At 43.5% G+C, this 263,446-nt stretch overlaps 2 protein-coding genes across 3 annotated transcripts; both read right to left on the minus strand.

Moving 5' to 3' along the window:
• Nucleotides 1-24,491: 24,491 nt before the first annotated feature.
• Nucleotides 24,492-189,067, minus strand: ZFYVE9 (zinc finger FYVE-type containing 9). 2 transcript variants are annotated; one of them, XM_073593535.1, is made up of 19 exons: nt 188,793-189,067; nt 163,783-163,898; nt 108,011-108,112; nt 92,594-94,449; nt 90,898-90,997; nt 88,783-88,959; nt 81,986-82,146; nt 80,519-80,630; nt 76,763-76,885; nt 58,505-58,660; nt 53,678-53,902; nt 51,550-51,632; nt 47,560-47,664; nt 45,786-45,936; nt 40,445-40,525; nt 37,808-37,970; nt 36,968-37,073; nt 33,035-33,211; nt 24,492-28,869 (listed from the first exon to the last, which is right to left on the minus strand). In XM_073593535.1, exons 3-19 carry the CDS (start codon nt 108,078-108,080, stop codon nt 28,708-28,710), a joined length of 4,008 nt encoding a protein of 1,335 aa, XP_073449636.1. In that variant the 5' UTR covers nt 108,081-108,112; nt 163,783-163,898; nt 188,793-189,067; the 3' UTR covers nt 24,492-28,707. The 2 variants fall into 2 exon arrangements, with proteins under 2 accessions (XP_073449636.1, XP_073449635.1); XM_073593534.1 differs by lacking the exon at nt 163,783-163,898.
• Nucleotides 189,068-226,849: 37,782 nt separating this feature from the next.
• Nucleotides 226,850-244,726, minus strand: BTF3L4 (basic transcription factor 3 like 4). Its single transcript, XM_073593536.1, has 6 exons — nt 244,618-244,726; nt 236,843-236,903; nt 233,867-233,980; nt 233,409-233,610; nt 229,917-229,976; nt 226,850-227,038 (listed from the first exon to the last, which is right to left on the minus strand). The coding sequence occupies exons 2-6, from the start codon at nt 236,894-236,896 to the stop codon at nt 226,992-226,994; spliced, it is 477 nt and encodes a 158-aa protein (XP_073449637.1). The 5' UTR covers nt 236,897-236,903; nt 244,618-244,726; the 3' UTR covers nt 226,850-226,991.
• Nucleotides 244,727-263,446: the final 18,720 nt, after the last annotated feature.

Raw genomic sequence — 263,446 nt, forward strand, 5'->3', positions numbered from 1 at the left:
CGGCGGCGCTCCTGGCTTCTCCTCTTCATAGGGTGCCCCCACAGAGAGACGCTTTTCTATGGGGGCACCTGTGCTGGCGCACTCCTGAGTTCTTCTGCTGCGTCCATTGACACAGACAGCAGAACTCTGACCCGCCCCCGGCTCCTGTGTCACTGGATTTGGCTGACAGCAGCGGGAGCCAATGGCTTCCGCTGCTATCAATCTATCCAGTGAGGACCCGAGACAGTGGCGGGAGCTGCTTGGCTCGCCCCCCTCGCTGGAATGAAAGGGGGGCTGCTGCAGCACAGGAGGTTTTTCACCTTAAGGCATGGAGTTCCCTAAGGTGAAAAACCTTTAGACTTTACAACTCCTTCAAGCAATAGCCATTTTCTTCAGCAACAACAAAACATTTTTTTCAGTAATGATTTCCTGCACAGATTACAAATTGCCCAGGCGTGGGTTTACATTCTGCGCAAGTCCCTGTGGTGTAGGTTATGTCGCATATAATTTATAACAGCAGCTGTGTGGATTCGTAATTTATGTGCATAAGTTTGCATATTGCACATATCGTACACGGAATAACATTGCGTTTGTAAATTATTTATCCCCCACTGCCAGGTTTTAGTGTTTCATAGCACACAGTATGTTGCTAAGCTGTCTATTTACCTGCAGATATACAGAAAGAAACCGCTGCACACCATGGCAAGTCCTTGCACCATTTATAGAAAAACTGCTTGTTGATGAGTGTCACACGAACGTGTGCTTAATCATAATGATTGTGTCCTTTTGTGTCACTTGTTGAAGATTACACAATAAATGGTGCAAGGACTTGCCATGGCATGCAGCCGTTTCTTTCTGGATTTCATGCATTGTGGAGGCAATCCAGGGCGGGCACCCATGGGTGCCCATTACCATTACGCTGTTGCCCATTACCATTACGCTGTTAAACCTCACCTGGAGCGGCGTCTCCTCCTACTATTGATATCTGTAGATATAGCTGCTCCAGGCTTTTCCTTCCTCGAGAGAGAGAGGTCAAACCTGCAGCAGAGTTAGCCACCTAAAGTGATCTGACCTTTTGTGCGATCCAGACAACTGACAGTAAACAACATCCTTAGAACAATTACATATTCCATCATGTCCAAATAATGTCTGTTTGGATAGCTATTGTACATTACGGCTGGCGGTGACCCATACATTTTTGGATTTTTTTTAAGGTAATCTTTGCACATATTGGCCCCATTAGGCCCAATTATGCCTCTGCTTGTAAACGTTCGTTTGAAGAGCTGTGTGTACAGCAAGCTTTTACATAACAATTAGAGTTTTCATCTTGCTTCAAGGAGCTTTTTTATAGCAACAAAGCACCCCTCCGAACCAATTCAGGTTAAAGCGGAGTTCTGCTAAAAAAAAAATAAATTAGAAGTCAGCAGCTAGAAATGCTGTAGCTGCTGACTTCTAATAATCGGACACTTGCCTGTCCCAGGGTCCAGCGATGCGGGCGTATGAAGCCCCATTTGTCTCCCCCCTCCTCTCTGCGGCTATGGCTTCCGAGCCGGGCACCCACTTCGCATGCGTGAGCCGCGCCGTGTGCCGCAACTGGCCGGGCAGACCTGTGACGTGTCCCTGATTGCCGAGAGGGAGGGAGAGAGGTGTTCTCCCATCCGGTGCCGCGGTGCGCTGGGAGGAAGTGGGAGCTGGAACCCTCTGAAAAAAGAGTACCGCTCCCCCACCCCCCCAAAAAAATGACATGCCAAATCAGGGGGTCACCTCCCTTAAAGCGGAAGTTCCATTTTTGGGTGGAACTCCGCTTTAAACCCTGGATCGTTATAGGTGTGCTGTGTATCACTTTAAAGAGCTGCTTGAGGGCTTTCAGCCAGCTTCATGCCTGCTAGCAACTTGTTCAAAGAGACAGCTGGCACTGCTATTAAGATGTATTTAAAGTGTTACTGAACCCACAACAGTAAAACCAATCTGTATATGCAGTAAAGCATGCTTGTTATGCTCACTGTGGAACCTAAGGGGTTAATTCTGTGCATTGTGTAAAAAGGCAGTTTGATCCTGTCTTCTCTGACCCTGCCCTTTTTTCATTGTCCCCAATTCATCTCCTGATAGTACAGAGCCTTGGGGGGCACTCTGCACATCCTCAGTTTTGTGTGTATTGCTATAGTGTTTTTTTTTGACAGTGTGCATGTGATCAGCACAGGGCCAATCAGCACTGTCCAGATAGAGGGTTAGGAGTCATGCCGCCTAATAGGACAGTCAGAGGAGAATGAAAACTCCTCCTACAAGCTTTAACCAGACACTGATAGACGTCATAAGACTGCTATTTACTGCTGATGAGAAAAGGTATTTAGCAGTTTACAGATGCATCGCACTAAAATTGAATATCATCAAAAAGTTCATTTATTTCAGTAATTCAATTCAAAAAGTGAAACTCTTATAATATATAGATTCATTACACACATAGTGATATATTTCAAGCATTTCTTTCTTTGAATTTTGATTATTATGCCTTACAGCTAGTGAAAACCCAAAATCCAGTATCTCAGAAAATTAGAATATTACATAAGACCAATAAAAAAAAAGGATTTTTAATATAGAAATGTTGGCTTACTGAAAAGTATGTCCATGTCCAGTATAGTATGCACGCAATACTTGGTTTGGGCTTCTTTTGCATGTATTACTGCATCAGTGCAGTGTGGTATGGAGGCGATCAGCCTGTGGCACTGCTGAGGTGTTATGGAAGCCCAGGTTGCTTTGATGGCGGCCTTCAGCTTGTCTGCATTGTTGGGTTTGGTGTCTTTCATCTTTCTCTTGACAATACCCCACAGATTCTCTGTGGGGTTTAGGGCAGGCAAGTTTGTTGGCCAATTAAGCACAGTGATGCCATGATCATTAAACCAGGTATTGTTACTTTTGGCAGTGTGGGCAGGTGCCAAGTCCTGCTGGAAAATTAAATCCGCATTCCAATAAGCTGGTCAGCGGAGGATAGCATGAAGTGCTCTAGAATTTCCTGGGCTGACTTTTGGACTTGATAAAACACAGTGGACCAAGACCAGCAGATGACATGGCTCCCCAAATCATCACTGACTGTGGGACCTTGATTTCCAAATGAAATGCAAAATTTACTTTCTTCCGAAAAGAAGACTTTGGACCACTGAGCAACAGTCCATTTTCTCCTTAGCCCGGGTAAGATGATTCTGATGTTGTCTCTGGTTCAGGAGTGGCTTGACACAAAGAATGGGACAGTTGTAGCCCATGTCCTGGATACAGTCTCATCTATATTCCCCTCGCACACATTCCTGGGAACAAGGCTCATTGATAGTGCATGCTGGAGCGACTACCTGCTGGTTACTGGAAAAATTAGATAAATGCCTATATTCACCAGCACGCTAAGGATCGTCAAATGTCGTCCGAAGGTCTTTATTGCAGAAAGATCACATCACAAGAGCAAGTGCAACATTTCGGAGCCTCGCAGGACCCTTTTTATCAGGTATGTGATGACGAAGGGGGTCCTGCGAGGCTCCGATACGTCTCTGTGTGGTGGGTCTTGACACCAGCCATAGTCAACTCCTTGTGAATCTCCCCCAAATTCTTGAATCGCCTTTTGCTTCACAATTCTCTCAAGGCTGTGGTTATCTGTTGCTTGTGCACCTTTTTCTACCACACTTTTTCCTTCCACTGATTTTTTTCCATTAGAATGCTTGGATACAACACTCTGTGAACAGCCAGCTTCTTTAACAATGACCTTTTGTGACCTACCCTCCTTGTGGAGGATGTCAATGACTGTCTTCTGGATAACTGTCAAGTCAGCAGTCTTCCCCATGATTGTGTAACCTACTGAACCATACTGAGAGACCATTTAAAGGCTCAGGAAACCTTTACAGGCGTTTTGAGTTGTTTAGTTGATTGGAGTGTGACACCAGTCTACAATATTGAACTTTTTCACAATATTCTAATTTTCTGAGATACTGAATTTTGGGTTTTCACTAGCTGTAAGCCATAATCATCAAAATTAAAAGAAAGAAATGCTTGAAATATATCATTCTGTGTGTACTAAATCTATATAATATAGGAGTTTGTTTTTGAATTACTGAAATAAATTAACTTTTTGATATTCAAAATGTTTGATATACACCTGTATATTTACTGAAATAATGGAATTTCCATGTTCTGTGTACTGTGGGAGACTAGATATAGTGAATGCAGGGTCCTGGGTTTAGTAACACTTTAAAGTACAGTATATGTAAACCCCAACAATTAACTTTTTTTATTTTCTCCCTTTTGATCAGGTAAATATACCATTGAAAGTGTTTTGTTATATGTGTTCAATAAGTGTAAAACAATACGGCCTCATGCACACTGGACGTTATCATAACATTATAAAAACGCCAGTAGCTTTGCAGTGATTTTTTTTCAACATTTTTCAGCTTTTTTGCAATAGCGTTTTTAATCGCTTTTTTTTTTCTCAATAAGATCAAAAACGTTAAACACTGGTGAGCTGTGTTTTTGAGCATTTATCTGCGGTTTTTGACGTTAGTCTTTTTACAGCTGAAAAGCTCCTCTCAGAAGCCACTAGTTTTGTTTTTTTTTTCCAGCCAAAAACAGTTGATAACAGCTTATGTGTGCATGGACACATAGGATAACATGCTGGAGAGCTCATTGACTAGAAAAAAGTCTGAAGCCAAAAACAGCAGCTGTAAAAACGTCCAGTGTGCATGAGGCCTACCTGTTGATTATCCAGAAATTGTAGGAGTTAATAATTTCCTGTGCTGTGACCAGTTACATTGTTTGTTTTCAGGTCTTTCGGGCTTACAGAACACCCACCCTCCCCAATTTATGGAGAAGAGATTTGGAGGTGTTCTGTAGTTATGTGACAACGCTGCTCCATAGGTCTAGTACAGTGTGTGCGTATTGTCCCCCCTGGGACAGAAAGTGTGTTTTCTTATAGGATCACTGGGTGAAAATCAAAAAAAGTTTGAAAACAGAAGCTAAAACAACTTTGGACTGGAAAGATGCACTATATCAAATGTTTATGGGCTTACATACACTCTAACATCTGCATAAAGGTGGTAACCGGTGCTTGTAACGCTATAGGAAAACCTGTTTAAATGCTTCCTTTACACAATCTTAGGCTTCATGTACATTGCTGCTGGTAAACGAATGTTTAGGAGCAGTTGGGTGTTTTTTTCAGCTGCCCCTCAACTCTCCTCTCTGTTATCTTATCAGTACATGTACACAGGGTAGTTTATAGTCTTTCTAGGCAGTTGAGTTTAGAAGCATTTTTCGGAAAGCAAAAAAATGTGTTCAGGGTGGATGTTCAGAGGCATTTGAAATGCCAGTAACGGCTTGTAAAAGCGGTAAGTTGCGTTTCGTTTACAGGCATTTTAAATTTTCTACTATTTGAAAAAAAAAAAAAATAGGTGGCAAAACGGCCGTTTTTAAACGTCGGTTACTATCTGTCAAGTTTAAATCATTCAAGAGAGGTTTTAAAATGTCCCTTGTACATTAGACCTTACTGCCGCCGGAACCTTGCTCAGGAATAGCTGAGCCAATTGATTTGGCACTTGCCAGAGCACACCCAATCCCACTCGGCAGCAAGTTTTCAGCGTTGGATGGCGTGATCATAGAAACACTTGTGCTATGAGAAGGTTCAGCACTGCATGACTCATTTGGCAGGGAGAGATTCTAGGTTCTGCATAAGAATTTACCTCCTTTCCCCTGGAAGTGCCTTTTAACTCAATCATTCTGTTGACACTGGGTCATTTAGTACCATTAAGGTAAGTCTGTCACAAACTGTTCCATTCAAGCTGGTTATAAGCGAAAAGATGTATGAGCAGTGGTTACCAGTATGCTAAAATGATCCTATAGCAGGGGCAGGCAACCTTGACACTCCAGCTGTAGTATAACTACAAATCCCGTCATGCCTCTGGGAGTCAGTCTTGCCATGCCTCTTAGGATTTGAAATTTGACCACAGCCAGAGTGCCAAGGTTGCCTACCCTTGATCTAGAGCAGGGGTCTCCAAACTACTTTCTAAACAAAGGGCCAGTTTATTATCCTTCAGACTTTAGAGGGGCAAGCTGTGGCCAGCAGGAGGAGAACATTTCCTGGCATCGGTAACAATGCCCAATCATTGGTATCAGTGAGAGGAATAGAGTGCAATTACTGGTGTCAGTGAGAGGAACAGTGTCCTTCATTGTTGTCGGTGAGAAAAATAGTATCCCATCACTGGTGTCAGTGGGGAAAACCGGCCCTAAGGGCCAGATAAAGGCAAGCAAAGGGCCATATCTGGCCCCAGGCCACAGTTTGGAGACCGCTGATCTGGAGGTTTTGACAGCAGAAACTATATGCAAATCTTAACCTTTCCTGTAAATGTTTAACTTGGCCCCACCCCCTTCTTAATATTGAGTAATGAGGCCACCCAGCACATTAAAGGACCAATAGGTAGGTCTTGGGGCCAAGCTCGGCTTGCAGAGAAAGTCAAGATTTGCATGCAGTTCCAGCTGCCTGTAGCTCTGGATCTTTGAATTGTATTGTATTGTCTTGTCATGTTCTCCTTGAAGGTTTACACTCTATGTTTATATCATAGGCTGTGTTTGGATCGCCCAGGTTTATAACAGATTTACTACAAGTATGTTCTAAGTTATTGCTTTGTCCGTTCTGTGTGCCTTTTACTTTAAGACAGGCTATAAATGTAGAAGACAAAGGAAGGGCGAGTCCTACAGACAAGGACCTGTTTTTGGTATGACATGCCTTGTAGGTTCTCAGAGCGGGTGTTAATATTTTCTTTTACCTTTCACCTTCCACCATAGTGGAGATGTTTGTGCTATATGTAAAATGTCAATATTTGGACTGTTAAAGGAAGCCATTGTTCTTATTTATTTTCTTTCTGGTTGGTAGGACACAGAACTGTATTTACTGTATACTAAAATAAATTTAACGGGGGCACCTTTCACATCTGAGTAAGTGGTGTGTGTTTTAATACAGCAGTTCAACAGAACTGCACTGAAAATACATGAGCTTCCATTGCGTTCACCTCCTTCTGGAAATTCTAGTTGCCTGGCTGCAGGGGCAAAGGGGGCAGCTGACCTGGACACAGCATGTATTGTGGGGATGGGGGGCGACGCACCACAAGTTCCTTCTACAAGGCTGACAGTATTGACAGCGGCATCACTACTACTGTCAGCTCAGAGCTGGAAGTATCAAGGAGAGAAGGGAAGAGCCGGGAGGAGGTGTGCCAAATGAAGGGGTGGGGGCGCAATTTGCCATCTTTGCTTTGGGGACTGAATGATCTTCAACAAAAATAAACTTGGCACTGCTTCTATATCAAACGTGCTAAATAAACATATATAAAGTGCCCGTGCAATCACTAATCCATCGTCGTGCAATCATAAGTGAAAAGTCCATCCATGCAAGCAAAGTGCTCCCCTCCTGAGTCCCCACTCACCAGCAATATGATTCAAAACTGCATGGTCTTTGTCCTGCACCAGTGACGAATCTACCTCCTTCCTTCTCCTCCATTTACAAGGTTCTCATCATGGTGGTATAAGGCATACCAATGAAGAGAGATGTATATAGCGTAATACTGTTTGGTTTATTAGAAATATTAAAAGCAAATGCACGTACAGCAATAAAAAACGTTCGGGCATGTGTGTAATAAATGACTGTTGCGTACCTTCCAAACATCAGATTAAGGTCTCTATCTCGTCCCTGCTTGATGCGTTTCACCCCTCCCACGTCATGGGCATCTTCTGAAGAACAGGCCCTGCCATGGTCGACCAAAGAAGTTGAGTGCACATGCTCAGCGTCATATCCAGAGTTTGTCTTTGGGAAATAAACGTATGAGTGCTGCCAGCATTGCTGCAGAGGTTGAAGGGGTGGGGGGTCAGCCTGTCATTGCTCAGACCATACACCGAACGCTGCATCAAATTGGTCTACATGGCTGTCGTCCCAGAAGGAAGCCTCTTCTAAAGAGGATGCACAAGAAAGCCCGCAAACAGTTTTCTGAAGACAAGCAGACTAAGGACATGAATTACTGGAACCATGTCCTGTGGTCTGATGAGACCAAGATAAACTTATTTGGTTCAGATGGTGTCAAGCGTGTGTGGTGGCAACCAAGTGAGAAGTACAAAGACAAGTGTGTCTTGCCTACAGTCAAGCATGGTGGTGGGAGTGTCATGGTCTGGGGCTGCATGAGTGCTGCTGGCACTGGGGAGCTACAGTTCATTGAGGGAACCATGAATGTCAATGTGTACTGAACGACCCCAAACACGCCTCCAAGGCGACCACTGCCTTGCTAAAGAAGCTGAGGGTAAAGGTGATGGACTGGCCAAGCATGTCTCCAGACGTAAACCCTATTGAGCATCTTTGGGGCATTCTCAAACGGAAAGTGGAGGAGCACACATGTTTGGTATAGAAGCAGCACTAAGTTTAATTTTGTTGAATTGTTATTTTATGAGGCAGCTGCTTCAAGCAGAAATGTTGCACATCATTTTCTTATTTTATATGGATGTTTAATATTATTCACAGTTAGTGGATTACACATAACCATAGTTCGGGTACTCATCACTTCACTGGATGATTTTGGCCCGGCACTGTCTGGCTCTTTGTGCAAAACAAGGATGCAGATCGGAGGTTCTGACTTCTTAGGAGCCTGTATCAATGGGATCTGGGCTTGTGTTGATGGACTCAGTTTGAGACACTTGAGATCATTCAGAATTTACTGACAGGTGCTTTTGACCTGCAGTTGATCTCCTTCTGACCCACATTTTACCTGTTTAACACGTATAGAAATGCAAAATCCATCTGCTGCGAACAAGCCTGTCCACACAGACCCTAAGCCTTCATTCAATATCTACTTTTGGGGTTGCTGACCCCATGCAGGTCTGTCAAAGTTTGACATTGGGATGTGTTCATGCAACATCTGCTTTCTCTTCCATAGGCTGCTTGCACATACTGGATACAGGTGCAAAAACAAATGCATCATTCCCACAGTACAGCGGTGAATGAGGCCTAATTTGTACACTCATTTCAGAGTCTGATAAGGTACTGAAGTAGGGGACTGCTGGGCGAGCAATGACAGCTCTTCCCAGCACAGGTTTCCTTTAAAAGAGTTTTTCCACAAAAATATAGAAATTTCATATTTGTCTGGGGCTCGTCCTAGTAATAAACTAGTAGTTCTCATCTAGCCCACACCCCATACTGAATGATGCAACCATAACAAAAATATGATGTTTCACAGTAGTACCAGGTGTGACCAGAAGATGGTGCTGCAGATGAATCTGGAAATTATAGGTCAGAGGTGCAGATCTATGTGAGGAGGGAACCCCTTTATTTAAGGTCAAAAACCATCCAGTTTTTTGGGAAATTCATAAGTAAACTTTTTTTTTTTTTTTTGGTTGTAGAAAATACAGTGTTCCTGTTTGCAGTACAAAATAAAATATTTTTATTAAAGGAAAAAATACATTTTATAGTCCAATCAAAAAAAGACATGATACATAATGATTGTACGTTACCAAGGAAGCAAGCAAATAAAATTTTGCATCAGAACAAATGAGGTATTGTAGGAGCGTCTATAATCTGGTGTGAGTGGGTTGGGGTGCCATGCAGTACTATCGCATGCTAAATTCCCCTCTAAGCAACATTCTGTACATGGATGAAAAAGTCCTAGCAACATCTTATTAGAGCTACTGAGCCTGGGTCACGCATCTAATTGCTGGTTCAACTATTAAAGTAGAACTCCAGACAAAACATACGTTTTGTATACAGTGGGGGAAAAGGTTAGAACCTTTATTTTAACTGCTGTCTGTGCCCTCATTGGGGAGATTTCTACTCGCTTCCTGTCATGTCACCAGGACAGGAAGTGAGGAAAATAGTTTAAAAAAGAAACAGACATTAAAAAGTTTGCATGGAGAAATGTTACAACTTTCGTTGCTGTGTCTCTAATATGATGTCCTTACTTTCTGCTCTATTACCAGCACTGGAAACTATAAGAAATTTAACCCAGTGTGATTACAGAGAGCAGAAATAACCCTGACAAAGGATGCTACCCTCCTCTACTTTTCAATAGAAATTAGAAAATGGTATCAGTACTTGCCGCAAGTTTCCTTTGCCCATATCATGGCAGCTTAAATTCTCTCCACCTGCTGTCAACCCACAGGACACAGGAATATATAAAAGTATGCAACATTCCCTCCAGTCTTTCATAGATGGAACAGAGTAGGCACGATGTGCTGCCATTACTGGTTGCCAGGAAAGGAAAATTATTATATGTATTGCTACAGTTTTCCAACAGTAATATGGCAGTGTACATATAGTAAATAACTACAAAGGGAGGGTTAGATGAACACAATTATAACGAAAGGAGGACTGGAGGAGGAGGGATATTTGACTTATAGATATTAGTGCGGCCTGTGGGTTGGCAGTAGGCATGGCGACTATCCTATGTAAGCTGCCATGTTGGCACCAGGAAAAATAAAATTGGCTGAAGTTATACTTTATTATGTTTGATGGCTAAAGAAAAAAAGAGCATCAAGCCAATGGTAGAGTGATGATGTGCCCAGGAAAGGGAAATTACGGTAAGTATGGATAACAATTTTCCATATGCTTGGAGTTCCTTGGAATGGAGCCGACCCAATGGTAGGCTGACACAATGACCCTCCAGGCAAGGTAAATTATGGTAAGTATAGATAACAATTTTCCATATGCTTGGAGTTAGTCATGTCAGCCTATCATTGGCTCAGCTTTACCCCAATAGTAGGCTAACATGATGAGCCTCCAGGAAAGGAAAATTACGGTAAGTACAGTTAGAATTTTTCCATATTCACTGGAGGGAGTGCAGTTCTTATCTTGTATCCTCACTCATCTATTGTGCGGTAGAGCATCCAGCTATAATATGGTTGACTACTGGGGGCCCAGGTGGCAGGGTTCTATTGGAAGAACTCATTTGGCACACTGAAGCAGGCTTTAGAATGGGGCACCATCGGATCAAATCAGAGGTAAGAATTGCACCCTTTCTTCCACAGAAAATAAATGGTTTTGCTGAAGTTCTTAAAGTGATTCATTTTAGAAGCTAATAAAATAGATAAAAAAAAAAACAATTAAACAGACCCTTCTATGGTTTCTAAGGGCAGAACTGTTTATATTTCTAAATTTCTACTATTAACAATACAGTCTCTACTTTTGAACCAGGGATAACATTGAATATGCAGTTGAGCTGCTCCCTTAAGCCAGCCACACAGTATAATTTATGTGTCTACTCCCTCCACCTTAAGATCAATGTGCTGTGATGCCCCTATATCTGTATGATGGGCCCGTGAAGCAAACCATCTCTTGGGTCACGGGAGGAGAACATTCATTTTTATCCCTAATTGAGACAGACGTGTAGCCATAGCTTGGAAGTGGAATAGCCACATAGAGCTCCGTTTTTGTTTTATTTCTCCACACTTGTACAGATGTGCAACCAAGGTCTTTTTTGTTTTTTAAATTTCCCCCCAGAAAGGGTCTTTGTTTAAAAACTCCAATACAGTTGATAAGATTACATGTAAATAATGCTGATGGAGTTTTTTTTTTTACACATAGCAAGGAGATGTCCCATTGTGTTGGCTCCAAGCACTTGCCTGAGACAATAAGCAGCAAAAGGATTGGGGTGTCATGTCAACCGCCCCCTTCCTTTGCATTCCACTTCCTGATGTTTGTCTATGGTGAGTGCTTGGAGCCAAGACAAATACTAGTTATCAAGCAGTCATCCTCTTACCAGCTACATTGACTTTTTGTTGTTATCAATGGCTAAATCCAGTACAACAATCATCCTTAGAAATACTGTGACTATAACTTTACAGATTTACTTTGAATAGTCCCTAAATGGAGATGCTATTGCTGAAACACGCAAGTTCTCTGACACAATTTCAGTACCTTCTGATATACAGAACAAGTATTCAGCCATTTGAGTCAGACTTTAGGATCTGCATACTTGTTCTTGGTCACTAACAAAGTACTGAAGCCTCTGGATCAGCATGACAACAAGGCAGAAACCGTGGCCTCAACACTTTCTTTACTATAATAGAAACTTTTTTGGGGTCTGGTTTATCATAGAAAGGTCTCTGTGCTACCCATACTCCACAATATTTTTTCCTCCTTTCAGGTTTCTAGTGCAGGTTAAATTAAGTGGAAGGAAGAAGATGTGAAATTTACAAATGTGGCCTAAAGTTGAACAATCCGGTTGGTGCCAATGGGAGAAATTTACATGTATGATGCACTTTTTCAAACTATGATTTATTGTGGTGGGTTTATGAAAACTGCAGCAGTCATGGAGCTCTTGCCCATAGTCACAAATACAGCTGGTCTGGCCAAACAATGGGCTCAGCTCGGACCACTGGGGCAATTATCCATACAGCCCAGGTTTTTCGTTTATCTGAGGATCCCTATAGATACATTTCTCAGTTTTACATTTGTAAATCAACCCTAATGATCCTACTCATGCTCCAGGTTCCATCAATCTGCTCCCCCTTTTCTATACATGTGAAGACAGTGTAAAGTTTATTGGTAAAAATCATTGGGTGCTGTGGATGAACACAGTATACTCATGCAACTTACCAAATACCCAGTTCATGCATGAACATCAGGCAGATCATAGCTTCAAACAGCATTTTGCACACCCATGTTGTGTTAGTGCATAAAAAAAACAATGAACTTATTTCCCTTTACAGCTTGGTTATGGGTACAACATTTCATGCAGGAAACAAAGTGTGAGCTAACCCAGGTAAATTGCCATACTTGGTGTGTACACTTCAAATACGGCAACAAGAGGCAAGACTTGTCAGGATCAAAGCCATAACATGCCTGTTCAGTTACAAGAACGGAAGTTTTACACTGGCAAGAAACCTAGTATCAGTATTGAACATTGCTACGATTTATCTTCTAAAACTAGCTGCAGTCACAAAGCTTTACCTGTCTCCAGCAGGTCATGTACCTTTTCCACCGACTACACGAGTGCATCCACTCTAAACCAAACCTGTGCCCAGACTATGCATACTTAAAGTATTCACTTATTTGGAACAAGCAGTAAATGTATAAAAAAAAACCTCATTCATCTCTGTGTGTATAAGCATTGGGAAGAAAATGGTTTTAAATTTCAGTGAAATCGTAGCTATATTTCTACTGCAACAGAATCTTGGTGACCTCTAATGTGAACAATCTGCAGGTATTTCGAAGCTGTTAGAAATAGACTGAAATCAGCTCTGGAACCCTGGTGCCTAAGCTGCTCAGGGGAACCATGCAACCCTCACAGCCCCAGCTGGTAGTAGTCTGTGTTTTGGTGATTATTGTAGCCAGTGAAGAATAATAACTTTTAGGCTGTGTTCACACCTATGCAAATTTCTCTGCATCCAATTCGCATAGCAGGAGAATATGACCGGCTCTCATGTCTCCGGAGCGCACTGCACAGAAACGCTGTGCGTCTTTGCCTCCGTTTCAGGGCCGAATTCAGGCAAAAATTCTGCCGATTCATCCCTGAAACGGAGAACAGGAACAACTTTGCTGTGCAATCCGCAGTCAGTTTAAGTGTGAACTGAGCCTTAGACTGGCTTTTAGTAGTTACAATTTTTGGTCTAGTTCCTTTGCACTATCTTATATAGTTTTTCTGCTATCACTTTTCTCCTTTTAGGGCTCAGTCACAACAGCCACTGCATTGCAACGCAGGGATTGGTGCATGATGCGGTCCAGCCAGACCAGTGCAGGGTTAATGTGCAGATGCCAGCGCTTTACGCTATTCACTTTTTTTTTTAAACAACCTTTATTGAAAGGTTACCAGTGACATTTCATAGAGCTCTACTGGCTGGCATGCAATTCGCTGGAGAAAGTACTTTTTTTTTTTTTTCAGTGCACACCACCACAACACAGTGGTGTGAACCAGTCACACTGGAGATGAAACATTTTGCCTTGCCTTGCGGTGGAGATGTGGAGGGACTGATGGAAAAGCCACCCAACACAGTCCCACCACACCTGGTTTGAATGGACCCTGAAGTTTTGGTTTTGTTACTATGATCATTTATACTTGATCTTGCTTATAAAAAATTTGTGGTACAAATAAATTATAAGGGGGCTGGTGGGAGAAGACATGGAATGATCATTTGTAAAGAGACTGCAATAGCCATCACATGTAATGTGTCTCCATTCTCCCACAGCATATCTGCAGCCTCTGACCACCTCCTGTTCCATGTCTGGCAGCTTTCTGTAGCATTACACTCACTGAATATTATGTTCGGCCCTTTCATATCAGGGGCCACACTTGAGGCCTCCCTGTATCAAATAAGTTAGCCACCCCCTTCTCTAGAGTTTTTGCTGTGGTTTTTGAGAATCTTTGAGAAAGTATATCATCACATTTAATGCCTCTGGAGAGGACAGTGCTGGCTTGGTATCACACCTGGTGTGCAGTGTGAAGCAGCAGGAAAGTGAGCGGTGTCTGGACTTGAGCAGAGCAACTAGCATACGGCACTCATGGTGAGCAGTGTGGGAGGTGAACGGGGACTGGACAGAGGAGGATAAGTAGAGCTGAGGGTTACTACTGTGTGGGGCATCAGCAGAGCTGGAGGTACTACTGAGCTGGGGATCTGTTGCCCGAGGGTACCAATGGGCCAGGGTTCTATTAGGCCCCTTTATATATAATTAAAAAAAAATAACACACAGGGCATTAAACATGCTTTTTTTTTAAAGCTTGGCAAAGTGGTAGGCGTGTTAAAGTCAAAGCAAGCGTAAATGAGCCCTTACATAGTATTTTCTTATTGGTGCTGCAAACATTTTTTATTTTTTTTTTTTAATACCACCAGCTAGTGGTGGAAAGAGAAATACCTACAGGAAACAAAGGGATGCTGGTTATCATCTATTGTATTGCATATACTTGGCTGCAATATGGTGGGAGTGCCAACATTGAAACATTTCTGCATTTCAGGGACTGCTGGCACCAGGTGAACCCCAAAATGGTATTTTCACACAGGAAAGGTTGACTGCTGTTTCTTAATGGCAGTGAGCCTTGAAGATGAATTTCAGGTATGGTCCAGCTTGGAGCAATGTAACTTTGTATATACCATACCTGCCTAATCACCCTGGAAGCTGGAAATCACTGAAGTAGACATCATTAGTCCCAGTGATCTCCAGAAGCCACCTTCTCCATTTAGAAAACGCTTTGCATCCATTAAAAAGATGCAAAGTGTACCTTGAATGGAGCCCATGCCAAGCGAGAAATCGCCTGTGTTCAGTAAGCTGCCACTCAGCATGGGACCCAGAAGCTGGTGGAGATGACTGGAGTAGTAGAGCCTGCTGCAGTGACTTCCAACTTCCAGGGAGACTGGCCAGGTATGGTGTATGCATAGTTACATTTGTCTAAGCTGGACCAATTTAACAATGCAAAAATATCCATAACTGGAATTCATCTGTCATTGAGAGAAACAGTATCACACAATGAAAAATAAACAAGTAGACTTAACATTTGCCCATCCCCTTTCTTATCCTAGAATTAGCGACAAATGTGTGACAATAGCCCAGACATGAATGTTTTTGTCATGTGCTCGCAGAAAAACAATGGTGGAGTCACGAAATAGAAACAAACTTCACACAGAAAAAAAAAAGGAAAACAAATTCAGGATACACAAGACAGATGGCATGTTTAATTGTTCAACAGAGAAGACATTATCAGACTTACAAAGGCATATAGGTAATCTGAACTATAATGTCCCAGGGTTCCAAAGTGTGTGAGAATCGGCATTGTAGAAATCATGATCTGTATTTACACACACAGTCAATCTGGCTGTAGCCTGCAGGATTCTGGGAAATGGCAAAGGATGCTGGCAAATGAGAAGGCGCTAGATCAATAGTTTCCAAGTAACTAAGAAATAGCATAAAACTACATCATCAGCTATTCATTGCATATGTTCAGAGTATTACATATCCCAAGACCCAGCCCACGCCTTAATACTTCTACACAGAACACCAGCGTGATTACAGGTCTCATCAGTAACAACGCGACCCAAAGAACAAATGTTGTTAAGCCATTATAATGACAGGTAAATAATCTAATGAATGCAGAGGCTGCCCAATACTTTTCTTGTTGGTCCTCTGTTGAACACTATTATGGCTGTAGATAGTTTGATATTGTCCTTCACCCCTGCTCTGCCCATTCTTTGTTTGATCACCTAGTACAAATACATCCCACAGTCAGCCAGTATTGTAATTTAAACTGATTTACAGAAGGTGGAAGGAGTTTCCCCCTTTGAAATGATAATGTCCTGCTGTCATCTGAAACATTAGGCAATGAGGGTTCAGTGTTTTCCACAAGAACTACATTATGGCATAGAAGTAGTCTCAGCAGGAATAAAAGCTTACCTGCGGGTCCAAAGATTCATGTTAAAGAAAATGTGTGATTTAGATAGATTGTGCAGGACCATCTGGCAGAAAAGCACTTCTGTAAGTCTTGTAATATTGGCTGTGAGCTCCACCCCTGTATGAAGCCCAATTTGTGGGTATTCCTATGGGAGAACTCCAGCAAAGCCCAGTAGCTACTGCCTTCTTACTGTCATTCCTCTACTCCCGCCTCCAGCCACCAATTATATTCTCCTTTCCCACCACCTTTGCGCAATCACATTGTCCTAGAAGTCCTTTCTCTTCCTCCCCATACACTATCAATCTCGCTCACCTCTTCCTGTCATTCCCTCTGTATGGGTAGCATCACACCTGTGAGAAGCGCCCTGTCAACCATGCTAGCTCAGCACTTGGATCACGTAAAATGACAAAAAAAAAAAAAAAAGTGCTATATGCACTTTGTCCCCTGGAGGACAGGAGTAACAAGAAAATGTTTGGCGAGACTTCTTCTGTAAGTCAAGCCGCAATGCCAGATTTATAACAGCAGGTCAAGTTGAAGATCTTTAGAAACCAGGACCTGTGGGAGAGGATAATACAAAAGGTGTTCCTAACCTGTGTTTTTCAGTTTGCTAAAAATCCCCTTTAAAAACATAAACCATCAAAATACAGTTTATATTTATACAATATTACAGATGCTACCCCCATATTTGCCCATATGCTTAGATATACATTATCATATAAATTCTAATGTGTAACTGTAGCTGGAGATATCTTCTTATTTCTACCGCGACAATTGTGTCATTAGAGGGCTGTGGAAAAACTCCTAAAACTAAACCAATCTGCAGTTTACTTTTTAGTTTAGAGGTGAAATTCAGGTTAACAATGGAAAGTGGGAACTAAAGTAGATGCCTAGACACAAAGTGCCCCTGTCTTCCTCTCAACCTCAGGGAAAAAAAAAATAGATTAACAGCTCAGGCTTATAAGTGCAAATTCATTGAGCATCAGACATCAGGGTTTGTGCATGCACGCTGGACTTCTATTCACTCCTATGAAGAGTTCCAGAGTACAAATTTATACTCTTAACTCTCCATGTGAATACTTGAAAATGCAGAGCAAGAACACAGGTCCTGTTCAGAAGAATTTGACAAGCTGCTCTGCAGCCTCTTTGGATTTACTCTCACTGGACCAGGGATAAGAGTATAATGGCAGGCAGGGGGACTAGGGGACAAAATCTAGAACTATAGCATTTAAAGTGTTACTAAACCCACAACAGTAAAATCAGTCTGTATATGCAGTAAAGCATGCTTGTTGCACTCACTGTTGAACCTAAGGGGTTAATCCTCAGCATTGTATATAAAGGCTGTTTGATCCTGTTTTCTCTAATTCTCCCCTTTTTCCACTGTCCCCAATCCATCTACTGATAGTACAGAGCCATGGGAGCACCCTGCACATGCTCAGTTTGGTGTGTATTCCTAGAGTTTTTTTTTTTTTTTTTTTTTTTTTTTTTTGGGGGGGGTTAGGTACATGTAATCAGCACTGGGCCAATCAGCACTGTCCAGAGGGTCAGGGGTCATGCAGCCTCACCGGACCGTCATAGAAGTCATAAGAATGCTATATACTGCTGATGAGAAAAGGTATTTATCAGTTTATATTTACTAAAATAATTGTATTTCTGTGTACTGTGGGAGACCAGATATAGTGAATGCGAGGTCCTGGGTTTAGTAACACTTTAAGGGAAAGGAGAAAAAAATGTAAGCAAATTTATTTTCTTTGTAGGTATAAAAAAAAAAAAGTATAAAAGTAGTACTATAGTATAAACAATTTTTTTTACCTTAATGCATTCTCTGCATTAAGGTAAAAAAAAACACCTTCTTTCTGCCCAAAACCCTTCCTCCCCCAAACCTTAACACCTATCTGGCTCCATGTCAGCACTCCTGCTGCTGTCAGTCAAACACCTATGAGGAGGGAATGGGTGCATGACGTACTGGCACTGTGGGAGCAAGCATGCAAAGGATGCAACCAAAGTAGCAAAAAACAGCGTCGGTGGGGCACTGCTAGAAGAGATTGCAAGTAGCATGCAAGTACTGTCTCTTTTCTATTTCTGAAAAGTAGTTTTAGTATCACTTTAAAGTGGATGTAAACCCTCACATATACCCAGTGAAGTGAACAGCCTCAGATGATACACAGAGATTGAAACAAATCTTCCTACGTAAGTTTTACATGTATATCTGCTGTCTTTACCCTGGGAGCTGCTGACATCACATCTGAGACCGCAGTGCCCAGCAGCAATCCCAGGGCTTTCAGGTGTCTACACAAGGGAGCCTTTTACAGATAAATAACATGTCTAAAATAGATTACATTATTACACAGCTTAAATGCACGTTATGGGAAGATGTATGTTAAAAAGGTCTGCTGAAAGTTTTCAACACTTCCAACTCACTGGTTGCTTTGGGCTGCAAAAATTCCACTCTCTATCAATCAGACCAACGAGGAAATACGGGCTCAGGTACCAACTAGCTAACCAGTCCTGGAACACCGATTCCTACAGAAATTAGTGATTTAAATTCTGGTTTAGCCAATAAAATGTTGTTATAGTGCATACAGAAAAAGCAGGTATATCATAATATGGGTCTGCCAAGTGTGCTGTATTTTCCCTTATATAAATCCATCCACATTTCAGAATTCTATTAAAAACAAAAAACGACTCTGAATCTATTTTTTACTTTATAAAACTATATTATCCTTTGGAAATTAAAAAGGTAAAAAGTGTAAAGAAAATGTAATTTTAAATACCTCATCAATAGATTGATGTAACTACTGTAAGCCAACTGTAAGGCCCCATGTACACGGGACGCTGTTAAACGTGCGTTCAGAGGCAGTTGGACGCTTTTTTAAACTACCCCTGAACTCATTCAATGTTATCCTATGTGACCATGTACACAGTCTCGTTTATTGCCTTTTTTTGCAGTTGTGTTTAACAGCGTTTCTTTGGAAGCAAAAAAATGGGTTCGGACGCAGAAGATTTCCATGTTTCAGGCACCAAACGCGTTTTTGTTTATAAGCGTTTTTAAAGGTGTCCTATATTTTAGACCTGAAAAGACAAAAATATGATGGAAAACAATGAAAAAACATTAAAAAAAATTAGTTAAAAATGTTTACTTGCGATGATTCATAGACCATATACAGCCATATATAGTCATACTTTTTCAAGTAGAAGGTCAAATGTGGCAATGGACATGCGTGTGAAATTGAAAAAATTGTCGGGGTAGGTACGCAGCTGTACGTACATATTTACAAAATATCCTGCCGACATTTGCTGTGCAATCAAAGGATGGGTCCAATAGCGACGAACTCTGACTCTGGACCTCTCACTCAATTTTCTACATCATTCTAGCCTCATCAAGAGCAATGTCAGGAGCATTTCCTCACATATGCTCATTATGGGACCCACTGCGAAAAAAAGCACAGAAATAGAGGCAAATACAAGTAGACAACTGCTCTTTCTGCTGCTGCTACTCACTCTGGTCAAAATGGCTGAAATAGTTAACTACAATGTTTTTTGAGCATGGGGAGGGTCTTAACCCCCCTGGCGGTATTCCCGAGTCTGGCTCGGGGTGGATTTTTAATACCAAAAGCGGTATCCCCGAGCCAGACTCGGGATCGCATCGCAGGATCCAGGAAGAGTTTACTTACCTTGTCCCCTGGATCCTGCGATGTCTCCCCGCTGTGATCGGCGAGCCGCCGTGTCTCGCTCGATTCACAGTGCCGAGCTCCGTTCCCTGCGAGCGTTTCGACGCACGGGGACGGAGTTCGGCGGCAAATTCAAAAAGTAAAACACACAGTACAGATACAGTATACTGTAATCTTACAGATTACAGTACTGTATCAAATAATTACACATCCCCTTTGTCCCTAGTGGTCTGCCCAGTGTCCTGCATGCAGTTTTATATTATAAAAACTGTTCTTTCTGCCTGGAAACTGGAGATTGTCCATAGCAACCAAAACTGTCCCTTTACATCAAAAGTGGTTTCAGACCAGCTAGAAAACAGCCATAATAAATTAGAATCACTCGCAGAATTGAGTGATAAGGATTTGTGGGGAAATTCGTCATCAAACACTAAAAGTAACAAAAGAGACAATTCTGCAACTGACCAAATTTCAGTGTTTTTGATTTGATTACATTATTGAATAATTTTTATTATTATTATATTATTATTTGTTATAATTATTTATAGTTATTTATTATATTATAATTTTTTTATTTAGTTTTTCAAACGTTATCCTACCCGGGATGTCTACTAGATTCTTGTTTGGACAAATTTAAGTGAATTATTCCTAAGAATTACAGGCCTATAATATAAAACGCCAAATTTCTGTGCAAAATAATTGTACCGCTTTCAGCACCTAAAATCTGAAATAATCATACCGCCAGGGAGGTTAAATGAGGTAATCCTAATAAACACTTCTAGACTTAAACGCGGCATGCAAATGCAGCTAAATGGACGTTTTAAGCGCAGGTTTCAAGGTGTCAAAAAAATTCGTTCAGAGGACTTTGCCTCAGCGTCCCGTGTACATGGGGCCTTAATCTTATCTCATATCTGTAGCTGAAAACTGGCCTTTTAATTTCTGGCAATGGACTTCAACCAAATTAGATGCCATGAAACGTAAGAAAACAACCTGACTCCAGCCGATGATGTAATAGGTCAGTGATGGTGAACCTTGGCACCCCAGATGTTTTGGAACTACAGTTCCCATGGTGCTCATGCACTCCGCAGAGTAGTTGAGCATCATGGGGAATTGTAGTTCCAAAACATCTGGGGTGCCAAGGTTCACCATCACTGTTATAGGTCATTCTTTGCACAATTCCATCAGAAGCTGAAAGTACATTTTAGTAATGTGTACTGGAACAGCTAATCAAACTAAAACAGTGAAAGGTTTTAGAGGTGATCTCCAGTCAAACACTAAAACATAGCATTTAAAACTGAAGTATCTTTTTCTGCTTAGTTTGCCATGCCTGGTCCCTCCTTTCCTCCCTCATCAACATGCAAATGAAAATTTTAAATAAAAAAATTCAATTTTTGTTAGTGACAATCACTAGGTCTCTGTGCTTATGTATACAATGCAGACAGATGATGGCTGATGAGAAGGGCCAGCAGTGTTCTGTATATATCAATTTAAAATATTACAGCATTCTGCCTCAGTGCTCCACTTAAAGCGGAGTTCCACCCAGAAAAACATTTTTACATTTTCAGAGTCCTTTATTACTATAAAAAAAGATTTGAAGTAAAAAAATGTTTTTAACTCACCAGAAATGCCCTGTTGCTAGGTGGTAGTTCCTAATCTGCCACTTCCGGGTCCGTGGTGCTCCGCATCACTTCCTCCCTCGCCTGTCCTCCTGGGAAATGTGAATCATCAGTTCCCAGGAGGCAGCGGGCAGTACTGTGAGGAAAAATCTACGGCCGCCGGAGCATCGCGCATGTGCGAGATCGAGAGGTGCATGCTGGTTACCCAGCATGCACCTCTCAATAGCTTATCCAGGAAGAGGTTGCGATTGGGCTTCGTATGCCCACAGTCATCATGGCAACGGCCAGAAGAGGATTTTATAAATCGTAAGTATAAAAAAATTATATGATTCATATACACTAGCAAAGAGATATACTTTAAGTTACTAATGAAGTGTGAAGGGATGCCTGTAAAAATTAAAAAAAAAAAAAAATTCTGTGGTCGGAACTCCACTTTAAGAGTCCTCTGTCCTGATATAAGCAGTGGGATTATACAGTATCAAAATGCCTTGAAAGATGAATGTCAGTCTGAAGAAGTGGGTGTTCCTAGACAGACTATATTTGCACGGGGCCTGCTTAAGGTAATGCTTACGTGATGTGAAGTCTCCATGGCTGAAAGAAATATAAGCCAAAGAATGAAAAGGGCAGGCAAGGGACAGTCAGGCTGGGAAGGAAGGGGCTAGATCAGGGGTGCTCAACCCATGGCCCATGGAGCCATCTGATGTTGCCTGTGACCTCAAACCTAATCAGATTATTTAATAAAAAAATGTAAAAAAATAAATAAAATAAAAAAAAACACATATCAGGGAAGCGCATGCCCAGGGTCAGCAACCTGTTGATTGTGATCTGGGCTTGCTGACCTGCAATCCCAGAGCATCAGAGTGCAGTGAGCTGGCAGCGGAGGAAGCAGGCGGACAGAGCAGAAGCAACATACGCCAATGCTTCTTCTGTAGCACCAGCTCCGGTCCCAGGAGGAGTGATACCAAATGTACCTTACCTCTCATCTCTTCTAGCAGTCTGGAAAACAATGCCAGCAGCAGAAGCTGCATGATGAAAAAAAAATAAAAAAAGAAAAGAAGAGAGGCCTTCAGGTCAGTGTATTAGCACAAACAGTGGGCATAATAAGCTTCTAGCAATAGGCTTATTAGCACCTAGAAAAGGGTTTACAAATATTAGGCTGCTTTCACACTGATGTGCTGCGGTTTACCCACACCACGGGGTGATGAGCAGTGCACCTGAGGCTTTCTGCACAGAGCCACAGACTTCTATTATATCTTGTGGATTTGGTGCGCTCTCTAAAAGTGCAGCAAAACTCCTGAATGCTTTTAGACACCCACACCCTCAAGATATAATAGAATTCTATGGAAAAGTGCAGCTAACCCGCAGAAAATCCGCACTGCACCCACGGTGCGGGTAAACCACTGAGTGTGAAAGTAGCCTTACAGGGGGCTCAGGACAGTAATGGCTTGTTTACATTTGTGGTTGGGGGGGGGACAGTAAAACTCCATAGTTGAGGTGTGTTTTTACACCCCCCCCGCCCCAACCACTGGTGTAGCATCAGGGGTCTCAATGTGACCCCATCGCATGCTCCAGGGGGCCTGTGCAATCTTCCTGTCACATTCTGTTTTATACTTGGACTGGTGGGGCAGCATTTACAGCAACCGATCCTCTCCATTTAACTCCATTTGTATCCTATGCATTAAGGTGGAAAAACACCTGGCAGTGACCAGCCCCCCGGTTTTACTTACCTGATCCTCGAATTTCCCTCAGCGGAGATGCGCTGTCCCTCTCTGCACGGGGTCCCGGCTCTTGATTGGATAGATTGATAGCAGCACAGTCATTGGCTCCCGCAGCTGTCAATCAAATCCAATGACGCGGGCGCCAGGGGGGCAGGGCCGAGTCCGGCATTCATGCCTATGGACGCAGAATGCTGGATTCGGAAGCACGCCCGCAAGGTAACCCCCCCGGGAGAGCGCTTCTCCTAGGGGGTTATCTGATAAGAGGAGGAGCTACCAGCGCCGCCGGGGGACCCCAGAAGAGGATGTTCGGGGCCACTCTGTGCAAAACGAGCTGCATAGTGGAGATAAGTATGACATGTTTGTTATTTTAAATAAATAAAAAAAGAGCCTTTACAATCACTTTAAGTGGCCCGCGCTCTTCAAAAGATTGAGCACCCCTGGGCTAGAAAATGCGGGACATCCTCCAAGCCAGGGAATAAGGCAAGCTCTGACTGCAGCTTCTAATGCATACTGAGCAACTCACAGTGAAATCACAGTAAGATTTCAGTACAGGAGAGGAACGTGTGCATCTGTACAAGACTGAAGGTAAGGCTAGGATTCAGCTTTAAAAACTGAGTGATGATTTTATTCCTGCCATCCATCTTGTACTGCTGGTGGAATGCATGCTAAGTCCCTGATGTCTTTTTCTGAATGGGGACAAATATGGGCTTGTGAAAATGCAGACCAGTGTGTTCCCAGGTTCTGATCGATACTATCTGCAAGTCATAGGGTGGGGAGGTTGCGTAGCACAAGATCCTGCAGTGCAGTACACAGAACTCAGTGGAGCCATATTCATCAGGCTTTTCACAGTGCCTCTAAGGATTAGTTCACACCATACATGCATGGAAACTGATGGGATCTGATAGCAAAACCATGCAGATTTCACTTGCAGAGACATCAGTTTTCATGCGCATCAGTTATGTGCCCTGTTCACACCAATGTTGATGTCATGTCAGTTTTTTTCCCCGTGCAGAAAACTACATTACATGTTACAGATTCCTGTGTAGAACAAATCAGCATGCAATACCAGTGTTGTAACACATCTAGCGCCTTGAGGCGATTCAGTTCGCAATTGCAGCGCTTTACAAATCATTCATTCATTCATTCATTCATTCATTCATTGTAATGTGAACAGGGCAAATAGAGAACAATTGTTTATTTTTTTTTGTGCCCTTGCAGAATGCGTGCAGAAAAACTGACGTCTTTGCACCATGGTGTGAACCAGGCCTAAGAAAAACCAAGTGTCCTTTCTGACTTAAACACAATCGCAACGTCCCCTTGATATTAGGAGTTCAGTGATTGATTTTGTTACCTGAAATACGCTTAAGAGAGGCCCATTACAATAATCTTAGAAAATGTATTCTTCCAAGATTTAGTATTAAATGTATCTATCTGCACTCACTTCTGCAAATAACCGAACCGCTTTCAAGGGAAAGTATTTTCTTTCTTTTTTTTAATGTAAGTATAGTACACTGGATTAGCTTGGCGTAAACAATCTGTTTACAAAATTCTAGTTTTATGTATAATTTTTAACTATATTTGTACAAGGGGAAGCCATATTTAATAACCGCTTAGTGAGCATTCATCCCTGGGTACTGTTATGCCGCAGACACACGACTGGACTTTCCGGCAGAAAAGGTCCGACGGAATCATTCTGTCGGACATTCCGATCGTCTTTTGGTTTCATCTGACTTTTTCTTTCTAAAATTCTGACGGACCTGGAAATAGAAAATGTTTCAAATCTTTCCGATGGAATCAGTTCCTATCGGGAAAACAGCTCGTCTGTATGCTATTCCGACGGACCAAAAATGCAAGGGCAGCTATTGGCTACTGAACTTCCTTTTTCTAGTCCCGTCGTATGTCATCGCGTTCTAAACAATCGGACTTTGGTGTGATCGTGTGTAGGCAAGTCCATTTCAGCGGAACTCTGTTGGAAAGACTGTCGGAGTCTATTCTGACGGAAAGTTTGGTCGTGTGTACGCGGCATGAGGTGCACCGCCCAGCCCCTTCCAGCCGAAGCCATCAGACTGTCATAGCGTTTGACAGGCTGCCGGCAGCAGGGATGGATAGTGTGCCTGTGCCCTCCAGCCACAACTAATTGCTGAAGTCTTCTGCACTTGGGGTAAACACCCAGTGTGCATGAGGCCTAAGAAAGAAGCAAAGTAATTGCACTGAGCCAATAAGGGCATCCTGTGGTGGCCAATCTAAAAATCTCCATACTGAAAACAATAGAAAACATATAAAAATGGCAGCTTTAACGTGAAATTCAGATAAAAAAAAATTATGGTAAACATGAATATAACGCAAACTATTCATTATATTTTCCCTTTATAGTGGAGCTTCTGCTGTTTCATAGCACTGAAAATTCTACAACAGACTTTAGGAAACCAAGACAGCCAGTAGAATAAGTCTTATTATGACGTTCTGTGGATACACATGATACATAGCCTTTTCGGAAAGGTTTTCCTGTCTGGGGAATTGTCTGGCCAGCCCACCTCTTCAATCCATGTTCACTCTCCCTAGATTTAAATACATCATGCCTTCAATAATTATAAGCCTTAAAATCTGTTTGCACTTTGAAATTGCACAGAATTAGCGTTTGAGCTACAATCCTATTCGCCAGAGGACCTCAACCAGTTACTACATGGAGGAAACCTCCTGTGAGCACAAAACTAGACTGATCGCTTTGACCCTTCTAACTGTAATGATACATGGGAAACACCATTAGACTGTACTCGTTTCTTCCCCCATACTGTACTTGTTTCTCCCCCAATACTGCATCCAAACACAAATAGCATTTTCCATAAAGTGTTGGCCCGTAATTAAGCCGGTCTTAAACACTGTCCTGATGCTGTGGGTTATAAACCATCCTTTACATACAATTTGGTTTGACCAAGCAACAAGTTCTCCCCTACCCGTTTCCCTTAAAACAGGGGTGTCAAACTCAATTTCATTGTGGGCCGCATCAGTCTCATGATTATCCTCAAAAGGGCCGGTTGTATCTGTAAGATTAGATGTCCAGCGCATCCCCTCCCCTTACATTAGATATCAAGAGCCACCCCACCATCAGAAGTTGAGTCCCCTACTCTCCCTAACATCACAGTGCACCCCCTTTCCTTATGCTGCTGCTGGGAAGAAGCTGGATGCATTGCTTAAAAGCAGAAAGTAGGGGTCTAGAGGAGGACCAGAGGAGGGCTGGAGCTCTCCTGCAGCTGCAGGAGAAAATGTGCAATATTCAGAGCAGGCACAAATGCAGCTAAATATTCAGAGCAGGCACTAATGCAGCTCGCTGTTCAAAGCAGGGACTACTGCAGCTCAATATTTAGAACAGTTATTCCCTGCAGCTCAACACCAGGAAAAGGGAAACAAGGAGCACAGAATTTTAAAAGATTTAAAGCAGCCCCTTCTTCACGAAGAGCGTTAACTGACTTTATAATCTGACAGCCGACATCACCCAACGGATGAATGAACTCCTGACTTTTTAAAATAGGGATGGCAGCACCCTACTTCTTCTCCTCCTCCCAAGAGTGCCAAACTTGAAATATATATAAAAAGCCAAAACTTTTTTAGATTTGGAAGAACGGCAAATTGTTAAATCCCTTCAGTTTTTTTTAGCCATTTCCCACTGGTTAGATTTCAGTTCGTCTCATAGACACGACAGGAAGCGAAGGAAAATCTCTCCCAAATGAGAACCTCCTGTTGTAACAGCAACAAGTTTCCCTAATGGAAGATTTCTACCTCTTTAGTCCCTGCTACAATTGTTACTAGGACAAATAGAGAGGATGAATCTCCCCAGTGGGGACACAGACCACAATAAAAGCCTGCCAGGGGCGCCAATTCTTCCCTATGTTATGCAAAACTAAACAAAAACTTTTTGGCTTTAGATACACTTAAAAGCAAGTAGAAAAGGCATGAAGCAATTAAAGCCTGTCCAGTATGCAGTATCTAAGGCATTCCTTTCCTCCAAGCCACAATGCAATGTGGGTGCCTCCCAATAGGCCACTGTCAGTATTTGCCTTGGATTTAAATTGAAGGAGATCAACAAAAAAAAAGGCCTGTAGTATGAACCACTACCTGGTGGTACCCTTCCTCATTCCCCCACCATATGAGATCCTTAAGAAAAGGCAAATAGGGGACAGACCCAACATGGAGGCTCAACATGTTTGCTTGAAGTCTAACAGAAAAAAAAAAAAAAAAACCCCTAAAAATTGCGAAAACAAATGGTATCACAATGAATTAACGTAAATAAATTAAAAAGTAATGAAGTAGTATTACTTAGCATTAAATAATGGTCACTCTGGAAGAGTTGTATGTTGTGTATCGTGTCCAACACAGTTCTGTGTAAACATCTTCCAGGACCCACAGTAGACGGCAGTCAGGCCCACCCAACTGGCACCTGACCTGAGCCAAAAGGTGGGAGCCGGATTGGGCACACACAGTAAAACTGATAGCATTTCCATCAAATGCTGCAAACTATATTGAGCAAAATGCTCAAGTGAATCGTAGACTGCAGTATGCGGTCTTGAAGACAAACATGTAGTGTGTAAACAGTAATGTGTTACCTTGCGCCAGTAGCACCGACTGGACGAGTTGTGACATTGCTTAACGCATAATGATTTTCAGAGTTGCTTCTTGTATGTATCCGTGTCCCCCCCCCCACTATGTAGGCTGATGGATAAAGCTGACACTTTTATGAGACTACAGCAAGGACAGATCTTGTACGCTTCTTGAATTGTACAAAATAAAAGAAAAAGATATTGCTGAACCTGCAAGCGAAGACTCAGCCTGGCAATTGGCAGCTGGTTTCATGCGCTCAGGCTGGTTTATGAGATTGATGTTACAGGCTGTGTCTCCTAGCCATGCAGTGTATGTGGGGGTTACAAACCAAAACAGAACAAATGGTTCAGGCTGGTCTTGACAGTGTAAACTTGAGTAAGGTGAACAAGTAAAACATAAACACAAGCAAAAGAGTTTGCAGCAATGGTTGCAATGAGGTCAACGTGAGATTCCTGATTGTAATTAGGATTTTCTTTGTCTCTTTTGCACCTACAAGAGTTTTTCTCTCCTCCTTTTTGCCTCATCCAAGATCGCCTTCAAGCGTTTGTAAAATCTCTGGGCTTGGAAATACAGTGCCAATCAGCAGTCTGGCACCTTCCATTGGCTATGCATAGAAGATTTAAAGCGTTCTGCTGTTCACCCTTTGCATTCTGACCTAGTACAAGTATTAGCAAAAAAAAAAAAAAAAGATGAATCTTCCATGATTAAAGTGCAAATGTTTCAGCTGGCGACAGCTTGTGAGAAGATGCTTGTTTCATCCCTATGAGATATTCTCCAAGATATAAAAAATGAGTTCCATGGTTACTGGGCCCTCACTCAGCTGGCATGTGCCCCCATGAATCACTGGCACCAAGGCACTGTCCAAGTCATGGGTGTAGCGAGCAGGTAGAGGTTGACCGTTGCTTCCTGCTTGGTATCCAACCTGTAAAACAAAAAAGAAGCCCTGAATTCCACTGCACAGTTTTTTGGTTAGTTCATTCTTGAGGTCAACAATCAGCCAAAACAAAAATACAAGATATTTTTTAGTGGGACTGAATTAGAAATGTTTATTGCATCTAAGCAGTACCCAGAAAAATGTACATTTTATATTAAATTCCCCCCTGAAAAATAGCAGAGCACTTCCTGCTACCGTTAAATACAAAGAAGATTAAATACATATATAGGAATTGTCTCATGTATCAAAGGATTTTCATATCGGTCAATCCAGTCCTGAGATTTACACAGCCCTGCAAGACAGCAAGCTGTGTACAAATCAAGAGCATACAAAATCTGTCCTTGCTGTAATCTCATAAAAGTGTCAGTGACAAGCTGAAGAGCAAGAAAATAGATTTTTGTACTCACCCTGAGTCCATTGAAGGACAAAGGAAGTCTTAAACCTTTGGGTTATACTACCACCTAAAAGGAGGCTAGGAAACTGGTAGTAGAGTCATACCCTGGGCTTGCCTATAGTTTGCTAGTGTGCCTCAGTTTTATAGCAAAACAGTACAGAAAGAATGATCATAAATACAGAGGGGTGGGACCTGTATCCCTCAATGGAGAAAAAGGATTTTTCAGTTTGATGGGGAGGACAAAAATTACATTTTCTTTGTCTGAAACCCTTTATAGGCAACACAGCATAACAACTGCTAACAGGCTCCAACTTACAACATGGGACTGCCTGCGATTCAAAGACCTGAATGAAGCGGGTCATCAGATGAGGCAAAAAAGTCCACCACTTAGACCATAAAAAAAAAGTGAACAGAAGACCAGGTGGCAGCTTTACAGATCTGGGAATCAGTTACTTGATAATGAAAATCCCAAGAAGTGCTCACAGATCTAGTGGAGTGAGCCGGGGAATCCAATCTCTGTGCATCACTTAGAAATTCAGGAACGAAAAGTTAAGAACGAAAAGCTTGAAAAGCTGAGGAGCCCTACGAGGGCCCATCCAGAATGACAAAAGACTATTAATCTTTCTGAAAGAGGCAGTGGCTGAGAGGTAGCCTTGCACAACCCAAACCACATCCAGACAATGGAGGGAAACATTCTTTTGATGTACTAAAGTCAAATGGACAGAGAACAATGTACTTGTTAAGGTGAAAGAAAGACTTTCATAGGAAAGAAGGAAGTCCTGGGCTTCAACACCACCTTGCCCCATGCAAAGACCAAAGAGTCTGCAATAGATTCAATCAGCGGTTTCTGAAAGTTAGAGAGAACCAAATTTAGAAGTAACCAAATCATAGGGTTACTGATGGGGAAAACCAAAATGGTAGACCCCCTGAACAAAAGGTCTTTCAGACATCCCTACCCCTTAAAAGCTACACTGTTAAAGCCAGCGACCAAAAAGTAGGATGGCAATAAGGTCCATGGGACAGCAGATTTGGAGAGTCTGGCAGATGCACCATCTGCCAGAAGAATTACCAGAATGCCCTCCGCCTCGATACTATGCAGCAGCTGAGGAAGGAGTTTCAGGTGAGAAAAGCCATAGATCAGGGTGTACTAACCCTATCGAGCCACCGGAGCATACACTGCTGCCACCAGTTGATTCCTGTATCTAGATACAAACGTATTCATTTTTTGCCTGAAAATGGAGACCAGAAGGCCAACATACAGTGTCCCCCTCTGAGCTCTGAGGAAGAGGGGACATCCCTTTGAAACGCATCAGCTCTTTTGGACTCTTCATTCTACAATTGGCACTTGCCAGCAGACCATGCTTAGTGGAGCACCTGGTGGACTGTATTTTGCTTGACATATGAATTTGTTTGTGAGTATAATTTACGCTTTCTTTAATAATAAATTGTTGCAAAGGTAATGCGCTAGGCTGGTGCACTCTCTCTTCCTTTACTTTATAGTGTCCCCCACCTGTGACACAGCTCCAGAAACACCTCCAAAAAGGTAGAGACCACCCTGTTGGTTCCCGAGACACGTTTTTGCTGCCCGTCAACTGCCCCCCTTAGGCTGCAATAGGCAGCAGATGAGGGTGTTTACATGTTGCGTTTGTGATGCCTTGCATCCATGGCAAAGTGTAAACGTCATGTAGTGATCAGCAAGCCCACCAAAAAACACTACACGCTCTAGCAAATGGGAAAGCGCGACAAATGCCCCACAACCGCATGCAATGCATGAAGTTGTGGCGCGTTTGTCAGCAAAAACAGGCAGGCGGTGAGGTGGAGTCACTTCGCTTCCTAACTGCCTGTAGCCACTGAAGCGCGATCCGAATGCAGATCGGGCTTCACTGTAAAGAGAGATTTAGACACACGTCTAAATGTACCTTTTTAAGAGCAGTGTGAACAGCAAGCTGACAAAACCTTTGCAGAGCTTTGAGCAAACTTTGCTGAAGCTTTTAAAGTATCATTCAGGTTCAGTTTGTAAATGTTGAATACAGAGCCCAATGAGAATGTTGATTGAGACTTTAAACAAGCTGCTAGCAGGCTTCAGCATTTCTTGAAGCTTGTTAAACGCCTGCTAGCAGTGAAAGTCAGCACTTCCATTAGGATCTGAGTACAAACTGGAGCAGAATGGCACTTCAAAGCTTGCTGAAAGCTCTGCAAATGCCTTTGGAAAGCTCACAGTTCACATGCTTATATAAGCTGAAACCTGTGTGAAACAGACCAAAGATTCTCATGCTAAAGTGGAGAGTCAGCTTCTGGATTGAAGTGTTTGAACCTAAGACTGGAGAGTCTGAAGCTTCTCCTGGAGAAGAAACACTCTAATCTAGCCTAAGACATGTCTGGGATAAGACCCGGATACTTCAAGCAATGAGTTGGTTCCAGCACTGATTTCTGGAGGTTCAGTATTCACCCAAAAGTATCGCACAATGGGGATGCCACGAGAACATCAAGGCCAAAACTGGACTTGACACCTTAGTAAACAATCAAGATGCCAAAGATAGGTCGAGTTCCAGGGCCACAAAAACCGGCAGTGCGGAGGAACAATAGCAGACCTCAGAAAAACACTGGTGTGCTGGAAAGATGGGGACATGTAAGTAAGCATCCTTAATGCCCACAAAAGCCAAAGTCTCTCTGATGAAGGGAGGGAAAGACAGATTTGGTAGATTTCATCTGGGATTTGTGAACCCAAATATAGACATTTAAGGTTGGAGCAAACCTCCTGGAACTGTTCTACAAGTGGGACATGAGCCATTACACCTTTTCCAGAAGGCCCAAGAGAGTCTGGCGTAAATCTGTCAAGTCTATGAGGAGACATAGGAAGGTTTCAAGGGAGGAAATGAGGAGGGGAAAGGGAACGAAACTTAAGTTTGCAGCCCTGGAACACCATCTTCTGCACCCAAACATCTGTAATTCAAAATGCACAAGCTTTCGCAAAGGTCAACAAAGGTCCCCCTACTCTGGAAAGTGGAGGCCCACCTTTATGTCTAAGAAGGCTTATCTGATGTCCTGGCAGACTTGGAATGCCACATTTCTGAGGTGGGTAGAGATTAAGGACTGAGACCTTGACGCTGAAGTTGAGAGTAGAGAAACAAAAAAAAATGTTTTTTAAAGCCAGAAGGAGGATGATAACTTTACTGCAGTAACATCCTTGATGAGAATATCTGGGGCTGATCTGAAGAGGCATTATCCCTTGTCGGACATGCAGATTAAACACTCTCAGAGCCTGGAAAGCATCCCACGCTGAACCCAGTGCCTTAAGGTCACTTCCAGACTAACCCTGCACTGTCCAGTCCAGCGGGGTCCATATGCAATAAGGTCCAAAAACCAGGCTGAGGATGACTGTGTTGAAGAGCTGCAAAGTGGAGGGGAAGCCTCCAGCAGTGGTGTAGGTAACTCTTGATCGCAGAAAAAGGGAGGAAAAAAATTGCTAGATCAATCAAAGCTGAAGAAAAAACATCTATCCTTGTAGGACACAAGCAAAAAATGGAGGCATGCTGGTAGTAGAAGGGGTTATACCCTTGACAAGTCTACAGTTTTTTGCCAGTGTCCAATCCTCCCTTAGGTGGCAGTATAAACCAAAGGTTCAAGATTTCCTGTGCAACTCAATAGAGCTAGTTCACCTCCGTGCCCCAGCCTGTGATTGGACAATGAAGGAGTAGCCATTATACCAGAAGGGACTTCAGCTTTTTACACATTTGCAAAGAACAAAAGAAAGGTCACCTGATCAGAGTCCAGAGTGACCCGCAGTCCCAGTCTCGTCATTCCATCTTCTTTAAGGAGTTTCAAATGTGGACATAGTGCCAGACAAAAGGCTTTGGCCACATTCTCTGTTAATCTGCTATGGTCAGCAGGGTCACTAAGGCCGCTCTGTTGCTCCTCACTTTCCAGGAAAAATACCTAAAAAAAAAAAAAAAAAAAAAAAAAAAAAATGCTAAACATAATATCACTCCTATAAAAGAAGGCTTTGCTTACGGCAGCCCTCTAACCCTTTACGCTAACTTTATATCATTGAGCAATATTGATGATCAAGGTACAAGGAGTTTATTTCCCAGTATTGGTCACTGGGCCAGCACGAGAAAGCAGAAAAAGGAAAAGTATTTTTTCACTCTTGATTTTGTTTGAAGGTGGAGTGTAAGGAAAGAGGCTAGGAGAATAGACCTGCTATAGTCTTACCACATAGGGACATACAGTGCTCAGCATAAATGAGTACACCTCTTTTGCAAAGTAAGTATTTAATCAATATCTCAACGAACACAAGAACAATTTCCAACATTTTGACAAAATGAATTTTATAGAACATTTGTTTAGCTCATTACATGAAAGTAAGGTTAATAATATAACTTGGATTACAAAATCTTCAGTTTTACTCAAATGAGTTGATGCAAAAATGAATACACCCCACAACAAAAACTACTACATCTAGCATTTTGTATGACCTCCGTGATTTGTAAGGATAGCACCAAGGCTTCTAAGCATGGAATGAACAAGTTGGCGACATACTGCAACATCTATCTTTTTCCATTCTTCAAGAACGACCTCTTTTAGAGCCTGGATGCTGGATGGAGAGTGATGTTCATCTTGTCTCTTCAGAATTCCCCATAGGTGTTCAATTGGGTTTAGATCAGGAGACATACTTGGGCACTAAATCACTTTAACCCTGTTCTTCTTCAGAAATGCAACAGTGGCCTTAGATGTGTGTTTTGGATCATTGTCATGTTGAAAAAGTGCACGACGACCAAGGGCAGGGAGTGATGGTAGCATCTTCCCTTTCAATATAGAGCAGTACATCTGTGAATTTATGATACCATCAATTAAATGCAGCTCCCTAACATCTGCAGCACTAAAGTAGCCCCACAGAAGGTCACTGCCACCACCATGTTTCACTGTAGGCGCCATCATTTTTCTTTGTACTCCTCACCTTTGCCAAGCTATACAGTTTTGAAGCCATCAGTTCCAAAAACATTTATCTTGGTCTCATCACTCTGGAGTACAAAGTCCCAGTAGTCGTCTTCTTTTTCAGCATTAGCACTGGCAAATTCTAGGTGGGCTTTTTTGTGCATGGACTTTAGGAGAAGCTTCCTTGGTGGATGACACCTATGCATGCCATTCCTCTGCAGTGTACACCGTATTGTGTCATGAGAAACAATCACCCCAGTTTGGCTTTCTACTTCTTTAGCTAACTGCAGTGAACTTGCATGGCGATTTTCTTCAGCCCTTTTTCATCAGAAGACGCTCCTGTCGAGGTGTTAACTTCTGTGGACGGCCTGGACATCTCTGTGAGATGGATGCAGTTCCAGCTTTGTTAAATTTTTGTATCAGTTTTGCTACAGTATTCTGACCGATAAGTAAAGCTTGACTGATCTTCTTGTAGCCTTCACCTATCTTATGTAAAGAAATTATTTTCTTTCTCAGGTCTTGTGACATTTCTTTTCCATGTGGTGCCATTGCTGACAGTATGGAATGGGAAGGGGTTTTCTTTGTTAAGTAACGTCCTTTTATAATCAACTGTCTGCTGGACACCTGTTTAATGAATAATTACACTCACCTGTAGTTGAATTCTTGCTAATTAGGATTTTGTTGTCTAAAATGTAGCTTTGCTCCTAAGACTTTCATTGGGGTGTATTCATTTTTGCAACATTTTCTTGAATGCATTTGTCAGAAAAAATACTTTTTTGTGCGTGCAAATTAACAAATCTTGGTTGCAATCAATGGCCCGCAGTGAATATTTTGTAGTAAAGTATCCCATAGAAAATTTTGATTCTGAAAGGAAAGGTTTTCTGCCAAATCTGTTGGGGTGTACTCATTTATGCTGAGCACTGTATTTATAGTTTAGTACAGCCAGGGAACAGAAAACGCCTTGCAATCACATCAAACAGTAGGTGCACATTCTGCAGTTAACGCTTACAGGTTTGTTAGAATTTGTATTTCAAAGTGTACATTGACCTAAACATGAGCAGTGTACAGTTCAACCACTTCTGGACCGCCCGCCGTCATTATACGGCGGTTGTTTAAAGAGGAATAAAGGTTATAGCAGCAGCTAGCTGCCATAACCCCGGTATCCTCTTCAACAGTGGGGGGTCGGCTTTCAGATAAAAGTGGTCTCAGCGGCGGATTTGCCGCAAGATCACTTTTATCGGGGGCGGGAGAGGGGCCCCTCCCGCCATCTCAGCCCGCTTACCAGAGCCGACATTAGTGGCGGAGATGATCGGGTCCTCTTCCCTCACAGGCTGGATGCCGAGTGAGGGAAAGATGGCCCCCGCTTGGCTCCACACCATTGGATGGCGGAAGCCATGTCAAACGTCACTTCTGCCCAATGGTCTTAAAGGGGAGATTGCCTGCATATGAAAGCTGTGTTCAAACCACACATGTGAGGTATCCCCGCGATCGTTAGTGCAAGAGCAATAATTCTAGCACTAGACCTCCTCTGTAACTCAAAACTGTTAACCTTAAGAAATTTTGTAACATCGCCTATGGAGATTTTTAAGAGTCAAAGTCTATCGTAATTTCACGAGCGGGTGCAATTTTGAAGCGTGACATGTTGGATATCAATTTACTCGGCGTAACATTATCTTTCACAACATAAAAAAAAAATTGGGCTAACTTTACTGATATCTTATTTTTTAATTTAAAAATGTGTATTAATTGCGCTTGTGAGACCACTGCACAAATATGGTGTGACAAAGTATTGCAACAACCACCATTTTATTCTCTAGGGTGTCTGAAAAAATATATATAATGTTTGGGGGTTCTAAGTAATTTTCTAGCAAAAAAAAAAAAGATTTTAACTTGTAAACACCAAATCTCAAAAAGAGGCTCGGTCCTTAAGTGGTTAAGCATAATTTTGTGTTGGGATGATGTAACTCCCATGCACATGTGCAAAAGTAAAAGTATCCTAGGCAATCAAGACTCCAAACCCTTGAAAATGATTGGGCAAAGAGGTACCGTATATACTCGAGTATAAGCCGGGTTTTTCAGCACATTATTTTGTGCTGAAAAAGCCTCCTCGGCTTTTACTCGAGTCACTGTGTACATCTGTAGCCTCATGCGCCTGATCTCCCGGCACTGTGACATGCAGTCTAGTCGGTGGCCATCCAGTGTTACAAAGCCCCGCCTTCTCCTCGTCCGTGATAGGCGGAACACTGACTCACTGCTGAGAAACTGAATCAGTGTTCCGTCACGGACAAGGAGGAGGCGGGGCTTTGTTACACTGGACGGCTGCCGACTAGACTGCATGTCACAGCGCCAGAGATCAGGTACATGATGCTGCAGATGTACACAGTTAGATGGGCACAGTGAGGCATGCAGATGGACACAGTGAGGCATGCGGATGGACACAGTGAGGCATGCGGATGGACACAGTGAGGCATGCGGATGGACACAGTGAGGCATGCGGATGGACACAGTGAGGCATGCGGATGGACACAGTGAGGCATGCGGATGGACACAGTGAGGCATGCGGATGGACACAGTGAGGCATGCGGATGGACACAGTGAGGCATGCGGATGGACACAGTGAGACATGCGGATGGACACAGTGAGGCATGCGGATGCGGAATTCCACCTTCATTTTACATTATGTGTTATAATATAACAAACGTGAGTTTATAATGGAGAACCAGGGTCCTCTTCACCCCAGTGTGTGATAATTCCTACCTCTATCCAGCGAATAATCTTCCCATTTGCTTTATACTCTGAGCCGTGGGATATTTTGACGCTGGTAACAGATTCCAAGGATTTCCCATCAATAGGGCTGATAACTCTGCAAAAAAAATATAGCATATTCTGTATACTAGTCTCAAACTAAAACAGACAAAAATAAAACAAAGTCACTTCAAGTATGTCTAAGAGCCCTTGCACACTGGGGCGGTTTGCAGGCGCTATTGCGCTAATAATAGCGCCTGCAAACCGCCCCGAAAGTGCCGCTGCTTGTATTCCAGTGTGAAAGCCCCGAGGGCTTGCACACTGGAGCGATGCGCTGGCAGGACGGTAAAAAAAGTCCTGCCAGCAGCATCTTCGGAGCGGTGAAGGAGCGGTTTGTATACCGCTCCTTTACCGCTCCTGCCCACTGAAATCAATGGGACGGCGCGGCTATACCGCCAGCAAAGCGCCTCTGCAGAGGCGCTTTGCGGTGGTATTTAACCCTTTCTCGGCCGCTAGCGGGGGGTAAAACCGCCCCGCTAGCGGCCGCATACCGACGGTAAAACGCCGCTAATAATAGCGGCGTTTTACCGCCGGCGCCGCCCCCCGCCCCAGTGTGCAAGGGCTCTCAAGGGAGAACTGCAAGTGGAGTTCATTTTTACTCTTGGCTCAGTGCCTCAATTAAAAACATAATTGTGTGTTGAAAAACAGAAAGGAGGAAAACAAATTTAAGGCTCATTGAAAAAAATAATTTGCAAATTCTACCCACATAAAAATGTTTTATTGCAAAGGACCACAACATTTTTTTTTGCAGACAGTTCAACTTCTGAAGCTTATTTTTGAATGCAAGTTTACCCTTTATTGAAGTTCTTGTCATCCTCCACCCACTGCACGTAGACATGTTCCTGGTTCTCCTCTGCATCTGCCTTCCCGCATGTGATGGTGTAATCCTTCATTTCCCGCAAAGCTTGTCTCAGGGCATCCATGCTTTCTGCTGTAATCTGGACCATCACCCCGTCTGACCCACCAGATAAGGATACAAAGATGAGTATAGGAACCCAAGAGAAGGCATGATTTCCAAATAAAGAGGACAAAAACATGCAGTACTTCTCAGAATACGCTTTTAACAAATATTTGCCACCTGATAGTGGGCACTCCAGCAGAGATAAAACAAGTGTACATGTCCAACCTTGTGGTAACAGTTTGGGAAAGGCCCTTTGATGTAACAGCATGACTGTGCCCCTGTGTACAAATACAGTGTTTAATGAGTTCGGCATGGGGGAGCCTAAGTGGACCTGCACAAAGCCCTGACCTCAAACCTACTGGACACCTTTGCAAAGAAATTGAACACAGACTGCTAGCCAGGTCTTCCCCTCCCCCCCCAATATTACTCTTTTGGCTGAATAGATCCAAATTCTAACAGACAAACTCCATAATCTTGTGGAAAGCCTTCCCAGAACACAACAAGCTGTTAAAGCCACAAAAAGGGAGACAGGGGAGGGGGAACATATCCATATTAATGCTTTGAATGGTTTTGAAATTTGACAACAAGCCGTAGTATGATCAGATTTCCATGTGAGATTCCATCCGGACTCAAATTTCCCCCGACATCAAGCAATTCCATGCATGCAATCACCACCTCAATCTACCAGTCTTTTAAAGCAGCAGGAAGGAACACACTAACACATTAGTGGACAGTAAATCTTGCAAACACTACATAAAATTGCAAGGTAAGCACGCTAACCTAGGAGATTTACACGAGGGCAGAGGAGAGCAAGCAGGCTATTAGGGAAAAACAATAATAAGGTTTGGTTTTCTAACCTGACTAATTAGTTTATTTTAAATGACAATCCAACGTATATGTCAGTATAAACAAATGCCCTCCAGCTTCAATGTACCACAACACACAGGTGTAAATGCACTATAGCTGGTGGTGTACTACACTGGCCTTAAATAGTGCAGGTACATTTTTAAATTGCATTGAGACTCATTAAAGGCCCGCTCAAGGTGAGCAGTCTGCTTTAGCTCCATGCATATTAACATATGAAAAAGGTGCACGCATACCTGGATAGCGCTAAAAGCCAGCCGTAGATGGTTCGAACCTCGGCCGGTTTAGTTCGGCTGAGATTCAAACCACGTATGGGCAGAGTGAATGTACCCAAGTTGATCGATCGGCAGGGGGGATTTCCCTGTCAACACTGTCTGGGGAATCAAATTTCTTTCCTGCGAAAAATGGTTGCAGGAAAGAAATTTGCTCCGTCTATGACCGGCCTTAGATACTGAGACAGAACAGTCTTTTACATACAGTAGGTACAGAGTAAACAAACAAACAAAAAAACTTGTTTTAATGATCAACCAAGCAGTACTGAGGGATGGATAGTTGGAGATTTGCAGAACTGGGTCTAAAAATCAACAACCTTGTTCCAAAACTGATTATACTTTCATAGTAGCAAAAATGCATCCCTAATAGTTGATGGTGATTGCACTACAGATACATTAGGCTGTAGGACTTAACAGTCCTTCGGTACAACAAGGCAGTAAACTGCACAATGCACAAAAGACAGAACTAATTAAAACGTTTTATACCAAATTTGATACATCACATTGCATCAAAACGGATTATTGGACTTCTAATGAATTTGAGCATCTTAAGTGCCTCTTATCCCCTCCACATCTATACAGGCAGACCCTAAGTTACGAACCTCTGACTTGCGAATGACTCCTACTTACGAACAGGAGGCAGCGTGACGTTCTGTGCATGCGCGCCCACTTTTCGGCAGTGGGCACCTCGGGAAACGATGTCTGCTCATGCACGGCTACTTGACAGAACATCGGAAAATGACGTCTCTGCCATTCTGCGCATGCGCTTCCAACTTACGAAACCGTAACAAACCGGCAGTCCCTAACCCGTTCATAACTCGGGGACTGCCTGTATTAGTAATGCCAATATGAATGCAAAATACCAAATACCAAGGCATTGGGGGGGGGGGGGGGCACTTTGCAAAGTTCCCTGTTTAAACACATATACTGTATCAAAGGGGCCTATACCCTTCCTAAAATAAATTGCCGTTCACTCCCTTCTAGGCTGGTCATGTGATCCAATATCTAGATTAAAATCCTGATCTTTTCTAAAGGCACACTTTATTGGCAGGGATCACATACTAAATGCTAAAACTTTTGACTGTATAACTGTCACAGGAGGGATCCATTGACAACATTATTGTCCAGAAATGTAAGGCATTCAGTACTTCTATTGATTTCTATTTATCTTGGAGACTGTTGACATAGCTTGCAGTGAACGCTGAATATAGGTCCAGTCAAGATGAAAGTCAGTTTAAAAGCATTGTAAAGAAGGGGGTTGCAATAATTCAGGAAACCATTGGTCCTCTCTAAAAGTTGGCATGGAGTCAATGAGCTCTGGCGGTTGGTGGAAATGTACACACTGTAAAGGATTTTAGTCACATGTTTCATTATCGCATTGAAAGCGCTTACCTTCTACAATGCTGGACTTGGCTAGGAACCCAGATGAAGGCTTCAGGGCTCCACTGAAGACAAAGAAACTGGCACCAGTCACTGAAGCAACAGAGAAGAAGTCAGAAGATTATTAAAAGCTTGGGGGGAAAAATGGTTTGCCAAGTGGGTGCAGTAGTCATGAGAATAAGAATTCAGCTATTGAAAGCATGTATGCATATACAGTAGATGACAGATGGCTACCAAATAATTGCCTTTAGTTACTGTAGAGAACTCCTCTTTGTATTATGTAATCCAGGAGGTTTTCTACTTAAAGCAGAACTCCAGGCAAAAAACAACCAGTTGTGTAGCAATTAAAAAAAAAACAGGAAATATATCTCGACAGAGGTCTGGCATGCACACTTGAATTTGTCCTACTATCAGTGTCCTAAAATCCTTTGCACAGCAGCAATCACACAGAGAGGCAGCATAAGCACCCTGAACTAATCAAAGTTCTACTGCTTTACACAAAACTGTCAACAATTGAAGTATGTTTCAGGCTGGGTTTACACCTATGCGAATTGGTTTCTCCGCATCCAATTCGCATAGCAGGAGATTGTGACCAGCTCTCTATGGAGAGCCGGTCACGATTTGCACAGGAGCCCTGTGCGTCTTTTGGTCTGTTTCAGGTCCAATTCAGCCAAAAATTTGGGCTGAAATCGGACCTGAAGCGGTGAATTGAGACGCACCGGACTCCTGCTGTGAGCCGCTGCGTGTTATAGTGTGAACCCAGCCTCAAGGAAGACAGAGCAGAGTGATGACCTCATCTGTGTGTCCTCTCCTTGTTATCCAATTACAGGATGGGGCACAAACTGTTTCATTTAACTACTTGCCATCTGGGCCAATTCTGGCATTTCTCTCACATATGTAAAAATCTGTGTTTTTTTGCTAGAAAATGACTTAAAACCCCCAAACATTACATATTTATTTTTAGCAGAGACCCTAGAGAATAAAATGGCAGGAATTTTTTGTGTCACGCGGTATTTGAGCAGCAATTTTTCAAACGCAATTTTTTTTTTAAAACAAAACAAAACAAAAAAAAAACCCACTTTCACAAATTAATAAACTAAAACCCACTAAAGTTAACCCAATTTTTTGTTATAATGTGAAAGATGATGTTATGACACGTAACATGTTACACTGTAAAACTGGGCACAATTCTGGAATGGCGCCAAACTTCAGTACTTAAAAATCTCTATAGGCTATGCTTTAAAAGAAATACAGGCAACCTGCTTAGAGTTAGAGGTATTTCTCTAGCATTATTGCTCTTGTTCTAACGTTTGCAGCGATAGCTCACGTGTGGTTTAAACGCCGTTTACATATGTGGGAGCACAAGGGGATGGGGCGCTTTACATTTTTTCTTTATTATTATTGTTTAATTCATTCTCATTTTTTTATCTTTACACGTTTCCGTTACATTTTTTTTTAATCGCTTTTATTCCTTATACAAGGAATGTAAACATCCCTTGTAATAGGAATATGGCATGACAGGTCCTCTTTACGGAGAGATCTGGAGTCTATAAGTCTCCAGATCTCTCTAGGCTGGAAAGCCTGCGACCAAAAAAAAAACAAACAACATCTTAACCACTTCAGCCCCAGAAGAATTTGCCCCCTTAATGATCAGGCCATTTTTTCACGGCACTGCGTCGCTTTAACTGCCAATTGCGCGGCCATGCGACGTTGCACCCAAACAAAATTGACATCCTTTTTTTCCCACAAATAGAGCTTTCTTTTGGTGGTATTTGATCACCTCTGTGGTTTTTATTTTTTCGCTATAAATAAAAAAAGAGCGACAATTTTGAAAAAAAAAGCTATATTTTTTACTATTTGCTATAATAAATATCCCCAAAAAATATATAAAAAAACTAATTTCTTCCTGAGTTTAGGCCGATATGTATTCTACATATGTTTGGTTAAAAAAATTGCAATATTGATTGGTTTGCGCAAAAGTTATAGCGTCTACAAAATAGGGGATATACTTATGGCATTTTAAATTTTTTTTTTTTTTTTTATTAGTAATGGCAGTGATAAGCGATTTTTATCGGGACTGCGACATTGCGGCGGAGAGATCAGACACTTTTGACACTATTTTGGGACCATTGACATTTATACAGCAATCAGAGCTAAAAATAGCCACTGATTACTGTATAAATGTCACTGGCAGGGAAGGGGTTAAACACTAGGGGGTGATCAAGAGGATAACCTCCCTGGCGGTATGATTATGTCAGATTTTTGCGTCTCAAAGAGGTACAATTATTTTGCATAGAAATTTGGCGTTTTATATTGTAGGCCTGTAATTCTTAGCAATAACTCACTTAAATCTGTACAAACAAGAGTCTAGTAGACATCCAGGGTATGATAAAGTTTGAAACACAAAATCATAAATTATAATACAATAAATAAATAATTATAACAAATAATAATATAATAATAAAATACATTTCCACATGATTCACTATCACTCAATTCTGCAAGTGTTCTAATTTATTATCGCTGTTTTCTAGCTGGTCTAAAACCACTTTTGAAGTAAAGGGACACTTTTTAGTTGCTATGGACAATCTCCAGTTTCCAGGCAGAAAGAACAGTATATATAATATAAAACTGCATGCAGGGCACTGGACAAAGCACTGGGGACTAAAGGGATGTGAAATAATTTCATACAGTACTGTATGTGTTATGATTTTTACATTTTTTGAATTTGCCGCCGGGCTCCGCCCCCATGCGTCACAACGCTCGCAGGGAATGGAGGCCAGCACACAGAGGCTTAGGGCGGAAGACAGAGCCTGCGGACACAGCGGGGGGACATCGCAGGATCCTGGGGACAAGGTAAGTATACCGCACCAGGATCCTGCAATGCAATCCCGAGGCTCGGGGTTACCGCTAATAGTACTGAAATTAAACCCCGAGCCACACTTGGGAAAACCACCAGGGAGGATAAGAGTGTTACCTTAGTGTGTTCTAACTGTAGGGATCGGCTCACTAGAACATGACAGAGATCACTGTTCCCGATGAGAGGGAGCAGTAGATCCCTGTCATGTCACTAGGCAGAACAGGGAAATGCTTTGTTTACATAGGCATCTCCTCGTTCTGCCTCTCCTTGCCACGATCGAAGGCCACCAGCTGACATGGAGTCCGCGGGAGCCGTGCGCCTGCTAGCCTGCGATGACAGAGGGACGTACAGGTACGCCCATTTGCCCATCTGTGCCCTTCTGTCGACGTACACCCTCATGCAGCGGTCGGCAAGTGGTTAAGCTTCCCAGCAAAAAATAAAGCGGCAGCGTTTACATCTGCCGGCGCCGGAAGTGACATCCTGATGTTCCTTCCCGCCGCCTGTAAAAGCAATTAGGCGGCTAAACAGCCGCTATGATGACTTTTACATTGCAGGGAACGCCAGCTGAAAAAAAGCATCATTTAGATATCTCCACTTAAATTCCAGGACGGCATAGGATGGCCTCCCGGCAGGAAGTGGTTAAAGGCATTTTAAACCATCCTACCTGCACCTTGTGTTTTTCACTTGCATTGATCATTTATGTTCATCTGTTGGCCTGTGTGCCCATCCTATGGTATTGTAAATATTCACATTCCGGTGTCAGAAGTTTCCGTTTGTGTACAAACATGAGGCATGCGGCAGAGCACAGGTTAATGAATGACCTCAATCTATTGTCTAAGGGTCCTTTCACACGGGCTTGTCCGTTACATGGAGTCCACTTGCTCAGCGGGGGACCGATCCACTGGTCCCCGTTGAGCAGGCGGATGATGATTGTGTGAAAGGGGCCTAAGAACGGACACATCTTGTGAAGAAACTACATATCCGACAATCCCTGGGCCTCTCAGTCTAGTGCTATTCAGATGAGAGCTACTTAATTAGATCAGACAAAAGCAGGCAGAGCAATTAAATAAAAGATCACCATACAGTCTTTCATCATAATTAGCACTCCCACATTTGTGATGGTGAGGCTGCAACAGCTTCGATCTAAGGTAAGTATTTCATATAGTATGCAATGCATACTAGCTCATTATGCCTTTGTCTTACCGGGTTTGTTTTTGTTGGGTTTTTTTTCCGGGTTTACAACCACTTTAAGATCAGTGTTAATAAAAAAAACAAAAAAAAACTCACTATGCATTCTGGCAGGGGTGCCTGGTAGGGATCGACCAATATCATTTTTCCAGTGCCGATACGATACCAATATTTCGGCCACGTCTCCTGCCGATAGCTAATACTATTTGCCGATATTTTGTACATTAAAAAAAAAAATTTCACCTTCCTTTTACATTTTTTTATTACTGTTATTGCTGTCACAAGGAATGTAAACATTCCTTGTGACAGTAATAGGCAATGACAGGTACTTTTTATGATGAGATCGGGGGTCTATAAGACCCCAAACCCCTCCTCTGCACTTGAAAGTATTCAAAGCGTCAAGATCTGCGTTTTTGAATACTTTATTTTTTTTTAAATTGGCAATTTTAAGATGCCAGTAATCCGGGAAGTGATGTCATGACATTGCTTCTGGGTTACTAGATCCGAGACCCACACGAAGCATCGGCTTTGTTCGGGTCTTTGGCCAGCCGGCGGTCATGCCGGCTGGTTGCTTGGGCTCCCCGGTGGGACGGGAGAGCCCGGGCGAGCGGCAGGAGGGGGGCATCGGTTGTTATTACAATAAAGCAAACCCCTTGCAGCGATATCGGTCAGTTTTTTCTGAAAAAGTGAATATCGGCCGCACCGATAATTGGTCTATCAGTAGTGCCTGAGTTTGGAGACTGAAGACTGACTTTACAAAAATTTGTAAATACTTTGGCAGCTAAACCTGTTCAAAAATTACAACTACATTTAGATATAACTAGCTGTTTATATGGATATCAGCTTGAAAATAAAAGCCACAATCTACACCTCAGTGCATTCTACTTGACTCTCCCTACTCTGAATTCCTTTACCTATTAGACTGCAGAACAGCATTGCAGAGGCAGAAAGAAATCTCAGAGTAGCTCAAATGTCTTTAGGTTTAAGGTTGCTCTAGTTTAAAAGCCCACTAAAAGCAATGTATTTCTGAGCTACACTAAAGAGAGCAAATGGTTGCAAAAGCTGCAGTAACCTGGAGGCAGCTTATTATATCTGGAAAACAACTGAATGAAAGTGGGCCCAGAGAAAGAAGAACCAACCAGATTGCAACAAGGCACAAGTCAAAGGCTTTTAACTTTATATGAAAGTGGTAAATCTCTTTTAAAACTTTCAATAATACGTTAATAGACATTAATCACCAATTCTACAATTACTAGAGGCTATTTATCTTCAGTATCCACACGATACAGGCACAATTGTCCTCACCTTTACGCGGTTGCTTGTGGATACTGATGGCTTGCGTCTGGTAATTGCCGTCATCATTCTGCACACACACCAGGTGAGAGTCAGCCTTCTGATTGAAGCATGTGCCTCCAGCCAGGACGTGCTCATTAGATTTATTCATGGCTTTCATCATCTACAAATCAAGTGAAACGAGTACAGAAAACGGAATGGAGAAAAGCAGCATGATAACCATGGAGCTGGCCGAAACAATACCAGCATGTCCCAATCATAATCTGTACAACACAGCATCCATAGGAGTAAAACATAGAATATATCTATAAAAAAAAAGTAGCGAGAACACAATGCCTTTCAGTGAGACTGTGATTTACATCAAGAAAATAATGAGGTTTTGTCTGCCCATCCATGATCACTGAAGACTCAAAAATATCAAAGACCTCATATATACTAGAACCTAACAGAACCCCTGTCCTTTTTATATTTGGTATTTTTTTTTATTTGAGCCTTCAGTAAATGACTGAAAAGAATGAACATGTTTTAAAATGTTCTTTATTTATAAACTCCCATCTAGAGATAAAAGCAACACACTCTTACAATGCGGCCCATGACCTCAAACCCATGGCAACCCGCACAGCCTCCTTTGGGTACACGTCACTCTACTGAACGACTGCCAGTCCTCCATTATCCCGACAGATGTCATACACAAGGTGCTATTGCCGCCGGCTCCCCTCTCTTCTCTTTCCTTCCTAACACACAGACACAGGAAGAGGAGCCTTTAGCTGAGTGGATTACATCTAGTGGCATCCATACAGGGATTCTGAAGGATGATTCTCACAGTTGTTTGATGAGCTTGGTGTCATTTTGGGAGCATGTGTATGCATTATGTGTCATTTTATCTTTTAAACACATTTATTACACTACTAGGTCATGTCTTTCCTGGTCTGTTTTTTGTTTAGATTGTCTACAATCCTTGTTCTGGCAATTAAAGGGATGGCTGCAAAAACTCCGATATAGTGAAGGCTGCAACACTGGTTCAGCTGGTCACACCTGAGCGCGAGACTGGGATTAATTGGGATCTAGTTAAAAAAAAATAGATTTTTGTGATTGTGAATAAACAGTGGGTAAACAACAAACGAGGATTGGTCTCATGGAAAATGATGATCCTGATTGCGGTTTAAAATATGCATTATGCTATTCAATAATAAATAAATAAAATCGAATTCCTGAACCATTTAATTTCATTGTGGCCCACAACCGGTTACCAGATCACTTACAGAAAAAAAGAAAGAAGATGGAGTTTATTATTTTTTTGCAAATGAGCCTGTTAAGCGTTGCAACTGCAATCAGTGGGATTTCAGGTGCAATGCTAGGCTCCTGCTGACTCATCCTCCAGCTCTGTGTCTACCAAGGTACTGACGTTTAGCTAGAGAGATGGAGGAGGCGTCATTGTACTAAGAGTAGCGATCACTGAGCTTGCATTCCATTGAGAACTACAAGTACTTCAACTGCACTGGCAGACAGGACTATTTTATTAATTTGCAGATCTCTGTCACATGATTGTGAAGCCAGGCAGAGCCGCACCGATTTAAAAACATGACAACTGCTATGGGGAGAAAAAACGTCTGGCACCATGTTACACCCTAAATAGTGGCATGACTTATAACATAGTCTTAATGGTGGAGTTAGCCTTAAAAGAAAAAAAAAAAAAAAAAACCCTAACCAATGGCAGGTTGAGATGGAAACGTCAGGAAAAGTATCTTTCTTTCTAGAACTGAATAGCTATCACAAGAACAAATACCTCATTGTATCGATTGCTGGGAATTTTAATGCTGGTTTTTCTGACTTCCATGTCCACCACCAAGCCTTGAACCACCGGCAGAGTGTACTGGTAGTTGCGGAAATCCTTTATGTGAAAAATACAAGCAGAGAGTGAAAGGGGAAAGGGATGAAGCAGGTCTGCCATGTATTCTTGATAAAGCATTCTAATCTAGATTTATAAATATAAATTCATATTTTTATGTTTAAAGCCTCAAATCCCACAGAACCTAATTTTTAAACAAGAATTCATTTCATAATAGTTTTATGATAATACTAGTAGTCTAAACTGAGCTCCAAATAGAAATTACTGCAGGGTTAATAAATGCACCTGACTAGAAACAGTTATCCATGCTATAGGGTCTCAGAGTCTGATGGTCTTGTGTTTAAAGGCTGAATAAAGTCCTCAGGCACAAGAAAAATAAAGATCTGAAAGGGTTTCAAATGATGCTATGCCAAAGGACCGCAGACCCGTTTGCTGTTTCGACCTTCCCTTTTGGACAAGAGGTTAGCAAACATTATACAATCGTGAAGAATCCAACACAATAGAGAAGAGCTGGGGAACAAGTGAAGAGCAATGGCCTGCACACTTAGGCACATATGTACTAGGCTTAAAGGCAGAGTGGAAAGAGGATAAGCAAGGTGGAAGAATTAAAGGAATATAAATCTTGGGTGTACATAGAGATTTTATAATTCAATTACAAAATTATTGCTATCTCAGGAGACCTTTTTTTCATCTTGCATGGATATGACATGGTGAGTGCTGGTGTCTACATGGAGTGAGTGTGTCCTTCCCATATTTGTTTAGGTATCCCCCAGATGCATGCGCTTCCTCAACCAATGCTAAGTTAAAGGAGAAGTATATTGGCTGTACTTCTCCTATGGATCACAGTAGTGCAGTTCGTTCTGAAGCCCACTGTCGATTGAAGTCACAGAGCCGGTCCAAGTTCTGCAGAGATCCCAACCATATGGTTGGGAACCACACAGAAGCCTGGACCGACAGCTGGCTCAGACTGTCAGCAATCCGCTGACAGGCTGAGCCAGTCTCTTCTATCCCCTCCACAGCCCAGCGCTCGATTGAGTACTGGAGGGGCAGAGTAGAGAGTCGGTAACTGACAGTCCCCAGCTCTCCACTCACAGAATGCTGAAAACTGAGCGATCAGGGGTCTTTGATCGCTCAGCTCGTAGTTGAGCTGGCGGGGGACAGATGCAGCATCAGATCAAAGGAAACTGACCACACCAGGCATGGAAGCACCTAGGTGAGTATACATTTTCTTTTCTCTAAATCCCATACTTTTCTTAACTCTTCAATCCTGTTTGTTCTTAATATGTGTGTATGACTGTTGGGGGTGGGGTCTTTACATTTTTTTAAGTGCTTTCACATGCCAGAACTGATGTAAATGGCTTTCTGTGTGAAGCACAGAGGAGGAAATAAAGGAGGCAACAATCCGGATTTTTTTTGGCCGTATATTTTATTAATCTACCTGGTGCTGATGCTAAGCAGACCACCTAAGCTTTGACGCCAACTAAGTATTAGGTTTTGGACTGGTTGAAAAACTAAAAGCATCTAAGCGATATCTGAACAAATATAGGAAGAACACACACACTCCATGCAGACACCGGAACAGCAAAAGTCACTGTGGTAAACATCTATGCATTGCTTGAATCTTTTTTCTTTGTTTAGGTGCTATTGAGAGGCAGAGATGAGCCTTATAGGAGCCAGCACCCAGCGCCAAGGAGTGCTGGGGATGTTCATCTATACCTATGCAACAGGTTTCTTTTCTTTGCAAGTGGAAAAAAGTGTTGGATGAATGTGGAATATGGGAGACATTGTAGGTGAGAAGACTGAAGGAAAAAGATATTAAAAGCAGTAAAAAGACAGAAAGGATAATTTTAGGCTGCTTTCACACTGATCAGTTTTTCTTCCGTTTAGCGTTTAAAAAAAAAAGCGGAAGAAAAACGCCTGACCATTAAATCCCATGGAACTATTCGCACTGGTCAGTTGCAGGTCCATTGCATTTTTCAAAGTCCTTCTTGCTGCATTTTTGGTGTGGAAAAAAAGAACGCACCAAAAAACATACCTCCCATACTGAAATGAATGGAAAATGCTGTAAAAGCACATAAAAAATGCATCTGCATAGTATGCTTAGAAAAATAACCACTCTCATAGTCCAGTCTATGTTGTTAAAATGTGTGAGATGGCCACAGCCTTATACCACTTCACAAGTCACACCCTCTGACATGTTTCACCCCACCAACTGGGGCTTAGTCATATGACTGGACTAGGAGAGCGGCGATTATTCAAAGCATACTACACACTACTGGATGGTGATATATCATGTCTGGACCCTTTTCCTAAGCACCAGCGGGACAATATATATCTTCATTTTTTGCTTCGAGCAGCACTACAAATTCAAGCAAAATACGCACCCGTGGTTGTGTTGTGGTGCATTATTTAGTTAAATTTCTTCTTTTTTTTTTTTTTTTACGTTTTTACAGCGTTTTTGCACCGGAGCAGTGGAAAAGAAGCCAAACGTTTAAAAAAAAATCAATGTTCATAGTATTCAGCTGGTATGAAATGCAATACATGCAATAATTATAAAAAGGATGGCGCTAATTGTTACACATCTGTTATGTAACTAATTAAAGCTTAAAACCCTATTTTGGAGATTTTTAATATAAAGTGACACATGATGAGTGCAACCAATGAGACCGGTTTTTGCCTTGTCTCTTCTGGATATATAAAGCTACAATAAAATGGTGAAGAGCAAGCTTCCTGAAGACGTGAGACCACGAAATGCATTGAGGCTGCGCGCTCTTTCGCACGGACGTCACTTCTGGTACGCCTGGTTCCTGTCTCTTGAGTGGTGGAACGCACGCCAAGAGTCGAGGAAACTGCGTGTTTTTTCCCTACTACTGAGCTGTACATGCCAGTGCTAGCCTATAGCACCAACGAATGTAAGTGCAATTTTTGGGCTATACTATTGGCCAACCTGCACAGGCTATATTGCCCAATGTTATTTAACTCTGCTTTTTTTGAGCGTCTGTCTGCACAGATGCTCAAAAACAAGCCACGGACCATCCCTCTCTGATGTTGCTTACCTTTTCATTTATGTGATATCTATGCAATTGTTGATCTAGAAAATTGCTGTTTGGTGAGTTTTTCCTTCTCACATGTTGGTGAAGCACAGACTTCCAATATCACTTATTTCATAACATTAAACACTTCCTATGAGGTTATGTGGACTTTTTCCTTTCTCTTCAAAAAAAGTTTTTTGGTAATGATTTATGACATGAAGAATTAGCGCCGTCCTTTTTATTTACTTTATTTCACGTGTCAAAGGGTGATTAGTTCACCTGTAAAAGGGGAAGCTTTTTCTAAATTTTAGCACAAACCTTGGTTGGCGCCATTACTTATTAAATATACACTACATGCAACAATTGTGGTGAACAGACTATGCCAGCCTCAAAGACAATAAAGACCTAAAGTAAGGCTTGCATCTCACGAAAATTGGGGGCATGCAGCATTAAACTAAAAGAAATCATATCACACTAAATACATTTCTGATCAGGGCAGCCCTTGTCTGACTCACAAAATCGCACGCTCAATTCAAGGCAGTGAATTATCTGTCTAGCATTCTTGCAAGTGAGCTGCGGAATTAATATGCAGCTTGTAAGTCAGACAATGACAGCTTACAACAGACAGGTATTTAGCGTAAAATCATGGAGATGGGCCTTAATGCAAAGCACGTCTCCCAGTTTTCTCTGCTGTACCCATTTATATCCTGTATACTGCCAATCCAGCAACTGCTAGTGTTGGAATTACAAATGACATGCAACAATCCCTCTGTATGCAGGGTCAATGTAAGAGTAAAAGGAAATTATGTGAGAGCAAAAAATGTTGGAGAAAAGAAAACAGAGGTGGATGTCATATTACTTTAGGCTGAAGACAGACTAGTGTGTGGACACTCACAGCCAGGACATTGATGATTGTGTGGCCGGTCTCTCCAAACAAAGGCTTTCTGAATCTGACACTGAACAGCGGACATGGATACACTAAGTGGAAACAGAAGACAATCTATAAGGACACACCCTGTCTGGTAATGATTCTAATCATACTAAGCAATATAAGAGTGCCTAAGCCTCGTTCACACAGCTGTTCTGTGCATTCCCATGTAGGCAGTCCCATTCGTGTCAAATGGGACGCAGTGGCTGCAGAGACACAGCCGCTGATCCCAAGCTGACAACCATGCGGTTGCATGGCTCTCAAAACCGACAGTGGGGTTTATTTACTAAAACTGGAGTGTGCAAAATCTGGCGCAGCTTTGCATGGTAGCCAATCAGCTTCTAACTTCAGTTTGTTCAATTAAGCATTGACAAAAAAAATCCTGGAAGCCCATAGGTTTCTATGCAGAGTTGCACCAGATTTTGCACGCTCTAGTTTTAGTTATGGCGTCAAACTGGGAGCAGCAGTGTTTGTGTAGCCGCTGTGTCTCAACTAATATGAATGGGATTGCCTACATGGGGATGCATGCAACACCTGTGCATCCCCGTATGGGAAAACACAGCCCTTGTGTGAGTGTACACTGTAGTATGCCTGTGTAAACGAGGCCTAATAGTTCACTGATGGCTGCTTTGAAAACACTAGCAACTTAAACACCGAGATGGAAAAGAGCCAGCAAAGTTTACAAGATGAAAGCCTGTTCCTACAGTTTCTTACTGATCATAGCTACAATAAAGTGCCTAAACTTTCCATACTTTTACCTGTGAAAAAAAAAAAAAAAAAATACCAGACTTTGATCAGTACAGTTTAGGTTGCTGACTTTGGCTCATGCGAAACATTAATTACTCTTTTAAAGCTCTGAGCTTAATCACATCTACTGAGCAATGACTACTTCCAATTTTACACAGCATTTTAGGGAGTTCCAAAACACTAACAAAAAAAAATAAATAAATGTGACCATACAGAAAGCATTTACTTATTACAATAAGTAGGTCATGTTAACATACTGTATTATAGAAAAAAAAAAAAAAAAAAAAAAAGGGCCAATAGCTTATTTTTAAAATTGAGAAGGGGTAAAAGCTGCTTATGTTTTCAAGGTCTTCAAAAAGCTTGGAAATGTAGGAGGCCTCATATAATCCAAAACCAATAATAAATATAACACAAGTACCATTATAACTGCATGCAAACATTGTACTACAGAACTGTAATTTTATCCATCATAGGCTATATTTAAACATTACATAAGGTCTGGAAAGCGGATTCTTGCGGTTTCAATCATAGGTGGTTACAGACAGCTGAGACACGAAAGCATGTACAAAGCAATGACAGGCTAATAGGTGCTGTGGCTGTCTGCATGTATCCACATATCCAGCAATTACATGCAGCTAGGGACAGGTGACTCCGCTGATTCTTGCTGCAGGAATCCACTGTCTGGACCTTATAGGACGTGTAAATGGCCTCAAAGGGGTTCAATGATCACAGCATACCCTTTCATTTTATAACATTAACATTGTAATAGCAATATAAATAATAATTATTAATGAGTTTCCAATATAAGCTTACTTGAAAAATCTCCTTTCATGTTGTGAGTGCTGCCTGTCTGCTAAACTTCTCTTTTCGCCAATTCCTGGATTCCCTGCATGCTTTGCAGATTCTCATCTGCTGTTTAAGTTCCATTTTAAAGGACAACATAACCAATGGTACCTTGCTGCCTACAAGCAGTGATTCCTGTACTGACTTCGCCTCCTGAATTTCCTCCTCTCGGTACCTCTGTAGTTTAGAAGGCAGGATCTGTGAAATGTGTGACACAGCAGTGCCTACTTACGGGGCATTGTGGATATGTATAGCAGAACTCAAGGAAATAAATGTGGGGGGATCTTCGCAAAGTAAGTTAACAAACGCCAACATTGCTCAGATTAATAGGAGTAGGCTAGAAACAACTTAAATACAATGTGGAAATTAATATATCATTTTACATTTTGACCACAAATACAGTTTAAAAGGTGACGACCTGGAATAAAAGGTTGATCCAGAAGATTTTACAGGCCTATCAGAAAGCTACATGATGAGTCTTTCCACAATATATTTAGGTACTCACATCTATACTCAGCTCCCAAGCGCAGCATAAGACGCATGGGAAAAACCTTGGCCCATGGTGTCTCCCACTTCTGGATGAGGATTCCAAAAAGGTAGGGCTGAGCAGGGAGAACCAAATCTTGCAAAGACTGATACGTGGGTGTCACGTACAGGAATCCTCCATGTTCCTTGCTGCCCAGGAAACTCTGGCTCACAAAAGAGTGTCCCAAGCTCCCCACCATGTTACCTAGTATGAAAGAGACAAATTTAAAAGAGTGAAAGTACTGGTGGGTGGTAAAAACAAGGTGCAGGTTTTAGAAGGCCGATCAATGACTGTAGTGGCAAGGAATATGTGTCTAGTGTGAATTAAGGGAACTACTTGATGGAGTGTACAATCTAACATGCAACAGAATGCAAACACACACATCTGTAAACTTTTGACTGTGGATGAAACCTGAATCACCTGGTGTAAACATGGGGAAACATACAAACTCTCCTGCAGGTACTGTTTCGGCACTAACTCAGTGTTGTAAGGCCACAGAGTAAATTACTTAGCAGCCTTAAAAGTCCAATTGCAGCTTTAGAAAAAACGAAAACCGTCTATGGGGATAAAAAATGACTTACAATATTTAGGTTATTGCGCTCCAGCACCGGCCAGAAAAGTCAGTTTCCCCACAACAGACTACAAATGTGAAAAACTGCCTGTGTCAGAGCAGCAGTCTATCACGCAGTCTGATACCCCTTGCACAGTCAAAAATATTGTGCTCCAACCAACAACTCTCACACTAGTTGCGTTGACTGCTTGACACAAACAGTTGCTCTCACACAGAGGACAGCCCTCCTTATTTTCAGTTGAAGTGGAACTACCCATTGATTTAATAGTTTCAAAAAACAGTCCTCACATCGTTTTTACAGCTGCTTTTAAGAGCGTTTTTTTACAGCTTATAAACACCTCTCCATGTTAGTCTATGGCCTCATGCCCACACAGACGTTTTGAGCTGCAAGTGTCATAGGCGTTTTTAAGCTCCAAAAAAAACCCAGGACCAGCGTGTTCTGAAGCTCCAGAGCTGTAAAAACGCCAGATGCTGGTAAAAGCTGTTAAACGCCATTTAACACTACATATAGAGGGTTAAGCCTCATCAGACGTTTCTCTACCTCTATTCAAAATCAATGGTTACCTATGGGAGCCCATTGATTTAAATAGCAGTTGCACCAGAAGTCGGATCATGATGATCGGACTTGGGTGCGACTTGTGTTCTGAGGATCTTGAAGGAGAACCCCCGCCAAAATGAAAAAAAAAAAAAAAAATATTGGCGTGGGGTTCCCCCTCAGGACAATACCAGACCCTTCGGTCTGGTATGAATTTTAGGGGGAACCCCCACTGCCCCAAAAAATGGAGTGGGGTCCCCCCAAAATCTATACCAGACCCTTATCCGAGCACGCAGCCCGGCAGGTCAGGAAAGGGGGGGAGGGCGAGCAAGCTGCACCCTCACCTCCTGGACCATACCAGGCCACTTACCCTCAACATGGGGTGGTGGGTGCTTTGGGGGGGGGCAGGGTGGGCCTTGCGCCCCCCACCCCAAAGCACCTTGTCCCCATGTTGGTGAGGACAAGGGCCTCTTCCCGACAACCTTGGCCAACAGTTGCCGGGGTCTTCGGGCGGGGGCTTATCAGAATCTGGAAGCCCCCTTTAACAAGGGGGTCCCCAGATCCCAGCCCGCCACCCTAGGTGAATGAGTATGGGGTACATGGTACCCCTACCCATTCAGCTAGGGAAAAAGTGTCAATAAAAAAAAACACACTAGACAGGTTTTTAAAGTAATTTATTAGCCACATTGTACCCCTACCCATTCCCTAAAAAAAAAAAAAAAAGTGTCCAAAAGAAACAAATACAGTACACAGGCTTTTAAAGTATTTTATTAAGGCAGCTCCGGCATCTCTTCCGATTTCTTTACCCCTCTCCAGCTCTTCTGGCGACGTCTCCTCCCTCTGCTGGTCCTTCTCCCTCTCCTCTCTCTTTTGCCGGGTCTTCTCCCTCTGTTCTTCCGATGTTGACTCGACGCGATCTCCCGGTGTAATGCTGGGTCGGACATGTGTAATGACATATATTGGCATGGGGCGGGGCCACCTGCTGACTTCACCCAGAGGCCCCGCCCATTTGTGACGTCACCACCCGGGGCATGATGGGGCAATGAGGGGGCGGAGTCTTCGTAAGAGGTCAGCAAGTGGCCCCGCCCCATGCCAATATAAGTCATTGCACACGGCGGACCCAGCATTACACCGGGAGATCGCGTTGAGTCAACACCGGAGGAAGAACAGAGGGAGAAGACAGCAGAAAAGACCTGGCAAAAGAGCGAGAAGACAGCGGAGAGAGAAGACAGCAGAGAGAGAAGCCAGCGGAGAGAGGAGAAGGACCGGCAGAGAGAGGAGAAGGACCGGCGGAGAGAGGAGAAGGACCGGCGGAGAGAGGAGAAGGACCGGCGGAGAGAGGAGAAGGACCGGCGGAGAGAGGAGAAGGACCGGCAGAGAGAGGAGAAGGACCGGCAGAGAGAGGAGAAGGACCGGCAGAGAGAGGAGAAGGACCGGCAGAGAGAGGAGAAGGACCGGCAGAGAGAGGAGAAGGACCGGCAGAGAGAGGAGAAGGACCGGCAGAGAGAGGAGAAGGACCGGCAGAGAGAGGAGAAGGACCGGCAGAGGGAGAAGAGCCGGAGAAGGGAAAAGAAATCTGAAGAGACACCGGAGCTGCCTTAATAAAATACCCATACTGATTCACATAGGGTGGGGGGCCGGGATCTGGCAGCCCCCTTGTTAAAGGGGGCTTCCAGATTCCGATAAGCCCTCGCCCACAGACCCCGACAATCAATGGCCAGGGTTGTTGGCATTTTTAACACCGCTTTTTTCCTGGCATCAGTACTAGCTTTACAGCTTATTTTTTAAACGCCTGTGGGCACGAGGCCTTACATTCCCAGCATTTTCCAAGAAGTCGGTTTAAAGCGGTTGTATACCCACACAAAATTTTAATTTTTTTTAAATCTGTAAGGCAAGAGGCATAATGAGCTAGTATCCACCGCATACTAGCTCATTATGAAATACTTACCTTAGGATGAGGCATCGGCAGCTGATCCAGGTCACCGCCGAGGGAGCTGACATTTCCCCTCGGCGTGTCTTCCGGGTTCGCGGCTCCGGAACTGTGAGTGGCCGGAGCCTTGATGTCGTGACTCCCGAGCATGCGCGTGGGAGTCTTCTTTCCGGCAAGGACCTTCACAGCGCATGCGCCGCTAACGTCAGCGGCTGCATGCAAGGTGAATATCTCCTAAACCGTACAGGTTTAGGAGATATTCATTTTACCTACAGGCAAAACTTATTATAGGCTTACCTGTAGGTAAAAATACAAAAAAAAAGGGTATACAACCACTTTAACTGCGAGGAAGCTCAAATTTGAGGTTGTCACATAGGCACGATTAAATAAATGTTTGAACGTCTATGCTTTTCTGTTGGTCTAGCACAGCGGTCTCCAAATTGTGGCCTGGGGGCTGGATGCGGCACTTTGCTTACTGTTATCCATCTCTTGGGGCACCATTTCATCCACTGATAACAATGGGGCTCAATTCCGCCCAATGACACCAATGATAGGGCTCAATTCCTACCAACAACGCCAATGATGGGGCTCAATACCACCCAATGATGCCAATGATGGGGCACAATTCTTCCCAATGACACCAACGATGGGGCACAATTTCACACAATGACACTAATGATGGGGCACAATTCCTCCCACAGACACCAACAATGGGTGTTATTCCTCACACTGACACCAAAGATGAGGCATTGCTTATTCTCACTGATATCAGGACGTTTTTTACTCCCACTGGGCACAGTCCGGCCCCTCTAAAGTCTGAAGGACAGTGAACTGACCCTTTGTTTAGAAAGTTTGGAGACCCCTGGTCTAGCATATTTATTTTCTGATTTTAATTGGGTTTTAACACAGTGTACCATGTGTACAATGTGCCTAAACCGGACAGGTTTTAAAGTCTAACAAATTCAGAATTCTTACCAGTTCTCATGTACTTTATTGTTATGATTAACCATAATTACCCTACAAGTTAGGCGGTATTAAACCCAAAACCAAAAATGTATTATACTGCAGCTTACCAATCACTAGATGTGGTGGCTGCGTCAGTTTTCTTTTCTTTGGCTTTTTCCCCCTCGGTTTTCACCCGGTGATCTGACCAGGTAACAAACCTCCTGTATTAGTGAGACACAACTCTGGATGAATGAGCACAGGAGGCACAGCAGGCGGCAGCATTGTCTATCTGGGAAGGGGGGGTGGGGGAGGGGAGTGTTAAATGTATTAGCAGATTTAGAACCACTAACAAATTGAAGCCAAACTCCAGCTCACATGTTATAATCAGTTACAGCAAACAGTTATTTTCCTTTTAGGATAAAGGTTTTGCATGAATAAATAAAAGCGGATCATTCTAAGCGCCCTGCCAGTGTTAAGTGGTTTGTCTCATCCACGTAAACTGAAACATTCTGCAGGAGAGCTTGTGCTTTTAAAAAACAACAAACTTGCTGGATGGTTCACCAGATAAAAAAAAAAAAAAAAAGAAAGAACACCTAAAAAGGAAACTAACGCAGCCATTACATCTAAGAATTAGCTGCATTATAATAAATGTTTGCTTTTGGGTTTAATACCACTTTAGTCTAACAAAGTCCAGTGTAGCAAACATTTAAGGGGCGGACTTTTTATAATATTAAAATACAGAGCACAATGCATTGTATTATCTGATTTTCAGGAATCAGAGAGACCAGCACCTGGTAAATCTAGTCACATATGTCCCCTTCTCACCTGCCAAAGATTCTTTGTAGAGCTCCACAAAGTGGCTGAAAATGTCTCTAGGCAAGCATTTTTCATCAGGCAAACACTGCAGCAGGATGACTATCTCTGCCTGGCCAACCGCATGCATGCCTTTCGTGGTGAAACACCAGCACTTCCTGTTCACATCTGTAGAAAGAAAAAACACTGAGCACCTATTGAAACCCGTGCATCTCTCTGTAGACAAACATGGGATATTTACTGTGGTGAAGTATACGCTGCATACCTAGTGTTATAGCAAGCATTTGCACCTAGCAGTTATCATTTACCCTATGTCATTAGTGTTAGCTTTTTTTTGAAGAAAAAACTAATAGCAGCTACATGAGTTATAGCCAATGAAAACTTCACATTTTAATACATGTCTAGGTCACATTTTAAAGAGAAGTATGGATTAACAAAAAAAAAAAAAAATAATAATAAAAAAAAAACAACAACCTTATATTCACCTAGGTGGGTGAAAACTGAGCGATCAAACACTGCTGATCACTCAGTTCCCCCCCTCCGCTCTGAGTAGAGAGCGGTGACTGCCAGTCACCAGCTCTCTGCTCTACCCCTCTAACATTCACTGGAGTGCTGGGTTGGAGAGGGGAGGGATCGGTTGGCGCAGTCTTCCAGCGGCACAGCTGAGAGACTGAGCCAGCTTCCGGTCCAGGCATCTGGGTGGATCCCGACTGTAAAGTTGGGATCTTTCCCCAGCTTGTACTGGCTGAGTGACGTCAACCAACAGCGAGCTTTAGTGTACAAGCTTTGGCCATACTTCTCTTTTAACCACTAATCTGTAAGGACAGTGAACAAGAGCTGCATTGGAACACCAATCCTCAACAGCTCAACAAACAATTTATAGTAAACTACATGTCCATTGGTATACCATGTGTGTAAATTCAGTGGATCGGTCAAAACAAACACAGGATTATGAGATTATTTGCCATCTAATATGCTTGTCTGGTGGAAATTGGGAACTTGTGGTCCTAAACAACTATGCCAATAGAAGAAAATAGTAACAATGGTGAGATTCACCAAAATTCCTGATTATTGGAAACAGGGATCTTGTCTCCTGCTATGTAGGTCAGGTCATTAACCACTTCAGCCCCGGAAGGATTTACCCCCTTCCTGACCAGAGCACTTTTTACAATTTGGCACTGCGTCGCTTTAACTGCTAATTGCGCGGTCATGCAATGCTGTAACCAAACGAAATTTGCGTCCTTTTCTTCCCACAAATAGAGCTTTCTTTTGATGGTATTTGATCACCTCTGCCGTTTTTATTTTTTGCGCTATACACGGAAAAAGACCGAAAATTTTGAAAAAAAATGATATTTTCTACTTTTTGTTCTAAAAAAAATCCAATAAACTCAATTTTAGTCATACATTTAGGCCAAAATGTATTTGGCCACATGTCTTTGGTAAAAAAAATGTCAATAAGTGTATATTTATTGGTTTGCGCAAAAGTTATAGCGCCTACAATCTAGGGTACATTTTCTGGAATTTACACAGCCTTTAATTTATGACTGCCTATGTCGTTTCTTGAGGTGCTAAAATGGCAGGGCAGTACAAAACCCCCACAAATGACCCCATTTTGGAAAGTAGACACCCCAAGGAAATTGCTGAGAGGCATGTTGAGCCCATTGAATATTCATTTTTTTTGTCCCAAGTGATTGAATAATGACAAAAAAAAAAAAAATTACAAAAAGTTGTCACTAAATGATATATTGCTCACACAGGCCATGGGCATATGTGGAATTGCACCCCAAAATACATTTAGCTGCTTCTCCTGAGTATGGGGATACCACATGTGTGGGACTTTTTGGGAGCCTAGCCGCATACGGGGCCCCGAAAACCAATCACTGCCTTCAGGATTTCTAAGGGCGTACATTTTTGATTTTACTCCTCACTACCTATCACAGTTTTGAAGGCCATAAAATGCCCAGATGGCACAAACCCCCCCCAAATGACCCCATTTTGGAAAGTAGACACCCCAAGCTATTTGCTGAGAGGCATGTTGAGTCCATGGAATATTTTATATTTTGACACAAGTTGCGGGAAAGTGACAATTTATTATTTTTTTTTTTTTGCACAAAGTTGTCACTAAATGATATATTGCTCACACAGGTCATGGGCATATGTGGAATTGCACCCCAAAATACATTCTGCTGCTTCTCTTGAGTACGGGGATACCACATGTGTGGGACTTTTTAGGAGCCTAGCCGCGTACGGGACCCCGAAAACCAATCACCGCCTTCAGGATTTCTAAGGGTGTACATTTTTGATTTCACTCTTCACTGCCTATCACAGTTTCGGAGGTCATGGAATGCCCAGGTGGCACAAACCCCCCCCAAATGACCCCATTTTGGAAAGTAGACACCCCAAGCTATTTGCTGAGAGGCATGGTGAGTATTTTGCAGCTCTCATTTGTTTTTGAAAATGAAGAAAGACAAAAAAAAAAATTTTTTTTTTCTTTTTTTAATTTTCAAAACTTTGTGACAAAAAGTGAGGTCTGCAAAATACTCACTATACCGCTCAGCAAATAGCTTTGGGTGTCTACTTTCCAAAATGGGGTCATTTGGGGGGAGTTTGTGCCACCTGGGCATTCCATGGCCTCCGAGACTGTGATAGGCAGTGAAGAGTGAAATCAAAAATTTACGCCCTTAGAAAGCCTGAAGGCGGTGCTTGGTTTTCGGGGTCCCATACGCGGCTAGGCTCCCAAAAAGTCTCACACATGTGGTATCCCCGTACTCAGGAGAAGCAACAGAATGTATTTTGGGGTGTAATTTCACATATTCCCATGGCATGTTTGAGCAATATATCATTTAGTGACAACTTTGTGCAAAAAAAAAAAAATTTGTCTCTTTCCCGCAACTTGTGTCACAATATAAAATATTCCATGGACTCGACATGCCTCTCAGCAAATAGCTTGGGGTGTCTACTTTCCAAAATGGGGTCACTTGGGGGGGGTTTGAACTGTCCTGGCATTTTATGCACAACATTTAGAAGCTTATGTCACACATCACTCACTCTTCTAACCACTTGAAGACAAAGCCCTTTCTGACACTTTTTGATTACATGAAAAAAATTTTTTTTTTTGCAAGAAAATTACTTTGAACCCCCACACATTATATATTTTTTTAAAGCAAATGCCCTACAGATTAAAATGGTGGGTGTTTAATTTTTTTTTTCACACAGTATTTGCGCAGCGATTTTTCAAACGCATTTTTTGGGGAAAAAACACACTTTTTTACATTTTAATGCACTAAAACACACTATATTGCCCAAATGTTTGATGAAATAAAAAAGATGATCTTAGGCCGAGTACATGGATACCAAACATGACATGCTTTACAATTGCGCACAAACGTGCAGTGGCAACAAAATAAATACATTTTTAAAAGCCTTTAAAAGCCTTTAAAAGCCTTTACAGGTTACCACTTTAGATTTACAGAGGAGGTCTACTGCTAAAATTACTGCCCTCGATCTGACCGTCGCGGTGATACCTCACATGCATGGTGCAATTGCTGTTTACATTTGACGCCAGACCGACGCTTGCGTTCGCCTTAGCGCGAGAGCAGGGGGGACAGGGGTGCTTTTTTTTTTTTTTTTTTTCTTTATTATTTTTTTGCTTTTTTATCTTATTTTAAAACTGTTCCTTTCATTTTTTTTTTTTTAATCATTTTTACTGTTATCTCAGGGAATGTAAATATCCCCTATGATAGCAATAGGTAGTGACAGGTACTCTTTTTTGAAAAAATTGGGGTCTATTAGACCCTAGATTTCTCCTCTGCCCTCAAAGCATCTGACCACACCAAGATCGGTGTGATAAAATGCTTCCCCAATTTCCCAATGGCGCTATTTACATCCGGCGAAATCTAAGTCATAAAATGCTCGTAGCTTCCGGTTTCTTAGGCCATAGAGATGTTTGGAGCCACTCTGGTCTCTGATCAGCTCTATGGTCAGCTGGCCGAATCACCGGCTGCATTCTCAGGTTCCCTGTTGAGACAGGAGAGCCAGAGAAAAACACGGAAGACGATGGGGGGGGGGCATTCTCTCCCACTGCTTGTAAAAGCAGTCTAGAGGCTAATTAGCCGCTAGGATTGCTTTTACATGAAAGCCGACCGCTGGCTGAAAAGAATGATACCAAGATAATACCTAAACCTGCAGGCATCATTCTGGTATAACCATTCAAAGTCGTGAATGGCGTACCTGAAGACAAAAAAATGGTTAACAATAAAGCACAGTAAACGGTAAAGTATAAAAAATTGCAGACCTGAAAAGCAAACATGATAAAACATAATAACAATAAAACATTGCAGAATAGAATACAGTAAAAAAGAGCAGAACAATAGAGAGAATAGAGAGAGAGAGAATAGAGAGAGAACAATAAAACGACAACTATTATTTTTTATTTTATATTTTTGTTTGTGTTTTTTTTTTTTTTTACACTTTTTTTGTAACTGTAACTTTTATAACTGTAACCGGTTCCAGGTTCGGGTCTCTCAAAATGCGATGGCATCTTGGGAGACCCTGTGAAAGTGTGTCCTAGTCTGTGCAATGCTGTACCCTACGCTAATACTCAGCTAGTGAATGGTAGCGTTCAAAACATTCACCAATGCAAAGACCAGGATTGTCAGGACAGGAGGGACAATAATAGCGGGTGTCACGCATATATCCGCGCTTGCTGCAGACACAACATCTTTTTTGGGGGGGTTCGTTGGGTAGGGGTACTCGGGAGGACATAAAGAAAATGCCTCTCATGCAGCCGACTGCATTTGGTTGGGGATGTGAATGGGGGAAGTACGGGCGCTGCAGAAGTGGTGGGTTCCCAATTAGGATTGGCGAATGCAGCAGGAAGGGCATTATGGGCACGACGGGCCTGTGTTTGTCTTCTTGGTGGCAGCGGGACACTATTTGTGCTTGCCACCTCACCAGCTTGAACTGCACTTATGGGACTCGCCACGTCACCAAGTGTTACTGCAGTGCTGGTTTGACTACGACCGGGGTGTACTAGGCCGCTGGCGCTTGCCAGTTCACCAAAACGCTACCAAAAAAACTGTTAACGATCGCAGGGATCAGGCCTGACTCTGCGAACACTGCAGTTATGCGTTTAGTGTTTTGTAAGTGACAGTGATCGATCGATACTGCACTTGGGTGGGCTGGGCTGGGCCGGGCGGAGGGGCAAAACGCAGGTGCTAGCAGGTATCTGGGCTGATCCCACTAACACTGCGTTTTTGGGAACCCTAAACTGCTGGGGACGCCAGTATAGATCTGATCGGATCAGATCAGATATTGATCAGTTCAGATACTATACCACTAAGGGAGGTGTACGGTGCGTGCGTGGGTGTTAGCGCTACTGGCACTAACCTGACGCTGCCTGGGGCTGGTGCTTGCCATTTCACCAAAACGCTACCAAAAAAACTGTTAGCGATCGCAGGGATCAGGCCTGACTCTGCGAACGCTGCAGTTATGCGTTTAGTGTTTTGTAAGTGACAGTGATCGATCGATACTGCACTTGGGTGGGCTGGGCCGAGCCGGGCGGAGGGGCAAAACGCAGGTGCTAGCAGGTATCTGGGCTGATCCCGCTAACACTGTGTTTTTGGGAACCCTAAACTGCTGGGGACGCTAGTATAGATCTGATCGGATCAGATATTGATCCGTACAGATACTATACCACTAAGGGAGGCGTATGCTGCGTGCGTGGGTGTTAGCAGTACTGGCGCTAATCTGACGCTGCCTGGGGCGACGCATATCACCGCCGGGCGATCAGGGGGCTAAATCTTTATTCGGTAATAAACGGCGGGTGCCCTGACACTATAAAAAATAAACGAACTAACCAGCGTCACCCGTAACGGTTATACAGTGATCAGTGGTGAAAGGGTTAACTAGGGGACAATCAAGGGGTTAAAACATTTATTAGGTAGTATATGGGGGTCCCTGACGCTATAAAACGCTGACGGCGAACCTAAATATTTACCTCACTAACTAGCGTCACCAGCGACACTAATACAGCGATCAGAAAAATGATCGCTTAGCGACACTGGTGACGGGGGGTGATCAAGGGGTTAAAACTTTATTAGGGGGGGTTAGGGGGGTATCCTAGACCTAAAGGGGGCCTAACACTCACTGCCCTAACACTGTAACTGTCACAAACTGACACCAATACAGTAATCAGAAAAAAAAAAAAAAAAACCTGCTTGGTGTCAGTTTGTGACGGGGGGGGGGGGGGGGTGATTGGGGGGGGGATCGGGGGGGGGATCGGGGTGTTTTGTGTGCCTGGCATGTTCTACTGTGTGTGTGTGTGTGTTGTGCACTCACATTGCAGTCTTCTCTCCTCGGCCCGGAACGGAAAATACCGAGCCGAGGAGAGATGACATCATTTCCTCTGCCTCTGTGTACAATACAGAGGCAGGGAAATGATCCCATTGGCTGGGAGCGATCGCGAGGGGGGGGCCACGAATGGATGGCCTCCCCCTCACCACCGATCGCCGGGGGAGATTTGCCGACCGCCGCAGGCACCGGGGGGGGGTCCGATCGGACCCCCCACCCGCGGGCAGGCAAGGACGTACCTGTAAGTCCTTTTGCCTGCCCGTGCCGCTCTGTCGACGTATATAGTCGTGCGGCGGTCGGCAAGTGGTTAAGCAGGTGCATCAGGAGAACAGGAAAAATGGTCGTTGGCACTGGTAATCAACATCAACTTTACAGGGTATAACAACAGAGTACTGCAAATATTGAATTAGTGGGAGAAAGGAATCCCAATAGGGGGCCTTCTTTGTTTTAGACACTATGGGGTTGATTTACTAAAGGAAAAAAGACTCTACAAGTGCAGTTGCTCCAGAGCTTGATAAATGAGCAGAAACTCTGCTGACTTTTATCATCCAATCATGTGCAAGCAAAAATGCTGCTTTGTTTTTTCTTTCCTTGCAAGTGATTGGGTATTCTTTGCAAAGTGAAGCCTTACCTCATTTACTAAGCTCTGGGGCAACTACACTTTGCAAAGTGCACAGTCTATTATTTGCCTTTAGTAATTCAACCCCTAATGCCCGTACACACAGTCGGACATTTCAACAACAAAATCCATAGATTTTTTCAGATGGATTTTGGCTCAAACTTGTCTTGCATACACACGGTCACACAAATCTTGTTGGAAATTCCGAACATCAAGAACGCGGAGACGTACAACACGTACCACGAGCTGAGAAAAATTAAGTTCAATAGCCAGTGCGGCTCTTCTGCTTAAATTCCGAGCATGCGTGGAACTTTGTGCATCAGAATTGTGTACACACGATTGGAATTTACGACAACGGATTTTGTTGTGGGAAAATTTGAGATCCAGATCATGTCCGATGGAGCCTACACACGGTCGGAATTTCCGACAACAAGCTCCCATCGAACATTTTCTGTTGGAAAATCCGACCGTGTGTACGGGGCATTAGTGTCTGGTACCACATCCTAAGAGATGACTTGCAGAAAAAAACACCTAACTAATGGAAATAAGACTTTAACGGTACCACATAAAATATAATAAAATATCAAAATATTATTTGTACAAATGTTAAAACATTTTAACCATTTAAAAATCTAGAATGATACATATAATAATCACATTTACGTAAGACTGTTGTATATATCATGTAGTAGTTTCCTCATCATCCCTACTACAATTGGCTGATGGGTTGCTTGTTGTGACTTCCACACGTTTCATATTTTATTATATTTCATGTGGTATCGTTAAAGTTCTGTTTCCACTAGTTAGACCCCTTTCACACTGGGGCGCTTTCCAGGTGTTTTAGCGCTAAAAATAGCACCTGTAAAGCGTCTCTCAAGCCACTCCAGTGGGAAAACCTGAGTGCTTTCATATTGGGGCGGTGCGCTTGCAGGACAGGAAAAAAAGTCCTGCAAGCAGAATCTTTGCGGTGGTGGGGGAGCGGTGTATACACCGCCCCTCCACCACCCCTGCCCATTGAAATGAATGGGCAGCGCTGCCGAATCGCCGCAAAACGGGCGCTATTAACCCTTTTCTCGGCCGCTAGCGGGGGGTTAAAAGCGCACCGCTAGCGGTCGTAAAGCGCCGCTATAACAGCAGTAAGGCCCCGCTAAAACTAGCGGAGCTTTACTGCTGACGCCCGCACCACTCCAGTGTGAAAGGAGTCTTAGTTTTTTTTCTGCACATAACAGAGTATTGCAGGCTAAATTTCCAGCACCAATTTTTTATATTCTGAAATCTGACTCCATTTTTGCACTTTTTGAGAAGAATCCAGAAACAGCATGATTTTGGACCTACAAAACAATATGTCTTTAATTACCAAGTTTTCCATGAACACTGTGCAATTATTACCCTGTGCACATTCCTGAGTACCCAGCATTCTATAATTACGTCTAAACCTTTTCTCTAAAACTTCAGATTTTAGGGAATCTCTTTGTTTTGCAGAGGGCCAGTTTAACACCAGCTTTCATGGGATGGATAATATCAGTGTTGCTGACCCTGCTTTCCAGCACAGAGGTCAGCTCTATGACCTTTAAAGGGTCATGGAGAAGAAACAATATGCCTTTCCTAATGCCTTGTACCTTGGTAGTAAGGCTAAATAGTGAAGTATTGCATAGCTAAACTGCTTTACAAAACAGCTAGTAGCATGGATTTAAAAAACATTATATACAACATACAATGCTACACAAAAATAAAAAAAATAAAAAAAATAATAGTTCATACCATAATAACTACAACCAAAGTGAGTGCATTAAATCAATAATCAAAAAATCGAAATAATTCATAACATAAAATGATATGCAGATCAGAAAGGTGCATCAAATCAATACATCATTAGTTCATCCTACAAACAATATAAAAAAAAAATATGAAAAAGAAATAGATTATGCAAAATCAATCCAATATATAGAAAAATAATCATAAGTCTATTAAACCATGCAATATGTAAACAAACATGTTCCATAAAGTGGGAATGTGATAGCAGGTCTTCAATGTAGTGTCTATTTCACAACCTTCAGGACACCAGTGGTATAACTCACTTATTAAAATCAGTTGACCACTTGTTACAAAAATGGTCAAACAGCGCAGGATAACATTGCTCAAAAATCCCTTGGTTCCTACAATCTTCATAACACTCATAAAAAGAAGGCCCCATTCAAAATAATGCAAAAGGAAAAAGAGCTCTTAGCGTAAAACTTCTTTTTTAATAAAAAGGTCATATTAAAAAGAATCCAGGAGCACTCACAGTGTGTTCAGTACAGCACTAAAGAGCAGCTAGCCAAGACATAAATCGGGCACCACACCAATGCACGCGGCCTCTTCTCAGTGTGCCGAGATTTCACTACACAGGCACTGTCCAACACGTTTCGTCTATACAAACATCATCAGGAGCATGTAGACGAAACATAATGGATGGGCCTCAAGTACTGCAATCTCGGCACACTGACAAGAGGACGCTCGCACAGTAGGAAGCAGATGGGTGTGGTGCTTTATCTCTTAGCTACCAGTTCCTTAGTGCTGGGCTGAGCAACCTGAGTACCTCTGGATTGTTTTTAATTTGACCTTTAATAAAGAAGCTGTTTTCGCTATGAGCTCTTTTTCCTTTTTTGGAATGTGACCTTTTTATGAGTGTTATAAGATCGTAGAAACCAAGGGGTTTTTGAGGAATGTCATCCTCCACTGTTTGACCATTTTGTAACAAAAAGTGAGTTATATCACTGGTGTGCAACCTGAAGGGTGTGAAACACAGACACTTTACTACAGATGAGATGCTATCACATTTCTCACCTTGTGGAAGATGTTTGTGTACATGGTTTAACAGACTTATGATTATTTTGTTCTATACTGGATTGATTTTGAACAATTTATTCCCCCTTTTCATTATACAGTGCCTTGCAAAAGTATTCACCCCCCTTGGCTTTTTACCTATTTTGTTACATTACAGCCTTTAGTTCAATTTTTTTTAAATCTGAATTATATGTGATGGATCAGAACACAATAGTCTAAGTTGGTGAAGTAAAATTAGAAAAATATATACATAAAACTATTTTTCAGAAATAAAAAACTGATAATTGGCATGTGCGTATGTATTCACCCCCTTTATTATGAAGCCCAAAAAAGGCTCTGGTGCAACCAATTACCTTCAGAAGTCACATAATTAGTGAAATGATGTCCACCTGTGTGCAATCTAAGTGTCACATGATCTGTCATTACATATACACACCTTTTTGAAAGGCTCCAGAGGCTGCAAAACCTAAGCAAGAGGCAACACTAACCAAACACTGCCATGAAGACCAATGAACTCTCCAAACAAGTAAGGGACAATGTTGTTGAGAAGTACAAGTCAAGGTTAGGTTATAAAAAAATATCCAAATCTTTGATGATCCCTAGGAGCACCATTCAATCTATCATAACGAAATGGAAAGAACATAGCGCAACAGCAAACCTGCCAAGAGACGGCCGCACACCAAAACTCACAGACCAGCAAGGAGGGCATTAATCAGAGAGGCAGCACAGAGACTTAAGGTAACCCTGGAGGAGCTGCAGAGTTCCACAGCAGAGACTGGAGTATCTGTACATAGGACGACAATAAGCCGTATGCTCCATAGAGCTCCACAGAGTTGGGCTTTATGGCAGAGTGGCCAGATAAAAGCCATTACTTTCAGCAAAACACAAAATGGCACATTTTGAGTTTTTTGTGAAAAGGCATGTAGGAGACTCCCAAAATGTATGGAGGAAGGTGCTCTGGTCTGATGAGACTAAAATGTAATGTTTTGGCCATCAAAGAAAACGCTATGTCTGGCGCAAACCCAACACATCACATCACCCAAAGAACACCATCCCCACAGTGAAACATGGTGGTGGCAGCATCATGCTGTGGGGATGTTTTTCAGCAGTCAGGACTGGGAAACTGGTCAGAGTTGAGGGAAAGATGGATGGTGCTAAATATAGGGATATTCTTGAGCAAAACCTGCACCACTCTGTGTGTGATTTGAGGCTAGGACGGAGGTTCACCTTCCAGCAGGACAATGACCCCAAACACACTGCTAAAGCAACACTTGAGTGGTTTAAGGGGAAACATGTAAATGTGTTGGAATGGCCTAGTCAAAGCCCAGACCTCAATCCAACAGAAAATCTGTGGTCAGACTTAAAGATTGCTGTTCACAAGCACAAACCATCCAACCTGAAGGAGCTGGAGCAGTTTTGCAGGAGGCATGGGCAAAAATCCCAGTTGAAAGATGTGGCAAGCTCATAGAGACTTATCCAAAGCGACTTGGAGCTGTGATAGCCGCAAAAGGTGGCCCTACAAAGTATTGACTTTAGGGGGGTGAATAGTTATGCACATTGACTTTTTCTGTTATTTTGTCCTATTTGTTGTTTGCTTCACAATAAAAAAAAAACACATCTTCAAAGTTGTGGGCATGTTCTGTAAATTAAATGATGCAAATCCTCAAACAATCCGTGTGAATTCCAGGTGAGGCAACAAAACACGAAAAACGCCAAGGGGGTGAATACTTTTGCAAGGCACTGTATTTTTTGTTGGATGAACTAATGATGTATTGATTTGATGCACCTTTTATGATTTGCCCACCATTATTGTTATGAATTATGATTATTTTTCTACACATTGATGTACTCATTTAATGCACTCCTTTTGGTTGTAGGTATTATGGTATGAACTATTAGTTTTTTTTATACATTATATTTTTGAGTAGAACTGTAAGATGTATATAATGTTTTTTTAATATCATTCAGATATTTTTACAGCAGCTTAGGTTGAGGAGGTCTTAGGCAGAGTGAAAAAATGTTTGTATTTGCTATCTAGCAGTGAGCTTTCAAGGTCTTTGTCACTCCCATCTACCAGTGCAGCTTCAGTGGAGAGAGGTGCAGTAGAGGTACTCACTGATCCAGGGTCAGATATTGCTTTAGAGGTTCCCTCTTCCCAAGGAGTAAGGTGAGAAGATGCATCTATAGACCGATTAGAATGCCCACAAGCGAATGGGTGTTCTATCTCTGCTGGGCAAATTATGCAGGCACGCAGCTGCCTCCTTGTCCCTATCTCACTGTGGTTTGCCTGCAGCCCTTGCTCCATCATCTCACTACCCTCTTTATTCCTCCCCTGTATGGGGATATAGGGGAGTCGGATCACCCAAATCGAGTGTACGGAGAGCTGGTGGAGTGGCTTTTGCATATGATTTTCTGGATGGTCAGCAGAATACGCAAAATCTACGTCCCCTTGCATGCACCAGCAGGCCACGTACCCCAGAATTTAACAGTTAAGCTAATTCCAACACTCCACTCTATATTTAAACCTAACACTTAAATTAAACCTTTACCAAACCTTTAACATTCAACCCCAACCCCTTCTATTTCTTTACATTTTAGTAACCTGCAGTTATTTGGTTATAGCTATTTCTTACCAGGTGGCAACCATTTCTGACCCCTTATATTAAAAAATTTCATGTTTTAAAATAGAGATGGTAGAAGATACCCATAGCATTACAACCAGTAATGACCATCCTGCCTATTCAGGCTCAAATGTAAACCTAATATACTGAAATATATAAAGTAAACATCCTCCTTTCTAGAATATAACAGCACAAGAGGGGCTTAGACAAGAGCTGTAGCTCATGCACAGTGATGGAATTGAATTCCTTGTATCAGGTCTATCAGTGTTTAGGCACAAGCAGTAAATTATCTGGTTCATTTTGCCAACAATGCATGTTCGTAAAAAGTGCCGCCTAAGGGAAAAAGCTCTCCCCGCTTTATGTTATCCATGACCCTGAAAGCACGGTGCACAGAATGAATCACTAAAGGGAATTTAAAGGTATTACACAGACCATGTTACTGTGCTTTTTTTTTTTTTTTTTTTAAATGTTTTGTATGTAACTTTAACAAAAGTGACGTGTAGCTGCTATAAAACTACTTGTGGTTGAAGGTTCCGTTCACACATAGGCAATTTGAATCACGGGTGGAAAAGATTCAAAACACGGTATGTGTTTGCAATGCCATTATTTCCTAATGGCACCCCAAAACGTGGTGCAATTCTTACATGATTGTTGTGCGTCAAATCACGCAAACCAAATCGCGCAACGTGTGTGGCTCAAGAGAAGTTACGGAACTTATTTTGGGTGACATGCATCGTGTGATTTGTTTTTTTTAATGGAACCTGTTCAAATCTATGCAACTTAAAGTCGCAGTAACTTTGAAAAGGTTCCTGCACTACTTTGATGCGATTTTGATGCAACTTGAGTGTAAAAGTCGCATCAAAGTTGCACCCCAATGTTGCAAGAAATTGCGTGACTTTGGAATTGTACAAGTGTGAAAGGAGCCTAAACGGACCACCTTGAGTCAAAATCTTCACTTTACACCAGAAATTGCCTAGTTTGAAAAAAATAACACACAAAATGCGTATTTAAATGTAATACAAGTAACCATCTGTGAACATTAACGATAATTATTTAATTATGTGGACATCCTCTTTTAACCACTTACCAACCGGCCCATAGCCGAATGACGGCTGCAGGGCGGTTGGATAACTCTGGGAGGACGTACTAGGACGTCCTCCCAGAATTACCCTCTCGCGCGCCCCCTGGGGCGCGCACCCGAACACATCCGTGACCGCCGGGTCCGCATCACGGATCCCGGTAAATGGCCGCTGATCGCGGCCGTTTACCATGTGATCGCGCCGTCAAATGACGGCGCGATCACATGTAAACAGACCGGCGTCATCTGATGATGCCGGTTCCTCTCCTCTCCTCCTGTGTACCGATCGGTACACTGTGAGCGGAGGGGGGGGATGGATGGATGTCTGCAGCGCTGTGGGCTGGATGTGTAGTGCCCACAGCGCTGCACAGAGACATCCATCCATCCATGCTCAGCCATCCCTCACTACTATGCAATGCTGTGCAATACTCTGCAATACCCCCACAATACTCTGCAATGCTGTGCAATACTCTGCAATGCCCCCACAATACTCTGCAATGCTGTGCAATACTCTGCAATGCCCCCACAATACTCTGCAATGCCCCCACAATACTCTGCAATGCCCCCACAATACTCTGCAATGCTGTGCAATACTCTGCAATGCTGTGCAATACTCTGCAATGCCCCCACAATACTCTGCAATGCTGTGCAATACTCTGCAATGCCCCCACAATACTCTGCCATGCCCCCGCCATACCCCGCCATACTCCGCCATGCTGAGCCATGCTCAGCTGTACTCGCCCTCTGTATGTGGCCAGGCTGTGGAAGTCTCACACATGTGGTATCGCCGTACTCAGGAGGAGCAGGAGAATCTATTTTGGGGTGTCATTTTTGGTATGTAAATGTTATGTGGTAGAAATATTGTATAAATGGACAACTTTGTGTTAAAAAAAAAAAAAAAAGCGTTTTAACCACTTCCCGCCCGTCGGCCGTCATACAACGTCCTTGACTTTGTGCGGAGATATCTGAATGATGGTTGCAGCTACAGGCATCATTCAGATATCAGCTTTTTCAGCCGGCGATTCTCTACACCATGAGAACGATCATAGCAGCTGTTCCACTGCTTGATCGTTCTTACGGGAGGCGAGAGGGGATGTCCCCCCCCTCCCGCGCTTCTACTGACTCGATCGAAGCCAGGATCGTTTTTTTTTTTTTTTTCATTTCAGGCTTCCCAGCCTAGAGGTGAGATGTGGGGTCTTATTGACCCCATATCTCACTGTAAAGAGGACCTGTCATGCCATATTCCTATTACAAGGATGTTTATATTCCTTGTAATAGGAATAAAAGTGGTCAAAAATTTTTTTTTTTTGGAAAAAAGCATCAAACTAAAATAAATAAAGTAAAATGAACAATAAAAAAAAAAAAAAAAAATTTTAAAGCGCCCCTGTCCCTGTGTGCTCGCATGCAGAAGCGAACGCATACGTAAGTCCCGCCTACATATGAAAACGGTGTTCAAACCACACATGTGAGTTATCGCTGCGATCGGTAGAGCGAGAGCAATAATTTTGGCCCTAGACCTCCTCTGTAACTCAAAACATGTAACCAGTAAAAAATTTTAAAGCGTCGCCTATGGGGATTTTTGAGTAGCAAAGTTTGGCGCCATTCCACAAGCGTGTGTGATTTTGAAAGGTGACATGTTGGGTATCTATTTACTCGGCGTAACTTCATCTTTCACATTATGCAAAAACATTAGGCTAACTTTACTGTTTTGGTTTTTGTAAAGCACAAAACAGTTTTTTTTCCAAAAAAAAAGCGTTAAAAAATTGCTGCGCAAATACCGTGCGAGATAAAAGTTGCAACGACCGTCATTGTATTCTCTAGGGTCTTTGCTAAAAAAACATATATAATGTTTTGGGGTTCTATGTAATTTTCTAGCTAATAAATGATGGATTTTTTACATGTAGGAGAGAAATGTTAGAATTGGCCTGGGTGCTCCAGAACACCTGAAGGTGCTCCCCTGCATGTTGGGCCTCTGTATGTGGCCACGCTGTGTAAAAGTCTCACACATGTGATATCGCCGTACTCGGGAGTAATAGTAGAATGTGTTTTGGGGTGTAATTTATGGTATGCATATGCTGTGTGTGAGAAATAACCTGCTAATATGACAATTTTGTGGGGAAAAAAAAAAAAGTAAAAAAAAAAACCTTGATTTTGCAAAGAATTGTGGGAAAAAATGACAACTTCAAAAAACTCACCATGCATCTTTCTAAATACCTTGGAATGTCTTCTTTCCAAAAAGGGGTCATTTGGGGGGTATTTGTACTTTTCTGGAATGTTAGGGTCTCAAGAAATTAGATAGGCCGTCAGTACTTCAGGTGTGATCAATTTTCAGATATTCGCACCATAGCTTTTGGACTCTATAACTTTCACAAAGACCAAATAATATCCACCGATTTGGGTTAATTTTACCAAAGATATGTAGCGGTATGAATTTTGGCCAAAATATATGAAGAAAAATTACTAATTTGCAAAATATTATAACAGAAATGAATTTTTTTAACAGATTTTTCGGTCTTTTTTCTTTTACGGCGCAAAAAATAAAGAACTCAGTGGTGATTAAATACCACCAAAAGAAAGCTCCATTTGTGTGAAAAAAAGGACAAAAATTTCATATAGATACAGTGTTGCATGACTGAGTAATTGTCATTCAAAATGTGAGAGCACCAAAAGCTGAAAATTGGTCTGGTTAGGAAGGGGGTTTAAGTGCCCAGTTGTCAAGTGGTTAAAGTAAATGTAAACCTGACCACTAAAGTCCCATATAAGCTTTACCATGTTAAAATTAAAGTATAGAAAATCTAAGCCTTAATGTATTTTTAACAGCAATTTTCAGTGTTTTTATACGCATTTGTAACCTAATTATCATCATTAAAGTGTTATCTGACACTCGCATAAAAGTTCCTTTTTAGGTACTTCCTGTTACAGTCACAATGAACTGTCTGTCTCCCAATTGTGCTCCTGTGATTGCACGTCACAAAGAAAATGACAAGAAAAGTTAGATCTATGGATGCTCTGTATACACATATCTTTTGTTATATGTCTTGTTGTGGATACAGTGCAGTTTAAGGTTTTTCAATGTAAGCTTTTGGACTGTTCCCAGAAAGCAGAATTTTCTGTAACTGTCAATTTTAGTTTAGTATTAAAGCATATGTCAAGGCAAAATAAAACCAAACAAAAAATGCAGTACATCTCTCCAATGGATGCACCTTTTCATGTGTTTTATCATTTAAAGACCTTATAAGTACAGCAAAATACCTCTAGATCTGCTAGAAATGCACTTAGCTCCTAAAGTTATTTTAAACCAAAATAACAAACATGTCATGCTTACCTGCTCTGTGCAATTATTTTGCAAAGAGCAACCCCGATCCTCCTTTTCTGAGGTCCCTTGCCAGCGCTTCAGGCGTTTTCTTTTCACCCATACAGGCTCACTCCCGAGCCGACACAGACCGGACGACTCAGCCCTGCCCCCTGTCATGCCATTTAAATGACAGCAGCAAAAGCCAATGGCTGCCGCTGCTATAAATCTGTCCGAGGAGGGAGTCAGCGGCAAGAATCGCTACTCTCATGCACATCACTGGATCGGATCGGGCTCAAGTAAGAATAAGTGGGGGCTAGAGGGCTCCAGCAGTACACAAGTAATCATTACCTTAAGGCATAGAATGTATTAAGGTACAAATCCTTGTGGCTTTAGAACCACTTTAAGCTCTGTTTTATGCTGAAATACATATCATTTTTGTGGACTGAGAATTGTCAGCCCTGCCCAGCTGTCTCTGCTTAACATAAAGGCTATACATTTTGTAGTCCAAGATAAGAACTAGGGCAGCTCTTTGAGATAACACAGGAAATGTGCACAGGCACAGGACATCTCTGAATTTCTAACAACATTATTTTTTTTTTTGCACTTATGAAACAGATACATAACAAAATGCTTACATTTGAATATTTAACAGTCAAAAAAGGAGCAAATAAGAGAGGTTTACTGTAAAGCTGGCCATAGATGATTTGTTGTTTTTGTTCAGACTGCGGGCTAAACAAATAAAACAGATTCCTCCATCCACTCAACAGAGGAATACCCACCCGTGAACATTGTATTCTGGCAGGACATACTGATTAAGGGACCGGTTCACACTAGTACGATGCCAGACATCGCATGTCATTCGCACCGCATTGCTGTGCACATCACATGCAATGTCTGTGTGATGCCAATTTGTATGGCTGAATTTGCATCGCGTTCGGACCAAACTCATGCAGGACCCTTTTTTTGGTCCGCACCAGAATGGGATCGCATGGGTGTTCACACCCATGCGATCTGATTCTGCAAATCGCATTGCGTCATCGTTAACATACACTCGTTAACATACATACAGGGTGTCGTTAACATACACAATTTTCAGCAAATTCGCACCGCATCTAGTGTGAACCAAGCCTCACAAAGGTTTTCAACATTCTTGTTCGATAGAAGTCAATCTAAGAGTTGGCTTCTGTCAAACACATGAATCTAAAGTTTGTCCAATCCCTGCCAGATTTAGGGTTTACATACACTTTAACAAATGCCACGTTTCCTGAACGATTCCACATGCTCCATTCTCCAAACTCTCAAGTAGTTGTGACAAATGGAAAATGACTCATAACAAGGCGAGTATGAAAGTGACAAAGTTAATGTGCAACAGTAATAAAAGTATACGTGTTATTAAAACAACTTTAGGGGGGTAAAACATGGCAGCGCAGTGCAAACACATGCCTTATAAATTCCACAGACTGAACAACAAAACACGTACAATTCACAATCTTCACCATTGCTAAAAGATTTGCATTTAAGACAAAGACCAAAGGATCCGGACCACCATCCTCCAGCTGCTGCATGACCGACATCTGGGATGGACGCTCCTCAACTGCATAATCTGGGAGAAAAACGTGTGGGAATTCATTAGTATTGAGCTTAGTATAAACTATGTTTTAAAATACAATCCAGGGGAAAGTAGAGTGTTTAGTATACATTTTGCTATTTATTTCATTTTTATTTTTATATTCAGCATGGAACCTAATGGGTCAATCCTCTGCATTGTATAAAAAGGTCCTGTCTTCTCTGATGCTCCCCTTCTTCCACAGTCCCCAATCTATCTGCTGATAGAATAGAGGCTAGGGGACAGGCTGCACATGCTCAGTTTGGTGTATTGCTAGAGAGTTTTTTTTTCTTGCGAGAGTGCATGTGATCAGCACAGGCCCAATCAGCGCTGTCCAGACAGAGGGTCAGGGGTCCTGCAGCCTTATAAAACAGTCAGAGGAGAATCAAATCTCCTCCTACAAGGTTTAACCAGACACTGATAGAAGTCACATGACAGCTCTGCTAATGAAAAAAAAAAACGGTATTTAGCAGTTTATATTTACTAAAACGACTGCATTTAAATGTTCTGTGTAGATATAGTGAATGCAGGGTCCTTGGTTTTAGTAACACTTTAAAGTGGAGTTCCACCCCAAAATAAAAAAAAATCATTTATGTGCATAAACAAAATTAAAAAAAAAACATTTGGAGAAAATTTTTTTTTACTTACCTCTAAATGCCTGTTGCTAGGGGGTCCCTCGTAGTCTGCCTCCTTCAGCGCCTGGGCTCTTGACGTCACTTCCCTCGGCGCAAGAAGGGAGATCAGCTCTGCCCCCTCCCTCTTGTCAATCATCTGGGACCCATCACGGGTCCCAGATGATTGCGCGGCCAATCACGACATACGTCACCGCTCACACATGCGCAGTGGGTGCCCAGCTGTGAAGCCACAGCCGGGCGCCCACAGTTACAATGCCGGCGAAGCCGAGCGGAGGGGGAGACGAGCGGGGCTTCGATCCCCCGCATCGCTGGACCCTGGGACAGGTAAGTGTCCAATTATTAAAAGTCAGCAGCTGTAGTATTTGTAGCTGCTGACTTTTAATTTTTTTTTTATTTAAGCGGAACACCGCTTTAAGAACCAAACGACACAGTGATAGGGTAAAATTAAACAATGGAATTAAAGAGTGTTACTAAAACTAGCAGAAACAATTTTTTTTACCTCAAACCAATTCTTTGGTAAAGTAAAAAAATTATATGGAGCACATCAAACCAGCAGAGCTGTCAAACTATTCTTGGTAACTCCATGAAAAACATTACAGTATAACAAATAAACATTAGTAAACTGGTTCTGCATATTACTAACACCTATGCATGTGACAAGTGCTTATAAAAACAAGATGTTAAACACACAGTGTAGAGGCAATGTCAGAAGCAAGTTAACCATCCTTTATTGGCAAACAGTAAATACAAGCATTATAGGAATAAAGCCCCGTATGTATGCTGCACTTTCCTGTACTGTGAGCACCTACAATGTTCATGGATCAGGTATTTATGCAGAAGAGAAGAATGTACCCAGGGTTTCCAAAGTGAAAGTATTTAGAGATCAGCAAAGATCCCAACAATGGCTCTACATGATGTAGCCTTGTATCAGGAATTCCCCCAGTATGGTAAAAGCAAAAGAATCCATGGATAACCAGCAAAGCCTGAGGGTAAGACGGAATTACAGTGACCATTCCAAGACAAAGAAATTACAAGGCGAGAAGTTGCTTAGGAATACATAGAGTTGTAGGTTTTTCAAGTATTATATTTGTATGAGGTGGGCCATTTATCTTTAAAGGGGGCCTAGGTTCAATTCCCTCAAAACTTTTTAGTATACTATTTTTGCAGCTCTGAAGGATTGAAATATTTTGCAAATGGAGGAGATCAGGTACTCTTGACTTGTACTTCAAATACTCAGAAAATGATGTTCATCAAGCAGATGTAAGATGTAATTCCTTCTTAATCGTTCACATCCGCTACAAATGTAGGCATAATTTGGGGTTTGAGGGGGTAAAAACATGTGGCTGGAGAGCTTTAAAGTGGATGTAAACCCCATTCATGAAATTTGAGCTGGGCACACATATCTGCAGTGTTTTCTTATCTCTCTTTAAAGCACTAAATCCCCTGGCTTTCTCCTGCTCTGTTTCTCTGTTATCAGCATGATAACTTCTGACAAGTTCTCCATCAACTGTGAAAAAACTAGGCTGAATTTTGTGTCAGGGTGGGTACTATAATTAGATTAGCAGAGAACTGGTCTGTTCACAGCACAGCTCTGCATTGTTTCTTCCTTTTTCTACCTAAGTGGAGAGGGGGTGTGTGCCTTTCCTCCAATCAGCTGTCTCACAGTCTCACAGTGTATGGAAAGAATCCACACCCACAGGTGAAATCAGGAAGAGAAAATTCTAACAGGACGTGCACCTTCTTAACCGTATATTAAGCTGAAGACAGCAGACATACATGTAAAATGTACCGTACATACTCGAGTATAAGCAGAGTTTTTTAGCACATTTTTTTGTGCTGAAAGTGCCCCCCTCGGCTTATACTCGAGTCAAGCACTTTTCCGGTGCAAAGAATGACATTTTCCAAACTGAATTTGGGGCCCCGTACCTTGGGGCCACTTGGTGCTAGGAACCCCAAATTTGGTGTGCAAACCCAGTGGAACTAGCACTACAACATATCCAAAGCTGGGGTTCCTAGCACCAAGTGGCCCCGAGATATGGGGCCCCAAATTCAGTTCCGAAAATAGTCATTCTTTGCTGCAGTAAAGTGCTTGACATTTTCCGAAACAAATTTGGGGCCCCGTATATTGGGGCCACTTGGTGTTAGGAACCCCAGCTTTGGATATGTTGTAGTGCTAGTTCCACTGGGTTTACACACCAAATTTGGGGTTCCTAGCACCAAGTGACCCTGAGATACGTGGGCCCAAAGGCAGTCAACTGTGTCCATCTGCAGCAATGTCATTTCGGGACCCTTTGGGTCCAGAGACCCCCAAATTTTGACTGCAGCTAGGAGGCATCTAGGAACCCTTAACTACCAAGTTTGAAGTTCGGGGGACCTATGGCTGCAAATGGGCACAGTGAGGCATGCAAATGGGCACAGCGAGGCTGCAAATGGGCATTGTTGACCCTCTTTTCCACTTACAGTAGCTGCACATTTCTCACCATAGGCTTATACTTGAGTCAATAAGTTTTCCCAGTTTTTTGTGGTAAAATTGGGTGCCTCGGCTTATATTCGGGTCGGCTTATACTCGAGTATATAAGGTACGTAGGAGGATTAGCTTCATTTTTGTGTATCATCTGGGGCTGTTTACTTCATTGTGTATATGTAAGGGTTTACATCCACTTTAACATTGAGTGGCCGTATATATGCATCCATAGGGAACAGTTTACTGCAAGCTCCCAGCACATTGAGTAAAATGTTCTGGAAAGTTCCACGAAGCACTTTACCATCGGAAGGCCCGCTTCCACCTCAGTAGCATTTAGATTCTCTTAAAGAGCTAGGGGTGGCTACGGGAAGGGGTAAAAGTAGTGCAAGGTTAAGCTACAAATGTGAAAGGGGAGGAACCCATGGCAAGAATAAATTTGTTGAAGTCAGACAGGTGAACAGTGATTTTTTAATTGGCTACAATGTGCAAGTTTGTGGGTATAAAGATGAACATTGCAAGAAAAAAAAATACCTCCTTTGACTCCAGTGGAGATGAGGATAGGGGGAAGACCATCCTCTGGGATAAGGTTCATTGCACTGCCCACCTGTGTAATACTGCCACAGAATCCAGATATATTCTCAGCCTGCATGTAAACACAAAGATGAAATAAAGAATAATTTGTGATTTATCCAGAGACAGAAATACATTAACAATGTTGATAATTGTATTAATTTATCCCACATCCAATAAATGTTGTAAAAGTAAAATAAAAAAGAAATCAATGGCTTTATTCAATTGTGAAAGAAGTAATCATGAAAGGAAAGCAAACTTAAAATGTACGGTCATTTTTTTTAGTTTTGGAAAAAGTAGGGAATGGTTCAGACCCCAATGAGATCTCCCTTCACTGCCTGCTCCAAAGAAAAAGCAGGAAACAAGAGGAGATCACTTCAAAGCAAATATTTCTTCTTAGGGGTCAAAGATTTCCTCATTGCAAGATTTTTTCCCTCATTACTCGTTCTGGTGACAATTTAAAAATCTTGGATTTTCCAACATTTTCTGTACTGTACCAGGGCAAATGGTTAGGAGGAATCTGTCAAGCAGTAATACAGTTCTGACAAAACTTTTTAAAGGGAGTGGAATGAGTTAGCACCTCTGTCAAGATTTTACTGCTGTCTGGGTCCCCACTTCACTGTCATGGTGACCAGTGACAGGTTAAGAAAGTTAAGAAAGTGAGGAAAACGTCCCAATGTGGATGCAAACAATAAAAGCCTACAGAGGTTTTAATCCTTCTCTATTAGTGGCTGAGTCCCTGTTTGAGCCTCCCTTCATTTCCTGTTTCTGTGACTACTTCACCAAGTGCGAAGTTGGGGAAATCTTCCTCAAAGAAGACAATTCCGCATCATTCATACACAGAGCTCTGTGCTTGAATGACCTATAAGTCCAGACAACCTTTGTGGATGTTGGCTTGTAGTTCTCAATGAACTACCACAGCGCTGTGGTAGTTCATTGATTCTTCCTGTCAGTGTATCTGCTTGCCTGTATGGGATGTATGGGCACACAGATACACTGACAGGTCTGCAGGAGACCTGCATGGCACCAGCGATCTGCCATACCCCTCTAATGCAATGCTTTACAGGCTCCAAAAAAGAAATAAAAAAAATTTTACCTGCAAAAAAAAAAAAAAAAATGTGCATTTTTTTTCATTAAAAATAAACTTATCCTTTAATGTCACACTGGGATTTCCACTGACAATAGTCTCTGTACACTAAAAAAAAAATGCTTCCTTCGGGGATTAATGGTCATTCAAGCAGTCCTCTACATACAACTATCATTTCCAACTAACTGGACAACCCAATAACTAATTCTGGGAGGCATAGGAAGTGGAAACCCTATGTGCACACCCAAGTATGGCATAGTTTGTATTTTGAACATTCAACCCATCACTGGTATGTTAGCTGGACACACTACTCTTGCAGCTGCCACAAAACTTCAACCTGCCTCTGAAGTTGGGGAGTTGCTGGGGGTGGATTTGTTGGCATCATTTGCAACTGTCAAGTTTCCAGCAGGTGCTGCATTTGCTTTCCCTCCGTCTGCGGCCTCTCCATTAGGTAGGATACCATCAGCAAACCAGACTCGCCTTTGCTCTCTGGACTGTGACCCTACAAAGACAATATGACAATGTTTATTTTTTATCTTTTACTTGCAAGGATAAATTCCATTACACAGGGACCTCAATTCATGTTACAGCCGAAATCCAGGAATTCAACCACTTTGTAAAATATGCTAGCTTACTATGGGTTAGGTCCAGTAGTGTATTTAGGTTTTGTGCTGCCCTAGGCCTGACTAAACTCGTGTACCACCTAATTTAAATATGACCCACCCCTTCCTGTCAAGGCCACACCCCTTGCTGTTTAAGACCCGCCCTGAAATTTTCTAGTGGGGACACTAGTTCTGGGGGCTGGGGGGGGGGGGGGGGGGGGCAATGGATTCCCTTAATTTGCATAGATTTCCTCTCACTTCCTGTTTGGCTATGGGGCAGGAAGTCAAGGGAAATCTCTGCAATGGGACAGGGATGGTAAAAAAAAATAACTGACCGGGGTTATAACCCTCCCTTACTCTATCCAAAATGAAAAAAGAAAAAGTGTTCCCTATAGTTCTACTTTAAGCAAACATTTCTGATAATTTTATGGAGAGGACTAAGAAGATATAACCATGCCAATGGTGCAGCAAAAAACATATAGCACAGTGAGGAAGGTTTGTGGTCCAGAATGAGAGGACAGTCAAAATTAGAAGCGCCCCCCCCCCCACCACACACACAGTTGCGGAATGCCAGCCGTCCACATACCGGAAACAGTGAGGCTACTTTACGGAGACTAATTTGTCTCTCAGCCCACTCCACCTCATAAGACTGGTGCTAAACTAACAGTGTAGCGCAAGCCGGCGGGGACTCTTTCTGTGCTGCCCCCCTGCAAAGTGCTGCCCTAGGCCTGGGCCTTGTTGGCCTAGGCCAGGATACAGCGTTGGTTAGGTCTCTGTTATTTACAATTGACAGTTTTACCAAGCACCGGGAGTACAGCCATCATTATACTCCCGACAGGCTAACAGGAGGGATGCCGTCTTCTCATACACAGCATCTGCCCACCCCTCCCTCTGCTGTCCATTCACAGGAGCCCTTGTATCTTGTGAATTAGTTATACATAATACAAAGCGCTCTGTGATTGGGCAGGAGAGAAGGGGCAGGCATAGAGGCTGCATGCAACTCTGCAGCTGCTGAAGTGGAGACCAGAAGTTCCAGTAGTATAGTGATAGCTGTACTCCTGGCACTCAGTAAAAATGTAAACTGTAAAGTAAAATAAGTACACAAGGTAGCATGCACCTCGTTGGACTTACCTATAGTCATCCAGCAGGTTTTACAAAGAGGCTGCATCTATATAAAATAACATAAACCACTGCAGGTATATGTATATTAAAAATGTAACTATTGTTAAATGCATCTAGTGTCTTTTTGGATTGGTAACAGCTTCCTTTAATCCCTTTGTACATTAGAACTCTGACTGGATAAGAAAGTGGGCCAATTAGGTGTGCTACATTTACAATGGCTTATAAAGAACCTGCTGATAGGAGGAGACAACAGAGAGATGAGCTCATTGGTCTGTTGCTGCTCCTTTATTGTCCCATTACAGGCTGGGGACAGGGAGGTGACCTAGCTGTAACTGCAGCAGAGAAAAGTCAGGTCGTCAAGCTGGTTGTATTGTATGACAGAGCTGCACAAGTATCAGGACTGGATGGACAGAAATAACTTGTCATTAGTTGCACCCTTATAAAAGGTTTTAATGGCATCATACCAGCTTATCTCAATGACTGTGAAACAATCATCTAATGTTTATGGTTAGTAGATCTAGGAATGCTGATAGAAAAAAAATGTACTCCTGGGTAGAAATGCACTGCATGTAAAACCAGAAACAAACCATAAAATTCCTACAGAAAACAAAGCCTTAGGAGCTCATGTACCAATTTTGTCTGTGGGTTGCAGGTTCTCTAGCTGCCGCTCACAGACATCGGGTAATGTTTTGTCCCCAAGCCTCTTTTGGTTTTCATCTTCTGGGCGGAGGGAGACTTGGCTTAAGGCTCAGGGTTCCTACATATGCGGTACAAATACCTTCCAATTTTGTACTAAACATACCAAAGGAGACAAGATTATTGTAGCGTATGCAACTGGCAGAGAATTTACAATCCGCGTTTATATTAATTGCGGATCTACGAACGTAGTTTATGTGGTGGAGTGTATGTCATGCAAACTACAATACATGGGAAGCACCACATGGCCATTACGGGCCAGAATCAGCAAACATTATCATGGAGCTTCTTATACTAATGATAAAGGTCTATCAAATGTATCCAAGCATTTCAAAAACGTTCATGCCAGGTAATGTTGACCCTTTCAAATTTTGTGGTCTAAAAAAAAAAAAAAAAAAAAAAAAAAAAAAAGGGTCTCCTAGAAGGGGGTGACACCTACCGGAAACTCTTGGAAAGAGGTCTGGTGGATTTTCGACCTTCATAGCAGATTTCCTATGGGCTTGAACCACAAGCATGATGTGGACCTTTTCCTGAAGTGGTTTCTAGGCATAGTTGTTTTCCAAATTCTGGTTTATTGCAATCTTTTGCTTTTGTATATGCCGATTTTTATGCCAAACAAGTTAAATTTCAGCATATCATATTAAAAATATTTTGTTTTAATCATTTTTGATAGTTGATGTTATATATTTGTGTAATATGTGATATATAATGTGTTTATAATATTTTGCACTATAAATTTTAAATTTTTTGTTGCTGTTCTCCTGCAGACTATTAGCATGTATTTCTTTCTTTGCAGATCTCCTGCAGACTATTAGCATGAATTTCATTATTATTATTTTTTTCTTATTGATGTTCTGATTTGCGGTACATATCCCCCCCCCCCCCCACGGACTCTACAATTTAAATGGATTATTGCCCATCCGGTGGGTGGGGTTTCTTTACCTCCCCTTTTTGAACTCTATATATAGTATGCTTCTCATTTTATTTGTGTGCAGTGATCAAGGCGGTGTGCTGAAACGCGTCTGCTTTTGTACTTTAACATGTGGCAATAAAAGTATTTACATTTGATATGGACATGGAGTTGCCAGCCCTTCTCTCTTCTACTATTGCCTAAGCGTTGTTCAGACAACACAGCAGCCCAAGCACCCATCGACTTCACTTTACATCCAGGAGGCTTCCTTTCCTTGTCTACATTAGAGCTCATGTACACTACAACTTCTAAACTTGAATTTAGAAGCTTTTGGCGCGGTTTTAACCAAAGCTTGGAAGTGCAGTCGCAGTAGATCTGGGGGGAAGATCTGAAATGAGGGGACGCTCTGCTGATTTCTATCATCCAATCATGTGCAAGCAAAAATGCTGTTTTTTCCTTGCATGTCCCCCTCAGAGCTACAGCAACTGCACTTCCAAGTGCACTTGTAGTGCACAGTGGATTTGCCTTTAGTAAAATGTCAATGTACACATGGGCTTTTACAAGAGTTTAGAAGGTGCTGTGATTTTGCTGTGTTTTCCCATGGCCGACGGTCAACATAGTCTGTGTGTACATGAGCCCTTAGGCTTCATGTATACTGGCAGCTCCTAAACTTGAGTTTTGGAGCTTTTGGCCTTTTTCTTTGTAGATGTAGCCTTAAAGAGGATTTATGTTAAAATGGTTATTAAACCTTCTTTTCTTTTTATTAAAATACAAACATGTCATACTTCTCTGCTCTGTGCAATGGTTTTGCACAGAGCAGCCCTGAGACTCACTCTTCTTCTGGGGTCCCCTGCAGGCACTCCAGGCTCCTCCTCTTCTACTGGTGCCCCCAGGGAAAATTACTTTCCCTGGGGGCACCTGTGCAGGCTCACTCCCGAGTCCCACTGCCCCATCCATTGACACAGACAGCAGGACTCGGCCCCACCCCCGCCTCGCATGATTTGATTGACAGCAGCAGGAGCCAATGGCTTTTGCTGCTATCAATCTGTCCAATGAGGAGAGAGAGAGCGGCTGGAGCCGCTGCGCTCGTGCATATCGCTGGATCAGATCGGGCTTAGGTAAGAAAAAAAGAGGGGGCTGCAGCACAGGCGGTTTTCCACCTTAATGTATAGAATGCATGAAAGTAAAAAACTTTGAGGCTTTACAACCACTTAGTTAAAATCATATAATTCAACATTGTATTTTATTGATTACTAGCCTACTATTTTCTGAATGATCTTGAAGTCTCTTCTTTGAATTCTGTGGATTTGAACTGCTGTGTCACAGAATTCACAGAGCCCGCCTTCTATGCCTGCCACAGAGCCTGCGCTTCAGGAGGCGGAGTCAGTACAGCAATCGCTTTTTGCAGACAGCAAGGTATCATGGGATATGTAGTAGGAACAAATGAGAGGTAAATGACCGCACAATCCAAAAACATGTACAACTTTTATAGGTCTATATCAAAAATAAGAAAATGTAAAAACCTGACTGCACAAGGAGTTCTCCTTGTGCAGTCAGGTTTTTATATTTTCCTATTTGTGATATAGACCTATTAAAGTTCTACATCTTTTTTACCTCTCATTTGTTCCTGCTGATCTCGGAGGCGAGCTGGGCCAGCACCTCTGCTTTTGGATGTGAGAAAAGGCTGACCTATGCACATGCACCATGTTCACCCTCTGTTGGACTATGGGATATGTAGTCTTTAGAAATCAAAGAAAAGCAGCAGAGGGGCAAAGCATGCAAGGAGTCCAGGAAGTTGTGGAAAGAGATGGCTAGCAAACAGGCAGCACTCAAAACATGAAAGAAGAATTTCAAGAAAGCTTATATTGGATGCTGATGTTGTAAAACCAACATGTATGCTGTGACCATAGAACAATTTTATTTTCTTCTAGAATCCCAAACATAGAACGATTAATGCCTGGTACACACAATGAGATTATTTATTATTATTATTATTTTTTTGCATTGTAGTCTCATATCGAAAATGAAGAGTTTACGAACATTCTCAAAAATGAAGAGTGATAAAAATTCGGAAGTGATGCAATGTGTTATATTGTATTTGTATTGTATTTTCGAACGGCAACTGTACTGATTAAATGGAAATCGTACGATCATTTTCGTGCTGGTCTCATCAGATAATAATCGGATAAACTGTCGTGATCTGGAAAGCTGGGTACCAACGATCAGATTATCGTACGATCACTTTGAAAGCAGTATTATTTGTACAATTTTCTGACTGTGTATACGGGCAATTCGTCTTTGAATCTCGCAACCAAAATAAATAAATACACAGGTTTGCAGCTTTTGCACTCTGTATCCTGATGAATTAATTGTGTATTTTTATTTTGCCTGGAGTTCTCCTTTTAAGGCTAAGATTTTTACTTAACCACTTCCCGCCCAACGGCGACATATGACGTCGTCAACTTTCAGTGGGGATATCTGAATGATGTCTGCGATTCCTTGCACTGCAAGAACAATCAAAGCAGCTGTTCAGCCACTTGATCGTTCTTACCGGCAGCAGGAAGGTACATCCCCCCCTCCCCCATCCTCCGGTGCTTCTCCCGGCTCGCCCGTACGATCAGCGAAATGGAGAATAAATCGGTCCATGCCGGACGTTTACCATAGAAAATCCTGCGGGCTTGATGGCCCCCCGGACGTTGATGTTATGACGTTACACCCGGCCTCTGCATTTGACGTCAAGCCTCGGCTGGGGAGCCAGGATCGTTTTTTTTCTTTTATCCAGGCTTCCCAGCCTAGAGGCGAGATGCGAGGACTTATTGACCCCAGATCTCGCTGTAAAGAGGACCTGTCACGCACTATTCCTATTAAAATAGGAATAAAAGTGATTAAAAAAAAAATAAAAGTAAAAAGAAAGTGTCAAAATAGAAAAATAAAAGTAAAATAAACAAAAAATTTTAAAAGCGCCCCCGTCCCCGCGCTCAGAAGCGAACATATACGCATATGTAAACGACGGTCAAACCACACGTGAGGTATCGCCGCGAGCATTAGAGCGAGAGCAATAATTCTAGTGCTAGACCTCCTCTAACTCTAAACAGGTAACCTGTAAAAAAAATTAAAGCGTCGCCTATGGGGATTTTTAAGTACCAAAGTTTGGTGCCATTCCACGAGTGTGCGCAATTTCAAAGCGTGACGTTAGGTATCTATTTGGCGTAACATCATCTTTCACATTATGAAAACAAATTGGGCTAACTTTACCGTTTTTTTTTTTTTGTAACACTTTTATTTTTCCAAAAAAAGCGTTTGAAAAATTACTACGCAAATACCATGCAAGATAAAAAGTTGCAACGACCACCATTTTATTCCCTAAAACAACATATATGATGTTTCGGGGGTTCTAAATAATTTTCTAGCAAAAAAAAAAAAATTATGATTTTTACATGTAGGACGAAGTGTCAGAATTGGCTAAGCACCTATGCTGGAGAGGGTATACAGGCTGGCTGTACAGAAAGAAGTTCCAGACAGTGGAATACAAACAATGATATGAATTAGTGAAAAGCCTCTGGGGAAGGAATGGAATCTGAGGAAATGACACACCTTACATGGAGGCTAGAATCACAAGAGCTGCGGGAATGTACTCCCCTCTCAACAAGAAGCAACAAAAACATAATCATCATGAACTTTGCTTAAAGTTTTTGTTACCGCTTGTTAGAAAATAATGTGAAACCATGCTAAGATTACTAGTTACAAGTAAAGTGTATTTTTACAAATGTTCTAAAATGTATTACTTTTGTAGAAGTGGGATCCTCACCTTCAGTTCCCGGATGCTTCAGAACACCCACAGGAACCATAACAGTTGGAGGCGGGGAGCTGAGAGCACCTGATGCCTGGGCCTGCTGCATAGGGGGGATGGTGGAGCAGTACTCCGCAGGGTTGTTTGGGTTTGGGCTCTGCACTGATGCACTGAGCATGTTTTCCCACGCTTGAGCTGAAATACACAGTGAAAGCAATCAGGAATAAAAAACAAAATGAGTGTGTAGCACAGGAAAGTCAGATATCCCAAAAGTAAGAGGGTTATTTCTCATTTTAGCCCTCCAGCCAGATGGACATACAGAGTACCTGTTGTAGAGAGCAAATATATAGCCTATTATAAAACAATTTGCTCCAAACTGCATACAGCTGTTTCAGGCTATTTGGCCATCATCATTGTATTGTATGGAAATCGTGACTCTATGGTGTATAACCATACAGGATATGAGTAAGGGCTACTAAAGGGATATATATATATATATATATCTATATATATATATATAGATATATATATATATATATAGATATATATATATATAGGCAGTCCCCGAGTTACGAACACAATAAGGACTGTAGGTTTGTTCGTAAGTCGAAGTTGTTCATAAGTCGCAACACTGCATTTGTAAGTGTAACTTCCAGTTGGAACACGGCATTCGTAAGTGATCGTAAGTGTAATCGCCGCTTGTGCATGAATGTGGGATGTTCCGGGCGCTTGTTATATTATCTGGGGCATAGTACGGCAGTGTGGGATGCGTCCAGAGGTGCTCGAAAGGTATCTAGGACCAACGTGGAGCACAAGTGGCCGGCATTTGAGACCGTTCATAAGTAGGAGTCGTTTGTTCATTACTCGGGGACTTCCTGTATGTATGTATGTATATATATATATATATATATATTTTTTTTTTTTTCATAAAAATATATATTTTCCCTATGAGCGAATGAACAGTATGGAGGGGCTGAAACAGTTACGCTGAGCTATCATGAACACACAGCCGCTATCTCACATCAATCATCAGGAGGAGAGTTAAAGCAATTATAAAGTCATATATATATATATATTTTTTTTTTTTTACCTTAAAGTGTTTGTAAAAAGGCAGAAGGTTTTTATCCTAATGTATTCTATGTATTAAGATAAAAAAAAAACCTTCTGTGTGCAGCAGCCCCCCACCTAATACTTACCTGAACCCCATCTCTATCCAGCGATGTGCACGAATGCCTCGGCTGTCCGGCCATTGGCTCCCGCTGCTGTCAATCAAAGTCAGTTAGACAGTCAGGAGAGATGGGGGGCAGGGCCAAACCGCGGTTCCGTGTCTGAATGCGGCTTGGCTTGGGTGCCCCCCATAGCAATCTGCTTGGTCTGATGGCACTCAACAGGAGGGAGGGGCCAGGAGAACCGAAGAGGGACCCGAGAAGAGGAAGATCCAGGATGCTCTGTGCAAAACCACTGCACAGAGGAGGTAGAGTATAACATGTTTGTTATTAAAAAAAAAAACAAAAAAAAAATTAAAAAAACAAGACTTTAGTATCATTTTAATACATAGAATGCATTAAGACATATAAAGAGTAAAGCTCTTTTATATTACATTTGGCCCGTGTGTACTGGAGTCGGTTTGGCCGGCTTCTGTCAAAGGGGAATGACCAAAAAAAGGTCTGCCGATCGGCTCCCGATCAGAGATCTCAGCCAATGGCAAGGGGGGCATCCCCCTGTCAGAACACAGCAGGGGAGATCGCTGTGATCACGAACGTTGAATTGTTAGTACAGTGGCTCCAACCTGAGCTGTCAGGTTTTTTTTCATTCAACCCGCTGAGTTGAACGAAAATAGACTAGTATTGTGTACAAGGCTTAAGGCTCAGCAAGCATCACTTTCTAATTGTACAATCTCCTTTAGATCTACCAAAAACTATGCAATGAAGTGGATGCAAAGTGAATGGATAGTTTAGGGGGGGCGGGTTTCTCATATTACACAGCTTTGGTAAATCTAAAGTAGATCGTACAAAGATTTCTAGTCAGATGTGTAATGTTAAAAAAAAAAAAAAAAAAAAGAGAGAGATTGCAGACAGTGTTCTACACAGTAGGATGAGCTGTGTGTCCCTGTATGGCAGAGGCTGTACTCACCATTGATGAGCACCGCATGGCAGATAACACACACTCTGGCCTCCTTCTTATCCATGTATAGTAGCTTGCACTTGAGACTGCAGCAGGCAGCACAGAAAACCTTCAGAAGAGAGAAAGTGTTAACCAAAAAAAAAAAAAAAAACTTGGAACTAAAAAGGCAACATTTTTTTTCCATTTTGCATAAAATAAAGGCAACAGTATAACCCCTGACAGTTTTTGTTTATTTTTTATTTTTTTTTTATTATCTGTGTCCCACTGGGGAGATTTCTCTTCCCTTCCTACCCCACAACCAAAACAAAGAGGAAATCTCCCTGCCGGGAGAACACAATGATTATTGCCAGCGGCCATAGCCGCTGGCAATAATCGCATGCTAGAAATCCAACATGCTCATGGTTGTACTCACATCGATCGATAGATCGACTTGGGTACAATCAGTCTGCCCATAGATGGATCGAATATTGTCAGGTCTCTGCTGAAATGGCCAGGAATTCACACTTGTGCATTGCAGACACCACATGCAATCGCACTGCGTTTTGCGAGCCACTTCGGGGTGTTAATCTAACATTGACACCCGCAGCAGATCACATGGATGGCGTGCGATTGCAATGCTGTGCGGGAAACGCACAGAAATCGCTGCTTTTTCCTGCATTGCATCAGTGTGAACTAGGGCTTAAAAATATGTCTGAAACAAATTGGTAGTTATTTACCCTTAGGCTGCTTTTTTTTTTTTTTTTTAACACATCAGAGAGGCAGAAATAGAAGCATGTCCAGCAGCACCAGCAGATGTGTTCCAGGACCAATAAATATACAAGAGGGAGCTGGATAAAGTGGTGCAGCACAATGTCAAAATTACTCTGCCGACAAATTCAAATGCAAGTTTTAATCTCCAGCAGACCTGCAGGTGATAGGCAAGATCAAGACTAAAAACTTCAGCTGGCTCCTAAATTATTTGCTTTTTTGTTTTTGCTGCTATTAATGAAAGCATGCGTTTGCCTTGCTCCATAAAAAATATGTCTGCTGGCTCCTAGATTGGCCACTGAATTTCAAATACATCTGTTCATCCCTACCCCTATTACAGATGTAAAAAAATTATATTGGTGGGGAAAACAGTCAGTTCTAGATCGAATTACATGAAGTTTCTGGAGTCTTCACCCTTCATCCTATAGGGTCATATTCCCAAATCTAAAGATAGCCCTATACAAGTGTATGAGAGCTCATTGCGCAGGTGCAGCAAGCATTGAAGTAAATTGTGGCCTGGAGGTGGCTTTATACTGAGATAAGTAAGCATCTGGATGTGGAATTTCAAGGTTAGTTTAGGATAGGGGTCTAGGAATGGTCCAAAGCAGTTGTTTGTATAAGTGAACTTGTCTGTAAACTAAAAATGCATGGCCTATTTTATACGAAGTCTGGGGCAAGTTAAAGTTGAGCGGAATTTTGCTACCGGAGTAACAAGACTACACACAATAGAAGATATTTGTTTTCCAGCAGTTACTATCTGGGTAACGTATATCAGTCTTCTTGCTTCCCTCAAACACTATTGGAAGCAGAAAAATGTATCCTATATGACTAAAGGGATGAAAAGTCAAGGAGAGATACAAAGCTCATCGTGAATTTGTCAGACCTGTTAAATTCAGGTAAATGTTGGAATTTATGAGACCCTGAACACATATAAAACAACAATTTTAGTTCCACTTACCTTGCCACATGCTCTGCAGTGATGCCTCCTTTTGGTAAAGGTAAACCTGGCCTCGCACTTCATGCAGTTTGGTGCTTGAGAGTCAGGGACCCAGACTGGAGCCACCTCCCCTAGTGTTGTGAATGGCTTGGAGGTAGGAACTCTATACTGCCTAGCTAGGAGGTCATTATCAGGGCTATCTGGGGACACTGCAAGGCACGGGCTGTGGGGGCCCCTATAATCTCCTAGGAGGTCACCATTTGCATCAGTAACTGGGCTGCGTAGACCAGCTTCTTCATGAAGTGTTTCTGAGACCATGTTATCGCTCTGATTTGACTTGTTTAACAGGTCATTTTTGTTTTTGGAGCCACAGCCAGCATTGGGGGGAACCAAGTCAATATTTAATATATCAGATAATGGCTTTGGAATCTGCAGCTTCAAATGAGTTGGCTGCTTTGGACGCGCTCCACCATAGGGGACGCTTAGGGGTTGCATACTGCCAGCCGGTTTTGATGAGGTCTGCCCATGCCCTGGTGCCACCTGGCCACAGAGGCCATGCAGGTGGTTCTTCATTTGGTCTCCACTGATGTTCAGCACAAGTCCACTTGCTTCAACAGCATCGTCCTCCCTCTGCTGATCGTAAACACTGGTGTAATATTCAGACTTGCACTCTTCAATTTCTTTCTCCTCTGTCACAGAATCTTCTTTTGACGGCAAACTCTTTGGGTTATGAGCTACATTTGGGTTCTGCATTCCATAGGAATCACACCCATTGTACAATGACATGTCTGCAACTGCATCAACATTAGCCAGGCTCCTGTCCTCAGCGCCAACACTAACAGAGCTGTCCAAGAAGACATCATTACTCAATTCTTTGTTTTGATTGCTTCCAAGACAAAGTTCGTCCTTTTCTCGATTCTCTTTAACTTTTATCACATTCAAGTCCCCATTGGTTACCAAAGACTCTGAAAAATGCTCCACCACGACTTTGGGAGACCTATCCTTTTGGACATCATTTAGGACAAGATGATCAACGACTGCTGGACTGACTTCATAAGCAAACTCATTAGCAAGCTGGTTTTCTAGAGACAAAAATAAGGAGGTTTGCTGCTGCTTTTCATTGCAAATGGTATTTTCTGTTGCAGTACTAAAGAGATCTAGACCATCTGGTTGAGGGAGATCTTTATTTTCAGTCTGTAAGTTGGGGACAGCAAGTATACTAGGAGAAAGCTGGAGACCATCAGACTCTGGAGAAAACTCAATGGATGGACTTTTATGGTCTTCAACACCATCATCCATGAACGCACCAACATTTATAGTGTTCTGTCCCTTCATGGTAGCACAAACACTAATTTCATTATCAACAGAGGCATTAGGCACTGTTTTACAGTCAGCACTGTTTTGTGGTTGCTGCTTTGAGTCTAAACCATGAATCTGGCTTTGTGTGCTTTTAGAGTTATCAAAAGACATACTTGTAGGGCTATTGCAAGGGGATGAGCACATGCTCATATTAGAACCTTCAGTACAGCTGCTAGTATTAAGGGTAACATCTGCTAAAGTGGACTCCTCTCCGCAGTGCACAGTGGTGGTACTGCAAACATTTTCTGGCTGGTCTTTGCGGTCAGCCAGCTGGTCTTCGGCCATGTTGGTACCTTCCGTCACCATGACGGAAAGCTCTGAGGTTAGAGGTTTGATCTCTCCATTGGAACAGGGTGTTTTAGGTGTCAGGCGGGGTGATCGGTCTTTGAGGTGAGCCTCAATATCAATGATCGTCTTGGTGACATTGTCTAATGTCGAGTTATCAGTCAGACGGTGGGAAGGTGGATTGAGGATCTGATTCCACTTAGCATCCAGAAGCCTTGGTGAAACAGTCTCATCTGAAAAGGAAGGAACCAAATGATAAACTGAAATTAAAATATAGTACTTAAAGGCATAGTCCACCCTTAAGAACATGTTTTACATTACACCGATATTTAGGGTTTACCATGAAACATGGTCGCATTTCCAAAACTTCCACATACCTGAATCGTGCTATGCATTTCCTGGAAATTTACAGAGACATCCCACACAGTCACATCCTCTATTAAAGTGATTGTAAAGGCTCGCTTTTAATTTTTTGTGTCCAATCACAGCTGATCACATGTAAACAAACTTGCCAGATATCGGCATTCCTTTTCCTCATGCTGTGACAGCATGAGGAAAGGAGAGTCGGTAACCAGCAATTCTGACAGGGGACATTTACACTGATAATCAGGTCACTGATCATCAGTGCCTCCTCAACAGCATCGCCTATCAATGCAGCCTCATCAGGGCACACATCAGTGAAGGAGAAAATTTTATAATAGAAACTAAGAAAAACTTACATTTTTTTTTTTTTTTTTTATAATTTTCAGTCTTTTTTCATTTGTTTCACAAAAAACAAAAAACACAATGGTAAATACCACCGAAGAAAAGCTCTATTTGACTCAAAAAAACTATAAAAATTTCATTTGGGTACAGTGTTGCATGACCGTGCAATTGTCATTCAAAGTGTGACAGCACTGAAAGCTGAAAATTGGCCTGGGCAGGAAGGGGTGGAAAATGTCCAGTATTGAGGGGGTTAAATGCAATTTTTTTTTTACTTTAATAATGTGGAATGATTTATTCAATTTTTGACCATGCCATTAATACTTTTCAAAGAATAAGAAATAATGACCATTACACAAATGTCTCCATATCCAATTACCAGATACAGTAAAACCTTGAATTGCAAACATAATGATAATTTGTTCCAGAAACGTGCTTGTAATCCAAAGCACTCTTATATCAAAGTGAAACTCCCCATAAGAAATAATGGAAACTCAGATGATTCATTCCACAACAATTTGTAAGCATAGTTACATAGTAGGTGAGGTTGAAAAAAGACACAAGTCTATCTTATGTGTGTGATTATATGCAAAAAAAAAAACAGGTTATTGGCGCACTCCAGCTGGGGTTGTTTCTGTTGAACAGTCCTAATCAGGTGACATAAAGAACAAAAAAAGCAGCGCCATCTAAGTGTACTGTAGTATGATCACAGTTTTAATGTTAAAAAAAAAAAAAAAAAAAAGTGGAATCGCACTCACAATGTTAAAAATATCCAGCGCTAAAGGAGTCTGGTGCTCATCCGCGTAAAGCCACTGGTGTATACGTGACCAGAGGTCTGGGGGCACTGGTGGCTCCCAGAGCTTCCTGGAGAACTCGGAGACACTGGGGAACTGTTGACGCCACTTCCGGGTGTTCCGAACACATGCTACGCCTTCCCAACCCGGCTGGGAGTGTCTCAGAGTGTCTCCGAGTTCTCCAGGAAGCGCTGGGAGCCACCTTGACGCTGGCTATTGTTTTTAACATTGTGAGTATCATTTCACTTTTTTTATATTAAAACTCTGATCATACTACACTTAGATGACGCTACTCTAATTGCAAGACCTCGCTCATAGATCAAGTAAAACATTTTTTAAACATTTTGCTTGTCTTGCAAAACACTCGCAGACCAAGTTTCTCGCAGTCTAAGGTTTTACCGTATCTGAAACTCCTTGAATTGCAAACAAATAAGCATACTCCATGTTCAATAAAGTACATATAAACCCCAACTGGGTGACGGTTAGTTTTCCATGGTATTGAGCATCATAAAGAATTGTCATGTTCCTTTACAAAATACAGTATTCACAAATGTTTTCATCTCAGTGCTGCAGATACCCCCCCAACATCTTTGCAGCCAGCCCCTCAACATGTACATGTGCTTCTGTAATAGCTGCACATAATTGCTCAGGATGAGATTTCTAATGGTAACAAAGGCAGAACAGGTCTATGAATTCAGTGTGGACACAATCAATTATACCAATTATAGTCTCCCACTGGAAGCACACATCATTCTTGTTCCAGATCTGTGACTCGAAAGTACCAATGTCACTCAGCTAGGCACTAGCCAGCAAAGGCAGCCTCTCCCCTATATCCTTCAGGACAGGTACACTAACATTCCACTCCCTTTTTAAGTTGGAAAAAGAAGCATGTGATTACTGCTTTCAGCAGTGGGAAATACCCATTTTTTGCCCCCAAAGGAAACACCATGCGTGATCTTTGTATCAGTGCGTGAAATTAGAATGCATTTTAGTCATTTTTTGTACCTCTATTATTTAGAGTTTGTGGTCCTGTGAATAGAATTACACTTTATGCAAAGTTTAAAAAAAAAAAAAAAAGTGTTGGACGGAGTGGAAAGGGTTAGAATTGAGAAGTATATGTCTGGGAAAAAACATTCAATACATCTCTGAAATAATTCCAGTGAGCTTCTAAATAACGGTCTAGAGCATCTGAATAATGTTCTCCCATGAGGCACTGCAAGGCTGGCAGTTACAATTACTCCCAGAGGCATGATGGGACTTGTAGTTCTGCAACAGCTGGAGAGCCCCAGGTTGCCTACCACTGGTCTAGAGAGTGTGCCAATAATGCTGCCTCTGCTGCACTGAAATCCCAATCAGTACTGTAAGCCCTGCCTGTGTTCTCTCCCCCACTGTACTGCAAAACACTTCCTGGTGTTATAAAGCTATGGGGGGGGGGGGGGGGCCTGTAGCCCAGGGCTAGGGAAAAAAACAGGTGGTGTTGGTTGACAACACCGCTTGTGATTTGAACCACTAGGCGCCCGTGCTATAGCCAAAAGACAACTACAGCTCGGCGCTCAATTGCCGGGAGGGCGTCCCTGGACGTCCTCCTGTTCACTCGTTCCCCACACGCCGCCGCGGGTGTGCATCGGGAAAAATCTGTGTTGGCCGTGTCCCTTGGACACAGCCAGTCACAGATCGTGCTAAATGGCCACAGCGGCCATTTAGCACTCAATTGGCGTGTCCAATGAGAGATGATCTCAAGTGTAAACATATGAGATCATCTCTCATTGCCGGCTCTCCCTCCTCACACAGAGACCGCGTGCGAGGAGGGAGAGCAACCTGTGCTGCATAGTGCCATCTGTCATCAGTGCCACGTATTAGCCACCTGTCATCAGTGCCACATTAGTGCCACCTGTCATCAGTGCCACATCAGTGCCACCTGTCATCAGTGCCACGTATTCATGCCATCTGTCATCAGTGCCACGTGTCACTGTCCTGGTGCTCCAGGGCCTTCAAAAGTGTAATAGGTAGTCAACAAGTTAGATGTATAATTTATGCTCCTAGAACACCTGATGGTGCTCCCTGCATGTTGGGCCTCTCTATGTGGCCAGGCTGTGAAAAAGTCCCACACACGTGGTATCGCCGTACTCGGGAGGAGTAGCAGAATGTATTTTGGGGCGTCATTTCTGGTATACACATGCCATGTGAGAGAAATAACCTATTACAATGACAATTTTGTGGGGAAAAAAAAATCTTCATTTTGCAAAGAATTGTGGGAAAAAAATGGCAACATCAAAAACCTCACTATGCATCTTACTAAATACCTTGGAATGTCTACTTTCAAAATAGGGGTCATTTGGGGGGTATTTGTACTTTCCTGGCTTGTTCGGGTCGCAAGAAATTAGATAGGCCACCAGTACATCAGGTGTGATCAATTTTTTATGATTTGACCCACAGCTTGTAGACTCTCTAACTTTCACACAGACCAAATAATATCCAGTAATTTGGGTTATTTTTACCAAAGATATGTAGCAGTATAAACTGTGGCCAAAATTTATGAAGAAAAATTAATAATCTGCAAAATTTTATTACAGAAACTAAGAAAAATGTGTATTTTTTCAAAATTTTTGGTCTTTTTACATTTAAAAGTGCAAAAAAATAAAAAAAACCCAGAAGTAATCAAATACCAGCAAAAGAAAGCTCTATTTGTATGAAAAAAGGACAAAAAATTCATTTGGATACAGTATTACATGACTGAGTAATTGTCATTCAAAGTGTGAGAGCACCGAAAGCCGAAAATTGGTCTGGGCAGGAGGGGGGCTTAAGTGCCCAGTAGGCAAGTGGTTAATACATCACCAGCACCTTTGTGAACTCTCTACCAAGAGTGGGGAGCTTAGTGGATATCTGGCAGGATGAACAGGTATGGCGAAGTGTTCACTTCACTTCACTTACTGCTTCACTAATCACTGTCCCATCCTTCCACATTCTACCAAGAAAAAGTGTTTTTAATGCTGTATAATCACTTTATTGACCAGAGGTCATTGAAACTTAAATGCCCAAACCAAACCTTGAAGTGTCTGTATGCATCAGGTGACTTTACCTTAACTCTATGACCTGTCAGCTTGACAGTGGGCTCTGAGTACTTGGAACGCACACAACCTTAAAGCGGTAATAAATCTAAAGCAAAAAATATATTGCAGCTTACCAATCATTAGATGCGGTGGCTGCATTCAATTTTTTTTTTAGGCTTTTTCCCCTGGTGATCTGGCCAGTAACACACCTCCTGTATTAGAGTGCCCCCACTGTGGATGACAGAGCAACAGAGACCCTTTAGGAAAGCACTACTGTCAATCTGGGGAGGGGGGGGGTGTTAGATGCATTAGCAGATTTAGACACACAGGTTGAATCCAAACTTCAGCTGACACTAGAAAGTAGTTACAGCAGTTTTGTTCTTTTTTGGGTTCAAGATTTTACATAAATAAAAAGCCAAATATTGTAGGCACCTCTGTCAGTGGTAATTGGTCTGTCTCAACCTCCCAATTGCTTTGTATGCAGGAGCTTGTTTTGTTGAAAAACAATAGATTTCCAGTCTAGCTTACCAGGTGAAAATACAGGAAAAAAAGCCTAAAAATAAAACTAAACTAATGCAACCATCACATATAAGTATTGGTAAGATGCAAAATAGTAAATGCTTGCTTTTGGGTTTAATACTGCTTTAAATATCATTCTCACAGCACAGGACATTGGATTTGAGAACTTAGAACCATGCACTGCGATTACAAAGTGGTTAAGGCCCCAATGGAGATATTTTCTCATTTCCTTCCCATTGACCACTATCATTAAGCCATAAAATAAGACCTAAATCTCCACAATGTGAACAGAGACTACAACACAAACTGGAAGGAGGAATTTTAGCTCCCCTTAAACTTCTCCAGTAAAACTGACCGACTTGTCACTTGAGGTTATGGTCGTGTTCTTAAGTTTAAATTTGATAGACATGTCTTTTTTAGACTATGCAAAAAAAGGGCACCTTAAGTGCTGTTCTGACACCAAAAGAATGACAGAGAAGGTTGTTCAGTTCCAGGACAATATACAGTGCCTTGCAAAAGTATTCAACCCCCTTGGCTTTTTACCTATTTTGTTACATTACAGCCTTTAGTTCAATTTTTTTTTATCTGAATTATATGTGATGGATCAGAACACAATAGTCTAAGTTGGTGAAGTAAAATTTAACAAACATATACATAAAAAATATTTTTCAGAAATAAAAAACTGATAATTGGCATGTGCGTATGTATTCACCCCCTTTGTTACGAAGCCCATAAAAAGCTCTGGTGCAACCAATTACCTTCAGAAGTCACATAAGTGTGCAATCTAATGCCGCGTACAGACAATCGGACATTCCGACAACAAAACTGTGGATTTTTTTCCGACGAATGTTGGCTCAAACTTGTCTTGCATACACACGGTGACACAAATGTTGTCGAAAATTCCGAATGTCAAGAATGCAGTGACGTACAACACGTACGACGAGCCGAGAAAAATGAAGCCAGTGTGGCTCTTCTGCTTGATTCTGGAATTTTGTGCGTCGGAATTATGTACACGCTCGGAATTTCCGATAACAAGTTTTGTTGTCGGGAAATTTGAGAACCAGCTCCCAAACATTTGTTGTCGGAAATTCCGTCAGCAAATGTCCGATGGAGCATACAAACGGTCGGATTTTCCGACAACAAGCTCACAGCGAACATTTGTTGGCGGAAATTCCAACCGTGTGTACGCGGCATAAGTGTCACATGCTCTGTTATTACATATACACACCTTTCTGAAAGGCCCCAGAGGCTGCAACACCTAAGCAAGAGGCACCACTAACCAAAACACTGCCATGAAGACCAAGGAACTCTCCAAACAAGTAAAGGACAATGTTGTTGAGAAGTACAAGTCAGGGTTAGGTTATAAAAAAAAAAATCCAAATCTTTGATGATCCCTAGGAGCACCATCAAATCTATCATAACCAAATAAAAAGAACATGGCACAACAGCAAACCTGCCAAGAGATGGACGCACACCAAAACTCATGGACCGGCAAGGAGGGCATTAATCAGAGAGGCAGCACAAAGACCTAAGGTAAACCTGGAGGAGCTGCAGAGTTCCACAGCAAAGACTGGAGTATCTGTACATAAGACGATAATAAGCTGTATGCTCCATAGAATTGGGCTTTATGGCAGAGTGGCCAGAAGAAATCCATTACTTTCAGCAAAAAACAAAATGGCATGTTCTGAGTTTGCGAAAAGGCATGTGGGAGACTCGCAATATGTATGGAAGAAGGTGCTCTGGCCTGATGAGACTAAAATTGAACTTTTTGGCCATCAAAAAAAAAAAAACGCTATGTCTGGCGCAAACCCAACACATCACATCACCCAAAGAACACCATCCCCACAGTGAAACATGGTGGTGGCAGCATCATGCTGTGGGGATGTTTTTCAGCAGTCAGGACTAGGAAACTGGTCAGATTTGAGGAAAAGATGGATGTGCTAAATATAGGGATATTCTTGAGTAAAACCTGTACCACTCTGTGTGTGATTTGAGGCTAGGACGGAGGTTCACCTTCCAGCAGGACAATGACCCCAAACACACTGCTAAAGCAACACTGGAGTGGTTTAAGGGGAAATATTTAAATGTGTTGGAATGGCCTAGTCAAAGCCCAGACCTCAATCTAATAGAACATCTGTGGTCAGACTTAAAGATTGCTATTCACAAGCGCAAACCATCCAACTTGAAGAAGCTGGAGCAGTTTTGCAAGGAGGAATGGGCAAAAATGCCAGTGGTAAGAAGTAGCAAGCTCATAGAAACTTATCCAAAGCGACTTGGAGCTGTGATAGCCGCAAAAGGTAGTTATGCACATTGACTTTTTCTGTTGCTTTGTCCTATTTGTTGTTTGCTTCACAATAAAAAAAAAAAAAATCTTCAAATTTGTGGGCATGTTCTGTAAATTAAATGATGCAAATCCTCAAACAATCCATGTTAATTCCAGGTTGTGAGGCAACAAAACGCGAAGGGGGTGAATACTTTTGCAAGGCACTGTAATTTCAATTACCCTTCACTGAAAATATTTTTGCTGGAAATCAGAAACTGCAGGTCTCAGTCTTCATCTTAAAATGAATCTGTCTTGTTATTAAAACGGATCAAGGAAACAATACTGCTGAAATGAGGGCAACTTGTGATGCCTGCGAGTTTATGCGATAATAGTCAAAGCAAATCCTGTGTCCCTTTGGAGCCTCTATTTTTTTGCCCGAGCTGTATACTAGAACTTGACTGGACTTCTGAATGTCAGCGGTGAAGCATCATCCTGCAGAAAATTATCAACCAAGAATGGTCATCTCACATTGTTCATTATCCAACAATAAACAGCATAAGCCCAATGTTCAAAGCCAACAGCTATCCATGTAGATGGTGAACATCTGTGTTAAAACATCCAGTCAAAGGAATGTACATGGTTCTCATATGATCTCTTGTGTAATATGGATGTTGAGCAAATCTAGCTACCAACAGGTTAAGTAGTCCTAACTGTTAATCTATGGGCAGTTTTAATCAGGTCAAGATGCACATCATCTCACAACATGGCTAGGCCAATTTAAAGTGGTTCTAAAAAGTCAGAATATTGCCAGATCGTGGAAGATCGCTACCATTCAATGTTACTTACTACACGATCAAAGAACGCCTCTCAGCATGTTACAAGGCAAGATATCCCTTTTCAAAAAAACATGGAACTCTTGGATCAGATACTTGACGGGTGGGGCCTACTGATCCAACATTTTAGCCTGTCGGGGTGGACGGGGGTAAAAAGGACTAAAAAAACTCCTAACCTACCCATTCCACCGCCCCCGACCCCCGATCCCTAAACACTTACCTCACTCCTCTCACCGATCCAGCACTGTCCCAGCTGCTGCACCGCTCTCCTGTCTTCCTAGTCTCACTGGAGACACTGACTGCAGCGGAAACCATAGACTGAGGCTGTTAATTAAACTCCTGTGAAGAAAAGGGGGGGGGGGGGTTAAGGCTTACCAGCGCTATGTGTGTGTCTATGGATGCACACAGCCCGAATCGGGTGCCCCCTTAGCAAATGGCTTGCTGAAAGGGCACATGCAGAAAGGAGGAGCGGGGATTGCCAAAAGAGACATTAAGGACCACTCTGTGCAATTTCGCTGTACAAAGCAGGAAAGTAGAACATCTTTTTTATTTTAACCACTTGACCTCCGGGAAAATTACCCCCCTTCATGACCAGACCATTTTCTGCGATACGGCACTGCGTTACTTTAACTGACAATTGCAAGTAAATGCAACACTGTATACAAATAAAATGTATGTCCTTTTTTTCCCCACAAATAGAGTTTTCTTTTGGTGGTATTTGATCACCTCTATGTTTTCTATTTTTTGCGCTATAAGCAAAAAAAGAGAAAGTTTTGGGAAAACAAAATTTTGGAGAAAAAAAACAATATTTGTTTTCTTTCTGCTATAAAACATATGCCATAAAGGAATTAAAGAAAAAAAAAAAGATGTATTCATAAATTTAGGCCAATATGTATTCTGCCACATTTTTTTTTCAAAATTTTGAAAATACAGAATAAGTATTTCTTAGTTTCTGTCAGTAAATTTTGTAAATAAGTAATTTTTCTCCTTCACTGATGGGGGCTGATGAGGCAGCACTGATGGGCACTGGTTAGGTGGCACTGATGAGGAGGCATGAATATGCCGCACTTATGGGCACTGATATGTGCACTGATAGGAGGGACTGATGGGTGGCACTGGGCACAGATAGGCGGCACAGATAGACAGAACTGGTGGGCACAGATAGGCAGCACTGGTGGGTGGCATTGATGAGCAGCACTGACTGGCATCACTGACTGCCACTGATTGCTGGCACTTGTGGGCACAGATTGGTGCCAATTGTGGGCACTGGTTGACACTGATTGCTGCAGTGGCATTGCTGGCATTTCTGGCACTTTATTGTAATCAGGGGACTGATGATCAGTGCCCTGATTACATCTCTACATTACATCTCTCTGTGAGGAGATGCCGCTGATCGGCTCTCCTCTCCTCACACTCTGTCAGTGTGAGGCGAGGAGCGACGATTCCTGGCATCTCCGTGTTTACATGTGACCGGCTGTGATTGGACACAGACGCTCACATGGTTAAAGAGCCGCGGCTCTTTAAACAGATCGGGGTCACGCCGTGTCCTAGCAACATGGCGCGGCCGCGATCGCCGCACTGCGTGCCCCCGGGGGCACAAGAGAGCGGTCGTTCTGGAGGGCCATCATATAACGTCCACCCAGAACGAAAGCCGCGCCGCCCAGCCGTCATTTGACGGCCAGCGGGCGGGAAGAAAAATAGATGCAAATAGCCAGCTCGTGGGCGAGCATGCATGAGTGTCCCTATAGGAAGTGGCTTCCTATGGGGGCACTCATCAAGGAAAGTGGGGAGGAGCCAGGAGTGCCAGCGGAGGACCCGAAAAGAGGAGAATTGAGGCTGCTTTGTGCAAAACCATTTTATTGTATGGTAAAAAAATATGAACATTTAATATCACTTTAAGCCCAGGTTCACACTGATGTGATTTCTGTTCCACAACACATGGAATTGCATGACAATTGAAACAACATGACTTTCTATAGAGGCTATTCACATATATATGCAGTGTGATTCCAATGCGATTTTGAAAAGGGTCCTGTGCAAGTTTAGTGTGGTGCAATTTTTACCTCCATAGACTTGAATGGTAACCGCATACTAAACACTTATCTGTCTTAAGGTAACACAATTCCAATTCATTTTCTACAAGTCTCTGCTTTTTGCATGACCTCCTATCCCTGGACCATAGTGAAAGAGAGAATGAGAATCGCAGCTGTATCCAAATCGCTTGTAAATGCACTGGAATCAACTTGCACCGATAAATTGTAGTGGTAAAACGGATTCAACTCGCACTGCGTCAGTGTGCACCCAGCCTTAGACTTCCTGGAAGTGTTGGATACCCGTTTCCTCTGTCACCTATTGTGGCTCCTGTATCACTTCTGTTTTTTCTGTACCTATGTAGGGAGCAGTGGATGGAACCACTTCACCTATAAGCAGGCAAGGCATCAAATGTGTCCAGAAGTATCAGATGTTAGAATAATTTGGGGAGCTATATCTCTTCAAGAGAGCAAATATTCCATAAAACATGAACAGCGCAGTTGAGTGTGAGCAAGCTCCTATAGTTGGGCATTTTATTAAAAAGGCGACAATGTCTTTAAGAATTCGGAAAGAAGGGGATCCTCTGATCCCAATTAAAATGGCTATCAAAATGATGCAATGATATTAACTTTTAGGAGGTCAGTTGGTTATGGAATGAGTCAGTCCTGCTGTGCAGATTAGACTACAAGAAAGAAAATAATGTGGAATAGTTAACCATAGCAAGCAGGTACAAATAGCCACCTTTCAAGCACACATTAGGCTTTAAAAACAAGCACCTTAAAGGACATTTTACTGTTCTTCCACTTTTTATATATCACCCCTATTGCTCTGACTGACCTTTAAAATGCACACAGCCAGAAACCTGCATGATGGTTCCATGGAACTTGCAGTCCCTCAGCGTGTCATTCAACTCCTATCATGCATATTTATCACTGCAGCAAAAAAGGTACCTGTTCTTTTCAGTGAAAACTATGATGATGGCAATCACTACATTCTGTGGAATAACCTTCAGTACAAAGTTTGGAGACAACACAAGGTTATAACAGCTATTTCTAGATGCTGATTTTATGCAGGGTTGTAAATCTGTTGATAAGCCTTTAAGATTGTTTTATTAACGGCAAACTGGAGTTCCACACATGGGATTTCAAATCTACATACATAATGCCGATGGTTCTTTTGCGTGCTCACTCATCCTGCCAAGCAACACTGAAAAGAGTCAAGTAAAAGGGAAAAAAATATTGTATTAACAGTGACCTGGAATAAAACAATGTGATCAGCTTGACACCTTTCAAACTGTTATTTTTACTTTGGATAAAAGGGGATGAAGCAATATCTCCAAAAGAACCTAAATTCACCCAAGAATTATGCCAGTCAAGAGCTGTCAGCCTACACCTGTTTGTTCCAGGCTTTGCTCATTAGTGTCAGTCAATCTACTATACTACATGGTATAGCTTGAGGAATAAATTATGGAAAGTAGGATTCACCTTCACCTTGGGGATCATTGGCCTTTTAAATACACTTCCCTTGCAGAATGCTAGTATATAGTTGGAAAATGTTCCTTCGCCCTCTTGAGGTTCTCCGCGTGCCGATACCATCCGACGCTTCCAGGTGTGATAAACAGTGCTATCAGTCACACCCCTTATATGTTTTATAGTAGTAGTGCCCAGAGCTCTTCCAGACAGTGAAGGTTCCGCTCACTATTCCCTGGAGAAGTAAGATTCAACCTCCTTTACAGGGTATTGCTGTTCATTATTGAAGAGTTTCCACCACTGACAAGGTCTCTTTGGAGCATATGTAAAGGGTGCATTATTCTCTACATCTGTTCAAAGTGCAGAATTTATAAAGCTTGTCTGAGCGGTCAGCAAACGGGGCAGAGAGCAGAAATTACACTCTACAAAGATAAGTGAGGCGAGCTCTGAGAGCTGATTGGAGCGAAGGGACACACCCCCTTTCATACAGCTCACAAGAACAGAGCTGAGGCTGTTAATCATCTGGAGGTCCCTCCCCTGTCACCTTGTTTCTCTTAGGCCCCTTTCACAGGAGGCGGGCTCCGTTTTTACGGAGCCCGCCTCGGTCCGCCGGCTCAGCGGGAGATCTGTCCGTTGATCTCCGCTGAGCCGGCGGATGACAGGTCCCTCTCTGCTCACTGAGCGGGGAGGGGCTTGTCAGTCGCCGCTGCCGCCTATGGAGGGATCGGACGAAAACGGACAGCGTGTCCGTTTTCGTCAGATCTCACCCGATCCGATCTGCCAGCGACGGATCTGGACGTAGAGCCATACGTCTGCTTTTAGCGGATCGGACGGGGTCGGATGTCAGCGGATATGTCTCCGCTGACATCCGACGCTCCATAGGCTAACATGGATCGCCTGTTCAGGTCCGCCGTCAAAACTGACAGGCGGACCTGAACGGTCCGATCGTGTGAAAGGGGCCTTAGTGTCAGGAAAACTTGTTAGAAGTGATTCATACTGATTACTGATAGTACACATTATAGAACAGGGGTGCTCAACTTTTTGAAGAGTGAGGGCCACTTACTGTATGTTGGTAACCAGTCATGGGCCACAACGAACTATATGGTTTCACCTCCCCCATATCAAAAATGTAAACAAGCCCTTACTAGGACAGGACAAGCCCCCTATAAGGCTGCTTTCACACTGATGTGCTGTGGTTTACCAGCACCCTTGGGACAGCGCAGTGTACCTGCAACTTTCCTGCAGGTTAGCTGCGCTTTGCCATAGACTTCTATCATCAGGCTATAATAGAAGTCTATGGCTCAGTGCAGTTACCTGCAGGAAAGACCGAAGTGCACTGCACCTGCAGATCAGTATGAAAGCAGCTCAATAAGCCTTTTTTTAAGTGTTAATATGCCCATTGCAAAAGTGCAGTCCTTTTCTTTTTCCAGCTTCTGCTGACATCGCTCTGCTAGAAAAGGCCAAGGCTAGGTGCGCCTGGTATCACTCCGCCTGGAACAGGAGTCGGCGCTACAGAGGAAGCATTGCCTTATGCAGCTCCTGCTCTCTCTGTGGCCTCCTTCTTCCTCCATGCACTCTGATGCTCTGGGATGGCAGGTCAGCAACCCATTGATCGCGATCTGGGCTCGCCAAGCTGCCATTCCAAAGCATGGGCTTCTCTTGTTTGAGGTCATGGGCCACATCAGAGGGCTTCACAGGCCACGGGTTGAGAACCCTTGCTATAGAAGGATAAGCTTTGTTCAGATTTCATGTCTGAGGTTTACAACCACTTTAATACAAGCTGTAAGGAGGCGAAATATCACCTCCCAGCCAACTGTCAAATGCCTTCTAAAAGGCATCAACTGCTAATTGCTTTTCAGAGGGTTAGCAATACTAGCTACACATGTCAACTGGCAACACACAGCATTTTTGGGGAGGGGTGTCACTCCTTCCAAGAGTCTTTTGCTAAACAGGAACACTACAACATAAAGGCTAATCATTTAGTAGTCCATGATAGGAACCTGGAGGGTTAAAAAGATTTGGAATACCAATATTTAAAATGCATTTCTCTGAAGCACAAACTGAAACATGTGATATTGGTACCTTATATTCTTGTGGCAGACAATATATAAAAGAAAATGTTTCATACTGTACCTTCATTTTTTTCAAACTCATCTAAGACTTTGTCCAAGTTACAGGATTCCTCCTCAAAATAGTTCTCCATTTGTTAAGAAACGTTCAAGCTTAGGTCTGGACCTGTAAAAGGAGTCACAAATGAAAGGAAATCTACAATCGTTTTAAGTTACTATAAACATACATAATGCTACATACAGGCAGGAATGGCAGCCTGCATATTTAGTTCAGTAAACGTTTCCCTGATGGTTACACATCAACAATGTGCAGCTGAGCGAACGTTTCTAGTGAAGCTTAGCGAGACTGCCGGACTGCAGTGCAAGAAAAAGCTAGTTTTCATCCAAGCACAATGCTTAAAGAGGTATTAAACCCAAACCTGTAATACAGTGGAACCTCGGATTGCGAGTAATGCAGTTAACCAGCGTTTCGCAATACGAGCACTGTATTTTTAAAAATCATAACTCAGTTTACAAGTGTTGTCTCGCAAAACGAGCACCATTCATGCCAAAGCAGTGTGCAGTACCGCTTTTGGCCTGAGGTGGGGGGGGGGCGCTGGAGCCGAACAGAGCCAAATGACGCTGATCGCAGCCGATTGGCGTTGTTCGGAAATGCACGGAAAGGCCCGAGGACAGCACTGCTGACCTCGGCAAATTTCGGGTAGGAAGTCTTTTCGAGGTTCGCCGAGGTCAGCCGAAGTGTCCTCAAGCCTTTTCAGCCGTTTCCGAGGCTCTCCGGCGCCCCCCCGCCTCTGGTCGGTATTGCATCCCATTGAAGTCAATGCGGAACTAATTATTTTCGTTTCCATTGACTTCAATGGGAAAACTCGGTTTGATATGCGAGTACTTTGGATTATGAGCATACTCCTGGAACGTACTATGCTCGTAATCCGAGGTTCCACTGTATATTGCAGATTACTAATCATTAGATGTGGTGGCTGCATTCCTTTTTGTTTTCTTTAACTCCCCACCCCCCCGTTTTCACTACACACCTCCTGTATTAGTGAGACACAACTCTGGCGGAATGAGCAGAGGAGGTACAGCTGCATTGTGAGTCTGGACAGGAGGGTAGTGTTAAATGTATTAGTAGATTAATATACACTAAGAAACTGAAGCAAAACTCCAGCTCAAACTTCATAATCAGTTACAGAAGTTTTTTTTTCCTTTTTGGGAAAAAGGTTTTGCATGAATAAATACAAGATGATCATTTACACTTCATGCCCACAGGTACAACCATTACTTCCCTCTTTCAACTCCACCACTATAGACAAGGTTTCTAAACTACTTCCTAAAATTCATCTTACCACCTGCCTTCTGGATCCTGTTCCCTCGCAAATGCTACGTTCACCCTCTGGCTCTATTCTACACTCTCTAACCCACCTCTTCAATCTCTTCTGGCATCTTCCCAAACTCTTTAAAACATGCACTTGTCAGCCCCATCCTTAAAAAGCCCTCACTGGACCAATCCAATCTTAATCTACGCCCCATTTCCTTGCTCCCCTTTTTATTCAAACTCCTTGAATGTCTGGTTTACAACCGACTGAGTGTCCACCTTGCTGATAATAGTCTTCTTGATCCCCTTCAGTCTGGATTTCGTCCTCAACACTCCACAGAAACTGCTCTCCTAAAACTAACAATATACTAACGGGCAAAACCAGTGGACGCTATTCTGTACTCCTACTCCTGGACCCCTCTGCTGCCTTTGATATGGTTGGCCACCCTCTCCTCCTTAAAATACTCCACGCCTTTGGTCTCTGTGACTGTACTCTTCGCTGGTTCTCTTCCTACTTATCCAACCGCACCTTTAGCATTTCTTATAACTCTACTTTCTCCTCTCCATTTCTCTGATGGGGTCCCCCAAGGTTCTGTTCTTGGACCTCTCCTATTTTCAAGCTGTCTCTAGCTCCCTCGTCTCCTTCTCCAATGCTCACCACCAGGACTTTTTCAGAACCTCTCCAATCCTATGGAATGCCTTACCTCAATCTGTCCGATTATCTCCTACTCTATTAGCTTTTAGACAATTGCTGAAAGCCCTTCTCTTTAGAGAAGCCTACCCTACCCACACCTAACAACTGTATTTTCATTTTCTCCATCAGCTCACCCCCCACAGTTATTACCTTTTGTTCCACTTGACCCTCCCTTCTAGATTGAAAGCTCTAATGAGCAGGGCCCTCTGATCCCTCCTGTATTGATTTGTATTATAAATGTACTGTCTGCCCTCATGTTGTCAAGCGCTGTGCATACTGAAAATGGAAGAAAGCCTAAAAAAGAAAAACGAATGCAGCAATCACATATAAGTATTGGTAAGCTGCAATATAATAAATGTTTGTTTTTGGGTTTAATACCGCTTTAAGACATGCTACTACTACTGCTAATTTCACGGCTATGCTACATGCCTGATAAAAGGGTCCTGCGCTCCAAAACATTGTAATGAATTGCAAGGCAATGTGAATATGTGCAAGCTAATAATGGATTGTACAAAAGATCCAAGGAATGCTTGTGATAGATTCCTTCCATGTTTCATACCAATACCAGTCAGCAGTTGCATCCTTAACCCCTACCTGCCTAAGCCTTGACATTTGTTGCTTCTAAGTTAAAATACATATTTTTTGCTAGAAAATTACTTAGAACCCCCAAACTTTATATAAATACATTTTTTTTAGCAGAGACCCTAGAGAATAAAATGGCAATCGATGTAAAATTTTATGTCAAACAGTATTTGCATAAAACGCAATTATTTTGGGAAAAAATGCACTTTCATGAATTAAAAAAAAAAAAAAAAAAACAGTAAAGTTAGCCCAATGTTTTTGTATCATGTGAAAGATGATATTACGCAGAGTAAAGACATACCCAACATGTCATGCTTTAAAATTGCGCACACTCGTGGAATGGTGACAAATTATGGTACCTAAAAATCTCCATAGGCGACATTTAAAAAATTTCTACAGGTTACCAGTTTAGAGTTACAGAGGAGGTCTTGTGTTAAAATTATTGCTCTCGCTTTAGCGATCCCGGCGATACCTCACAAGTGTGACTGGAATACTGTTTACATTCGCAGTCGCGACTTACATATGCATTCGCTTCTGCTCGTGAGCACGTCTTCCGTCTCGTACTTGCTTCAGAGCATGTGTCATTTTTGGTGCGTCGGAACAGCATACAGACAAGCGGTTTTTCCGATAGTAATTTGTTCCGTCAGAAAAATATAGAACATGTTCTCTATCTAAGTCCGTCTGAATTTTCGACAGAACAAGTCCGATGGGGCATACACATGGTCGGAATATGCGATGAAAAGCTCCCATCGAACTCTTTCTGTTGGAAATTCCGCTTGTGTGTATGCAGCATTAGGATATGGATTACTGGAACCATGTCCTGTGGTCTGATAAGGACAAGATAAACTTATTTGGTTCAGATGGTGTTAAGCGTGTGCAACCAGGTGAGGAGTACAAAGACAAGTGTGTCTTGCCTATAGTCAAGCATGGTGGTGGGAGTGTCATGGTCTGGGGCTGCATGAATGCTGCCGGCACTGGGGAGCTACAGTTCATTGAGGGAACCATAAATGCCAATATGTACTGTGACATACTGAAGCAGAGCATGATCCCCTTCCTTTGGAAGCTGGGCTGCAGGGTAGTATTCCAACATGGTAATTACTCCAAACACACCTCCAAGATGACCACTGCTTTGCTAAAGAAGCCGAGGTTAAAGGTGATGGACTGGCCAAGCATGTCTACAGACCTAAGCTCTATTGAGCATCTGTGGGGCATCCTCAAATGGAAGGTGGGGAACACAAGGTCATCCACCAGCTCCGTGATGTTGTCATGGAGAAGTGGAAGAGGACTCCAGTGGAAACCTGTGAAGCTCTGGTGAACTCCACACCCAAGAGAGTTAAGGCAGTGCTGGAAAATAATGGTGGCCACACAAAATATTAACACTTTGGACCCAATTTGGACATTTTAACTTAGTGGTGCGCTCACTTTTGTTGCCAGCGGTTTAGACATTCAGGCCCGGTTTACACTTGTGCGATGCCAGACATCGCATGTAATTCGCAGAGCACTGCTTTTCACATTACATGCGATGTCTCTGCGGTGCAATATCAGCCATACAGATAGTATGGCTGATATCGCACTGCATTCGGTCCAAACACGCAAAGGACTCTTTTTTCTGTTCGGACCAGAATCGGATCGCATGTGTGTTCAAACATATGCGAAACAATTCATGTCCGAACTGTCAGTTCGCAGTGCGATATGCAAGCTGAACTGGGGGTGTCGTTAACAATGTATTGACACTCCCCAGCGATTGGCATATGGCAGTGTGAACTGACATGCGAGTCGTGCGATGCGGGAACCCGCAGTGGATTTGCGGTGTTCTCGCATCGCACAAGTGTGAACCGGGCCTAATGGCTCTGTGTTGAGTTATTTTGAGGGGACAGAAAATTTACACTGTTATACAAGCTGTACACTCACTACTTTACATTGTGCAAAGTGTCATTTCTTCAGTGTTGTACCATGAAAATATATAATAAAATATTTACACAAATGTGAGGGGTGCACTCACTTTTGTGAGATACTGTGTGTGTGTGTGTATATATATATATATATATATATATATATATATATATATAAAAATTGTATTATATTCTGCTTTTTAATATCATGAATTAAATATCATGAAATTAATATCATGAATTTAAATATGAATTTGTCAGCCAATATCGGCACCTTTTGAAATGGTGATAAAAATCCTGCTTACTGCATTTTTGGTGCAAATTTGGCAAACTGCACCAAAATCGTACCACCCCATTGAAATGCATTAAAAATGCAGCAAGAACGCGTCAAAAATGCACCCGTGTTGCATTTTTTGAGTCACATGACCTATGAAAAACACACCATATGCAAGGTAAAATTGAAGCAAAATTATGGGTGTTTTCTGCACTTTTGTTTGGCACAACGCTGAAAACTATTTTCTGCTGATAATTTTCGGCGGCCGAAATTTCAGTGCTTCACTATTGCAGCCATTGGCTCCCAGCGCTGATCAGAAGCTGGTTTTCCAGAATACCCATTCGACAGAAGCTGGTCAGGCTGCTGTGCACACTACAAAAAACCTGAGAAAAGAGGTACCACAATAGATCCAGGTAGTTTGATTAAAAAAGTTGAAACTTTATTGAAAAAATATGCAATTAAAAAAATACAGATAAGTAGTAGATGCAAAGTAGCTGAACACACTGGCCAAACGTTGGCTGGCTTCTGTTGAACTGGCCAATATATATTTATTTTCTTCCATCACTGATTCGAAAACTGTCCTTTTTCAAAAAATTTCCAACATGCCCAATCAATCACACAATTCAATGGCCGCACGAAAATCAGCCATTGCTACTAATAGTGTGAAATCCGAATGAAAGTTTTTAGTTAAGATTTTCAAAAGAAAATTCTTTCGGAATTCAACCCATGTATGGCCGGCCCAAGAAGTAGGACAGTTTTGTGTTACCCATTTTTGGACAGTTGTGGATAATTAATCCAACTTTTGTTGAGATATTCTCAGCCTGTGTATGGATAAGCCTGACTGCTATGGCCTGATACATTTTAAAACAAAAATAGACATTTAAAACTAAATTAGATCATTTAAAACTGAAAAAGAAGGATTGAAACTAGTAACAGAAATATGTATGAACAAGACTTTGAAAATGAAAGCTGTTACTGGACCTGCCTTGCGAATTTGCTTCATCTTGATGACAGATTCCTTGAAATGCATTTCAAGGAGCTCTCAGGGCACTCAAGCCTCCACAGAACGGCATTTTATTGCCTCCCTAAAATGTAATGAAAAGGAAAAAAGGTCCTTTTCTTTGACAGAAAGACATAAAATTGTTCTAGCTACAGTGTCAGAGAGAACAATTCATAGGATGTTATTTTCTGGGAGATGGATCTCATTACGTTGGGTCAATTTCAGCACACTTCTGCTACAGATGGGTGATGGTAGAAGAATTATAGAAGAGACTTATGGCCCTGGCACTGAGGCCCCTAGGATCGTGACGTAAATTAATGACATTGGCTAAAATTAAACCACAGACCCATTTGCAATTCTCAGAAGAAATGACACAAAAAATGACACAGTTTTAAAAATATGATATGGGAATGCAGGAATAACTGGAAAAAGCAGATGAGCTCCAAAAGAGTAGTGAGGCAGCTAATCAAAAATTACAAGAATAAGGGTAATGCCAATAGCAACCAAATGTTTCCTTCATTTTTCGCTCCATAAAAAAAACACAGCTGCAATGTAAACATTTACATTTCCTTCTTACTGCTTAAAGCGGTTGTTACCCTAAAAAAAGAAAAAAAAAAAGAAATGGATCCAGTTCCTTTAAAAGCCGTTTATACAGCACAGTGCTTGTTCTGTGTAATTTGGAACCTTGTAACACCTGAAATATTTGGTTGATCCTGCCTGGTTTTGCCCTCCCCTTTGTAAATTGACCACGGTGTATAACGGCTGCTGTGCCTTGACACCACGGTCAGTTTACTTACCTCCATCATTCGCTGCGTCTCCTGTCCTCTTACCCCCCTCTCTCCCTGCCTGTCAGCTCCATGTCTGTGCCCACCCCCTCCCCACTTGCTGCTAAAATTACAGTTCACAAGTCACACTATCCTCTCTGTTTAATAATGTAAGCTGCCCCAGTGTCTGTGTTCTATAAAAAAAACGCAGCTATATACCTCATTTCAGAGCGCTGCTCACGTGACCAGCCGCCTCTCTCCTCCTCCCCTCCTGACTCTCCTGTCAGTGGGGGAATCTCAGCCCCGCCCACTGCAGCTGTCAGACAGGGAGAAGAGAGAGGCGGCCGGTCATGTGAGCGTCGCTCTGAAATGAGGTATATAGCACATTTTTTTTTTTTATAAAACAGACACTGGGGCAGCTTACATTATTAAACAGAGGATAGAGTGACTTGTAAACTGTGGATCACACACACAACACAGCCTACTATGACTGCCGGCCGCAAGAAAATGTAAAACACACCACGATTTTGCCACGGTTTGCGTTCTCTGGCGGGCAACGGTCAAAACATTCCTGTCCTGCATGCGTCTCTTCTGCGTTCAGGAGAGGGAGGTTGAAGCGCACCTAACTGCAGCAGGTCTCCTAAACTCTGGTAAAAGCCTATGTGTACATGGACATGTGAAAGATAACATTTTGTGCAGCGCTCAAAAATTCATGATGATAAAAATTCATATATATACAAATATATAGTGTGCAATGACCACAAAAAAAAAAAACAGTGATAAGTGATGTAAAATTCACACCCAAACTAAAGTGAAAAGTGGAAGTGGAATTCCACGTGACATCAGTGTTGAAGTGAAGACACAGACAATAGAACCACCACCGGTTAGTGAGGAGGCTCCCGGTTCAAGCCAAGGCTGCATATTTGCATATGGTTGGTGGAAAGGGGTTAAACTGGACCTGAACTCAAAAAAGTGAAAATTGACCATGTTATAGGGAACATCTGGACGTATTAATTGTGCCAAAGCAGTACCTTTGTCTTAAAGTCCTCCTGGCTTGTGAGGGTGTCTAGGCAATCCAGTGCCTTGAGCCCCATAGCTGTTTATCTGTACGAGATCTGCTACCTTCGGACTGCTAGTCTTAGAAGATTTGGAGTGAGATTTGGTGGTGTCACTATTTTGCTGCTCACTCTTCTCCCGCTGCTTGGGATAACAGCTGAGCAGCTTCTTAGCCGCATCGGTTATCCCAAGAAATCCAACCACCGGCTCTAAAAAATGCTACCGGGTGATGCCTGCAGCTGCATCACCCCAGTACTACCCCTTCAAGCCGAAGGCCGCATATTTGGGTACGATCGGCGCGAAGGGGTTAATGTACACATAAAATTACAAAGTATGCAGATAAACACAACAAAAAAAACCACAACACAAAACAAAAACACACCAATAAGATTTTCAATAAACGGAACCCGTATACACCAAAGGCACTTAAATGTAAGGATTATAATCAGGGCTTTTTTTTCCTCAGAAAATAGGTACAGGAACCCCCCCCCACACACACACACACACACACACACACACACACCCCACACACACCCTCCAAACCGCATCAAATAGTAGGTGTGGCCAAATTTCACTAACATGGAAGGTTCTTAAAGGGGCATTAAATACCAGAATACATAACGTACAGAGATGAGGGCGGGGAGGTGTGGGTGTGCGGGGAGTGCAGGGTTCGGGGTTGTGCTACATACATATTGCAGAGTTCAGGGGTTGCACACAGAGTTCAGCCTTCTTATACAGCTGCTTACCTCTGCATTCCCTATCCACATTTCACTTTCACCCCTCTTCAGCTCTGACCTCTGCATGCAAACCCCCCTTTCACTGCCCCCATCTTCTCCCTCCCTCCTTAAAAGCTCAACTATTTTCCCACATGTCTTACTTGTGTTGCTGTATTAAGCTGAAGCACCAAGCCGGCTCTAGTACCTCCCCCCCACACTGCAGGTGGCTCTGCCTTTCTCACTTGCAGGGAGATCCTCCAGTGGAGGTGTCAGAATCTGCACTGCACCCGGGGCACCTGCATCTCCTTTGTACCCCTCTTGCCCTCAGTGGGAGCTGCTCAGGAGATCAAATATGTGGGAGCCGTTAAGAGACAAGTTATCATTTGTAAACATAGAAGCCAGACTCCTGTGTTTACAAGTGATAGTGGTGAGCAGGGAACAAAGAGCCTGAGCCAGAGGTGGTGGAACCTGGAGTTTCACCAAGTTTCCACCGAAAAAAAGCCCCGATTACAATTATTGGCAAGTTTTAACTTACAACTCAACTGAATTTACTTTTGCATAAAGCCCCGTACACACGGGCAGAATGTTGGGAGACATTTGCCGGTACAAAAAATATTGGCCCACATTCTGCCCGTGTGTATGTTGGTCTGTCAGACAGAAGCCAGGCGTTCAGACGGCTTCTGTCGGACGTGCATGCTAAAAACCAGCAGCCAACCGACTCCCGATCAGTGCTCTCAGCCAATGGCAGAGAACGCTGATCAGAGAGTTCTGGCGGAGGGGGGGTCCCCCTGTCAGAACAGCTTAGCGGGGGTGATCGCTGGATTAACCTCGGTAATTACAGCGGCTCCCGACCAAAGCGGTCAGTTTTTTTTTTTGGTTGCACGAAAACATTTTTAGTGTGTAGCAGGCTTAATAATACAATTACTCAAACCAGCCATCCAATAATAGAAGATAATTGACTTTTCCTGGTGTCCTTTAGTACCTGTGACACAGTGGTCTGCTTGGGTTCAGCAGTCGCTATGTTCTCAGTGCTGATGGTGCTAGTGATGCAATGTCCACAGTCTAATCCAGTCATGGAAACAAAGTTATCAATTCAGTTCTAATTGTTGAAATGAGCTGAATATGGCCAGAGCAGATGCACTTAATTACCTATAAAGTCAATGTCCTTTTTAGCTAATGAAACCAAAGAGAAAGCGCACCATGTGTGCATTTTCTTCTTCTAGTAGCCAAGCTCAGCAATGCTAAAAAAGGTACTTGAAAAATTTAAGAAAGAAAAAACCAATCCATGCATTCTAATTAAAACCAGGCAGAAGCACAAATTGGTTAACATTCCTGCCTTCGCAGCACTGAAGTCCCCTGCTCAAATCTCAGCTTTGCTGGATTATGTGCGGACAAGTAGGATAACTTTTATTCAAATACTATGGCAATGCAAAAATATTGAGAGCCTATGGTCCAGGGGCATGACCCCTGTTGTCACCATTGGGGCACCTGCCCTGAGAAATGCCATGAAGCCAATACCCTTGCAGTAAAAAAAAAATTACAAGTGGCACCCAAATTTGTGCAGCTTGCATTGTTGTCAAGAATAGCAGATGATCCCTGGCTCAGAGATTATAATACCTGACCTTTGAAAATCATATATTTTACAACAATTTTTTTTACTGTACAACAGAAGAAAAAATGTCTAAGAGTGTTGAATAATCATTGCTGTAAAAACAGGGGGAAAAATTGCTATCCGCCAGTAAAATCCAACCTTGCCGATTTGCACTTTAGGAAGGCTCAGACTACTGGGGTCAGGGCAGTTTATAAGCATATACACTAGATTGTCAAAAGTATTGTGACGCCTGGCTTTACACGCACATGAACTTTAACCACTTCTGCCACGGAAGATTTTGCTGCTCAATGACCAGGCCATTTTTTGCGATGCTTTAACTGACAATTGTGCAGTCGTGCCACACTGTACCCAAACAAAATTGACATCCTTTTTTCCCCCACAAATAGAGCTTTCTTTTGGTAATATGTGATCAAATGTGCGTTTTTTATTTTTTGCGCTATAAACAAAAGAAGAGCGACAATTTAAAAAAAAAAAAAAAAAAGCAATATCTTTTACTTTTTGCTATAATAAACATCCCACATTTTTTTAATCAAAAAAACTAATTTTTTTCCTCAGTTTTGGCCGATATGTATTCTTAAACATATTTTTGGTAAAAAAAAAAAAAAAAAAAAAGCAATAAGCGTATGTTGATTGGTTTGCGCAAAAGTTATTATTATTATATTATTATTATTATTATAGCATCTACAAAATAGGGGATAGATTTATGGCATTTTTATTATTTATTTATTTTTTTTACTAGTAATGGTGGCGATCTGCGATTTTTACTGGGACTGCGACATTATGGCAGACACATCAGAAACATTTGACACCATTGACAATTATAAAGCGATCAGTGCTATAAAAATTTACTGATTACTGTTTAAATGTCACTGGCAGGGAAGGGGTTAACACTAGGGGGCGATCAAGGGGTTAACTGTGTTCCCTAGTAAGGATGAGCTCCGGCGTGTTCGCACACTCCACGTGCAGAGCCCGCCAGGAAGTCGGCATGGCGCTGCGCTAATCACAGGCAGTGAGACATTTTCCCGATGTGCGGCTGCAGAGATCAGGAAATGTCTCACTGCCTGTGATTAGCGCCGCGCTGTGCCGACTTCCTTGTGGGCTCTACACGTGGAGTGTGCGAACACGCCGGAGCTCATCCTTATTCCCTAGGTGTGTTTCTAACTGTGGGGGGATGGGACTGTCTAGGAGGAGAGAGATCGGTGTTCATACATAGTATGAACACACGATCTGTCTCCTCTTCCCTGAAAGATCCCGGTTCTCGCTCTGTCACGAGTGATCACAGGAGCACAGCGGTCATCGCGACCGCCGGACGCTCGCATCCGCTCCAGGCACAAGCTGCAGGAGCGCACACGCGCCCCTAGTGGCCAAAGGAAAAAGCCACGTAAGGTAACGTTGATTTGCCCAGCCGAGCAAACCTGCTGCAGTAAATCTGCGGCGGCTGGTCGGCAAGCGGTTAAAGGGGTTGTAAACCCTCTTTTTTTTTTAAATTTAAAAAAACATATCATACTTCCCTCCACTGTGCAGTTCATTTTGCACAGTGTGGCCCCGATCCTCCTCTGGCGTCCCCCAACGGCGCTCGTGGCTTTTCCTTGCATTGGTAAACCCCCTGGGAGAAGCGCTCTCCCTGGGCATTACCGTGCGGGTGCGCTCCCGAGTCCAGCATTTGCGTCCATAGATACATAGGATACATAGGATGCATTAAAGGTGAAAAAACACGAGGGTTTACAACCCCTTCAATGGCATCCCAGTCTTAGTCTGTAGGGTTCAATATTGAGTTGCCCCAACCTTTGCAGCTATAACAGCTTCAACTCTTCTGGGAAGACTGTCCACAAGGTTTAGGAGTGTGTCTATGGGAATGTTTGACCATTCGTCCAAAAGCGCATTTTAGAGGTCAGGCACTGATTTTGGACGAGAAGGCCTGGCTTGCAGCCTCCGCTCTAATTTATCACAAAGGTGTTCTATCTAGTTGAGGTCAGGACTCTGTGCAGGCCAGTCAAGTTCCTCCACCCCAAACTCGCTCATCCATGTTTTCATGGACCTTGCTTTGTGTACTGGTGCGCGGTCATGTTGGAACAGGAGGGGGCCATCCCCAAACTGTTCAAACAAAGTTGGGAGTATGAAATTGTCTTGGTATGCTGACGCCTGCTTCACTGGAACTAAGGGGCCAAGCCCAACCTCTGAAAAACAACCCCACACCATAATCCTCTCTCCACTAAATGATTTGGACCAGTGCACAAAGCAAGGTCCATAAAGACATGGATGAATGAGTTTGGAGTGGAGGAACTTGACTGGCCTGCACAGAGTCCTGACATCAACCCGATAGAACACCTTTGAGATGAATTAGAGCGAAGACTGCGAGCCAGGCCTTTTCGTCCAACATCAGTGCCTGACCTCACAGATGCCCTTCTGGAAGAATGTTCAAACATTCCCTTAGACACACTCCTAAACCTTGTGGACAGCCTTCCCAGAAGAGTTGAAGCTGTTATAGCTGCAAAAGGTGGGCCAACTCAATAATGAACCCTACAGACTAAGATGCCATTAAAGTGGTTGTAAACTCTTTACAACCACTTTTTACTACAGGTAAGCCTATAATTAGGCTTACCTGTAGCTACACTGGATATCTCCTAAACCTGCACGGTTTAGGAGATATCCCTGTATTTGCATGTGCCAACGTCATTGGCACATGCGCAGTTAAGCAAACTGAAGCAACGACACGTACGTTACCGGCGGCTCCTGCGCGCATGCGCGGGAGTGACATCATCGCGGCTCCGACCAATCACAGCGCCGGAGCCGCAATACCCGGAAGTAACCCCCGGGGAGATGTCGGCTGCCGGAGCGGTGAACGAGGACCGCTGCGGGGGCTTCGATCTCAGTAAGTAATTCATAATGAGCTAGTATGCTATGCATGCCTTTGTCTTGCAGGTTATTTTTTTTTAGGCTTTACAACCAGTTTAAAGTTCATGTGCGTGTAAAGGCAGGCGCCCCAATACTTTTGACAATATAGTGTATAGACAAATTGTTCAATACTACCATAATCACATTTAACTCATTCATAAATAAAGCACAAGAGCAGAGAATACAGTTGTTGCTTGTAGCAACCAATTTGCAGCAAGTTAGAAAGTGATGAGTTTGAACCGTTTGCTTTGCTTTCCCTGTGTTGTCTTCAAGTCTTTCACTGTCCAGTAGAAGAAAGAGCCTCGCTTCCTGGCAAGAAGCTACTTAGCCTCTAACCTCACATAATTCACATATAATAGTACAGAGCAAGTGTGAGTAAAGCAGTGAGGCTCCCAATGGACTGTAAAACACATCACAGATTTTACAGCATGTCAAAGCTCATATGTCAATCCCTGTTACAGCAATGAGGCCATCATAGGCATTTTGTAGTTGGTAGTGTTCAGTCATCCATGTAGACGCTTCGTAAATGGAGAATCGTCATTCCATGCCCTGAAAATTAGGGACGGCTGTGCTTTTCTGCTCTGCTTATTTATATCACTAGAATTTACAAGGTTACCAGCAAGACTATAAGGCTATTAAACACTGGTAATAAAACATGTTGTGGGGTCACTGGGCCTATCTGTCAGTGTTTTAGCAAAGGCATGTCTGCTGTTTCCTGCTTCAGTGCCAGAGCCCACAAACAGGCATTTTCCTTTATAGTTCATGAATATTGCAGAATTTTGGCATTCCCAGGAGTCATGACTCAAGCCTTTATCCCACACTACATCTATAACATGCTGCCCCAAAAAGTGTCACGTACAACCCATCTTCCAAAACATTAGCTCTTTGCACTGTAATCATGTACAGCTGTACACACACAGGCAGTCCCATCCAAAATTACTCTTCAAATGGTATGTATACGGAAGGCAGATTTGAGCATCCAAAGTGATAAGCAAATCTAACATATACAGGCAATAAAGGAGAAGTCCAGCCTGAGCTTGTTTGGCTGGGCTTCTCCTATGGGTCACAGAAGTGCAATTCGTTTTGCACTCCTGTGACCCGTTTCCAGCAGACGTCACTGGAATCAGTCCAGGCACCGCGTCATTACGACAAAGTCTGGATCCGCCAGGTGCCTGGACTGATGCCCGTCTCAGCTTCCCAGCGAGCCAATGAGAGCCTAAGACAGCCACTCTGCTCCCTCCACAGCTCAGCGCTCCAATGAGCATGGAGGTGCAGAGAGGAGAGCTGCTGATTGACAGTCAGCAGCTCTCTGCTCGGGGGGATCTGTGAGAACCGATACATCGGCGATGTTCGATGGCTCGGTTCTTCGTGTAGAGACACCGGGGGATAGATGCAGCATCGGTCCCATGCTGCATCTACCTAGGCAAGTATTAAAGGGGGAAAAAAAACAAACCTTACTTCTCAGTCAGGTATTTATACACATGTATAGGATAGTTGTAATATATTTCACATTTAATGGGCCACTAGTTCAAATCTATTATAACCATCAATAAGGGCTCATGCAGAGAGGACGTTTAGAAAATGCCAGCGCTGCTGTCAAGAAAAAGCAACGTTAAAAACACGCTTCTAGCTGCATTTTTGAATAGTGTTTATGAGCATTTTCACAGTATAAAAACACTCCCTAAAAAGCGTTACAGCGTTAAGCTGCGATTTATGGTGTTTTGACAGCCAAACAGCCACTGCTCCTGAATGCACAGGCAGTCATTTTTTTTTTCTGTGCCCTAAACGCTTATGCCTACAAACTCCTCTGAAAGTTTATGTGTGCATGGACACATAGGCTAACATGGAGAAGAGTTCAGAGCAGTGCTGTGTCTTGGCCTAGGCCAACAAGGCCCAGGCCTAGGGCGGCACTGTGCGGGGGGGCGGCAAAAAGCCGCCCCCCCCCCCCCCTGAAAATGGAAGCGGCGCCCTCTTCCCGCACAGCAGGGCCACCATCTGGGGAGTACAGCTTAGCAGTGCGGGTGCGAAAGGGGGCTAGAAAGTAGTTAACGTAAGAACTGTCAAGCCGCCCCTCCGTAAAGCTGTAAATCTGTCTCTGATTGGCCCTCTGCTGTGGCCAATCATGGGGAGGAAAACAGCGATCAGGAAGCTGGGCGGTGGCACAGCGAAACCAATTAGAGCCGCTCTCTCTCTCTTCTCCCTTCGGCTGACAGAAAGGGGAGGGGGGGCGAGCGGGGGAGTTCTCTGGCAAATGGATCAGCAGCGCTGTGACAGGGAGAGGAGAGATGCGGGCTGTCTGTGTATCTCCCCCGCTCGCCCCCCCTCCCCTTTCTGTCAGCTGAAGGGAGAATTGGTTTCGCTGTGCCGCCGCCCAGCTTCCTGATCGCTGTTTTCCTCCCCATGATTGGCCACAGCAGAGGGCCAATCAGAAGACTTTGGGGGGCATCATGGGAAAATAGTCCCTGAAGAATGGCGGCCCTGTGTGTCAACAGACATGCTACAGCCCCCAGCATGCATGCACTCTGCTGAGGGGGGGTGTTAGAGGAGAAAAAGAGGGAGCCACGCTGTACCCGCACCACCAGAGAGCCACGCTGTACCCGCACCACCAGAGAGCCAAGCTGTACCCGCACCAGCAGAGAGCCACGCTGTACCCGCACCACCAGAGAGCCACGCTGTACCCGCACCACCAGAGAGCCACGCTGTACCCGCACCACCAGAGAGCCACGCTGTACCCGCACCACCAGAGAGAGCCACGCTGTACCCGCACCACCAGAGAGAGCCACGCTGTACCCGCACCACCAGAGAGAGCCACGCTGTACCCGCACCACCAGAGAGAGCCACGCTGTACCCGCACCACCAGAGAGAGCCACGCTGTACCCGCACCACCAGAGAGAGCCACGCTGTACCCGCACCACCAGAGAGAGCCACGCTGTACCCGCACCACCAGAGAGCCACGCTGTACCCGCACCACCAGAGAGCCACGCTGTACCCGCACCACCAGAGACACGCTGTACCCGCACCACCAGAGAGCCACGCTGTACCCGCACCACCAGAGACACGCTGTACCCGCACCACCAGAGAGCCACGCTGTACCCGCACCACCAGAGAGCCACGCTGTACCTGCACCACCAGAGCCACGCTGTACCCGCACCACCAGAGGGCCACGCTGTACCCGCACCACCAGAGACACGCTGTACCCGCACCACCAGAGAGCCACGCTGTACCCGCACCACCAGAGACACGCTGTACCCGCACCACCAGAGAGCCACGCTGTACCCGCACCACCAGAGACACGCTGTACCCGCGCCACCAGAGAGCCACGAGGTACCCACACCACCAGAGAGCCACGCTGTACCCGCACCACCAGAGAGCCACGCTGTACCCGCACCACCAGAGAGCCACGCTGTACCCGCACCACCAGAGAGCCACGCTGTACCCGCACCACCAGAGAGCCACGCTGTACCCGCACCACCAGAGAGCCACGCTGTACCCGCACCACCAGAGAGAGCCACGCTGTACCCGCACCACCAGAGAGAGCCACGCTGTACCCGCACCACCAGAGAGAGCCACGCTGTACCCGCACCACCAGAGAGAGCCACGCTGTACCCGCACCACCAGAGAGAGCCACGCTGTACCCGCACCACCAGAGAGAGCCACGCTGTACCCGCACCACCAGAGAGCCACGCTGTACCCACACCACCAGAGAGCCACGCTGTACCCACACCACCAGAGAGCCACGCTGTACCCACACCACCAGAGAGCCACGCTGTACCCACACCACCAGAGAGCCACGCTGTACCCACACCACCAGAGAGGGAGCCACACTGTTCCCGCACCACCAAAGAGAGAGCCACGCTGTACCCGCACCACCAGAGGGGGAGAAAGATAAAGCCACTGCCAGGGTACAGACATGCTACACTACTGACCAGAGTCCGCCTGGGCAACCCAGAGTGAGCGAACATCCAGCTGGAGGGATCACTGTTGCGGTTTCATTGGGTCTGGTAAGAGAGCCTGTTGGCCATTATCCATTACTGTTCCCATGGACTGAGCCATTAGGAAGTGCCTAACCTGATATTCTCTAGGCCTTGTTGACCGCCACAATGAGCTCCAACGCTGGGCCTCCAGTCCAAAAATTAAGGGGGGGGGGGCACAATTTTTACAGCTCCAGGTGACACCAAACCTAGTGACGCCACTGTCCCGGAGCCCACAACAAGTTCCGGCACTGAGCTTTGGTAACTGGCAGCCAGAGTGCACTAGCGCGGGCACCCAGGAAATCTGCCACCTGGGGTCCCACAAGCGGCGATCGGCTTTCCGTAGCAGCCGCCACCTCTCTCCCCACTGTCAGCCACACACACTCCTCGGCTCCTCCTCCTTCTCGGCTCCAATGTTCTAGTGTACACAGCCAGGAGGAGAAGGAGCCACAGAGGAGGGACACGACTTCAGTGCAAGAGCCGCGCTGCCAGTCTGAGGTCTGTGTATAGTTTACAGTGGAGGGGGACACAGTAACCGGGAAGGGAGGCAGATAACAGATGCACACATGGATGAGAGGAGGGGGGTAAGGGGATATGTGCTGGGTGCTTTGGGAGGGGAGAGGATATGTGCTAGTGAGGGGGGTCTGATCCTCCCCTCCCAAAGCAACTAGCACATATCCCCTTACCCCCCAAATGAAAAGATGCCGCATGCCTCTCTGTCCTCTTCCCACGGCGTCCCTCTGTCCTCCTCCAATGAAGATGACAGGGCGGATCTTTAAAAGAAAGGGGTGTGGCCTTGACAGGAAGGGGTGGGGCATATTTAAATTAGGGGGTGTGCAAGCTCAGTCAGGCCTAGGGCAGCACAAAACCTAAATACACCACTGGTTCAGAGGCTGTATAAAAAAAAAAAAAAAAATGCCAGACGCCCCTAAGGCTGGATTCACACCTATGCATTTTTAGTGCTTTTTGCATTTTGCAGATTTGCACTACAGAACGTGTTCCATAGGAAACCATGTTAAATGGACTGTAGTAGTAGAAGGGGGGGGGATGTTTAAATTTTATTGGGATTTTTTTCTTGTGTGTTTGAAAAGGGGAAGAATTGTTAAGAACTGCTAATTGTTAAGATAAAATGTATTTAATTTGGATAAACTCGAATATTGTAGATTTAAAGTATGAAGTAATGTATATAATGGAAAATAAATAAAAATTTGATAATTAAAAAAAAAAAAAAATGGACTGTAGTGCAAAATCTGCAAAATGCAAAAAGCACTACAAATGCATAGGTGTGAATCCAGCCTTAGGCTCAGTTCACATCTTGGCGTTCCGAAGCGCGGACGACAGGTGTCCTCTGATTCGGTTTGCGTGATTTTACCGCGGATGTCACCCGATGAAGCTCGGCAAAAATCACGCCGCAATCAGGGTGCCATTGGAATCGACGGGGATCGAACGGGTATCCTACGGTTTGCTGCTATTTTGAATTCGGAACACCAAGATGTGAACGAAGCCTAGAAGCAGCTGCAAAAATGTCCTGTGTGCATGAGCCCAAAGACTGCACTATGAGATTCACAGACTGGGGGGTATGGCTGTAAAGTGTTTTACTTGGTATAAACCAACTGTGGTTTGTGTAAAGTTGAAATGGACTAAGAGAAAACAGAAAACTTCACATGCATACACAGACCAAATAGCTAGCCATCTTTAATGTAACTTGCATGGCTTGTGGCAACCATCACAATCTGCCTTAAAACTTACCTTGACAACACTTAGTCTTCATGCACACGGACGTTTTTACAGCTGTTTTTTTGAGCTTTTTTTGCAGCTTAAAAAGGCCTGTCTATGTTAGTCTATGGCTTCATGCCCACCTAGGCGTTTTTGAGCTGCAAGTGGCATAGGCGTTTTTAAGCTGTAAAAAAAACCCAGGACCAGTGGGTTCTGAGAGACGTTTTTCAGCTGTAAAAACGCTCTAACGCTGAAAAACGTTCAAAAACGCTCAAAAACGTCATTCACCAAAGTTTTTTAGCGTTTTTGATCCATTGAAAAAAAAAAAAAAAAAAACATTTTGAAAAAAAAAAAACGCTCAAAAACGATAACGCGGAAAAACGCTCAAAAACGCTATTGCAAAAACGCTGAAAAAAGTTAAAAAACGTCACTGCAAAGATACTGGCGTTTTCATAACGTTTTTTTAACAGCCTGTGTGCATGAGGGCTTATGTGTGTTTAAAAAAAACAAACAAACAGCACAGGTGTCTTTTTTACACATTGAGGCATGCTGAGAGCCAATGCCTTACTACAATGCACCTCAACACAAACAAGGTATGAATGAGCCCTAAACTGTCTGTTTTACCATAACTCATGGCAACACTGAATACAGCATTATCCTGTACAAACATCAATACATTCAAAACAGAGGCGTAACTAGAACCTTCAGGGTCCACGATGCAAGTAACCACCAGGGCCCTTTGCTTCGGTCCCGGGGCCCTTAACTCCCATCACTGGGCCCTTTATAAGCCCTGGTTCACACTGCTGCAACTTGTGCTATACACCATAAGCTGGTATTGGTACACTATACTGGTATTGGGCACATAGATTTTCCAAATGTTTAAACTGCTCCCTGGGCAACAATTACTAGGGAACACACAGTACTTTCAATGCCAGATGTACCCTTAAACATTCCCTGTTACACATAGGCCACACTAAACCTATACATTTAAGGCAGAATCACTGCAAAAAAAAAAAACACCATAAGCATCAACCAACCAATATAAGCCATGAATACCTTTAGGCCCCGTTCCCACCTGAGCGATTTTTTTGCTTTTAGCTCTAAAAACACTCAACAAGCCAAACCATTTCAATGGCCCCTGTTCACATCTGGGCATTCTGTCACCTGAAGCAAAACTCCTGAAGCTCAAAAAAGGTACATGAGCTTCTTTTTGGAAGATTACAAGCGTTTTTGGCCCCATAGACTTCAAAGCCTGACTTTAGCAATTTACGAGCATTTTCTGCTCAAATAGCAGCTCTCTGCCCCCAATTTCCTCTTCCTCTCCTCTCCCTAGTGCTTTCTATTGGCTAAACAAAAATGGCTGAAACTGTAAAGCGCTTTAAAAAAAGCTAAAAAAAAAAAAAAAAAAAAAAAAAAACACGCCAGAAAAACACCAGTAAATCGATACGCTCGGGTATGAATGGAGCCATCCAAATTAAAACTACTCACCAAGATCTAAAGAGTATTCTATTGCATATTTCTCTGTTATTGCATTCTGTGGCTTCTGATTGTAAAGTGAACCCATGTGATAATGAGCTCATGCTGTGAACTGTTTGGCTATATTATGTAATAGATCATAATCTCCGTATGTTTATATGCAAACACTGTCATATTTTCACATTTTCACATGGGTGGGGACAGTACAATCTCTAGAACAGTGGTTCTCAACCTTTCTGGTGCCGTGACCCCTTGATAAAATTTCCCAAGTTGTTGGGACCCCTAACAGTAAAATTATTTTCATAGTGTGGGTTGTCAGCACCAAGGCAAGACAAGTAATTTCCGCCCCTAACCCACGGACATTTAGCGCTCCCTGAGTCCCTTCCACTTGTACAGTATTAAAACCCCTGATTGGTACATTTTAGGATGTATCACTCTCTCTCTCTTTGTTCTCCTTTCTTTCCCTTTTATCTCTCTCTATCCTAATTTCTTGTTTTTTTCCCCATCCCTCTCTCTAGCCGTTTATTTTGATCTTTCTCTCCCCTTTTCTTTGCTCTTCCCCCTCTTTTCCTCTCCCCTCCATGTATTCCCTATTTTTATTCCTTCTCTAACTCCTTGGTGGGGGGGAATGGGATGAGTGGCAGTGCTGGCGGGCAGTTGGGATGAGTGGCAGTGCTGGTGGGCAGTTGGGAGGAGTGGCAGTGCTGACGGGCAAATGGGAGGAGTGGCAGTGTTGGCGGGCAGTTGGGAGGAGTGGCAGTGCTAGCGGGCAGTTGGGAGGAGTGGCAGTGCTAGCGGGCAGTTGGGAGGAGTGGCAGTGCTGGCGGGCAGTTGGGAGGAGTGGCAGTGCTGGCGGGCAGTTGGGAGGAGTGGCAGTGCTGGCGGGCAATTGGGAGGAGTGGCAGTGCTGGCGGGCAGTTGGGAGGAGTGGCGGTGCTGGCGGGCAGTTGGGAGGAGTGGCGGTGCTGGCGGGCAGTTGGGAGGAGTGGCAGTGCTGGCGGGCAGTCGGGATGAGTCGCAGTGCTGGCGGGCAGTCGGGATGAGTGGCAGTGCTGGCGGGGAGTCGGGATGAGTGGCAGTGCTGGCGGGGAGTCGGGATGAGTGGCAGTGCTGGCGGGGAGTCGGGATGAGTGGCAGTGCTGGCGGGGAGTCGGGATGAGTGGCAGTGCTGGCGGGGAGTCGGGATGAGTGGCAGTGCTGGCGGGCAGTCGGGATGAGTGGCTGTGCTGGCGGGCAGTCGGGATGAGTGGCTGTGCTGGCGGGGAGTCGGGATGAGTGGCAGTGCTGGCGGGGAGTCAGGATGAGTGGCGGTGCTGGCGGGGAGTTGGGATGAGTGGCAGTGCTGGGGGGGGGTTGGGATGAGTGGCAGTGCTGGCGGGGAGTTGGGATGAGTGGCAGTGCTGGTGGGATATATGGCAGTGCTGGGGGGGTTCTGATCAGCCAACTTAGGTGCCCTTGATCAAGTTCATCTGTTGATCTGAGAACTGTAGTGGGGACGTTTAATGGCTACTCTAATCACAGGCAGTGTTACTCACTGTGTCTCCAGCTCTGTGGTGTCTTGTAGTAGTGACACCTATGCCAAAATCGGGAGATAGGGTCTCCTCCAGCCCCTCCTACTTCACATTCCTCACCAGTCAGCTGACCTCTAGTCTCTGCCGCCAGCCATGCCGTGAACTGAATGGGCGACTGCGAAGAGGCTGAGTGGGCGGCCGCGGGCTCCAGGAACAGCCCAGCTAGGTGGCCGCGAAAAGGCTGGGAGAACGGTGCGGGCTTCAGAAACAGTCCAGGATTCGGAGACCCCTGGCAAATCGTCATCTGACCCCCAGGTTGAGAACCACTGCTCTAGAAGCATTATCTTAACACTTACAAGCTTATACAGTAGACAGATGTAAATATTATTTGCTGGCCACCTAAAATAAGTGATACTTTCTAATAGGCAGTCTGGTAGGCTACTTCCCCCTCTAAGAGCCCTTCCACACTGGGGCTGCTCCGCATTAGCGGTAAAGCGATGCTAGTTTAAGAGGTGCTTTATGGTTTTAGCTGCACCTTTTCAGCCACTATCGGGGCACTTTTAACCCCCACTAGCGGCCAAAGAAAGCGTTAAAAGCGCCCAAAAAGCGCTGCTGCCGAATCGCTTTTCAGGCACTTCGGCAGCGCTGCCCATGCATTCCAATGGGCAGGGGTGGTGGAGGAGCAGTGTATACACCGCTCCTCCACCACCCCAAAGATGCTGCCTGCAGGACTTTTTCTAACATCCTGCAAGCGCACCGCCCCAGTGTGAAAACAGTCGGGCTTTCACACTGGGGCTGCAGAGGAGGCGTTTTTCAGGTGCCATTTTTAGCCCAAAAGCACCTGAAAAACGCCCCAGTGTGAAAGGGATCTAAGAGCTTGCACTTCATATTTATTACCAGCCTTATTTAATTTTTTTTAAGTAGCAGAGTCACTGTAAGGGCCAACACCTTCCTGGCATTTGGCAAGTGGTTAAAAAGCATTTGGAAAGAGGACTGCTTCAAAATACTTGAAAACAGCTTGAAGCAACTGCTACTGTGAATAGAGCATTGGAAGTGAACACAAGAGGGTATGACCGCTTATAAAATGCTGCAAGTAGCTGACCACACAGTCTGACGGAGCACAGAGTAGAACTCACCATAGGAATGAATGGCGCGTGCACAGCCTATGCTTAGGCCTGGCTCAGAAAATCTTGACAGGCAGCTTTGATGCCTTAAAGAGAAAGAAAGAAAGAGCGCACCAGCTTAGTGCATTATCCTTGACAAATTTATTAATTAAAAGACAAAATAAAATCTACTCACAAAGGTAGAAGAAAAAATCGCATTTGTATATGGTACAGCGGCGATTAGTCCAATGGTAGCAGTCTTCCAGGTCCCGGGAAGGAGGCGTACGGACTACTGCTGGCTAACGCGTTTCGAAGGAAGACTGCTACCATTGGACTAATCGCCGCTGTACCATATACAAATGCGATTTTTTCTTCTACCTTTGTGAGTAGATTTTATTTTGTCTTTAATTAATAAATTTGTCAAGGATAATGCACTAGGCTGGTGCGCTCTTTCTTTCTTTCTCTTTATCTAATATTAGGACATCCCATCCTTAAAGAGCAGCAAGGCCGAAATCCACAGTCCTTTCCGAACCCTTGGGATCGTTTAGCTTATACACCTGTGCGCAAGAGTATTTTTTGCTTTTTTGTATATACAAAAGCTTTGATGCCTTGTCTGCGCTATTTCGCTGGATCAGGTACAGAAGAATATGAGACTGGCAGGGGGCACTACAATATACATCTAACAGCACCAAAGCCAACCTATTATCTTACATTTTCCCTTATTTTTCTTTATTATTTCAGCTTCGAAAGGTTGCACCCCCTTCATGACCAGGCCATTTTTTTGAGATACGGCACTGCGTTACTCTAACTGATAATTGCGCGTTCATGCGACGCTGTATTCAAACAAAATTGATGTCCTTTTTTTCCCACAAATAGAGCTTTCTTTTGGTGGCATTTGATCATCTCTGCAGTTTTTATTTCTTGCACTATAAACAAAAAAAGACCGACAATTTTGAAAAAGAAACAATATTTTTTACTTTCTGCTATAAAGTATATCTAATACATTTTTTTGAAAAAAGCTAATTTCTTCATCAAATTTAGGCCAATATGTATTCTACTACATATTTTTGGTAACAAAAGCCCAAAAAGCATATATTGATTGGTTTGCGCAAAAGTTATTGTGTCTACAAACTAGGGGATATTTTTTATGGCATTTTTATTTTTACTAGTAATTGCAGCGATCAGATATTTTTAGCGGGACTGCGACATTGCGGCTGACAAATCTGACACTAAGTGACACTTTTTGGAGACCAGTGAAGCTAATACAGTGATCAGTGCTAAAAAAAAAATGCAGGGAGGGGGTTAACATCAGGGGCGAGCAAAGGGTTAAGTGTGCTCCTAGGGAGTGCTTTCTAACTGTGTGGGGGATGGCTTAACTGGAGGAAAACAGAGATCCGTGTTTCTGCTTAGATGAAACACAAGATCTCCATTTTCCTCTCTGACGTTCGGCCTCTCCTGTCAATGCTCAGTGGGTCCCGGTGGACGCGATGGCTCCCACTGTGTCCAATCACGTGCTCCTCAGACCCGGAAGAAGAGACAATGTACAGGTACGTTGTTTCGTGTAGCCGCAGTAAATGTGCAGCGGGCGATCCAGAAGCGATAAATTAGGCTGGAGGACCTCCAAAAACAAACTATACATAAACTTCCATAATTGCTTGACAGTAAGGCCTCATGCACACTGGACATTTTTTCAGCTGCTGTTTTTGGCTTTAGGCATTATTTTCTCCAGCCAGTAAACTCCCCAGCATGTTATTCCTATGTGTCCATGCACAGGCTGTTATCAGCGTTTTTTGGCAGGGGAGTTTTTCAGCTGTAAAAACGCTCTCTGAAAAAAGCTTAAAACCACTGACAGTTGATGAAAAACATGACTATTCTGCGTTTAACAGCATTTTCGAGCCATAAGCTTTTGTGGGAGTATAGTTTTGCTAAAAAAAAAATGCTACAGCTAAAAAAACTGTGAAAAACTCATTCTACAGCTACAGCTTTCTACAGCCAACGCTATTGGTATTTTTATAACGTTCAGTGCGCATGAGGCCTAAGGATCACAAAGTGAGCTTATTAAAAGGCATCCACTGTATGTGCCAAAAGCCTGTGCACATAGTATACCAGTATAGAATCTAAGGATGCCACATTAAGGGCTCTTTCATACTTGCGTTACATTATAATGCAGCCTTAGTCTTGTCTCACACTGCGGATCCTGCACTGCATCAAAATCTCAACCAATTGCCGAGTGTATGTTAAGTTAAAGGAGTTGTAAAGCCAAAAGGTTTTTATCTTAATGCATTCTATGCATTAGGATAAAAAACCTTGTGTGTGTAGCAAGCCCCCCAGCACCCCCTAATACTTACCCTGAGCCCCTTCTCTCTCCAGCGATGTCCATGATTCCCCCGGCCATCCAGGACTCTCCTCCTGATTGGCACGGCTGTCAAAGTCAGTTAGGCAATTAGGGGAGAGAGAGGGGGCGGGGCTCTGAATGGATACACGGAGCTCTCATTCGGCTCGGGTTCCCCCATAGCAAGCTGCTGGTCTATGGGGGCACTCGTCAGGAGGGAGGGGCCAGAAGCAGCAAAGAGGGATCTGAGAAGAGGCGGATCCTGGCTGTTCTGTGCAAAACCAACTGCAGGGAGGAGGTAGGAAGAACGTGTTTGTTTTTGTTTTGTTTTTTTTTTTAAAGCGAGACTTTACAAATACTGTAAAGACAACCTGAAATCGGTTTTGCAAAATGCAACGCGATTTGCAGAATCGGATCGCATGGGTGTGAACACTCATGCAATCCGATTCTGGTGTGGGCAAAAAAAAAAAAGGGTCCTGTACAAGTTTGGTCTGAATGCACTGCGATTTGAGAAACACAGATCCATGGCTCAAATCGTACCCTAGAGATCACATGTAATTCGCACATGTTGTGTCAGTTCTCAAACGCCCTGTGGGTTTTTTTTTTCTACAAGGCTAAAATGGGAAATGATCACTTTTGATGCTTTGCCACCACACTGTAAACACCATAGGCATGTTTACAGTGCGTCTAAGGTACGGTTGTGATGCGTTTCAATAAAAGTGAATGGAGGCAGTTGCAAAGCGTCAATGCTTGCTAAACTCTGCAGGCAGCGTTATTTTTGCCTCACCTTAACATGAAGCAATGCTAACACTGCAGTGTGAACACCTTCATCCGCTCCCTGTTGTAACAATTTTGAGTGGCATTGATAGGTGTTTGGGAAGCATTAAAAACGGGACCCACTTGTCTATTTTCAATTCCTTTGTGAAAGAGCCCTAAGTGTTCTGTAGCCTCTTGGATGTATATCTCTAGCGTAGAATCAGCTAAGAAACTGCTTTTCTCTGGCTGATAGTCGCAGAAGATTTGGAGCAAGGTTTGTGAAGTCACTACTGTGCTGCTTAATGTTCTGGTTGCTAGAGAGAAAGCTGTACCCGAAGACCTGTGGTGCAAGGATCTCCCTGCTTCTGCTTCATTTATTCTGTGCATCCTTCACCTCTTTTGCCATTTCCTAACCATTACCCCGCCTACTTGAGAAAGCAAAGCCCTGCACCTCTACCAAAATGGCCTCCTCACACAGTCATGGAGCAGATCAAGGTGTGGTAAGTGAATGACAGAAAGAAAGATCAGCTACATGGAGCCTACAGCAAACACTGATGATAAAGTCCTTTGCCATCTTCTTACTTCTTTTCAGCACAGTTTATACTGTATAAGGAAATATTTGGTTTCTGCAGGTTTTATTATAGGGTCTTGAAGAGGATTGATAGGGTGCCACTATGTGTCTTCTGGCGCAGGGTATTAAAGCTGAACTCTGGGCAAACAGCTAAATACAACCTCAATTCCCAAAAAGTTGGGATGCTGCGTACAATCTATATAAAAACAGAATTCAATGATCTTATAAACCCATATTTTATTCACAATAGAAAATAGAAAAAACCTTAGATGTTTTAAACTGAGAAAACGTACAATTTTAGGAAAAAAATAAGGCAATTTTGCAATTGATGGCAGCAACATGTCTCAAAAAAGTTGTGACAGGGCCATGTTTACCAGAGTGCAGCATCTTCTCTTAACAACACTCTGTAAATGTCTGGGAACAGAGGAGATCAGTTGCTGGAGTTTTGGGAGATGAGCGTTGTCTCATTCTTGACTGAGCATATGTTGCTCTAAAACCTGGATGTATCTTTCAGCAATGATGGTGCCTTTCTAGATGTGCAAGCTGACCATTCCATACGCACTAGTGCACCCCCATACCAGCAGAGATGCAGGCTTTTAAACTGAGCGCTGATAAGCAAGAAGGTCCCTCTCCTCTATAGTCCAGAGAACTGGTTGCCAAAAAGAATATCAAAATTTGATTCATCTGACCACAGAACATATTTCCACTTTGCAAAAGAGCATTTTAAATGAGATTTGGCACAGAGAAGACAGCAATGTTTCTGGATCATGTTCAGATATGGCTTCTTCTTTGCATGATAGAGCTTTACTTTGCATTTTTGGATGCCACAGTGAACTGTGTTCACAGACAATGATTTTTGGAAGTATTCCTGAGCCTGATGCAGCGATGTCCATCACAGAGTCATGTTTTGGTTTTTTTTTGTTTTTTTAATGCACTGCATCTGAGGGCCCGAAGATCACGCACAGAGATTTCTCCAGATTCTTGGACTCTTGATATTATGTACTGTAGATGAGGATATATTTAAAGTCTTTTCAATTCTACATTGGGGAACATTATTCTGAAATTGTTCGTCAATTTTTTTGGACACAGCTTTTCACAGATTAGTGAACCTCTGCCTATCTTTACTTCTGAGACACTGAGACTCTCAAAGATGCTCTTTATATTCAAACATGTTACTGACCTTCTGCCAATTAAAGTGGTAGTAAACTCTGCTTTTCAACTTAAATAATATTATATTAAGGCTTACCTGTAGGCACAGTGAATATCTTTTAAACTTGCGGTGTTTCGGCAATATTAACACTGGATGCAGCCAGTGACGCTACCAACATGTGCTCTGAAGAGACAGCATACCCGTGCCGCCCCTTCAAAGCTCTGTGCTGTAAACCGTGACTCCCATGCATAGCAGTGGCTCAGTCATTCACAGGACCGGAGCCGGCAAACCCGGAAGGAAGACCAGGGGAGGGAGGATGGAACCCCTGTCAGTGGTGAGCATATCATAATGTGCTTATATGCAATGCATACTAGCACGTTATGCCATTGCCTTAAAGGAGAATTTTTATTTAAGTCCACAGTTCACTACCACTTTAACCTAATTTGTTGCACAATGTTCTTTTAGCTCTTCCTTGTTAGTATCAATTATTTTGTCAGTTTTTTATTACTCTGTCCCAAATTTATTGAGACATGTTGCTGCCATCAATTTCAAAATTACCTTTTTTTTTTTTTTTTCTTATAATGTATTTCTGTCCACCCAGTCCTGAGATTGACAAAGCTCTGCCACACAGTGCAGCCCTATCCAGAAAGGGAAGGAGACCTGATCTTTTTTCTGCTACAGTTTTACTTTTCCTTGGAAATCTCGTACCCAACCTGTGACTGATCGTTGAAGAGAGAAAGAGCACACTAAAGATCGCACCTGTCACTTTGCTCCTCCTATCAGTGTGTTCCTTGCACTGCAGCACACCTTATTAGTTTCCTGTGCTGCTTCCTGCCCCCCCCCAAGCTCTGCTCTACAGTACATATAGTTACATAGGTGGTGAGGTTGAAAAAAAGACACCAGTCCATCCAGTTCAACCTGTGGTGTGTGCGCTTGTGTTTATGTCAATGGTACATTGTATATCCCTGTATGTTGTGATAATTAACAACTTCATTACCCATTCATAGTCATATGACGTCCACAGATGGGATCTCCCATCCTGGGCGGGCGTCATAGGGCGTCCTCGGCTTACCGTCGCTACTGCGGGCCCCCGCAGCGCGGCGATCGGAGATCCGGCGTGTCCCGATGAGGGTAATGAGCGGATTGCGGAGCGTGGGGAGCAGTGTGACAAGCTGTATCCAATCACAGCCGGTTACTATGCAGAACGGCATGTGAAGCGGCATGCACGGCGCTCATGCAAGCGGCGATCGGGGCTGAGGCTTTTCCTTCGGATACAGCCCAGCCCCGATCAGGGTAAAGAGCCAATGAAATTGGCTCTTTACCACGTGACCGCCAGTGTCCAATCACAGCCGGCCACTAAATGTAAACAAACCTGAGGTGTAACTGCTGTTGCTAGGTTCTCCTCTTCACACACAGATCCAGTGTGAGGAGAATATCAGCTAACAGTGAGTTACAGATATACAGTACTATATCTATATATACTACTGTGCCCAGACTGCCCCCCCTAAATAAAGAAGACCTGTCATCAGGAGTACCTGTCATACCTGTCATCCTAGTACCTATCCATCAGAGTACCCGCCACGCCACCAGAGTACCTGCCATCAGAGTATCCGCCACCAGAGTACCTGCCACCAAAGTATCTGCCACCAAAGTACCCGCCACCAAAGTACCTGCCACCTCATCAGAGTACCTGCCACCAGAGTACCCGCCACCAGAGTAACCGCCACCTCATCAGAGTACCCGCCACCAGAGTACCCGCCACCAGAGCACCCGCCACCAGAGCACCCGCCACCAGAGCACCCGCCACCAGAGTACCCGCCACCTTTTCAGAGTACCTGCCACCTCATCAGAGTACCCGCCACCAGAGTACCTGCCACCTCATCAGAGTACCCACCACCAGAGTACCCACCACCAGAGTACCCACCACCAGGGCACCTGTCATCCTAGTACCTGCCACCAGAGTACCCACCACCTCACCACCCACCACCTCACCAGAGTATCCGCCACCAGAGTACCTGCCATCTCACCGAGTACTTGCCACCAGAGTACCCGTCATACAGCCACATGTCCAGAAAGTTATACAACCCAGAAGAGGCATATCAGATTCTGAGTCTGGCCCATGAGAGCAAGAGGAGCACTCACCGCCCAGTTCTGATTCCGATTCTGGTTCGGAATATGAGCCCCCCGAAGGCACCACATCAGAGTACCTGCCACCTCATCAGAGTACCTGCTACCAGAGCACCCACCACCAGAGTACCCGACACCTCAGAGTACCCGCCTACCCACCACCAGAGTACCGTCATCCTAGTACCTGTCACCAGAGTACCCGCCACCTCACCACCCACCACCTCACCAGAATACCCGCCACCAGAGTACCTGCCATCTCATCAGAGTACCCGCCACCAGAGTATCTGTCATACATCCACTATGTCCAGAAAGTTATACATCCCAGAAGAGGCATATCAGATCCTGATTCTGACCAGTGAGAGCAACAGGAGCCCTCACCGCCCAGTTCTGATTCCGATTCTGGTTCGGAATATGAGCCCCCCGAAGGCAGCACATCAGGATCCGAATCAGAGGAGGAAGCAGTCCGTCCAAAAAGAAGACGGTCTGAACACCAGGCAGTACCTGCCACCTCATCAGAGTATCTGCCACCTCATCAGAGTACCCGCCACCAGAGTACCCGCCACCTCACCAGTGTACCCGACACCAGAGTACCCGTCATACAGCCACTATGTCCAGAAAGTTATACACCCCAGAAGAGGCATATCAGATTCTGAGTCTGACCAATAAGAGCAACGGGAGCCCTCACCGCCCAGTTCTGATTCCGATTCTGGTTCGGAATATGAGCCCCCCGAAGGCAGCACATCAGCATCCGAATCAGAGGAGGAAGCAGTCCGTCCAAAAAGAAGACGGTCTGAACACCAGGCAGTACCTGCCACCTCATCAGAGTACCTGTCATCCTAGTACCTGCCACCAGAGTACCCGCCACCAGAGTACTTGCCACCAGAGTACCCGTCATACAGCCACTATGTCCAGAAAGTTATACAACCCAGAAGAGGCATATCAGATTCTGAGTCTGGCAAATGAGAGCAACGGGGAGCTCTCACCGCCCAGTTCTGATTCCGATTCTGGTTCGGAATATGAGCCCCCCGAAGGCAGCACATCAGGATCCAAATCAGAGGAGGAAGCAGTCCGTCCAAAAAGAAGATGGTCTGAACACCAGGCAGCTACCAGCAGTGCCAACGGCGCTAGACCCCAGGGGGAGAGGCCCAGCACAAGCGCTGCTAGAACCCAGGAGGAAAGGCCCAGCACAAGTGCACGCCAAAGAATCAGCTTCCAGATGCCTTGGCAAACCCATTGTGGCTGCCTTCTAGCACAGGGTCAGCCACGATCCCCCCTTTCACAGCACAGGTGTGCAGGTCAACACTGCAGGTTTTTCCCAAATGTATTTTTTTAATTTATTTTTCCCTGACAAATTAGTTCAAGGCATCGTGGACCAAACCAATCTTTTTGCCCAACAATTCACTGAAAACAACCCCAGCTCAAGCTATACCCACCCTTTTGAATGGAGACCCCTAACAGTGGAGGAGCTTAAATTGTTTTTAGGCCTAACGCTCAACATGGGGCTTACAAAAAAAAAAAAATGAAGTGCATAAATACTGGTCGACCAACCCTGTCCACCACATGCCAATTTTTTCATCCGTCATGTTCAGGTCGCGATATGAAATTATAATTGTGGTTCCTGCATTTCTGTGATAACTCACAGTGCCCCCCTGAAATCACCCAAACTTTGATAAACTATAAAATTAGCCCCCTAATTGATTTTTTTTTGCCGAACTTTATATCCCTGACAAAAACATCTCTGTGGACGAATCCTTGGTCCGTTTCACAGGCCGGCTGGGAATCAAACAATATATCCCCAGAAAGAGGGCGAGGTATGGATTGAAGCTCAACAAGCTCTGTGAAAGCTCCACCGGATATGTGCACTCATTCCACGTGTACGAAGGCAAAGACTCCCCAGCTCCAGCCCCCTGAGTGTCCATCATACATGGGAATAAGTGGAAAAATTGTTTGGGAGTTGGCATTCCCACTCCTCTAAAAGGGGTATCACATTTACATGGACAACTACTACACCAGTTTGCCCCTTCTCCGCTACCTATACCTGAAAAATACTCTGGCCTGCGGTACAGCAAGGAAAAACAGAAAGGGCTTCCCACAGAGTCTAGTCACCACAATGCTACAAAGGGGGGAATGAAGCTTGAGGAATGAGGAAGTGTTGGCTGTGAAGTGGGGGGATAGGAAAGATGTGTACATCATGTCCACCATCCATGATGACACCTCAGTGGAACTTCGCAGACGACGCGGTCCCGTTCGAAAGCCTTCCTGTATCATTGAGTACAATAAATTCATGGGGGGGGGGCTGATTTAAATGATCAAATGTTGCAGCCCTATTTATCAACACTAAAATCCCTCTTCTGGTACAAAAAAGTCGCAAAATACTTTTTCATTTGGCCCTTTTAAATTCTTTCATCATCTACCAAAAATCGACTGAAACACCCAACACCTTCATAAAGTTTATTGAAGACATTGTCACTGCCCTGATCTATTAACAAGTATCCCCCCCAGAAAGCATTCGTTCCGATTGTGTCAGCAGACTACATGAGCTCCATTTTCCGGACCATATTCCACCATCAGGATCCGGAAGACGACGCCAAAAAAAATGTCGGGTGTGCACCAAAAGAGGAGTTAGGAAAGACACCAGCTTCCATTGTCCCCAATGTCCCTCCCAACCTGGCCTTTGCATCGGAGAATGCTTCAGACACTGTCACACTCTTGTAAACTATTAGCCCATATATCTAATACTGCCATTTCCCCATTTTCAATTTCTGTTCTGAATATTTCCCTGGTGCCATATCATTGTCTTCCATGTGAACTGACCCTGGCCTGTTTCTCGACTATGCCTCTGCCTGCATGCATTGTTTATCCGCCATGTTTCTGCCTTTCACGTGAACTGACCGCGGACTGTATCGACTTTGCCTCTGCCTACCGTCTATTTCTGCCTTTTACCTGCACTGACCTTGGCCTCTTGACCATAATTTTGCCTGCCCCTTGGACTGATCTTTCACCCTGCTCCACAGGGGTCTCATGTACGTGAGGGGCTCCAGAATAGTGTTCTGAGTTGAGAAAAACAGTTTATGGTTTTCTGTGTTCCCAGAACAGGGTCTGGTTGCCCGGAGGCTTCAAAGCGATTTGGGTGGGAGAAGCCCTCGGGGCTTTCACACTGGAGACAAAGCAGCGGGACTTTCGGGTCGGTTTGCAGGCGCTATTATTAGCGCAATAGCGACTGCAAACCGCCCCAGTGTGAAAGGGCCCTTAAGGTTTTCACATCCTGCTTAGAAGTTTTTGCCCTGCTTAACTTTGTATCATCTGCAAATACTGAGATTGAGCTATTTATCCCATCCTCTATATCATTAATGAATAAATTAAACAGAATTGGTCCCAGGACAGATCCTTGGGGGACCTTGCTTACCACACAGGACCATTCCGAGCACTTGCTATTTATCACCACCCTTTGGACCCGCCCCTGTAGCCATGCTGATAGACCTCAGTTTGTACAGTAAATGTTTGTGGGCAACTGTATCAAATGCCTTTGCAAAAACCAGATTCACCACATCCACAGGCCTTTCTTTATCTAGAGATGGCAGCCCACTTCTTCATAGAAGGTTAATAGATTGGTCTGGCAAAAACAATTCTTCATGAATCCGTGCTGATTACCACTAATGATATTGATTTTATTACTGATCCCTTATCATCCCCTCCAATAGCTTGCATATTATTGAGGTTAGGCTAACTGGCCTATAGTTCCCAGGGATAAATTTCTGCCCTTTTTTAAATATTGGTACAATGTTGGCTTTTCACCAATCAGCTGGCACCCATCCGGTCAGTTATCGGTTCAAAAAATTAGGAACAATGGTCTGGCTATAACCTGACTGAGTTCCTTAACCACTTGCCGACCGCCGCACGACTATATACGTCGACAGAGCGGCACGGGCAGGCAAAAGGACGTATATGTACGTCCTTGCCTGCCCGCGGGTGGGGGGTCCGATCGGACCCCCCCCCGGTGCCTGCGGCGGTCGGCAAATCTCCCCCGGCGATCGGAGGTGAGGGGGAGGCCATCCATTCGTGGCCCCCCACTCGCGATCGCTCTCAGCCAATGGGATCATTTCCCTGCCTCTGTATTGTACACAGAGGCAGAGGAAATGATGTCATCTCTCCTCGGCTCGGTATTTTCCGTTCCGGGCCGAGGAGAGAAGACTGCAATGTAAGTGCACCAACACTACACACACAGTAGAACATGCCAGGCACACTAAACACCCCGATCCCCCCCCCGATCGCCCCCCGATCCCCCCCCAATCACCCCCCCCCCCCTGTCACAAACTGACACCAGCAGTTTTTTTTTTTTTTTTTTTTTTTTTTTCTGATTACTGTATTGGTGTCAGTTTGTGACAGTTACAGTGTCAGGGCAGTGAGTGTTAGGCCCCCTGTAGGTCTAGGGTACCCCCCTAACCCCCCCTAATAAAGTTTTAACCCCTTGATCACCCCCTGTCACCAGTGTCGCTAAGCGATCATTTTTCTGATCGCTGTATTAGTGTCGCTGGTGATGCTAGTTAGGGACGTAAATATTTAGGTTCGCCGTCAGAGTTTTATAGCGACAGGGACCCCCATATACTATCTAATAAATGTTTTAACCCCTTGATTGCCCCCTAGTTAACCCTTTCACCACTGATCACTGTATAACCGTTACGGGTGACGCTGGTTAGTTTGTTTATTTTTTATAGTGTCAGGGAACCCGCCGTTTATTACCGAATAAAGATTTAGCCCCCTGATCGCCCGGCGGTGATATGCGTCGCCCCAGGCAGGGTCAGATTAGCGCCAGTACCGCTAACACCCACGCACGCAGCATACGCCTCCCTTAGTGGTATAGTATCTGATCGCATCAATATCTGATCCGATCAGATCTATACTGGCGTCCCCAGCAGTTTAGGGTTCCCAAAAACACAGTGTTAGCGGGATCAGCCCAGATACCTGCTAGCACCTGCGTTTTGCCCCTCCGCCCAGCTCGGCCCAGCCCACCCAAGTGCAGTATCGATCGATCACTGTCACTTACAAAACACTAAACGCATAACTGCAGCGTTCGCTGAGTCAGGCCTGATCCCTGCGATCGCTAACAGTTTTTTTGGTAGCATTTTGGTGAAATGGCAAGCACCAGCCCCAGGCAGCGTCAGGTTAGTGCCAGTACCGCTAACACCCACGCACCGTACACCTCCCTTAGTGGTATAGTATCTGAACGCATCAATATCTGATCCGATCAGATCTATACTGGCGTCCCCAGCAGTTTAGGGTTCCCAAAAACGCAGTGTTAGCGGGATCAACCCAGATACCTGCTAGCAACTGCGTTTTACCCCTCCGCCCGGCCCAGCCCAGCCCACCCAAGTGCAGTATCGATCGATCACTGTCACTTACAAAACACTAAACGCATAACTGCAGCGTTCGCAGAGTCAGGCCTGATCCCTGCGATCGCTAACAGTTTTTTTTGTAGCGTTTTGGTGAACTGGCAAGCACCAGCCCCAGGCAGCGTCAGGTTAGTGCCAGTAGCGCTAACACCCACGCACGCACTGTACACCTCCCTTAGTGGTATAGTATCTGAACTGATCAATATCTGATCCGATCAGATCTATACTGGCGTCCCCAGCAGTTTAGGGTTCCCAAAAACGCAGTGTTAGCGGGATCAGCCCAGATACCTGCTAGCACCTGCGTTTTGCCCCTCCGCCCGGCCCAGCCCAGCCCACCCAAGTGCAGTATCGATCGATCACTGTCACTTACAAAACACTAAATGCATAACTGCAGCGTTCGCAGAGTCAGGCCTGATCCCTGCGATCGTTAACAGTTTTTTTGGTAGCGTTTTGGTGAACTGGCAAGCGCCAGCGGCCTAGTACACCCCGGTCGTAGTCAAACCAGCACTGCAGTAACACTTGGTGACGTGGCGAGTCCCATAAGTGCAGTTCAAGCTGGTGAGGTGGCAAGCACAAGTAGTGTCCCGCTGCCACCAAAAAGACAAACACAGGCCCGTCGTGCCCATAATGCCCTTCCTGCTGCATTCGCCAATCCTAATTGGGAACCCACCACTTCTGCAGCGCCCGTACTTCCCCCATTCACATCCCCAACCAAATGCAGTCGGCTGCATGAGAGGCATTTTTATGTCCTCCCGAGTACCCCTACCCAACGAACCCCCCCCAAAAAGATGTTGTGTCTGCAGCAAGCGCGGATATAGGCATGACACCCGCTATTATTGTCCCTCCTGTCCTGACAATCCTGGTCTTTGCATTGGTGAATGTTTTGAACGCTACCATTCACTAGCTGAGTATTAGCGTAGGGTACAGCATTGCACAGACTAGGCACACTTTCACAGGGTCTCCCAAGATGCCATCGCATTTTGAGAGACCCGAACCTGGAACCGGTTACAGTTATAAAAGTTACAGTTACAAAAAAAGTGAAAAAAAAAAAAAAAAAAAACACAAACAAAAATATAGAATAAAAAATAATAGTTGTCGTTTTATTGTTCTCTCTCTATTCTCTCTCTCTCTATTCTCTCTATTGTTCTGCTCTTTTTTACTGTATTCTATTCTGCAATGTTTTATTGTTATTATGTTTTATCATGTTTGCTTTTCAGGTCTGCAATTTTTTATACTTTACCGTTTACTGTGCTTTATTGTTAACCATATTTTTGTCTGAGTACAGCATTCACGACTTTGAGTGGTTATACCAGAATGATGCTTGCAGGTTTAGGTATCATCTTGGTATCATTCTTTTCAGCCAGCGGTCGGCTTTCATGTAGAAGCAATCCTAGCGGCTAATTAGCCTCTAGACTGCTTTTACAAGCAGTGGGAGAGAATGCCCCCCCCCCCTCACCGTCTTCCGTGTTTTTCTCTGGCTCTCCTGTCTCAACAGGGAACCTGAGAATGCAGCCGGTGATTCAGCCAGCTGACCATAGACCTGATCAGAGACCAGAGTGGCTCCAAACATCTCTATGGCCTAAGAAACCGGAAGCTACGAGCATTTTATGACTTAGATTTCGCCGGATGTAAATAGCGCCATTGGGAAATTGGGGAAGCATTTTATCACACCGATCTTGGTGTGGTCAGATGCTTTGAGGGCAGAGGAGAAATCTAGGGTCTAATAGAACCCAATTTTTTCAAAAAAGAGTACCTGTCACTACCTATTGCTATCATAGGGGATATTTACATTCCCTGAGATAACAATAAAAATGATTAAAAAAAAAAAAAATGAAAGGAACAGTTTTAAAATAAGATAAAAAAGCAAAAAAATAATAAAGAAAAAAAAAAAAAAAAAAAAAAAAAAAGCACCCCTGTCCCCCCTGCTCTCGCGCTAAGGCGAACGCAAGCGTCGGTCTGGCGTCAAATGTAAACAGCAATTGCACCATGCATGTGAGGTATCACCGCGACGGTCAGATCGAGGGCAGTAATTTTAGCAGTAGACCTCCTCTGTAAATCTAAAGTGGTAACCTGTAAAGGCTTTTAAAGGCTTTTAAAAATGTATTTATTTTGTTGTCACTGCACGTTTGTGCGCAGTTGTAAAGCATGTCATGTTTGGTATCCATGTACTCGGCCTAAGATCATCTTTTTTATTTCATCAAACATTTGGGCAATATAGTGTGTTTTAGTGCATTAAAATGTAAAAAAGTGTGTTTTTTCCCCAAAAAATGCGTTTGAAAAATCGCTGCGCAAATACTGTGTGAAAAAAAAAAATTAAACACCCACCATTTTAATCTGTAGGGCATTTGCTTTAAAAAAATATATAATGTGTGGGGGTTCAAAGTAATTTTCTTGCAAAAAAAAATAATTTTTTCATGTAATCAAAAAGTGTCAGAAAGGGCTTTGTCTTCAAGTGGTTAGAAGAGTGGGTGATGTGTGACATAAGCTTCTAAATGTTGTGCATAAAATGCCAGGACAGTTCAAACCCCCCCAAATGACCCCATTTTGGAAAGTAGACACCCCAAGCTATTTGCTGAGAGGCATGTCGAGTCCATGGAATATTTTATATTGTGACACAAGTTGCGGGAAAGAGACAAATTATTATTATTTTTTTTTTTTTTTGCACAAAGTTGTCACTAAATTATATATTGCTCAAACATGCCATGGGAATATGTGAAATTACACCCCAAAATACATTCTGTTGCTTCTCCTGAGTACGGGGATACCACATGTGTGAGACTTTTTGGGAGCCTAGCCACGTATGGGACCCCGAAAACCAAGCACCGCCTTCAGGCTTTCTAAGGGCGTAAATTTTTGATTTCACTCTTCACTGCCTATCACAGTCTCGGAGGCCATGGAATGCCCAGGTGGCACAAACCCCCCCCCAAATGACCCCATTTTGGAAAGTAGACACCCCAAGCTATTTGCTGAGAGGTATAGTGAGTATTTTGCAGACCTCACTTTTTGTCACAAAGTTTTGAAAATTAAAAAAAGAAAAAAAAAATTTTTTTTTTTGTCTTTCTTCATTTTCAAAAACAAATGAGAGCTGCAAAATACTCACCATGCCTCTCAGCAAATAGCTTGGGGTGTCTACTTTCCAAAATGGGGTCATTTGGGGGGGTTTTGTGCCACCTGGGCATTCCATGGCCTCCGAAACTGTGATAGGCAGTGAAGAGTGAAATCAAAAATGTACACCCTTAGAAATCCTGAAGGCGGTGATTGGTTTTCGGGGTCCCGTACGCGGCTAGGCTCCTAAAAAGTCCCACACATGTGGTATCCCCGTACTCAAGAGAAGCAGCAGAATGTATTTTGGGGTGCAATTCCACATATGCCCATGACCTGTGTGAGCAATATATCATTTAGTGACAACTTTGTGCAAAAAAAAAAAAAATAAATAAATAAATTGTCACTTTCCCGCAACTTGTGTCAAAATATAAAATATTCCATGGACTCAACATGCCTCTCAGCAAATAGCTTGGGGTGTCTACTTTCCAAAATGGGGTCATTTGGGGGGGGTTTGTGCCATCTGGGCATTTTATGGCCTTCAAAACTGTGATAGGTAGTGAGGAGTAAAATCAAAAATGTACGCCCTTAGAAATCCTGAAGGCAGTGATTGGTTTTCGGGGCCCCGTATGCGGCTAGGCTCCCAAAAAGTCCCACACATGTGGTATCCCCATACTCAGGAGAAGCAGCTAAATGTATTTTGGGGTGCAATTCCACATAGGCCCATGGCCTGTGTGAGCAATATATCATTTAGTGACAACTTTTTGTAATTTTCTTTTTTTTTTTTTTTTCATTATTCAATCACTTGGGACAAAAAAAATGAATATTCAATGGGCTCAACATGCCTCTCAGCAATTTCCTTGGGGTGTCTACTTTCCAAAATGGGGTCATTTGTGGGGGTTTTGTACTGCCCTGTCATTTTAGCACCTCAAGAAATGACATAGGCAGTCATAAATTAAAGACTGTGTAAATTCCAGAAAATGTACCCTAGTTTGTAGGCGCTATAACTTTTGCGCAAACCAATAAATATACACTTATTGACATTTTTTTTACCAAAGACATGTGGCCAAATACATTTTGGCCTAAATGTATGACTAAAATTGAGTTTATTGGATTTTTTTTAGAACAAAAAGTAGAAAATATCATTTTTTTTCAAAATTTTCGGTCTTTTTCCGTGTATAGCGCAAAAAATAAAAACGGCAGAGGTGATCAAATACCATCAAAAGAAAGCTCTATTTGTGGGAAGAAAAGGACGCAAATTTCGTTTGGTTACAGCATTGCATGACCGCGCAATTAGCAGTTAAAGCGACGCAGTGCCAAATTGTAAAAAGTGCTCTGGTCAGGAAGGGGGTAAATCCTTCCGGGGCTGAAGTGGTTAAGGACCTTCAGGTGTAAGACATCTAGTCCTGGTGACTTATTGATGTTAAGTTTTTGAAGTCTATTTCTGATACGGTCTTCTGTTAGCCATGATGGTGCATTCTCTGCCGTGTTATTAACATTACAGCCTTGGCTACTATAACCCCCCCCCCCCTTTCCTTTGTGAAAACTGTGGAGAAGAATGCATTTAAAACCTTTACCTTCTCTTTGTCAGTAGAGTGCAAAATACCAATACCAAGTCAAATTCAGGTGCAGACACTGCTTGCATTTACAAATAATACTTTAAGGCTACTTTCACACTGGAGCGAGGGGCGTTAGTGGTAAAACGCTGCTAGTTTTAGCGGTGCTTTACCGCTAATATAGCTGCGCTTTTGGCTGCTAGCGGGGCACTTTTAACCCCCTGGGGGGGGGGCAGCACTGCCCATTGATTTCAATGGCAGGGGCTGTTTAGGAGTGGTGTATAATGCTATATAAAAATGCTGCTTGCAGGAATTTTTTTCCCGTCCTGCAAGCGCAGGGCACGAGAGGCGCTTTTCTTTTTTAGCGCTAAAACGCCTGAAAAGCACCCCAGAGTGAAAGGGGTCTTAAGGATGTATTAATGGATGCAGGGCTGCAATAATGTAATGTCATTTTTTTTTTTTTTTTTTTTTAACGTATGTACTATTTGACAGGTTTACTTCATCCAAAGCAATACAATACCTATCCAGACCTAACCAACACATAAATACATCAAAACCTCAATGACACTCAAAAACTTAGAGTAGAAAGAATTATGGGTTATTTCATACACTAGGATTATATGAAAAGCTTCCTGCAATGTGATCCTGCATTGTACATTCAGCTTCCCTCACAATAGGCACTGCCTAAGAACTTGAATGCATACTATGTTTATACATAAAGCAGACTAATTTCTTCTCTGAGTGTGAATAATCAACTGTTTTCACCACAAAATAAAAACTAGCAAAACACCAGCTGGCACTGAACGGAACACAATGTCCATCCAGAATGTGACTAAAACATGGTATTCCAGAGATTTATAAAAACAGCAAGATCCGTTCACCATCAGCAAAAGCATCCCAAGCTGGGAAAACTAATCTCAGCAAGAGAGATTAGCGCAGTTGAAGAATTTCAGCCACTACATGCAATCTGTTTGAAAAGATTGCAAGGTTATACTGGGGAGACTGGAAAACCTACCTAAGCAAAAACATGGCCAGATTGCATTTCTGCATAGTTTTCAATTACCTGGGCTGTTACATCACTTCTGTAGCAGGTGAAATGCCTGGCCTTAACGCTACACAAAGAGTTCCTTAGGAATCCTTTGTGAGGGTGCAGACTCAGAAATAAGGCTAAAGTGGAGCCAACCCAATCCCAAAATGCTACCTCACAATAAATAAAAAGAAAAGCCCATTTTTAATTTCGATAATACACTCACCTTACTTTCAACTTTCGCCTGCGCCACTTGGGTGAGAGTGACGTCACCATACTTCAGTCAGATCCTGAGGATTGTTGAATAGCCCTACTATCATTGTATAGTTGCCCAATAATTCCACAAGGAAATTAATGGCTCTGCCAGCAGGTGATCGGGCCCCCCCTCCCAAGAATACCCTTACTCCTCTGAGCTGTAGACCACTGCGGAAGCCTTGAGAATGGCGCAGAAGTTGGCAGAGTGTGGGAACATGAATTCCTAATCTTCTCCTGCCGAGAACGAACCCAGAAGTGCCTAGCTCTGTATACTTCCAAGTTCAAAGCTACCAAAATTCAGAAAAGATACCAGGTAGATAAGCAGATCAAAAAGGGTATCTGTCCCCAAATCTACTTTTACTAACGACAGGGCGATATTAGGGGTTGATCCTAATGTTTCCATCAAGATTACTTGTCACTAACATTGGGGGCTCCCCTATTACAGCTAGGGTTGAACCATTACTCGTGCAAATGCTGCAATACCTAATACTGATAACTTTGCGGTATAATTTGAGCCCATACAAAAGGAATGGACCCAAATCACACTGCAAAGAATCGCATGCAATTTGAACAGAAATGCAGTGCGATTCCTGTCCAAAAGACATGCAGTTTCCCACACCAATCCTGTGTGAACCCAGACTTGTCATAGTGACTTCAGCCTGGGTTCACACAGAAGCAGTGGGGGAAAGCGAACGCAATTCGAACCAGAATCACACCGCATTTCTGTTCAAATTGCATGCAATTCTTTGCAGTGCGATTTGAGCCCATTCATTTTGTATGGGCTCAAATCGCACCACAAATGTATCGTCCTGGCAATTACTTGACCAAAAGTTTTGATACTCGTACCCGCCGACAAAGAAACGGTATTGGTGCAACCCTAATTACAGCCCCCTCGTGGTGTCAGCAAACAGAAAAAAAAGTAACATATATGTGCGCACACACACACATTTTAATATATATATATATATATATATATATATATATATATATATATATATATATATATATATATATACACACACACATATACATACATATATACATACATACATACATACACACACACACACACACACACACAGTAAGGGCCTAAAATATTGGCACCACTGCATTTCTGTCAGATAATGCACCACTTCGCCCAGAATATTGTTGCAATTACAAACGTTTAGGCATTAACATGTTTATATCCTTTGTTTGTATTGGTATGATACAAAAAAAGTCCAGAAACAAAAAGCCAAATCTGACACATTCCGCACAAAGCTCCAAAAATGGACTGGACAAAATTATTGGCACTCTCTCACATCCAGGGAGATTAGCTACAATGCCGTGGGCTGTAAACTTCTTGATAATGTTGCGCACAGTGGACACAGAAACATTAAGATCTCTGGAGATTGACTTGTAACCTTAAGATTGTCCATGTTTTTCCACAATTTATGTTCTCACATCCTCAGACAATTCTTTGCTGCTCTTTCTTTTCTCCATGCGGCACACAGAGACAACAGAAAGGTTGAGTCAATTTTTCACCATTTTAACTGGTAATATATGTCTATCATAAATATATCTATTTTATTTTAAAATATATATATTAAAAAAGCCAAAAATAGTTGTCGTTTTATTTTTCTTCTCTCTCTATTGTTCTGCTCTGTTTTACTGTATTTTATGCTTAACTGTAATGTTTTTGTTACTGTGTTTTACCGTGTTTGCTTTGCAGGTATGTCATTCTACTGTACTGTCACTGTGTTCTATTGTTAACCATAGTTTGCTTTGCAGGTACGCCAGTCAGCTGAAGCACTGATTTATTTATTTTGACAGCAACAGGGTTTGCTCTCACGATACATAAATCCGTGACTCCAGCGCTGTAGGAGGTGATTTCACCACCACAGTTAAAAAAAGAGCATATATGCCGAAGTATAGGGGCAGGGGTGGACATTAGGGGCGGACTGCCCCAATGCGTCGTTATATAAATTTTTTTTTTTTTTTGCACAGATTGCAATAAAAAAAAAAATGAGTTAAAGTTTTATTGATACTGTGATTTATTGTTACCATGGTTTGCTTTGCAGGTACGCTATTCAGCTGCCGCATGGATTTATTTTGACAGCAACAGGGTTTTCTCTCATGATAGATCCGTGACTCCAGTGCCGTAGGAAAAGTAGACACCCCAAGCTAAGTAGACACCCCAAGCTGCTCTCTCTCGATTACGTGGATACCACATTTGTGAGCCTTTTTTGGAGCCTAGCCGCGTACAGGACCCCAAAAACCAATCACCGCCTTCAGGATTTCTAAGGGCGTAAAATTGTGTCAATAATGTCAAGATAGCACAACCCCCCCCCAAATTACCCCATTTTGGAAAGTAGACACCCCAAGGTATTTGTTAAGAGGCACGGTGAGTATTTTGCAGCTCTCTTTTGTTATGGAAAACAAAGAAAGAAAAAAGGAAAACATTTTTTTTCTTTTTTCAAAACTGTGACAAAAAGCGAGATCTGCAAAATACTCACTATGCCTCTCAGCAAATAGCTTGGGGTGTCTACTTTCCAAAATGAGGTCATTTGGGGGGGTTCTATCTTGGCATTTCATGGCCTCCGAAACTGTGATAGTTAGTGAGTGAAATAAAAAAATCTACGCCCATAGAACCCTGAAGGCAGTGATTGGTTTTCGGGGTCCTGCAAGCAGCTAGGCTCCCGAAAAGTCCCACACATGTAGTATCTCCGTACTCAGGAGAAGCAGCAGAATGTATTTTGGGGTGTAATCCCACATATACCCATGGCTTGTGTGAACAATATATAATTTCAGTGACAGCTTTTTTTTTTTTTTTTTTTTTCAATCACTTGTGACAAAAAATAAAATATTCAATGGGCTCAGCATGCTTCTCAGCAATTTCCTTGTACTTTGTACTGCCCTTCTATTTTAGCACCTCAAGAAATTAGATAGGCAGGTAAACTAAAAGCTGCATAAATTCCAGAAAATGTACCATAGTTTGTAGACGCTATAACTTTTGCGCAAACCAATATACACTTATTGAATTTTTTTTTTTGCCCAAAACATGTGGCTGAATACATTTTGGCCTAAATGTATGACTAAAATTGGGTTTATTGGATTTTTTTTATAACAAAAAATAAAAAAATTTAAATTAAAAAAAAAAAAAAAAAAATTAAAAATTAATTTTTTTTCAAAATGTTCATACATTTTTAGTTTATAATCGCAAAAAATAAAAATCCCAGGTGGTGATTAAATACCACCAAAATAAAGCTCTATTTGTGGGGAAAAAAGATGCAAATTTTGTTTGGGTACAGCATTGCATGACCGCACAATCACCTGTTAAAGCAGCGCAGTGCCAAATTGTAAAAAGTGCTCTGGTCATTAAGGGGGTAAAACCTTCCGGGGTGGAAGTGGTTAAGCAAGTTGTATTTTTGAGGATTAATTTCATAATTGAACTACAATGCTCTCAATCCAAAATGTTAATAAACCTCAAACCTAAATATTTAAAGTAAAAGTGAGGTTTTGGCTTTCTTAGGAAAAGATCTGTGTGCGCATTTATTGGGCTATTAGTGGGCAGAATTATTATGCAGCTAAATTAAAATTTTCCCATCTCACTTGTTTATTTTCATCTGTTAAAGTGAGATTAATAAACAAACAACTAAACATTTACAAATGAACATTTGACATTTCAAAAAAACAAAAACAACAAAAAAATACAAACGGTGACCAATATAGCCACCCTTCTTTTTATTAACAGTGATAAGCCTTCCATACATGGAGTCTGTCAGTTTCTTGATCTGTTGACGATCAACTTTTTGTACAGCAGCAACCACAGACACTGTATGGTGAAAAAACACGAGGGTTTACAACCCCTTTAAGGCCCTTACTGGCTAGCCACACAGTTGAGTACTTCGATGCATGTGAAGGAGAATTTCCTGTATAAATATCATGGTCTTCTTGAAAGATGCAGACTTTTTCGTGTACCACTGCTTGAAGAAAGTGTCTTCTAAAAACTGGCAGTAGGTTTGGGAGTTGATGTTGAATCCATCTTCAACCCGAAAAGGTCCAACTAGCTCATCTTTATTAATACTAGCCCATACCCCACCTTCAGCTTGCTGGCGTCCAGACACAGGTCCATCTATCTGATCTGTCAAGAGTCACTCTCATCTCATCAGTCCCTTAAACCTTTATAAAATCTTAAAGTCTTCAGATATTTCTTGGCCCAGTCTTGACGTTTCAACTTATGTGTATTGTTCAGTGGTAGTGGGGGTTTCAGCCTTCCTTACCTTGGCCATGTCTCTAAGCAATGAACACCTCGTACTTCTGGGCACTCCAGGTAGGTTGCAGCTCTGGAATATGATAGTACTGGAGGATAATGGGTTCCTGGTAGCTTCACGTTTGATTCTTCTCAAATCTTTGGCCATTAATTTGTGTCTTTTTTTCTCTCAACATGTTTCTTGCGACAAAACATTTGATGGCTCTGTGACCACACACCAATATCTTATCAATTTTAAGAGTGATGCATCCCTCTGAAAGACTTTAACATTTTGACTTTTCAGTGTCAGTTACAGCTCTTTTTTGGCCCATTTTGCAAGAGAAAATTAAGCTGCTTAATAATTATGCGCACCTTGATATACCGGATATGCTTAAATCCAACAAACATTCAAGTTTATACATTTTGGAGTTGGACAATAAGCATAAAAATTATGATTTGTTCAAAATGCTCACCTGCTTAATAACTGTGCACACAGTAGCTGTATGTATCTATTGTGTAACACTTTTTTCTCCTACTAAAATTTTTACAGAAGTACAAAAAAAACCCACATCCTACACCAGAGGTAAAAGGATAGTTTGACTCCAAATTGAGGAGCTGCAGCATTTTTTAAGCACCACCTATTTTTTGGGGTACCTATTTTGTGCAATTGCACACAATTTTTAGCCTAAAAAATCAGTTATTTTTTAAGTCGACAGTCTCATTTTTTTTTATTAAACCCATTCACAATAGCCCTCCTGTAACATCATCCCAACATCAGTGAATTCAAGAAATTGTGATGGCAAATGCTTAATATCTGAAAATATTAACTATATTCACCTGTTTATCAACCATGTGGGACAGTATTCAGCATAAACGAGTACACCCCTTTTGAAAAGTACGGTTTTAATCAATATCTCAATGAACACAAGAACAATTTCCAACATTTTGACAAAACTGAATTTTAGAGAACATCTGTTTAGCTCATTACATGAAATTAAGGTTAATAATATAACTTAGATTAAAAAAATCTTCAGTTTTACTCAATTTAGTTGATGCAAAAGTGAATACATCCCACAAAAAAAAAAAAAAAAAACTACTACATCTAGTATTTTGTATGACCTCCATGATTTGTAAGGACAGCACCAAGTCTTCTAGGCATGTGGCAACATCTATCTTTTTCCATTCTTAAAGACCGACCTCTTTTATTGCCTAAATGCTGGATGGAGAGTGATACTCAACTTGTCTCTTCAGAATTCCCCATAGGTGACATAGTTGGCCACTGAATCATTTTCACCCCTTCTTCTTCAGAAATTCAACAGTGGTCTTAAATGTGTGTTTTGGCTCATTGTAATGATGGAAAAGCACACAACGACCAAGGGCACGGAGTGATAGTAGCATCTTCTCTTTCATTATAAAGCAGTACATCTGTGAATTTATGACGCCATCAATGAAATGCAGCTCCCCAACACCAACAGCACTCATGCAGCCCCACAGAAGAACACTGCCACTACCACGTTTTACTATAGGCACCATGTACTCCTCGCCGAAGCCAGTTTCAAAGCCATCAGTTCCAAAAACCTTTATCTTGGTCTCATCACCCCAAAGTACAGAGTCCCAGTAGTCTTTTTCGGTATGGGCCCTGGCAAATTCTAGGGGGGTTTTTGTGCATGGGCTTTAGGATAGACGTCCATCGTGGACCACACCCATGCATGCCATTCCTCTGCATTGTACGCTGTATTGTGTCACAGGAAACAATCATCCTATCCCTTTCTACTTCTTTAGCTAACTGCAGTGAACTTGCATGGCGATTTTCTTCAACCCTTTTTAATCAGAAGACGCTCCTGTTGAGGGGTTCAATTCCGTGGATGGCTTGGATGTCTTTGTGAGATGACTGCAGTTCCATCTTTGTTAAATTTTTATAACACTTCTGCTACAGTATTCTGACTGATAAGTAAAGCTTATGGGAAGGGCTTTTCTTTGTTAACCACTTAAATACAGGGCACTTTCCCCCCTTCCTGCCCAAGCCAATTTTCAGCTTTCAGTGCTGTCGCTGTTTAAATGACAATTGCGCGGTCATGCTACGCTGTACCCAGACATTTTTCTCATTTTCTTCCCACAAATAGAGCTTTCTTTTGGTGGTATTTGATCACCTCTTCGGTTTTTCTTTTTTGCTAAATAAAAAAAAAGGCCGAAAATTTTGAAAAAAAAAGTTTTTCTCCTTAAATGATGGGCACTGATAAGGTGGCACTGATGAGTACGAATGAGGTGGCACTGATGGGCATGGATAGACACTGATAGATGGCACTGATTGGCATCACTGATTAGGAGGCACTGGTAGGTATTGCATCATGTGTGGGCACACATTGCAACCCATGGCCACCAGGGATGCCATCCCTGGTGGTCATCAGTGGTGGCCATCCCTGGTGGTCCTGGGTGGGCATCCGAGGGGGGCAGCGCAGACCCCCCCTGTCAGGAGCCGATTGGCTCTCCTCTACATGAGTCTGTCAGACTTCCTAGAATGCATCAAGGTGAAAAACCATGAGACTTTACAACCCCTTTAAGTCCACCTAAAAACTACCCAGTAGGACAACAATGCAGTGATTTTTTTTTACAGAGCAAACAGCACTGCCACCCTGTAAGGCTAGGTTCACAATGATGCGGCTCTGCAAGCCCCAATTGTGCACCGGCATGACAGCCCATTCATTTAAATGGGCTGCCATGCTTCCTGAAATGCCAGAAAAAAGTTCCCTGCAATATTTCTGGAATTGCAGTCCGCACGGGAACTGCAAGTGCAGTTCCTGGTGTGGAAGCAATTTCCAGCGTGTGCAATAAGGATTGATGGCACTGGCACACATCCCCTGCATTCTTCTGTGCGGGTGGTTGAGTCTGTGGGAACAGGTGCAGACCCGTAGTGGGAACCACCTGCATAGATGTGAACCTAGCACTAAAAGAAGTGGAAAATCAACAAGCTCTACTGGCAGGATAAACAGGTAATAAAACGCTAAAAAATAGAAACTGCTGCGTTAATGCAGACTACAACATACACTATATGTTCATGTTATTTTTTCCCGTAGTTCTATTATAAAGACGAAAATCCCTCTAAACTGTCATGCCGATTGGCAGCATTTTGTGATTCAGCAATCTTAGCTAATTAACAAGCTTTATTTTCAACCACAGCCTCTTGTTAAAAAGTGCAAATCCCTTATGCATATAAAACCCTCTTGTAAATTACAATTACCTGAACAGGCCAATTATATTCATTGCATCACAGAGAATCGGCTTGTCAAGGCTCCAATACATGCAAAACTAACTGACAGATGACGAAGCTTTAACTGTGCAACCTAAACAGAAAGCTAGAAGATAGAGTGATAATATCAGCAAATTCATCTACGAGCCATAAAATGTAATTGTAATGGGAAGCAGGGTGCAACCATGCAAGTGAATGGATCAGTTTGATCCCAGAACCAGGTTGGATATAAAAAAAAAAAAAAAAAAAAAAAAAAAGATTTTTTTGATTTTTATTGGGTTACATAGTTACATAGTAGGTGAGGTTGAAAAAAGACACAAGTCCATCAAGTCCAACCTATGTGTGTGATTATGTGTCAGTATTACATTACATATCCCTGTATGTTGCGGTCATTCAGGTGATTATCTAATAGTTTCTTGAAGCTATCAATGCTCCCCGCTGAGACCACCGCCTGTGGAAGGGAATTCCACATCCTTGCCGCTCTTACAGTAAAGAACCCTCTACGTAATTTAAGGTTAAACCTCTTTTCTTCTAATTGTAATGAGTGGCCACGAGTCTTATTAAACTCTCTTCTGCGAAAAAGTTTTATCCCTATTGTGGGGTCACCAGTACAGTATTTGTAAATTGAAATCATATCCCCTCTCAAGCGTCTCTTCTCCAGAGAGAATAAGTTCAGTGCTCGCAACCTTTCCTCATAACTAAGATCCTCCAGACCCTTTATTAGCTTTGTTGCCCTTCTTTGTACTCGCTCCATTTCCAGTACGTCCCTCCTGAGGACTGGTGCCCAGAACTGGACAGCATACTCCAGGTGCGGCCGGACCAGAGTCTTGTAGAGCGGGAGAATTATCGTTTTATCTCTGGAGTTGATCCCCCTTTTAATGCATGCCAATATTCTGTTTGCATCTACTAGGACCCCCAGGTCCTTTTCCATCCTAGATTCCCCCAGAGGTTCTCCCCCCAGTGTATAGATTGCATTCATATTTTTGCCACCCAAATGCATTATTTTACATTTTTCTACATTGAACCTCATTTGCCATGTAGTCGCCCACCCCATTAATTTGTTCAGGTCTTTTTGCAAGATTTCCACATCCTGCGGAGAAGTTATTGCCCTGCTTAGCTTAGTATCGTCTGCAAATACAGAGATTGAACTGTTTATCCCATCCTCCAGGTCGTTTATGAACAAATTAAATAGGATTGGTCCCAGCACAGAACCCTGGGGAACCCCACTACCCACCCCGGACCATTCTGAGTACTCCCCATTTATCACCACCCTCTGAACACGCCCTTGTAGCCAGTTTTCAATCCATGTACTCACCCTATGGTCCATGCCAACGCACCTTATTTTGTACAGTAAACGTTTATGGGGAACTGTGTCAAATGCTTTTGCAAAATCCAGATACACCACGTCTACGGGTCTTCCTTTATCTAGATGGCAACTCACCTCCTCATAGAAGGTTAATAGATTGGTTTGGCAAGAACGATTCTTCATGAATCCATGATGATTACTGCTAATGATATCATTCTTATTACTAAAATCTTGTATATAGTCCCTTATCATCCCCTCCAAGAGTTTACATACTATCGATGTTAGGCTAACTGGTCTGTAATTCCCAGGGATGTTTTTTGGGCCCTTTTTAAATATTGGTGCTACATTGGCTTTTCTCCAATCAGCTGGTACCATTCCAGTCAATAGACTGTCTGTAAAAATTAGGAACAACGGTCTGGCAATCACCTGACTGAGTTCCCTAAGTACCCTCGGATGCAAGCCATCTGGTCCCGGTGATTTATTAATGTTAAGTTTCTCAAGTCTAATTTTAATTCCGTCCTCTGTTAACCATGTAGGTGCTTCCTGTGTTGTGTCATGAGGATAAACACTGCAGTTTTGGTTACTGAAGCCCCCCGATTCACTCGTGAAGACTGAGGAGAAGAATAAATTCAATATCTTTGCCATCTCCCCATCCTTTGTAACCAGATGTCCTTCCTCATTCTTTATGGGGCCAATATGGTCTGTCCTCCCTTTTTTACTGTTTACATACTTAAAGAATTTCTTGGGATTTTTTTTGCTCTCCTCCGCTATGTGTCTTTCATGTTCTATCTTAGCCATCCTAATTGCACCCTTACATTTCTTGTTGCATTCTTTATAAAGTCTGAATGCTGAGGATGATCCCTCAACCTTGTATTTTTTGAAGGCCTTCTCCTTTGCTTTTATATGCATTTTTACATTGGAGTTAAGCTATCCAGGATGTTTGTTCGCTCTTTTAAATTTATTACCCAATGGGATACATTGGCTAATGCCCTTATTTAATATGCTCTTAAAGCAAACCCATCTCTCCTCCGTATTCTTTGTTCCTAATATTTTATCCCAATTTATGCCTTTTAGCAAGGTTTGTAGTTTAGGGAAGTTGGGTCTTTTGAAATTCAGTGTCTTTGTGTTCCCTTCATGTTTCCTATTTGTGTGATTTATACTGAAACTAATTGACCTGTGATCGCTGTTATCTAAATTGCCCTGTATTTCCACATCTGTGATCAGGTCTGTATTGTTGGTAATCAGTAGATCCAGTAATGTTTTATTTCTAGTTGGTGCGTCTACCATCTGACCCATAAAATTGTCCTGCAAGACATTAAGGAACTGGCGAGCCTTAAATGAATGCGCGGTTCCCTCCGCCCAGTCTATGTCTGGATAATTAAAATCCCCCATTATGATAACACTTCCTATCCTTGCTGCTAATCCAATTTGTGATAGGAGATCCGTCTCCACTTCTTCCCTCAGGTTAGGGGGCCTATAGCATACTCCCAGTATTATTTTCCCCTTAGCTTCATCCCTTTGGAGCTCTACCCATAAAGATTCCACCTCCTCCCTAGCCCCCTCAGTGATGTCATCTCTCACATTCACTTGTACATTATTCTTGATATATAGGCATACCCCTCCCCCTTTTTTACCCTCTCTATCCTTGCGGTATAGGGTATACCCTTGAATGTTTGCCAGCCAATCATGAGAGCTGTTGAACCAGGTCTCTGAAATTCCCACAAAATCCAAATCCTCCTTGTACAGCAATATCTCTAGTTCACCCATCGATGCAATCACACAATTTTACAGTAACCATCACATAAAACAAAGTTCAGGAATGTTCCTTTATCCCATTGTTTTGCAAATCAATGTGCACTACAAACTGTATGATTGTGAGAAGACAAATGCATTTGTACCAGGCTCTAAGTGTGAGGAGGAAGGGCAAGCAGTAAAAATGAAAATAAAACCTTCCAAAGCAGCTTATAAACCTTGTGATCTTTCGGCACATAGCTTGAAGTGCTTTATTCCTCCCTCGAGGAGCAAAATGGCAGCAGGCTGTAAAAGAGACCCAATTTGGGAATATTTACTAACCTGACAGCTTATTATTCTTAATAGGAAATATTTATTTTGTATGCAAATATTAAAGATTCTAACTACCAGCAAGAATAAGTCCTTACATTTAAAGAGCGCCTGTCATTTCAGTTTCATCATGGCAGCGCCTTTTAGCGGGCATCCACTCACCGGCTGTCGCCACGTCCCTCACCTTGTTGTGTCACTGCCGCATCACCAGCCGTCCCATTAAAGTGAAAGGGACTGTCGATGAGTCAACAGCGGGTCAGAGGAGGAACCGCTGTGGGACAGAGATGTCAGTTGCTCTTTAAAAATTATGATTCAAGTTGATTTAAATCAAGCCTTTTTTACTAGCGATTTAAATTGTGATTAAAATCAAATCCACCCTGCCAAGAACTATTGTCCATGTCACACAATTCACAGATCAGAGTCTCTGTTTGCTGCCGGTAATGAGAGCAAATTTATCTAAAACACAGCAGAGGTCCACAGCTACCCTGACAGTTGAGAAAGCACAGCGTACATAGGCCCACCCATGTAATGATACATGCTGATCAGAGATGACCTACAAAAAGGTTGTCATAACCATGCCTTATTCATCCAGTGTGATTCACAGATGCCGTTTACACTGTCAAGTCAAAAACAGCTTGCCAATGTCTTCTATAATAACATACTCGCTTTGCATTCATGAAAACACTTTTTGATCAACACAAATGTCCCTTTTATGCATTTCAACAACAGGGTTGAAGCACAGAACAGGGAAACCAGCATGTATGCTGCACAGACTTCAAATTTAATACGTTATACCTTTTTTTTTTATATATTGAACAAATGGATTCAGTTCCAGTGATAACATCAATTATAAAAACTCAACCTAAAAGCACATTTGTCTTGCTTTCATATGCACAGAAAATATCTGTGCAAAATCTAAAAACAAACATAGGTGGTAACATCTCTGCAATATATGCATATTTTTCTCATGTTTTGTCTTTGTAAAATATGCTGTAGGTACAGAAAAATACCTGCTGATCCTAACTACCTGTAGTGAGCGGACAATGCTGCCTATGCTGTACTGAAATCCCACAAGTGCTGTCTGCCTTGACTTGTTGTTCCTTGTTGAACTATAGAACACCACACTTCTCATCTCATCTAAAAATGGGGATGTTCTGTAGTCCAAGAGGGAAAAACATTTCTTTGGATGTCAGTGTAGCAAAGGCAGCATCATCAGCTTACTATATGAAGTTAGGAGCTAACTGTATTTTCAGCAGGATCAACTTGTAATTTATTTTACTTGCATAGTTTTTTTTTTAAGAGAATATATATATATATATATATATATATATATATATATATATATATATATATATATATATATATATACACACACACACACACATATATATATATATATATATATATATATATATATATACACACACACACACATAGTGCTCAGCATAAACGAATACACCCCTTTTGAAAAGTAAGGTTTTAATCAATATCTCTTTCCAACATTTTGACAAAGCTGGGTTTTAGAGAACATTTGTTTAGCTCATTACATGGAAGAAAGGTTAATAATATAACTTGGATTACAAAATCTTCAGTATTACTCAAATTAGTTGATGCAAAAATGAATACACCCCACAACAAAAACTACTACATCTAGTATTTTGTATGACCTCCGTGATTTGTAAGGATAGCACCAAGTCTTCTAGGCATGAAATGAACAAGTTAGCGACATATTGCAACATCTATCTCTTTCCATTCTTCAAGAATGACCTCTTTTAGAGCCTGGATGCTGGATCGAGAGTGATGTTCAACTTGTCTCTTCAGAATTCCCCATAGGTGTTCAATTGGGTTCAGATCAGGAGACATACTTGGCCACTGAATCACTTTCACCCTGTTTTTAAAAAAGGCAACAGTGGCCTCAGATGTGTGTTTTGAATCATTGTCATGTTGGAAAAGTGCACGATGACCAAGGACAGGGAGTGATGGTAGCATCTTCTCTTTCAATATAGAGCAGTACATCTGTGAATTCATGATAACATCTAGGAAATGCAGCTCTCCGACACTCATGCAGACCCACAGAAGGACACTGCCACCACCATGTGTCACTGTAGGCACCATGCATTTTTCTTTGTACTCCTCACCTTTGCGACGCTATACAGTTTTGAAACCATCAGTTCCAAAAACATTTATCTTGGTATCACCACTCCAAAGTACAGAGTTCCAGTAGTCTTCTTCTTTCTCAGTATGGGCCCTGGCAAATTCTAGGTGGGCTTTTTTGTGCATGGGCTTTAGAAGAGGCTTCCTTCGTGGACAACACTCATGCATGCCATTCCTGTGCATTGTATGCTGTATTGTGTCATGTAAAACAATCACCCCAGTTTGGTTTTATACTTCTTTAGCTAACTACTGTGAACTTGCATGGTGGTTTTATTCAACTCTTCTAATCAGAAGAAGCCCCTGTCGAGGTGTTAACTTCTGTGGATGGCCTGGATGTCTCTGTGAGATGGCTGCAGTTCCATCTTCGTAAAATTTTTGTATCACTTTTGCTAAAGTATTCTGACTGATAAGTAAAGCTTTGCTGATCTTGTAGCCTTTACCTTTCTTGTGTAAATAAATTATTTTGTTTCTCAGGTCTTGTGACATTTTTCTTCCATGTGGTGCCATTGCTGACAGCAAAAAATGGGAAAGGGTTTTCTTTATAATCAACTGTTTGCTGGAACCTGTTTAATGGATAATTACACTCACCTGTAGTTGAATTCTTGTTAAATTAGGATTTTGTTGTCTAAAAATTTAGCTTTGCTCCTAAGACCTTCATTGGGGTGTATTCATTTTTGCAGCATGGTCTTGAATTCATTTGTTAGGAAAAATACTTTTTTTTTTGTGTGCGCAAATTAACAAATCTTGGTTACAATCAATGACCCGCATTTGTGGGAGTATTTTGTAGTACAGTGCTCCATAGAAAATGTTGATTCTGAAAGGAAAGTATACTCATTTATGCTGAGCACTAGAACTCATATATATATATATATATATATATATATATATATATATACATACATATACACACACACACATACATACATACACACACTTAAGTGATTTTGAGAGTGGAATGGTTGTTGGTGCCAGACGGGCTGGTCTGAGTATTTCAAAAACTGCTGATCTACTGGGATTCTCATGCACATGCCTTGTTGATGTCAGAGGAGAATGGGCAGTCTGGTTACAGATGATAGAAAGGCAACAGTAACTCAAAATAACTCCTTGATACAACCAAGGTATGTAGAATACCATCTTTGAACGCACAACACATCGAACCTTGAAGCATATGGGCTACAACAGCAGAAGACCATACCAGGTGCCACGCCTATCAGCTAAGAACTGGAAACTGAGGCTACAATTGGGACAGGCTCACCAAAATTGGACAATAAAAGATTGGAAAAATGTTGCCTTGGTCGGATGAGTCTCGATTTCAGCTGCGACATTCACATGTTAGGTTCAGAATTTGGCATAAACATGAAAGCATTCATGACATTGAGTGTCCTAAGTAATCTAAGCTTTATACCTTAAAGTATAAAGCCTAAACATTTTTACCTTAACCCATTCAGTAATAGCCCTCACCCCCCCAACCATACATACCTGAGTCCTCACTCGATCCAGCTCTGTGCCCATCTGCAGTAGCTCTGTCTTTCCTCTGCCTGCTCTCATAAGCTTTATGGAGGCAATGGGAGTCACTGACTTCCACTGTAGTCAGTCAAAACCTGTGGCGAGGGAGTGGGCCGAGCTGTGTCATCTGTGAATATGGACACAAGCAGCAAAGCTCAGGATCAAGCCTGCATGAGTACCCCCATAGCAAGCAGCTAGCTATGGGGGCACTCGCTGAAGAGAAGGAGCCAAGAGCACTGGCGGAAGACCCGACAAGAGGAGGTTTGAGGCCGCTCTGTGCAATTCCATTGTACAGAGTAGGTAAGTAAAACATGGTTGTTATTTAAAATAAAATTCCTTTACAATCACTTTAAAAGCATTGCATACATGCTTGTTGGCAACATGCCTTAACTGACTTATCAAAGGAGATTTGTCAAGATAAAAATAAAAAAGCTGCTATTCCTAAAGTGAAGGAACAGGATCCCTAGGCTCATATTTCTGTACTTTGCACAGTTGTCCTTTAATTATTTGCCCACTCCCCCTGAGTGTAGTTCATTAAGATAAATATGTACCTGTATATTTTCACTATGCGGTCCCATTTCTGAGTGGAATAGCTTCTCACTGGGTCTTACTGGTCTCCCTCATTGAATCGATTTAAAGTCCATGTGTGCTGCCACCTCACTCTTTCCTATGAGAACAGAATAGGTGAGGCGAATTAAGGCAAGTATAGTTTATTTAAAGAAAGAAATAAGCAAAATGTTGCTGGGAAGCGATGGAGCTCTGGTCCAAAACCTTCTGTCCTTCACCTCTTCTTAATGGTCCATCAATATAATGCAAAGCCTCACCAACCAATAGTAATGTGTGGGAGCCAGTAGAGCATGGGCTACAGCTCAAACGTCAGAGCTGAAAAAGTCAAGATTTGCATACTGGATGACCTGAGTTTTTACAGCTACGTAGGTGCTAGCTGTTCATTTCTGCTCTGCTGTCACTACTGGTACATTTTAATTGTAAATTTCTCCCACTTTGTCTTCGTTCTTCCTTCCTATAGTCTCCTGTGAGAAGTAGAAGTGTATGTAGTAAGTGACACATTTTTGACACCAGCAGAAAAGTGGCAGGTCTGTAATCATCGTTCTTGATGGCTTCTAGTACATTCTGAAACTGAGTTTTACAGATAAGCAATCGTTATAATAATGGCAAGCGATTTTATCTTGTACATCACGCTTTGAGTTTAATGTCTAAGATCTGTATTATTTGACCTGATAAGTATGATGTAACAGCAAAGAACTTACTTTCTGCGTAAAAAAAAAAAAAAACATGTTCAACAAATTTTTGTCCAACAAATGTTAATGTGATTGAAAAGGCAGTTTTTTTTTTTTTGTTTGTTTTTTTTTTAATATTAAAGCGGTTGTAAACCGCTGAACGTTTTTTTTTCCTACCCTGCAAGGTAATGACATAATGTGCTAGTATGCATTGCCACGATGACGTCCCTCCTGCGCATGTGCACGGGAGCCATCGTTTACAGCACAGGGCTCTGAAAGAATGGCCAACCGGGCTGTCACTGGCTGCATGTAAAGTAAAATCCTCGTAAACCGTGCACGTTTAGGAGATATTTACACTACGTATAGATAATCCCTATTATAGGCTTACCTATAGGTAAAATTCAGAGATGGAAGTTTACCTCCACTTTAATGCATTCTATGCATTAAGATAAAAAGCCTTCTGTGTGTAGCAGTCCCCTAATACTTACCTGAGGTCCCTCTAGATCAAGCAATTTGGCAGGTGTGTCTCGGCTGCCCGGGACTCCCCTCCTCATTGGCTGAGACAGCAGCGCCGCGCCATTGGCTCCCACTGCTGGCAATCAAGGTCAGTCAACCAATGAGGAGAGAAAGGGGTGGGGCCGTGGCTCTGTGTTTCTGAATGGACACAGGGGCTGTGGCTCGGCTCGAGTGCCCCCATAGCAAACTGCTTGCTGTGGGGGCACTCAACGGGAGGGAGGGGCCAGGAGTGCCGAAGAGGGACCGGAGAAGAAGAGAATCGGGGCTGCTCTGTACAAAACCCCTGCACAGAGCAGGTAAGTATAACATTTTTTTTTTTAGTTAAAAATAACAAACAAGACTTTACAATCACTTTAATTTTGACATCAAATTTCAATTAAGTTTAGTCTTTTGACAAAAATGCCATTTTAGTTTTAGTCATCTGAATTGTTTCAAAAGGCAAAACGACATCTCTATCAACTTATGAAGGAAGTGTGATTTTGCCTCTGAAACAGTTCCCGATTGGCTACCAGCACCCAGGTTTTTGACAGCTCCATCTGACAGTTCTTTGGAGGTTCCCACGGCAGAGGCACTTGAACAGCTTTTCTGGATCTTATCACCGGCATCTACTGCCTCTCCATGATCCCAGCGACTCCTGACCGCTTCATATTAAGCTAATTCTATGCCTGTTTCACACTGATGCTTCATTACCATTGTTTTTATTAATTTTATATGAATAAAATCTTGCTGCACTATTGGCAGCCTGGTCCCTCTCTCTCCCCTATCATTACTATAAAAAAAAAAAAAAATACCTCCCTCACATTTTAGTTCAGTTTTCGTTTGTTGATATAAATTGGCATTGATTTTTGTCAATTGACAAAAATTCAAATTGATTTTCATCTACTTTTTGTCACTGAAAACACGTCTCTGACAAAAAAGATGATGAAAATATTTTCGTCAATGACATTAACACTGCTAGATTGTGATCAAAGATGGTCCCTCTGCTGCCACTACCGATAGATTAACACAAAACTCTGGTCTAAGCCCAGGTTCACAGTGAGCTGCGGAAATGAAGCCGTGTGAGTCCAGCTGAACTCGCACGATTTCACTCCTGCATGTCAGTCCCGATTTCGGCTGCGATTTCACAGACAACTGTGCGGGTTTCTGCACAGTTGTCAATGGAAATTGCATTCCAAAATCACAAAAAGTAGTACAGTTATGACTTTTTGAAATAGGCGAGGCATCGCACCGATTAGGACGGTGCCATTGCCACTGATTTGACATGCGATTTGACATGTCAAATCGCACCAATGTGAACCAGGACTAAAGGACAAAAATCTACGCACTGTCCTACTTGCTGCAAAACGTAATTAATAATAAAAGGGTGTTTAATATAAAATGTACTAAGATTCCATACAATATACAAGATGTCTTTTTTTTCTTTTAATTAAACAAAACCAGTTACATTTTAAAAGCAAAGTATATTGATATAGCACCATTCACGATATTTACATTTCAGCTTGAGCTACTGAGCTTTAGAAACAGGTATTTTACAACAGAAAACCAAAACAAAACCAAAACAAAAAAAAATAGCCAACATTTCTACATGCTACCTCAAAAGGAAAACAGTACATATAAAAAGCCTACGTTTAACTACAAAAAAAACTGTTTACCCCCACCCCCGTAATCTTCCAGATTGTCGGGGGTTAATAGTACTGAGGAGCTGTCACTGGCTTACATCAAGAGTGCCCGACTACGCCCGCTGTTTCTGCCTAGTTCCCCCTTTCATAGAAAGCCATTACTACAGCTTCTATGAATAAAACAAGTTCTATAAATGAAGGGGGCAGTCCTTTCAATCATCCGCCCCTCCTCCATGCATAGATCCTTAATTTGTGGGGCGTTTTGTTGGGCTTTAATATTGAATATCACAAAAGTAGTGTCACAGTCTAACGGCTTAAAGAGGTTGTAAACTTCAGAGAAAAAAAAATTCCTTAAAAAAAAAACAAAAACAAACCTGCAAGACAAAGACACAATGAGCTAGTATGTATTGCATACTAGCTCATTATGAAATACTTAACTTAGAATGATGCATTGCAGAGTGCAGTCTGCACTCCGCTCCCACGGCCGACATCTTTCACCGGAGTTACTTCCGGGTTCGCGGGCTACGGAGCTGTGATTGGCCAGAGCCGCGATGACATCACTCCCCCACATGCATGCGAGTGCCACCAGTCACGGCACGAATACTGAAGAAAGGGCACAAGCGGGCAGATCCGTCTGGCAGATCGGGTCGGATGACAGTCAGATTGAAACAGACAGGTGGTCCGTTTTCATCTCACCGCCTCATAGAGAACAGCAAACCATGTCCGTGTCCACTCAGCATAAGCGGAACGGACACGGACCTGTCATCCATCTGCTCAGCAGGGATCAGCGGACAGACTACCTGCTGAGCAGGCGGATCCGCTGCCGCAGTCCTCCCTGTGTAAAAGGGGGCTAACAGTTACTGCTAGAGTGCAAAGAATGATGGGAAAGCAGTAAAGAAAAATGATTATTTTTCTCTCCATTTTCTGCATTTAAACTGACCAAAGTTTTACTAAACTCTCTGTACTGGAATAAAATTATTATTCATATGGCACAGTAGATTGTTTGCCCAGATGAAACCTTAATGTGGGATTTTGTCATTATCTGTGTAATCCCTGGCAATGATTGCACGCCTTCACATTTTTAATCACAAGAAAAAGCAAGACTGACAACAGCCAAAATGAAGGATTATCTTGCCTATAATATAGTTTATGTTCGCTTCAGTATTCGGTACTTGAATGTTTCCATACACAAACTGCAATCATACATACAAAGTGGGGATATCCTGACTCACGATGTATAGATTTGGTAGTTTCTAGTGAATTTTGTTATATTTCACTAGAAAGCATTTGAAATTCAATAGACTATCCACAGTCCGATTTATTATACACGGACTCTAGATAAAGGGCATTGCCATATTTCAGCAATGTTGTTGTCCAGTAAACCCCCTTCCCCTACCTGAACTGTACATTTACTTCGAACCAGACCCAACGTATCATAACGTTCACCCTAAAATCCTCTATCTGTACAAAAGTACAGGAGACTAATTATAAGCTCCTAACAAGGTGGTACCTAACCCCACATGCTTTACATACTTACTACCTGAACACCTCAGCACTTTGCTGGGGGTGTCAGGAGGACAGGGGTACGTTACTACATATATTTTGGTCTTGTCTGAAGCTATCCTATTTCTGGTCTACAGTCAGAACAACTATCCAAAAGTTTATGGAATATAATGTCCCAGACGACCCGGCCCTCTTCCTATTGCATGTAAACACAATATCAACTAAAAGATACAAAAAGTCAGTTGTACGCCACTTGTTAAATGCCGCAAAATCCTGCATCCCACTTCAATGGAAAAGTCTAACCCCACCAACGGTGGCTAGTTGGATCCGGAGGGTAGAGGACATTAGTAAAATGGAAGACCTAGTGGTCACTGCGAGGCACCAACAAGAAAAATATAACAAGACATAGGCGCTGTGGAACCAATTCATTCTCTCCCCAGAGGGTATCACCCTTAGGACTTCTTGATGAGGTCAATATCCCAGTAAGCATGGACTCCAAAGCCATCCTGAATCAACCAGGGTCCTCCCATACCCCTCCATCCCTGCAATTCCGTCCCTGCGCCCCCCTCCCCCTCTTCCTCCTTGGATTTCCCCTTCTTCCCTTCCCTTGTGTGTGCCCTCCCTTTTCCCTGACCCATCCCCCCTCTGGCAATGGAGTTCCACCCAGATGGGGTGGGGGGTTGTTGGGGGGAGGTGGGAGAGGAGACAGAAGGTGACCGAAGCTTTCCTTCCTCCATCACCTCCTATCGGAGGATTTACTGATGAAGAGGGCTTCGACTTAGTATTCATTTCAGGAGGTATTCGTCACTTCATATATAATCACAAGCTTGGAAATGTATATGAAACCCCGTCTCATCTCTTCCTCCATGTGTTGATGCTGATCATGTTTTTTCCCCTTCTTTTTTGTGTTTTTAATATAGATCTGTATTTTATTGTCCTAGCCCATGTTGGGCGTTAATACTAATAATAATAATACATTTTTATGTGCAAAAAAAAAAAAAAAACCCCTTCCCCTTAAGCTACCCAATTTTTCTTCCTTCCACCACGGGTGGGGGGGGGGGTGCAGGGAACCTACCCAGCCAGCAGAATACAATAATTACTGCTACCGGCTATAGCTGGGTATGTACATAAACAGCAATCACACCACACATGAGGTATCACCGCAAACGTCAGATCGAGAACAATAATTCTAGCACTAGACCTCCTGTGTAGATCTAAAGTGGTAACCTGTAAAGGATTTTAAAGCATTGCCTATGGACAATATAATATACATAGTTTGTTCCCGTCCTACGGGCGTGCACAATTCTAAAGTTTTGACTGCTAATGCAGATACTACTTATTTTGACTGCTGATGCAGATACAGCTGGCCAGGGATCCTAATCCAGCAATGATCTTCCCTGCACAGATTTAAACAGGAAAGCCTTACTTTGAGTCCACTGAAAGTTTTCAATTCTAACTGAAACCCTGATGAAGGGGGAGTTCCTTTGACCCCCGAAACGTGTTGGCTGTCTCAACACAATATTAATAAATTAATCTTTAGGTCTTGCGCTCCTTCCATATATGCACATCTTTCTGGTGGTTTGAAAGCATGACATGTTTGGTATCCATTTACTCTGCAGAACATCATCTTTTAGAATTGACCAAACAATTGGGTATTATATTGCGTTTTTGTGCATTAAAATTTTGTTTTGTTTTTTTGCATTTGAAAAACCGCTGTGCAAACACTGTGTGAAATAAAAAAAATAACACCCAACATTTTATTCTCTAGGGTCCCTGCTTTAAAAAAATATATAAGGTTTGGGGGGTTCTAAGTAATTTTCTAGCGAAAAAATACTGATTTTTAAATATATGTGAGAAGGGTCATAAAAAGGCCTCGTCTTCAAGCGGTCAACCAGCTGGGGGACCATGGCACAGAAAAAAAAAAAAAAAAATTCAACCAGAATAGAGCTTTTAGTTATTCTACTGTGTGTAATGTGTTCATTGTGTACTACCAGCTAAAACCAGATCTGTCAACAACATAACTAAAAAGGCCACCAATTTACTAAAACAACCAAGCTTGCTAAATCTCTGCTTCTCTTCCGTTAACGAATGCTGAATTCTACAGAGTGTTCCAGTGAGTAAGACTTCAGGAGACAAAACACCCATGTTGTAGAGGCGATAGATCTACTTTAAGATGTTTACTCAGAAAGGCATTTTGTTCTCCACCCTATAATGGCATCCTGTGTTTTATTTAAGGCTTACGACGTTAACAATAACGACAAGTTAGCTGAAGACCACTCAGAAAAATGTCAAAGTGTACGTACAATGTAAAGTAGATATTGTTTTCATCTAGAATTATTATTGCAGATGCTGCTAAAGAGAACGATTGGGGCATAAATTTAGACACCAGTGACCCAGGTGATAAAGGCACCCAACCCATAGCTTTTTAACTTCTTTTAACCACTTCAGCCCCGGAAGGATTTACCCCCTTCCTGACCAGAGCACTTTTTACAATTTGGCACTGCGTCGCTTTAACTGCTAATTGCGCGGTCATGCAATGCTGTAACCAAACGAAATTTGCGTCCTTTTCTTCCCACAAATAGAGCTTTCTTTTGATGGTATTTGATCACCTCTGCCGTTTTTATTTTTTGCGCTATACACGGAAAAAGACCGAAAATTTTGAAAAAAAATGATATTTTCTACTTTTTGTTCTAAAAAAAATCCAATAAACTCAATTTTAGTCATACATTTAGGCCAAAATGTATTTGGCCACATGTCTTTGGTAAAAAAAATGTCAATAAGTGTATATTTATTGGTTTGCGCAAAAGTTATAGTGCCTACAAACTAGGGTACATTTTCTGGAATTTACACAGTCTTTAATTTATGACTGCCTATGTCATTTCTTGAGGTGCTAAAATGACAGGGCAGTACAAAACCCCCACAAATGACCCCATTTTGGAAAGTAGACACCCCAAGGAAATTGCTGAGAGGCATGTTGAGCCCATTGAATATTCATTTTTTTTGTCCCAAGTGATTGAATAATGAAAAAAAAAAAAAAAAAAATTACAAAAAGTTGTCACTAAATGATATATTGCTCACACAGGCCATGGGCATATGTGGAATTGCACCCCAAAATAGCTGCTTCTCCTGAGTATGGGGATACCACATGTGTGGGACTTTTTGGGAGCCTAGCCGCATACGGGGCCCCGAAAACCAATCACTGCCTTCAGGATTTCTAAGGGCGTACATTTTTGATTTTACTCCTCACTACCTATCACAGTTTTGAAGGCCATAAAATGCCCAGATGGCACAACCCCCCCCAAATGACCCCATTTTGGAAAGTAGACACCCCAAGCTATTTGCTGAGAGGCATGTTGAGTCCATGGAATATTTTATATTTTGACACAAGTTGCGGGAAAGTGACAATTTATTTTTTTTTTTTTTTTTTGCACAAAGTTGTCACTAAATGATATATTGCTCACACAGGTCATGGGCATATGTGGAATTGCACCCCAAAATACATTCTGCTGCTTCTCTTGAGTACGGGGATACCACATGTGTGGAACTTTTTAGGAGCCTAGCTGCGTACGGGACCCCGAAAACCAATCACCGCCTTCAGGATTTCTAAGGGTGTACATTTTTGATTTCACTCTTCACTGCCTATCACAGTTTCGGAGGCCATGGAATGCCCAGGTGGCACAAACCCCCCCCCAAATGACCCCATTTTGGAAAGTAGACACCCCAAGCTATTTGCTGAGAGGCATGGTGAGTATTTTGCAGCTCTCATTTGTTTTTGAAAATGAAGAAAGACAAAAAAAATAAATTTTTTTTTTCTTTTTTTAATTTTCAAAACTTTGTGACAAAAAGTGAGGTCTGCAAAATACTCACTATACCTCTCAGCAAATAGCTTGGGGTGTCTACTTTCCAAAATGGGGTCATTTGGGGGGGGGTTTGTGCCACCTGGGCATTCCATGGCCTCCGAGACTGTGATAGGCAGTGAAGAGTGAAATCAAAAATTTACGCCCTTAGAAAGCCTGAAGGCGGTGCTTGGTTTTCGGGGTCCCATACGTGGCTAGGCTCCCAAAAAGTCCCACACATGTGGTATCCCCATACTCAGGAGAAGCAACAGAATGTATTTTGGGGGTGTAATTTCACATATTCCCATGGCATGTTTGAGCAATATATCATTTAGTGACAACTTTGTGCAAAAAAAAAAAAAAAAAAATAATAATTTGTCTCTTTCCCGCAACTTGTGTCACAATATAAAATATTCCATGGACTCGACATGCCTCTCAGCAAATAGCTTGGGGTGTCTACTTTCCAAAATGGGGTCATTTGGGGGGGTTTGAACTGTCCTGGCATTTTATGCACAACATTTAGAAGCTTATGTCACACATCACCCACTCTTCTAACCACTTGAAGACAAAGCCCTTTCTGACACTTTTTGATTACATGAAAAAATTATTTTTTTTTGCAAGAAAATTACTTTGAACCCCCACACATTATATATTTTTTTAAAGCAAATGCCCTACAGATTAAAATGGTGGGTGTTTAATTTTTTTTTTTCACACAGTATTTGCGCAGCGATTTTTCAAACGCATTTTTTGGGGAAAAAACACACTTTTTTACATTTTAATGCACTAAAACACACTATATTGCCCAAATGTTTGATGAAATAAAAAAGATGATCTTAGGCCGAGTACATGGATACCAAACATGACATGCTTTACAATTGCGCACAAACGTGCAGTGACAACAAAATAAATACATTTTTAAAAGCCTTTAAAAGCCTTTACAGGTTACCACTTTAGATTTACAGAGGAGCTCTACTGCTAAAATTACTGCCCTCGATCTGACCGTCGCGGTGATACCTCACATGCATGGTGCAATTGCTGTTTACATTTGACGCCAGACCGACGCTTGCGTTCGCCTTAGCGCGAGAGCAGGGGGGACAGGGGTGCTTTTTTTTTTTTTTTTTTTTTTTTTTCTTTATTATTTTTTTGCTTTTTTATCTTATTTTAAAACTGTTCCTTTCATTTTTTTTTTTTTTTTTTTAATCATTTTTATTGTTATCTCAGGGAATGTAAATATCCCCTATGATAGCAATAGGTAGTGACAGGTACTCTTTTTTGAAAAAATTGGGGTCTATTAGACCCTAGATTTCTCCTCTGCCCTCAAAGCATCTGACCACACCAAGATCGGTATGATAAAATGCTTTCCCAATTTCCCAATGGCGCTATTTACATCCGGCGAAATCTAAGTCATAAAATGCTCGTAGCTTCCGGTTTCTTAGGCCATAGAGATGTTTGGAGCCACTCTGGTCTCTGATCAGCTCTATGGTCAGCTGGCTGAATCACCGGCTGCATTCTCAGGTTCCCTGTTGAGACAGGAGAGCCAGAGAAAAACACGGAAGACGGTGGGGGGGGGGGGGGGGGCATTCTCTCCCACTGCTTGTAAAAGCAGTCTAGAGGCTAATTAGCCGCTAGGATTGCTTCTACATGAAAGCCGACCGCTGGCTGAAAAGAATGATACCAAGATTATACCTAAACCTGCAAGCATCATTCTGGTATAACCACTCAAAGTCGTGAATGCTGTACCTGAAGACAAAAATATGGTTAACAATAAAGCACAGTAAACGGTAAAGTATAAAAAATTGCAGACCTGAAAAGCAAACATGATAAAACATAATAACAATAAAACATTGCAGAATAGAATACAGTAAAAAAGAGCAGAACAATAGAGAGAATAGAGAGAGAGAGAATAGAGAGAGAACAATAAAACGACAACTATTATTTTTTATTTTATATTTTTGTTTGTGTTTTTTTTTTTTTTTTTCTTACACTTTTTTTGTAACTGTAATTTTTATAACTGTAACCGGTTCCAGGTTCGGGTCTCTCAAAATGCGATGGCATCTTGGGAGACCCTGTGAAAGTGTGTCCTAGTCTGTGCAATGCTGTACCCTACGCTAATACTCAACTAGTGAATGGTAGCGTTCAAAACATTCACCAATGCAAAGACCAGGATTGTCAGGACAGGAGGGACAATAATAGCGGGTGTCATGCCTATATCCGCGCTTGCTGCAGACACAACATCTTTTTTGGGGGGGTTCGTTGGGTAGGGGTACTCGGGAGGACATAAAAATGCCTCTCATGCAGCCGACTGCATTTGGTTGGGGATGTGAATGGGGGAAGTACGGGCGCTGCAGAAGTGGTGGGTTCCCAATTAGGATTGGCGAATGCAGCAGGAAGGGCACTATGGGCATGACGGGCCTGTGTTTGTCTTCTTGGTGGCAGCGGGACACTACTTGTGCTTGCCACCTCACCAGCTTGAACTGCACTTATGGGACTCGCCACGTCACCAAGTGTTACTGCAGTGCTGGTTTGACTACGACCGGGGTGTACTAGGCCGCTGGCGCTTGCCAGTTCACCAAAACGCTACCAAAAAAACTGTTAACGATCGCAGGGATCAGGCCTGACTCTGCGAACGCTGCAGTTATGCATTTAGTGTTTTGTAAGTGACAGTGATCGATCGATACTGCACTTGGGTGGGCTGGGCTGGGCCGGGCGGAGGGGCAAAACGCAGGTGCTAGCAGGTATCTGGGCTGATCCCGCTTAACACTGCGTTTTTGGGAACCCTAAACTGCTGGGGACGCCAGTATAGATCTGATCGGATCAGATATTGATCAGTTCAGATACTATACCACTAAGGGAGGTGTACGGTGCGTGCGTGGGTGTTAGCGCTACTGGCACTAACCTGACGCTGCCTGGGGCTGGTGCTTGCCAGTTCACCAAAACGCTACAAAAAAAACTGTTAGCGATCGCAGGGATCAGGCCTGACTCTGCGAACGCTGCAGTTATGCGTTTAGTGTTTTGTAAGTGACAGTGATCGATCGATACTGCACTTGGGTGGGCTGGGCTGGGCCGGGCGGAGGGGTAAAACGCAGTTGCTAGCAGGTATCTGGGTTGATCCCGCTAACACTGCGTTTTTGGGAACCCTAAACTGCTGGGGACGCTAGTATAGATCTGATCGGATCAGATATTGATGCGTTCAGATACTATACCACTAAGGGAGGTGTACGGTGCGTGGGTGTTAGCGGTACTGGGACTAACCTGACGCTGCCTGGGGCTGGTGCTTGCCATTTCACCAAAATGCTACCAAAAAAACTGTTAGCGATCGCAGGGATCAGGCCTGACTCTGCGAACGCTGCAGTTATGCGTTTAGTGTTTTGTAAGTGACAGTGATCGATCGATACTGCACTTGGGTGGGCTGGGCCGGGCTGGGCGGAGGGGCAAAATGCAGGTGCTAGCAGGTATCTGGGCTGATCCCGCTAACACTGTGTTTTTGGGAACCCTAAACTGCTGGGGACACTAGTATAGATCTGATCGGATCAGATATTGATCTGTACAGATACTATACCACTAAGGGAGGCGTATGCTGCGTGCGTGGGTGTTAGCGGTACTGGCGCTAATCTGACGCTGCCTGGGGCGACGCATATCACCGTCGGGTGATCAGGGGGCTAAATCTTTATTCGGTAATAAACGGCGGGTGCCCTGACACTATAAAAAATAAACAAACTAACCAGCGTCACCCGTAACGGTTATACGGTGATCAGTGGTGAAAGGGTTAACTAGGGGGCAATCAAGGGGTTAAAACATTTATTAGGTAGTATATGGGGGTCCCTGTCGCTATAAAACGCTGACGGCGAACCTAAATATTTACGTCCCTAACTAGCGTCACCAGCGACACTAATACAGCGATCACAAATGATCGCTTAGCGACACTGGTGACGGGGGGTGATCAAGGGGTTAAAACTTTATTAGGGGGGGTTAGGGGGGTACCCTAGACCTACAGGGGGCCTAACACTCACTGCCCTGACACTGTAACTGTCACAAACTGACGCCAATACAGTAATCAGAAAAAAAAAAAAAAAAAAAAAAAACCTGCTTGGTGTCAGTTTGTGACGGGGGGGGGGGGTGATTGGGGGGGGATCGGGGGGCGATCGGGGGGGGGGGGGATCGGGGTGTTTAGTGTGCCTGGCATGTTCTACTGTGTGTAGTGTGTTGGTGCACTTACATTGCAGTCTTCTCTCCTCGGCCCGGAACGGAAAATACCGAGCCGAGGAGAGATGACATCATTTCCTCTGCCTCTGTGTACAATACAGAGGCAGGGAAATGATCCCATTGGCTGAGAGCGATCGCGAGGGGGGGGCCACGAATGGATGGCCTCCCCCTCACCACCGATCGCCGGGGGAGATTTGCCGACCGCCGCAGGCACTGGGGGGGGGTCCGATCGGACCCCCCACCCGCGGGCAGGCAAGGACGTACATATACGTCCTTTTGCCTGCCCGTGCCGCTCTGTCGACGTATATAGTCGTGCGGCGGTCGGCAACTGGTTAATCTGCCCACAGCTAGCGTCAGTGGTCTCTCACACAGGTCAGCCTACTATGGCCTCCTTTTCTCCCCAGCAATTCACAACCCCCTTTTTACACCCCCACCCCCCTTATCCTTTTAGTCTCCAGTCCCAGGTGCGTTGTCACTGTACTGTCATTGGATGCTAGGACTGCCAGTATACATTATTAACCACTTCAATGCCGGGCCCTTTTACCCCTCTCTCCCATTTTTTTTTTTTTTAGACAGATAACGCTTTCTCCTGGTGGTATGTAAATCACCACTTTTTTTTCTAAACATATGAAAAAAGACCAAACATTTTAAAAAGAAAAAAACGCCTCTGCTCTAACATTTTTCAAATAAGTAATTTTTCTTCTTCACTGATGTGTGATTATGCTGACAGGCTTGCAGGTTAACTGCTCTCCTTTCCTCCCACAAACACAGTGTGGGAGGAAAGGACTGCTGATAAGCGGCAAGTCTGTTTATGTGTGATTGGACACAGCTGATCACATGGTAAAGGGCCACTGTGACTGGCCCTTTACCCGGATCTGTGATCAGCTGTGTCCGGGGGGACACAGCGGTCAAAGCGCGCATCCGATGCACACCGCAGGAGGCATGCATGATGCGGGGTTCTGGGAGGACATCTATGGACACCCTCTCAGAACTGGACGACTGCGCTGTAGCCATTATTTGGCGGAAACTGATTGAAAACAATCACCTTGTAAAACAACCCATTTAGTTTAACCACTTGCCGTCCGCGCTATAGCCGAATGACGGCCACAACGCGGACCTGAATTTCCGAGAGGCTGCCATATGACGGCCTCCCCTTTGCACGCGCCCCCTGCAGGGCACACTCGCCATGATCACGGAGTCACTGAGACTCGGGTGATCACAGATCTGAGTAAGGGGCCGTTCCTAGCCCCTTACCACGTGATCAGCTGTCAGCCAATGACAGCTGATCACATGATGTAAACAAAAGCTCGGTAATCGTTTTTTTTTTCTCCTCATGCTGACAGCTTGAGGAGAAAAAAAAAAGCCGATCACCGGCTTATCTGCAAGGGACATCGGTCCCGAAGTAGAAGAGGCAATTATGCCTTATCTGTGCCCAACAGTACCCCCCTGCCAGTGCCACCTATCAATGCCCATGAGTGCCACCTATCAATGCCCACCAGTGGTGCCAATCAGTGCCACCTAGCAGTGCTGCCTATCAGTGTAACCGATCAGTGCCCATTATTGCCACCCATCAGTGCCTATCACTGCCACCCATCAGTGCCCATGACTGCCACCTCATCAGCGTACATCAATGAAGGAGAAAAATTACCTGTTTGCAAAATTTTATAACAAAATATAAAAATATATTTATTTTTTTTTTTCAAATTCGGTCTTTTTAAATAAAAAAAAATAAATAAAAACCGCAGAGGTGACCAAATACTACCAAAAGAAAGCTCTATTTGTGGGAAAAAATGATAAAAATTTAATTTGGGTACAGCAGGGCTCAACAAACCCAAGGCGACCAGAAACCGCACCCTGGCGCCTAGACTGGCACCAACCCACTCACTGCAACTCCCGATGCCCCAGACATGCAGTGCTATGATATTTAACATTGACCGCCGTTCCTCCTCCCTTCTCCACACTCAGCACGGCGCTTGATGCTTGCCAGAGCCGCTGAGTGTGTGAAACTGACACGTAACATAGAGGATCTGTCAGAATTGAACTTGATGCCGGGGTGGGCGGGACCCAGCAGCTATCAAGCACCAGCCAATGGGATAGGATTTGAGCGGGCCGCTACGTGTATGTGGCCCCGCCCCTTTTCTTAAGCAGCCCAATCATTGGCTGGTGTTTGATAGCTGCTGGGTCCCGCCCACCCCGGCCGGGTCCTGCCCACCCCTGACATTAAGCTCAATTCTGACAGCTCCTCTTTCCTCTCTATTACTTGTCAGTTTCACACACAGCAACAGTGTGAAACCTGCCAGTGCCAACCAGTGCCACCTACCATCGCCAACCAGTGCCACCTACCACTGTCAACCAGTGCCACTACCAGTGGAACCAACCAGTGCCACATGCCAGTGCCCGCCAGTGCCACCGCCAACCAGTGCCACCTGCCAGTGCCACCGCCAATCAGTGCCCCCTGCCAGTGCCAACCAGTGCCACTGCCAATCAGTGCCATCTGCCAGTGCCACATGCCAGTGCCAATAGTGCCACCTGCCAGTTCCAAACCTGTGCCACCTGCCAGTGCCAACCAGTGCCACTGCCAATCAGTGCCACCTGCCAGTGCCATTCAGTGCCACCTGCCATCCTAGAGAATAAAATGGTGGTTGTTGCAATATTTTATGTCACACTGTATTTGTACAGCGGTCTTTTTTCTTTGGAAAAAATTACTTATTAATGAATTTAAAAAAAAAAAAAATCTAACCAGTAAAGTTAGCCCTTTTTTTTTTTTTTTTTTTTTTGGGTATAATGTGAAAGATTTTACAGTGCGAGAATCGTGAAAGAATCGTGAGCTTTTTATTCTAAGCAAAAAAATCGTGATTCTCATTTTGGCCAGAATCGTGCAGCTCTAATCCATACCACTCTAAAAACAACTGGCTCCTAACTTTTTTAACTGGCTCCTAGATTCAAAGCAAATTTGTGTGTGTGTGTGGGGGGGGGGGGGCTCAGCAACACACTGAACTTCCCAGTAAAAGATTGTGCAGGGAGGGGTGTGAGTCTGATCATTGGAGGAGAGCACACTGGGTTCCAGCATAACTAGAAAACTGACCACGGTGTGTTCTCCTGCCTAGTGTGGTCAGTTTTTAATAGGGAAGCAGAGGAACTGGGAGGAACACCAGAGATTTCACACAAAGGAAGCAATACAAAGAACGGGATACTGCTTCATACAAGTACATGGTACAGCAGGCACATATCAGGAATACAAAATGTTGGGTTTACATACTCTAAGTGCTTGCCCTAGTATCACAGAAGGACAGCACTTTGTCCAAGCAGACCCCCTGTTACAGCCAAGCTCTTGGGCTCTCTAGGCTCCCACTACAGTAACTGTGTAAGGTAATGGGGTACCCTGATGTAAGAGGAGGAAACTCTGATGGAGGCCCTGATGTAAAGAGCGGGGGGGGGGGCTCTGATAGGGAACCAGATGAAAGGGTGGGGGGGCTCAAAGGACTCTAATGGGGACCTTGATGTAAGGGGGTGCCTAAGGAGTTTCTGAGTCACATCATACAGATTACAAAAAAACCCCAAGTAAAACTTTATTCATTAATTTAAATATTAATAATTAATTTATAAAACTTATTTTTTTTTTAGGCTTGCAAATATTTGTGAAATATACAACATGGCCCTCATAGTACTGAAAAGTCTGGAACACAAACTAAATTTGGAATAGAACCCGTGAACCCAAAATAATTCTCCAAAGTATTCATTTTAAAGCTGATAAACTGCAGTAATGTATGTTTTGTGCATTGGTGTGCCATTCATTTCTAATAGCACACCTTGCTGACGCACCTGTGTTGCAGCCCAACGCAATGCATGGTAACACAATTGTTTCATAAAATACTGCATGCACCTTTTGTGGCGAGTTCTTGTGCAGGACACTCCAGACAGAAGCACCCCGGGATTTAGGTATGTGGGGGTGGTTTCAAGGTGAGGAATTTGGGAATGCAACCATGTTTCATGTATAGGGTAACATGAAACATGGCAACAATAGTGGACTAAGCCTTTAGTTCAAAATTATTCTGGTACTATTTGTCAGTGATGACAAAACAATGACAGAAGCAGAAATCTGAAAAAGCAATAAATTTTGAATTGATCTTCTACAGTCAGGTCCATAAATATTGGGACATGGACACAATTGTAATCTTTTTGGCTCTATACACCACCACAATGGATTTGAAATGAAATGAAAAAGATGTGCTTTAACTGCAGACTTTCAGCTTTAATTTGAGGGTATTTACATCCAAATCAGGTGAACGGTGTAGGAATTACAACAGTTTGTATATGTGCCTCCCACTTTTTAAGGGACCAAAAGTAATGGCACAATTGGCTGCTCAGTTGTTCCATGGCCAGGTGTGTGTTATGCCCTCATTATCCCATTTACAAGGAGCAGATAAAAGGTCCAGAGTTCAAGTGTGCTATTTGCTTTTGCAATCTGTTGCGGTCAACTCTCAATATGAGATCCAGAGAGCTGTCACTATCAGTTAAGCAAGCCATCATTAGGCTGAAAAAACAAAACAAACCCATCAGAGAGATAGCAAAAACATTAGGTGTGGCCAAATCAACTATTTGGAACATCCTTAAAAAGAAAGAACGCACCGGTGAGCTCAGCAACACCAAAAGACCCGGAAGACAAAGGAAAATAACTGTGGTGGATGACCGAAGAATTCTTTCCCTGGTGAAGAAAACATCCTTCAAAACAGTTGGCCAGATCAAGAACACTCTCCAGGAGGTTGGTGTATGTGTGTCAATGTCAACAATCCAGAGAAGACTTCACTAGAGTGAATACAGAGGGTTCACCACAAGATGTAAACCATTGGTGAGCCTCAAAAACAGGAAAGCCAGATTAGAGTTTGCCAAACAACATCTAAAAAAGCTTTCACAGTTCTGGAACAACATCCTTTGGACTGATGAGACCAAAATCAACTTGTACCAGAGTGATGAGAAGAGTATGGAGAAGGAAAGGAACTGCTCATGATCCAAAGCATACCACCTTATCAGTGAAGCATGGTGGTGGTAGTGTCATGGCGTGGGCATGTATGGCTGCCAATGGAACTGGTTCTTTTGTATTTATTGATGATGTGACTGCTGACAAAAGCAGCAGGATGAATTCTGAAGTGTTTTGGGCAATATTATCTGCTCATATTCAGCAAAATGCTTCAGAACTCATTGGACGGCGCTTCACAGTGCAGATGGACAATGACCCGAAGCATACTGCGAAAACAACCAAAGAGTTTTTTAAGGGAAAGAAGTGGAATGTTATGCAATGGCCAAATCAATCACCTGACCTGAATCCGATTGAGCATGCATTTCACTTGCTGAAGACAAAACTGAAGGGAAAATGCCCCAAGAACAAGCAGGAACTGAAGACAGTTGCAATAGAGGCCTGGCAGAGCATCACCAGGGATGAAACCCAGCGTCTGCTGATGTCTATGCGTTCCAGACTTCAGGCTGTAATTGACTGCAAAGGATTTGCAACCAAGTATTAAAAAGTGAAAGTTTGACGGATGATTGTTAATCTGTCCCATTACTTTTGGTCCCTTAAAAAGTGGGAGGCACATCTACAAACTGTTGTAATTCCTACACCGTTCACCTGATTTGGATGTAAATACCCTCAAATTAAAGCTGAAAGTCTGCAGTTAAAGCACATCTTGTTCGTTTCATTTCAAATCCATTGTGGTGGTGTATAGAGCCAAAAAGATTAGAATTGTGTCGATGTCCCAATATTTATGGACCTGACTGTATATAAGTGAAAATGTTCTAAACCTAAACAGTATAATTTATAGCAATAATGTCAATTCATGATGTGACGTTTTAAAACCTCCATTTTATTTTTACTGCAGCTAATAAGAAATCAATTCTGCTGCAATAAAAGGCACCACTCCGTATCATGAGACCAAAGGTACATTAACATCACCACCGGGAATAGGGAATCAATCCATTCCAATATATTGTAATTCTGCAGAAGGGAAATTTTCACTCACCCAAATGCTTCTCACACATACTACAACCTACATTAAAGTAGAACTACAGGTAAACTTTTTTTTATATAAATTGTGGACACAGTAAGAGAAGTTGATTACACCTGACAGTTTGTGCCATCTGTGTCCCATTGGAGAGATTTTCCTTCACTTCCTGTCCTATAACTAAAACAGTAAGTGGGAGGAAATCCGTCCAAAGTGAGGGAATCCCTTGTTGTCACCGGGGTAGAAGGGAATATTTCCCATTTATTAGCGATCTGGTGACAACCCAAAATGTGGAATTTTAGTTTACACCCATTGATAACAAGGACACAGAAAGCAGTAAAAGCCTAGCACTTTACCACATCAAAAAAAAAAAAAAAAAGATTTTGCATTTAGTTATATTTTAGCCACTTATCTACCAGTTTCAGGTGTTAAATGCATATTTTAGGCCTGAAAATGTGTTAAAATCCTCAAATATTATTTCTGAAAGCGAGACCCTGGAGAATATAATGGTTGCATTTTGCTCTTTTTTATGTCACATGATATTAGAGCATGTTTACCAAATGCACATATTTTCAGTAAAAAATACAATAAAATTTAGTGAACACAAACACCACAATATACAGAATTACCCAATTTTTTGGTAATATATAAAAGATGAGGTTGGGTAGCGATGAGTAAATACAAACTCAACATGTCAAGCCTTAAAACTGTGAGTGCCAGTGAAATAATGATAAAATCTTTCACCCAAAATTGTCCATATATCTTTAACTACTTCAATACAGGGCACTTACACCCCCTTCCTAGCCCAGACCAATTTTCAGCTCTCTCACACTTTGAATGCCAATTACTCAGTCATGCAACAATGCAACATTGTACGCAAACAACATTTTTATCATACAAGTAGAGCTTTCTTTTGGTGGTATTTAACCACTAAGCTACCGCCCACCGTCATACGACGGTGGGACAAGGCAGCACTTGTTCTGGGCGGACGTCATATGACGTGATTGCCCTCCCGAGCCACTAGGGGGCGCGCGCGCATGCCCGCTGCATCGCTCGGGACCCAGTGCACGTGCCCGGCGGCCGCGATGTCCGCTGGGCACCCGCGATTGGCGGGTAACAGAGCAGGACCGTGGATCTGTGTATGTAAACACAGATCCACGTCCTGTCAGAGAGGAGAGGAGACCGATGGCGTGTCCCTTGTACATAGGGACACCGATCAGTCACCTCCACCAGTCAGTCCCCTCCCCCCACAGTTAGAATCACCTCCCTAGGACACACATTAACCCCTGGATCGCCACCTAGTGTTAACCCCTTCCCTGCCAGTCACATTTACACAGTAATCAATCAAGCATTTTTATAGCACGGATCGCTGTATAAATGTGAATGGTCCCAAAAATGTGTCAAGTGTCCGATATGTCCGCCGCAATATCGCAGTCACAATAAAATCGCAGATCGCTGCCATTACTAGTAAAAAATAAATAAATGAAAATGCTATAAATCTATCCCCTATTTTTAGACGCTATAACTTTTGCGCAAACCAATCAATATACGCTTATCGCAATTTTTTTTTACCAAAAATATGTAGAAGAATACACATCGGCCTAAACTGAGGAAAAAATTTGTTTAAAAAAAAAAAATTGGATATTTATTATAGCAAAAAGTAAAAAATATTGTGTTTTTTCAAAATTGTCCCTCTTCTTTTGTTTATAGCGCAATAAATAAAAAACACGGATGTGATCAAATACCACCATAAGAAAGCTCTATTTGTGGGGAAAAAATGATAAAAATTTCATTAGGGTGCAGTGTAGCATGACCGCGCAATTGTCATTCAAAGTGCGACAGCGCTGAAAACTGAAAAATGGCTTGGCCAGGAAGGGGGTGAAAGTGCCCTGTATTGAGGTGGTTAAACACCACTGGGTTTTTTATTTTTTGCGACATAAGTGAAAAAAAAGAGTGAAAATTTTGAAAAAAAAAAAACACAATTCTTTTTAGTTTCTATGATAAAATTTTGCAAATAAGTAATTTTTGTTCATAAATTTGGGCCAAAATTTATACTGCTACATCTCATTGGTAAAAATAACCTAAATTAGTGGATATTATTTGGACTGTGTGAAAGTTATAGAGTCTACAAGCTATGGTGCAAATCATTGAAAATTGATCACACCTGATGCACTGACGGCCCATCTCATTTCTTGAGGCCCTGAAATGTCAAAAAAGTACAAATACCCCCCAAATGACCCCTTTTTGAAAAGTAGACAGTCAAAGGTATTTAGTAAGAGGCATAGTGAGTTTTTTGAAGCTGTAAAATTTTTCCCCACAATTCTTGGGATAAATGAAGACTTTTTTTTTTTCACAAACTTTTCATAATAACAAGTTATTTCTCACACACAGAATAGGCATACTTCCAATTACACCCCAAAATACATTCTGCTACTCCTCCCGAGTATGACGATACCACATGTGTGGGACTTGTACACAGCCTGGCCACACAGAGAGGTCCAACATGCAGGGAGCACCGTCAGGGGTTCTAGGAGCATACATTACACATCTAATTTTTTAACGACCTTTACATTTTTGAAGGCCCTGGAGAACCAGGACAATGGAATTACCCACAAAATGACCCCATTTTGGAAAGCAAAAACCCCAATATCTATTCTAGGAGGCATTATGAGTCTTTTGAACAGTTCTTTTTTTTCCATTCATTTTTTTTTGGCCATTGACCTCAAACCAGGTCAGCAATCCATTGATCGCAACCTGAACTTGTTGATCTGCCATCCCAGAGCATATCAGAGTGCATCGAGCTGGCACCAGCAGTGCAGGAAACAGGCGGCCGTGGAGAGAGCAGGAGCCACATGAGCTGATGCTTCGTCTGTAGCGCCAGATCCTGTCCCAGGCGGAGTGATATTAAATGCACTTTGCCTGAGACCTTTCTAGCATTAAACTGTGTATTAAACTGCACATACACTACGCTTTTGCAATGGGCTTATTAGCACCTACACTAAGGATTAACCCTGAAGGGTTTTTCTCTATTTTTTTGCCATGTCCCATTGATCAGATTTCTGTTTGCTTACTGAACTGTAAATACTACAGGAAATGAAAGAAAATTAAGGAAGCACCGTTATATCAACTGAAAATAGGGTTATCAGCGTTGTACCAATAGAAAAAAAAGGTGCTGTTTATGGCCGCCGAAAATGCACGAGACTGACACAACTTTACCACCTTCACAGTGCATTTTTCATAGGTCATGAGACTCAAAGAACACATCAAAAATGCAACATGGGTGCGTTTTTGCTGCGTTTCCAATGGGTAATTGATCGTTTGGTCCGATTTTTTTTTAACTGACCGAATACGCACCAAAAATGCAGGCAAGCAGGATTCATAACAGAAGTGCAAAGGACCAGTGTGAAGACATACATAGAATTTAAAGGGATGGAATTTTCTTGAGCTTTTCTTGCGCTATTTTTAATGCAAAAGCGCTTCAAAAACTGCTCAGTGTGAAAGCAGCCTATCAGCTGAAATGGTGCCTATAGTGGCAGAAAATAAATTCCTCTTAATTTAAATTCAAGATATTAAATATATAAAATATTTTTTTTTTTTTTTTTTTAAACAGTCCATTTCGGTTTCAGTTTTCGGCCAAGTGCATCCTGAATTTTGGGTTTCGGTCCAGAATTCTCATTTCGGTGCACCCCTATAGAAAATCACTTGAAAGTGAGTTGGATCCCCTCTTAGTTATTGAAGCAAACATTTGGATTTAAGAAAAAACACCATTTTCACTGTAAAAATAAATGAACGCTAATTAGGGTTGCACCGATACCGAGTATTTGCACAAGTATTGGTACTCCTGCAAATGCACCGATACTTTCAGGCTCGGTTCTTTGAGCAGTCAGTGGGTTTCCCCTGTTGACAGCTGAAGTGTTAAAGAAGTCCAGTAATTGGAGCTGTCAAAAAAAAAAAAAAACAGCAGCCAGAAATGTTTATTAACAACATTGCTCAGTGCTAAAACACTAAAATAAAAAGAAGCATTGTTTCTTTTTAAATCTTTCTGTTTCTTCATCTGCAGATCAAAGGGATGAACAAAAGTTCCTCCGTTTAACACTTTTTTAACCCTAAATTTACTCTAATCAGCCTCAATTAACTCCCTATTCTCTTCCATTTAATTATTTTCCTGCTTTTTTTTTTTTTTGTTTGTTCACATCTATTTTATAAACGATAAACAAAACTTTTTTTTTGTTTGCTTTGTGTTAGTGAATATTTTACACATATATATTAACATATATTTATACATTTCACATTGAAAAAGCGAAAAAAAATTTTAAAAAATCTATTTATTTCATTTGTAAATAACTTTTCAATGCTTTGCACCATTGCTGACAGCTGAAGTGAAAACAAAACAGTTGCGGTAGGTATTGGTAATTGGTATCAGTGAGTACTAAAAAAAAAAATATCGGTACTCGTACTCCTTGGTAACGGTGCATCCCTTTCGCTAATGAAGTATGTGCAATATGCGGCTGCTGCTGTTTTTATGTAATATTACTACTTTTATTCCCCCTGTGCAGTACAGTCAGTGCCAAAACTTACCACAATCGGAGTGCTCCAACCAGAATTGCCCGCTTTGCTGCCCATCCATTCTGATAACATCTTGTATTCTTTTAAAAGTATGCAAGGCATTCTGAGATTGGAGGAGGTGCAGATGAACACCACAAGCTCTTCTCCTCCAGTCACAAAGCACCTTGCATACACTGAAAAGAAGGCAAGATGTTTTCAGAATTGATGAGCTGCAGAGTGAGTGAACGGCCGGCCGACTCCAGACGGGGCTGGAAGTTTCAGCACCAGACATTTAGTGCTGAGCGTACTGAAAGTAAGAGTATTACATAACACAGCAGAGGCCACACACTGTACAAACTGCATTAGTGTTCACTCATTACAGTGCAAATGGCTAAGGATTGTCTTTGGCCGGGGTTTCGATTTAACAAAACAAGTTCACCCATCAGAAGATTTCTCCTCTATTCCTGTTCTGGTGACAACATGAAATTCCGGATTCTCCCTCTCAATTTTTTAGCCCTGATGACAATTTTTATCAGGACAAACAAACAGATGGGGAGAGTCTCATTAACATGGACAATGATAACCTAAAAGTGTAATATCTCAACATCCTATCCATAATTAACAAAAAATAAAAAAATTGTGGTTTTAGATGTGCTAAAATAAAAAAAAAAAAAAAAAAGAGATTGCATAGGGGTTCTCAGTATAAGTGTATCTATGGTCACATTTTCAAATCATACATTTCCACATCATATTGCAATTATACATTGTATTTCAATTATTTCTAGCCTACTCCTATTATTTGAACGACCTTAAAGTTTGTAAGGTTACTTTGTGAAGATCCACATTTACTTCCTAAGTTCTCTGACACGTAGTCACTATGTCCTGTGAGTAGCACTGCTGCATCACACATTTCACAGATCCTGCCATCTAAACTACAGAGGTGCTGAGAGGAGGAGATTCAGGAGGCGGAGTCAGTACGGGAATCACTGCTTACAGGCAGCAAGATGGGATATGTAGTCCTTAGAAATAGAAAGTAAATGGCAGAGAAGAAGCTGCAGATGTTGCTCTGCTCACACACAGGTTATACTCTGCCAACTGTCACATGAAGCGGGCATTATACCAGCCCGGGTATACACACAGCACCGGGGCAGTACTCAGCCCAGATCTGCTAGGACGTGTGTACAGCTCAGAGCACCGAGGGAAGACGACTATAAATGGGACCAGGAAGATCACACACACACTCGCTATAGAGCTGCCTGGTTATCCATAGACACTGTGGCACCCTCCTTTGGTATTAGTCCTAAATGTGCATGCTGGGACTTGTAGTTCCCCAGATGCCAGCACTCACTATAGAGGTCACTGGTCACCCATAGGCACTGTGACACCCTCCATCATTAGTATACTGAGCAGTGCATGCTGGGACTTGTAGTTCCCCTGATGCCGGCACTTACTGTAGAGCTCAGTGGTTACCCATAGGCACTGTGGCACCATCAGTATTATTCCTTGCAGTGCATGCTGGGACTTGTAGTTCCTCTGATTGCAGCACTCATTGTAGAGATCAAGGATTACCCACAGACACTGTGGCACCCTCTATCAGTGTTATATTTTGCAGTGCCTGGTTACCCATATAGACACGGTGGCATGGTCCATCTGCTCTATTTCTTGCAGTGCATGCTGGGATTTGTAGTTCCTCTGATGGTAACACTCATTCTAGAGGTCAAGGATCACCCATAGACACTATAGCACCCTCTATCAGGATCATTCTGCACAGGGCATGCTGGGATCTGTAGTCTGTCAGCACTCATTCTAGGAGGTCCCTGATTACCCACAGACACTCTGCACCCTCTACTAATATTCTCCTAACAGGACATGCTGGGATTTGTAGTCCCCTGCAGATGGCACCCCGCTCTATAGACTAAGGGTGACGCAATGGCGCCCTCTAGGGACGCTGATCTGGCAGTCCATGCTGGGACTAGTGGTTCCCCTGCAGCAGGCGAGTCCCATCTGTCCCGGGGAGGTGAGTGACGTCACCTGGGCGCTGTGCTGCCCTCTAGGGGACGGACTCGGCATGTGGCCCGGCGGTGCCCTTGTTGCAGTCTACTTACCAGGGGGTTCCTCATGCCGGGCTGGCGGCACAGGCTCCCTCCGTCCTCCGCTCTCCCCGGCCTGCCGACACGGCTCCTCAGTACAGTCCGCGCTGCAAAGGAGGGAAGGCCACCGGCCACCTGTTCTCCCCGCCGTCCGGTTCCTGCCTGCTGCGCGGCCCGGCTCCGTGTACCCCCAGCTCCGCTGTCACTGCCATGTCCGGCCCGACGAGAGGAGAGGCGGGGGGACGAGAGAGGACGCGCACCAGCCGGGAGGACACCGGCGCCCCCTGGCGGAGAGGAGGGAGCAGTGCAGGCGGCCCGCAGAGCGGAGGGATGGGGACACGTGGTGTGCAGAGAGGACTGGCACAGAGACATTGCTGCCAAACACTCTGGTTGCCATGGTGACCCTGTGGCTGCAGTCCATTCAATCACTGAGCATGAACCAGGATGCAGTGTATGGGAAGTCAGGAGCTCTGTTGGCATTTCTCTGACTTTCCTCATCTGCATGGCTGCTATTGGTCAGTGACCACAAAATGTATAAATGTAGAGGCAAAACTTTCTCTTTTTGCTTTGGATTGAGGAGGGGGGGATTCAGATCGCTCTTCAGAGAGGATTTGACAGGCGCTTTATGGCCTCCTCACTGCCTGTTTTTAACCCCCTAAAAACTGTGCCGCAGCCAAGTGAATTGTGGGCAGTTGCGGGGCAGCCATATTCACTTGAATAGTTCATGTTCAGCAGCCAAGAGTGACAGGGGGCAGTGGGGTATTTAGGTTTTGTACTGCCCTAGGCGTGACTAAATTCATACACACCCTAATTTAAATATGACCCACCCAGTCCTCTCAAGGCCACACCTCTTCCTGTTTAAGACCCAACCTGAAATTTTCCAGTGGGGACACTAGTTCTGAGGGCTTTTGGGGGTGGCAATGTAGTCATTAAGGATTCCCTTAATTTGCAGGGATTTCCTCTAACTTCCCGTTTGGCTATAGGGCAGGAAATGAAGGAAAATGTCTGCAATGGGACAGGGATGGTGAAAAATAAACCAACAGGGGCTATAACCCTCTCTTACTGTATCCAAAATAAAAAAAAAGTGTGTTGCCTATAGTTCTACTTTCAGCCTGGGTACCTACAGCCTGCCTGCCTTCTTGTGTCTCCCCTGCACCTCTCCCGACACGGCATCTCCTCACACAGTGGAGAGCCCCCCCCCCCTTCACTCTACTTGCCCGCGCCCGTCAGCTGACTTTCTCCTACAGACAGTTTCAGCCTCCCGACATGGCACCTGTCTCTCTGTAGCTGAGAATTTAGGTGAGCGGCCCGCTGTGATAATAAGAGAGTCAAAACTAGAAGCGCCGGCCCCTCCCCACATTTGTGGAACGCCGGCCGCCCGCACAACAACTCATTGGTTGGGATCTGCCACCTGGGCACCACGGGACGCCCGGGCCACCTACATATTTATGGGCTGCCCCCCCCCCCATGGCGGCCCTGCTAGTATTATCATAGCGGCAGCAGTGCGGCTGCTTTATAGGAGCGCCAGACCGATTTGTCTCCCGGTCCAGTCTGCCCCATAAAACTAGCGCTACAATAAAAGCGTAGTGCGAGCCACCGGGGATTGTTTGCGTGCCGCCCCCCCCCCCCTGGAGTTGCTCCAGTGGCAACTCCAGGTTTAGAATTTACCCTCACTTTCATTTCTGTTGGTCAGGACAATTAGAGAGGGTGAACACCCTGAGGGCTCCTTCACACATTTATTGTACTCAGAAGAGTGATCCGTGGTGGATCACTTTTCATAAGATGTTTGACAGGTGGTGAGATGATAATATGTCACCTTTTCTCTGCCTGTTTAACCCCTAAAATTCCTCACCACCGTGCTCCAACCGCAGTTGCAGGAGGGTAGTGGCACAGCCTCATTCACTTATGGATTACATTTGGAGGGAGGTACTGCCTGCTGAGCATAACAGGGAGTATAATTCTTACCACATGTTGGAAGGCAACATGGTCTAATGTCATATTTCTGGAGTTTCCTCTCTGTCAATGTTACTGCGTTTATTGGTAACAGTGTTTTGGTATTATCCAGAGTTTGAATTGGATCTGTTACATATCTGTTTCCTGTTCCCAAAGATCAGCCATGCTGATACTTGCAGTTACATGGCTTTAAAGGGTAAAGGTCTGATGTTCTTCCTGGTTGATACCAGGTCTGGAATGTAACACATCAAAGCTTTGTAGCATATCTGAAAGAAGAGATTAGGCCTCCATTAGGCTGAACAAAGCTTGGCTCCGGACCGTCTGTTGTTATAACGCTATGCAAGCAAGCTTGAAAGAGACCATAGCTGACAAGATGATTGATGAATGTCCTGCTACAGAAGATCAAAAGCTCAAAGGCATTGAAGATTGACCAGGATACATAGACATGGACAATGCTGCCCCTAGAGACCAATACAGCAGGACGGACAGTAATATAATATATTGAGGAGGACTGCCCCATAAATACTGTGATTCGTCAAAAGTCTAGATGGGATGGCAATGGGGTTCTGGATGGTGTATGGTTGAAGTATAAAAGGCTGAACGAGTCAGAGAGCTCCCTCTTTTTGCCATCCTGAGCCCAGCCGATGAAACAATATCTCGAGCAAAGCATTGTGATAAGTATCTTTGATGTTCTTTTGTCATATACTCTGTATAATTCTCTATAGTATTTCCATGCTAGCATATTCCTATTTTCTTGGGAAATAAATAAGACATTGTTTTACTAAGCAGTGTGTTTGTTTTCATAGCTAACCTTATATCATTGTGCTTATCAGAGTTTTAATAGACTAGCTAACTATGGGAATAGTCAAGTTAATACATATATGCAATAAATAGAGGGAATCCGTAACCACCCTCGAATAATATTTATTGTAATAATGACTTCACCATCATAAAGCAAAGTACCCCAGCTGCAGCAAGTATACAACTCCATCCAGCTGCCAAAGGCACTAAACTTACCTCCTCCCTAAATATCTGAAGTTCAGAAAGGGTCCTCACTGGCACCGCCATGTTCAAACCCCCCCCCGGCTCCTTCTGGGTGCTGGTCTTCAGGCATCTTCATTTGCCAGTGTGAGATGATGTAGCACATTCGCAGAAGTGACCATGCCGGTGATGTAAACTGATGAACCATCTGAAATGTTCTTAGCAGGTGGCCCTGTTGGCAACCACCACCTGACATCTTTTGACTGAAAAATTAAAAGAGCCTGGTTGAAAATAGTCTGCAAAACAGCAGCTGCATCCAATCAGAGGCAGCCACTGTTTGGGTATTCTGACAGCTGCTGGCACTGGCTGTCAGAATGCAATAGCCATCACTGCAGATTTGTCCATGCTGTATAGCGTGGATGGGGGAATCTGTAAGTTTTTTATTTCTCAGCCCGCAGCTTGAATTAAAAAAAATCTATCTGCCTATGGCCATCTTTGGCCTACACAGTCCTTGTACGCATAAATTACTACTCAGGTCATGTTAGTGAAACTCTTCCACTACATATGTTTTTATGTACACAGAATATAGACAGAGATCTGACACTTTGAGCTTACATTACAGTATCTAAATTTAAATGCAAAACTTTTTTTTTCTTCATTTTGGATAGAGTAAAGCTTGGTACACACTGGCTGAAAATCGGCCAGTTCAGTTGAAACCGGCCAACTTTCAGTCCGGCTGTACAGCTGTCTGTCTGACAGAAGCCGGTCTAACGACTGGCTTATGTCGAAGGGACATGCTGGAAAACCAGTATCCGATCAGCACTCACAGCCAATGCCTGCGAGCACTCATCTGTGAATTCTGGCGGGGGAAGTTTGGGCAGGAGAGCCTCCCCGCCAGGACAAGGGGCGGGCGGGAGAGGTGGCTGCCCTGGGTGCAGTTGGGAATTTGGAGGGTTGCTAGAAGGGGTAATTTGGAGGTGGATTTGAACTAGGAGGGTGGATTTGTGTTAGAAAGAGGGATTGGGGGGGGGGGCGTGTTAGGATTTGTGCTAGGAGGGAAAATTGGGGGAAGGATTAATGCTAGGAGAGGGGATTTGGGGGGATTTGTCCTGAAGGAGGGGGATTTGGAGGGGGGAGAGGATTTATGTTTAGAGAAGAAATTTGAATAGTGAGGATTTGTGCTAGGAGGGGAGGGGGGGGGGGGGGCAGGGAGGGGATTTTTGCTGATGCATTTGCTCATACATTTGGGGGGGGGGTGCATTTGGCCTTGTCCCGGCACTGCTCCCTGCTGTCAGAAATCAAAAGAACAGCAGGGGAGATCGCTGCACCAACTTCAACTTTGTGTTGGTACAGCGATCTGTCAGTTGTTTTTTTTTTTTCGTTCAACCTGCTGGGTGAGCAAAAAATAAAACTGTTATGCCCCATACACACGGTCAGATTTTCCGATGGAAAATGTGTGATAGGACCTTGTTGTCGGAAATTCCGACCGTGTGTAGGCTCCATCACACATTTTCCATCGGATTTTTCGACACACAAAGTTTGAGAGCAGGATATAAAATTTTCCGACAACAAAATCCGTTGTCGGAAATTCCAATCGTGTGTACACAAATCCGACGGACAAAGTGCCACGCATGCTCAGAATAAATAAAGAGATGAAAGCTATTGGCCACTGCCCTGTTTATAGTCCCGACGTACGTGTTTTATGTCACCGCGTTTAGAACGATCGGATTTTCCGACAACTTTGTGTGACCGTGTGTATGCAAGACAAGTTTGAGCCAACATCCGTCAGAAAAAATCCTAGGATTTTGTTGTCGGAATGTCCGAACAAAGTCTGACCGTGTGTACGGGGCATAGGTGTGTACCCAGCTTTAGACAGGGTTATAACCTGCAAAAAACAGCAAAAAATGCAGATTTTAACACGTCTGCAAAAACATAAAAAAAATGGCCTGGGTAGTAAAGTGGTTAAATCAGTGGCGGCCCGTGCATTAAGGGCGCACGGGCGCCGCCCCCTCTCTCCTGCCACCCTCCTCTTGCACCAATAGATAGATTCATGCATTGCATGAATCTATCCATGGCCGCTGCTGCCACCCCCTATTCAGACGCCTGGCCCTTTTTCAGGGGCGGGGGGGTGTGGTTTTGAAGCACCTGATTAGAGCCATAGGCTCTAATAGGCGTCAAAAGAGGTGACCTGCGAGCGCCATGCTGGGCGCTCGCAGGTCACTTAGCTGTGTTAGAAAAGAGAATGAATATTCGCTTTCCTAACACTAAACCGCCTCTCCTCCAATCAACGGCTCAGATCTGTTACCCGTCACCTGATTGGCTGAAACGACAGGCACTGTGATTGGACACCAGGCGTCCAATCATAGCAGAGGATGGGAAGAGAGGATGGGAGAAGATATAGAGGAGCTGTCCCACCGAGACAGGTAAGTGCAGACGGGGGGTCAGCGGGGGGCACACTGGCAGCATTTGATGTAGCACAGTAGCTGCGTTTGTTGGGCTTGATGGGTTTGATGGGAGCAATTGATGGGGCACAGTGGCACCAATTGATGGGCACAGTGGCGCCAATTGATGGGCACAGTGGGAGCAATTGATGGGCACAGTGGCGGCCATTGATGGGCACAGTGGGAGCAATTGATGGGCACAGTGGCGGCAATTGATGGGCACAGTGGCAGCAATTGATGGGCACAGTGGGAGCAATTGATGGGCACAGTGTTGGCAATTGATGGGCACAGTGGCTGCGTTTGATGGCACAGTGCCTGCGTTTGATGGCACAGTAGCTGCGTTTGATGGGCACAGTGGCTACATTTGATGGCACAGTGCCTGCGTTTGATGGCACAGTAGCTGCGTTTGATGGGCACAGTGGCTACATTTGATGGCACAGTGGCTGCGATTGATGGCACAGTGGCTGCGATTGATGGCACAGTGGCTGTGATTGATGGTATAGTGGCTGCAATTGATGGTATAGTGGCTGCAATTGATGGGGTTTTTTTCAGAGTTTTTCAGTTTGTTTGCGCCCCCCCCAAAAAAAAAATTTTTTTGAGCACCAGCCACTTGGTTAAATCAACAGTGGTCAGTGGCATTAAAAAGATTATTTATCACAGGTGTTTAACTGTTTATATATCACAGACAGTTTACGCAGTGCTTTACATGCTGTACATTCACATCAGTCCCTGCCTTCAGTGAGATTACAATCTAAGGTTCCTATCTCACATGCATACTTACACGCACACACAGACTAGTGCCTTTTTGGAAAGGGGACAATTAACCTACCAGCTTTTCTTTGGAGTTTGGGAGGAAACTGGTGTACCTGGAGGAAATTGACACAAGCACATATAGAGAATGCAAACTCAATGCAGATAATGTCTTAGCTGGGATTCAAACCACCCAAATCAATAGTGGTCACTGGCAATAAGATTTCCTTGGTGTTTGGTCAGGGGTAGCATGCAAATTACAAGTATTGGTTTCAACTTACCTACATCGATTGTCGATTTATGTCACTGCCTGTATGATGATGTTACCACCAGAGCTATGCAAATGCTGTTAGGTAGGAGCTCACTCAGCTCAACAGAGCTAAAATAGATTCAATGGCAAGTGTTAAAATAAGCACTCTATAGACAAGTCCTAGATCCCGGAAATCTTAGGAAAGTCCTGTGGGATTCAGGGCAATTATCAGATTGTGGCTGGTAGGTGTTGTAGAGGTCCTCAGGAAGACACGTGTGATATCCGCACTCTTCATTAAGTGGCTTCTTCTGGCAACTGAAATTGTCACATTTAGCCCAAAGGGGAAGGAGATCACTGCATGTAACTTGCAGTCTTGGAGTCAAGGTAAAGGTGGAAATCAAACTAGGCTCCAGTTATTTTTCTTGCTTTTTTTGCTTACATGGTAATGATTTCCCATTTTTTGCCCACATATTTTGATGACTACATGTTGCCTACCTATTGTCACAATTGGTTGCTTGTTGCACAATAATAGGACTGCTGGTTTACTGCCCACATATTGTTGGGGTTGTCATTGTGTTATGTCGCGTACACACGACCGGACTTTACGGCAGACTTTGTCCGGCGGACTTTTCGATGGACTTTCCAACGGACTTTCCAAATGAACGGACTTGCCTACACACGATCAACCAAAGTCTGACGGATTCGTACGTGATGACGTACACCGGACTAAAACAAGGAAGTTCATAGCCAGTAGCAAATAGCTGTCCTAGCGTTGATTTTTGTCCGTCGGACTAGCATACAGACGAGCGGACTTTTCGACCGGACTCAAGTCCGTCGGACAGATTTGAAACATGTTTCAAATCTAAGTCCGTCAAATGTTTGAGAAAAAAAAGTCTGCTGGAGCCCACACACGATCAAATTGTCCGACGGACTCCGGTATGCCGGACCAAGTATGCCGGAAAGTCCGCTCATGTGTAGGCGGCATTACTCACATTTGCTGACCATCTGCTTGCTGTCACAGTTCCCAGTGTGTTGCCCACTTATTGCCAAAGCTGCTAGGCTAATGTTCATTATTATTACTTACTCATTCATCCATAGAGGTGAGGGGTGACTATCATGCACTTGCTGGTGCTTCAGCGGGCTTCAAGCTGTGTGCCTGAAGTTCATTTCAGAAGGTACAGAAAACACTGGTTAATAGTATCATACTTAAAGTGGAACTTTAGTCAGAAGATTATGTTCTGCTAGATCACTTCAGGCTGGCCTCTTTTGCAGGTATAGCCATGTAAAACAATAAAATAAGAGCCTATACCAGTGATGGTGAACCTTGGCACCCCAGATGTTTAGGAACTACATTTCCCATGATGCTCACCTACACTGCAGAGTGTATGAGCATCATGGGAAATGTAGTTCCAAAACATCTGGGGTGCCAAGAATCGCAATTAGTGGCCTATACTGTTTAAAATCCAGTAATACACTGCCTCACCTCGCTCTGCACATGCTCAGTTGCTCTCCATTTTAAGGCACTACCGAGTTTGTAGAGGCCGACCTGCTGACAGCCTTAAAGCAAAATTAAACCCTCCTATCCTTTACAGCCAAGGAAGCTGCTCCTGTTTTATCTGCAACTTCCATGGTGCTGCACATGTGATCAGTTATGACACCAGCCATTTGATGGTTTGACAGTTTGGTTGAGGATACAAGCAAATGTGACAATTATCAATTCTGGTATTCCAGGAATGTAACTGTTTTCTGAAACTGTTATATCAATGGGTTTATTTCCACTTTATGATTTACTGCTGTTCAGGGGCTTTGGGCTTCAGCAAAATGGCAGCCTCTGGCAAGAAGAAGCAAGAGCAATGCTGGAGGCAATTTACAACACATACTAATTTCGGTAGCATAATTATTAATGTTGAATATATGTTCCTTGCTAAAGAACATTATTTTTTATCAAGTTGTTATGGGTAAAGTTCCACTTTAACCTTGTATTTTTCCATGTTTTTTGTATTTTCAAATTTGCGTTGACATCTCCTCTTCCCAGTGACAAAACAATTATTAACCGGTTCCCGACCGGCTCACGCAGATATACTTCGGCAGAATGGCTCTCCTGGGTGAAACCCCATAGGGTATGTCCTTCTCTTTTTCAGCCAACAGAGAATTTGCGCGCACCCACTGCACGGCTGGGAACCCGATACGCATGGCCGGCGGGCACGATTGCCGCCGGCCACGCGTGATTGCGTGCACGAGCGCCAGCACAGGGATTTGTGTGTGTAAACACACAAATCCCTGTGCTGTCAGGGAAGAGGAAACATATTGTTTGTTCCTACTAAGTAGGAACAGCGATATGTTTCCTCTCCTAGTCACTCCTATCCCCACACAGTTAGAACACACTGAGGGAACACACAGTTAACCCCTTGATTGCCCCCTAGTGTTAACCCCTTCCCTGCCAGTGACAGTTACGCAATAATCAGTGCATGTTTATAGCACTGATCGCTGTGTAATTATCAATAGTCCCAAAAAAGTGTCAAAAGTGTCCAATCTGTCCGTTGCAATACCGCTAAAAATTGCAGATCACCGCCATTACTAGTAAAAAAAAATAATAAAAATGCCATAAATCTTTCCCATAGTTTGTAGATGCTATAACTTTTGCGCAAACCAATCAATATACACTTATTGCAATTTTCTTTTTCCAAAAATATATAGAAGAATATACATTGGCCTAAACTGATGATGAAATTTGTTTTTTTTTTTTTTTTTTTATTTGGGGGATATTTATTATAGCAAAAAGTTAAAAAGATTGTTTTTTAAAAAATTGCCACTTTTTTTGTTAATAGCGCAAAAAATTAAAACCGCAGAGGTGATCAAATCAAAAGAAAGCTCTATTTGTGGGAAAAAAAGGACGCAAATTTTGTTTGGGTACAGCATTGCATGACCGCGCAATTGTTAGTTAAAGCGACGCAGTGCCAAATTGTAAAAAGTGCTCTGGTCAGGAAGGGGGTAAAATCTTCTGGGGCTGAAGTGGTTAAAGAGGTGCATCTGTACTGGTCAGGTCCTGCTGGTTGGGTGAGACCCAAACTATAACATCAACTGCCAGTCATTCACTCCAGGTTTTCTATGCTGTATGTGGACTAAAGCCTCGTACACACCATCGGATTGTTGGCCAACATAGCATCAGACTTTTGTCCGAAGGGCGTATGCCGGGAACTTGTCTTGCATACAAACGGCACACAATTGTCAGCCAACAAACATGAACGTAGTGACGTACTATGTGGAATATCAGCTCTTGAGCGCCACCTTTTGAGCACCTTCTGCTAATGTCGCGTTTGGTAAGCATTGATTCCGAGCATGCGTGTTTGTACTTTGGACTTTTTGTGTGACGGACTTGTGTACACACGATACGAAAATCTAACAACAGACCGCTGCCTGCCGAAAATTTACTAGCCTGCCATCCAACATTTGTTGGCGGAAAGTTGGACAACAATTGTCTGAAGGAGCGTACTAACGGTCAGATTTTAGGCAAACAGTCTGTCAACAGACAATCCCCTGCCGGAAATCCGATCGTGTGTACGAGGCTTTAGAGAGGATTTTTCATGGTCCCTAACTTTAACCCTTTCACTGCCAGAGCAGTTTTCGCATTTTTTTTTTCTTTTACATATTTTAAAAAATCATTTTATGCCAGAAAATCAGTTAAAAATCCTAAACATTAGATGCTTTATGAAAGCAGAGAGTCTGGAGAATAAAAGGTGTAAGTTTGAAATCTTCATGTCTACAATATTAGTGCAACGGTTTATCAAGAGCAAGTTTTCTGTAAAAAAAAATCATTTATTTTTAGAGCACAAACCTAGTTACTTAGTTTTGGTAACATATATAAGATAAGGTTATGATACTAAATAGATGTCATACATGTCAAGCTGTAAAATTGCGTGCACCCATAAAACAACAAACCTCTATACCCAAAATGTTCCATAGGGAATGCTGCAAAAGCCCCTACAGTCATCAGTTTAGAGTTAACCGTGAGTAATGACCTTAGAATTATTGCACTTACTCCAGCATGTGCAGGGCTATGTAATATGTGTAGTGCAGACAGCGGGACTCGGGCCTGCGCACCCGTCACTGGCTCTGATTGACAGCAGCGGGAGCCAGTAGCTCCTGCTGCCTCAGCAAAGCCAATGAGACCGGGAAGTGAGGGGAGAAAAGACATGCAGACAGGCTCAGTGCTGGATCAAATGAGGGCTCAAGTAAGTAAAAGGAGAGGGTGAGGGGGGGATACGGATGCCTAAACATTTGTTACCCTAATGCAGGGAATGCATTAAAGTGTTACTAAACCCAGTAGTATGAAAATAGTTAATCCGCCCCCCCTCCCACAGCTTATAAATCTTCTTTTTACATTATAATATTGCCACTATATACCTTTTGGCTGATCTGTATACCACAGTCAGTGATTACCTGCACAGTTTCTCCAGTGCTGAGAGTTCAGGTAGGAAGAGATTTCCACTGCGGCCTGTTAAAACACGCCCACATGTGTGATGTCAATATCATGTGACCTGGCTATCTCTGAGAACAAGTAAATGTTCTCTCCAACATAAAAGACACAACTGAGCATGTGCAGGCTTGGCTACCCTGCCTGTGTTAGCTGGCTTTCCCCAGATAGACAGTGCAGGAGGGAAGGATCTGTTCATAAAGGATAAAACAGCCCTTTTACACAATGCAGAGGATTAACCCCCTAAAGGGGTTGTAAACCTTTGTGTTTTTTCACCTTAATGCATCCTATGCATTAAGGTGAAAAAACACCTGTCAGTGATCGGCCCCACAGCCCCCCGTTTTACTTACCTGAACCCTCGAACTTGACCCAGCGGGGACACGCTGTCTCTCTGCCCGGGGTTCTCAGCTCTTGATTGGATAGATTGATAGCAGTGCAGCCATTGGCTCCCGCCAATGACGCGAGCGCCGGGGGCGGGGCCAAGTCCTGCATTCGGCCTCTATGGACGCCAAATGCCGGACTTGGGAGCGCGCCCGCAAGGTAACCCCCTCGGGAAGTGCTACTCCGAAGTGGTTATCAGATGTGGGGAGGAGCCGCGAGAACCGCCAGGGGACCCCAGAAGAGCAGGTTTGGGGCACTCTGTGCAAAACGAGCTGCACAGTGGAGGTAAATATGATATATATTTTTTATATTTACCTTTACAATCACTTTAAGTTCCACAGTGAGTATAACAAGCATGCTATGCTGCATATACAGACAGATTTTACTTTTGTGGGTTTAGTAACACTTTAAGGTAAAATAATGTATAGACTTTATAACCACTTTACCTTTATTTTATCCCCATATGTAATAGCTTTTTGCTATAAACGGTTCTCTGTAATGAGACATTGTAGTCTATTAGATCCCTGATGTCTCACCTCCATTACATTAAAGCTAATGGTGCACAGATCGTGCTCAGTTAGCTTCTTCCCTGACCATAGAGGCTTGGGAAAGTCAGTGCCGAACCTTGAAGTACTGAAATGCACATCGTTTCTGTGTTTATCCTAGCTAGGGGAGATGTACAAAATGATTACTTTTTTTCTACTCTGCCTTGAAATACACTGTAAGTTATGGAGAACAGGCAGCAGTACATTTAAACGCCCTAGGGAGTCACGCTAGTCAGAGAAAGTTGAATTATCATAAGAAAAAATACCAGTGTATTTACAGTATTTTTATGTAACTGCTCTTTCTTGTACTTATTATTCACAGTGAGGAGGAACAGCCTGTTAATTTCCAGTAAGTGAATGTTAAATTTCAGTGTTGTGTGAAATATTACATCTCTAACATATGTTCACAGTCTGCCATTATACAAGCAGACTGAAAGAAGGTACTTTGTTAGGTAGCACTGCATAGAAGTCAGCATTGCATGAATATGAGCTCATTTGTGGAGTTTTTTTTTCATTAGATGATAAGGACAAACTTTCACTAAGCAAAGAGAAGGTTCTGATTGAAAGTCATTACCTGACGCATGTGTCTCTGTGGTTGAAAGTCATTACCTGACTCACGCATCATAAATTATTTCTAGGGCTTTGCGGCCCAATTACTAATATGCAACACAGTTCAGGGCATGGTTGTTTTCATCGTGACATCGTCATACAAGTGTCATGTTTTGCATAGCTCCCCACTGTTCCCAATTTCAGGGGGACTGTCCCTGATTTGGAGCAATGTCCCTCTGTCCCTCTTTCCCTCTCATTTGTCCCTCATTTTGGTCTGATCTATATAGTTGTATATAAAATGCACTTTTTATCTTTCAAAAAGCGTTTCCCAGTGCTAAACCCCTCATCCAAATTCTAAATTGCTGCATTTGTAAATTTTTAAAGCCAATATAAAGGAATAGTAGTAGTAAAAAAAAGCTCTTGTGGATTTAATTAGCCTTTTTTTTTTGTTAATTCTCCTTTAAGGGGGTGTGGCAGGGGGTGTGTCCTATGCCTACATACGTTTGCTAGTAGGTGTCCCTCATTCCCATCTCAAAATGTTGGGAGGTATGTGTTTTGTGACATTTTACATTTAAAAAGAAATCAGTTTTTTGAGTGCTGACCATTCCTTCTGAAGATGTTAGTTTCCTGGCTGTGATGGTAACCTTCTAGCTTTAATGAGCCACTGAAATCTATGTATATAGCCTGTAAACTCATATTGCAGAAATGGATATCAAACTCCCCACCAATAAATACCCAATGGTCCCATTCTGTCAATTTTAATTTACGGAGGGAGGAACCGACATATAAACATAGGAAATGCCCCAAAGATGTGGTCACGATGGCTGGACTCCAATCTGTCTATGCACTCTACCATGCTTACAGATGATAGTGCGGAAAGGTAGAAGTAGTGTAGGTCCCTGGATTGGGATAAATGGTTGCACATGCCGCCCTGGTACGGCCGCAATATTGAGTATAGGTTATTGCTTTTAAATTGTTACCAATAAGACACATGAGGATTAACCTTGTCAACCCTCTGTTATGTTGGAAAGTCTCACATGAAAATGTTTGTAAAATCTGGAAGACACATCTTATTTTAATTTTTTCATTTTCATTTTCTCTTTCTCAAAATGTCTGTTTTGTTTCCCCACATGTTTAGGGGTGTCTACTGAACTGAAACAAGCCTGCAAGGCAGGAAATTTCTCATGATAATTTAAAGCTGAACTCCGGGTAAAAAAAATGGTTACTGGTGACCCTAGCATTGAGAAAAAACTTTTCAGTGAGAGGACACGTGGCTATTCACTGAAATTGGAAGAGAAGAGGTTTAACCTTAAACTGTGTATAGGGTTCTTTCCTGCCAGAGAGGTAAGAATGTGGAATTCTCTTCCCAAGCAGTGGTATCAGCAGGGAGCATTGATAGTTTAAACAAAAACTATTAGCTGGGCATCTTAACGATCACAACATACAGGGATATACAAATTTACTATTGACATACACACATGCACACACACACCACAGGATGGAATAGCATCTTTATTCAAAATTACTGACTATGTAACTATATGCCCGCACTGCAAGGGTTAATTGCTTATTTTTGTAAAACATGCACGCTTCCTCTTCCATCCCATACTACAGTGCTGGGCATCTGAGCAGCTTATTAACAGGCCTGAGCTCTAGGAAATGGGGCAATGGCATGCCTATGAAAATTGTTTCAGGTTATGCTGACACATACAGGAAGATTGGACACAGGCAAAAAACAAAAAAAAAAACTGTAGGCTGGCCCAGGATAACCTCTCTGGTGACTAACATGCCTCAGTACTGAGAGTAAGACCACAAACACAGACGGGTGAGACCTGTGTCCCTCAACAGACTCTGAGAAAATAATTTTATGATGAGTACAAAATTCCTATTTTCTGTCTTGTCCATTGAGTGACACAGAGCCAGACACTGGTCAGACCTAGCTGTACGAAGGAGAGAATGCATCCCAAAGAGTGAAAGTCCTGAGATTCACGCTAAGTGAAATATGCCTTCCATGTGCGAAGTTAGACCTTACAAGAAATAGATTTCCTAGCTGTAAGCATTATAGGACTCATAGAAGCAGCTGCCCCTGTCCCTCCAAACCTGGGCTTTAAAAGCCATGCCTTCAAAGCCAGCAACCTTGAAGGAGAATGGCAACTTGTTCCTGGGGACAGAAGATCCTGACAATCCAGTGGAGGCCACTGAGCTACTGCTCAGAGTTTTACCAGATCAGAGTACCATATCCACTTGGGTCAGTCTGGTACAATGAGGATCATCAGAATGTCCTGCAGCTCAATCCTGCAAATCAGAGGAAGAAGTTTCAGGGAAGGAATAGATCAATGTATATTGTTCCTACTGAGCCACCAGAGTAACCACCAGTAGTGGCTAGTGGTATATTTCTTGGTGGGGGAGGATGCCAAACAATGCACCCACAGCTACCCTCCCCCCAGTTGGTCCCCAGCCCCGCACTTACCTCATCTATGAGGCAGCGCTATTGTCACACTACTGGGCGCGCTTGGGGCCTATTAGAGTGTCTGGCTCTAATCACATGCTTAAAAAAAAAAACCCATTGGAATCCATGCGTCTGATGCCCCGCATGTGGATTAGGGGACCGGATGCATGGATAGGTGGATAGGGGCGGCATTACGGGCCGCCACTGGAATTCACTGCCTCCACTAGAGGATTACTCCACTTTGGGACAAATCTGTCCAAGTTGTTGTTGAACCTGGAGGCAAAGGGGTCCACATCCAGCATCCCCTACCTGCAGCACAGGTCCTGGGAATACCTCAGGGTACAAAGACCACTGTCCTGGGTCCAGGCACTGCCAGCCAATTGTTTACAGCTGAAATGTACATGTCTAAAAAGGCTCTAACGTGAAGTTCTTCCCAGGACAGGATCCAATCTACCTCACTTCCTGCAACAAGACTTCTGGTTCCTCCCTGATGATTGATATAACAATGACGTTGTTCAATTGAATCTGGATCAGATGACCCTCTTGTAAGATGGTCCAATGCTTTAGAGACAGCCATATCACCCAACCTTCCAGAATGTTTATCGGGAGAGAGGACTTCCAATGACCAAGTCACTGGTCAGGGTGCCCAGGCCTCCAACCCAACCCTATAGTCTGGCATCCATCGTTACCAGTCTCCTAAAGTTGGGAAGAAAGGACACCCTGAACCACCAGGCCAGGGACAAACTGGTTCTTTGTGATAAATGAATGAGTCTGTCCAGAGACTGGATCGACTTGTCCCACTGGGACAGAATGTTGTGTTGTGGCGGTCTGAAGTAAAATTGGGCAAATAGGACTGCCTCAAAAGAAGCTATGATCAAATCTAGGACTCTAATGCAGAAGTATAGAGTTGGATGGCTTCTGGAGTGGAGAGTTTGAATTTAAGACCAAAATATCTGAAACTTTTTCTCTGGAAGTAATATTCTGGCCTGAGCTGTGTCCAGGACTAGACATAGATACTCAAAAGAATGAGCCGGTTCCAACAAACATTTGGGCATGAGACAGTGAACAGGTTTTATCAAAACCCCTGCAACTGTTGGGTCACAGAAAGGGCTTGATGGAGATCTGCTAACCTGGTGGGGTGACACAGGAAGCATGGAGGTAACAAACTGAGGAGGCTGCAAGGAGTAAATCTTCAGTTTGTAGCCCTGGGTGACCACCTCTAGCACCCTACAGTCTGAAAAACAAGCTGTTAAAGCCTCTGCTAAAGTTAACAAACACCCCCTCATTCAGGGTGGGGGAACACTTTTATGTAGAGGAAGACTTTCTGAGGCTTTGGCAGGCTTTGAGTGTCAGACCTTGCAGGTGGACAGGGAACCAAGCTTCAGGGGCTTGACCGGGTGGTTGAGAAAGTGAAGAAACAAAAAGAACATTTAACAGAAATGGACTTCCAATGGATCATTGGTTGGGTCTTTATAGTGTATGCAACCCCAAAATATATTATTTCATCTGTGTCTGTGTGTCCACATGAACGTTTCAAAATCTAGCCTGTACTCTGTTCATTTATTAGATTGCTAGTCCCAGTGATACCAGGCAATTCTGCCAGCCCCCCTTCTTCCTTGTAATCTAAGCACACCTTGTAATCTAAGTGCAAAAGAAGACCCATGCTGGTGTAATCAGTGTGTGCATCAGTCTTTCCTTCTTATGCCCCGTACACACGATCGGACATTGATCGGACATTCTGACAACAAAATCCATGGATTTTTTCCGACAGATGTTGGCTCAAACTTGTCTTGCATACACACGGTCGCACAAAGTTGTCGGAATTTCCGATCGCCAAGAACGCAGTGACGTACACCACGTACGACGAGACTAGAAAAGGGCAGTTCTAAACCAAGCGTGGCACCCTTTGGGCTCCTTTTGCTAATCTCGTGTTAGTAAAAGTTTGGTGAGAGACAATTCGCGCTTTTTCAGACTCGTGGTTTTCAGATCGTTTTCTGCTGTTCAGTTTGTGCTTGTGGGTTTGTATCTGCTCTTCAGTGCGTGCAGTCAGTTCGTATTGGATTATTCAGTGCTTTCTTGTCCGCTCGTTGCTGTTTTTCAGGTCGCTCTTCACAGGCCTTGCTGCTCTTCAGTGCGTTCTGTTACTTCGTTCCGAGCAGCCGACTGTTTTCTAGCCATGTTGCGTATACGTACTCCTCGTAGAGTTCGTGCTGTGTGGGGGCTTGGTGTCCTTACCTTGACACAAGTCCAGTCCATGAACAGGGTGGGGAGGAGTTCATGGACCAAGAATTGGTTGCTCCAGCGTGACCAGTTCTGTCACATGCCTTTGCTCCGTGAGATCCGTGAGAATAATCCTGATGATTTCAGGAACTTTCTCCGGATGACGGACCCCGTATTTCACCGTTTGTTGGCTTTGCTGACCCCTTATATCAGCAGGCAGGATACCTGCATGAGGCAAGCCATCACTCCGGAGCAGAGGCTCGTCGCCACCCTGCGGTACTTGGCGACGGGGAGAAGCCTGCAGGACCTTAAGTTCTCGACAGGCATCTCCCCCCAGGCTCTGGGGATCATTATCCCAGAGACCTGTTCTGCCATCATCCAGGTGCAGAAGGATTATATTAAGGTAAGATTTATTCTTTAATATCACATTTTATTGTATTTAATGTTTGATAATCTATTGTATTTCTTTCCTCATTCCCTAATTACCATGATTGTAATATGCTGTGAATGTCCCCTTTGTTCTCATGCATGCTGGATTTTTATGTAATTTTATTTTTGTCCTTCATACATATTTGCCTTCACTTACCTCCCCATCATGGTCTCCTGGCCCTATATTCACCTCATGTAGTCACTTAACAGTGTATTTTGTCAGCTCCATAGTAGTGCTTTACCCTATAAACCCCCTAAAATGTTTAAAAATGTGATTTGTGTTTTAAATTCAGGCAGAGTGCCAGAGGCTTTTTTTTGGGTCCCCAAATCATTTTGAACCCTCCCTCCCCCCAACTGCTAAGTCAGCTGATCCCAATTCTCTATCTATCCTCAATCATCTATCTGCTGACTTTGCCAAACCCATACACACTATACCCATCTCTTTTGTGGTCAGATGAATTCCCCAAAGCATGTAGTGCAAGGGCCTGCCTGTATACTTTCAAATGGTACTGTTTAAAGTTTTTGTATCCTATTATTATCTTGATAGGTAAAAGCAGAATGTCCAAATGTGCTAAAATGTGTACAATGTGTATTTATATCTTTGTATTATGACACTTGCTTACCTGTCCAGTGGGCTGTCAATAGTGTAAGTAAGGAGGGGCTGGCCAAAGTAATACACATTATTTAGGCAATCTCCTTCAGAGTAGGGGCCAGAGCTCTGAAGAAAATCGGTCAAACGATTGAAACGCCTCAGCTTGACGCCCCCATTCGCTGACAGTCACCACCTGGACTGTACTCATCATCCCCGGTTGTACTCATGGTGCTCCCCCCAGCAAGTACCACTTGAAGAAACGCTCTTGGGATGTATGCTTATACTTGGTAATGCAAGCCTTCCTGCTTTTCCACGCCCTTCCCAGCTGCAATCCCATCTGAGACTCTATCACCTTACACTGATACACCTAGCTGAGTCAATCTGTGGAACGTCCCATCTTAGCTGCAAGTAGCTAGTGTTGTATACTGTTTTAACGCCGTACGGCTGATACCGACGATACACTAGGAGACCAGCTATTGGGACCCTGAAGTCACCTTTCCTTCAAATGCCGATCATCACGGACCCTGTGCTCAGGTCGGGATGGCCCCTACTCTGAAGGAGATTGTCTGCATGCTACAGCCAGCTACCACGTGTATCCTCAGATCAGCTGTTTTTCCTCCCCCTTTCTCCACACCGCTTTGCAGAGAGAGCAGAGGACGGAAGGTACGTGACAGACTGCACTTCATTTGTTTATTACAAGCCGCTGTTTCAACTTCCCCTCATCTTTTGACTTTTACAAATGTAATGATGGTACGGCAACTGACAGAACTGCTTTCATATATACCATCTACAGGAATCACTTTATAAACTTCATTGTTTTGGTTCCCAGTGATTTTTCATTCCAGGCTCCTGGATCGGCAGGTTCTACAAAGGCTCACTATACAGGGACTTCAATTCTATCATTCAGCATTGCTAATTTGTCCATATTTATCTCCCAAGGTTATTCCATTATTCCCAGGAGTGGGTTCAGCTGGATTTAGCTTAATCAGTGTGCTGTATGGGGATATTGTACATGTATGCAGGGTGTTCCAGGTGGTGAATCTGTCCTTTTGCACTGTCACTTTCTCAGTGGTGGAGGTTGGTTTTTATTTTTTATTATGTGGGTGGAAACTTCTTTTTGATACATTTTTGCAATAAATTGTTTCTATTTATAATTATAGCCAGTGTGTTCCTCATTGATTGACCCTGTCCTGTGACCCCCTGGTCCTCCCCCGTATTTTTCCACAGGAATGGCAGACTGTGGCCTCCCACTTTGCCCAGCGGTGGGACTTTCCTAACTGCGGAGGGGCAATTGATAGGAAACACGTCCACATCGTCCCACCACCCAACTCGGGGTCATACTATTACAACTATAAGGGGTTCAATAGTATTGTGATGTTGGCGGTGGTGTCGGCTACTTATGAGTTCCTGTATGTGGACGTGGGGAAGAATGGCCGGATGTCCGATGGTGGAGTCATCGCCCAGACGGAGTTCTACCGGCGTCTCCAGAATGGCAGCTTGGACTTGCCACCTCCAGAAGACAATGTGGAAGGACTCCCATTCATCTTCATTGTGGATGAAGCGTTTGCGCTGGGGGACCATCTTATGCGGCCATTCCCTATGAGGACCCTCACCCCGGACCAGAGGGTTTTTTATTACCGGCTGGCCAGACCTAGAAGAGTGGTGGAGAACACATTTGGAATCATGGCCAGCCGGTTCCGCCTATTTCTTACACCCATACACATGGCGGAGTACAAACTGAATCATATCATCCTGGCGTGTTGTGTTCTACACAACTTTTTAAGGCAAAATTCTGCCAACTATGCTGCCTCAGTTGGGCCTGAGGCCGGAATTCATAATGAACCAACCCTGACAGCTCTTGAAAGTAGCCGTCCTGGCTTGCCCTCCCTGAGTGCCCGTTAGGTCCGTCTTAGATACCTTGATTACTTTGCGGGTAGGGGGGCCATCAATATGCCAGACAATGTCTGAAACATTTTAAAAATAAAAAAATCATTTTAATTACTAAAATCTTTGGTGACATATACTGCTTGTGTTTCTTTTAACCGACCCTGACAGAAATGTGGTGAGTCCTGAAAATAGCGTGATTGTGTAACATTACAAAGCACTGTTGTGTGTTATTTACTAAAGGCAAAGACACTTTGCACTACAAGTGCACTTGAAACTGCACTGAAACTGCACTTGTACTGCAAAGTGGATTTTCCCTTAGGAAATAACAGAAAACACCAATTTCAGCACAACAAAAGTTTTGGAGCGTTGAAACAATAATCCACACATTCTTGATTATCAATCTTTTTAATACCAGCACAATCAACATGTGCATTTAGAAAAGGTTTTTAGAACAAACCAACATGTTTGTTGTATAACAATTTTTTGGGTCACATTACTAAAAGTAGAAATGTCCATTTAAGGTAAAACAGGCATGTTTAAAACCAACAAGAAAGACACAAATCTGGAACTTACAAAGTTCAACTTTTAAAGAAATTGAAGGCAATATCAGACATGAGTATTTATAAACTGTGTTTGATATTGCGTTCAGATGGGGTGAAATCACCCCTGGAAAAGCCAAATTTTGAAGATGCACACAAATTGACGAATGTCAACATGTGCTACCTGCCATCACGGGGGATCAAGGGACTTGTTTTGGGGGTGCAACCCCTTCCTCCCAGCTACTTTATTATTGAGGAAGGGGTTGCACCCCCAAAACGCATACATTGATCTCCCGTGATGGCAGACAGCACATGTTGACACACTGTGTGCATCTTCAAAATTTGGCTTTTCTTGAATATGTCAAAAAATGTGAGAAATTTTTAGATCCCAAAAAGCACACAAAAGGGAAGAGATTTGGAGTCGTTTTAAACTCTCCCTAAAACATCAATGATGTTCTTCATTTTTTTGAACATCATTGAGGTTTTTCTGGATGTTTTCCAAGTCCCTATTACACCCCATGATCTCCCCGATCAGGATCTGTGCACTTTCAGAGGTGAAATGACCTGGATCCACAACATCACGATCACCTAAAAAGATAGAAACAAAAACACACCATGTATTATAAATATGCCGACATCCATCTCTCACCTGAGCCTGTGGTCGCAGACACTCACCTGATGTGGTGACTAGTTCCACCACGTCTCCTTCCTCCTCCTCCTCATGTTGGCTTTGAGGGATCTCCACTTCTTCCTGAGGTGGGGGGGTCTGTGGTCTCCTCGGATGAGGGGTGTCCTCCGAGTCTTTTATCCCCTATGTAAAAAAAAAAAAAAATAGGTATACTTAGCACACAGATATTTGATGGGAGAAATAGGAATATGAAATATTGTTTTGGAAGTGGGGTATAATTGTCTATTTTGCCAGAGTTCCAAGATGAAGAAATATTTTTTTCATTTGTCAAGCTTGAATACTTACCTGTTTTGTGCAAGCTTCACAGATGGAGTCACCCCTATAGTATCCACTGGAGCACCTGTGTGGGGCCCCCTATTAAAAAGGGTGTTCTTTTGTCCCACACTAGTGCTCCAGCACCTAGATGTGAAAACTGCTGCTGAGTGTCCTCTCCTTACACAGAATCTAGTTTGCATTTCATTCTAGTTACAAACCCATCTACACAACCAAATTCTTTTAAGAGAAGTAGGCCATAAAAAATGTATTCAAATGCATATGGCCAAAACAATGGTGTTTTGTATGCCGAACGAACAATGTTTCCTACGAACAAACAATGTGCCCGTGAACATGAAAGTTGCCATTTTAAACTGTACAACAGTAAAAAAAAGCACATGGAGCAGCACGAACGTAATAAAAATAAAGAATAGGAACACAGTACAACTACTTACTTTTTTGCAGTACTCTCCTGATCCTTCTGTACTGCTCGTGCTCCCTTAATTTGAGGTACGACCACCGCTTCCTGAGCTGATCTTTCGATCGTCATACCCCGAAATTCTTCTGCAGACTTTTGACCACTTTCGCCATTATCTTGGCCTTTCTGACATTGGGGTTGGGGTAAGGTCCATACTTCCCGTCATAGTCGGTCCTTTTCAGTATGTCGACCATCTCCAACATCTCCCCAAAGGACATATTTGAGGCCTTAAATCGTCTCCTTCTGGATCGGGACGTTTCAGGCTCCGGGCTTTCCTCCTCCTCCTCCTCCTCCTCCTCGTTGCTGTAATTATCAGACACCTGTTGTGTCTCCGCCATGTGCTCTTCCCCCACTGCGCCGAACAAGAAGGGGCGGGGAATAGACTAGAAAGAATGTCAGGGGTGGGCGGAGTTTCACGCAAGCGCAGTGTATATAAAGCGTAACACGCGTGTGTAGTACGTACGATCTGTGAGCGGAGGAAGGAGTATCGGAGGCGCCGATCGTGATAACGAAGGTAAGATCTAAACTTGGGCCTATACTGCTTCTAGATTGAGGCCTATATTGTAACAAGATCAGGAGAGTTTCGCATGACATTAGGGTTTGTCTTGTGTTGTGTCTTGCAGATAAAATGGATGGCTTCAATGACCACAACTTCCTCCCCCTGTTTATAGACAGATACAGGGAGCTGCCCTGTCTGTGGCAGGTCAAACACCCGCATTACAATCATAAAAAAAAGAGGCAGGCAGCGCTGGAGAAACTGCTGGAGTTGGTGAAGCCGGTGGTCCCCGCGGCAACCATCCCCTATTTAAAAGCCAAAGTTGGTGGCCTGAGGAGCACTTATCTTAGGGAGCGCAAGAAGGTCACAGATTCCCAGAGATCAGGAGCAGCAGCAGATGACATTTTTGTCCCCAGGCTGTGGTACTATGAGAGATTGCGATTTCTGTCAGACCAGACTGGAGTCAGGGAATCCCACTCAACTCTTCCTTCCACTCTATCTTCCACCCCAGCTGAGGCTTCCGATGTCCAACCTGGGACTTCCAGCCAGGAATAAGTGGAGGAGCCCAGCTGGAGCCAGGTATAGCATTCTTCTACAGATTTCTGGTCAATAAAGGATGTTTACTAGATGTTATTATTGATCACTAATTGCTGATTTAATAAAGTGTTTTACATATCAATAGACAGTAGTGTGCAAAAATAATTGGGACAAGAATGAAAAATGCTGGGCTCAGAATGATAATCTGTTATATTTGTTAACATTCAATTTGCAACAATCAAGAGGTGAAAATTGTGTGTGATTGATGAAGAAAAAAATAAAACTATGTCCCTTTTTCATACACAGGAAGACCTCAGCCAGGACGAGGCTGTGGAATGTGCCACACAGGAGGAGGCTGTGGAATGTGCCACACAGGAGGAGGCGGGGGTTAGTGGCAGCCAGGAGGAGGAGGGGCTAAGTGGCAGCCAGGAGAAGGCCGGGCCCAGTAGGAGCCTGACAGAATCGCAGGTTCCTCCCCTCCGCCTTCCAACCAAAAGACCCAGGAAGGGGAGTCACGTGCAGGATTCAGCACTCAGGCTGATTCAGGAGGCTTCTACATCCCTCAGAGCCACCCCCACTCCTGAAGAGGCCTTTGCCTCCATGGCTGCCACAAAACTGCAGGGCATGCAGTAGGGTCAACGCCAGCTGTGTGAGGACCTTCTTTACAAAACACTAACTAAGGGGGTGAGGGGCGAAATCACATACAAAACCCACCTGTGTGAGTTGGACCATCCTCCTCCTCCACCTGCCACTACTCCACCACCACAGACACAGCATGGAAGGAAGACCAGAGAGTGATGACCTGGGTTCAGTCTGGTCTGGCAAAAGATGCAGGCTCTTGTATGACCACAGCCTGGGGCCACAGTTGTCATCTGCTGCTTTCATGATCTCTGGGACCTCTGGACCAGACTGCACTCCCTTAGATAAGGACTCCTCAGGCCACCAATTTTGCTGTAAAATAATTGATGTGTGCCCTGGAGGCCAAAGGCTTCGCCAATTTCTGCTGTTTCTCCAGCGTTGCCTCCCTCTTTGTTTGGTTCTGATCCCTTAATAAAGGAATTTTTGTTTCAATTAGACTGGCCTATGTGTGTTTTCCTTCAAAAAGGACAGTTTGTTTGTGAGGAGGCAGGTACATTTGTAAACTACAATGTGAAATTAACAAGGGACACCAACACCAAGCAATCTCCATAAGATTAAATAATACAAGATAATAATGGTGTTGTGGTAACTTGACACACAAAACACACCCAAAAATATTCAGGATGTAAAATCAAAAAATAAAAATAATTACCAACAGGATCAGGCTTGAAAACAATACAAACCAAAAAAAAAAAAAATCAGGCTTGAAAACAATACAAAACAAAAAAATAAAAATACATATCTTTTTGGTCAGATGTGACAAATTTAAATATATTGATGAAGTCACGATAAATAATAAAGAAAGAAGTTTGTGAGAAGTCTGTGTGAATATGAGCAGCAAAACTACTTCATTCTTCTAGCATTATAAAGAAAAAGAGAGTGCGCTGCATTGAACAATTTAAAACATTGCAGCCTGACGAAAGTGCTGTATCCATTCCGAACGCTAATTTTACCAGAGCGAGCAGTTCCATCTCGGAATTTCTTCTGAGCATGCATGGCACTTTATGCGTCGGAATTGTCCACACACGGTCCGAATTGACACGATCGGATTTTGTTGTCGGAAAATTTTATAGCCTGCTCTCAAACTTTGTGTGTCGGAAAATCCGATGGAAAATGTCCGATGGAGCCCACACACGGTCGGAATTTCCGACAATAAGCTCCGATCGCACATTTTCCGTCGGAAAGTCCGACCGTGTGTACAGGGCATTAGAGTTACAGAACGCCACAATAATACACTGAGCTCCTGTTTCACCTGTGGTCAGCATTGCAGGGACATCCCCTTCCAAGCCCTGCTCTGCTTGACACAAGCTTACTTAGACATGCAAGTTAACCTTCACTGCCATAAACACGTGTGTGTGTGTTGTTTTATTATTATGGCGTCCACTGACACCAATGTTGGGGCTATTATGGCATCCACTGACACAAATGTTGGGGTATATTGTACTCCCAACTTCTTCAGTGAGCATTGCGATATGCTTTAAAAAATACAGCAGGATCAAAATGTTGGGGCATTGAAGTGTAAAAATGTGGTACTACTGTGCATTCCTCTGGAGGTTTGGAGACTGCACTTGAGGTCTTCTATAATTTACCAATTGACAACTGCTTTATGCACAAGTGTGGGTAAATGCTGATTGAAAAAAAGCATTGGCGTTTAAATCTGCACAGTCAATTACCTCTATGGTCAGCTGTTGGTGCCATCTGCAGCTCCCTGGCCCTAGGAAAATGCAGTGATCTGTACGCAAGACACTGCCTTCCTCTTCAAACATCAGTGTGAATGATGCCCAACAACCTAAATAATTGAGGTAGCTCCCAGTGCTTCGCCTCAATCACAGTGAGTCTTCAGAGACAGGGATAGTGTTAAGGCAAGGCCAATGGCTCTGGACCTGGGAAGCAGCTAACTTTAACCAGAACAAAGAGGACCCAGATACAGATCCTTCTTACACAAGTTAGTCAGAATAGGTGTTAGGAGTGATTTTAAGACTAGTTAGGTAAAGCCCAGATTTCTACTTAAGTCCTTCCTTGCAGTTCTGGCATGATGAAGTATGTTCAATGATAAATTAAACCAAGAATTGTGTGTTCCACTTGGAGCATTTTTTTAGGTAGCACTCCCTCTTGTGGCAGCAGTTGCATAATTTTAGACTTTCAGCTGCCATCAAAAATCACACAGCAATCGTTCAGGTACAGTACTGCCACATGAGCACCATTCTATCTTGCCAGTCAAGGCTCAAGGCAAAAAAACAGCATATGATGCTTTGGTAGTGTATTTACAATTTGTACATTTTGCCTTGTCTGTCCATTTATGTATTTTGGTATGAAAACCCAGCAACAGAGCTTAAGGAAAAGGGGTGCAGAACTTGCTGGGGGCACAATAACCTTTTATTTAAGTAACATGCAGACACTTCCAAGTAGACTCTAATTGTAGCTTTGCCTATGTAGAGCAGACCGCAAGCTGCCCTCAATTACAGTATGTTTTTGAGTTACCATCCTGCCTGTAAATAACAAAGAGAATGCACTTCCTGTTCCTGTGGTGGATTCATACACATAGCTCCCAACTGTCCCTGATTTCGAGGGACTGTCCCTGATTTGGAGCAATGTCCCTTTGTCCCTCTTCCCCCCTCATTTGTCTCTCATTTTGGTCTGATCTACATAGTTTAATATAAAAAACACTTTTTATCTTTCAAAAAGTGTTTCCCACTGCTAAACCTTTCATTACATTTCTAAATAGCTGCATTTGTGAATTTCAAAAGCCAATATAAAGGAATTCCGGTGAATTCTTCTTTAAGGGGGTGTGGCAGGGGGCGTGTCCTATGCCTTCATACATTTGCTAGTAGGTGTCCCTCATTCCAATCTCAAAATGTTGGGAGGTATGCACATCTCCAATTTAAAAAAAAAAAAAAAATCGGGAAGCCTGCACCCCCTCACTCTCTGCTCACCTGTGTTTGGAAGGGGTAAACTGTAGAAATACCGTATACATTAAACTCCCTAAAACATGCAATCACTAATCTAAACCTATGTAGTCACAGTATACACAATTATAAATTATATATATAAGTAAAACGAGGAGAAATTGTGCTAATTTAAACAAATACGAAATATCAAAGCAGCAAATCTTCTGTGAGATACAAACAGTCCCAAACGCAAAAGGACAATAGCAGAGTCGCGCTGTTTAAGTGATTAAACCATCAGTAACATTTAAAAAATCCATAAATAAATGAAGGTATTAAAGATATTCTTAATCCTTGACACCAACCGACACCTAGAATCCGTGACCTCTAGAAGCACCACCACCAACGCAGATAAAAGTGTTCACTTACCAGCTCGCACAGACCTCCTATTATGGAAGGTCAATGACACTTGTGGCTATACACCCAGCTATTGGTATCATCAGAGGGTCCTCTCACAGCGTCCGACCAACCGGCCATAGAGTGGTGTGACAAGTAAACACAAAATACAGAAGGCTCCACATAGTGTAAAAGCCTTAAAACTTTTATTGCCACAGGTCAAAATTGCACTTACATCAACAGAAGGGTGAAGCGACACGCTGACGTCATCGCTGTTCATGAGATCTGGAAGGATAGGTTGTTTGCTGATCTGCCGACCGGCAAATAGATTTTACAGGCTGATTTTTACTTCTGTTGATTTAAGTGCTATTTTGAGCCCTGGCAATAAAAGTTTTAAGGATTTTACACTATGTGGAGCCTTCTGTATTTTGGGTTTACTTGTCCCAGCACTCTATGGACGGTTGGTTGGACGCTGTGGGAGGACCCCCTTATGATACCAAAGGCCCAGGCTGGGTGTATAGCCACAAGTGTCACTGACTTTCCATAATAGGAGGTCTGTGTGAGCTGGTAAGCAAGCACTTTTATCTGTGTTGTTGCTTCTAGAGGCCATGGATTCTAGGTGACGGATGGTGTCTAGGATTAAGAAATTCTTCACTACCTTCATTTATTTATGGACTTTTTTTAATGTTACTTATGGTTTAAATCACTTAAATAGTGCAACTCTACTATTGTCTATTACACAATTCTAAACCTTGCCTTCTGCATTTTAAACCAATGAAGGTACAACATTAAAAAGAAAGGTAAAAGGTTCACAATAAGTCAAAAACCTACCATTATGCCCTGTACACACGATCGGACATTGATCGGACATTCCGACAACAAAATCCACGGATTTATTTTCGACGGATGTTGGCTCAAACTTGTCTTGCATACACACGGTCGCACAAAGTTGTCGGAAAATCCGATCGTTCTGAACGCGGTGACGTAAAACATGTACGTCGGGACTATAAATGGGGCAGTAGCCAATAGCTTTCGTCTCTTAATTTATTCTGAGCATGCATGGCACTGTGTGCATCGGATTTGTGTACACACAATCGGAATTTAACCGATCGGATTTTGTTGTCGGAAAATTTTATAGCCTGCTCTCAAACTTTGTATGTCGGAAATTCCGACGGAAAAAGTCAGATGGAGCCCACACACGATTGGAATTTCCGACAACACAATCCGATCGCACTTTTTCGGAAAATCTGACCGTGTGTACAGGGCATTAGAGTCCATGGTGTGGTGAGATTCACTAGAGTCCATGGTGTGGTGAGATTCTGACAGTATTGTATGGATCCCACCACTTGACTCTGCTTCTGATAAATTAAGTCAGATTGTGGCAGCGGTTTAGTGTTCACGATTGCTCAGCGCAATTGTAGCTACTTCAGCCAATGTTCCATCACTCATAGGGAAAAGTCAGCCACATCAGAGTAAAATCAGGAAGAAAAGCGCGAGGATATTACCTTATGTAACAGCCTCTAAAGTTAGAGACATGTCTGACAAATGTGACAGCAACCAATTGGACACTATGTAGGAGAAGCCATCTAAGGGGATAAACCTGATGAGTTAAAAGGGTGTTCTCTGCAGAGCAGGGGGAACCAAGTTAAGGCCTCAAGGAATGTGATCACTCATATTTGATCACTGCATGTGTGACTACATGCAAGTGGGCATGGTTAGCTGTAGGAGTTGGCAGCCACCCATTGCTTTTAATGGGGCTACCTCCCCATTCGCTTAAGCGCTGGGGTTCTTGCATCTAGTCACTGGCAGGGTGCATTCTGCAATAAGGATATAGACCTCAGATGCTAACTAATGTAAGTTCTCTCTGCCTGGCCAGCCTATTGCCAAACAGTGTTTACATCTTCTGGGACTCCAATGCATACTATAATAGCACAAGCACCAGGCCTGGTGATGGAGGATAAAGGAAGGCTAGAACTTGAAGTAGAGTAAGTGCTAGGATTTAAGTGTCTGTGCTCATACCCAGGCAAAGAAGGATTTCAAGGTACAAAAACAGATCTTTCTGGAAGTGGCTTTTCTTGCTTTTAGAAATGTAGGAATGATGGACTCTGAGGCCCCTTTGTCTCTTAAGATCTGGGCTTCAACAGCCATTTTCTGGAGCAGACGAGATGGAATACTGGAGGAAAGCATAAATTAGCCTGAACTAAGACCAGGGGTAAAATGCATACAATTCTATTGCAGTGGATTCAGGTTTAAGATGTTTGAGTAAAGGACCCATTCCCCTTGGTCCAGGCTGAAGTAATCCACCTTCCAATTGTCCACTCCTGGGACATGGACAGCAGAGAATGTTGTAGATTGAGTATCCGTCCATGAGATTATATGGCTTGCTTCATAACTGCTGTTGCCCTCTTGGTGGTTGATGCAGGCCACAGCCTTGGCATTGTCTGATTGCACCCCGATTGGGTGTCCTTACATATGGGGGGTCCAATGTTGCAGAGCCATCATTATTGCTCTTAGCTCCAAGATGAGGGGGAGCTTGGCTTCCACAAATGACCATTTTCCTGGGACCTCCATGAGGCCTAGAAAGAATACATGGAGAATATCACTAAGGGATCTGAATTGTCCTGTGGATGTTTCCAGATAGCTGGAAGGGAGAGGAGACCTTCAGAAGAAGGCCATCTAGATCCGTATTTCTCAACTCCAGTCCTCAAGGCACCCCAACAGGTCATGTTTTCAGCATTTCCTTCAGATGAAACTGCTGTGGTAATTAGTAAGGCAATGAAACTGGTCAAATCACCTGTGCAAAATAATGGAGAGCCAGAAAACATGACCTGTCGGGGCGTGCCTTGAGGACTGGAGTTGAGAAACACTGATCTAGATAATCTGTGGCCTGGATGCCCTGGAGTTCTTAGAAGGGCAAGAAGATGACGTGCTAGGACCCTTGTGATTACTCTGGGATCAAAGGACAGGGCAAAAGGCAGTGCGAAAAATTGAAAGGGATTATGTCTTACTGGAAAGTGTAGAAGGCACTGGTGAGGTGAATACGTGGGAAAATGCAGATTGGCATCTTGAATGTCTACAGCCACCAGGTTTTCCCCTTGTCTCAGAGAGGCAATAACTGAGCTTACGGATTCCATGCTAAATTTTGGAATTTGAAGGTATTTGTTGAGAGATTTTAGGTCCAGAATAGGACAAAACCCCCGTTGGGCTTTGTTACTGTAAACTGGTTTGAATAGAATCCTTTGAACCTATCTTCTGGGGGTAGTGGCAGAATTACTCCCCAGGACACAAGCTGGTCCAGGGTATTTTGTAAATCTGGCTGTCCTTGGGCAAACTTTGGCTGATTTGAGAGTAGAAAGCATTGAAGATACAGTTTTAAACTCAATTTTGTACCCCTTTGTAATTAACTGAACCCATTAGGCTGGGATATCTATGGCCTGTGGGAAGAGAAGCAAGCTGTCAGAGATGCCCCCCACTCTTAAGAGTAAGGCTGTCCCTTCATTGAGAAAACTTAGTGAGCTTGTGGGTCAAGTCTTACGCTGAAATAAAAGGGCTGAACTTAGATTGTGAAGTTGAAACCTGGGTAGAGTAATGAGGTGTTCTGCATTTTAAAAAGGTAAAGGCACCTGGGGGGGGGGGGGGGGGCAGTTGTTTAGCATTTCCCACCAAATCTAGCAAGTGCCTCACAAAAGATGCCCTTCCTCAAAGGGCATAGGCCTTGAACCACAAGATTTTGTGCATGTAAATAGAGATTAGGAGCCATTCTGGAAATGTGTCATTTCTTGTTCTGAGGCATTCATACAAAAGAGCAGAGCAGGAGGCAATTGTTGCAATTGCTCAGTTGAGGCATGGTCCAGGAATACAGGATCACATTGGTTGTTCATCGCCCTAGTCCAGTTTGCTGTAATGGAACAGACAAAAATCACAGCAATAACTATTTGCAGAGCTGGGTCCTGCAAGTGTAAAAAGAGCCTTTAACGTGTAAGTTCACCCTTACAGAAAATCTGTAAGGTGAACTTACACGGGACCCCCTCTTCCCGGTCCCACTGCACTGGAGTCCCACGATCTCCCACCGGGATGCCGCTACACCAGCAAGGGGATTAGAAATCCTCATGGTTTAATCTCCTATCTGTACCTTTCAGAGTGTACGGACAACAGGCATTCTAATTGGTCAACACCGTCACATGGATGGCACTGACCAATCAGAATCAGTCTAGCCTGTCCTATCAGTGCTACGAGGAGAGGAGAAGAGAGGAGAGAAAGCCAGGAAGATTTTAAATCCCAGGACTGGTGAAGCGGCATCCTATTTGCTTGACAGCGGGGGATCGCAGGACTTTGGTACAGAGGGACCAGGGGGGCTGGATCCAGTGTAAGTTCACCTTACAGATTTTCTGTAAAGGTGAAAGTACCCTTTAAGAATGTCTCATACTTCCTATCTGCAGAATTAATAAATGAAACAACAACTTCTGTTAGTATAAAGAGGGGTTTACAACTGAGATGGCAGGTTCACCTACTGAACAGACCACTTTTTAGTTAACTTTTTCACTGGATAGAGTTCAGCAATGATTTAAGGAGTGAATTTTTTTTTCTGGATTAACCCAATTGTCATAAGCTGTTTATTCTATTTGTTCATGGACAGTAAATGTTTTTTTGGAATTAGTCGGTCTCTTTGTAACAAAAGGGGCATGGCGAGATGGAAGAGATTCAAGTGTGACAATGGTGAGGATTTTCAGCACAGCACAAGTGAGCATATCACCATTGGGCAGTGACAGTAGAGCTGGGAAAGGAGTCTAGCATTTTGGAGCCCTCTACAGAAATGGCTGTTTGTTGTTTGGGGAGTTGGGACAGTTTCAGAAAAATCTGCCTTTTTCATCTAACCTGCTTGCTGTGTGTCTGAAATGAAACTAGAGTCAGCTGCAGAGACTGGTGTTAAAATCAGGTCCTGCTCCAGTGCAAGGGAAGAATCGACACACTGCGGTTGGGTGTTGTGTGGACATTCAGCAGAACAAATGTTCACATGAGTTTTTGCTGTGGCTCGCTTTTGCCTGGCTCTCATCATGGCTACGGGTAATGGTAAGCCCCTGTGGGCTACTCAGAAAGAAAGCTAAACAAGTTAAGCTAAGAGTGATTTATCTTATAAAGGGAGAAGAGGCCCATCACCTTAGGACACTAACAAAAAACGAGGACTCAGAGTGGAGTAGAGTTATAGGGAAGAAATGCAGGAGAGTCATGTCCTCAAAAGCTTTGGCAGTGTCCAATCACCTGAAGGTATGAGCGCTTAACCCAGAATTTATAAATATTGAGCTTGTGTTCTGCACTTGCTCAAATATAACAGGACTTATCATAAAATCTATTTTTTTGGAGTCCTGTTTGTGACATAAGTCTTTAACCTTTGGGTTATACTGCCACATACAGACAGAATGGAATGGACACTGGCAAACATAAAAACTTTAGACCAGCCCCATATAACCCCACCTACCATCAGCATACCTCAGATTTATAGTAAAGCAGTACTGAGAGCATGATCATAAACAAGGGGGTGTAGGACCCGTCTCCCTCAATGGAATGCATTAAAATAATTTTTTAGCACAAAATCTTTTTTTCTTTCGACTGAGGAACAAAAGTCATCTTTAACCCTTAGGGACATTCAAAAGCAGTCCAACCGAGGGTTGTGCAACACAGCAAATGCTAAAAGGCCCAAAAAAACAACATAAACCTGTGGACTGCCTGTCGCTCAGTCTCGCCTGTAGAATCTTATATGCAAAGCTGTTATTAGAGGAGGCTGGAATGTTCCACTGGAGAACAGAAGACTTGGTGGTAGCCTTGCAGATCTTGAAACAGTTGCTTGATGACAAAAAGCTCAAGAGTCACATAAAGATTTAGTAGAGTGCCTCCTGACAGCAAAAGGCAGAACCTGAAATCATAAACTTGCATGATAGCTATTAGATTGTAAGCTCATATGTGCAGGGCACTCTTGTATATTATTGTATTAACAGTACTTTCTCCCTTTATACTGTAAAGTTCTGCACAAACTGTTGGCACTATTTTAATCCTGTATAATATTAGTCTTTATCAGAACGACTATGGCAATTGCCCTGTGTAGATCCCACTGCTTGAAAGCCTCTTCAAGGCTATTCCCACAACATCAGTTGCAGTACTCCACAAGCCAGGCTAATGACAATAGTGCCGGTGAGCTGAAATCGAAGTGCTGAAGCCCCAGGAGTGAAGTAGAAGAGTCTTTACTGAAAAAAAAAAAAATTAAAGTACACAGGGTTCTAGAGAAAAAAAAAAAAAAAGTTGGTCTTTAACACAGCAGATGAAAAGTGCAAGTGCTGAAAGCAGAGGGGGTTATCTTAGGCTAGACCAGTTGTTTGCCATTATCCAATTCTCTTCTCCTTTAGGTGGCAGTATAGCCCATAGATTTAACCACTTCCCAACCGCCTCTCATACATATACTGCAGCAAGGCGGCTCTATTGTGCAAAATCGCGTACCTGTATGTGATTTTGTCAATGGGCACGCGCCTCCGAAGCCGCGATCGCACACCAATTGGCCACAGGGGGAACCTGCAATCGCTTCCTGCAGAGACAGAAAGGCATGGACACTATGATCTAGTGTTCCTGCTATTCAGGAACAAGGATCAGTGTCCATGCAGTGAGCCCATCCCCCCACACAGTTAGAAACACACTGAGGAACACTGTTAACCCTTTCATCGCCCCTGATGGTAACCCCTTCTCTGCCAGTGACATTAATACAATGTCAGTGCATATTTTTAGCACTGATCACTGGTTCCCAAAAGAGTAACAAAAGTGTCAGCTAGGTGTCCGATCAGTCCGCCGCAAAGTCGCAGTCCCGCTAAAAATCACTGATCAACTCCATTACAAATGAAAAAAAAAATTTATATTTATATATATATATATATATATATATATATATATATATATATATATATATATATATATATATATAAATATAAAATCACACATATACCCTCATTTGTAGACGCATCTTTTGCACAAACCAATTAATATACGCTTATTGGGAGTATTTTTATCAAAAATATGTAGCAGAATACATATTAGCCTAAATTAATGAAGAAATTCGATTTTAAGTTTTTTTTTTTATTGGATATGTTTTATGGCAAAATGTAAAATTTTATTTTTCAAAATTGTTTTTTTTTTTTCTTTGTTTATAGCGTAAAAAATAAAAATTGCAGAGGTGATCAAATACCACCAAAATAAAGCTCTATTTGGGGGTATTTCCCCCCAAATAGAGCTTTATTTTGGTGGTATTTGATCACCTCTGCAATTTTTTGGACTACAGCGTCGCACGACCGCCCAATTGTCAGTTAAAGTAACACAGTGCTGTATCTCTATAAAATGGCCTGGTCATTAAGGTGGTAACACCTTCCAGGGCTGAAGTTGTTAAAGACTGTGTCCCTCAGTAGAAAAGAAAATAGCCATGCCCCCTGAGGAAGCCTGGCACAGGTAAAATGCATCAGCTCACATGTGGCTCCATCTGTGCAGAAGAATCCAACTTGCTACCCACTAGGTTACTTCACTGCATGTGTGTTTACTTAGTCTCTAGCGAGTCATACTCCATACCATTGTGTCTCAACCTTTTTTCAATCAAAGCACCCTTTAAAACTGATGGCCAGTCTTGAGGCACCCCATTCTAAAATGTAAAAACTATTCGAATAGTTTGACGTAATGCATCAACATCCACAAGTCCATGTAGGACTTTAGAGGCGATTTATTCTTCCGAAGCAAATACAAACTGGTACTCACTAGTATTCCAACGTTTCTGTCCATCACTCTGCTAATGTGACCCCAACGCTGATGGAGAGGGGCAGGGGAGGATCAAACAAGGATGCTGTGCAGGCGACTGACATCCTCATTATCAACTGATGCCACTGGTCGTTAGGACGCCGGCAGCTAGAAGGTTGTAATGATGGCACAATGAAAATTTGTGACTTACTGTAACTAAAAGGCAGCCTTCATCCACTGACTTGTATATAATTTTTAGGCATTTTGCCAAGGCACCCTGTTTGAAAAAGGCTGCTCCATACCACTGTTTTTTGAAATCCTTTGTCAGCTGCAATGGATGTCTTTCCACGCTCACTACAGCCCAATTGGGGTTGACCTTGCCAGGACTATAGCACACTGGGTAAGACCACATGACACTATTTGCCCACAAATGCATATACGTTTAAGGACATTTACCATGTTTTAAGATCACAGTCGATATATTTATTGTGCAAGATTTGTTCCACTGGAATATCCAGCAGTGTGCTCAGCACCATTATGACATTACCATCTGCAATTTTACAGCACAACATTACCATCTATACACAATCCCAGCTTGTTACCAAGGGACATTATTGACCTAGTGTTTGTGTGGCTGCGTTCTCCTAGACTATCATTATATTGAACTACATCATAAATGCCTCTGTGGCTTTTAATGGCCATTGGCTCTGGTGGCATTACGAATAGCAACTTATATATGTGTCCTTATTGCATTAAGTGCAAGTCCACCCTAAAACTTAAATCGCTGCATCTACAGACAGCCACAATCTAACACTAACCTATCTAGCCCTGTAAAGAAGAAATCAACATACGTACCTTTTTTGAAGCTGATCCGATCTCCAGCGGCAGAAGCGCTGTAGAGGACATGGCCAACAATGGCTGTGAAATGAATGGAGAGTGACGTCACCCATAGTATTACTATGGGGCTTCCGTTGTCGGCTGTGTCCTCTGCACCCGCCTCCACAGCAGAGACACAGATGATAGCTTGATAGCTCAGCGTGGGATCGGCTTAAAAAAAAAAAAAAAAGGTATGTATAACGATTTCATCTTTACGGGGTTGAATAGGTTAGTGTTAGATCGTGGATGTCTGTAGATGCAGGGAGTGTTAGGGTGGACTTCTACTTTAAGTCTGGGACATATACCATAACACACAAAGTTTCTGGTCTGTGACACGGAGGGTGAAGTCTAGTCTCTCATTTTAAGAACCTGTAACTATATATTTCAGCTGGGTACTGCTTGAACTTGATTATATGGCCCATATTGGTTGTGGAGGAGGAAGTTGCTGGTGTGATGCGATTGAAGTCTGTTGAACTGTTAGGGCACGTCTCCTGCTTTTTCTTGACAACATTTTTTTTTTTTTACTATAAGCAGTCTACAGGTAACAAACAAGGTAGGTTCTGTAGGTTTGTTCTTAAAGCGTTGTTCCACCCAAAAGTGGAACTTCCGCTTTAAGGACTCCTGACATGCCACATTCAGCATTTCATTTTTTTGAGGGGGGGGGTTTGAGCCGGTACCTAGTTTTGACACCCAAAACTTCCAAAGCTCCCACTTTCGATCAGGCCGCCTAGGCGACTCGAACGGAAGTTCACCTCTCCCTCCTCCCTGTGACATGTCAAAGAAGATTGCCAGGCCATTCAGGACGCACAGCGCGACTTGCGCATGCGCAGTCCGCACCCAGCTGTGAAGCCGCAAGCCGTCACAGCCGGGTGCCCACACTAGTGATGACGGGGAGAGAACCATGGCTTCAGGCGGCCGCATCGCTGGATCATGGGACAGGCGAGTGTGTGTTTAATAAAAGTCAGCAGCTACACTTTTTGTAGCAGCTGACTTCTAATAAACACAGAAACATCTGGAACTTCGCTTTGAGTTGAATTTGTCTTTAAGTTGAAATGGGTATTTAAGTAACTCCAGCCCCCCAATTTTTTTTTTTTAACTTTACATAGCATAGGGAAAGGTTAACTGGCAATGCAGTGATGTGGGATTGCTGACAGGTCTACTGGACAGTAGATGGCAGCATGCGGTGAGCAGCAAGATGGGCACCCGGCAGTTTCCAGGACCAGCGTGACATCACGCTGCCTAGGTTCTTAAGTATGAGTTGAATGTAAGTTGGAGGTTTTGTAACTCGGGGACTGCCTGTAATTATATTGAGCACCTGACAAAGTACAATTAATAGTGTGTGCACGATTGGTCTACACAGGACCTCAGTGTGAATGCTACAGGATTTAAAAGTTCAGTAAACTGAAAGTCTCCAGATAATCCTCATCTGCCATAAATCACTGGATTCTACACCATAATGCAATCATAAGAAACAAACATCTGTAAATTAATCAGCATTACACGGGATATTTTTGAATGCTTAGTAGCAGGTTTAATTTGCAACCCACTGTTCTACAGTGGCAGCCTGCAACTGTGACATTCACCTATGTGGGAATTTTAAACCTCCTGGGTAGGCATTTAACCGTGGTAAAGCTGAATAGATGCTGCACTGTTCCAAAACAAGCAAGATAAATCTCAAATTACTATTTCAAAACATTATTCAGCCAAATAAAATTGAGGTTTCCTTTAAGCTACTGAAAACTATCCACAAAAGTAGAGCCCTTTATGTCACAATCCATAACAGTAGTAAAAGCAGGGATGCATTATTGGATCCCTTATCCGTCATTCATCATGTTCTCACGATAGCATGTCCCCTGTACATGCTATTGTAGTTTCTGTTGCCCCCAATGATCATACTTTGAAACCATAGGTGGACCGGGGAAGTAGAACTGACTGGTCCAGAATACCTATGGTAGCCAAAGCAGATATAATCAAAAGTCTGGGGGCTGGGAATAATGTTATGCAAGGAACAGGGTTGCCGAGAAGCCTGAAGGACAGAGAGAAGAATAAAAGTAAGAAAGGAGGAAAAGCAAGTAATCAACAAGAGAGCAATAACCAGCAGTCAGTTTACCAAATCGATTACCAGACGGTGGCTGAACTAACACCTTCAGAAAATCCTAAACTCTGGTGGTTAAGGCTGTCTATGGGCCATCAGGATCATTATTACAATCAAATGGTTCACACCTTGGAAAATACTTAAAATGGGTCACAATGGATGGAGCTAGGTATACAGATCCAGTGATCTTGTGGAAACCTAAGTACTCAAACACACAAGAGGTTTGTGGGTTATTTAACCTATGGACATCCACCCAAGAAATTAAACTGGTGCTCGGTGAACTTGGTATTTAAAATGTTGAAAAAAGGAAACAGATTGATTTAGGGAAAAACAATTTTAAGAAGTTTTCCTTTATGTCTACAGGAATAGGGAAACAATATAAGTGTTACTAGAGCTTTTGGCTCACCAAGCAGCTATGTGGAGCGGACACAAAACGTTGCGATTACTTTTTTTTTTCCCCACTTTGTCCAAAAGTCCTGGGAGGGAAGTGCAAAACGCAAAATAAACAGCAAGAAAAATGCTGCAGTAGCACTGTTAAAATACAAAATATTTATATTATGGAACTATTAACACATGATGTTCCATGGTAAAACTTTGGAACCACACAGCTGATTTTTTTTCGCTTTTTTGTTAAAATCAAGTCCATGTCAACTTCCAAGGATTTACGTTTTTCAATTTGCTTCGTTCTTCGATGCTTCATCAAAATTCTCTACAAGTTCTGGAAAAAGAAAATTAGAAAAATTAGAACAGCCACCATACACCTGAAAAGTGTAAACAATTAAACCTGATCCTATGAAATACAATACTACAAATGGTGTAACCTGCAATATGCAGCTTTTTGAATTAAATAAAATAAAAACTCCAGCCAAAGAGCAGTCCAAATACATGCTGCATATGTGAATTGTGTTAACCTCCAAAAAAAGACGTTTGTAATTATTTCCAATGCCTGAAAACTAGTGATGCACCAAAATTTTGGCTGCCAAAAATTATCAGCTGAAAATAGGGTTTTCACCGTTGTGGAATTAAAAAACAAAAAAAACCAAAAAAAAAAAAAAAAAAAAAACCACAGCCATCATTGTCTAAACCGCTGGCAACAAAAGTGAGTACACCACTAAGTGAAAATGTCCAAATTGGATCCAAAGTGTCAATTTTTTGTGTGGCCACCATTATTTTCCAGCACTGCCTTAACCCTCTTGGGCATGGAGTTCACCAGAGCTTCACATGTTGCCACAGGAGTCCTCTTCCACTCCTCCATGACGACATCACGGAGCTGGTGGATGTTAGAGACCTTGTGCTCCTCCACCTTCCATTTGAGAATGCCCCAGAGATGCTCAATAGGGTTTAGGTTGGCCAGTCAATCAACTTTATCCTCAGCTTCTTTAGCAAGGCAGTGGTCGTCTTGGAGGTGTGTTTGGGGTCGTTATGTTGGAATACTGCCCTGTGGCCCAGTCTCCGAAGGAAGGTGATCATGTTCTGCTTCAGTATGTCACAGTACATGTTGGCATTCATGGTTCCCTCAATGAACTGTAGCTCCCCAGTGCCGGCGGCACTCATGCAGCCCCAGATCATGACACTCCCACCACCATGCTTCACTGCAGGCAAGGCACACTTGTCTTTCTACACCTCACCTGGTTGCCACCACACACGCTTGATACCATCTGAACCAAATAAGTTAATCTTGGCCTCATCAGACCACAGGACATGGTTCTAGTAATCCATGTCCTTATTCTGCTTGTTTTCAGCAAACTGTTTGCGGGCTTTCTTGTGCATCATCTTTAGAAGAGGCTTCCTGTCCTGTTAAACCGCTGTATGGTCTTGGCCACCGTGCTGCAGCTCAGTTTCAGGGTCTTGGCAATCTTCTTATAGCCTAGGCCATCTTTATGTAGAGAAACAATTCTTTTTCAGATCCTTAGAGAGTTCTTTGCCATGAGGTGCCAGGTTGAACTTTCAGTGACCAGCGATGACACCAAATTTAACACACCTGCACCCCATTCACACCTGAGACGTTGTAACACTAACGAGTCACATGAGACCGGGGAGAGAAAATAGCTAATTGGGTCCAATTTGGACATTTTCACTTAGGGGTGTACTCACTTTTGTCGCCAGCGGTTTAGACATTAATGGCTGTGTGTTGAGTTATTTTGAGGGGACAGCAAATTTACACTGTTATACAAGCTGTACACTCACTACTTTACATTGTAGCAAAGTGTAATTTTTTCAGTGTTGTCACATGAAAAGATATAATATACCGTATATACTCGAGTATAAGTCGAAGTTTTCAGCACATTTTTTAGTGCTGAAAGTGCCCCCCTCGACTTATACTCAAGCACTTTTCTGCAGCAAAAAATTTCATTTTCCGAACCGACTTTGGGGCCCCGTATCTCAGAGCCACTTGGTGCTAGGAACCCCAAATTTGGTGTGCAAACCCAGTGGAACTGGTACCACAACATATCCAAAGCTGAAGTTCCTAGCACCAAGTGGCCCTGAGATACGGGGCCCCAAAACCGGTTCGGAAAATGTCATTCTCTGCTGCAGAAAAGTGCTTGACATTTTCTGAACTGAATTTTGGGGCCCTGTATCTCGGGGCCACTTGGTGCTAGAAACACCAGCTTTGAAAAGTGTATGGTGCTAGTTCCACTGGGTTTGCACACCAAATTTGGGGTTCTTAGCAGAAACCCCTGAGATACGGGGCCCCAAATTTGGTCAACTGTGTCAATCTGCAGCAATGTCATTTCGGGACCCTTTGGGTTCAGAGACTCCAAATTTTGGCTGCAGCTAGGGGGCATCTAGGAACCCTTAACTACCGAGTTTGAAGTTCAGGGGACCTATGGCTGCAAATGGGCACAGTGAGGCTGCAAATGGGCACAGTGAGGCTGCAAATGGGCATTGTTGACCCTCTTTTCCACTTACAGTAGCTGTGAATTTCTCACCCTCGTCTTATACTCGGGTCAATACGTTTTTCCCATTTTTTTTGTGGTAAATTAGGGCCTCGACTTATACTCGGAACGACTTATACTCGAGTATATACGGTACTTAAAAAAACCATGAGCGGTGTACTCACTTTTGTGAGATACTAAATATATAAATCCTGTACAGCTCAGTCTGGTTTCTGCTATAAAGAGGACTAAGAAATAACATTAGGGCAGAATTTAGGTAGCTGAACTAGTAGTAATAAAAAAAGAAAAAAACTATTGATTACATAAAACTACACTGATTTTTTTTTTTTTTTTTCCATTCATTAATCCAAGCAAATAGGAGGATCTCACTGTAGTTCAACAGAGTACTGTGAAAGTTAGGAATCTCCAATGGTAATGTAAAACACTTTGTAAGCCCCCAGAATTTATGCCTCTAAAGCATATACATTGCAATATTTGTTAATACAGTGCATATACATAAAAGCTTTACTATTTCAGCAGCCCTGGATGTACACAAGAACAGTGTAGGACAAATTCTGCCGCTGGTAAGCCACACCTGCTAGCTCTCCTTGGAATTCCACACTGGAATGTTAATGGAAACATTGGAGACAGACAGGGAAAGAGAGGGAGGAGCAACACCATGATGGAATATTTGAGTTTCCGGCTTCACAAATTACTTACCAGGGACATCGTCATCTTCCTCTTCTATGTCCTCTGGTTTAGGTGCCTTACTATCCAATACTAAAACAAACACAGAGGAAGATTGTTATAATGCCACCTAGTAACTAACAGTTGAAATAAAACTGGAAAAGACTGAAAATCAACTGGCGACAGAAAACGCAATGTAACATGTAGGTTGTAGACAGCTGTCCCCAGCCTTGTTAGAACGCATTTATAGTAGCATATGGTTTTAGTGGCAAGCATGGGTGTACATGGCAGCTGTTGGCTATTTTTAAACCAACCAAAAGGCAAGCCACCAAATTATCCCTTAAGCAGCCTCTATGGCTATAGCAAAGGAGCTGCATTCCCTGCAGTATAAAAAGATATGAAAATCCAAACGCAATTAGAGACTACATAAGCTGGTGGTTGATTCTGTCAGCAGCATCTTTACAAAAAAAAATACTGAGCATGCCAAGTTTTAAAGAGAATTAATCAAGACTCCACTTATGCAAGAACCTGATCACTCAGTTTACATTTCTACTGTTATGGTATGAAAGATATATACATTTGCCTCCCTATTAGCTTTTAGATTGTAAGCTCTAATGAGCAGGGCCTTCCGATTCCTCCTGTATTGAATTGTACTGTAACTCTGTCTGCCCACAATTTGTAAAGCGCTGTGGAAACTGTTGTCTTAATTCATTGAGCCTGAGATACTGCCATATGAACTATCCAACCCTAAATATGATCTTCACTGCATCTGAGCATCACAAACCGAAAACACGATTTCATTCATTTTTAATATTCAAAGCAAACTCACCCATCCATCCATGTCTCCATGCTCTATTTTGTTGAGAAATCTCTTTAAACCCCCCCCCCCCCCCCCCCAGCATTTCTGCCCCTGGTCTTCTTGAGTAAGAGCAGATGACTTATGTAGCATTTACTTCCTAATTCATCTGCCCCTAGCTCAAGCATGTAGGCACGAGGATGTGCTTGGCTGAGAAAACTCCTCCACTTTTCCTCCCCTCATAAAGACTCCTGGAATATGTGACATCAAAAGTTTAAGTTATACGATATACTTTCCTATCTATTTACTAATGCTAGCAGCATAAGGATTAATAATAGCCAATGTTGATTGGGAGAGTAAAGTTCCACTTTAAACACTCAGAAGCTGGGAGACAGGACAGGAAGTTGAAATGGCAAGCAATGTCAAACTTTAAAAGGAGTTGTAAAGGCTCAGGGTTTTTCTATGCATTAAGGTGAAAAATGTTCTGTGGTACAGCTGCCCCCCAGAGTCCCCTTTTTTCTTACCTGAGCCCGATTGGTCCAACGTTAAAGGATGAGCAGAGCAGCTCCAGCCGCTGTCTCGGGTCTTCACTGGATAGATTGATAGATGCAGGAGCCATTGGCTCCCGTTGCTGTCAATCAAATCCAGTGACACGGGAGCCAGGGCCGAGTCCTGCTTTCTGTGTCAATGGACGCAGCAGCAGGACTCGGGAATGCGCCCGCATGAGTGCCCCCATGGAATGCAGATCTCCGTGGAGACACCCAATGAGGAGGAGCAGCGCCGCCAGAAAAGGAGGATCAGGGCCGCTCTGTGCAAAACCCTTGAACAGAGCAGGTAAGTATAGGCATATTTATTATTTAAACAAAAAAGAAAAAAAGAGCCTTTACAATCACTTTAAACCCCCCCCCCCCGACTGAAGCTGAGAAACAAAGTAAAAGTAAATATAGCTAAATATGAAGCCTAATATTTTAGTACGCACAATAACGATAGGCAGCTTTCCTTCTGTATGTGTCCGAGTGCAGTATTAGGATGCTCTTCACAGGAAATAGGCATGTGCACACAAACTACATTTTACATCTCATTAAGTCTAAACTGCTACGTGCTCTGTTTAAAAGATTTTTACTTTTTCAAAGGACATCCAAATCCACATTTTTTAGTTTGGATAAACCAAGGAAAGGTGGATCCCCAGTTAGTGTTTTATTGATGTCTGTGTCAGGATTCAAAATGCTTTATCTGGCCTGGTAACCCACTTTTCAAATCTAACAACTTGACCTCCGGAAGATTTACCCCCCCCCCCCCTTCATGACCAGACCATTTTCTGCGATACACCACTTTGTTACTTTAACTGACAAATGCACGGTCGTGCAACTCTGCACCAAAATAAAATGTCATTTTTTTCCCCCCACAAATAAAGCTTTTTGTGGTATTTGACCACCACTGCGTAATTTTATTTTTTGCGCTATAAACATAAAAGACCGAAAATTATAAAAAAAAAAAAAAAAAATAGTGTATATTTTTTTTAAATTTTGGCTAGAAGACGCATCAAATAGATTTTTAAATAATCTAAATTTCTTCATAAATTTAGGCCAATATGTATTCTGCTACGTTTTTGTTAAAAAAAAAATCCCAATGTGTGTACATTGATTGCTTTACACAAACGTTATAGCATCTACACTCTATGGGATATATTTATGGAATAATTTTTTTTTTTTTTTTTACTAGCAATAGTGACGACTTATAGTGGGACTGTGCTATTACAGCAGACATTCTGACACTTTGCAGGAACCAGACACTGGTCACTGTATGAATGACACTGGCTGAGAAGGAGTTAAACATCCAGGGTGTTTATTTTGTGTGTTTTGCAGGAACACAGAATCCATCCCTTACCCCCTGTCAGAGCAGGGATTGTACTGTTCTGTTCTGTGTACTTTACAGACGATTGGCGAGTGTTGGAAGACATTGAGTGCCCGGTGTTCTGTCGAGAAAGTTCCTAGGCGGATAAGGACCCCCCTCTACTGCGCAGGCGCTGCGCCTGCGGAAATAGCCGAAGCGTAATAGTTGGAAATCAGCTGTACACGGCGCCTGTAAGAGGGCCCCTCGCGGGCTCGCTTTGCTCGCCACGCTTCGGGCACGGCCTCGCTTCGCTCTGCACTTTTTTATTCTCCCTCTAGGTCCACTTGGATGGTGGGGCTTGAACCTGGATCCAGGCGCCGTGTACAGCTGATTGAAGATTTTCTGCTTCGGCTATCTTCGGCAGCTCCTAGTAGTTCGTACTGCGCAAGCGCTGCGCCTGCGAAGTAAGGGGGGGTCCTTATCCGCCGAGGGAACTTTGTCGGCAAGACACCGGCACCCACAGATCGACAGTGTGCCCCCTGCAGGTGGAAGTCCGGAATCACGTGTATACGCGGTCCGGTGCACAGCTGCCGTCCCTGTAGCAGTAAACTTGCTATAGGGCATTCAGCAAGTGGTTAATTTGTTGCAACCTCAACAGGATTTGTGGGGAAATCTTTCAATGGGACAATTGCTCTAGTGATTGCAGGTAGGAAAGATCTCCTTAACTTTGGAGAGATTATCCTTATCTCCTTAAGGCAGGAAAAAAAAAATACTTGACATGGGTTATAACAACTTTTCCCTAATCTATCTAAAACCTTTTTGGATACACTATAAAAGATATGCCAACACAGCCCAGTGAAGAAATGACTGAACTGATGACAAAGAAGGTCCCTTACCCTGCCGAGGGAACTGTTCAGCTAGCTTGCGGAGACTTGTGAGGCTGTCAGCACCCAGCTGACTTAGGATCCCTGGGAGCATTTCTGTGATCTGCTTGGATTCTGCATGGCCGGTAATGGCAAATGTGTTGGCGGAGAGGGATGCTTGGACCTTGGGATTGTTAAAGTGGATAACCGTGCCATCATCTTTAATCATATTTACCTGCAAAAAAAAAAAAGAAAAAGTTCTACATCTATAGTTTCCCTTTAATCCAACTCAGTTCATGCACAATTTTATGAATATTTTGTCTTTTTAAGATGTTTGTGTCATGTCACTTAAATAAAATATATTCTTCGCCATTGAAAACTAGCCACCACACCAGAGGAAAATACTTTTTGCTTGGGATAGAAATAGTGTGAAATATTTGCTTATTGGGCAGAACAGAAGCTGATTTCCACTTGATCCCAAACAGCATTACCTCTTCAATTCCAGCAATATTATTTACGGCCAGTTTCTTGAGAGAACTCTGAAGTTTCTTGTCATCTGCTGTTGCTGTTCTGTGTACAACCTTCTTCTTTCTGCGGGCTGTGCCCTAAGATAAAGCAAAAACAGCAGGCATTGTGACAAATGTAAAAACTCAGTACAGCACTATAATTATAGAGCATATCAAGTTTTAATATAGTGTTAAAAAGGCTGGCAAAAAGTATGGGTTAAAGACTGGTTAAAAAGCTGTAACAAGGAAAGGGTCTGTAAAAGGGGAAGCTTTGTACTACTTGATCATTGGATCTTTGCTCTGTTCAACACTTGTGAGTATTAGATCTCCATTTCCTGCAGCACAATGTGGTTCCATCCTGATCCCTAGCTCACTATTGTGTACTGCACCAACATAGGGTCCAGCAGAAGGAACCAGAGAACCAGCTGGTCCAAACAAATGCAGCGGCTATCCGCACTGAGGCTTACCTACACACGGTATCCTTCCCGTCCCCCTCCTGCTTAGCCATTCACAAGAAGCTTTGTGAGTTCTGAAAGGAATAAAAAGCTTCCTCTAATTTGCTGAGGCAGAGATCATAACATCATCTGGCCACTTCAGCTAATTAAGAGAAAGCTTTGTATTAATTTAGAAAGTACAAAACTGCATATAAATGGCTGAGCAGCGCTCAGCTCAACACGATTTTGCTGCAGGAACAGGACAGGAAGTTCCCATCCTGCTGCTGTAACACAGCGCTGTATAGGCTCTATAATACAGTGGGGATCGATTTACCCCAGGTAAAAATGTGTATTAATGTGCATAACGAAGCCAAGGAAAGATGGAAAAATGGCATCAAATTACAGATTAGACATTCTTATATGTCAAAAAAAGTTAGATTTTACTTCCATCATTTACACTTTCAAAATTACAGAAAACAAAAAAATGGCGTCTGCAAAAGTTTGGGCACCCTGCAGAGTTAATATCTTGTACTGCCCCCTTTGGCAAGTATCACAGCTTGTAAACGCTTTTTGTAGCCAGCCAGGAGTCAGTTCTTGTTTGAGGTATCTTTGCCCATTCTTCCTTACAAAGTCTTCCAGTTCTTTGAGATTTCTGGGCTGTCTGTCACGCACTGCCCTTTTAAGGTCTATCCATAGATTTTCAATAATGTTGAGGTCAGGAGATTGTGAAGGCCATGGCAAAACCTTCAGTTTACGCCTCTTGATGTAATCCCACGTGGATTTTGAGGTGTGTTTAGGATCATTATCCATTTGTAGAAGCCATCCTCTCTTTAACTTCAGCTTTTTCACAGATGGCATCAAGTTACCATCCAAAATTTGCTGAAATTTTATTGAACCCATTTTTCCTTCTACTCGTGAAATGTTCCCTGTGCCACTGGCTGCAATACATCACCAAAGCATGATTAATCCACTCCCATGTTTAACAGTTGGACAGAGGTTCTTTTCATTAAATTCTGTGCCCTTTCTTCTCCAAACGTACCTTTTCTCATTCCGGCCAAAAAGTTCTATTTTAACCTTATCGGTCCACAAAACTTGTTTCCAAAATGCCTCAGACTTGTCTATATGTTCATTTGCAAAGATCAAACGCTGATTTTTGTGGTGAGGACGTAGAAGAGGTTTTCTTCTGATGACTCTTCCATGAAGACCATATTTGTACAAGTATCTCTTTATAGTAGAATAGTGTACCACAACTCCAGTGTCTGCCAGATCTTTCTGGAGGGATCGTGCAGTCAAACGTGGGTTTTGAATTTCTTTTCTCACAATCATGCGAGCTGTTCTGTCTGATATTTTTCTTGGTCTTCCAGATCTTGCTTTAACTTCCACTGTTCCTGATGACTGCCATTTCTTAATTACATTCCGAACAAAGGATATTGACATCTGAAAACGCTTTGCTATCTTCTTATAGCCTTCTCCAGCTTTGTGAGCATCAACTATTTTTACTTTTCTAGACAACTGCGAAGAAGAACCCATGGTGCTGATTGTTGGGGCAAGGTCTGATGAGTCTGGCCATTTAAAACCTTTGAGATTGACATCACCTGGTCTTCCCAGACGATGATTGAGAACAATCCATGACACTGGCAGGTCTCAGCTTTGCAAAGGGGGTAGCGCATGCTATAAATTCTGCAGGGTGCCCAAACTTTTGCAGATGCCATTTTTTGTTTTCTATAATTTTGAAAGTGTAAATGATGGAAATAAAATCTAACTTTCTTTGACATATTATAAGAATGTCTAATCTGTAATTTGATGCCATTTGGAGATTTTTTTCCATCTTTCCTTGGCTTAGTTATGCACATTAATACACATTTTTACCTGGGGTGCCCAAACTTTCGATCCACACTGTAAGTTTCTATTTTAATAGAAAACTGGCTATATTTTGAGGATCGCGTGTGTGTGTGTGTATCACCCTCTTCTCACAATATCAGTGAATGCTTTGTCATATTCCCATTTGCTTGACTTTGGAGTGTAACTGTGATGCACTATAGGATGGATGCAGCTTAGATGTGACTTCTTGTCCCTCTGCAATGTCGGACCCCACTGCTGCATGTAAAACATACAGGTACAACTACTTTGAAGTCACTGTGACTTTAAGTCGCACATATATGAATAGTTATCGTTGGAAAACATGGGGTTCAACTTGTCATGTGACTTTGATGTCCCAAGTCACACAAATGTGAATGGGGTGTACACCTACAATTAAAATGCAGTTTGAATGCCTCTGTCTATATGTAAAAGGAATAATTAATGCATCCTGTACCAGTGACATATTGTGTGTGAGAGATCGTGTAACCAAGACAGGAAGTGAGAAAAATCTCTCCAAAACAAAAGACAGCAGAAAAAAAGGAAGAGGTTTTAATACTTCCCAACAATACAAACAAAATATTTTTTAGTGTAAGTTGGGCTTTCAAAGTCGAATGAACAAACCAAAAGAATTTAAAGAGCCAAGGACATAATCAAAAAAAGTACTAACCTTACCACCTATCCGGACCTGAGCCTGAAGTTTTGCTAGTTTTTCCTGATTCATAATGGACCTAAAACAAAAAAAAAACAAAAATGAATAAATATTTCTCCTGAAACAGACTGTGGAAAATAAATCAAAGTTGACAGCCAAGTAAAACAGGCTCTGAATGGCTGGATGTAATTTTGCATCCCATAGATTGAATAAGCTTCCCAGAGTACAAAATGCGAATTAAATAAAGGTTTAGCTTTAAATAGACTTCCTACTACATTTTTCAGCATGTCAAAATTAAATCCTTTAAAAAGGAAAAATCCATGCTAAGCACTGTTCACACCAGAGGAAGTCCACAAAACATTTTTAGCCCATTTACTAGTAGTTTCCTATTTGTTGCCTCAGTTGGGTCCTTACCAAATGTGAACTTATCCATTAAAGTGGTGTTCTGCCCAAAAAAGAAAAGAAAAGAAAAAAAAAAAAAAAAAAGCTACACATACTGCAGCTGCTGGCTTTTAACAATAGGACAATTACCTGTCCTGGAGTGCCGCAATGTCGGCACCGAAGCTGATGTTTCCATCAGCCATCGGTTGCTGCTGCCGCCGCCATTGCGGGTGGGGGAGCCCAGGAGTATAGCCTTATGGCTTCACGCTGGGAACCCTACTGCGCATGCGCGAGGCCCCGCTCCTCTCTCCTACTGGCCCGGCGACAGGGAGAGGAGAAGGGAGCCCCGGGGTCATGTTACGGGCCACGGCCCGGACTCCCAGAAGTGGGAACAGGATACTGGTCAAACACAGGTATCCTGTCCCCCCTCCCCCTGAAAGGTGCCAATTGTGGCACTGGAGGGGGAGAGGAGACAAATAAGCGGAAGTTCCACTTTTGGTTGGTACTCCGCTTTAAAATCTATAACCGGGCGCCTAAAATTCTACACAGCTTTTCACAAACCATGTTGTTCTGCAGGTCAATTAGATGGATTTATGATTAATAAACCTAACAGCATACTGTTGTGTAGAAAAGATGTCTGCCCTGGTAGGCTTATTCATTATGGCCACTGCACTGCTGAGACTGCCTGCGAGAGAAGGCGTTATTGGGTACATCCACAGTTGATAGAGCCTATCAGTGTCCAGATACAGCCTTCTATGCGCCATCTTGTCCCGATGTGCATGTGACCAGAAGAGGATCATGGGAGAAGTTAATACATTTTTCTTCCTTTTCCTGTCACTGTACTGGGGGGTCTGGTGCATTTTTGGTGTTTATGATGCGTTCCATCACAGTTCCATGCAGGAAAAAAAAACAGCACGTTCTACTTTTTTTTCTGGAACTGAAATGCACTGGAACTGACTACACTGGTGTGAACTATGCCATTGGATCCATTGTAACTTACTTTCCATGTGTTTCTGATTAGGTGTTGACCTGACACCTCTAGCCACTCCAGCACTGTCCTGGCGGCAGCACTGATCTCTTTTTTTCTGCTTTCACAGGAAACTAAGTGCCATAGGCTCCTGCTGCTGTCAGCCAAACTTCTGCAAGGAGGGAGCGGGAACATGGCTTACAGACTTTGTGTCCATCTATGGAAGTACGCAGTCTGCCTCAGGGGCATGCACACACCTTAGCCCCCCTTGCTGAAGGGACAGTGTTGGTAAGGGACCACCAAACTGGAGGTAAGCAACTACTCTGCACAAAGCTGGCAAGTATAACAACATTTTAAGAAAAAAATAATAGCACTTACAATCACTTTAAGTACAGGCGCCTGCATTTTGCCAAAAACTATTTTTATCTACAACTTACAGAACATTGGCACAATGGTCAAGAAGGAGGAAGAATGTTTCCCACATATGTTGTCAGTACAAACAGCTGAAAAGATTATTGGTGACAGTGGTTACTTATCTGAGAGGTAGTAATTACTCAAGGAACTTCTAGCAACCTCATGAGGATTCCTGTTTGAGAAGGACTGGCCTAGAAGATAACAGAGCTGGCCTTGTGGTTTCTCTCTAAAAAACTGTACTAAAGGTTAAAATACATACCTTAGTTCCAACGGTCCGACTCCTGCATCTTCTCCCCAGCTTTTTCCTGATGTCGGTCTTCAACTGTGTTAATTGGGCAGCTTGGGATGATGTCACTTTATTGTAGAAGAGGCATTGTATGTCTCTCCTGCAATAAAGACCCTGACGGTTTGCATTTTTTTTTTTAACATTAGTTCTGCTTTATGTTGACCATACAGTAGTAGATTTTTAAGCACCCTGTGCATGATAATTCTCATCAGTACATTCACTGACATGATGAATGTTGTTCGAAAGTACTTTACCCACATCCCACCAGGCCTATAGCAAAATGAAGGCCGGGCGGGGGTTCCATTATCCTGACTGGACATCATATGACTTCCAGCAAAATAAGCCACTCGCAGCAATTGGTAGTGCGTTGTGTCGCTCTGACACACCGCATCTCCGATCTCTGTAAAGAGCCTATGACACAGGCTCTTTGCCATGTGATCACCTGTGTCCAGTGCAGCTCCATCAGCGGTGCCAGCCTGGGATGCCAACCAGGGCTTGCCCATCAGGGATGCCAACCAGTGCCCCGCCCATCAGGGATGCCAACCAGTGCCCCGCCCATCAGTGCCGCATATTAGTGCCCCCTCAGTGAAGGAGAAAGCCTACTTCTTTCCAAAATGTTATAACAGAAATGAAGAAATAAAAGTTTTTCCCAAAATTTCACGTTTTTTTTATTTGTTTAGCAAAAAATAAAAGACCCAGTGGTGATCAAATACCACCAAAAAGCTCTATTTGTGGGGGAAAAAAAAATTATAAAAATTTCATTTGGGTACAGTGTTCCATTGTCAAAGTGTGAAAGCACTGAAAGTTTGCTTTTAATATTTTATTTTTTAACTAATGGACTTTCCAGAACAAAATATACAAACTGTTAGAATTTCACTAATACAAGAAAGATTTCCATCCTACCCCTTCAAAATGTGTGTCACCGTGGCCTAAAACAAACGCTGATTTGACCCCATTGCAAAAACGAATTAACTTTCTTCAAATGAAAAATATTGATTGAAATTCTACTAGTGCACATGGTTGGCTTTCATGCATTTTTCACCCAGAAGAAGCATGCACAAATTTAAAAGCCAAGTGCATCTTTTGGAACATATCTCACATTACACCCATATATAGGGTGTAACATGCCCCGGCAACCCTCCCTCAATGACACTGGGTGGGGGGGTTCCTCCTCCCGCAGCCACTGTCACATCTCAAAATTGCCACCGCTGTACAGGGCTCTGGGAACACTCGAAGAGTGCACCAAAAAGCTATTAAAGGGATTGTAAACCCTCTAGGTTTTTCACCTTAATGCATTCTATGTATTAAAGCGGAGCGCCGCCGAAAAAAATTTTTTTAAAAGTCAGCAGCTACAAATACTGCAGCTGCTGACTTTTAAAACATGGACACTTACCTGTCCAGGGCGCCCGCGATGTCCGCACCCGAGGCCGAAGCGTCTCTCCGTCCTCGGGTGCTGCCGCCTCCATCTTCGGTAAGGGAATCAGGAAGTGAAGCCGTGCGGCTTCACTTCCCGGTTCCCTACTGCGCATGCGCGAGTCGCGCCGCGCAATACGAATGCTCCCTGCTGCCTCTGGGACCCGTGTGTTTCCCAGCAGGCAGCGGGGAGGGAGCAGGAAGTGGCGTAAATAACCGCTGATTCTGCGGCTATCTACGCCGGAAGTGGGTACAGATACCTGTAATATACAGGTATCTGTACCCCCCTCCCCCCTGAAAGGTGCCAACTGTGTCACCGGAGGGGGGGAGGAATCTGATGAGTGGAAGTTCCACTTTTGGGTGGAACTCCACTTTAAGGCGAAAACCCTCCTGTGCCACAGCAGCCCGCCAGAGCCCCACTTTTACTAACCTGAGCCCGATCTTTCCAGCGATGGGGATGAGCAGACAAGCTTCAGCCGGTGACTTGGGTGCTCTCTGGATAGATTGATAGCAGCAGGAACCATTGGCTCCCACTGCTGTCAATCAAATCCAATGATGTGGGAGCCGGGGCCGATTCTTGCTGTCTCTGTCAATGGGCCCAGCAGCAGGACACAGGAGCATACCCGCACGAGTGCCCCCAAGGAAAGCAATTCTCTGTATGAGCACTCAATGCGGGTGGAGGAGCCAGGAGCGCCGCTGGGAGACCCCAGAAGAGGAGGATCAAGGCTACTCTGTGCAAGCAAAACGCTTGCACAGAGGGAGGTATGACTTTTTTTTTGTTTTGTTTTAAAAAAACAAGACTTTGCAACACCTTTAAGAAATATGTCTTTATTCGCTAAGGGCCAGTTCACACCACATGCAGGCCAAGGCGTTTTTTTTCTGCATCAAAAATGCATTTAAAGTAGGTTATGTGATTTTCAATGGCAAATTAAAAGTTCACACCAGTGCTTGCAGTTCCAGAAAAAAAATAAGTAAAACGTGCTGCATTTTTCCTGCACTGAACTGTACTGGAATGCTGTAAAATGCATCAAACACGCACTGGAATGAGCCGGAACGCATACGTCCTTAAGGTTAAGAAAAAAAGGGGGTAAAAAAAAAAAAAAAAGTGCTGGACTGCACCAAACGCGCATCAAAAATGCGCATGCAGAAAAGCATCTGGAATGCATCCGGACTGCGTGTCTATGGCGTGAACTGGCCCTATAGCTATGTGTCTGCAGTACAAAACTGTGAAATTTCTCAAGGAAGTAGATATAAAATTGATAGAACTGCAGAAGGCGGTTAATCTGGATGGACCGGGGATTTCATGCAGATGACTTTTATATAACCTTTTTCACAATACTAGAATGCTGGAAGCAAACCAATTCGGTGTTCCCTCTTCTTTATAGTACTCCGTCCATTGTAGTATTTCATGGAGTGCAGATAAAAATAGAACCACCTCATCAGCATTTTCCATCTGAGGGTCATCAAATGGGCAGTACAATTATAAAAGGGCTGCTGGAAAACAAATACTCAATGTACTCATATAATAACCTGGGCTTTTCTTTTTACTAAGCTTCACACAAGAAAAAGTATCTATTTTGTGGCCATGTGACCAATTTTCCAAACTCTTTGGATTGAAAATAAATGTAGCGTTATGAAAATATGTATCAATCTGTGTTGGGTGTACCAAAGCATATAGAAGCAAACCATGAGGCCCGTCCCCCCGTCTTGACAAATGAAAAAAGGACATCAATGCATCTCTATGGAAAAGCGGATGAAACCATCTATTTACATCCGTTTACATCAACATCTGTTTTTTGGAAAAAACACAGAACGGAAGAAAAAAAAAAAAAAAAAAAAAGATGTAAATGGACAAACGGTCCCTTTTGAATCCGGTTTTGCATTGGTAGTGGATTTAAAAAGAAAAACCTGATGTAAAATTGATGAGAACCTGATAAGAAACGTATCCGTTTTTTCTTTGAAAAAATGTGACTGAACTGATGAAACAAATCGGAACGCTCGTGTGAAAGGACCCTGTCACGGAACGTCCCTCACTCCGTCCCGGGTGAGTTTGTCACAGACCCTAAAGTCAAATATTGTAAATGACCTGAACACTTGACAAACTAAATCACACAAACTGCGATGGTAATTCACATGAGTGTTTAGCTTGAACCTCAATGATGGCGCGGGAACACCGCTTTAAGGCATTTTTAACCGGTAAGGACTAGCCTCCGCCCCCCAGTCCTTATAGCTGGCTAAAGCAAAAAATGTAGAAGCATGAATATGCATGTGAACACTTAAAAAATGCTTCTGAGAAAAAAAAAAAAAAAAAACGCTCTGCTTGGGTGTGTTTGCAGCTTTAGAGCTTGTGCACATCAGACCACATGCTAAAATGATCTTTCGGCTCGGTTCACACTACTGTAACCTGAAGTCATGTAACTGTACAACTTTGCCAGGCAACTTGAGTACTTTTTTTTTTTTATATTAGGACATTTACCTGTCCACGGATCCAGCAGTGTCCTCACCCAAGTCGTTCTTTCAATCAGCTACTGAGTCTGTCACCACCATCTCCACTAAGGAAAACTGGCAGTGAAGCCTTTCAGCTTCCCAGCCTGTCCCCTACTGCGCATGCATGAAGTGTGCTGCACTCTGAATGGGCAGGCATCGGGGGAAGGGGGCAAACTCAGCCGGATGTGGGAGCGGGTACCTGTCAAAACCAGGTAACCCCCCCCCCCCTCCCAAAAGGTACCAGATTTGGCCGAGGGGGGGGGCGCAGATGAGCAAAGCTTCCCCTTTTTGGGTGGAGCTCTGCTTTAAACTGCTGTGGATGCATGTGTGTAGTGTGTGCAACAATAGTCACTATGAGCATTTTTGTGCTACTTTTTCTGCCTCTGGTGCACATGGAGCCTAAAGGTGCACTGAAAGCAGATATAAAAGGCAAATAAATGCAGCTTTGTATCCACTAATAAATCATAGAGGTATTTAGACATTTGTCCGGTGTCCCACTTTACAGAAAATATAAAGAGAAATAAAGGAGCGGCCATTGCTGACCTCCACTTTTTAAAGTGCTGGTTGCCCTGCTGTCATTGTGATTTTGTGGTATTACTTTGAGTCAATACACCAAGACATAACCCAGTTGAGTTGAGTCATTGTGAATCCCTACACTGCCCCCCCAGATCATAGATCCTCCCTGATCCTGGATCCTTACTTCTTCATCACCCCCTAGATCCATACACTACCCCCCCTTAGATCCTGGATCCCTATATTCCAACCTCCCACCCCTAGATCCATACACCCCCCGACCATGGATCCCTACACTCCCATCCCCCCCAGATCCCTACATTACCACCACCCCCCCAGACAATAGATCCCTACACTCCCATCCCCCTAGATTACCACCCCCCTAGATCCCTACACTCCCACCCCCTAGATCCCTACACTCCCATCCCCCTAGATTACCACCCCCCTAGATCCCTACACTCCCACCCCCTAGATCCCTACACTCCCATCCCCCTAGATCCCTACACTCCCATCCCCCTAGATTACCACCCCCCTAGATCCCTACACTCCCATCCCCCTAGATTACCACCCCCCTAGATCCCTACACTCCCATCCCCCTAGATTACCACCCCCCTAGATCCCTACACTCCCATCCCCCTAGATTACCACCCCCCTAGATCCCTACATTACCACCCCCCTAGATTCCCATTCCCCCTAGATCCCTACATTCCCATCCCCCCTAGATCCCTACATTACCCATCCCCCCTAGATCCCTACATTACCCATCCCCCCTAGATCCCTACATTACCCATCCCCCCTAGATCCCTACATTACCCATCCCCCCTAGATCCCTACATTACCCATCCCCCCTAGATCCCTACATTACCCATCCCCCCTAGTAGATCCCTATTCTCCTACCACCCCAGACCATGGCTTCCTATGGTAACCTCTCTCCCGTGGATCCCTACACACCCCCCGGGATATGGAGCCATGCAGTCCCCCCAGCCCTGCCATGGACTCCGGTGATGAAGCTCACAAACATCCCCCTCCTCCAGGGAAAACACTCCGGGCTCTCACACACAGGAGAGGGATGTATAGACTGTTCTACACCGGTCATGTCCCTGTCCCGGAGATCAGGCCCCGGTGCCTAGTCCGGGATAGGACCGGCTGACGGGGGAGTATAGAATCCAGCAGACAGAGCGAGGCCTGGCAATCATTACCCAGAGAGCCCCGCGGTTCCCTGACACCACACAGCGAGGCCTCCCCGGGCCGAACACTGAGAGCCCTCCCTACACCAACACCGGACACCGCCTCCCATCCCCCCCTTACACCGGACACAACACAAACCCTCACCGAGCAGCTCCGCTTCAACACGAGGTAATCAAGATGGCGAGAATGGCAGAAGGGCGGAACGTCACGTCGTGACGCACGTAGAGGGCGGAGCCTGACAACAGGCGTATGGTTCTGCCTTGGAGTGTGGAGGAAAGGAGTCTCTGTAATGTGTCCACAATACACATACCAATAAAGTATTCACATCATTCTGAACACTGAGGGCCCATGCACACTTCTGTGTCCTGGCGCGTTACATTCACACAGAACTAAAAATAAAAAAACTATTTTTATTATTATGGATAGAATAAGGGATCTGTCCTTTCTCTGTCCCATAGGGGAGATTTTCCTTCACTTCCTGCCCCATACTTAAAACAGGAAGTGAGAGGAAGTCCCTCCAAAGTCTGACTGTCACCAGAACTAGTGTCCCCATTGGAAGACTTCCCCTCTGTTCCTGTTCTGGTGACAACCCAACATTTATGATTTTCTGTTAGTCTATGGATATAGTAAACAGGAGAAATAGAGAGGGTGAATCTCCCTAACCGGGGTACAGGCAGCAATAAGGCTGAAAGCCCCATTTTCTATTGTGCCAGAACACTAACATGCTGCATTGGCATGCTCTAAAAATAAATGAGGCAGGCGGCCATTTATCACATCACAGCACATTGTATAAAAGTAATGTGATTCTTAGAAAAGAAAAACAGCACAAAAAAGGCTGCAACATGACAAATATGCATTGCAGAGCAAAGCCTGTCATCAGCTTATGTCAGCAGTGGTGGTGGCCGGTGGTATATTTTTTGTGGGGGGGGGGGGGGGGCAAACAGTGCACAGCCATCACCCCCCCCCCCGGTCAATCACCCGCAACACTTACCCCGGGCAGCACTTCCCTCCGGGCGATGGGCGGCCGGGTTCCCCTGTGTCTCCTCTTCAGCATCACAGCAGTGTCCTCGCTGTACACCTCCTCCTCGGCATCACAGTGGTGTCCTCACCATGCGTCTCCTCCCCCCCCCCCCCCGCCAATAGGGGGGGTAGCTTCTCCTTTCGGCCAATCGGGAAACGGGTCTCAGGACCCGCTTCCTAAATGGCCAGGAGGCAGAATCAGTGTGACAATAGCGAATATTCATTATGTCACACAACTGGGTGGGCTTCGGGCGTGGTGCTCTGCACTCCGAGCCCACTCTTCTTTGAAGCCTATTAGAGCCTCTGGCTCTAATCACATGCTTCAAAAAAAATTCTCCATTGGAATCCATACGTCCGGCGCCCTGCATATAGATCAGGGGGCCGGATACATGGATGGGGGGGGGGGGCGGTCCCCATGCACCCTCTATGGATGGTCTGCCACTGGCCAACAGACATGTAATCATGTTGCGGTGTAAACCAACAAGCCCTCATTCACCTCTGTAGTTATAGGAATTGAGGAGAAGTTAACAATGGGGTCAATTCACTAAAGGATTCCACATGCGATATGAAGGTCACATGACTCATTTTTTGTAAATATTGCATGAGATAATAAAAGAGTCAATTGATCAAAGTAAAATATTGAATGTGAAAAAAGGAAGACACACATAAAAGAGATAAGAAAGGCTGCGCACCCCGGAATTGAATTAAAGAAAAATAATTTTCCCCATGGGGCTTTAAAACAGCAATGCACATAATGAAAGGAAGTTCTTAATAGATGTATAAAAAGTTTTATCCAATATCATGGTTTGAAGTACAGTATAGAGAATCATCTGGTACAGTAACACACATCTTATTCCCCAGTGCAGTAACAAACACATATTAATACACATAATTAGGTTACATAAATAGCAAGCCCCGACGCGTTTCGACCTGTATATGGTCTCTTCAGGGGGACAGTTGTATCTAAAAATTTAATTTATGTAATTCTTTTTTAGATACAACTGTCCCCCTGAAGAGACCATATACAGGTCGAAACGCGTCGGGGCTTGCTATTTATGTAACATTATGTAACCTAATTATGTGTATTAATATGTGTTTGTTACTGCACTGGGGAATAAGATGTGTGTTACTGTACCAGATGATTCTCTATACTGTACTTCAAACCATGATATTGGATAAAACTTTTTATACATCTATTAAGAACTTCCTTTCATTATGTGCATTGCTGTTTTAAAGCCCCATGGGGAAAATTAAAATATTGAATGTAAGGTAAATACAGAAAAAAAAAAAAAATCTAAATTATTAAAGCAGTAGTAAAGTCTCTTAAAATGAAAACAATGTGCCCCCTGCAGGTTTCAGTCATAGTGTACTAGTCTGCAGCGCAGACTAGTATATTGTGAGAGACTTACCTATCAACAGAGCCCCCCATTGCTGGGCTGTCACAGCTCTCCCTGGTCCCTGGTGCTTCCATGTTAAACCAGTCTTCCTTCCAGGATTAGAATCTTCAGCCACTTGAATGGCCAGGCTGCAGTTGACTTCTCTCCCGCGCATGCACACAGGAGTCATTTCGCCGCGGCACAGAGAGCGGGCTGTAAGTGCAGTCTGATCTGCGTATGCACAGCTCAGATTGCATTACCGCTGACAGGCAGGGGGCTCATTACCTGGTTAAGGGGTACTTCAAAGCTGACTATCAGTGCGATTTTATGTGCGGCTTCCTGACATCTGTGTGACTTCATTTAACAGATGTCCATGCAAGTCACACTGAAATCGCACAAAACTAGTGCAGGAACCTTTTTCAAAATCGCTGTGACTTTAGTCTCAGCTATATAAATGGTTCCATTGCTGCAAATGGGGTGCGACATGTCATGCGACTTTGAACTGTCAAGATATATGACAAGTCACATTGGGGTGAACCAGGGCTAAAAAACCCTGGCTGTCAGCAGATTTTTTAAAGCGGTGTTCCGTCCAAAAAAAATAGGACACTTACCTGTCCTGGAGTCCCGCGATGTCGGCACCGCAGTGGATGTTTCCATCAGCTGTTGGGTGCTGCCGCCGCCATTGCGGTTGAGGGTACCCGGCAGTGTAGCCTTACGGCTTCACACCGGGAACCCCACTGCGCATGCGCGAGGCCCTGCTCCTCTCTCCTACTGGCCGGGCAACAGGGAGAGAAGGAGAGGGGCCCGGGCTCCCGAAAGTGGGAACAGGATACCTGTCCCCCCTCCCACCTCCCTTCCGAAAGGTGCCAATTGTGGCACCGGAGGGGGAGAGGAGACAAATGAGCTGAAGTTCCACTTTTGGGTGGAACTCCGCTTTAATGCTTGGGTTTACTACTACTTTAAAGGGGTTGTAAACCCTCATGGTATTTCATTCTATGCATTAAGGTGAAAAACCTTTTTTAGTGTTGCAGCCCCCCAGCCCCCCCATTTTACTTACCTGGACGCTGTCATCCTCTGTCCGGGAACGAGCACACCATCTGTAGCTGGTGTCTCATGTCCCGATTGGATAGATTGATAGCAGCGCAGCCATTGGCTCCCACTGCTGTCAATCAAATCCAATAACGCGGCGTCGGGGGGGTGGGGCCGAGTCCAGCATTCTGTGTGAATGGACACAGATGCAAGACTCGGGAACATGCCCGCATGGGTGTCCACCAAGGAGAGCGCTTCTCCAACGTGGACACTCAATGCGGGGAGGAGCCACCAGCGCCGCCGTGGGACCCCAGAAGAGGAGGATCGGGGGTCACTCTGTGCAAAACGAACTGCACAGTGGATGTAAGTATGATATGTTTTGCTATTTAAAAAAAAAAATAAAAACCAGGGTTTACAACCCCTTTAAAGTCATTTCAATATAAGGCCCCTTTCACACTGGAGGCGTTTTTCAGGCGCTTTAGTGCTAAAAATAGCGCCTGTAAAGCTCCTGAAAAAAGCCTCATGTGCAATCCCAGTGTGAAAGCCCGAGTGCTTTCACACTGGGGTGCTGTGCTGGCAGGATGTCCTGCAAGCAGCTTCTTTGAGGTACTTTAGGATTGGTGTAAAGCGCCCCTGCCCATTGAAACCAATGGGCTCCTCCACCGCTGAAGCTCCTGCGAAGCGCCTTCTGCTTTTAACCCTTTATTGGGCTGCTAGCAGGGGGGGGTTAAAAGCGCCTTGCTAGTGCCCGAAAAGCGTCGCAAAAACTAGGGTAAGGCGCTGCTAAAACTAGCGGCGCTTTACCGCCGTTGCCCCCACGCTGGCAGTGTGAAAGGGCTCTAAAGCACGCACAATCATTATTTGTCACCCGGAGTGGGCAGCTGGTATTTTATTGAAGTACAAAATAACAATGAGGGGAACTCTGCACTGATCAGTAAGTTAAAATTATACAATGTATCAATGTGCAAATGTTCTGCCCTGAGCTCAGGAATGGAAATAAATTGTAACATTTATTTATTGAATGGAAACATGCTAGAATTTTTTCAATTTCAGTTTGCATTTGTTTACAGAACTATCTTTCTCTGGTGCAGGGTTAGCAGGTAATAAAAATAATAATAAAAAAGCGACCTAAAAAAAAAAAACAAAAAAAAAAATATTGAGAAAAATACAGCATGAGTACTTTTAACTAAAAAATGAATGCGGTTTGAACACCCACCCCCCCCCACCCCTGCGGGAGATGGACGGGAATGCGACCCCCCCCAGCAGGAGACGGGCAGGAGGGCAGCAATCAGGGCATTACCTTTGGAGTCAGGGAGAAGGAAGAGCCGGTGTCCTGTCGAGAAATGTCCCCCATCGGATAGTGTCCGCCCTATACTGCGCAGGTGTAGCGCTTGCGCAGTACGGAGGACAAAGGAGGCGCTGAAAGTCTCCAAACATGAACAGCTGTTCATGAGCTCTACACGGCGCCTGCGCAATTAATAGTACATTCTGTCACACGCTCCTGCACGCTCCCGATGCTCGTACAACTCTGCAAGGGGCGGTGTGCCTACAGAATGGGCAGAGCTGATTACACAACTGAAGGAGTTTAACCTGCCCATCAACATTGCTAAACCCACCCTTCAGTTGTGTAAACACGCCCCGCAAAGATTTGAGAAATCCACCCCAACGAGCATCAGGACCGTGCGGGAGCGTGTGACAGAAGGTACTATAAATTGCGCAGGCGCCGTGCACACCTCATGTTCATGTTCAGAGACTTTCGGCATCTCCTTTGTCCTCCGTACTGCGCAAGCACTGCGCCTGTGCAGTACAGGGCGGACACTATCCGATGGGGGGACCTTTCTCATCAGAACACCGGCCTGTTGATTAACCTCCCTGGCCAATCGGGTCACAGGAACTGCTTCCTTGTTTGGCCGGGAGGAGAATTAGGAAGACAATAGTGAATACTAATTTGCTATTGTCACAAAAGTGGGTGGGCTCGGGGCGCAGTGCTCTGCTAAGCGCTTGAAAACTGCCTCCCATTCATTCAAGTGCGACTTTTCACACTGGGGCGGTGCACTTGCAGGACTTCCGAAAAGTCCTGCAAGCAGCATCTTTGGGGCGGTTTGGGAGCGCTGTATTTAGCACTGCCAAAACACCCTGCCATTGGAATGAATGGGCAGCGCCGCAACACGAGAGTTTTTAACAACTTCTTTGGGGTTAAAAGTGCCCCGCTAGCAGCTGAAAAGCACCACTTAAATAGCACTAAAGTGCCACTAAAATGAGCAGCACTTGAGCGCTAACGCGGTCGCGGCCCCAGTGTGGAAGGGGTCTAAGAATGGGCACTCTCCAATATAATAAATGTTTCTACTGCTTGAGGATCAGATGAATGGGCTTGTAAGTCATCAGAAACCTGCTGAAATATTACAGTGCCGTGTGATATTCTGTGCAGGGAGGATCCCTCCTAGACAAGCCTAGGCACTTACTGATCAAGAATGGCTTGTTTTGTTGATACAAATGACTCTAATAAAATGTAATTATACTAGCAAAACATCTTTACTGCAAACGCGCTGCAATTTGGGCACACACAGAATTTTTCCCATTAAAGTTGAACTCTAAGAAGGATCTGTATTTTTTAGTTACATTGGTCCAGCTTGGCACAGTGTAATTATGCATATCTCATACCTGATAGATCAGTGGGGAAGCTGACAATCACTAGAGTAATTGGGGTTTATACAATGATTTCCTTGATCTGGGATTTGTGCTATATGGCTTCCCCACTGTCAGGGGCGTTGTTACTGGTGGCTATAGCCCCGAATCTGGGGCCCATAGCCAAGAGTCTCTTGCCGCAGGGTCCCTGCCTAACCAGCGGGTTGCGACTGCTGCGGCAGGTGGGCTGGCTGCATGAGAGAGGCGGAGGAGAGGAGAGAAATGGTGGCAGGAGATGTGGCAATCTGCAAATGGTGCCAGGAGACGTGGCAAGTGACAATCTGCAAATGGTGGCAAGAGATGTGGCAAGTGACAATCTGCAAATGGTGGCAGGAGACGTGGCAAGTGACAATCCACATCTGCTGCCAGGTGAAAGTGGCAAGTGACAATCCACATCTGGTGGCAGGCGACATGGCAAGTGACTTTCACATCTAGTGGCAGGTGACGTTGGCAAGTAACACGCTGCATCTGGTGACAGGAGATGTGACAAGTGACAGGCTGCATCTGGTGGCAGGAGATGTGGCAAGCGACAGGCTGCATCTGGTGGCAGGAGATGTGGCAAGTGACACGCCCAGGGCTCCCACTGATTCTGCAGTATGGTGAGTTGAACCACTTCATTATATATTAGAATGTAACAATAGAAATAATGCACTTCAATCAAGGACACCATATCAACCATGGTGCCATGATGATTGAAGCGCCAATACCAGCCATTGCCCGTGAAAAATTGTTTACCACCCATCTCCCCTCCCCCCGCAGGCATGCAAAAAGGTTGGTGACCGCTGCTGTGGGCTCTAGCCCCAGATCTTTTGCAGACCTACCAACGCCCCTGCCCACTGTACACTCATCACAGGGGGTCACTCATTTAGCACCACCGCCATTCACACAAGGCATCCTCTGGTTGGGCGAGGTGGAAAGATTGAATGATGACATCACAATCTCAACCTCATCCAATCAGAGATTGCTTTGCATATATTAAAAATTTGTTCACATTTTTTTTTTTTTTACATTCATTTTCTTTGAGACAGATAGAGCTTTCTTTTGGTGGTATTAAATCACCACTGGGTTTTTTGCTAAACATGTAAAAAGACTGACAATTTTGAAAAAATAAGCATTTTATTTGTTTCTGTTATAAAATTTTGCAAATAAGCAATTTTATTCCTTCACTGATGTGCGCTGATGAGTCTGCATTGACGGCACTAATAGGCACTGATAGGCTGCATTGATGGGCACTGATGAGGCTGAACTGATGAGCACTGATGGCTACTGATGAGGCAGAACTGATAGGTACTGATAAGCAGCACTGATGGGAACTGATAAAGAGGCACTGATGAGGCTACACTGATAAGGCGGCACTGATGGGCATCACTGATATGCTGCATTGCAGGATGCTGATTGGCACTGATGGGGATGCACTTATAATCAGGGCACTGATAATCAGTACCCTGACTATCAGTGTAAATGTCCCCTGTCACAGAAAAGCTGGTTATCGGCTTTCGTTTCCTCAGACACTGACAGCGCTGAGGAAAGGAAATGCCGATAACTGGCATTTGTTTACATGTGATCAGCTGTGATTGGACACAGCTGATCACATGGTAAAGGACCAATGTCATTGGTTGTGAGATAACAGATGGGCTTGTATTTGTGGAAAGGAGTGCAATCAAACTAATAAATGTGATATAGAGGTACAGTAGTTCAAGGCAAAGGACAATTGGATTTGGGACTGTAAGTTTACATTTATGTTATGTTCAGAACTGCAGTCTGCTCACATAGTTTGTAAAAAAACATCTTTGCCATTCTGAAGCTTCCCTCCAACCACTTTGCATAATATTTTATATACAGTGGATATAAAAAGGCTACACACCCCTGTTAAAAAGTCAGGTTTTTGTGATGTAAAAAAATAAGACAAATATAAATAATTTCAGAACTTTTTCCACCTTTAATGTAACCTATAAACTGTACAACTCAATTGAAAAACAAACTGAAATCTTTTAGGGGAGGGAGGTAAAAAAATAAAAATAAAAAAAAATGCGGTTGCATAAGTGTGCACATACTCCTATCAATGGGGATATCTGTGTTCAGAATTAAGCAATCACATTAAAACTCATGTTAAATAGGAGTCAGTACATGCCTTCCATAATTTAAAGTGTCTCTGATTAACCACAAATAAAGTTCAGCTGTTCTAGTAGGTCTTTCCTGACATTTTCTTAGTCTCATCCTACAGCAAAAGCCATAGTCCGCAGAGAGCTTCCAAAGCACCAGAGGGATCTCATTGTTAAAAGGTATCAGTCAGGAGATGGGTACAAAAGAATTTACAAGGCATTAGATATACCATGGAACACAGTGAAGACAGTCATCATCAAGTGGAGAAAATATGGCACAACAGTGACATTACCAAGAACTGGACGTCCCTCCAAAATTGATGAAAAGACAAGAAGAAAACTGGTAAGGGAGGCTGCCAAGAGGCCTACAGCAACATTAAAGGAATATCTGGCAAGTACTGGCTGTGTGGTACATGTGACAACAATCTCCCATATTCTTCATATGTCTGGGCTATGGGGTAGAGTGGCAATACGGAAGCCTTTTCTTACGAAGAAAAACATCCATGCCCGGCTAAATTTAGCAAAAACACATCTGAAGTCTCCCAAAAGCATGTGGTAAAATGTGTAATCAAATCACCGAAAGAACACCATACCCACAGTGAAGCATGGTGGTGGCAGCATCATGCTTTGGGACTGTTTTTCTTCAGCTGGAACAGGAGCCTTATGCCGCATACACACGATCAGAATTTCCTTCTGAAAAACTTGGATGGTTTTTCCCGACGGAATTCCGCTCAAGCTTGCATACCTTGCATACACACGGTCACACAAAAGTTCTCTGAACTTTCGACCATCAAGAACGCGGTATCGTACAACACTATGACGAGCCAAGAAAATGAAGTTCAATGCTTCCGAGCATGCGTGATTTTTTGCGCGTCCGAATTGCATACAGACGAATGCATTTTTCGGATAGGAACTTTTTCCGACCGAAAAATTGAGAACCTGCTCTCAATCTTTTGCTGGCGAGAATTCCGTCAGCAAAAGTCCGATAGAGCATACACAAGGTCGCATTTTCAGACCAAAAGCTCTCATCGGTCTTTTGCTGGCCGAATTTCCGATCGTGTGTACGTGGCATTAGTCAAGGTAGAGGGAATTATGAACAGTTCCAAACAACAGTCAATATTCAGACTTCTGCTAGAAAGCCGAATATAAAAAGGAACTTCATCTTTCAGCACGACAACGATCCAAAGCATACATCTAAATCAACAAAGCAATGGCTTTACCAGAAGAAGATTAAAGTTTTGGAATGGCCCAGACAGAGTCCAGACCTGAATTTCATTGAAAATCTGTGGCGTGATCTGAAGAGGGCTGTGCACAGGAAATGCCCTGGCAATCTGATAGATTTTGAGTGTCTTTGCAAAGAAGAGTGGGCAAATAATGCCAAGTCAAGATGTGCCATGCTGATAGACTCACCCAAAAGACTGAGTGCTGTAATAAAATCAAAAGGTGCTTGAATAAAGTTCTAGTTTAAGGGTGTGCACACTTATGCAACCATAATTTTTTATTTTTACTACCCTCCACCTAAAAGAGTTCCGGTTGTTGTTCAACCGAGTTGTACAGTTTTTAGGTCACATTATAGGTGGAAAACGTTCTGAAATGATTTATCTTTGTCTCATTTTTTTACGTCACAGAAACCTGACATTTTAACAGGGGTGTGTAGACTTTTTATATCCACTGTATACTTGCCAAATATGCTGCAGAAATCTCCCTCCACTGACTCTGGCTGCACCATTTTAACTGTGGGCAGCTGAAGCTGCTGCCTATTCACTTCCTGGATTTACACAGAGGCACACCTTCAGCTCTGCAGCTCTCATTGGCCCTCCTATGACTCATCCCCCCTCCCTTCCTGGCAAACTCTCACAAGAGTGAGAGAGAGAGCTGTGCATGATGTCATAAGCCTAGGCTTTTTACCAGACAAGAAACAGGAAGTGGGTTGTATAAGGTATTTACTGGCAAAAAAAAAAAAATGTTACTATCCAAAGTTAAAACAACAAGGGCAGAAGATTTAATAGATGGAAAGATGAAAAAATGACTGAAGTTCCGCTTTAACTACTAAAAGAGTAGAAATAAGATTTATCTAAAAAACTTTTAATTTAATTTCATACAATGTAAAAACATATATTGCTAGCTGCGTAGAATATTACAACAATGGGCGTAGAAGGTCAACGCGTTTCGCTGATTGTCCACTTCTTCAGGACCAACAGAATTGAATACATTGAAAGAGTCAAATCACAAGAAGTTAAAAACAAATCTACAAGGAAAAGATAAAGAATAAATTGAATAAATTGAACAGACAATGCTATATATTCATTAAATATTGGTACAAGTCAGATTGCCATATTTAACAGAGCACAATCATACAAAACTCATTACATTCCTCATGTATAATACTGAGAAACAAAAAGGGGGATAAACCCTCAATGAAATCCATCATTAGGGATAGTAAAGTCCAAGAGTATCACCAAATGTATTTACAATGTCATTGGCTATTTACCCTGATCAGTGATGCGCTGCATCCGAGGGACGCGGCTTACCACCAGTCATTGCACTGCACATCCCCAGGGGGCGCCCACGAGCAGCATGACTGGAAAGAAAGTCCCGCCTGGCCGTCAATCTGCTATAGGCCAGACGGAAACTGGTTAATTTGCAGGGATTTCCCCCCACTTCCTATTTGGCTACGGGATAGGAAGTGAAGGGAAATCTCAGCAATGGAACACAGATGGGGGAAAAAAATCTGACAGGGGTTGTAACCTTTCCTTGCTCTATCCAAAATGGAAAAAAAAAAGTGTTGCCTATAGTTCTAGTTTAAAGTGAAATCTATATATTGAATGAATCACAGAGCGTGGAAAAACCACCATCCAGTGTCAACACTCTCTTTTACAATACAGTTCATCATATATTTTTGACCTCTGAAATAAATGGTCAAAAAGAACAGAAATACACTATATTGTCAAAAGTATTGGGACACCGGCCTTTACACGCACAAGAACTTTAATGGCATCTCAGTCTTCGTCTGTAGGCTTCAATATTGAGTTGGCCCACCTTTTGTGACCTCACAAATGCTCTTCTGGAAGAATGGTCAAACATTCCCATAGACACACTCCTAAACCTTGTGGACAGCCTCCCCAGAAGAGTTGAAGCTGTTATAGATGCAAAAGGTGGGCCAACTCCATATTGAACCCTACGGACTAAGACTGGGATGCCATTACAGCTCATGTGCGTATAAAGGCAGGAGTCCCAATACTTCTGACAATATAGTGTGTGTGTCTACAAGGGGATCCAGACCATGCAACTCCACCCTCAACTGAGACATTTTTATTTTGATATATTTTTAGGGTGCATTGTAGTTTCCAGTTTCCAACATTTTATCTACATCAGTGGTCCTCATCTCCAGGGCTCAGGGGTCTCTAGCAGTTTGTGGCTTTTAGTTCTCTTTGCAGATTCCCATGTGAGATAGTTAGCATTGTTCTAAGGCTTTGAAATGAAAGAAGTGAAGAATCACATCTAGAGTTGGTGTGACTATTGGGGCATGTTCTGACAAGCCTTTTAGTGTTTATTTTTTGGCATCTTACAATAGAACAAATGTATGTAGCTCAATATTTAAGATTTTTGGCAGAGATTATGGCATGTCATATATGGTATATTGACAGTAAAAAAATATCAGTGTAAAAGTTTAAAGGGGTTGTAAACCTTCCGTTTACACCTTAAAGGATCACTAAAGTTATTTTTTTTTTTTTTTTAAATAACAAACATGTCTCGGCTCCCCCCCCCCCTGCAAGGACTCAACACCTTCATGCAAGCTCCCTCGCATGGTGTTGAGTGCTTGCGGGCGCGCTCCTGTGATACAGCCGGCCGCCATAGCCGCTCACTGTATCACTCGGCCCCTCCCCCAGCGCGCCGCGTCATTGGATGTGATTGACAGCAGCCCAAGACAATGGCTGTGCTGCTTTCAATCCATCCACTCTAGCCAATCAACGACCAGGCTGAGCGACGAAGAGGATGTCGGGGGCGAGCGCGGGACTTTCGAGGGGTCAGGTAAGTAAAACGGGGGGGCTGAGGGGGGTATTGTCAGATGTTTTTTCACCTTAATGCATAGAATGCATTAAGGTGAAAAAACTTTTACCTTTACAACCCCTTTAATGCATCCTATGCATTAAGGTGAAAAAAACATCTGCTGGTTACAGGCCCCCCAGCCCCCCGGTTTACTTACCTGAGCCCTCGAAAGTCCTGCGTCAAGAATGCGCTGGCTTCTGGGCTCTTCTCCGCTCTTCATTGGATAGATTGATAGCAGCGCAGCCATTGGCTCATGCTGCTGTCAATCACATCCAAATTACGCAGCCGCTGGGGGGGGCAGGACCGAGACATACACTCTGTGTGTATGGACGCAGAGTATATGAGACAGGAGCGCGCCCGCAAGGTAACCCCCTCGGGAGAGAGTTTCCCAAGGGGGTAATCTATTGCGGGGAGGAGCCGAGAGAGCCACCGTGGGACCCCATAACAGCAGGATCGGGGCCACTCTGTGCAAAAAGAACTGCACAGTGGAGGTAAGTATAACATGTTTGTTATTTAAAAAAACAAAAAACAAAACGAACCTTTACAACCACTTTAAGGCTGGGTTTACACTATTGTGAATTGGATGCAGGTTTCACTGCATCCAATTCGCATGACAGGAGAGTGTGACCGACTCTCAATGGAGCTGGGTCACACATCTCTGGGGCGGCCGTGGAGCGCACAGCAGAGGAGTCCTGTTCGTCTTTGGCTCAGTTTCAGGTCCGAATTTAGCCAAAAATTCAGACCTAATTCAGATCTGAAACAGTGGGGGGGCCGCACCAGACCTCCTGCTGTGCCCCGCGGCTGCATATAGTGTAAACCAAGCCTAAAGGGTTACTTCACCTTTGCAGTTAGTTGCACTACACAGTCAGGGCCCAGGGTACTTTTCCATTGTGTAGCCTGTGATAGAACAAGACCCTGTCACTTTGAAAATGGAAGAGAATATGACACATGATTCGCATTAGGCGTTAATGTGTGTTCCAAATTATTGTGTCAGAGCAGAGAAAGCTGTGTTTTTGGTTTTCTCCATATTCTGTAGTTCTGGATCAGAACTTTGAATCCTGTGTCCAGATTTTACCAGGTGCTTGCAGCCTGTCTGAGTACATAGGTGTGAAGGATCATTATATACTGAAGCCTAAGGATAGCTTAGAGCTCCCAGTTTGGGAGACAGAAGGTCTCACTTAGGGGTCAGAGGAGCCCCAGCCTGGAACAAGGAGACAGGAGGTCTCACCCAGGGGTCAGAGGTGCCCCAGCCAGTAGTCAAGAGACAGAAGGTCTTATCCCAGGAGTTAGAGGAACCCCAGCCAGGAGTCAAGAGGTCTTACCCAGGGGTTAGAGGTGCCCCAGCCAGAAGTCAAGAGACAGGAGAGATCTTACCCAGGGGTTAGAGGTGCCCCAGCCAGAAGTCAAGAGACAGGAGAGATCTTACCCAGGGGTTAGAGGTGCCCCAGACAGGGGTAAAGAGACAGAAGGTCTCACCCAGGGATCAAAGGTGCCCCAGCAAGGAGCCAGGGGTTAGAGGAGCCCCAGCCAGGAGTCAAGAGACAGGATGTCTCACTCAGGGGTCAGAGTTGCCACAGCCAGCAGGTCTCTTTCCCGGAGTTGGGTATGTCAGGATAACCCATATTCAGAATGGGCTGTGCAGCAGGGCGCTGTGACTAAAAGCTAAGCAGGCCAAGAAAACCAGTAGAGCTGGACAACACAGTCACTGGGACTGGTAAGAAGACCAGCGGTGCAGCCAACAAGAAAGCCAGGTGGGTCAGTATTTTTGATTGACTGTTCATATTAATGTGAAAGAACTCCTGCGTGGGCAACTGATAGACCTTTCCATTAAATTTAATAAAAGTGGGCTGCAATGCCCTTAAGTACAGTTTTGACTGGCACATAACATTAACCGCTTCCGGACCGCCCCGCGTACATTTACTGCAGCAGGGCAGCCCGGGTGTGCAAAATCACATACCTGTACGTGATTTCGTGCACGCAGTTGTGGGGGCGCGCCACTCCCGCTGTGATTGGACACAGCAGGAGCCAATCAGCGGGCCGGCAGCCGCGATGGCCACCACAACCCACTGATTGTTCACAGGAGAGACGGATCAGCCGTCTGCCTATGTAAACAAGGCAAACGGCGGATCTGTTAGGAAGGGAAAGAGAGATCTTGTGATTCAGCTACGCTAAAACATGGATCTCTCTTTTCCTTCAGTGTGACATTGCCCTACACAGTTAGTAAGCACCTCCCTAGGGAACATTTAACCCTTTGATAGCCCCTTGTGTTAACCCCCTCCCTGCGATCAAAAACCACCAAAAGAAAGCTCTATTTGTGGGAAAAGAGGACACCAATTTTTTGGGGTACAGCATCGCATGACCGTGCAATTGTCATTTAAAGCAAAGCAGTGCCGTATCGCAAAAAATGGCCCGGTCAGGAAGTGGGGAAAAACCTTCCGGAGCTGAAGTGGTTAAAAAAGCACCTACCACATGAGTATAATCTCCCCAACAAGCCTTCAACTATGTAGTTTAACCCATTAATACCTGTAAAACAAATCCCTACTATGGGCAACTAAAAAATTATCCCCTGCAGAGGGGCTGTGCCCGCACTGCAAGGGTAATTGCCCATTTTGGTCTGGGGAATGTAAAAAGAAAATGTATTTCCTGGATCCTCTGCTCCTCCCCACAGCAAGGCTTGTCCTGCAGCTTCTTCTCCCCCACACTCCAGAAGTCTAGGGTCGTGATAATATCAAGATCCAAGCAAGGTCAATAGCCCTGCATTGGAGGTGGTGACTCAGAGGTAGAGTCCATTGCTGAAGTGTGGAAGAGCACCATCTGCTGGAGAAGTGGAGGATCAGTACATTAGTAAAACTGTTTCTCTGCTCCCCTAGACAAAATGAGCAATAAACCCTTGCAGAGCATGCGCATGTTCCCACAGTTGGGCGTAAAAGCCTGAATGCAGTTTTGAAACTTTGGAACCTGCTAGTAAAACTGTACATATCATCGCAACTACTTTTTTTTTATATAGGATAAATTGGGCCTTTAATTGGTGGCAAATAGTTATGCATATCTCCTGATTTTTTCTTCTTAAATAATAATAACCAAATATATATATTTACTGGCAATAAATATTATATATATATATATATATATATATATATATATATATATATATATATATATATATATATATATAATGTCAGTATCGTGACCCACTGCCAAAAACAACCTCAAAATACATTCCAAGAAACAATGGTGGCACATTTTCTTGTTTTTTGTATTGTCCTACATAAAACATACTGACCCTCACCTTTGACTCTGACCTTGATACTACTCCTAAGGGCTTGTTTACAAAGGTGGCACCCCTACAAAACAGGGGAGGGGGGTGAAGTGTGTTAGTTCACCTTTTGATTTTTCTCTGAAAAGGTGATCTAACCCTTTAAGTGTACCCTGCCCGGGATCACTCAGAAGAGGTGATCCCAAGCACAGTTCACTTGTGGTCCAGTGCAGTTTGCTTCAATGTAAACCAAGCCTGAGCACTGAACTCTCCATAGAAGACTTAGCACAGAAGTGAGGATCACTGTGGTCTGGGTGGCAGAGGAGATGAGGTGTGTGGCCAGGAAAACTTGCTTATAGCCCAGTGTAGATCACCGGGGGAGTGGGGCAATTGAATTTAGGCACTGTTCAGTTCAAATGTGCCCAGAGTGAAAACTTTTTTGCACAAACTTATAAATATTCAGTACCAGGAATATACACTGATCAGCCATAGCATTATGACCACCCACCATACCTTGCTGAGGCATGGACTCCACTAGACTTCTGGAGGTATATTGTGGTATCTGGAATCAAGCTGCCAGTAGCAGATCCCTTAAGTCCTGTAAGTTGTGAAGTGGGGCCTCCATGAATCAGATTTGTTTTTCAGTACATCCCACAGATGCTTGATTGGATTGAGTCAACACCTTGAACTTGTTGTTGTGCTCCTCGTTGTTGTGTTCCTCAAACCATTCTTCAATTCATCAGACCAGGCCACCTTCTTCCATTTCTCCGTGGTCCAGTTCTGATGCTCATGTGCCTATTTTAGGCGCTTTTAGCTGTGGTCACGGGTTAGCATGGGAACCCTAATCGGTCTGCAGTAACACAGCCCCATGCAAAGCTCTGTGTGTTCTGATACCTTTCTTTTAGAACCAGCACAAACTTTTTCAGCAATTTGAAGTACAATAGCTTTTATATTGGATCGGACTACACAGACCAGCCTTTGCTCCCCATGTGCATCAATGAGCCTTGGTGGCTCATAACCTTGTAGCCAGTTTGCCTTCCTTGGACCTTTTTTGGTGGGTCCTGACCAGTGGCGGTTGGTGTTTTTTGGGGGGAGGGGCAGCAAACAACCACCCCACCCCCTATGTCGGTCTTTCCGCGGCACCCCCCCTCCCCAGCACTTACCCCATCTAGGTGGCAGCGGGCAGGTGGTTGCAGGCAGCAGCTCCTGTGTCCTCTCCTCAGCTTTGGTGGCCGCTCTTGTGTCCTCTCCTCCTTGGAGGCGGCTCCTGTGTCCTCTCCTCCTTGGAGGCGGCTCCTGTGTCCTCTCCTCCTTGGAGGCGGCTCCTGTGTCCTCTCCTCCTTGGCGGCGGCTCCTGTGTCCTCTCCTCCTTGGCGGCGGCTCCTGTGTCCTCTCCTCCTTGGCGGCGGCTCCTGTGTCCTCTCCTCCTCGGTGGGCGGGTTGTGGGTAGCGGCTCCTGTGTGCTCTCCTCCTCAGCTTTGGTGGTGGCTCCTGTGTCCTCTCCTCCTCAGCTTTGGTGGTGGCTCCTGTGTCCTCTCCTCCTTGGTTTCGGGCGGTGGTTTCTGTGTCCTCTCCTGCTTGGCAGGTGGGTTGTGGGCAGCAACTCCTGTGTCCTCTCCTCCTTTGCTTCCACTGTGCGGCTCCTCCCTCCTCCTAGGCATCCGATAGGAATGCCTGTCCTTTCAGCCAATCGGGTGACAGGTCTTAAGACCAGCTTCCTGATTGGCCGGAGGAGGACAAGTGTGGCAATAGCAAATATTCATTCGCTATTGTCACACAACTGGGTGGTATTGGGCGCACAGCACTGCGCCCCAAGCCCACCCTTTTTTGAAGCCTATTAGAGTTTCTGGCTCTAATCATGTGTTTCAAAAAAACACACCCCCGCCATTGGAACCCATGAGTCCGGTGCCCTGTATGTAGATCAGACGTAATGGACAGGCTGCTGCTGGTCCTGACCACTGCAGACCAGGAACATCCCACAAGAACTGTAGCCTCTTAAAATTTTACGCTTACCCATTTTTGGCTCCTCAACTTCAGGGACAACATGTTCACTTGTTGCCTAATATATCCCAACCACTTTTAGATACTATTGAAACAAGATAATCAATGTTCACCTTGCCTGTCAGTGGTCATAATGTTATGGCTGATCGGTGTATAGGACACATTTTCCATGAGCAGTCATAGGAGAGTTCAATTCATTAAAGATCATTATCCTCTCCCTCCTGGGTGTACAATGTCATCTCCCTCCCCCGGGCGTACAATGTCATCTCCCTCTCCCCCGGGTGTACAATGTCATCTCCCTCTCCCCCGGGTGTACAATGTCATCTCCCTCTCCCGGGTGTACAATGTCATCTCCCGGGTGTACAATGTCATCTCCCTCTCCCGGGTGTACAATGTCATCTCCCTCTCCCGGGTGTACAATGTCATCTCCCTCTCTCCCGGGTGTACAATGTCATCTCCCTCTCTCCCGGGTGTACAATGTCATCTCCCTCTCTCCCGGGTGTACAATGTCATCTCCCTCTCCCCCGGGTGTACAATGTCATCTCCCTCTCCCGGGTGTACAATGTCATCTCCCTCTCTCCCGGGTGTACAATGTCATCTCCCTCCCCCGGGTGTACAATGTCATCTCCCTCCCCCGGGTGTACAATGTCATCTCCCTCTCTCCCGGGTGTACAATGTCATCTCCCTCTCCCGGGTGTACAATGTCATCTCCCTCTCCCGGGTGTACAATGTCATCTCCCTCCCCCGGGTGTACAATGTCATCTCCCTCTCTCCCGGGTGTACAATGTCATCTCCCTCTCCCGGGTGTACAATGTCATCTCCCTCTCCCGGGTGTACAATGTCATCTCCCTCCCCCGGGTGTACAATGTCATCTCCCGGGTGTACAATGTCATCTCCCTCCCCCGGGTGTACAATGTCATCTCCCTCCCCCGGGTGTACAATGTCATCTCCCGGGTGTACAATGTCATCTCCCGGGTGTACAATGTCATCTCCCTCCCCCGGGTGTACAATGTCATCTCCCTCCCCCGGGTGTACAATGTCATCTCCCTCTCTCCCGGGTGTACAATGTCATCTCCCTCCCCCGGGTGTACAATGTCATCTCCCGGGTGTACAATGTCATCTCCCGGGTGTACAATGTCATCTCCCTCCCCCGGGTGTACAATGTCATCTCCCTCCCCCGGGTGTACAATGTCATCTCCCTCCCCCGGGTGTACAATGTCATCTCCCTCTCTCCCGGGTGTACAATGTCATCTCCCTCTCCCGGGTGTACAATGTCATCTCCCTCCCCCGGGTGTACAATGTCATCTCCCGGGTGTACAATGTCATCTCCCGGGTGTACAATGTCATCTCCCTCCCCCGGGTGTACAATGTCATCTCCCTCCCCCGGGTGTACAATGTCATCTCCCTCCCCCGGGTGTACAATGTCATCTCCCTCCCCCGGGTGTACAATGTCA

This window comes from Aquarana catesbeiana, linkage group LG07, assembly GCF_042186555.1.
Source record: "Aquarana catesbeiana isolate 2022-GZ linkage group LG07, ASM4218655v1, whole genome shotgun sequence".
Lineage (NCBI taxonomy): Eukaryota > Metazoa > Chordata > Amphibia > Anura > Ranidae > Aquarana > Aquarana catesbeiana.

Coding starts and splice junctions, on each gene's coding strand:
- BTF3L4 (XM_073593536.1), bottom strand. CDS start 236,896: ATGAATCAGGAAAAACTAGCAAAACTTCAGGCTCAGGTCCGGATAGGT. Junction 233,611..233,866: donor ATATTGCTGGAATTGAAGAG/GTAATGCTGTTT, acceptor TTTTTTTTGCAG/GTAAATATGATTAAAGATGA. Junction 229,977..233,408: donor TGAACAGTTCCCTCGGCAGG/GTAAGGGACCTT, acceptor TGTTTGTTTTAG/TATTGGATAGTAAGGCACCT.
- ZFYVE9 (XM_073593534.1), bottom strand. CDS start 108,080: ATGGAGAACTATTTTGAGGAGGAATCCTGTAACTTGGACAAAGTCTTA. Junction 90,998..92,593: donor ACTGCAGAGCATGTGGCAAG/GTAAGTGGAACT, acceptor TCTCTTCTGAAG/GTTTTCTGTGCTGCCTGCTG. Junction 51,633..53,677: donor CTTGGGAGCTGAGTATAGAT/GTGAGTACCTAA, acceptor GTTTCCACTTAG/TGTATCCATGTCCGCTGTTC.